A 288,358-nucleotide genomic window follows, 5' to 3' on the forward strand; every position below is an offset into this window, starting at 1 on the left:
ACCACTATGTCATTCCCAGCCAATGGCATCATTTGGATGCAGTATGGCCAGGTGTGGGATCAGCACACCTCTCTTCCTAACACTGTCAGTTTTGCCGACCTTGAAGCTGTTACTTCTCATTCAAGTAGCTCCTCAGTTGGTATCATGAGGCTAAGTGGACCCTGCATCAGTCCTCCTGACAATGGAAAATCCCAGGCTGTGCCAGGAATTGAACTTCGTTCCCCACATTGCAGTCAGCCACACTGACCACTCAGCTACTTACATCTGATATACCAGTACAGAATTATTCTCTTTCTTCATTATTATGCTGAGTAGTACAATATTTATCTGTGCTCACTTAGTATTGGAGAGGATATAATAATATCAAATAAATGCCGTCACAAAATTAGTAACCCATTGTACCAGCGATTTATCCACTAACATACCTAATACATGTTATCACCCTTTTTATTTCTTTGATGGCACTGTATTTTTCTGCTTTTTGCCGTTGTCTGTGCATTTCGTGTACACATCCTTGTGTCTATATCATGAAGTTTCTGTTTCCCTGGTACATGACTCAAAACATTCCTACCCAGAGATCAGAATGGAGGACTGTATCTGTAACACTTTGCTTTGAGCCCACTCATAACCATGATAGTACACTAGGATGGCTCTTATTTTTCAGATTATATGTTTCCTTTGTGTTACACATTTTTCAGGTATTTTTATGTGACAAATTTACATAAATATATAACTTAAATTTTTCAATTACATTTTATGCAAGTCTGTTCTTCATGGCTATCTTTGCACACTCAGAATATGTCTGTCTCAAATAACTTTTGATCGATTCCACACACAAATACTTGCTTTCCTTTCAACTGTTGACTGACCAGCAACTGGCTCTTCTTCAATAGTAAGGGTCTTCAAACCATTGTCATGTGCTATTTCCTGAAGTTCTCTCTTCACTTATGAACCCGTGACAATCTTCATGCATATTTCTGCAGTTGCCATCATGGTTGACGCGGAAATTCTAATTCTGATCTGCAGTTTCTCAGCTCCTATGTTGGAGTTTATACTGTTCACAATAATTCATCCCACCCAGGCAGTGTAACACACTGATATCCAGTTAATTTACAGAGCCACAAACTGTAGAATAAAACCATTAATGTTTTTGTGACAGATGTCCATTTTATCTCATGGACGTAATATCTATGGAAGTAATATCTGAGGAAGTGTTCTGTCTGCCACAAAGAAGCTGAAGATATTGTTCTTGATGTGACTGTTACCTTTCCTCTAAATAAAAAGACTACTGGGGTGGTCCAGACTGAGCTGTATAAATTGATGGCTGGTTTTGTTTTGCCTTCTCCATAGCTACTATTGGGCCACTGACCCAATGTCACCTGACCAATACGATTTATCAATAGAGCATGTTTTAATTTAAGGAAATTGAAGTACATAATCTATCCATATTAGGTAATGATTCAATTTATCAGACCAAGGTAATACAACTCAAAGTTGGTGGTACACTTTTTTCTGGATTTTTCATTTTGAAGCATCCAGGGGCACATTTTCCCCTTATCCTACTGAGTCCAAATTACACACATTCCAGCGTAACATCAAGCGCCAGCACGTTGGCCTGGAACATTACAGCAGAGAGGACTGCGAGACGATGTCAGCCAATAGTACACTGACTACGACAACACCGCAATAGGAGCGGCCCCTATATGAAGATAATATAAGCACCGCTCTGCCTAGCTGTGCCCGCACTAGAAGACAAGCCGTCATCCAAACACTTTAGCCATGACTTATGAACTGTTGTTTTTAGCTTGCACTGAAATTGTATATGCCAAAGGACATTGATCATTAGCATGTCACCAATTGATTGCAACACCTCTTTGTGAAAACAAAGTTAAGTATTGTCAATTTAGCTTCCTGTAACAAACTCCATTAATACGATTTGCTTGAATTCTTGTCTAACTATCCGAGAAAACAGCTTCCTAGGCACCCTATATTAGACAAGTGGGCAGGATATGACGACATATCTCACTTTTACATGGGATACAACCACGCTGGTGTGGTAACCCAAAGAAAAATTTCTCAACAGGTGTCATGAGAGCCACTCTTGTGTATACACGTACCGTTTTATGGTTAAAGCAGAAGTCCTTGTGGAGTTTGCATATTTCTTCATTCAACTTTGTGTGGCAAGTTAAGACTAACTAATGGTAACTGGTCACTGCACATACAAAATATTTAGCTGCTTCACATGACTGACTATACTCAGAGAGATGATTGCTTGTGAAGCCAGTAAAAAATATTTGCAATACACAATAATAGTTCAGGCACAAGAAAATGTACTTTTGATAAATTTTGTTAAGTCACCACAGATGATGACCATCTCAGCCACAGAAGATACATAGTAATAACATTTGAAATCAGTCATTCTAACATGAATATGTAGAGAGAATTGTTGTGATATATTTGGTGTAATCTGTTATGAGTAGAATTTATAAAAGTTAGTGATGAATTAAGAGACTACTTTTGTTTTTGCAGATTTTTATGAACCATCACGTCCATGTATCTGTTGCTTAGTCCATTCTTTCCTCCAGTCTTAGTTTTCTGTTCATACATTTACTTGAAGTAAAACAATGTGTCTTCTCCAGTAAGGACAAAACATACAGAGAAATGTTCTGTATTTTAGTGTGTCATTGCTGTCAGCCACATTGTGGTTATTCTGACTCAACTGATTAAAAATATTGTGACTGAGGTTATGTTAACCTGCATATGTAAATTTTAGAGTTTCATAAATTTAGGTAGCAAAACTTATAACTTTATATAAACATGATGAGCACTTAAGATTAATTGGGAAAAAAAATTACACAGAAAAGAACCTCTTCACCACGGCAAGGGATTTCTCAAACAAATTTTACCCTTTTTTAAAAAAAAATAAAGTGGTCTTAATTGCATAAAATATTTATTAAAATGGTAACTGGTTTTGATCAGTTATGATAACAATGAAAGTTAGAAACTAAGACGTATAAAGAAAAGAAATTAATGAAAAGATGTATACCATCACTCATTGAGCAGAAGCAGTGGGCATAGCACGAACTATATGAGCAAAGGCACAAACTTTGACTGCTGAATGGCGTAAATAAGCTTTGGATCAAATATGAAAAACTCCGCCCATTGCCTGCTGCACGACATTGATAGTAGGAACCAAAATAATTACAAATCTGACTATAAAAAACAGAAATAATACATTAAATTACATCAGCATTATTAATTGCTGTGAGCAGCATTTAATCTGTAAAACGATAAAAGTAAATATAAAAACCAACAACAATCAGTTTATGGGAATGGTAGCTGCTCTCTCTGGCCAGTACGTCAAAGTACGAAACAAACCAGATTTACAATTCTAATATTGGACACTTTTACCTTGTGTCTTACCTCAGATGGCTCCCTCTGATGTCATGCAGCACAGGTGTTCGGCAGAGCGTCTCCTATTTAATCCACAGCATATTCACAGTATTCAGAAGTTGACGTTTGTGCCTTTGCACATAATGTTGGTGCTCCGCCTGCTGCCTCTGCTCACTACCCGAGGATATACATCTTTACATTAACTTTGTTTTACTTTACAGGTCTTATAATTTTAACTTTCATTGCTTCTGTATCCTTCTAAGTTGTAACATTATCTGGTTATCAACTACTGGTTGAACAATGATCATAATTTATTGAAACCAGTTACTATTTTAATAAATATTTTATGAAATCAAGGTTTTTTTTTGTTAAATTTTACATACATCGCTGCTTTTGCACTAGTGTTTTCCATAATTGTCCTCAAAACATATTAAAGATCCAAGACTATTCCTGACTTCCATAAGCAGACTTCTAAAGAGCAGACATCCGATTTCAGAATATTTTATCCAGCGAGAGCCTGGAAGCCAGAATAGTAGCTTGTTATACGGTCCTCTCAATGTATCGCCACGTCCATCAACACTACTCAAATTGCGGAACATCTGGATTCTGACACATGGAAATTCATTCTAGTGAGTGCCATACACTGACTTCCCTTGTTGCAATATTTTATAGTTTGTCTGACAGTTTGAATCACAGTAAATTTTACACATCACTTTATATTAGTAAGTGGTATTATTCAATTTTTTAATTAATTTGCATAAGCTTCCTGGATAAGAAATTCATCAATTTTAACAGAGGATGAGAAATACCGTAACTTAAAAAGAGTGTGAAGTGGTATGCACCATCAATATAATAAAAAATGTTTGGAAGATAATCAGGTACTCAGAAAACTGTGACATTAAGATGCAAGAACTAGTGTATCCTGTAGCAATGCAGTGAGAATTTCTTGTTTTCAATTCCAAGTTCAAAACATTATTCCATCAATGCAACGATGAAGGAAAGTATGGAACAGAGCTTAACTGTAAGTACTATATGGCCACCATTACATTGGAGAAAAAACCTACCTAGTCTGTGTAACTAAGTCTGACAAAGGTGAAAGTAGTAATAATGGCGTGTTGTTGCCAAGATCAATGACAGTTTGAACTTCTTAAAAATATAATACATATGTCTACAGCAACCAATTAACTTAGTTTGCAACCCCTAAAACATGGGTGTCTGCTGTATTCATGTTGTTCATTTGATTAGGATGAGAATATGCTGTTGCTTATGTATTCATAAAATTCTCTCATGCTTCTAGCTATTTCAAGTTGTAGAAGCACTCAACCGAAAGCTCATGGGAATGACCACACCTTTAGAAATAATTCATGAAGGTAAATCAATCAATGAAACAAAACATTTTATATTCTTAGGTGTTAATAAGAGCCTGAACTGGAAGTCACACATTATCTGAAACATCTAAGCTCTATAACTTTGGCATTACAGAGAATGTCAGATTTTGGAGGAAAAATATAAAAAAACTTTACTGACTTTCCCTATTTTCATTGACTAATGTCTTATAGCTTCATATTCTAGGGTTATATGTCACTGACAAAAAAGTAGTTTCTCACACAAAAACTGGAAATTAGGATAATGTGTGGTATCCACTCAAGAACTTCCTGTATGTAGCGCTTTAAAACAATTGGGCACACTGACAACAGCATCGCAGTATATTTACTCCCTTATGAAGTTTGTTGTCAATAACAGTTTGATTACAACAGTAGCATTTGTAATTATAATACCAGAAGGAGAAATGATTTATACAATCCACCTCTCATCCTTAGTGTGGGACAGATGAGAGAGGCATTCAGCCATAAAAATCACAGCCAACCTACCCAATTATGTAAAGAACTTAATAAGACTAACTTCAAACACAGCCAACTGAAATCATATCTGCTTTAGACATAAAAAAAAAAGAGTTATGAAACCGTGTAGACTGTCCGTATGTTGCCATATTTTCCTCTGAGAATGTGTATCTTAACTGTAAAACCGACTCATTTCACATCAGCGTGAGAGGTCACAATTACAGTTCCTGCAACATGCACGTAACTGATCAACTAACCAACCACCTGACATTCATACTTCTACGAAAGCACGCATCTGTATACTTTGCTTAAGAACTTTAAAATTTTTACAGTTAGTGAATAGATAAGCAAGAATAAAACTTTTAGGAACAAAAAATAAGAAATTTAAAAATCAACCAAAATAAGAGAGGTGCAGTATGTACAAATCTAAGAAAGAATGTTTTGTATTTTATGATTCCACAGTAGTTCAATAAGTCTTTAATACGACTTGCTCAAATAAGGTGAGCACTTAAACATAACATCAACCCAGAACTTTCTTTAAAATGTTATTCTTAGAACTTACCAGAAGCTGTTGACAGTATCATAATGACATTAAAAATATTAAACACACATTTTAATAATGTAGTATGAATGCAAGGGTAGGATGACCTCCCTTGTCTGTAGGTCCACAATTTTTTGTCGTCTTTGTTTAGTTTAAAAATATATAGTCACACAATCTTTGGCATTGTTCACACTTATCTGAACCAACGAAAGGAAAGAAACAAACTGAAAATGTCATAAAAAATGTGTGAAAGTACAGTTCATGTACTTAACCTGCTATTTCTATCTCCTGCACATTTATTTTTATTACTTGTCTGCATAGATGTGGTCCAGCATGTGCCTTAAAAGAAACAACTGTCTCTTACACTTCTCTTTATTATTACAAATATCTATTTTACGTTCAATATTTCTTTATAAATATTACAAGTAAAATTTATTCAGTATTCTTGTTTAAAGCATTGAGTTTCCAAATTTACAATATGGTATGGAACACATCATTTTACCGGTCATGATTTTACCACAGCTTTTAATTCATCCACAACGGAATGTTAACTGTAGTGCAAACAATGAAACAAAGGTCCTCTGACTAATCACCAACATCACTATCGTGATCACCAATAATGTACAGAAATTGGAATGCAATTGCTAGAAGTCCAGTGCCTAAAAAATCACCAATGGCAGTTAAGTACGGAATGGCAGAATTGTCTGGATCAATTGCTTTCTTCCACATCCAGTGTACCATCACATGACAGATATACAGCAGCAGTAATACCTGAAAACACAATCTAATATTAATTCCTGAAATTTAAATTTATTTATGTTAATTCAGATCCTTTCAAGGTATCTGAACAGAAATTTATACCACAGCATACATATGTGACGTGAGATGGGGGAGCCAGGAGTGCTAACATCCGAGATATATATAGTTTCAGAGTTGTATTAGCAAATGCTCGTGATTTTTTTCCATGCTGCTGCTTGCAATGCTAAGCTCCAAGAAGTTTGTGAGACTACTAGCAGTTCCTTTATTTGACTCACAGATGGCAGAGACACAATTTCAAAATGGAACTCTGTTGGACTTGGTTGTTTTGAATTGTACTCATTATCTTTGGAGATGTGTTAGCACATTTTGTTCTATGAAGAACCAAAGTGACAGTGATAGAGTGGGATCTCCCAGCCCTTCTCTTGCAAGTCAAGTCACATTACAGTTTTAGTTTTTACACACACACACACACACACACACACACACACACACACACACACACACACACACACACGGGGGTACTTCCCAAACTTTTTTTCTTTTTTTTTTTTTGTTAATTCTAAAATTATAAGTCCAGATTTGATATGGGAATTTCATCTCTACCATGCACAGCAGTCTCATTTTCCCCATTACAAGAGACACAGGTGGTTTCCTGCCTTCTCATCTAGAATATCCCTGATGAAATGTGAGCTGGTTAAAATTACCTGGCAGCCAACCTGCTTGCATCCTCCAGAAATAAATATAAATGAATTAAGAGCTGGAAAAAGCAAGTTATATGTAGTATCTCAGAAAATGTTAAATACTTCACTGATGAAATTTCGTCTTCTGCTGTTGCTGTGTATTTTCTCACTTTATGCAGGCTGACATTTATTGCACTTTTTTTTCATTTTAGTCAATACTGGGTTTCACCTGGTAATCTCATACACATTCAATCCATTTCTTTGGTTTTCCTCTTTCCCTGGTGAAATTTCTTCGCTCACAGACATTTGGTGCTGAAAATATCCCAACAAAATGACACTTGTTCACTGATTCCCATAAGTTAATTTCAAAAGCAGTGTTTCTGCATAACAGCAATAAATTCCCATTGGTACCTGTGGATGCACACTGCTAGTATGAAAGAAACCTATGAAAACTACAATTTATATAGAAAAAGCTTAAATATGCAATGTATGACTGGAATAATTGTGATTTGTAGGTAATTGCAGTTATTATTGGTCTGGAGATTTGTTACACAAAGTACTGTTTTTTCCCCACAGAGAGTAAGGACAGAAAAACCTGTAACATTAGAAAAGAATGCCCTGTAAGTCATTTATTGCTGGAGAAAAAAAGTGAAACATGACAATGTGTAATCCTAAAAATTTGTATCTACCTCCATCACAAATGAAACTAGGATTTATGAAGATTTTTTCAAAGCCATGGGAAACACACTTGGTTTCACATACTGAAGACATCAGTTCTCTCAAAATAGTGAAGCAAAAATTAGAGAAGGAATATTTTGTTGTCCACAAATATGATCACTAATTCGTGATGAAAAGTCTGAGGAACTATTGAGTCCACTGGAGAAAGCAGCTTGACAAATATTTAAAAAAACTCAGTTTTTTTGGGAAATCAAAAGGTAAATTCATGTGGTATTGTCAATGATCCTACAACATTTTATTTAAAGTCGGGTTGTAATATGTCCCGAAGGGTCTATTTCTGCAATTGCACCTACATTTCTTCCTGAAAAATTTTGGCACAGTGAGCAATGAGCATGGGTAATACTTTCATCAGGAGATTTCAGCTAAAGAAGAGAGGTGTCAGGGCAAATGGAATCTTAGTATGCTGACCAATTACTGTTGGACCATCAAGAGGGGACGCTCTACATGCAGAATATAGCAAGAAGCCTATTTCTCATTTTCTATTTGAGTTATTGTGTTTGAATACTGTATAGTTAAGAACATTAGTGTTTGAAATTATGAACGGCTGTCTTTTGGAAACCTGGTGTGATGTGGAAAATTCAATGGCATATTCGAATTCAGGAGAAAAGATACTAGCAGAATCACATCTCTGTCATTCCGAATATAATTATCTGGTACTGGTAATAATTCTTTCTAAACCTATACTCCACCAGACTACTATTATTTCATTTTCATACTCTTGGATGAGCCATGCATACATTGGTGCACTAATATATTCTCTCAGATCTCCAAATTTCTGGATGTGGCACTTAACCACATGCTTTCTCTGTATCTATAGAGACCATATGCAGTTCAGTTCATGGGTTCCCTCCCAATAATGTTCCATGAGAATTAAAGATCATTACTTCTGTTTCCTTGTTTGGTATAAATCTCTCCTGATGTTTTATGTTTGAGAAGTTTCTTCCATTATCTTTTCCCAGACTTTCATGGTGGGTGCTATCAGTTTAATTTCTCTATTGTTAGTGCAGTCTTGCATGTCATCTTTCTCTTTGAAGATATACACAACCGTACTGTTGCTTCATCCACTGTCTTAAAGTTTCCTCTTGCCACACCTAGACACTTTCAAGCTTCTACTGGGATTCAACTTGACAAGACATCTGTCCAGTTTTACTTTTATTTGAAGCTGTTATTAATTCTTTCCATGATAAATCCCATGTCACACTCTGAGAGGAATCACCCACTTCTAAGACTGCTTAAGTTTTCCCCCCCTCCAGTCAGAAGCTTTTCAGGGTTATCTTTCTGTCATTCCTTAATCTTAACCTCATCTTGGACTAAAAATCCCACTTTGTACTTTGCTTGTGTAACTTGGGTGTTTGGCTGATTTGACTATGGCCTTTTGTATTTGAAAAAGATTAATATTTCTCTCTTGTGCTCCAAATTTCGTCACACCCCTCTTGGCATTTTGCTTTGAAAGTCTCTCACACTTCCAACGCTCCATTCTTCAAGATAGCCTGGTTTGATGCCTTGATGTTAGAAAGGCACTGCAGCCAGAAGTGTCATTGAAAAAAAAAAGTTTGTGACAAAAAAAAAAAATTAAGCATTTCTGTTAATTCCTTAAAGATGCTATATTCTTTACGTCCAGTAATATGCAATAAAATGTGATATTTTCTTTAGTATTGCTGACATACAGAAGTTCATTGTGTAACAATTCTATCAGTTCTTATAATTGATTACTGCTGATATAAAAAAATGAAAATTATAGCAACTGACCTGAAGTAATGCAGCTAACAAATAAACTGCTACAAAAATAGGTGTTATTGATGTATGACCAGCCTGCAAGTAACTTATAGTACATGTGAAAATAAGATGGCCTGGTACAACCATCATAAGAAGAACACGAGCAGTTCTTGCATGACCACCTGCAACAAGATGTACATGCGATCAGAAACACACTCCATTTACATATCAATGCTTTCCACCCCCAAAAGCATCACTATTTACCTCGGCTGCAAAGTGCTTCCAAAGGATTAAGGCAGATGGTTCTGGCATGCTGAGGTAACTTTCCCAGACGACTAGAGCGATGAAGAGATGTAGAAATACGACTGGCTTGCACAGCAACCAGATTTCCTCCTACACCATTTATAACTGGCTGAAACACAGCTATTCCTTTGAAGTTGGCTACAGTGAAATCTAAGATAAGGCCCCCGACACTGGAATGGTACAGAACAAATTGTTACTCAATAACAAACATCCTTTGGTCCATATACAAATAAATACAGTCTGCTAATTCACAAAGAAGCAAAAAAAAAAAAGGCAGTGCAAATTTTACCTGCTTATAAGCATTGCAGATATCACTGGTGTCCATCCTGTGTATAACACTTCTTTTGTGAAAGTATTTCTTGATGCAATGACAATCCATACTGGAGTGAGTACTAAGAAAACCCCAATTATAGTTGGTGCCAGCCAAGGTTGTGTGTCTATGGATTAAATTAACACTTTTTAGTGTCATACAGTAATAAATATTGTTATATGCACATTTATTTTCTAAATACCAGACAATTATGTATGTCCCAAAGCAGAATATACAACAACAAAACATTGTGGTTATCCAGTATGAAGTATTCACTGTATTGCAGAGTGTGTTGTTATGAAATCCCTTAACGATTAAAACTGTGAGCCCGAAAGAGCCTTGAATGCATTCACTGACAGCTTAGTCAATAGGAGCTTTGACCTTGTATGGCAAGGGTCTGGATCCAAGCCTGGGTCCACTGTACAATTCTAACCAGTCAAGCAGTTTCAATTTATTTTCATTTTTCACTCATAGAATTTAGAGAGAGCATTTACACATTTATTCCAGTGATTGAAAGTTACCATCTATTAAAAACTCCTTGTTATACCTAAATGAAACGGTGTCAACATTTTATGGGCAAGAGTAATTAAAAGTGAAGCACCACAGGGACACATTAATTTCAATTAATTTTATTCAATTTAATATGGGAGTTTCATTTTTCCTTCAGTTTTAAGGTGCAGGCTCAATAAATTAATGCAAATGCACACAGTGGAGGAAAAACTATTGTAAAAATGGCCAATTTGCAATTATTTCAGCCATGAAGAATTACTATAAAATAATCAATAACATTTATTCTAGAGGAGTCTCTCACACCCTTCAGTTTCGATAGGATGCTACCAACTCTACAACATATACGGAGAGGAAGGACCGTGAAAATGTCTGAAAACATCTTTGGAGCTGTTCAAGAACACCGTGTCACCAATAAGTATTTTAGACCTCCTTAATGTTGAAGAAACACGCCATTACGTGATTCTTGCACAATAAACCATGTGATATGGCCACTTCCATCATGGTCAGGCTACAGAGTGATCAGAAATGTTGCTAATAATGCCATCCATTTAGAGTAATGCACAACTGAAATCTGTGTGTTAATGAATGTCTGACATGCTCAAAACAAATGCAGGTGTTTCACAAATAATGGCTGCAGCTTCAGCCAAACACACAACCAGCTCTTCTCTAGTGTATCAGTGCCTTCTGCACCAAATACTTCATATCCACCTACGAAAGGAAATCTGTAAGACAACATTCTCATCAACACCTTTTACAGAACTATTCACTACATGGCAGTTTGAACACTACCTTTGAACAACTAGCATTAAAATCCTCATGAACCGCTATTAGGAGGGAAGCTGTGCACCGACGACATTTTTTTTTTCATTTAAAAATGTCTATCCATTTACCTCCTTCAAACACTTAAAATTTTTTTTATATGCCATCCCTTAAACAAGGAAAGCAAATTTCTTGGGATCCCTACGTATGAGGAGAAACACGCACTCATGCAACAGAGAGAAAACAGCTATCTGGCTAAAGAAAAGAAAATAATCATAAGAAATTTCCACATTCAGCATGCACACGTAAGTTTTGTCTATGCATCGTGAACTGCCATTTATTTATGGACTTGCAACTTTCTAGTACCTGACCATACACCAACAAGAACAACAAAAGAAGATTACTACATTATTATGAAAAAAGGGTGCAATAATTCTATAAAGTTCAGTGCTGTAAAATACTGCAGGAAATTGCCTTGTGTGTGCTGAAAACACTCGAAGTGGTACAGGAAGCACAAGAAAGGATTACAATGGGATGGGATAAAAAGAGATCTTACTTTTTCCAGGTTTCAAAGTACAAGATGCAGTCTGAGACCTGAAGTTCCCAAATGTTGTGTGTGTGTGTGTGTGTGTGTGTGTGTGTGTGTGAGTGTGTGTGTGTGTGTGTTTCTTGAGCTTACAGGTGCTCAACGGAGAGGTTATCAGCGCCATTACACACATTAAAAGAAACAAATGTGAATAAAATTGTGAACATTGTTGTCACACAGAGAGGGAAACCTATAAAATGATACTCTTACACCCACTCCCACCTTACTCATGTTGACCCACACAATCACTATTTCATATGCCTTAAGAAAATGGAGAAAAGGCGAAAGTTGCTGTATCTGGTGTTAAAACAGAAGTAAAATGACAGGGGATCTAAAAAGGAAGGCACAGGGAAATGTAACTGGTCAACCACTTATAAGAAAACACCCGTGGGGCAGTCACCCCGTAAACAAATTAAGAACATCTCCCTAAAATTTGAATAAACACATTGGACAAATCACAAAAGCCTAAAATTCTCACCACACTCATTTGAATATTACTTAAAATAAATGGCAGATCTGTCGGCAAATCTGCTGCAGCCCTCTGTTCTGAAAACAATGTACAATATAATAACCTATGGCACACAGTGATCTGTGTGTCGTTAGTACCACACATTGGGAGGGTCCTCTCACCGTAGCAAGAAGCAAGAAGCCATATGTCGTAGGGCTGTGGCCTATGCAAAGACAAGTAAGGAGAACCTCATCCTGTCTGTATTGCTGGAAGGAGGTACAGCACGTCCGAGTTGTGGGCTTTACTAGACACTTCCAGCCACTCATCTTTCTATCAACACATGACTAACTTAATTACAGCAGCATACTTTGGGCATCAGGGAGGGGGGGAGGGGGAGGGGGAGGATTCTCTCCGCAACTGACATTTCATGCTGGTTGCCCACATAGGATGTTTGTATAAAGCTGAGCACAGCTTTCATGACTTGGGTTGTTTATACAACAATAAGACACATTCTAAACATGTCATTTAAAGTACTCCATTGGATGTACTGAATACAGCTTTAGATCACTACAGCAGACCATGATTTTAACTTCTCAGGAAGTGAATCCTTGTCAAAAGTGAGGATGAATGGTCCAGAGTGAAACCAGGCTTTGACATGCAAAAACGCATTTCATTAATGTTCTGCCTAATTCTGCATATATCCGCAGCATTAAACTGCTGAGGAAAATTAAACCTTCCACAATATTTAAGATCTTATGGGGTGTATTGGTGACAGGTCTGTCACCAAGTTTTCTGCAAGCGAATAATGCTTCAGACTTGGTCTGAGTTGCTCTTTTAAGACATAACCATTTCATAGTTTACTGAGGAAAGAGAGGTCTACAAATACATGTTCACTATCATCAACAAATAACAATGATTAGTTGTTAGACAGGGTGCTATGTCAGACTGGATACAAACCAGGAACTGAGGAGAGTACATTTCTATAGTTCATTTGATTTTGCTTTCCTATGAAGGCATGGACCTGGAGGGTAAGTTCTTTGGGTCATAACTATCTGTGTTGAAACAATAAAGTCCACCTGGAGAGATTGCCATAAGCTCATGGCCCCTTATTGGTAACTTGGGTCTTTTCACTGTGTGAGATATTCACAATGACGCCACCTAATCGGATTGAGGACTCTCCTGATGAGTGCCAACAGCCAAAGCAATAGCCACCTTGACTGATGGCCATTCTTTGGAGTCCAATTGCCAGCATGCCAGCAAAAGAAGACACTTACTTATAAGCATACACATGAAGGTAACAGCTTGGGCATTAATGGTGTGCCCCAATGTAGTAAGGCTGGATATAACCATTTAGTATCTGATTCCTCCCCCCTCCCCCTCCCCCCCCCCCCATTCACCGCTCCACATGCCACATGGACTGGCTACCATACTGAGTAATGGGTATTTTGTGCACTTCCCTGTATGGCCTGGACATGCAGTGGTGGAGGGAGATGAGGGTCAAACCTGGATCTAACAATCAAGCACAATGAGCACAAGTTCTGAGTCCAACAGTGTTGGAGGGAATCTGGCACCTTGAGGTCACCAGACAACAAAAGGAATTAGTACCGCAATGGCTCAGGGCTCCATGCTTGTCATCCACACACTCAAGAAGAGTTCTGAGGCCCCAGGTTTCTCTTGTTCTTCACTTTTAAATGTGTGTATCCTGTCAGTACTGGAACTTTTCCACCTGAAGATATGTATTGGCCAACCATTCTTATATGCAATTTTACAGTTTTCAGAGAGAGAGAGAGAGAGAGAGAGAGAGAGAGAGAGAGAGAGAGAGAGAGAGAGAGAGAGAGAGGGGGGGGGGGGGGGGAGTAGAACCGACACTGATGATGAATTAAAGCACAAACACTTTTAAGTGAAGTTTTTGTGACTTACCAATGGAATTGTACAGCCACATAGATATGCCCGACAGCAAGGCAAGTGTTGTCAGATCTCCTAAACTAGCAGCAATAGGAGTTGCAATATTATCTGGATTGATATTGCACTGTCGAGAGCTCAGAATAACAGCAATCATTACCAGTCCTGCGAAAGGAAAGATGATATAAGCCACAATTAAATCACAGGGTAATCAATTTACATACTCACATGAACTTACCCAAAGCAAAACTTGCTAAAGATGCTGTTACAACACTGCTTGCACAAAGTAGTAGTCCATGAGCAACATCAAATTTCCCTTCAGGAACCCATCCCATCACCATTGCTACTACGGATGCTAGGAACCCAACAACAGTAGCCTGGCACTGTAAAGATGTCTCCCATTATATCAGTAATTTTCACTCGAAAAAACAAATAAAATAACTAAACCAGCATATATTTACAAGCATAAAATAAACTACAACCTCAGACTACTTTCCAAGCTTTTTACTAGCTATTTATAGGTTTAAGTACACCAACTAAGGTCAACGTAAAATTTAACAGCTATTTTCTACAGTATATACAGTCATTGTTTGTGGCAGCATTATTATTTTTTTATTAAGCATTTCTAATCTATGAAAGCTCTTTGTAAATAAACCCAAATAATGTAAGTAAAAAGCTGTGGGAGTGCATATAGGCATTATCTGCTGCATGTTATCATACTGTATTAATTGGTACCAGCACTATTATGGAGTTCCTTTAATGCAACATTTATTTATTGCATCATATTTAGGGATATGATGTGTTACAGTAAAACCATAAGTACAACTTCCACAGAGAGAAGTCACAAATGGTACAGTTTTCACTAACAGATAAATTGATTCATAAGGAAGGTTTGTATACACATTGCTCAACAAAACTTAAGGATGAGCTAGGTAAAGTAATGTAGCACGAATGAAAGTGCTGGAGCACGTGGCCAGACGTCTCCCAGTTGTGCGCAGAAAGTTGGATGTCGCATGACATGAGGTCTGTGTGACTATTTTCACAGCATGGTTTCATGTGCATCGGGAGCATTCCGAACAACTGAAACTGCTGTCTGAAAGAGGCAATGTTCACTATGGTTAACAATAGCAACACATGACTGTTACATTGTGCAAAAGGCAATTACAGGACCCACATCAAACAGCACATGCAATTGCAACCACATTTAACAGGTCTAAAGGCAGGCAATCTCATGCTCCACGGGGTCATAGCAGTGGTCTCACTGCCCAACAACCAGTATGTTGTGTTCTGTTGACACCCACACATCGGTGGCACCATTTGCACTGATGAGTGGAGTTGTGTACTCTTCTTGGGTAAGAGGAGAATCAGCATGAATAGTCATTCTAGATATACCCTCCTATGGCAAGAGGTGGGAACATTTAATGCATCCATGAACGGTGTTGAACGTGATTGTTTTGGTGGTCCAGGTCTTAGGGTGTGGCAATCCATAACATTGCATGGATGTACTGATCATAAAATGTTTTAACACAGTACACTCACCAATCAACATTATTGTGACACCGTACTCTTTCCCCATATGATTCTTTTCAGGGTTGAATTTAGCTCAGACTTCATTCTTCTCTCTCTGTAATGAGAGGATATTCGGCAAATGGACTGACTGGCTGGCTGGCTGGCCAGCTCATACCATTCTTTAGAGCTTTCAGTACTTGAATGTTGTATCAACACGGTACTGCAAATAATAGCAGCTGTTATAAGGAGAGGCCAGACCCTGTGACACACCAATTTTGAAAAGGTTTGTGTGTGAGACCTGCAATTTAATAGTTATGAGGAAATCTAAGAATTTGTGATTTTGATCCACTGCCGATATATTTGAGGAGAGCCCTCGTTAACTGAGGTGGTGACCAAATGGTCGAATGAAAGCATTTAGATGACAGTAAATTTCTGTGATCATGTGTTCGTGTTCAAACCACACTTCTTTCAATACTGTTTTTCTCTATAGTGTGCTGAAGGGTGCCAAAATCTGCAGATATCAGGGTCTAGCATCTCCTTGTTAGATGTTACATCACTTGATTGCAACCATTAAATGTCTTTGTAGTTTTGAAGTTTATTGTGAATGAGAAGAAAGCATGAATTTTGTATGGGAGATGCTCTAGTCCTCGATACACTTGGAACACTAAGTCATTTGAGGTCAGGGTAAAAAAATAAATAAATAAATATCAGGAAGGCTGTTTCAAGCAACCTTAGCTTCATTCACAAAGAGATTCCATATGCCAAAATAAGTAAACCTAGCCATGTGATGAAATATGTAAATTTTTGATGGTGCCACAGTGTAAATTCTCACTAATCAAAATTATTTATGATGGAGACAAATACAAGAGCATCACAGCACATTTCAGGAGCTTTTTCAGTGAGAGACTGTTAGTGCTCTCATGTGGAAGTTATCTTTTTCTTGAACTGAATGGTGAACCAATTATCTTATTTATCCAATTATAAGAATATGTTTTTTTTCTCTGAATGCATCATTCAAAAAATCCAAGGTTATCCTACGTTCACCAATTAAATTATTGGTACTGAGGTCAACATTTTTAAGTTATGTAATATATTAATATAGGGGTCTTACATTATAATGAATCTTTGACAATAAGGTAATGTGCAGATTTATTTTGAAGAACTCAGAAGGTTCAGAGGGGAACAGTGAAACCAGCTCAGCTGAGAACTATGATGAATGTCTGAAGGCGAGTGGAAAGCAGGTAATAAGTTTCATTGTGCTACCAACTCTGGGAATGTATGCTACATACCTTGGATTTTTATGAACATCTGCCACACTGAAACTGCAGTTTGCCTAAATCCATTTGTAGTCAGAATTGAACTGACTTTAAAACTGCACAAATACTCAACAACAACACAAGTTTCTGCATAAGGTGGCAGAAATCTAGATGGGGTCAGTGGCGTACTTACAGTTTCATGTAGCAACGTTGTCAACACATACCAAGAGGTATTATAGAAATGACAGAGGGTATGTGCCAGCTCTTGGTTCTATGCTCCCAATGAGAAAGCAGCACGCTGAGAAAATGTATGAAAGGAAAAGACTATAGAATATTGTCACATTATCATGTCGGTATACAGGGAGAAGAAAAATTTGCACACTGACTTGGTAGCGTGAATCCTCGCATACTTGCAGGGCGAAAATGTCTGTCACAAAATTTCGTCCTGTGCATATTTTTGTCATTAAATGGATTTTAAAGATTGGAAAACTAGCAACACTGAATGGCAACAACCTCTTGTCAGCATACAGGAGGAGTGCTGTGCAGTGTTTTGGGTTAGCATGCAGGAAGTTGAGGGTTCAATCCTGGGTCAAGGCGTATTTGGTTTTATTTGCCAGTTTCTGCCACATGATACTGTAGTATACACCTTTTTCTTAAGCCACATGTATCTGAAATTTACATAGTACATGTTTGGAAATTATTTGCAAAGCAAGTTGCTAGCCCTACTGGTAATGTATGGCCATAATGAAATGTAATGGACCTGAATGAGGCAAGAATAATAGTTGGTAGTAATTGATGGCACCACTGGGGGAGGCTACACAGAAACAGGTTTCAAATTTTGTAAATGCAGTGGTGTGAAACACTTAGGGTCCATGACATGCAAAAGGATTCTTTAAAAGCTGACCTGTGAAAATGTTTGTACTTCCATTTCTGTGTTCATAGTATGCAAGAGAAAATGTGTTGCAGAAGACATTATTAAGCTCTGTATGATGATTTAACTATAGATACTGTACCATGCAGATGACATTCAGCAAATAAAAACAAATATGCCTCGACTCAGAGTTGAAGCCTTGACCTACTGTATGTTAACCCAAGATGCTATCCACTGCACCAACTGCACAGCACCCCTCCCATATGTTGATAGAGGTAGTTAATGTACACGAGCTGTGTTCTCAAATTTCACTGTAATCACAACCTGAAAAACTGCTGCATACTGAGAAGAAACAGCCAAGTATTTGTGACAACCAAGAAAGCTGATCATTTCACTCGCAGAAACTTAAGCCCTGTAATTAGTTCCCACCCTAACCTCCACCTCTGAGGCTTTTCAGTATGTACAGGAGAAAAACAATGAGGCTTCCTGATTACTCAAGAAATATCTGGATGCAGGTGTTAGAGATGACGAATTTCTCAAACTGCATCCCTCACAGGTTAGTTCACAAGGACAATGAAGAGGGCAAGACTTAAGTTATGGTGCAGAACAGCAATAAATAAGAAACTTCCCATGGTGTATAATGAGGAACTACTTGCCTATTAACATCACATAATGAATCTAAGGAAATGGCAAATCCATTTGCTACACCATGTGGACTACGCTGATGAGATGCCTGTTTATTTTGATATGGCATCAAATGTTACTGTCTATGTGAAGAGCCCTTTAAGTGTTCCTAGAAGAAGTTCTGCCAATGAAAATGCCTTAATGGTGAATGCACTAGCTGATGGGAGGAAGATACATCCATACGTGATTCTTCACAGGAACAGGATCCTGCAAGAAAAACTGCATCTAGGACTTGTCCATACTTTTTCTTGGCATCTACAGACAACAATGATCTGATTCTAGACTGCTTTAAGATTGTTTGGAACAGAATACAAGGCTCTTTGTTAAGCAGAACAAAAATGTTGGTGGTGATTTCTTTCAGGCAACACCTCATCCAGAAAGCTATGGATCTTCTGGCAAAGAACAACACAGACCTGATAATAATTCAGGTGACATGACCTGACAACTCCATGTAATGGAAGTAATTGTGGAAATATCTTAAGGCTCACATGTGACAGCTTTACAGTGAGCAGTGTCTTCAAAGATACTACACCCTCACTCCAGGGGAGAAGTAAAAGAAACCCTCCATATTCATGTTAGGTCAATGGATCATTACTGCCTGGGGTACAATGTCATGTGATTGAGGTATGGTTGGTTGGGTGTGGGATTGAAGGGACCAGACTGCTAAGGTCATCGGTCCCTTGTTCCACGATAAAATCACACGAAATAAAAACTGTCAGTCATTAGAAACGGAGAACTGAGACAAGGGACGACACAATACAAGAAAGACAGACAAAGACCAGACAAACGGAACTAAAATCACACCGAGTGTGAAGGTGGTTGGCCGACCATGAAAATAAGGAAAAGCAAACCACCAAATGACATTAAAACCCACAGTTTAAAACCACAGGCCAAAGGCCCAAGTCAATACAGGAAATAAAAGGACAAACACTCAAATCATGCGATAAAAACCCCCTGCCCGAATAAAACTCAACACGAGGTCCGCCATAGCAACGTCATCACATAAAAGGGCAGGGAGGGTATCAGGCAGCGCAAACGTCTGCCTGAGTCCTGTTAAAAGCGGGCAGTCCACCAAAATGTGGACCACCGTCAGAGCTGCCCCGCAGCGACATAGCGGTGGGTCCTCCCGGCGCAACAAATGGCCGTGCGTCAGCCACGTGTGGCCAACGCGCAGCCGGCAGAGGACGACAGAGTCCTTCCGAGAGGCCCGCATGGAGGAGCGCCACACACCGGTCGTCTCCTTCACCGCCCGAAGTTTGTTGGGCGTGGGCAGGGTGCGCCACTCGTCACCTCAGGCACCAAGCACTTTCTGGCGCAAAAGCGACAGGAGATCACACTCCATAAGGCCGAGTTCCAGAGCCGGTGAACTCACTGCCTGTTTAGCCAGCGTGTCAACCCGCTCATTGCCCGGGATGCCAACATGACCTGGGGTCCAAACAAAGACCACGGAGCGGCCGCAACGGGCAAGAGCATGGAGCGACTCGTGGATGGCCATCACCAGACGGGAACGAGGAAAGCACTGGTCAAGAGCTCGTAAACCACTCGGAGTCACTACAGATGACAAAGGACTCACCGGAGCGGGAGCGGATATACTCTAGGGCGCGATAGATGGCAACCAACTCGGCAGTGTATACACTGTTCCCGGGTGCCAGCGACCGTTGCTCACAATGATCCTCTAGAGTAAGAGCATAACCAGTGCGACCAGAGATCATCGAACCGTCGGTATAGGCCACGGCAGATCCGGGAAACTCGGCAAGGAGAGAAACAAAGCGGCGGCGGAGGGCCAGAGGAGGGACCGAGTCTTTCGGATCCTGTGCCAAATCCAGCCGAATGCATGGTCGGCGCACACACCAAGTGGGCAGACGGAGATTGGCCCGGAAAACAGGCGGGAGAGGAAAAAACTCAATCCCACACAGTAGAGCCCAGATGCGAACCGCGATCGTACACCCTGACCGGGGCCGCCTGTCTGGAAGATGGACGATCGAGTGCGGGAACAGGAGACGGTAGTTGGGATGCCCTGGCAAGCTACAAACGTGGGCAGCATAAGCGGCCAGAAGTCGGTCGCGCTGGATCCGCAATGGAGGAACACCAGCCTCCACAAGTAAGCTGTCAACAGGGCTTGTCCGAAATGCTCATGTGACGAGTCGGATCCCCCAGTGATGGATGGGATCCAGCAATTGCAACGCTGATGGCGATGCCGAACCATAAGCCACACACCCATAATCAAGGCGAGACTGGATCAGCGCTTGATACAGCCGGAAAAGGGTGGACCGATCGGCACCCCATCCGGTGTGGCTAAGGCAACGGAGAGCGTTTAAATGCCGCCAGCATGTTTGTTTAAGCTGCCTAATATGAGGCAGCCAAGTCAACCGGGCATCAAATACCAGTCCCAAGAAACGATGCGTCTCTACCACAGCAAGAGGTTCACCGTCAAGGTAAAGGCGTGGCTCAGGGTGAACCGTGCGACGCCGGCAGAAATGCATAACGCAGGTCTTAGCGGCCGAAAACTGGAAGCCGTGCGCTACAGCCCACGACTGCGCCTTGCGGATAGCGCCCTGCAGCTGGCGCTCAGCAACTGCAATGCCAGCGGAGCTGTAGTAGAGGCAGAAGTCGTCTGCTTACAACGAAGCTGCGACGGACGATCCCACCGCCTCAGCGAGCCCATTGATCGCAATTAAAAACAGGGAGACACTGAGGACAGACCCCTGTGGGACCCCGTTCTCCTGGACCCGGGAGGAACTATGGGACGCAGCAACTTGCACGCGGAAGGAACGAGACGACAGAAAATTCTGAATAAAAATCGGGAGCGGGCCCCTAAGACCCCACCCATGAAGTGTGGCCAGGATGTGATATCGCCAAGTCGTATCGTACGCCTTCCGCATGTCGAAGAAGACGGCAACCAGATGTTGGCGGCGTGCAAAGGCTGTACGGACGGCAGACTCTAGGGAGACCAGATTATCGACGGCAGAGCGGCCTTTACGGAACCCACACCGAGACGGAGCCAGAAGGCCTCGAGACTCGAGGAGCCAACTCAACCTCCGGCTCACCATACGTTCTAGCAACTTGCAAAGAACGTTGGTGAGGCTTATGGGGTGGTAGCTGTCCACCTCCAGCGGGTTCTTGCCAGGTTTCAACACGGGGAGGACGATGCTTTCTCGCCATTGAGACGGGAACACACCCTCAACCCACATGCGGTTGAAAACATCTAGGACGCGTCGCTGGCAATTCACAGAGAGGTGTTTCAGCATCTGGCTGTGGATGCGGTCTGGCCCAGGAGCCGTATCAGGGCAAGCAGATAGTGCACTCTGGAATTCCCAGTCGCTGAAAGGAGCATTGTATGACTCCGCGTGGCGCGTGTGAAAGGAAAGCCTCCAACTTTCCAACCGCTCTTTCCGCGAGCGGAAGGCCAGTGGGTAATTCGTAGATGCGGAACACTGACCAAAATGCGCTGCTAACCGGTCCGCAATCGTGTCGGAGTCAGGACACACCACTCCATTCAGCGAAAGCCCAGGGATAGAGACAGGCGGCCGATAGCCATGGATTCGCCTAATCTTAGCCCAAACCTGCGATGCAGAGGTACGGACGCCAATGGTGGAAACATACCATTCCCAGCACTCCTGCTTCCGTTGGCGAATAAGGCGTCGGGCACGGGCACGGAGCTGTTTAAAAACGATGAGGTTCTCCAAGGACGGGTGCCGCTTATGGCGTTGAAGAGCCCGCCGGCGATCTCTAATCGCCTCTGCGATCTCGGGCGCCCACCAAGGCACAGTCCTCCGCCGAGGGGACCCGGATGAACAGGGAATCGCAGATGCCGCCGCAGAAACGATGCCAGTGGTGACCGACTGAACCACCGCATCAATGGTGTCACGGGAAGGAGGTGCGATAGTGGCGAGAGACGAGAACAAGCCCCAATCAGCCTTATTCAGAGCCCATCTGGAGGGGCGTTCAGAAGAGTGACGCTGTGGTAGTGACAGAAAGATGGGGAAATGGTCACTACCACATAAGTCGTCATGGACACTCCAGTGGATGGATGGTGAAAGTCCGGGGCTGCAGATAGAAAGGTCGATGGCCGAAAATGTGCCATGGACTACGCTGAAATGTGTCGGCTCTCCCGTGTTTAAGAGGCAGAGGTCAAGCTGCGAGAGAAGAGTCTCGACATCTCTACCCCGGCCAGTAATCGCGGCGCTACCCCACAGGGGGTTATGGGCGTTAAAGTCGCCCAGTAACACAAAAGGAGGAGGCAGTTGTGCTATCAATGCAGCCAACACATGACGCGAGACATCACCATCTAGCGGAAGATACAAACTGCAGACAGTAATAGGCTGAGGCGTCCACATCCTTACAGCGACAGCCTCTAAAGGTGTGTGAAGAGGTACACATTCGCTGTAGACAGAGTTAAGGATGTAGACGCAGACTCCACCAGATGCCGTCTCATAAGCTGCCCGGTTCTTGTAATAACCCCGATACCCACGTAGGGCAGGGGTCCGCATTGCCGGAAACCAAGTTTCCTGTAGGGCAATGCAGAGGAAAGGGCGACTGCTGATGAGTTGGCGAAGCTCAGCAAGGTGGTGGAAAAAAGCGCTGCAGTTCCACTGGAGTATCGCTTTGTCCATGTCCGAAAAAGGCGTGAAGGGGCAGAGGAGGCAGATCACGCCACTGGGTCACCTGCTGCCACCGATGGAGGACCAGTACAATCTGCTTCCATGGTGTCTGAGGGTCCGGCGAGATCCAGGTCCTCAGCGGACGCCCGGATCTCCACCTTATCCTCGGACGCAGAGCCTGTATGGAGCAGTGGGGTGGATGCCACCGCGTGGTCCTTGGCCTTAGAGGTCTTCTTCTTCGTCTTGTCTCTCTGGTCCTTGGGTTTCATTGGCTGGGAGGGCTCCAGCAAGTCAGTCTCCGGGACGGAGGAGGAGAGGGAAGCCCTGCGACCAGCCGCTGGTCTGCTTTTCTTCCATTGGCTGACGTCACCCTTCCCAGAGGCGGAAACCTGGGAAGGAAGGGACCCAAGGGACCCTTTCCGTGCTAGTCGAGCCAGGGAAGTTTGAGGCTTCCCCAGCTTAGAAGTGGGGACTGATGTCCCCGATGGTTGGGGGGTTGCTGCTCCTGAGGCAGGTAGTGCAGGAGCAGCAGGGAGTGAAGTGCCCCCCACCATCAAGGGGGCAGGTGTAGCATTCCGGCTCTGAGAGGTGGCAGTCTGAGGGAGAGCTAATGGGGCCATAACAGTAGTAGCCGCGGCGTAAGAGGCAGTCATTCGAACAGGATGGAGGCGTTCGAACTTCTGCCTGGCCTCAGTGTATGTCAGGCGGTCCAGGGTCTTATACTCCATGATTTTGCGCTCTTTCTGGAAGATCCTGCAGTCCGGCGAGCAAGGCGAGTGGTGCTCTCCGCAGTTTACACAGATGGGAGGCGGAGCACATGGAGTATTGGGATGTGATGGGCGTCCACAATCTCGACATGTGAGGCTGGAAGTACAGCGGGAAGACATATGCCCGAACTTCCAGCACTTAAAGCACCGCATCGGGGGAGGGATATATGGCTTGACGTCACAACGATAGACCATCACCTTGACCTTCTCAGGTAAAGTATCACCCTCGAAGGCCAAGATGAAGGCACCGGTGGCAACCTGCTTATCCCTTGGACCACGATGTACGCGCCGGACGAAGTGAACACCTCGCCGCTCTAAATTGGCGCGAAGCTCGTCATCGGACTGCAATAGAAGGTCCCGATGGAATATTATGCCCTGGACCATATTAAGACTCTTATGGGGCGTGATTGTAACCGGAACATCCCCCAGCTTTTAACAATCGAGTAACCAGCGGGACTGGGCGGAGGACACCGATTTGATCAAAACCGAGCCCAAGCGCATTTTGGACAAGCCCTCCACCTCCCCGAACTTGTCCTCTTAGTGCTCAACGAAGAACTGAGGCTTCATGGATGTAAAGGATTCACCATCAGCTCTCGTACACACCAGGTAGCGGGGCGAGTATGGTTCGCTGGCATCCTTAGTCTTTCGTTCCTCCCATGGTGGAGCCAGGGAGGGGAACGATTTGGGGTCATATGTAGTTGCGTTGTATTGAGCCCTGGAACGCTTAGAGACTGCTGGCGGCTGGCCGCCAGCAAGAGATGATGTACCACGCTTCATTGCGGGTCATCCGCCCTTATGCCACCTACTCCGACCAAGGGCCCTCCCCACGGGCGCCACCCAGCCTCACCAACGACCACCTGGCAGGATGGCCATTGCCGGGAGTCCCAATGCCCCAAGGAGATAGGCATCTACTCCTTGGCATACGTGGGGAGTTAACGGCGCTGGCATCAGCAGAGCGATCCCTGTGTAGTCAGGGGGCTACAACCAAGAGGGTACATGGCGGCCCCACCACAACGGACTGGCTACCGTGCTGGATTTCAGGTGATGTAGTCCAATATCGTCATTGGCGCATAAAGCGACACCGCATAGCAGACTGCAATAAACTGCACCCAAGAACAAATTCACGCCCAAGAGATGGCAGGTGAGCAGGACTGCTAAGCGATGACGACAAACCTGGCTAGAGATGGTAATGCATGATGGACACATCGCTCCTTGTAAGGCGCCCTTCCCCAATCGGCTCGCTCTTCGGAAAATTTAGAAGGATAGAGGTCAAACCCGGTAGGGGACCATCTCACAAGGCCAAAACGTTTGAGACTCCTTTTAGTCGCCTCTTACGACAGGCAGGAATACTGTGGGCCTATTCTTACCCCCGAACCCACAGGGGGTGATTCAGGTATGAAAGTATTCAAAAAGTGCTGCATATCCAAACCAGCTTCTACCTTTATCTTACAAGTTTTGCTACTGTTCTATTCAGCAGCCAACACACACACACACACACACACACACACACACACACACACACACACACACACACACACATATATATATGACATACTTCAAACGAAGTAAGAGGTTGATCAACATATTTCCTGGACACACAGAAATTTCAGACATTGGCTGTGAGTGGGCACTGATTTAAATCAATGTCCCCCCACAGCCACTGTCTGTAATTCTTTTGTATCTTAATTCATATCGGGTGCTGGATCAAAACACCATCTGTTCTTCTGGACATGTCCAAAAGTACATACATCACATGTGTATTTCCTAGACATGGGCCACACTGCAAAACTATGCACATGAATGGAGAAAAACCAATGACCAGCTGTAGGACAAACAGACAAAACATAACACACTAGAATAAATTGCGTGAATTTCCTCTAGTGGCAGATACAGTATGAACCCAGACGCAGCCTCAAAATGCCAAAAATTTCTAAAACATAATTTGAGCAAAGACTGACAAATGTTTATGTTCAATGCTTATTAATTGCACAAAAATTACTATTACAATGAAAAGGTAGAGTTCAGAAATGTGGGGGGGGGGGGATTCTGCCCTCCAAATTGCTGTGCCCAATAACAGAAAATGAAGGAAGGAGGACACTACATGATTTGAGCTTAATTTGAAGAAAGTGTATTCAGAAGTACAATCTGCAACAATAAAATATAATTTGTATGTTGCATAGTCATTGGAGAAAGTGGGATATGACAGTACACTGCTAGTGTGCAGTGGAAGTTGTGATAGATAATAGTCCATAGTGACAGTGATCCAAATTATGCAGACGTGTTATCTCACGGGGAAAATGGATATGGAGCAGGATATTGTTAATATTAGTAATAATGCGGTTTCATTGTTTACAGCCACAATATTTGATCAGGCGAATATCTGCAACTGAGGAAGTTACTGCTCAACTTCTACATTAACACAGAATTTTTGTTCTCGCACCACATACACCATATGCCTAAACATGTGGATATAACATGATCATAAAGCTGGGTTGTAAATAATATGTTACAGTGTCCAGTGGTGGCACGTTGTCACACACAATTAGAAAATGATAAATGTGGTGACTGCATCATTTTATCTGATTGGCAGCTTTCACATTAGCCAACAGCTTCCATTTATTATATTCCTGCCATAAATTAAAATCAGTCAGTAATATGAATTTTGAATCTCAAAATATAGTGGCTTCGACTTCCCTGTAGAACACAAGACAAAAATTCTAAAAAATTCAACTCGTAGTAGTTATACTAGTCACCTGTCACTTTCTCTTGAGGACACTTTTTTTGCGAACATGTTAACGATAATATGCTTCTTAAAAAAACACACACACACACACACACACACACACACAGTGAAAGTGCCAGATAATGCTTTTTGCAGTTACCGTCTAAAGGCAAAATTATTAATGTATGTATCTTGCATCTTATAAATCTAAAATTTGACAAAGAAATGTTATTATTATTATTATTGATCTTTCCAGCTTTTCCTCAGTCTTCCTAATCATTCATCACTAATACTGGTATTCTGTAGTCTTCCATTCTTCTGATGTGGTCCTTCCAGTTGTTCCTGTATTCTTTAATCTGCTCAATGAAGCTGTTTACTCACATAACTTCCCTTATATCAGCATTCCCCCTAGTGCTGGGTAGTACTTATCCAGTTTCACTTCTTAGGAATCTCATCTCCGATGCCTGTATTCTTTGTTCATTTCTTTTTGTTGGAGTCCACCACACAACACTTCCATATGTTGTGGGTGGTACAGACATCATATTGCAGAACTTTGGTAGAGTTTCCTTTCTTACTCCATTTCTGAGGGTTCTGTAGATAGTTCCATTAATGTAATTAACTCTTTCTACTTTATTTTATATGTCAATTTCTGTAATGAATGAGATAGAATTTCCTAAGAAGTTATTCAATAATTAATTAAAATTAATTTCAGCCCATCTGAAACTTATGACTGTAATTTATATAATAAGATTCCACTTTAGATGGCAGTGGGCTTCTGATGGATGTGGAACAAGAACAAAAATTCTGTGTTAACAGATAAATTGAGCAGTAAACATAAAATAAGTATTGGAGTGCCCTTTATTTTTTGATAAGGGGATGAAGAAACTGCCTATTTAGTGGGAAAAATCCATTTCTGTTGAAGGGAACTATGTAAAAATAACTTTTTTAGTAATCCTCACCACCAATAAACATGTGGTGGGGAAAAAAAATTAGTATTAAAGTAGAATTGCACTCATATTATGATTTAATTACTGAAGTAATATAGCTCATCTATCCACAGGGCAAATGAATTGTAAACCACATCATAAGGCACAACATGAGCCTAGAGAGAAATTTCCTCCTCCAGGTTACTAGAAAAAGCAGTTTCTACAAATACATAACACAACATTGTGTGACAAAATCAATTGTATTGTCCAATGCACTGCAGTTAACTATGGTTCCAACAATGTGTGCTAAAAGGTTCACCTCCTGCCTTTCATACCCAGCATTAGAACATGTTGTTGTTGTGGTCTTCAGTCCTGAGACTGGTTTTATGCAGCTCTCCATGCTACTCTATCCTGTGCAAGCTGCTTCATCTCCCAGTACCTACTGCAACCTACATCCTTCCATATGTTTAGTGTATTCATCTCTTTGTCTCCCTCCACGATTTTTACCCTACACGCTGCCCTACAATACTAAACTGGTGATCCCTTGATGCCTCAGAACATGTCCTACCTACCGATCCCTTCTTCTGGTCAAGTTGTGCCGCAAACTTCTCTTCTCCCCAATCCTATTCAATACTTCCTCATTAGTTATGTGATCTACCCATCTAATCTTCAGCATTCTTCTGTAGCACCACATTTCAAAAGCTTCTATTCTCTTCTTGTCCACACTATTTATCATCCATGTTTCACTTCCATACATAGCTACACTCCATACAAATACTTTCAGAAATGACTTCCTGACACTTAAATCTATACTCGATGTTAACAAATTTCTCTTCCTCAGAAGCGCTTTCCTTGCCATTGCCAGTCTACATTTTATATCCTCTCTACTTCGACCATCATCAGTTATTTTGCTCCCCTAATAGCAAAACCCCTTTACTACTTTAAGTGTCTCATTTCCTAATCTAATTCCCTCAGCATCACCCGACTTAATTCGACTATATTCCATTATCCTCGTTTTGCTTTTGTTGATGTTCATCTTATATCCTCTTTTCAAGACACTGTCCATTCCGTTCAACTGCTCTTCCAAGTCCTTTGCTGTCTCTGACAGAATTACGATGTCATCGGCGAACCTCAAAGTTTTTATTTCTTCTCCATGGATTTTAATACCTACTCCGAATTGTTCTTTTTTGTTTCCTTTACTGCTTGCTCAATATACAAATTGAACAACAACGGGGAGAGGCTACAATCCTGTTTCACTCCTTTCCCAACCACTGCTTCTCTTTCATGCCCCCTCGACTCTTATGACTGCCATCTGGTTTCTGTACAAATTGCAAATAGCCTTTCGCTCCCTGTATTTTACCCCTGCCACCTTTCGAATTTGAAAGAGTATTCCAGTCAACATTGTCAGAAGCTTTCTCCGAGTCTACAAATGCTAGGAACGTAGGTTTGCCTTCCTTTACCTAGCTTCTAAGATAAGTCGTAGGGTCAGTATTGCCTCACGTGTTCCAATATTTCTACAGAATCCAAACTGATCTTCCCCGAGGTCGGCTTCTACTAATTTTTCCATTCGACTGTAAAGAATTCATGGTAGTATTTTGCAGCTGTAACTTATTAAACTGATAGTTCGGTAATTTTCGTATCTGTAAAAAACCTGCTTTCTTTGGGATTGGAATTATTATATTCTTCTTGAAGTCTGAGGGTATTTCTCCTGTCTCATATATCTTGTTCACCAGATGGTAGAGTTTTGTCAGGACTGGCTCTCCCAAGGTCGTCAGTAGTTCCAATGGAATGTTGTCTACTCCGGGGGCCTTGTTTCGGCTCAGGTCTTTCAGTGCTCTGTCAAACTCTTCACGCAGTATCGTATCTCCCATTTCATCTTCATCCACATTCTCTTCCATTTCCATAATATTGTCGTCAAGTGCATCGCCCTTGTATAGACCCTCTATATACTCCTTCCACCTTTCTGCTTTCCCTTCTTTGCTTAGAAATGGGTTTCCATCTGAGCTCTTGATATTCACACAAGTGCCTCTTTTCTCCAAAGCATTAGAACATACTGAAAGAATTCATATGAAGTGGTCTCGTGATGGTTGCTTGACCATTTTTAAATATTTTAATTTTTTTATACGTAAATTCCCTGTATTTGAGAAATTCAAAACAGTTTTTTTTTTTTTTTTACAATAATCCATTTTTGCACCTTTACTGGATGGCAGCCATTTTTATTTGTAGGCATGCGACAATTTTTCAGTCTGTAGACATTATTGAAAATTTTAATATCTCTGCACTGGGTTAAGTTAAATCATTGCAATTGACATGATTGCTTTCAGAAAATGTCCTCTACAACATTGTCTATTACACAAACTACCCTAATTTAAAAAATAACCGGCCAAAATGACCTCCAAAGTTTGGTATCCAAATTTTCAAAAATCCATATTTTAGGCCCAAAAATAACAAACAAGGAGTGATTTATGAGAGAGTATTTTTTCCTATAGTTACATATCATACACTACTAGCCTCATATAGAACACTTACATATGTTTCCTTAATTTTTTAATCAATTTTTGTAATTTGAAAATTTTCATTTTTTGTAAAGTTTGGAGTTAGTTATCTCAGGTGGGACTGAATATACAAATATGATTTTTACACAGTTTGTACACCTACATGATAGCAACATACTGCAAAAATGTCAACACTGATATCCGACTGTGAACAAAGATATGAATTTTTGAAAATGAGGAAATAATTTACATTACTCAACAACTGATCTTATGGCTGTTGCCTGTTTAACTTGTTTATTGCTTCTTTGTAATAAAATTTAATTGTGACATATATTTAGTTAACACTATCACTTAATACTGATTTGGTTTATTTATTTTTAATAATGCAATATTAAACAATAGGAGCTTTCGCTTTTGTTCTATGGTAATAAAAATGCCCATTTATATTTAGGTTTATTGTCAATAAAGAAGTAAATTATTGCTGGGTGTGGCATTTCTGTAGCCAGTCTACTCTGAAACCTCTGTTAGAGTGGATGTACATACTTCGAGAGTGTAGAATGTGTTATGTGCTTTGTTCTGTGTGTAATTTTTAATTACTTTTGAGAGATTAACTGGAATGCAATAACATGGATGAACAGTGCTCTGTTGGACAGACAGCAAGTGAAGTGTGTCACAAAACACTTTACGGTTCAGTTTCAAAAATCTTGAAAAATGTCAATGACTTTGATGAAGTTAGACAAACTTTGTTTAAATTTCGAATGGTCCTTCTGTAACATCAGTGTGTGAGTATCATGAGAAGAAATATATTCTAAAGTACAACCACATTTTTGGAAGAAAGTGCTGTGATCCCTTAAAGTTCATAAAAAAAGCCTATTATTAAAGGTTTGAGGGAAATAAAACTTGAACATTTGTCCTTGTTATGTGAGAGTGAAACAGGTTCCCAAGTGAAACCTAATGTGATTCCTGGAAATTCCCTGTGCCCAAATTGTTACTCAAAAATATTTGTTGTGAATCCAGAACCAGAATCACGTAACCTTGTTAATGACATTTATATTCCTAATGAGGAAGCTGTTGGCATATTGGATTTTATTTGTACTAAGTTACACATATCTCCTGCTTAAAAAAAGTACAAGAAAAAGAAAAGCAGCTATGGAAAATAAGGTACAACAAATTTCAGACAAAGTTTGAAAAGACTTGGAATCATGCTTTAATAATATAGATACCAACATTATTTCTAAAGAAGAAGAATATCTATACCATCATCATCTGAAGCTGAATATTTGAGCTTAATAGAGAAATTAAAAATTAAATGTTCAGTGACATCTAAAGAGAAAAACTTTAAAATTTTAAGTTCACTCCCTGACTCATGGTCAAGAGAAAAAATAATTCATGAAATCAACACTTCTCATCGTTTGGTTAAACTAACCCAAAAATTAGTGAAAGGGCAAGGCATTCTTCCAGGAAAGAAGAAAGGAGTAGGTATTAGTGAAGAAACAATTAAAAAGATACAGCAGTTTTTTTAAAAATGATGAAAACAGTAGAATATGCCCAGGTTGCAAAGATAGAAAAAGAGTTGTTATAAATGGAGTTAAAGTGAAAAAGCAGAAATAACTGGTGCTGTCAAATTTAAACAAAGCTTTCAAAAAATTTTCATCCTGAATGCAAAATTGGAAGGTCAAAATTTTGTGACCTCCACCCTAAGTGGTGTATTTTGGCAGGATCCTCAGCGACACACTCCATGTGTGTTTGTTTATATCATCAAAATGTCAAACTGATGATTGCGGGTACAAAACTCTGTTATCTTAACTACACAGAGTTACAAGATTTAATGGTCTGTGACATTAACAGTTATGACTGCATGACGAGTTTGTGTAATAAATGCCCTGGTAAGGAAACCATTATTGAATTGTTTCACGAATATGATGCAGAAATGAAGGACAGTATTACTTTCAAACAGTGGGTCACAACTGACAGGGCAGAAATGATAACAGTTGTTAAATCTCAGGAAGCGTACTTGGAATCTTTAATTGATAACTTATAAAAACTCAAAAGTCACCACTATGATTCTGAAATGATTTTGCAGAAAATTTTACATTTGTGATTCAGGATGCAATGCAAGGGTACCATTGGGTCAATGACCAGGCAATACTGCATCCATTTATTCGCTACTTTAAAAATGAAGGACATGAAGTTTGCAGTTCTTCAATTTGCATTGTAAGTGACTACTTGGAGCACAACACTTTGGCTGCACGTGTTTCAGAAGTATGTAATAAATTACATAATAGACCATTTTCCCAAGGTTGAGAAGCTGATAAGCTTTTCAGATAGAGGTGGTAGTCAGTATAAGAACAAAAAGAATTTTTCAAATCTGTGCAATTACAAAGTAGACTTTGGGTTGGAGGCTAAATGGCACTTTTTTGCATTTTGCCATGGTAAAAATGCATGTGATGGAGTAGGTGGTACAACAAAACGTAATGTAAGTAAAGCCAGCCATCAAAGGTCAACCACAGACCAAATTCTCACAGTACAGAACATGTATGTCTTTTGCAAGAATAATATTAAAGGCATTACCCATTTTCTGATCAAGAAAAAAGAACTGGCTCTGCATATGAAAACAACACTTCAAACCAGATTTGAAAACTGTATAGCAATAGAAGGAACAAAGCATTTCCACAAATTCCTTGGCACTGCAGAAAACTTAATTTGATGCTATGTAACATCAGAAACTGAAATTTATGAGGATCATTGTGTCAGTAAAATTACATCTCTGTCTTTAACGTTGAACGACACAGTGGCATGTGTGTATGATGGACAGTGGTGGCTTGCAGAGGTTGAACGAATAAGTTTGGAAAGCGACGTTTTTGTGCATGTTTACCACCCTGCTGTACCAAGAACATCATTCGAGAAATCTACTAGTGACGAAGTTTGGATACCAATGAAAAATGTTTTACGGAAACTTTCAGTGCTTGAACTTACCACAACAACTGTGAGGTCTTATTCTATATCACAGAAGCTTTCTGAAGAAATAAGTGTTCTTAACATTCACCACCAGGTTTAGGAACAGTCGCATCTCGAAGGATGTTAATTGAAAATATTTATTTTACGTATGTCAAAATAATATACATGTTAATTTCAGTGATGTGTCCACTTTTTGTATATAATCCATACTTCAATAATATTTGATTATATCCCACCAATATCACACATGAATAGGCATCGGATGTAAAATCAGTTTTAGAGTAATGTGACTCCTCATTTCCAAAAATTCATAGCGTCAGATATCAATGTTAAAATTTTTACAGTATGTTGCTATCATACAGGTGTACAAACTCTGCAAAAATCCTATTTTTATATTCAGTCCCACCTAAGATAACTAACCCCAAACTTTACAAAAAATGAAAATTTTCAAATTTCATAAATTCCTAAAAAATTAAGGAAACATTTGTAAGTGTTCTTGCTCTTTACGAGGCTAGTAGTGTATGATATCTAACTATAGGAAAAAATACTCTCTCATAAATCACTCCTTGTTTGTTATTTTTGGGCCTAAAAAGTGGATTTTTGAAAATTTTGATACCAAACTTTGGAGGTCATTTTGACTGGTTATTTTTGAATTTACGGTATTTTGTGTGATTGACAGTGTTGTAGAGAACACTTTTCTAAAAACAATCGTGTCAATTGCAATGTTGTAACTTAATCCAGTGCAGAGATATTCGTATTTTTGCTAACATCTCTAAACAAACATCGTCGCGCACTTACAAACGAAAATGGCCGCCATTTAGTAAAGGTGAAAGGTAAAATTTTTTAAAAAACTGTTTCGAACTTCTCAATTATAGGGTAATCACATATAAAAAATTAAAATATTAAAAATTGGTAAAGCAACCAAATTAATTTTTATTGGACCACTTCTTTTGGATAGACCCAAATGATACCAACAAACAATACAATGAGGGTGTGTGTGTGTGTGTGTGTGTGTGTGTGTGTGTGTGTGTGTGTGTGTGTGTGTGTGTGAAGAACAGTATAAGGAATTTGAAACACTGATAACAGTCTGATAACTGTGCATAATCACACAAATGGAAAGAGTAATTATCTCTACAGGGGACTCACCCTATCATAGCACTGGCCATGCAGGTGGAGATGTTCGCATGTTTGTATGAAGCTGAGGGCTGTATCAGAAGTAGTGTAGCTACTGGCAGGAACTCCCAAGCTGGACAGATCTCAGCAAACAAACCTGACACAGCACTGCCTGCAGTGCCCCCATCTATTCCCACATCCATTTCCACACAAACCCCAGGTACCCAACACAAAGCGTGACAGTATGGGCTGACAAGTGCATGGCACATGGGAAGATGTGACATGAAGACAGCATCAGGGATACTGGACAACCTCCTTGAGCAATTAACCTTACATGGGTGTGGGACACCATCTGATATATCCCCAATTCTCCTGGGATCAGAATGAAGAACAATAGAAACAGCTCAAAATTGATGGACTTTTATGACACTTCAAATATACTAACATAAGGCTTGGAAATAATGAAAGCCATTTCAGCAACTGGATTGCATGATACAGTCCAAAAAATTAAAAACTTGACAAATTGGACTACATCACGATCAAATTCTTGTCTGTGGCTCTGAGGAAGAAACTTCTCAGAGTGAAAAAAAAGGAAGGCAAAGAATGACTTCCTTAACATAAATGGAGGGAATGAAAATGTCTTGACCTATTACCTCCAAGAAAGACTGTCTTTCAGCAAAAGGGGTAAAAAGACTCCAGTCACCTCCGACATAGGGCTCAAGAGAACAGAGGGAGTAGTCTGTTACTCCCACTTCTCAGGATAATTAGATACAGAAGAAGTAGAGGCAGGAAACGGGGAAACATAAGTCTGCCAACAGGGACATCTACTGGTCAGAATCACCTCACAGCAGAAGGAGCTAGTTCAGATGGCTCTCTTGGGGTTAGAGACACAACACTGCATTTGTCCTACACACTGGCAGGCACATCCACACGGGACACTACGAATACCTGTTAAGTATCCGTGGGTCTTTTGCAGACAAAGACCATCTTTCATCTTAGGTGGAGATTGGAAAATGGTTTTGATGCTATGTTTCCTATGCAGCTTCACAATCTTGGCTACATACACCACACGCGGTTAGAGAAGGATCACACCACTTTTCACAAAACTGCAGTTTGAAGTAATGCACCAGGCATGCCAAAGAATCTTGAAGCAAAGAGTAGAACTGTCTGAACATGCAACACCCACCACCTACTTCAAACACAATGGGAGTTTTATGAAACAAGAGATGGAGCAGTTACACGATCTCTCCTTTCCCCTAGGAATATCATTTTTTGAATGGAACACATTGAGGAGGTAGAACTTCAAACTGCCTGGCTAAAACCTACGCACTACTGCTCTTACAACAATGACCAGTATGGTGTCAGACCATGGTATAGAGGTGCTTGACAAGTTTTTGGATCACTTCAACAGCATCCATCCGAACACTACCTTCACAATAGAACCAGAAGAGAATGGATGTCCTGAAAGATGAAGATACACTAGGCCATGAAGGTTACGGGAAGAAGATCCATGCAGACCTATGCCTACATGTATCAAACTTCCATTATTTGGCTCTCTTTTTAAGTGCTAACAATCCTGGTCAATGGGCACAAGCCATGGAAAACGAAGCTAAACTGTCTTGAGAACGTGATTTTTCAAAATAAACAGAGTGAAGGCCAGCTTAGAAGTGTGTTCAAGGAAATAAAAGATGCAGCAATCTAGGAAGAAGAGTAAGGAGATACGAAATTTACTTTTCTTCCCTATATAGGGACACATTTGGCCAAGATTGTCATGTTGCTTGGAAAATATAACATCAGAATCAACTTCAAACCACAGCAGAGGACAAATGATTTTCTTGGCTCTGTAAAGGACTCACTTGAAACTTTACGTATCAGGGATATATAGCACCTCGTGTGAATGTGGCAGCCAGTACATTGGGCAAATGCAACACTGCATCTGTATAACACTGTGAGGAAAGATCAGCAGCACCAAAGTACAGCCTAAATGAAAGACAGATTTGAACAATGTAAAATCTGGGATAGAATAACATTTCATATTGTTTGACATACACTTGATTTAGAGAAAATAAATTTGCTACGCTGAGTCAATGGCTAATGAGAAAACATAATAAAGGAATGTGTGGAAATAAGACTCTACATGAATCTTGCCAATAGAAGGAACGTTATCAAATAAGATCGGCGTGGAATTCCATGTTAGTGACTATAAGACAAGAGTGGACCTATCAGTGGACAGCACACTACGTTGATAAAGAGAGCTCAAGCAGAGATTTGAGCACAGCTTCTAGCCCAAACCCAGCACAGCTTTCCCAACCCCACTGTATCCAGATACTGTTCCCTGCCAGCCAACTGCTCAAGACCTTATTGTCCACAGCTGTTCTTTGCATATAAAAATAGAGACATGGGTAAAATGTTGACACTTCACCAAAAACATGATGAGAATAATCATCACCGCGGTGTCCCAGTATCTCAACACTGCTATCCAGCTGGAAACCAGAGAGCTTTTTCATCAGTAATATATGCCAGGAAAGTCTAAATTCATAAAATGTAAGAGATGTGAGAAGATGATACTTCAAATATATGCTATCAATATATGCTATGTGAAGTCATTCACACACTATCGCTAAAGCAACAACAATAACCACCACCACAGCTGCCATCAAAATTGCAAATATTACAAGAATCAGCTTCTACTAATAAAGTTCTACGTATAATTTCCTATCTAATTAAAATTAATCTAATCTAAATAGAAGTTGCAATGGGGTATTTTCTTTACACTCGAGGCACGCGACAGTAGACTGAACTGTGGGTAGAACAAAATAAATAATGTTGCTATAATGGTAAGTTACCTCCTAAACACTGAAGGCGAATATTGTCTGATTTTCCTATAAGGCTTACTATTTGGCACCATATATAGGTGACATTTATATTTAATATAGCTACAGCTGCATTGAGCCACATCCCCCCCCCCCCCTTTCCCGGTTCTTAAAATGGTTCTGATATTACAAGCACAATTTTCAAACTCATTAACATATAGAAATGTTGCGCGCGCGCGCGCACACACACACACACACACACACACACACACACACACACACACACACACACACACACACACACACACACACACACAAAGTGCAGAATTCTATTTCGTTCCATTATCCCTACTTTCAATATCAATCGACCATTGCTAGCACAGGTACTGAACTTATAGGTCCCAACCCTAAAAATGTGCCCAATACGTAGTCTGCATAACGAATTTTTCTTTGTAGTTGGAAAGTGAAACACTGTAAAAATCTTACTTTCCTTTCACAAATTCCCAGTGCTTACAGTTAATCTGCCAGTCTTTATCTAGTGAGATGCTGAGGTGATTACCCTCTCTAAACACTCTAAACATTAGCAATTCTGAAATTTTGGTGGAAAAAAGCAATCTGTTCATTATAGCCATCTTTTCTTCCCATTCTTTTTTGTTTATAGCATTGCTACCACCAAATATTTTCTGCTAACCACATTTATCTCCTGTATACGTACTGTTCACATAACTTCCAACTCTTCAAAACCCACATTAGTTTCCAAATTGGTGTCATTTACAGGATATCAATGTAGGATTTCTGCTTGAAACAAACTCTATAATTCTGTTTATCATGAGTGAATCTACTATAATTTTCAGACCTTCCTGGTGAACAGCAGCCCCATGTTTCACTCTGAGGTCAGTTTAATCTTGCCATTCAGCATCAGTGTAGTTTGTATAGTTATCATTTGCATAATAACTGATTGACAAACTACTATAGATTTCATGTACTGGTATCTACACAAAAGAATCATTTGAGAATACATTCTTTACATTACAGAACTTTGTACACCTACTTTTATACTTGTTATTTTCACTCTTCCCCACCTTCTGACCTGTATTCTTGGCTTCAGTTACTATAATACTTACAATACTGTAATCCTGAAGGTCTACAAACATCATAGACACCTTCAAGTATAAACCAATAATGTTGGCTTCTCTGCCATTAATATATGTAAATGTGACAAGCACTATACTTTGTGATGATTAGAGAGCATTTTCTTGAAAGACGGAAGGAAGCAACAGTGACAACACTACTGACACAAACCTTGAACAGGACAACAATTTTCTAAAACTACAAATCTTTCAGTTACAGATTCATTGTTTTATTGTAATGTTTATCCAACATTGTGTCAAGAACATCATATTTAAAAGTTGTATACAACAGAGGAATAAAAAATCCAATCAATGTTATGCACATCATGTTTGCCTATTTCGGAGCAGTTAGCCTGTGGATCCTTGCCTAAAATGATCATTCCCTAAATGCTGGTTTTACTATATGAATAAATATAAGGGTCTGCAGAAAGTCATGCTGTAAATCCAGTCTCAGTTAAACAATTAAAAAACTTTTAACTACATTCTAAATAGTTGTTAGACATTTCAAGATTTAAGCCACAACACCTCTCCAGAAACAAAAGAAGTTTGACTTCAATGCGTTCTTCACTGGTGCTTGTTGAAAACAAGTACTTTACAGCATCTACTTCAATTGTTTATGCATGCACCTATTACTGGCACAAAAATCTTGCTAAAAGCAAACCACAAAGTGCAATGTGTGACTTTGTGATATATATGTCAAAATTAAAATTTTAATGATACCTGAGTAAGGGCCATGTTTCCAACAATTAGGCTCCATTGTTTCTGGCGGCTGTCCATATTCCCTAGGTTTGCATGAGTAGAAAGTCTTGATGCTAGGGTCATTTCCAGATTTCCTTTCAATCCTAGAAGTGCCGGAACGAGGATAAATACTTCAGAGACAACTTTAAACACAACCCAATGCTGAAATAACAGAATGAGACATATAATTCACAAATTAATTTACATTCCAAATATACATTACAAACAGAACACTTAAATCAGTAGCAGCACGAATTAACAATTTTAGTCTTGGTTGACTGCATCCCAATAACAAATGTTACGCGACTTCTTCAGCTCTACGAACATGACGCTACACTGAACCAGACGATACATAGTTCCATAAGGCAAATTATTCTGTTATACACTCACCACTTCTTTAGCATTGCCTTCATCATCCCTTTCTCTGTTACTATTCACACCCACCACCGTCACCTCCCCCCCCCCCCCCCCCAACTAAACTTTTCTAACTGCTCCCGTCCTTCCTCCTCTACAACTTATGACAATCTTTTGTCTAAAGCCAACATTACACTCACAAAACACTACTGAGAAAATTTAGAGAACTAGCATTTGCTGCTGACTGCAGAATGATTATACTGCCTCCAAGTTACATTTCACATATGGACCACGCAGCCAAGATATTAGAAATTGGGGATCGTACGAAGGTACACAGACAGTAATTTTTCCCTTGCTCCATTTGTGAGTGAAGCATGACAGGGAAAGATTAGCAATGGTACAAGCTAGCCTCCAACACACATCACATTGTGTCTTGCACAGTATGTATGTGGATGCAAATATTTATATCCGTTACCTATTATTTTACAGAGTTTGGACTACTCAGTATTTCAGTTTATTAAATGTTTCTCGTCACTTACAGTGTACAGTTTTCAGTGATTTGTGCCCATGAAAATACAGTCACTTTACTAACATTGTTAGTGCTTCCTTTACTACCACTTAGATTGGAATATTATCCCACCTTTCATAGTCTTGCTTTGTGCCCTCGAGTAACTAAAATGTCCCCACTGATTGTAGAATCTGGCAGACATTTTCTTTTTCTTCCTCTTCAAGAAATCAGTGGAAAATAATACATCTCATTTTAGAGTTGAAAATTAGTGATGGTCTTCATTATTTTAGGCTTTAAGATTTATAAAAGGTTAGAGAGCAACACAGTTTCAGAAGCGGCACATGTTGCAGCCCGAGTTCAACTACACATCTCGCATACTACTGGTATTTAGAGCAGCAATGTCTACATGCCATATAATGGAGTTCCTCTAGTCCTTTTTACTCCTTCCATCAGAGTACCGTCTAAGTGAAAAGTCGCAGCCTAGAAATCACACTGTGATTAGAGCATGTTTACAAGATTTCATCGAATTTGGTGACCCATTGCAAAAGCGAAAACCCAAATGTGATTTCTGCAGACCAGAAAGAATTTTCTGGTGCAAACTGACAGCAACTCCACAGAATTTTTTTTCCAATTTATCAAATTCAAGTACAGAATATGGATGGACCTTTCCTCATGATTTGCTTCAGCCAATTCCTTGGTATTATGCAGTATTAAGTTTGTTGCTTTGCCTAATATTGAAACTATACCCAAGAAATGCTATGATCTGTATCATGAAGCAGCCGATCTTTCTTACAAAGAAGCTGGCATTTAAGTTACTGAAATCAATTCTTAATACATGTAATATTTTTATCATTAAGAGGGGGCAGAGAAGAAGGGGGGAAGGGGTGATGTGAGGGGAGAGGGGGATGAAAAGCATAGTATCTGGATAGATGTAACATTACACCTTCTTTGGAAATGTTCATTAGATTTACAATTTGGAAAATAAAAACATTCAACATTTAGTTCAACATATAGTTCTACAATACTAGAACAAACCTTTAAAAATCCACTCATTTACATCATTTCTTAAATTTCACAGAAGGTGATGAAAGGATGCCAACTGATAAATCATTCTGATATATTAGACACTTTTGTATTCAAGATTAGTAACTGTTCAGCTTAATGAAAGAGCAAGTTGCATATTTACTTTTCAAAATTTTGCACAGAGGTAAAATTATACCAAGTTTTGGTATTTCAAAACAAAATTTTCAAAATTTGTTATAAATTTAAAATTCAAGACCATGCCCATCTTTAAAAGAAACTATCATGGTCTTACACTATATGTATAAAAATCAGTATTTCCATTGTTTTCAACGGTCTATGGAAGGTGAAGCTATTTTTCCTGCAGAGAAATGCTGCCATCATTAATTCTATGATAAGTTTCACCAACACATCATAGTCTGCAAAAGTATGAGAAGAATAATACCTGGACTTCATCAAGTACAAGCCCAGCAAGCACCATTCCAAGACCTGATATAACAAACGGAATGAACACTTGCACCGCTATGGCCCAAACACTTTCATCAGTGTCTGCATGCTCTGCATGCGACAGAGTCTTCAGCTGACTGATGTCGAGCAACTGGTGTGCCTCTTCTTCCACGTCAGGAAGATTATCTTCATTGAGATCTGCGCCCGTCATTTTTCGCGCTCCTCGCCGACGCCGGCTAACCTGTGAGGACCGGCCTCGGCTACCGGCAGATCTGCGGGTCATGATGACTGAATTCTATATTACCCTGGAAAAGGAGCACACAAAATTAATTAATTACATGCAGCTGACTGACTAACAGACCAATAATTTTTACAGAAGAAATTTACAGCAAACCTGATGCAATGAAATTATTTACTATTTATGTATTTATTCATCAAAGAATCATCTCACAATGATGGAGGATTCGTCAAGACTCAGTACGTCATGGTCTTACTGGTAAGGAGCTAATGATAAACATTCTTCCCTTACAAACATGCAACATCTTGTGGGAAGCAAGCAGCAGTCTGGAGAGGGTGGGGAAGGGAAAGGAAAGTAGTGTACACGTGTGGAGAGAGACAAATATTGATGTCTCTCCCCCCCTGTACACTACTACCTCCTTTACCTCCAGATTGTTGCTTGCATCCCCCGTTATATTGCATCCTGGCCCAAGATGCTGGAGTTGGTGGTGTGTTGCACGAGATGTGCTTGCCTTTTTCTGCACGCACACGTGGAAAAACCAGTGGGGCGAGTTTAGTACACATGTATTTCCATTTAAAAAAACTACTTTTTTCAATCCAGAAATAATGCCTCAGTGATATATGCGTGACCTAGATTCAAGACCTTACCAAAAATACACCAGTGAAACTTTGAATAAAGCTCTTAATCAAATGAAGGAAAGGAAAATCAGCTTTTGTGAGGCATCTGAAAGGCGAGTTGCTGACAAAACCTCTGTAGCTATGTTCTGCAGTATACAGAAATGTAAATTAACTTCTTGATTTAAGAGTACAGTATTTATGTAATTTTAAAATTGGTACTACGTATGTTTTCTTTCTTTGTCCTCAGATTCCAAATTGCACTGACTACTTTAATACTGGAATAAAGAAGATCAAGCAAACAGCAGAAGTACTAGTGAACTACAGAACATGTTTCACATCAGAGGAGGAAAAAATGTTTTCATGGTTCACATTGTCGCACTTCCTCGTATGGGATTTTCTATTACAGTAGTGGACCCGAGAAACTTTGCTGCATCGCACCTACTTCATATAGGGAAAAATTGAGAAAATTAAGAAATGGGTTACATCTGGGAAAAGATTGGGCTTACTCATTTCTGAAACAACACGGGCAGATGCTCATCCCTAAGCTCATCAAAAATATAACAACAAAACAAGTAGAAAGGAAGAAATTTTAGATGTCCTGCCTTCAAATTTGTGGGCATATTATGAAACAAAGCTTGTGGAAGATACTGGCATCAAACCTGTTTTAGTAAAATGTGGAACCAAATAACTAGAACGAATACGAAATGCATCTAGGGCATGTATCACTTCCATGCTGTGGGTATACTGAGGGCATAATAAACCAAATCTGGCTGGATGGATTTAAGAACATTTGAAGACTGGTTCATGGAAACAATATTACCAAAGCTCAAAAAACTCCCTGGGAAAAAGGTATTAATTGGAGACAATTTAAGTTCCCATCTGAGTTATGAAGTTATCATGAAATTCACTTTCATGTGCCTCCCTCCTAACTCTGGCCATCTGATGCAACCCTCCAACATGGCTGTTTTTCAGTCAATGAAAGGCTCATGGAGATGCTAAACAACTGGAAACAGACAGAAATGGGAAAACAATGTGCAACAGTGCCAAAATGGGTCTTCCTCAAGTTAGTGAACCAGTTATTTGAAAGCACGAGCAGCACAACTGAAGCAAATCTAAAATCTGGAGTCAGATCTTGCACAATATATCCATTAATCCGAACAATGTGTTAACACAATTAAGCAGTAGCCTCTTGGAAGCTGAAAGAGGGAACCTGCAAGACCATATGTCTAATTTGTTTCTGCAGCATTTGAAAGAACATGAAAAGACACACTGGGCACACCTAAGAAAAGAGGGGCAAGAAAGTAAACGTTCCTCCAAGTCAAGGAATTACACCCGATGACTTTCCTCAGGAAGACCCTACTCACCTTGTTGCCAGTACCAGTAGCTCTTCAGGGATAAGGAAAAACGTTTCTTGCAGGAAAAAGAAAATCACCAGTGACGACAATAGTTATTCTGAAGATGGAGATTCCTGTAACAGCTGTGTAGAAGTGAAGATGAACTAACAACAATAGAAGAGCTTTGCTCAGGAAGTGAACTTGGTGATAACGTCTATAATGCCAGCTTGTCTTTCCAAAGCAGCCCAAACTTCATTACACAAGTTGGTGAGCATGTTTTAAGCTATGAGGGATCACACTATTCAGGTCATGATTCTTTAATTGAAGTAAAGAACTTTAAGGTCAATGTTTTGTTTTGCTTTTAGGGCATAAAAAAAAACAACTGGGGTCATACACGACCAAGTCAAAATTATAGAACACGAAGACAGAAGAGTTAAAAAAAGACTACACATCAATCCCTATCGATGTAAGAGAAGAGAGCTAAAAACAGTGATGGGGAGAAAGGGCTATAAACTACACCATAGATAAACAAAGATCCAGGACTAAAACTTAAATGGCCTTCGCCATATCGCTACAACGAATAAAAAGTAAAATTTAGTTGACAGCTCACACCTCATTTGCTAAAACGGCCAAAACCTCGGATGGCAAACCCAAGCGGGAATGTAAACAGTTAAAAAATGGGCATTCCATCAGAATATGGCAGACAGTTAAAACTTGGGGGTAATGTGCACAAAGTGGTGGGGGAGCACCACTTAACAAATGGTGATGGCTAAAAAGGCAGTGCCTTATACGCAACCTAGTTAAAATGACCTCCAGGTGGGAGTGCTGTGAGAATGTCGTCCAAGCCCCTGGGAGAGGCTTAATAATCCTGAGCTTAATCCCATGAAGGAAGGACCAATGGCTATGCCAAAGTGACACCACCACCTGATAGACGGCAACACAGAGATCATCGCAGGGAATATAGGAACTAGTTGGATGAGGTACGAAGACTGCAGCCTTCACAGCAATATCAGCAGCCTTGTTTCCTAGCAGACCGACATGACCAGGAACCCACATACACTGCACAGTGGATCCCCCTCAAGAGTGAGCAAGTGGCAGTTTTCCTGAGCCTGTTGTACTAAAGGATGGGCAGTGTAGACCGCAGAGATATTTTGATGCACACTGTGAGAATCAGAGTCCGAGCAGAGAACACAAACTGAAAAGCCTGTGTTGCCAGATGTATTCAGAGGCCTGATACGGGGCGAAGAGCTCGGCTGTAAATACTGAGCAGTCTACCAGAAGCTGACACTGGAAAACCACAGCGCCAATGATGAAGGCACATTCAAGACCACGGTCAGTCTGAGAACCATCAGTGTACACAAAGGTACTATCACAAACTTCCATGCGAAGGTCATGAAACTGAAGGTGATAGATCGAAGCTGGAGTAGTGTCTTTAGGAAGCGAATGCAGGCCAAGGTGAACATGAGCCACCAAATGAAGCCAAGGTGGTGAACGAATCACACCCACTGGGGAAGTTGTAGGTAGTGTGAAATTATGCTGCCAAAGCAAGCACTGAAGGTAGACTTCAGGAGGCGACAGATAGGAGGGATGCGTCCCATACTGGGGATCAAAGGAGTCATTAAAGGAGGAGGCATAGGATGGGTGGCCATGCATGGCAGACAAACAGCATGCATATCTGCTGAGGAGAAAATTGCGGCGATAGAACAGTGGCAGTTTATCAGCTTCGGCATACAGACACTCAACCAGGCGCTAGAGAGAGAGAGAGAGAGAGAGAGAGAGAGAGAGAGAGAGAGAGAGAGAGAGAGAGAGAGAGAGTCAGTGGCCAAACAGATGTCATGATGGTGGACAATGTTGAGACGGCGTAAGAGGGACAGATGTACAGACGCATAAACAAAGTACCCATAGTCTAGTTTCCAACGGACAAAGGACCTGTACAAACACAGGAGGGTGGTTAGATCTGCACCCCAAGACGTATCATTGAGGACACACAGGACAGTGAGGGAACTCTTACAGCAGCATGCCAGGTAAGACACATCGGAGGACCACGAGTGTTTCCTATCGAGCATGAACCCCACAAATTTCATAGTTTCAATGAACTGAAGTGCAACAGGTCAAAAATGTAAAGACGGTGGAGGAAACCAATTGCACTGCCAGAAATTCATACAAAAGATGTGTCAGTCAAAAAGCGAAAGCTATTGTCTATGCTCCGTGAGTAAAGATCATCGAGACATCGCTGAAGATGCCACTCAATGAGACAAGTCTATGGTGAACTGCAATACATGGCAAAATTGTCAATGAGAAGGGAGCCGAAGGTACCTGGCAGGAGACAGGCGCTTATACAGTTAATGGCGATAGCAAAGAGTATGACGCTCAGGACAAAACCCTGAGGCACACCGTTTTTCTGGATAAAGGTGTCTCAGAAGACAGAACCCTCACGCACCCTGAAAACTTCGTCTTTTAAAAATTCCTGAAGGAAAAGGGGCAGGCAGCTATGGAAGCCCCACATGTAGAGAGTATAGCGGATACCAGTTTTGTGGCAGATGTCATGTGCCTTTGCCAAATCTAAAAATGCTCCACTGTCTGGGATTTCCGCAGAAAACCATTCATGACATGGGTGGACAAAGTGACAAGATGATCACATGCAGAATGGCATGCTGGAAATTAACAGTATACAGTCGTTAGTAAATTGTGAGACTTGAGCCACCATACCATCCAGGTATGAACCATACATTCCATCATCTTGCAAATACAGCTGGTGAGAGAGGTGGGGCAGTAGCTAGAAGGAAGGTGTTCGCCCTCTCCCGGCTTAGGTATGGGTATGTCGGTGGCTTCATGCCAGCATCTGGGAACCATACCCTATTCCCAGATGTCGTCATATGTATTAAGAAAAAAAGAGCTTGCATGCAAGAAAAAGGTCCTGCAACATCTGAATGGGGACAGCATCTAGCCCTGGGGTGCAGGATCGGGATGAACTGAGAGGGTGATCCAGCTCCCTCGTAGTGAAGGCAGCATTGTAGCACTCACAATTCTGAGACGAGAAGGGTATTATCTGAGCCGCCTCCACTCATTTCCAATGGAGGAAGGCAGGGCGATAGTGGACAGAGCTCAAAATTTCCACAAAATGGCAGCCCAAGGTGTTGGTAATAGCAACAGGGTCCATGATGACATTGTCTACTACGTCAGGCCGGAAACTGGTTAAGGGTCTTGGTCCCAGATAGCTGTCGAGAGATTAGCCCACACGACAGAACAAAGGGTGGAACTGTTAGAAGAACTACTGAATGAAATCCAACTTTTTTACTATCCCAAAGAACATGACACTGTGCACAGATCTGTTTATAATGAATGCAGTTTGCCATCGTAGGATGATGGTGAAAAACACAGGGAGCATATCTGTGCGCGAATTGCATGTGCATGCCTCAGTCCACCATGAGATGGCATGCCAACCTCAGGGGGATGGTCAAAAATGAACAGGAAGGAAATGCAGAAGCTCAAAGCAGTTGTCAGGACACAATTTCATTTCCTGAAGGCAGAGTACAAGGGGACACTGCGATTCTAAAAACAGCCGTATATCCTCTTTGTGGAATCGAAGGCCATGAACATTCCATTGGAGGGGGAGAGTCAGAACGAGGGAAAAATGAAGGGGTGTCACCTCAGCGGCTGTCAAGTGACAGCCTTCAAAGTCTCGCTGCTACAGGGCACAGAGGCAGGAGGATCCTGTTCCATGAGGTCCACAAAAGAATTGGCTTCCTTGTACTGTTTGTCTGTGGAGTCAAACACAGTAAACCGTTTGGTGGTGCTCATCAGTGACACGGAGGTTGGCCGGGCAAAGGTATCCCATGGCAACACCATCAAAGAGGATTTTTGAGTCAGTGAAGGAAGACAATTTGCCTTTGTTGGACTTCAAGTCTTTCCAGTTATCATAGGAAGACTCATGTGTTGATTGGCTGGAGGGACATAGGTGGTTATCATGGGAGTAGTACTCCTGTCCTTTCCGGCCTGCCAGTTGTGTAGCTGGTGGTTTCACCCCTTGAGGCGCAAGTTTGATGGCTTATTGCACAGCTGGATGGGGGGATGGCAATTCTACCTACACACTGGGAGCTTTCACAACCTAAGAGCTGAATTTGACATTGCATGTCTGTGTGGCCACATCCTTCATGTAGCGAGATGTAGCAAGAACAGAACTATGAGTGCCAGATGGTAGAATGCAGACTTTGCGACTAATCAGTAACTTGCAAGCGACTGGGTAAGATACTTTTTCTTTTACCCAGATCTCCTGGACAGCTCACTCATCGAGATACTTGGGATAATCTTGAGAGGCAGCAGCATGGTCACCATTGCAGTTGATATAGCAGGGAGGAGGTGGTGGAAAATATCCCTCATGTGCATCCTTACCACAGGTAACACATTTGGCTGGGTGCTGACAAGACGTTCTAGTGTGGTTGAAACGATGACACTGGAGCCGTGCTTCAGGTTAGGAATGTACGGTCAGGCTGTGATAATTTCACAGCCTGCTTTGATCTTGGACAGTAGCAGCACTCTATAAAAGAAGGAAAAGTGTGCCAGTGGGCACTAAGGAGGAATCTGCCTTTTTCATCACCCGATGGACAGCAATGACACGCTGATCAGAGGCATGACTGGATTTCGGCCTTGGTCAGACCGTCTAGCACCCTGGCATAATTAACACCATGGGAAGAATTCAAGGTTCTATGGGCCTCGACATGAACAAGATAGCTGTGGAGAAACAAGGTGGCAAGCAGCAGTTGTGCTTGAAAAACATAAGTAGTCTCAAAAACCAAGTGCCATTCCATAAACGAGAGCAGGATTTCATAGTGCCATCAATACCTTTCTGAATAATAAATAGATTTACCATGGTGAAGAACTGACCATCTTCAGTACATGAAACCATGAGGAACTGTGGAGCACATGGAAGGGTTTTTGAATTGTTAGTCTCATTATGTTTATGTTTTGTAGACGTGGATTGTGAAGATGATTGGCTCGTTGTGAGAAAATCCCCATGATTCCACCTGGGGGCCCCCTTCACAAAGGGGTGCACCTGCCTTAGGTAATTGTTCACACCTCACATCAACTTCCCGAACACCTGACAGAGAGACTGATCGGCAATTTGGGAAAGTGGCAGCTCAAGCAGTCACCCCTCCCTGGGCCTGGCCTGTACCAGGGGGTACACATGAACGCTACCTGTCAACCTGGAGCTGGGAATTACTCATTACCCAGTAACGTGTTATGCATCACACATGTGGGCTGGCCTTCAGGAGTGCACAGGGAAGGAGGAGGAGGAGGAGGAGGAGGAGGAGGAGGAGGAAGAAGAAGAAGAAGAAGAAGAAGAAGAAGAAGCTCAAACGCCAAAGCGGAGGGAGGATAGAACGGAAACAAAGAAAGGAAAAGGGAATGAAAACTGGTGGTGAGTCTTTGTATGTCAGTGATGGACAATGCGCAACATTCCCAATAACACCCTTAGACATATTCCCTAAGTGAGGGGGGGGGGGGGAGGGGGAGGAGGTGGAGGCAAGAGGACAGACATGCAGCACAGGAAGGGAAAACATGCTGAATGGAAAAAAAATATCAAATACTGGAATTGGCCAACTCCGGTTTATGAAATCTCGTACTCTCATGAGCAAATAGTACCCAAACTTCCTGTTCCCAAACAAAAATGTAGAAAGGAGGTTTTTTGTCAACATGAAATATTGAAAGTTTATTCCTCTGATATTGTGACTTGAGATCCCTTTTATTGATTTTCTGACACTACAAGTGAATTAACTGAGTTAATAGTACGTGATCTAGTTTTATTTCAAAGTAATTTTCAATAATTTTACCTAAAACGAAAGAAGCTAATGGACTCATGAAAAATTTGGAATTGTTGATGAACTGTGTTGCAATAAAAAAATTCAAAAATAGTAAATGCTGGAGTAATTACTTTGCTGTTTATATTTAATTTGGCTTTTAGCAAACATACCTAGATGGGATGAGAATGATACATTTTGTCTTGGCTATGATTTTCAGCAGTTTTTGAAGTAGTACTAAACTGGCCCTATTTTATGTGGTAGCATTAGTACAAAAAGAAAATTATTTCTAAATCTGTTTAATACATATAAAGATTGTAACAACAGTTGAATAACTTGAAGCTGGAAGAGACAAAGCAGGCGCTTCTAATAAACACTGTGTGAAACCTGCTCAAAAATATGTCAAAATTGTGCTACACTAAGGCATGTGCCACACTAAGGCATGTACAAGTTGAGCAGTGTTAAGACCATGTATCAGGTTTAGTTTTCCCACAAATGACACTTCCAGTGACATGGGAAGGGAGAATAAAAATTGTACGTTCCCAGCAAAGTGTGAACGAAGTGGCAGGAAAAATCTGAAACTCCTATAGAAGGATATTAGGGAAGAATAAATCAGCATATTACTGCACCCTGAAACAAAGGACTAAACTTCTCAATGGACAATGGATGATTCCTCGAGTCTGATGGAAGCACGAAATAGTCATACTAGCACAAAGTCTATGCTGTCTGCATGGTCCAACCATAATGCAGCAGTTCACAAAGCACAACATACATAATTCTATACATCAATTACCACACATTCACCAACAGGATTTCCCTCAATCTCTCTCTGCCATAACTAATGTTACATAGTTATTCCACTTTGTATTGCCCTGGCCACAATTTGTGACTTGCCACAAGACTCCTACTCCTCTGTGTCCTTTCATCATAAGATATAGTACTGAGTCAGTGGACAGTTGCTATTGACAAACATAAAAAAAAAATAATTTAACCTTACCTCTCATAATTGGGAGAAGCTATTTTACAGCCAAACAATTAGTCTGATATGGCAAACTATTTACGTTCGACTTCCAGCCACCATATGTTTGTACCACGAGGTAAATTTGGGCTATGAAATGACTGGTAAGCTCACTCAGACCTCATTAAGGCATACCTCATATAGTATAGTGTACCTATTAGATTGGTGCCAAAGTTCATAGTATTTAACAAACACAACAGACACGAACAACAGACTATAGTCATCAGCAATATATACTCGTTCTGTATTTACAATAGCCTGTTAATGCTGGGGTGACTTTTCAATTCCTCGACTGTAGAAATCACATGGTTTTGAGACAAAGAATTTGTCGAACCATGGGGATCAATCATTCCTTTCTTTTGCTTATGTTAGCATAAGGACACCATTTCTTGTCACCAGGAATGATATACCATTGGAATGGTCAGTGTTGTTCATAAGCCAATTGATGAGCCAGTAGATGCACATATGGCCACACAGTAATTTTTGTGATTTTGGCTTAAAGCATGCGGTGCCCACACACCCAATTTTTAAACCTTCCCCATTGCATGCAAATGTTGCACACTGAAGGCATGATCACAGTTAATCACATTTGTCAGTTCTCAAGTACACTAACATAGATCATTAATGATTTTAAATGACCTTTATCAAAACCTGGAGGTCTTCCTGAATATGGAGAGTCGCTTATGTCAGGTACTCCATTTTCTAGTGCCCACAGCTCCACTCACTATTTCCAACTGACAAAATGTAGACTCAAATAGAAAACAGTGAACTAAAAATAAAAAATGACAATTGATAAAAAAAACCATAGCAACCGGAATACCAAAAAGCAAAATAAAAATGCTATGAACTTATGGTCAGCCATACAAGTTTAGTTATTACTACACAGAACAGAAAAAAGCATAGCACGACCTCTGATGCATCTTACAGAAACTGCTAAATTTCGTCAGTGTTCTGGGTTAGTTCATCTGAAGGTGATATTTTGATTCCCTGGGCTCAATTATCAATACAACACAGCTATTCTCATAAAAATGTTAGTGACAAACTGAAGCTGAGTAACAGAATGTAAATCTAATCTCAATTCCTCTCTGCAAACTGAGGCAACTGGGAACACCTCGATGACTGACAAACTGTAACTCACTAAAAAACTCATCCACATTACTTCCAAATTCCACAAAACTGTGAAGCTAGCACACCTAGGGCAAGAAAACTTACTGGATCAAGTTTAATATTCTGCACAATGTACACACTGTTAAAAAAGTTTGATAATTTAATTCTGAGAACTTTCGTCAGATATGTGGTTAATCAACATTTGCATCTGTATATTTCCTCCCACTGATTTGAGTCCCAAAGCAACATGATAAAACCACTCTGAAGTCTTATGAAACAGAAGTACTAATAACAAATACAAACATTAGGCCAATACGTGAAGTGTACCTGGATGGATCAAACACAATAGCCACCTGTCTACAGTTTCAATTTATTACAAACATTATATACTACATATCTTTAGGTAAAAAGACAAGACAATTGATCTTCACGTTCTAGTTCCTTATGAACAGTCATTTATTGGAGTGATCACGAAATACAGAAAAACTACATTTTGTCTACATACAGGGTGTTTAAAAAACAGTGTCTGACATACCTAGAGGAGAGAGTACTGGTCAAAACTAGAAACAAGGGCCTTATAAATACACTCCTGGAAATTGAAATAAGAACACCGTGAATTCATTGTCCCAGGAAGGGGAAACTTTATTGACACATTCCTGGGGTCAGATACATCACATGATCACACTGACAGAACCACAGGCACATAGACACAGGCAACAGAGCCTGCACAATGTCGGCACTAGTACAGTGTATATCCACCTTTCGCAGCAATGCACGCTGCTATTCTCCCATGCAGACGATCGTAGAGATGCTGCATGTAGTCCTGTGGAACGGCTTGCCATGCCATTTCCACCTGCCGCCTCAGTTGGACCAGCGTTCGTGCTGGACGTGCAGACCGCGCGAGACGACGCTTCATCCAGTCCCCCAAACATGCTCAATGGGGGACAGATCAGGAGATCTTGCTGGCCAGGGTAGTTGACTTACACCTTCTAGAGCACGTTGGGTGGCACGGGATACATGCAGACGTGCATTGTCCTGTTGGAACAGCAAGTTCCCTTGCCGGTCTAGGAATGGTAGAACGATGGGTTCGATGACGGTTTGGATGTACCGTGCACTATTCAGTGTCCCCTCGACGATCACCAGAGGCGTATGGCCAGTGTAGGAGATCGCTCCCCACACCATGATGCCGGGTGTTGGCCCTGTGTGCCTCGGTCGTATGCAGTCCTGATTGTGGCGCTTACCTGCGCGGCGCCAAACACGCATACGACCATCATTGGCACCAAGGCAGAAGCGACTCTCATCGCTGAAGATGACATGTCTCCAATCGTCCCTCCATTCACGCCTGTCGCGACACCGCTGGAGGCGGGCTGCACGATGTTGGGGCGTGAGCGGTAGACGGCCTAACGGTGTGCGGGACCGTAGCCCAGCTTCATGGAGACGGTTGCAAATGGTCCTCGCCGATACCCCAGGAGCAACAGTGTCCCTAATTTACTGGGAAGTGGCGGTGCGGTCCCCTACGGCACTGCGTAGGATCCTACAGTCTTGGCGTGAATCCGTGCGTCGCTGCGGTCCGGTCCCAGGTCGACGGGCACGTGCACCTTCCGCCGACCACTGGCGACAACATAGATGTACTGTGGAGACCTCATGCCCCACGTGTTGAGCAATTCGGCGGTACGTCCACCCGGCCTCCCGCATGCCCACTATACGCCCTCGCTCAAAGTCCGTCAACTGCACATACGGTTCACGTCCACGCTGTCGCGGCATGCTACCAGTGTTACAGACTGCGATGGAGCTCCGTATGCCACGGCAAACTGGCTGACACTGACGGCAGCGGTGCACAAATGCTGCGCAGCTAGCGCCATTTGACGGCCAACACCGCGGTTCCTGGTGTGTCCGCTGTGCCGTGCGTGTGATCATTGCTTGTACAGCCCTCTCGCAGTGTCCGGAGCAAGTATGGTGGGTCTGACACACCGGTGTCAATGTGTTCTTTTTTCCATTTCCAGGAGTGTATGTATCACAAAAAAAACCTTGAGACAGAAGCCACTTAAATTTTATTAAAAACTGTTAGTAGTCGGTGGTGTGGGTTGTTTCCTTGCTGATCTTAAGGGCTGACTCCCTGTTATCCTCATTGCTCATTTTCTAGTGGTTGTGCTTGTCCCAACATTTAATTCTCTCACTGTGATGTTGCTTTTTGACATAGCACTTACAACTGTCTCCTAGATCAGCCATTCTTTACACATCTTTTGGAGTTTTACTGGCATCAGATCGGGGTTACTAATTCTACTGAGTGGAAACAATGTAAACAAGAAAATGGAGACCTATTATTCCAAGATGGGAAATGACAGACATGATATTCTGTTATGGCTTAGTCAACAGTGTTAATCATGAATATATGAATGAATGTGTCATGTGCACTCAATGACCTTCAATTTCACTGGAATAAAGCACCATATTGTTACAGCAATTTGCAGGAATGGGAGTGTTCACAAGTCCAAGGAACTGCAGTCAATCAACCATACTTTCCACGCCAGATGTGTTGGGGAGATAGTTGTTACAAAAAGATGATGATCCTGAAAGAAGTGAACAAAGAACTGGAGTTGCTCAAGGCATAAACCAACCTCTTGTGAGGTCAGTTCTGCATGAACAGTTAGTTTATCCACATCCACAAGAGCAACAGATGAATACTCACTCTGATATCATCTAACAGATGAATATTATGGGACACAACTGCCCTGACCTCAACACTTTGTATTCCCAGATGTTTTTACAGGACTTTCTCCTAGTTTTGACTAGGAAGACCTGGAAGATTTCAAGACGCTTTTTATTAACATGATGTATAAAACACACACACACACACACACACACACACACACACACACACACACACACACACAATGCAAGGGCCATCAGATAATTTCTGGAATAAACATTGGAGGAAATTACCTCCCTGGCCTTCTTAAGCCCATACACAAAAGGCACACCAGAATTTTAAGACTGCAGTGATGACACAATTTCTTTGCCAAAGGCTTTTACCTGTGGACGGCCTCAGTTACAGGGAGGTATACATGGAAGGAGGACAATATGACTGTTATAACCACCAACTCTGTGAGTGCGCCACTTCATAGTTTGAGCGTGAAGTTTGTACTTGATTTGGCCAAAAGCGGCCACCCATAGTGGTAGTACGACAGCAGTTGCATGCGCAGCCTCCCAGCTGCATCCTTGTTAGAACTAATGACTACACAGGCTGTTGCACAAGGCTCCTCTGGCCGCTTGGGTGTTGTCTGTTGTATGCACTTTGTCTCTCATGTGTTTATGGTTTGTCATATAATAAAGTTACAGTATTGTTGGGTTAGAACACTTTGGCAATAAGTACAGGATTAGAATCAATAAGTTCCACTTCAGTCATTGGTCCTTTGAGTTCAATTTCCATGGAGGCAGTATTTAAATCTGTCTTTGAGTAACAGTAGGCACTGACAGTTGTTATTTCCAGTTTAATGGATACAAGGGCACAATGTGCAGCCCTGCCCTGCCAACAACATATCCGCCACCATTCCCTGCATATGGTAATGCAGCAGAAGACTGGGATGTTAACTAAAAACGCTCCCAACAATATTTCTGGGCATTTCGAGTAACATACATAAACTTGGGCAAGGCTCTTTTCTGCCGTGGATCTCACTTTGTTTGTGTCTTTTTGTTGTGACAGCTTGCCCCCTTAAAAGATCATTCCAGTCTCTCTTTTGATCAGATGTGAGAGTTACTTTCAACCTATCACTGTAAATGTACTCGCATTATTGGTGCTCATATGGAGTTTTACCATTCCCAAAAGTAACCAAAACAGTCATGCAAGGCATGGGCAGTAGAACTCCACAGACTTAGTCGTCATCGTAATTTTGTGACAGATGTTCATAAGGAATTCTACACAGATCAACTGGTTCAGTTTGCAATCATACATCTTGCTCCTGACAGGAAAGTTCCTCAAGAGTGAGCTCTACAGTGTGAAAATCCTATGCTTATTGAAGTATTAAACATAGCTCAGTCACTTGAAGTTTCATGGGCTGCAGGTAGTCAGAAAGAAACCTGCTCTCAAGTTTCATAAATTAGTTCCTTTCACCCCTCCCAGCCTTCAGTCAGTTCACAAGGAAACCGGAAGCTATTGCACAGCAGTGTCACCCTCTAAGACCAAGATGAAGGCACCAGTGGGAACCTGATTATCCCCTGGACCCCGATGGGCACGATAGATGAAATCAACTCCTCATCGTTCTAAGTTGGCGCGCAGCTCATCGTCACACTGCAACAGAAATTCCCTGTAGAACATAATACCCTGGACCAAGTTTAAGCTATCATGAGGTGTGATGGTAACAGAAACATCCTCCATCTTGTCACAAGTGAGTAATGCCTGTGACTGGGCACAGGATGCCTTTTTATCAAGACAGCCTGACCGCATTATGGATAAGCCCTCCACCTCCCCAAACTTGCCCTCTAAATGCTCTACAAAAAACTGAGTCTTTATTGAGACAAAGGAGTCCCCATCAGCTCTTGTACATACAGGGTACTGGGACGAATAAGGTTTGCTGCCATCCTTAGCCTGGTGTTCCTCCCATGATGTGGCCAGGGAGGGGAATGATTTTAAGATCATACTTCCTAGCATTGTACTGAGACTTTAAACACTTAGAGACTGCTGGCATTTAATCACCAGCATGTGACGACGTGGTACACTTCATCACGCGCTGCCCTCGTGCCACCTACTCCGACCAGTGGGCCTCCCTGCAGGCGCCACCCAGCCACAGAGAAGGCCATGTGGTAGGATGGCCAGTGCCGGTAGCCCCGATGCCCCAGGATGACAAGCAACTACTCCTTGGCATACGTGGGGAGTTAACTGTGCTGGCATCAGCAGTGCGATCCCTGTGTAGTCAGGGGGCTACAACCAACAGGGTACACGGCGACCCCACTGTAACGGACTGGGTACCATGCTGGATATCAGGTGCAAAGAATTCCGTGGTCATTGTCAGCACAGAAAACGACACTTCATATTGGGTGGAGGAAAACGCACCCAGGAAGGTGACCTCGCTCAAGAGATGGAGGATGAGCGGGACTGCAATGCCACGACGAGAAAGTGGGCTAAAGATCTCAATGCACAATGGACACCATGCACCATGCAACGCACCGTTCCCCAATTGGCTCGCTCTTCAGAAAAATTATAAAAATGGAGGTCAAACCTTGCAGGGGACCATCACAAAGGCCAAAAGGTGCGAGACTCCTTTTAGTCACCTTTTGAAACAGGCAGGAATACCTCAGGCCAATTCTAACCCCCAGGGTCGCAGAGGGACTAGCCCCAGGAATTTTGTAGTTTCAAGGAACGGAAGGGCAACAGGCCCACGACAAAGATGCTGAGAGAAAATCTGCACCATCAGAAATTCCGACAGTTTTGTCAGTGGAGAAATGAAAACCATTGTTGATGCTCCAGGAACAAAGACGCTCAAGACATCACTGAAAAACGCCGCTCAGTGAGACATATCTGTGGAGAACTGTAACAGATGCCAAAATCGTCAACCAAAAGGGAGCCAGAGATGCCCAGCAGGCGACAGGCCATTACAGGGTTAATGGTGATAGCAAAGAGGGGGACGCTCAGGACGGAACCCTGAGGCACACCGTTTTCCTGGATAAAGGTGTCCACCAAGGCAGAACCCACATGCATCCAGAAAACTTGGTCTTTTAAAAATTCCTGAAGGAAACAGGGCAGGCGGCCACAGAAGCCCCACATGTAAAAAGTATGGAGGATACCAGTTCTCCAACAGGTATCCTAGGCCTTCCCCAAATCAAAAAACATTGCAAATCTGGGATTCCTGCGGAAAACCATGGGTGGACAAAGTAACTATATGGTCAACTGCAGAACTCCATGCTCAAAATCCGCATCATGCAGATGTTGGCAAATTGTGAGACTTGTGCCACCAGACCAGCCGGGCATGAATCATACGTTCCATCACATTGCAAACGCAGCTGGTGAGATAGGTGAGGCAGTAGCTATGACAGTTTTTGTCCTTACCAGGCTTAGTTAGCTTCACACCAACTTCTGGGAAATGTGCCCTATGTCCACATGCGGTTGTATGTATTAATCAGAAAGTGCTTGCCTGCAAGAGAAGGGTGCTGCAACATCTGGATGGGGACAGTGTCTAGCCCTGGGGTAGAGGATCAGGATGAACTAACAGCATGATCTAGCTCCCTCATAGTGAAGGCGGCATTGTAGCACTCATGATTCTGAGAAGAGAAGGGTATCACCTGAGCCGCCTCCGCTCGTTTCCGATGGAGGAAGGCAGGGTGATAGGGAGCAGAGTTCAAAATTTTCACAAAATGGCGGCCCAAGGTGCTGGAGATAGCAATATGGTCCACGATAACGACGTCTGCTACTATCAGGCTGGAAATTGGCAAATGGATCTTGGTTCCAAAGAGCTATCTGAAGTTCGCTCATGCGACAGAGGAATGTGTGTAACTGTTAAAAGAACTAGTGAATGAAATCCAGCTAGCTTTCTTCCTGTCCCGCAGATGACGATGGCATTTTCCACGCATCTCTTTATAATGAATGGAGTTTGCCATCGTAGGATGAGAGTTACAAATGCAGAGAGAGAGAGAGAGAGAGAGAGAGAGAGAGAGAGAGAGAGAGAGAGAGAGAGAGAGAGAGAGAGAATTGCATCCTGGCATGCCTCAGTCAACCAAGGGACTGGGACAGGACATGGTAAAGAGGAAGTGCAATGAATGCAATGTTCTGCAGCACTGCAGCAGTAAGGATAACGTTTGTAAGGTATTCGACCTGTTCATCACAACTGGGGAAATCCTGTTCTCCAAACGTCACCAGGGAGTAGCAAAGCCACCAGCCAGCCTTTGTAAGCTGCCATTCGGGTGTGCATGCAGGTGGGGTAGGAATCAGCAAATGGATAGCACATGGGAAATGGTCACTTGAGTAGGTGTCAGAAATAATGAACCACTAGAGATGATGGGCAAGCTGGGCAGTGCAGAAGGACAGGTCCAAATGGGAATAGGTGTCTGAAAGGAATGTGGGTGCTCCAATGTTACGGAAGAAGAGGTTGAGTTGTTGAAGGAGGTCAGCCAAGAGGGCAGCTCTCTGACAGGTTCTGGAAAAACTCCAAAGGGGATGATGCAGATTAAAGTTGCCGAATAACAGAAATGGGGGAGGTAGCTGCTCAATAAGCTGAAGGAAGTCTGCCCTGGTTACATCGAATGACACAGGGATATAAATGGTACAGAGGGAAAAAGTCAGGTGAGGAAGGAGAAAGCAAACTGCAACAGCTTGAAGACGGAAAGTCAGGGAGATGGGTTGACTATGAACGTCATCCAGTGTCAGCAGCATGACTCCCTGAGATGGAATGCCAACTTCAGGGGGAAGGTCAAAACAAACTGAGAAGAAATGTGAAAGCTCAAAGCAGTCACGAGAACACAATTTCATTTCCTGAAGGCAGAGTACAAGGGGACACTGTGATGCTAAATGCAGCCGTAAGTCCTCTTTTTGGGGCTGAAGACCGTGAATGTTCCATCGGAGGAGTGTCATGATGAGCAAGAGATGAAGGGGTGTCACCTCGGCGGCTGCAGAGTGACAGCATGAGAAGAGTCGCTGCTATGGCGCACAGAAGCAGGAGGATCTTGCTCCATGAGATCCACAGAAGCAGCGAGTTGCTTGTGCTGTCAGTCTGTGGAGCCCAACACAGATAAAAAGGTTGGTGGTGCGCACCAGCGCAATGGAGGCCGGCCAGGCTAAGGTGTCATGTGGCAACACCGTCGAGGAGGATCTGAGTTGGCAAAGGAGAAGATCATTTGCCTTTTGTGGACTACTTCGAGCCTTTCCGGTTAGCATAGGAAGATTTGGGTAGTATTTGGCTGGAGGTATGGACGAAGTCTTCAGCGGAGTACTACTACTGTCCTTTCCGGCCTACCAGTTGTGTAGCTGGTGGCTTCACCCCTTGAGGCGAGAGTTTGATGGCTTGTTGCACAGCTGGATGGGGAGATAGCAATGCTACCTTGATACTGGGCGATTTCACAACTTCAGAATTGAATTTGAGGTCGCACGTCTACGTGGCCATCTCCTCCGTTGAGCACGGGATAACAACAACAGAACTATAGGTTCCAGATGGGAGAATGTGGGGTTTGTAACTGGCCAATAACTTACGAGCGACAGGATAATATACTATTTCTTTTACCCAGATCTCTTGGACAGCCCACTCAAGATACACGGGACAAACTTGAGAGGAGGCGGCATGGCCACCATTGCATTTGACACAGTGAAGAGAAGGAGGTGGACAATTGCCCTTGTGAGCATCCCTACCACATGTTACACATTTGGCTCGATGTCGACAACACGTTCTAGTGCGGATGAAATGACGACACCAGTAGTAGCGCATCAGGTTAAGACTGTAGGGTAAGACTCTGATAATTTCATAGCCTGCTTTGATCTTGGACAGAAGTACCACTCTATCAAAGGAGAGAAAAAGAGTGCTGGTGGGCACTAAGGTGGAATCTATCATCACTCAATGGACAGCAATGACACCATGATCAGTGGCAAGACTGGATTTTGGCCTCTGTCAGACCATCAAGCAGCCTGGTTGTGAGGTAACAGGCAAATAGTGGCGCCCTGAAAATATTCTAAGTTGGCGCGGCTGCACGGGCAGCTTGGCCAGGCGGGGCCCGGCAGCAAACACGTGGTGGTGAACGTTAGCTGGACGAGAGGGGTGGCCCCAGCGCATGGTCCAGCCGTGTGGTTGGGAATTCTGCTGTGATGAGGACGGTGTTTTGTGGCAGTGAAGGAGATGTCTATGTCGGGAGTGTCAATGATGGTGGATTTTGTGAAACCATAATAGCAGACATTTCACAGTTCGTATAGAAATTAATAGTAGCCAGGTGAATCGTGATACCTCAAAAAGAAACCTGCACATTACTATTATTTGCTCGGCAATTCTGAGGGTCTAAATCAGATTTTCAATATCTTTAGTAGTTTAAAGTTTAGTATCAGATGGTAAATTATAAAAGTAACAACCAGCAATGAATTTCCAAAATATAAGCGCTTCATCCGATTTTGTCGATCGTCATGTCTTTAGAAAGACATTAGTGTAAACCTAAACTGGTATGAATCACAGGTATGTAACTTAAATAGTACACGAGTTATTGGAGGTCAAAGTGGCCAATTACTATAGATCGCATAAGGCTACAAGTACTCCACAGTTACACGAAAAAATGGTAGCAGCATGCTTATCAATATATTTATTCATCTATGTCTTCGTATACATCCGATATATACTATTCATGAAGAAATTGGTTAAATATTTACTGTGTTGTAGAAAGCACAGAAACATTAGGCTACTGGCCTACCTTTTGTTGCTATTCCTTTGATATATGTTTGTTTAATTAGTTTATGTCTTTAATAATGTCTGTTAAAGTATGTTTATGTCCAATCATAGAAATATTTATTTAATTTCAAGTATTTAAATGTAAATCCCCCCCATGAACCATGGACCTTGCCGTTGGTGGGGAGGCTTGCGTGCCTCAGCGATACAGATAGCCGTACCGTAGGTGCAACCACAACGGAGGGGTATCTGTTGAGAGGCCAGACAAACGTGTGGTTCCTGAAGAGGGGCAGCAGCCTTTTCAGTAGTTGCAAGGGCAACAGTCTGGATGATTGACTGATCTGGCATTGTAACAATAACCAAAACAGCCTTGCTGTGCTGGTACTGCGAACGGCTGAAAGCAAGGGGAAACTACGGCCGTAATATTTCCCGAGGGCATGCAGCTTTACTGTATGATTAAATGATGATGGCGTCCTCTTGGGTAAAATATTCCGGAGGTAAAATAGTCCCCCATTTGGATCTCCGGGAGGGGACTACTCAAGAGGATGTCGTTATTAGGAGAAAGAAAACTTTCGTTCTACAGATCGGAGCGTGGAATGTCAGATCCCTTAGTCGGGCAAGTAGGTTAGAAAATTTAAAAAGGGAAATAGATAGGTTGAAGTTAGATATAGTGGGAATTAGTGAAGTTCGGTGGCAGGAGGAACAAGACTTCTGGTCAGGTGACTACAGGGTTATAAACACAAAATCATATAGGGGTAATGCAGGAGTAGGTTTAATAATGAATAGGAAAATAGGAATGCGGGTAAGCTACTACAAACAGCATAGTGAATGCATTATTGTGGCCAAGATAGATACGAAGCCCACACCTACTACAGCAGTACAAGTTTATATGCCAACTAGCTCTGCAGATGACAAACAAATTGAAGAAATGTATGATGAAATAAAAGAAATTATTCAGATAGTAAAGGGTGATGAAAATTTAATAGTCATGGGTGCTGGAATTCGGCAGTAGGAAAAGGGAGAGAAGGAAACGTAGTAGGTGAATATGGATTGGGGCTAAGAAATGAAAGAGGAACCTGCCTGGTACAATTTTGCACAGAGCACAACTTAATCATAGCTAACACTTGGTTCAAGAATCATAAAAAAAGGCTGTATACATGGAAGAAGCCTGGAGATACTGACAGGTTTCAGATAGATTATATAATGGTAAGACAGAGATTTAGGAACCAGGTTTTAAATTGTAAGACATTTCCAGGGGCAGATGTGAACTCTGACCACAATCTATTGGTTATGACATGTAGATTAAAACTGAAGAAACTGCAAAAAGGAGGGAACTTAAGGAGATATGACCTGGATAAACTGAAAGAACCAGAGGTTGTACAGAGTTTCAGGGAGAGCGTAAGGGAACAATTGACAGGAATGGGGGAAACAAATACAGTAGAAGAAGAATGGGTACCTTTGAGGGATGAAGTAGTGAAGGTAGCAGAGGATCAAGTAGGTAAAAAGACAAGGGCTAGTAGAAATCCTTGGGTAACAGAAGAAATATTGAATTTAATTGATGAAAGGAGAACATATAAAAATGCAGTAAATGAAGCAGGCAAAAAGGAATACAAACGTCTCAAAAATGAGATCGACAGGAAGTGCAAAATGGCTAAGCAGGGATGGCTAGACGACAAATGTAAGGATGTAGAGGCTTATCTCACTAGGGGTTAGATAGATACTGCCTACAGGAAGATTAGAGACACCTTTGGAGAAAAGAGAACCACTTCTATGAACATCAAGAGCTCAGGTGGAAACCCAGTTTTAAGCAAAGAAGGGAAAGCAGAAAGGTGGAAGGAGTATATAGAGGGTCTATACAAGGGCGATGTACTTGAGGACAATATTATGGAAATGGAAGAGGACGTAGATGAAGACGAAATGGGTGATACGATATTGCGTGAAGAGTTTGACAGAGCACTGAAAGACCTGAGCCGGAACAAGGCCCCCGGAGTAGACAACATTCCATTGGAACTAGTAACGGCCTTGGGAGAGCCAGTCCTGACAAAACTCTACCATCTGGTGAACAAGATGTATGAAACAGGCGAAATACCCGCAGAATTCAAGAAGAATATAATAATTCCAATCCCAAAGAAAGCAAGTGTTGACAGATGTGAAAATTACCGAACAATCAGCTTAATAAGCCACAGCTGCAAAATACTAACACGAATTCTTTACAGACGAATAGAAAAATTAGTTAAAGCCGACCTCGGGGAAGATCAGTTTGGATTCCGTAGAAATGTTGGAACACGTGAGGCAATACTGACCTTACGACTTATCTTAGAAGAAAGGTTAAGGAAAGGCAAACCTACGTTTCTAGCATTCGTAGACTTAGAGAAAGCTTTTGACAATGTTGACTGGAATACTCTCTTTCAAATTCTAAAGGTGGCAGGGGTAAAATACAGGGAGCGAAAGGCTATTTACAATTTGTACAGAAACCAGATGGCAGTTATTAGAGTCGAGGGGGCATGAAAGGGAAGCAGTGGTTGGGAAAGGAGTGAAACAGGATTGTAGCCTCTCCCCGATGTTGTTCAATTTGTATATTGAGCAAGCAGTAAAGGAAACAAAAGAAAAATTCGGAGTAGGTATTAAAATCCATGGAGAAGAAATAAAAACTTTGAGGTTTGCCGATGACATCGTAATTCTGTCAGAGACAGCAAAGGACTTGGAAGAGCAGTTGAACGGAATGGACAGTGTCGTGAAAGGAGGGTATAAGATGAACATCAACAAAAGCAAAACGAGGATAATGGAATATAGTCGAATTAAGTCGGGTGATGCTGAGGGAATTAGATTAGGAAATGAGAGACTTAAGGTAGTAAAGGAGTTTTGCTATTTGGGGAGCAAAATAACTGATGATGGTCGAAGTAGAGAGGATATAAAATGTAGACTGGCAATAGCAAGGAAAGTGTTTCTGAAGAAGAGAAATTTGTTAACATCGAGTATAGATTTAAGTGTCATGAAGTCTTTTCTGAAAGTATTTGTATGGAGTGTAGCCATGTATGGAAGTGAAACATGGACACTAAATAGTGTGGACAAGAAGAGGATAGAAGCTTTTGAAATGTGGTGCTACAGAAGAATGCTGAAAATTAGATGGGTAGATCACATAACTAATGAGGAAGTATTGAATAGGATTGGGGAGAAGAGAAGTTTGTGGCACAACTTGACCAGAAGAAGGGATCGGTTGGTAGGACATGTTCTGAGGCATCAAGGGATCACCAATTTAGTATTGAAGGGCAGTGTGGAGGGTAAAAATCGTAGAGGGAGGCCAAGAGATGAATATGTAGGTTACAGTAGCTACTGGGAGATGAAGAAGCTTGCACAGTATAGAGTAGCATGGAGAGCTGCATCAAACCAGTCTCAGGACTGAAGACCACAACAACAACAACAACAATTTCGAGTATGTTTCATTATGTTTGTGACTATGTGTTGGCATGAAGACATGGCGCGAGCACTCCAGCCAATCACAGCGCTCGTGAATGGGGAGACTGGATGGAAGAGTGTCTCCAGAGACGACATGAGGTAGTTTGAAGAGGTGCGGCAGTTCGGGAGGGTATGGCACAGGGCACGTGGGTGAGTGCTGGACGCGGACAGTACGGCGCGATGGACGCACAGTTGGCAGAAAGACTTGGCCAGTAGAGCAGTCTGCGAACGGTTGCAGAGGAGAGAAATATTTCAGAGTGCCGACCTGTCCTCTTGTGTGATTTCCATGGCTTCTGCAGTGAAGTCTTAGTATGCATTGAGAAGTGAATATCTTGCTAACTATGTTGCTGTTCATAACTAAATACGTGAAGTAGGAATCTATTGTTTTCCTGTTATTCAACTTATATTTTATTTTATAAGTGTTTTGCGGAAATATACCGCACTCTCAAAAGTACTTTTACTATCATACTCATCATTTAAAGTCATTAAGATAGTACCTGCAGATTTTATTTAATTGCAATCTTTCATTTATAAATTTATATGCTACTTTCATAATTCATAACTGCCGAGTGATAGAAACCTTCAGCCATTTGATTAATGTGTGTATTCTTATCGTATACTGTAGACTCAGCAGTATTTGGCCTGTAATGCGGCAACTACCTATCCCAGCCCCTAGACAATGAAACCAGGCAAGACTTTTAATATTTCAATGTGGAGTCGGAGGGTGCATAGTCATTTTTAAGCTTGCATGGTGTAAATAACACCTCGGGAACAATTTAAAGTTCTATGGGTCTCAACATGAACAGAGTAGCCATGGAGAAGTGAGGTGGCACACAGTTTTAGTTCTTGAGAATCAGAAGTAGTCTCCAAAAGCAAAGTGCCATTCCATAAACGAGAGCAGGATTTCACAAGGCCGGCAATTGCATCAACACCTTTCTGAATAATAAACATATTTACCATGGTGAAGGCCTGATTGTCTTAAGTGCACGAGATCACGAGGAAACATGGTGCAGTTGGAAGGGTCTTTGAATCGTTAGCCTCATTACGTTTACATTTCGTGTACACTGAGTGTGTAGATGATTGGCTCAATGCGATGCCAGTGTCTCCGATGGCGTGATCCTTCCCACTGGGGACCCCCTGCACAAGGAACACATCCACCTTAGGTGACTGTTCATATCTCCGTACACCTGACAGAGGGACCAATTGGCAGTGGTGAGGTTGCATCTCAGGCAGTCACCCTCCCTGGGCCTGGCCTGTACCAAGGGGTACATGCGAACCCTACCTGTCAACCCGAGGCTGAGAATTACGAGTTACCCAGTTCCCTGTTATGCGTCAGACCCGTGTGTCAGCCTGCAGGAGTGCACAGGGAGGAAGAAGAAAAAGAGGAACCTCAAATGCCGACGCGGAGGAATGAGAGGAGAAGGGAAACACAGAAAGGACAAGACACAGTGGTGAGACTGTGCTTATGTCAGTGACAAAACGTGGAACATTCCCAATAACACCCCAGACATGTTTCCCAAGCGAAAGGGAAAAAGAATAGCAAGAGGATAGACATGCGGCACAGAAGGGAGAAGATGCTGCAAAAGCTGGGACCCTGTGGTAGACAAGCACGAACCCGCCAAAGAGTGGCTAGCCCCCAGGGAGAGGAGGAGGGGGTGGGGGGTGAAGTGAGAGCATGATCTAGGTCCCTCATACTAAAGGTGGCATTGTAGCACTTATGATTTGGAGAAGAAATGGTTATCAGTTGAATCTCCTCCAGTCATTTCTGATGGAGGAAGGTAGGTTGATAGTGCGTGGAGCTCGAAATCTCCACAAAATAGCAGCTCAATTTGTCGGAGATAGCAGTAGGGCCCTCAATGACATCATCTGCTACTGTCAGGGGAGACATTGGGGAATGGACCTTGGTCCGAAGCAGCCGCTGGAAGTTCACCCACACAACAAAAGACTATGTGGAACTTTTAAAAGGACTGCTCCACGAACTAGTAAAGTTTTTCTGCTATCCTGAAGAATGCAATGACACTGTGCACGCAATGTTTGTAATGAATGCAGTTGGCCATCGTAGGATGACAGTTAAAAATGTGGAGAGCATATTTCTGCATGCAAATTGTGTCCTGGTCCACCAAGGGACCAGGACACGGTGCAGCAAAGAGAAAGTCCGAGGAATGGAACATTCTGTGGGGATAATAATGTTTATAAGATATTCTGCTTGGTCCTCCCAACTGGGGTAATAATGTTCACTGAAAGTCACCAGAAAGAAGTAAAGCTTCCAGTTGGCCATAGAAAGCTGCCATTGAGTGTGCACATAGGTGGGGTAGGAGTCAGCAATCTAATAGCATGCGAGAAATGGTCGCTCGAGTATATATTCATGGAGAATAGACCACTTGAGATGATAGGCAAGCTGGGAAGTACAAAAGGAAAAGTCCAAATTGGAATAGGTGCGAGTGCACTTGGAAAGGGACACGGGTGGTCTCGTGTTATGGAAGAGGAGGTTAAGTTGATTACGGTGGTCAGCCAAGAGGGCACCTCTCAGAGTTTCTGGGCGAGCCCGAATGGGGATGGTGCGCATTGAAGTCACCGAGCAGCTTAAAGGGGTGCCCAATAAGCTCGAGGAAGTCTGGTACAAAGGAAAATTTAGACTCCAACAACTTTAAGCCAGGTAGTCAGGAAGATGGGTTGACTATGAATGTTATCCCGAATGAGCAGCATGACTCCCCTATGAGATGGGATGCCGGCTTCGAGGAAGGTCAAAGCGGGCTGGTAAGAAATGCGAGGGCTCAAAGTAGTAGTCAGGATGCAATTTTGATTCCTGGAGGCAGAGAACAAGCAGACGCTGAGATTCTAAGAGCAGCCTTAAGTCCTCTGTGGGATCATGGGCTGTGAATGTTCCATTGGAGGAGGGTCAAAGAGGAAAGGGTAGGAGGGAAAAAATAAAGGGCTCTCAACTCGGTGACTACTGAGTTCCAGTCTTTGAAGGCTCACTGCTACAGGGCACAGAGTGTGGAGGAAACTGCTCCATGAGACCTACAGAGGCATTCTCCCTCTGTCAATCTGTGGGGTCCAGGGCAGAAAAATGGTTGGTGGTGTGGCAACACAGAGGTTGGGCGGGTGAGGACATCACGTGGCGACACCATCTAAGAGGATGTCTGAGTCGGCAAAGGAGTAGATCATATGCCTTTGTTTGAATTCTTGGAGCCTTTGCAGTTGGCAGAGGGATACTCTGATATTTGTTGGCTGGAGTGATGTAAGAAGTCTTCGTGGAAGTATTCCTTTTGACCTTTCCGACCAACCGGCTGTGTAGCAGGTGACCAACTCGTGAGGTGAAACATTGGTGGCTTGTTGCACAGTTGGAGGAGGAGACAGGGATGCAACCATAACACTGGGCGAATTCACAACTGCAGTGCCAAATTTGAGATCATGTCTAAATGGCTCAGTCTGCAAAGTGTCAAGGACTGATGTAAAACAAATAGCAATGACAGAGGCTGCTGAGCTTTAAAAGCTTTTCTTAGCTTCACCATATGGGTGCATTTCTGAACTTTCAACTCCTGAATTTTCCTATTCTCATTATAAGCTCCACACATCCTGCTTCATAATGGGTGATCCCAGAGCAATTTATATCTCTTGGAGAAAGTGAACAAGAGCTGCCAATTTTTTAGTTGGGCCTCCACTATCTCCACAGTTGGCCCTTTTGTTATATATTACAGTGGTATGACCAAATCTGACATTTATAGCTTTGGAATGGGAACCACAGTCAAACCTTAAGACAGATATAGCCTGCAACCATACAGTCAGGTTATTCCGCAGTGTTGAAAGTTAAAATAAAAGTCTTTTTCCAATATGTACCTTTGCAGAAGTTACGGGTGTTAAGTAATTCAGTCACATCAAGATCGTCATCGAAGGAATTGCATCACAGAAGTTTTAGGTACTTAGCATGACATGGCAGTTTCAACTAGAAATGTACCATTAAGAAGTGGTTTAACACTTTTTAAGGAGGTGGTAATGCCCCCCCCCCCCCCCCCCCCCCCACCCCTTATGAATATAAGAAGGGCAGATCATCTCAAAAGCTCCCCTGCTCCCTCAATTAGGATGAAAGTGTTATAGCAGACTAGTGCCCTGTTGTAATAATTCTTCTGAGACTACTCTTCAGATGGATTGAGCACCCAAGCTCGCTCTGTTGGGTGGGTGTAGGCACTACTTGATGGTACATCCATCTTGTTATGGGTAGTTTTAAGCTGAGGTCGCTCCACAGGAATATCAAGAGCCATTAGGGAACAAATGTAAACCCAGACAGGGCACTCCATGTCTGAGCAAGCCTTATATTACTGGGGTGTGGAGGTGGCAGATGCCCCAGAAGCTGCCCACTAGAGGCTTATTTACCTCAACAGCTGTTCACCACATCAGCATGTAGCACACCTTGAGGATGTGTTTTTGAGATGTGTATCTTCAGAGTCCAGGCAGAGTAGCAAGCGACCTGAAATCCCCAATATTCTACTGCGACACATAATTATGGTCCCTGAAGTTCTGACATTGCCCGGAGTTTATGGCAGAAGGGGTCTGGCAGTGCTGACCAGTTTCCAGCTTGGGAAACCTGGGATCATTGTACCCATACCCAACCACTGCTGGTAGAGCTCCCCAGGGAAAAAAAAGAAAGAAAAACTGGTACACCCTTCCTTCAGCTGTAGGACAGTCTCTGCCTGACCTCTCCACTGATGCCTGTCTAGCCTGGGGTTGACCCACCAATAGCTACCCTATCACCAGCATAGCTCTCAACATTACTGAGGCATGCAAAACCTCCCACCCGACAGTGAAGGTGCCTCCAATACGGTGGCAACACCATGGAAGGAGTTTAAGAAAAGAGCTCATAAAAAGATCCTAATTAACAGGGACTGATCAGTGTCACTACTTGCCGATGACAATCTATTTTAAAGTGAAAAGAAATTGCTGCTGTCAGTGAAAGTAGGCCCCATCTCCATAGTTTCCAAGTGAACAATGCAAAGGAAACTGTATGCAATGGACATTTGGAATCAAGTACCTTGCAAAATGCAACTGCTCACAGCAGCATATCCAGTTTTAAGTCTTCAATAGAACAAACAACCAAAACTGGATAGTAGCTGACAGAGAAAATAGGAAGGAATATTAGGGTTCAAAATCCTGTCGACAACGAGGTCATTAGAGAGAGCATAAGATCAGATTGATTCAAGGACATGTAAGAAATATTGGGCATGCATCTTCAATGGAACCTTTCCACCATTTGCCTCACATGATTTAGGGAAATCATGGATAACCTAAATCACGATCACATCAAATGAATTCACAATTATGAATAATGGCTACCATCGGCTGTAGAATGGAATGATGACAATGAAAATTTGTACCAGACCGGGACTCGAACCTGGTTTTCCCACTTATCACAAGCGGTCGCCTTACCATTTGGCTATCCATGCACGACTCATTGCCAGACCCAAACCTCCATACGTCATCAACCCTACAACACTGATAGCTAAACAGTAAGGTGACCACTCGCAATAAGCAGGACATCTGGGTTAGAGTCCCGGTCCAGAACAAACTTTCATTTTTGTCATTCCATTCTACAGCTGATGGTAGACATTATTTGCAGTAGCGAATTCATCTGGTGTGTTTCATAAGGGTTGTGGTCACCACAGCGCATCGTCATCCGAGTAACACAGGCACTGCAATTTCGTACCTAAATCAGGATGGTCAGATACAGATTTGAACAGTCTTCCTTTTGAATGAGAGTCCAGTTTGTTAACCACTGCACCACCACACTCAGTAGTTAGTGACTGGAAGCATAATTCTGCCTCTTTTCAAATAAAGCAAGGCTCAAACGCAGCAGTGGTCCAGTGAGGATATTTAAACCACAGTGTGTGAAGGATGTTATTCTTGGCACAGATGGTTCTGTGATGTTTTGGGAATGTTTCTCCTACTGTGACTTGTGCCCATTCATTCAGGTTACTGCAAAAATGGACTACAATGTTTATTTCAACATTCTTGTTGAACAAGTGCTACCCTCTCTCCTACATGTTTGTTGTTGAATCTTCCTTCTTCCATAATATCAATAGCCACATTCATAAGATTGCACGCATATACGCCTGGTTTGACAAACACTCACGCATCCTATCATATTTCTGCTGGTTCCCTAAATTACCCCACGTTAACTCCATAAAAAAGGTCTGGCACTATTTTAAAAGCAGGTGAGATGTAGGCAACCATTCTAACAATTTGGTAGCTCCACTGGATCTAATCACCAGTGGGATTTTGAATACCTGAATAAACTTGTGAACACATTTCCTCGTCCAACTGATGCTACTACTAAGCCCAGAGATGGTACTGCATAGCACAAGTGTGATATCCACTGGAAGTGACTAACTTTTTGTTCAGTGTGTTTATTTTCCTTATTGCATACTTCTGTGCAACACACACTTCTTTTCCTCACTGGCAAAATACCCAACAATATGATGATGTCAGACAGTGAATGGCAATAGGTACATTCATTCAACTTTGACATTTTCATCTCTAAAATTAAGATAATAAGTAATATAAAAGAAGCAGATAAAAGAATGTCTGTGACATGTGACTTACCAATACAAGATATAAGACTTTAGAATATTTGCTTCGTCTATTGATCAATCCTTGTCAATCATTTTTAATGGAGTGATCAGGCACTGTGCAGTACAGTGGTATGAAAAGACATTTCTGTTTCCCAACACTGGATATGGAACTGGTTCATCTGTCCCAATAATAAGTCATTTTGTAGGGACATCTTGAAAATAACACACTTTTGTATTGGGGGGAAAAAAAGAAAAGAAATTCGCTCAAATGTATCTGATCACTATAGGCCAACTGGAAATACTTTTCTATAACTCACTACACAAATTAAAACATTGTGTTAGACTGCCAACAGGTTGTTAAACAAGATTGTAATTTATTTTTTCGTTCCACATCACTGCCAAACTGAGTTATACCCAGAGAATTTTTCATAATGGGAAGATGACGACATCTCTCCATGACATCTAAAAAACCTTATAGCCAAAACTTCGAAGTAATTGTTGAGGCTTTGAAGCTAAGTGGACCTCATCTCATATACTGAACGCCACCTCTGCTCCTCTAAACTGTCTGAATGTAAGCCTCGGGGACTGATGACCATAGATGTTAAGTCCTGTAGTGCTCAGAGCCATTTGAACCAATGTAAGTCTCTGAGTCAATTGTTTTCCATTTCAATATCAATTCCTGCAAAATGACAGCACCCAACTCCCAATGTGGTCCCCTTAATTCATCACATAAATTTGACCTATGACTAACAATACTTTGTGCATCATGTGATTGCCACAGACTTACGTTACTTGATATGTATTTGGCCAAATTACCACCATCATATAACAATGTCACACTTTAGCTTAACTTTAACCTTAACAATTTTTGTAGCAAGTTCTCTAATTGTGAATAAGGGTGAAAGTGTCCTTGTCCCCACAGATTACACCTATACCTAGGACTATATAGAGGTAACAACAGGAAGAAAACCAAGTTGTGAAGCTAACCTTTCAAACAAGAAACTGATGTAAAGATATTAATATTCTATAAACTGTCTTCAGATTTACACTTGATAGAAGATAAAGTTACTAATGCAATTTCAGATTCACAAATAGTAAAATCTGATGACTGTATGAACTGTTCAGTGTTGTGGGTCAAACTGTCATGTACCAGTGTCCACCAAATTTCCTTTTCTGTAAGTGAAACGTATGCGGCTCTGCGTGTGCCTGTATATTCACACACACACACACACACACACACACACACACACACACACACACACACGTGTGTGTGAAAATGTCTCTGGGTATGAAAGTCTTTGCTCTCAGTAACAGAATCAGGAGCACAAAGATTTGCATTGTTATCAGATTGTGTGTATCATCATTGGACAAATAAGTACTGATTGAAGTGTAAGGAAAGCATATACACTGCAGGTGATTCTTATACACTGTTAAATTTTTGCATCACACACACGTCTTTAAAAAGATGTGATGCAATGCTTGGAAGTAATCTAACACACACAGGAAAATTTGTATTAATAGTTTTTATATCACTTGCAATATGTTTCATCAACATTACAGATAACTGATACTGGATAAATATTTCCTCAGCTATGATAGGTGTGATAACGTGATTGCACAACCAGAAAGACAGCAAATAAATTCCAAGGAAGGTGAATGCCATGTACATATTGGCTGAGAAGTTAACTCAAGTTTAACATGGTAATGAAGAGCAATTACCTGATCAATTGGAAGCAAACAGTAACACAAGACACAGACAACTAATTCCAAATGCAATCACATTGTTTGCACAAAACAGCACAACACATAAACAACTTCATTAACACTGCTTTTGTGTGATCAGCCTCCCGTATCACATCTAACTGCCTGTAGGTGAGCTTTGAGCCATTTTGGTAACAACACAAATAAGTTTGCTAGATAAAAGGAGCAAAGCAAATGCTATTTCAGGTTCCTGCCACCAATTTGGCGAGCCTCCATGAACTGATTCCAGAATAAGAAGAGCTTCAGCTTTATAGGTAGATTAGTTGTCTACCTTTCTGGCATTGAGCCAAGTGCCTTACAATGCTAAAGGAGGGGAAGGTGGGGCGGGGTGGGGTGAGGTGAGGTAGAGAGAGAAGGGAGTTTTGCATTTGGGAGCAATGTACTTCCATTCAAATAAAAACACACAGAATATAGACAACCATGCTCTATGAAGTATATAATTTAACCCCTCCCCCCTACACTCTCTCTCTCTCTCTCTCTCTCTCTCTCTCCACTGTTTGCTTAGACTCTTGTTCTTAGGAGTTAGTTATACAACATACATTTCAGTGAATGAATTGATATTCATCTCATTCTTATTAGATAAAGTGATAATGAACATCTAGTCTTCTTAGTTATAAATGTAACTTCTCTTCTGCAGACAACATTAAGAAAATTTGGTTTGTTTATGATGAAATGTTCAGATGAAGCACAGTGATAAGTTTTGTTTTTTTGACTAAGTGGTTTGGTAACCCAAACTCAAAGTGCACATGAAGTCTGAAAATGTCTACATGGGCAAAATACAGGGAGGACATTTCCACCCTTGATAGAGCCAAATACACAGTATTTACCTAATTTTAAATCCAAACTACTGCACAATAACTTCCAATGTATGTCCTGATTAAAATGAAGGAGTCAATAGAATAAGCTTTTCAATAGTTCCTGATAGAGGACTAACCTTATTTTGCCACAGGATAAGGAAACATATTAGTCTGCACTTTCCACAAGAAACTTTACAAGAATGGAATGAAACAAACTGCAGTCTAAAGTACTGAGAGTATTTCCAGCACTAGATATCAAAACAGCCCATCATTCACTTTTCTCAGTCAAATATAAAACAAACAGGTCCATACAGCGATCTTTCTGGGTCAAGGGTTGATATTAAGAATTATTTCTTCACTAAAAGAGTTTCAGTCTTAAGCTAACCTGAAATCTACTGATTGTAAGCAGAATAACATGCCCCAAGCCTATGCTCAAAGGGAGGAAGAGCAGGGTTTAACGGAAGTGAGAATGGAATATTTTTTCACATTTTCGGATTTTTTTCTCATAAAATGATTTATATATCTCCCCTCTTCTGGACATGACTTTATAACACAGCAATCCACTGCCTTCTATTTAAAACATTACCAATTTTATTAGATCTCGAAGTGCTGCACGGAAAAATGTTGACATCTTGAACCGGTGTAGATTATATTTAAAAAGAAGTGAGTATATACGCACAAAGCTTGAAAGGCAAGAAACTTTCTGATGGTAAAACCATAAGAGGCAGGCTCACAGACAAAATGACTGATAAACTGCAGCAGAATTATGGGATGACCATAAGAAATAATAAGGAGGACCTACTGAAAATGAAGCAGGCAGTATGGGCTTCAACAGACTGTCAACTGATGAAAAACCAGTATACTACGTTTGCCCTCATGGATCTGATTCATGGTGCAATTACCACAATGTCCAGTACTCAAACAGTTCATACAGACAAACATCACATCCCAGCAACAGTCATGGATATCATAAAACCTATTTACAGAGACCTGGCAAATCCTGAATTACTCAAGAAGTGTCTGCATGGTCACACTCTAAATCCCAATGAGTTGTTCAATAATCTTATATGGACTCACCAAAACTTGTTTGTGTTGGAATGAAGACACCAAAGTGGTGGGTCAATGATGCTGTTACTACTTTTAATGATGGCAGCATTGGTAGGGTGAAGGTGATACAGCTTATGGTAATTAACCCTGTAGCAAACTGCATCAGGGAACTTTAACAGATGGACGAACTTCGCACTGATACAGCAGAGTATGCAGCACAGTTGGCCACTAAGGAGTCCAGTATGGTGCAGGGTGTCTCTGAATGACAAACTAAAAAAATTAAGCACATATTAAGCGAGTTAAAGTCTTTTGAAACTTTACAAGCCATTCCTGAAAATTTACATTTTCTTTTGCATTTTTCTCAAAAGCTCAGAAACCACTTCGAGTAGAGTATTCCAATTTTCAGGGAGTAATAACACATATCCTGAGTCTACTGAACTAAAAGAAGAACATATGTTATGCTTAATTAAAATTATTTAGAATAACGCACAAAAAAGTGCACAAAATTTTAACTGTGTGATTAAAAAATGGTACTTCCAAAAGCAGTGACTGAATAAATGTTCAAACGTGTGTGAAATCTTATGGGGCTTAACTGCTGAGGTCATCAGTCCCTAAGCTTACACACTACTTAACCTAAATTATCCTAAGGACAAACACATCCATGCCCGAGGGAGGACTCGAACTTCTGCCGGGACCAGCCACACAGTCCACGACTGCAGCGCCTTAGACCGCTCGGCTAATCCCGCACGGCAGCAGTGACTGAAATGCAATTATTGTAGTTCAGTAGATTCAGAACACACAGTTTACTGTCCTGTAAAACTTTTATGTCAATGACTACAGTGGTTCCTGAAATACAGGGAAGCCAAGTCATTAAATTTAACATTGTCAGGATAGCGCCTTTCAACTCCCCTTATCACCACATCAATGACAGTCATTAGAAGAGTACAAGCTTAGATTGGGGAAAGCAAATGGCAGTGTCCATTTGCGAGGAACTACCCCAGCATCTGCACAAGCAATTTAGGGAAACCATGGAAAAATCTCAACGGTCAAGAAGCTATGAACTGCTGCTCTTCTAACTATGAGTCTAGTGTCTTACGACAGCATCATTCAGTACGTACCAATGAAGCAAACTAATGTGCCAGCCACAAAACTGGTGTAACAGTCTTGTGTGTCAGAAGGTAAACTCCATCCCCATGTAGTTCCTCCTCCAACACGTAATATCACCTCCAATTCCACAGACAAAGTGGACTGTTTATTTTGGCAAAATGGTCCAAAAAAATTAATTTCATCGTGTGTGTGTGTGTGTGTGTGTGTGTGTGTGTCAAACAAGAGATGGAAGGGACTACTGGAGGCGACTGGAGAGAAACACTTTGAGCCAAAATGAATTCAAGATTGCATAAGGTATAACACGAACACCAACTTTGTTAACAAGAATGAAAATAAAAATTTTCATGTTAACAGCCATTTAACTCTAAATCATCATTTTGTTTTCAGACTTTTAGCTTACACATTAGTTAGTAATTTAAATATAAACAGTACCTTGATAATCAGTTACAGAGACTGACTTACCATTGTGTAAGTGAAGCAGTCTGAAAAAAATAAAACAAGAACGATTATTACATTTACATTGCAACTCACCATACGTAACATTAGAACTACAGAGAAGGATACAAATTTCATACGAACTAACAGACATGGTATAATCAATGGTAGACGATTCTTACAAATTACTTAACAGCAAGTGTATTTTGCTTAAAGTTTGTTGCTGTATAATCAGCAATGTAACAAACAGTAATATTTTGAAAGGACTGATGTAGGAACAACAACTGTCTTCTAGAGAGAGAGAGAGAGAGAGAGAGAGAGAGAGAGAGAGAGAGAGAGAGAGAGAGAGAGAGAGAGAGAGAGAAAAGAAAAAAAAGAAAGAAAGAAACTTCCGCAAATGATTAGGAAAATAGCCTAAGACTCTACAATATAACCATCTCAGATGCCTAGTGAGTGATTAGAACAATAAATCTACAGCCAAATATTTGTGGTGAATAGTTGTGTTAGTAATTTTACAAAAGTATCAAGCCTTTCATGACCATTTATTAATGTATTGCCTGCTGGTGTCTATCTCAGGATCTTCAACCAATGTTTGTTTAATGATTTTCCTAACGTTTCACCTGATCAAGAGGCTGACATTGTCAAACATTCACCCAAGTCTGCAGGTAACAGATCTTTGACGATGGCAGCTACTCATACGGGTATAACATCAAGAGAACCATTAAAATGTGTTTGCTCACTTTATGTATACTCTTATTTCTCATACTGCTCAGAGCCCTTTGACACAGAATAAAGCATTATATTGTGGAATGTCTGTGTAATTTGTAGAAGTTCAATCATAATAGTAACAGATCTTCATATGGCCTTTACTACTTACAGTTAATACAAATAAAATGGAACTGCAATACTAGAGGTTTACGTAACATGTTGCACCTTTCCAAAACAGACTGTAATGAAAGAAATTTCATTACTGTGAGGAATAATTATACAAATCAGGAGTAGGTTACCTTTTTTTTTTGACATAGATGCTACATATAATTAACTGGAAAAGTTAATATCACTGACAATCAGTTTCATGTGAGTAGGCTCTATATGCAACAGAATTCCTACACTCCTGAACATGCTCCTATATCGATATTCATGCATTAACATGTAGGCTACTTCCTTGCCAGCACACAATTGAGAGACAAATGCTACACTAAATCTGACATACATAAAATCTGAATCAACGCACCTCGTAAATGGTGGTGATTATGGGTTTAAAGGGTCTGAACAGCTTAGTTACCAGTCACTCCTTACTCAGAAAGTTTAGGTAAATGGTGATATGAAAGGAAAAAAGGAAGAATGGTCTGATAAAGAGTCTTTGACGTCGATGCAGAGACCAAAATGTGTAGTATGTGGAATAGTAAGAAAGAGGCAATTACTTCAGAAAAGAAAAGAAAGTGGAGGAACAAATATTTTTCATTAGTTTCACTATTAGCGGATAGTAGTCTGGTTCAAATAAAAGTACTTAGTTTATTTACACAAGAATTTCCCACTACTTTTAATGACACATCTACAAGGAAGGGTTACACAGCAACACAAAAATATAGTCTGATTAAAATTACTTATTAAGTGACAAAGCACAAACTGGAAAGTTGTTCTTCCAAAGAAAGAGCTCATCACACATGAACTGCCCTGCATTACCAACACATCACAAAAAAGATCACTTATTTGCACTTCACAAGTAGTGTAACGTTCATATGTAGTATATTACAAGACAGTGTCAGCAGCCAATTTACTTTTATCGTGTACAAAACTGTTCCTGCTGATCGCTCACTCCCTATTAACCTAGGGATAATTGGCTACAAACGTGGCAACACTATCACTATGACAGACATCAAATAACAAGTAGTTTTAATAAAGAGTGTACAGTGGGTGGATTTTAATTGAAAGTCTCTCAGACAAACATCGTAAATTAACCACAATAACACTTTTATGCTCAGTCAGCAGATATGGAAGTCACTACCAAAAGATTGCCTTCATGTTAATCAAATGCGAAAAGGGCACATTCCATTTGCCATTCCCAAAGGAATATCATGAGACTAGTTGGAAATGATCACAGAAGAATAGCAACAACTGAGTAGAGTAAATTTTACAAAGAGGGCAATGAAATTTTCCTGTCTTATCAGTCATGAGACCACTAAAGGAGACAATTTGATGACAGGATGCTTGAATGACTTTGGTAACTGTTCATACTATTAGGTGACAACAGTCAGCATCTTCAAAATAAAAAACACTGCAAATACTGACCGCCAATGTCATATGTACAATACACAAACTTTATCTGTTTAACGAAAACTTGCAGCAAAAACCACAAAGAGGTCTGCTAAGAAGACCTCAAAACTGTGCAGGAGGATATGCAAGTTATTCAGTCAGATCGGTTTTATGCCTGCAGTCATACTTTGAACACTGAAAGACATAATTAAGATTCTCTTACAGTCTTCATTCTCAGATGATGTAACAGGGATGCTGGACACTAGATTGTTGTATCTCAGTTCTTCCCCTTTCTGTTTTTCAATCTTTTTGACTTGTTGAAAGGTTCCTACCTGGAAATAGGTGCTATTCAAATTTAAGCATATTACTGGTAATGTAAAAATGGTTAGAATTAATAAACAACTTTTCTATGAACAAGGTAGGATATTTTGAATCCCAACGTGGCACACAGTTGGAACTTTCAACGTGTTCCACATATGGCGTCACAGTGATACAACTGTCCCCCAAAACAAGCATTATACCGAGAAATGTTCCAATAATTTAGACTTTCTGAATTAGTTTTTCTGTCTCATCAAGCCTGTGAGGGGACTAAAGTGGAGGTATAATTTCTGGACAAGCACAGGAAATGCCACGTGTTCGTTACCCACTATGTGGATGGAAAAAGCTCATTGTTAAACTAATTTATGAATATAAAACTGAGTCACCTATGGAAAATTGCAATGACGTGTTGGCCTATATGCTGTGCAGTAAATGATACGCCAATGGCAGTACATGAGCATACACTACATTGGATACAGGATGATTTAAATGGTATAATGCGACAAATTTGTCATACACAACACTACAAAAATATTGTAAAATGTTAATATGTTGGATGACACGTCACTGGTGAGCGGATAGCTTATGGTGATTGAACCCAGTACCAAGCAGAACATATACACAACAGCTATTACAAGGACTTCCTTTTAATTTGTAAGGCTAATGATTGGATATGAGATTGTCAAAGTTTACTATAAACTCGGAACGAGATGAAAGAGGTGTGAACTCAAATGTCAACCCATACTCATACCAATTAGCCATAATACTGGGCATAGCAGGTTGTAGAAAACTGTATCTAACCAGCTTCACAGGACATACATATAAGTTTAAAAAGACATGACCGCGGCGAGAGACAACAAAAAGCGAAAGTAGGCGGACCAACACTTAGGCGCATTTAATTTTTTGTGCATTGTAACAAAGTTTACAAGCTACATCTTACTCCGGGAAACAGATACAGTAACTGGTATTTAGGGTAGCTGTATACATTCATGTGATCGCCCCGACACACACACACAACAGAGAGAGAGAGAGAGAGAGAGAGAGAGAGAGAGAGAGAGAGAGAGCGCTTTTTAGGAGAACAGTCTCCAAACAGAACCAAACATGTGCAAACTTTCTATTTATTTACCTCAAAATACGCAGGCACAAAATATACGACGAAAGAAGTTATTAAATACGCTACAGTCACTTAAAATAAAACCTACTGTACCGTGGCTGAATGCCACCTAACAAATAACGATAATACGTGCAAACTCCGCTTTTATCGCAATAGCATGCAAAACCTTGGGCATGCAATAAATAAAACTTTTTGGATTTTTCGGTTTATACCTCTCGACAAAAACGTTCTTGACGCTCACTAAACGGAAGAAAATCCTTTCTGAAAGTTTTTATTTTATGAAACGAAAATCGGGTGACGCTAAGAAAAACTGCGTCAAAAATTTGGTACTGCCCGCTCATTTTTAAAGCCTATACAACATCACCCGACACGCACACGTAAATCCTCACGACCACATCACCGGACGCACACGCAATCCCTCACATCCACAGCATCACGCGTACTGTTGTTCGACTGTCACTTGGTTTACCACGTGTTAGCACTTCGTTCGAAGATATGCACAGCAAGAGATGTGCCAGGAGATCGTCAAAGATACAGGAGGCGCTCTGAACAGTTGCTTCTTGTGGTTAGATTACACACAGTAGTAAGTTCATATGAAGATGACATTTCAGATGTATGTGAGAACCTGCAAAGCATTAATTCATTCCTTATTGAAAATTACAAGAGAACAATTTACGTCTATACACATTTTTCCCCTTCCTTCTTCAGAACTGACTTGAAAGCTAGTATGAACACATTTTCAATGCAAATCTGACTGCCCGTTGTCCTATATTGTAATACATTAACGTAAAACACTAAATTCAAGACTTATTTAATATCTTCAATGGAAAGTTATTTAATTCAGTCTTAAACACCATCACATTATTTACATGAACATATTAACTAGTAAGTTGTTAAACATTTGTACTAAGTCCATGTATCCGATTCCTGTATATAGTAATGGCGTAAGCCCTTTGAAGTCTTATAGACATTTTTGTGGCCCTAATGCTCTATTAGTACCTTTCAATGTTCTATGAAAAGAGAAAAATACAAAAAATTTACAAGAGTTCTCGGTAAGATCTTCTAGCATAAACATCAGATATGATTGTTGCGACATCATTCTGTATTCTGAAATTAATGTCACTGTACTTTGAGTTTTGTCAGGAAACGATTCCAGAACTCATTACTGAATGGAAAATTTCAGATTAACTTTCCTAATTTTTGACTCATCTATAGCAGTGATCAGTCATGTGTACTGTAAGAATCTCTATACGAGATGAAAGGAAAACAATACAAGAAGTGGCAAGTAACTCTACATAACGAAAAGCGTGAAGTCATCCACATGAATACTAAAAGGAATCCGCTAAATTTCGGTTACACGATAAATCACAGGTCTAAAGGCCGTAAATTCAACTAAATACTTCGAGATTACAATTACAAATAAATTGGAATGATCATACAGATAATTTTGTGTGGAAACCAAACCAAATACTGCAGTTTATTGTCAAAACAGTTAGAAAGTGCAACAGGTCTACTAAAACCACTGTTTGCACTATGCTCGTTCACCCCATTCTGGTGTACTGGTGAGTACTGTGGGATCCGAATCAGATACAACTGACAGAGGACATCGAAAAAGTACAAAGAGCAGCAGCTCAATTTGTATGATCGTGAAATAGGGAAGAGAGTGCTGTGGATATGATATGATAATTTGGGTGACATAATTAAAACAAAGGCGTTTTTCGGTGGGACAGGATCTTCTCATGAAATTTCAATCACCAACTTTCTCCTCAGAGTATGAAAATGGTGTCCACCTACATAGGAAGAAATGATCATTGTCATAAAATTAGGGAAATCAGAGCTCACACAGTGTGATTTAAGTGTTATTGTTCTCTGCACGCTGTTTGAGAGCGGAATAGAAAGGAAATAGGTTGAAGATGGTTCAGTGAACCGTCTTCCAGACAATTCTGAATTTTAGGGTAATCACGCAGATGTAGCACTTCATTATTGCGAAGCAGTGGGTTTTTCAGATAAGGTTGCGACCTACCTAAAGTCCCAAAAACTTTACACTATATGCTTCATCAATTTTATTGTTTGATAAACTATTTTTATAGTCTGTCACGTTCTATGCGAAGTACTGAACTGCATTTTTTAAAATTTACATGTCAAGTTCCGTAGGACCAAATTCAAGAGCAAATCTCCAAGCTCATGGAACGTATCAGTACATGAAACTACAACATAAAAGTAATAACAGATAAAAATAAATGTTTATGAACCCGAAAAAAGTCAGTCCACAAGATTAAGTAAACTCAATCAACAATACACTAAGAATCAGCTTAATTTTTCAAGGAACTCGTCGATAGAATAGGAGTGACCCATGAGGTACCTCCTCAGTTTCAATTTGAAAGTATGTGGATTACTGCTAAGATTTTTGAATTCGACTTGTAGCTTATTGGGATCTCCAACGTCAGGCGCGTAATGGGGCCCCTTAGGGATGTGGCAGCAAGATTGGGGGAAGAAAAACAATGTGCACCGGGGGGAGTCATTCCAGATGTGGAAAGGGTCCTTCCGGATGCCATGAAGGGTACAGGGTGCACCTATCCATAGGTGGTCGCTCAAGTCGGCACCAATGATGTGTGTCGCTATGGATCGGAGGAAATCCTCTCTGGCTTCCGGCGGCTATCTGCATTGGTGAAGACTGCCAGTCTCGCTAGCGGGATGAAAGCAGAGCTCACCATCTGCAGCATCGTCGACAGGACTGACTGCAGACCTTTGGTACAGAGCCGAGTGGAGGGTCTGAATCAGAGACTGAGACGGTTCTGCGACCGTATGGGCTGCAGATTCCTCGACTTGCGTCATACGGTGGTGGGGTTTCGGGTTCCGCTGGATAGGTCAGGAATCCACTACACGCAACAAGCGGCTACACGGGTAGCAGGGGTTGTGTGGCGTGGGCTGGGCGGTTTTTTAGGTTAGATGGCCTCGGGCAAGTACAGAAAGGGCAACAGCCAGAGATAAATTCTGCCGAAATTTTTACAAAGGTACAGACTGTGTTTAGAAAGGATAGATTGCATGCAACCGGTGGTGGAGTGTTCGTCGCTGATAGTAGTAGTTTATCATGTAGTGAAGTAGATGTGGATAGTTCCTGTGAATTACTATGGGTGGAGGTTACACTCAACAACCGAGCTAGGTTAATAATTGGCTCCTTTTACCGACCTCCCGACTCAGCAGCATTAGTGGCAGAACAACTGAAAGAAAATTTGGAATACATTTCACATAGATTTTCTCAGCATGTTATAGTCTTAGGTGGAGATTTCAATTTACCAGACATAGACTGGGACACTCAGATGCTTAGAACAGGTGGTAGGGATGGAGCATCGAGTTTCATTATACTGAGTGCACTATCCGAAAATTACCTCGAGCAATTAAACAGAGAACCGACTCGTGGAGATAACATCTTGGACCTACTGATAACAAACAGACCCAAACTTTTCGACTCTGTATGTGCAGAACAGGGAATCAGTGATCATAAGGCCGTTCCAGTATCCCTGAACATGGAAGTTAATAGGAATATAAAAAAAGGGAGGAATGTTTATCTGTTTAGAAAGAGTAATAGAAGGCAGAATTCAGACTACCTAACAGATCAAATGGAAAATTTCTGTTCACTGACAATGTTGAGTGTTTATGGAAAAAGTTCAAGGCAATCGTAAAATGCGTTTTAGACAGATACGTGCCGAATAAAACTGTGAGGGACGGCAAAAACCCACCGTGGTACAACAACAAAGTTAGGAAACTACTGCGAAAGCAAAGAGAGCTTCATTCCAAGTTTAAACGCAGCCAAAACCTCTCAGACAAAAAGAAGCTAAACGATGTCAATGTTAGCATAAGGAGGGCTATGCGTGAAGCGTTCAGTGAATTCGATAGTAAAATTCTATGTACCGACTTGCCAGAAAATCCTAGGAAGTTCTGGTCTTATGTTAAATCAGTAAGTGGCTCGAAACAGCATATCCAGACACTCCGGGATCAGGATGGCATTGAAACAGAGGATGATACGTGTAAAGCTGAAATACTAAACACCTTTTGCCAAAGCTGTTTCACAGAGGAAGACCGCACTGCGGTTCCTTCTCTAAATCCTCGCACAAACGAAAAAAATGGCTGACATCGAAATAAGTGTCCAAGGAATAGAAAAGCAACTGGAATCACTCAACAGAGGAAAGTCCACTGGACCTGACGGGATACCAATTCGATTCTACACAGAGCACGCGAAAGAACTTGCCCCCTTCTAACAGCTGTGTACCGCAAGTCTCTAGAGGAACGGAAGGTTCCAAATGATTGAGCACAGGTAGTCCCAGTCTTCAAGAAGGGTCATCGAGCGGATGCGCAAAACCATAGACATATATCTCTGACGTCGATCTGTTGTAGAATTTTAGAACATGTTTTTTGCTTGAGTATCATGTCGTTTTTGGAAACCCAGAATCTACTCTGTAGGAATCAACATGGATTCCGGAAAAAGCGATCGTGAGAGACCCAACTCGCTTTATTTGTTCATGAGACCCAGAAAATATTAGATACAGGCTCGCAGATGCTATTTTTCTTGACTTCCGGAAGGCGTACGATACAGTTCCGCACTAACGCTTGATAAAGTAAGAGCCTACGGAATATCAGACCAGCTGTGTGGCTGGATTGAAGAGTTTTTAGCAAACAGAACAGAGCATGTTATCAATGGAGCTACGTCTACAGACGTTAAAGTAACCTCTGGCGTGCCACAGGGGAGTGTTATGGGACCATTGCTTTTCACAATACATATAAATGACCTAGTAGATAGTGTCGGAAGTTCCATGCGGCTTTTCGCGGATGATGCTGTAGTATACAGAGAAGTTGCAGCATTAGAAAATTGTAGCGAAATGCAGGAAGATCTGCAGCGGATAGGCACTTTGTGTAGGGAGTGGCAACTGACCCTTAACATAGACAAATGTAATGTATTGCGAATACATAGAAAGAAGGATCCTTTATTGTATGATTATATGATAGCGGAACAAACACTGGTAGCAGTTACTTCTGTTAAATATCTGGGAGTATGCGTGCGGAACGATTTGAAATGGAACGATCATATAAAATTAATTGTTGGTAAGGCGGGTACCAGGTTGAGATTCATTGGGAGAGTCCTTAGAAAATGTAGTCCATCAACAAAGGAGGTGGCTTACGAAACACTCGTTTGACCTATACTTGAGTATTGCTCATCAGTGTGGGATCCGTACCAGATCGGGTTGACAGAGGGGAGAGAGAAGATCCAAAGAAGAGCGGCGCGTTTCGTCACAGGGTTATTTGGTAATCGTGATTGCGTTACGGACATGTTTAACAAACTCAAGTGGCAGACTCTGCAAGAGAGGCGCTCTGCATCGCGGTGTAGCTTGCTGGCCAGGTTTCGAGAAGGTGCGTTTCTGGATGAGGTATCAAATATATTGCTTCCCCCCCCCCCCCCTACTTATACCTCCCGAGGAGATCACAAATGTAAAATTAGAGAGATTAGAGCGCGCACGGAGGCTTTCAGACAGTCGTTCTTCCCGCGAACCCCAGTATAAATGTAGATTTAAAATGGATGCAGCAGTATACTGCACACCTTTTTGCACAAGAGTTAAGGAAGTCCAATCCAAAGGCAGGTTTGATTTCTGCTAAGTTTTAGCCAAGTAAAAGCTGCTTATTCTTGGGAATAAGGTAATATTGTTAACAAGAAATGAAATATATATTTTTCAGAGGCCAATGTCAACATACCCATACTCGTGAAAAGGGGTCGGCAAGAGGTTTGTGAACTTGCACCACTTATTTCCTAAACTGCCCGTCACTGAGCCAAAAATATCCTTTTAGAATGGAAAGTGTTTCCCCAAAATATAACACCATATGACATAAGCGAATGAAAATAAACAAAGTATACTATCATGTCAATCAATCACACCCTTCTGATTCGAATAGTAAAAATGGCAGCATTAAGTGTTTGAACAAGATCCTAAATGTGGCCTTTCCATGACAGTTTGCTATCTATCTGAAAACCTAGAAATTTTAACTCTTCAGTTTCACTAATCACATGCCCGTTCTGTGAAATTTAAATGTCAGGTTTTGTTGAATTGTGTGTTAGAAACTGTAAAAACTGAGTCTTACTGTGATTTAGCATTAGTTTATTTTCTACAAGTCATGGACTTAGGTCATGTACCGCACTACTTGATACCTAGCTAATGTTGCATACAACATCCTGTACTACCAAGATAGTGTCAGCAGCAAACAGAAATATTTTAGAGTTACCCGTGATACTAAAGGGCATATCATTTATATAAATAAGGAACATGAGTGGCCCCAACACTGATCTTTGAGGCACCTCCCACTTGACAGTACCCCACTAACACCCCATGTCACAGCTGTTACCAGCAATGTGAATAATGAACTTTTGCTGCCTGTTGCTAAAGTAAGAGATGAACCAATTGTGAGCTACTACTCGTATTCTGTAATACTCCAACTTCTGGAGTAATAGTTAATAATCAACACAATCAAATGCCTTAGTTAAATCAAAAAATATGCCAAGCGTTCAAAACCTTTTGTTTAGCCCATCCAGTACCACACAGAGAAGAGAGACTATAGCATTTTCAGTTGTTAAACTACTTCTAAAGCCAAACTGTACATTTGATAGCAAATTGTGTGATATAAAATGACCAATTATCCTTACATACACAGCCTTTTCAATAACTTTTGCAAAAACTGAGTACTACTAAGTACTGAGTACTTTAATCGCTCACGAAACTGACTATTTCTAAAGGAAAAATTACAAATATTGCTAAATAGCTGTATCCCAGAAGTATTTCAGACAATCTTGGAGAGGCATTTGCCAAGAAAGTTTTACGATATCATGTAGAAACTAAATTTTTATTTAATTTATGATGGTACCGAGCCCGATGGTACCAAGGTGTAGGGAGTCAGGTTATTTTGCACTTAAATGTTTTGTTTCGGGATGAACCGGGAACGAAAGCAACACAATGGCAGAATCAGGGACGCTAGCTGTGTGAATCAAAGCGGTACGGATTTTGTCGGAAAAAGTAGCACAACTGACAGCAGACAATAGGCACTTGAGAAATGAATTACAATCTAGAAGTGAGCGGGAAACCGTATCTGATCAGTCGTCGTTGCCTAGGGTGCAGGAGATTGATCCTGCTGCCATGAGTTTGATTATTCCGTTTTCTGGCAAGGCATCGGAGGATATGCGTTCGTTTGTGGAGGACTTTGAGACTTCAGTCGTGAAGAATAGTTGGTCTAATGAGTAGTTGTTACTTATAGCCAAGATGAAGGGAAAACATATGTAAGGTGTTCTGAGGCCTTAAGGAAAGCAGGACAGTTTAAGCAGTTAAAGGAAGGGCTTTTACAAAGGTACATGAAGTAGAATAGCGCCCGGTACTTTAGAGAAAGGTTAAGTACAATGTCAAAGAGACAGGGGAGACGATGGAGAAATTTTCAGACAGGATAAGGGAAATTAATGAGTATACTTACGAGTTGAGTCAGAGCGATGAAGCGAATAGTGTTCTGTTGCAGGAGGCTGAGAAAAGGGCACTTTATGTATTTTTGAGATGGTTACCTGCGCATATGTCGCCGAAAGTACGTGAAGGGGCTCAGAAAGATTTGTATTCGGCCATTCATCTGGCAATTCAATGGGAGGAAAAAACGTGGCAACAGGGGTACGCGAGAGGCAAACAGTGTTTACAGAGGGTGTGAAATGTTTGAAGTGTGGTCATATGGGACATATGGGACATGGGCAGAGGCAATGTACCCAGTCACCAAGGAATAAAGGTAGGGAGTGGAAATCGGCAGCAGAGAGGATGGAGAAGTGGAAACAGGAGAGGTGGACAAGCTTTTAATTGCAGAGGGGGCCCCAAGACCCACCTAAGGGAGCTCTCGTTTAATTTCAATGCTACGAATACATATGCAGAGATGGAATGTTCAGTGGAAGGATCCATAGGAACTAAAAAGTTTAAGATTTTGTTGGACACAGGGGCACAAGTGTCAGTGGCTACTAGGAATATAATGGGACAAAGGAAGCTGGACCCACCAAATTATAGGTTGCGTGAAGTGGGGGATAATGAGGTCACTACTTTGGGGTCGGTGACAGTTGACTTTCACATACAGAGAGAGTCCGATTTAATGCACGCATGGAGGTAGTACCATGGGTAAGCGAGGGCTACGACATGATCCCAGGAGTACATTTCTTGCATCAACATCATGCCAAAATTGACCTTGGATAACGAACTGTGGAACTTAGTGGAATATTTTAGCTAGGGGAAACTGTTGTCAATGCAGAGCTGTCACGAGGGGCGTTCAACGTAATGAACAAACCAACTGAACCACGTACATTAACATTGAGGATTAATTCGCCTGAGTGTGTGTCTAGTGGCACCGGGAAGTCGATTTGGGTAAGTGTGGAGTCAAATCTACCTGTGGGTACAGTATGTGTTATTGAATCATTGGAGGATAATGAAGTTTTGGGTCCACTGGGTTGTTTTGTGAAACGTAGTGTTGTACACATACAGGAGGGGAATGACAGTCGAGTAAACGCGAATTGGAGGAAAGGAATTTTAGTAGCAAATCTGGATGTGTCAGATGACGAAGACTGGTGTTCGAGAGGTAGGCGAAGCGATCAACCTCTAACTGCCGATAGAACTGCATTGTGTGACAAAATTAAGCATTTGAAAGGACGAGAAAGAGAGCATATGGAAGAATTATCGTGGGAATTTAAGGATTTGTTTTTCCACACGGGCCGTTACCATAAATTCCATTAGTTCAAAATAAGATACCAACTGGGAATGAAGCACCTGTTTACCGTAAACTATACAGAATACCGAGGTATTTGCAACCGACTGCAGAGGGTCTCATTGATCAGCAGCTTGCGGACGGTATTACAGAGCATAGTAACCGTTGCTGAGAGAGAGAGAGAGAGAGAGAGAGAGAGAGAGAGAGAGAGAGAGAGAGAGAGAGAGAGAGAGAGAGAGAGAGAGAGGGAGGGCATTGTCGTTGTACCTATAAAAATCTATGGATGGAACTAAGAAATACAGGTTCTGCTGTGACTACCGATACCTCGATAATAAGACAGTAACGGATGCATACCCCATTCCAAACATATCGGACACTTTGGATCGCTTAGGACAGTGCCAGTACTCTTCTAAGATGTATTTGACAAGTGGTTATCATCAGTTAGAGGTGGCTCCAGAGGGTCGTCCAAAAACTGCTTTCTCTACTCCTGGAGGCCATTACCAGTATATTAAAATGCCATTAGATTTGAAAAACGCTCCGACAACGTTTCAGAGGTTGCTAGACAGTGTCTTGAGGAGTTTGAAACCATGTCAGTGTTTGGTCTATTTGGATGACATTACAGTGTTTTCAAGTAGTATGGAGCAACATGGACTGCAGTTAAGAGAAGTCTCTATGAGGTTAAGAGCAGCTCGTTTGACAGTGAGCCTCGAGTAGTGTCATTTTGCGTTAGAAGAAGTAAAATATTTGGGTCATATTATCAGTAAGGACAGAGTGCGAACAAATCCCAGGTTGGTACAGACTGTAAGTGATTTTCGGGAACCGAAACCAGTGAAAAAAGTGCAGTCATTCATCGGAATTTGCAATTTTTATCGAAAGTTCGTGAAGGTTTTTGCAGATTTAGCACAGCCGTTGACGCGATTGTTACGGAAGGGTGTGAAATTTAAATTGGCAGACGAGTGTCAGAAAGCCTTTGACAAACTGGAAGTAGTGTTAACATCAAGTCCGGTTCTCGTGTTGTTGTTGTTGTTGTTGTGGTATTCAGTCCAGAGACTGGTTTGATGCAGCTCTCCATACTACTCCATCCTGTGAAAGGTTCTTCATCTCCCAGTACCTACTGCAACCTACATCCTTCTGAATCTGTTTAGTGTATTCGTCTCTTGGTCTCCCTCTGCGATTTGTACCCTCCACACTGCCCTCCAATACTAAATTGGTGATCCCTTGATGCTTCAGAATATGTCCTACCAACCGATCCCTTCTTCTAGTCAAGTTGTGCCACAAATTTCTCTTCTCTCCAATTCTATTCAATACCTCCTCATTAGTTATGTAATCTACCCATCTAATCTTCAGCACTCTTCTGTAGTACCACATTTCGAAAGCTTCTCTAGATAAACTAAAAGTGATGAAATCCCACATTAAAAGAGGAACTACAATTGTCATTTTATGAATAACTATTGATAGGGAAGGAAGGAAGAGGACAGAAGAGGTGAGGGAAAGATAGTGACTAATGACAGGGGCATGAAGGAAGGAGGACAGGAGACAATAGAGATCCTCAAGACATAACAGACGCCATACGGAAAGGAGTGGGAAGGCAAAGGGCCGGGGTGAACCACCAAGCCCAGTTGAAGCCAATCCAGTTGGAGCGAAGGGGGGAGCAAGGGGGCCTGCCACCCCCTCCACTCACCGTTAAGGTGGAAGGTCCCTCCCTTAATCAAAGCGATAAAAACCCCCATCATGAATAAAACGTAAAACGAGATCCGCCGTTGAGGCATTGTCAGCCAACACCAGGGGTAGCGAGTCTGGAAAGCTAAAAGTTTGTCACAGGGTGGCTAAGTTGGGGTATTCCAATAAGATGTGAACCACAGTCAACATCGATCCACAATGACAGAGAGAGACGGGGGGGGGGGGGGGGGTTCCCTCACGACGGAGGAGATAACTGAGTCAACCAAGTATGGCCGATGCAGAGCCGGCATAGGACGACAGAGGCCTTACGAGAGGCCCAGGAGGAGGACCGCCACGGAGTTTTAGAATCCTTAATCACCCTGAGCTTGTTTGGCGAAGAAAGAGTGTGCCATTCTGCAACCCCAAAGGCCCAAAACCTGACGACCTAATGCCGAGCGAAAGTCTATTTCCGGAATAGCAAGAGATGGCCTGGTAGTAGCTAACTTAACCAGTCGATTGGCAAGTTAATTGCCAGGAATCCCAACATGGCCTGGGGTCCAAATGAAAACCACCGAAAATCCACATTGAGCAAGGAGAGATAGGGAGTCCTGACCAATGGGTGGCGCGAGGGAAGTACTGGCCAATAGCATGCAAACCGCTCAATGAATCACTACAAATAGTGAAGGACAGTCCTGAGCAGGAACGGATATGGTCCAGTGCGTGCAAGATGGCACCAATTCAGCAGTAAAAACATTACAGGCATTGGTCAAGGAAAGAAGTTCTGTGCATTGTGCATAAGTATAAGTAAACCCAGTGCAGCCAGCAACCATGGAACCATCAGTATAAATCACTTCTGAACCCTGGAATGAACTGAGGAGACAATAGAACTGGTGGCGAAGAGCCATAATCCTTTGAATCGATTGAGAGATCAAGACAGAGCTGTGGCTGTGAGATGCACCAAGGTGGGGTACATGCGTGAACAGAGAATAGAGGCAGTAAAGGGAATTGCTGGAGCTCAGAAAAGAGCGACTGAATGCGGACAGCCATGGTAAGCCTACATCGTGGCCGTCACTGTGGCATGGTGATCTCTGTGTCTGGATAAAGGAGACCATAGTTAGGGTGCCTTGGGGTGCAGCGAATGCTTAGCGTATAAGATACCAGATGTTGTTGGCACAAAACTCGCAGTGGTGGAACCCCTGCCTCTGCAAGAAGGCTAAGTATGGGGCTAACCCGGAAGGCACCAGTCCCAAGTCAGACCCCACAGTGGTGCTTAATACAATTGCAGGAGAACAGAGCGGTCTGCACTCCAGGCAGTATTGCACAGAAACGTAAGAACAGAGATGAGGGAGCCATGACAACCGGGCATCGAAGACCAGACCCAAGAAGCGATGGGTGTCCACTACCTCGAGGGGCTGGCCATCGAGGAACAGTTCCGGATGGGGATGGACTGTACAGTGATGGCAGGAAAGTATGACATGTCTCTGCCACCAATAACTGAAAGCCATGGGAGACAGCCCATGAGTGCACATGGCAGATTGCTATCTGTAGATGGCGATCGGCAGCGCCCATTATGGAGAAACTTCTAAAAATCTTCAGCATACAAAGAGTGGGACACCGTCGGCCCAACAGCTGTCACCACACCATTAATGGCTGTCAGAAAGAGAGCGGCACTCAGCACGGAACACTGTGGAACCTCGTTTTCTTGCCGATGGGTAGTGCTGTTGGAGCAGCCAACTTGGACCAGAAAAGAGCGACAAGGAAGGTAGTTATGGATAAAAATGGGCAGAGTGCCTCAAAGGCCCCATTCATGAAGGGTGGTGAGGATGTGGTGGCGCCAGGTGGTGTCATAGGCTTTATGCAGATCAAAGTAGACTGCAAGGTCGTGTTGCTGATGGGCAAAAGCCGACCAGATAGCAGACTCCAGGTGCACCAAGTTATCCATCGTAGAGCAGTCACAGCAAAAACCACTTTGAGTCGATGACAAAAGGTCGTGGGATACAAGAATCCAAAACAGCTGCTGACTCACCATGCGTTCAAGGAACCTGCAGAGGGTGTTAGTAAGACTAATTGGACGGTAGCTAGCCAACTGAAGAGGCGGCTTCCCTGGTTTGAACACTGGAACAACAATGCTTTCCTGCAACTGGGTAGGAAAGGCTCCCTAAACCCCAGACGATTGAAGAGGGTTAGTATACGATGGTGGCCAACCGCCGATAAGTGTTGGAGCATTTGGTTACATATCCGATCCAGTCCAGGAGCCATGTCAGTCCAGGAGCCATGTCAGGGCAAACGGCGAGGGCACTGACAAATTCCCACTCACTGAATGGATCATTATATGGCTCAAAGCAGAGAGAAACAAAAGACAAAGGCAGTCGTTCTGAGCACTCTTTCAGGAGAAGGAACTTTGGCAGATACAGAGCCTATGTCGATGTTCGAGCAAAGTGTTGAGCGAAATTTTCTGCTACGAAGTCCATATTGATAAGGACACCATACACAGAAATTCCTGCAACCCCGGTGGGAGGACAGTCGCCAAAAATTTGCCCGAGTTTCGCCCAGACTTGTGAAGAGGGGGGGTGTGTGGTCCTGTGGCAGCTACATATTGTTCCAAGCAAATACGTTTCTAAAATTTGATCAGATAGTGGGCCCGGGAGCGGAGTCGTTTAAAGACCAGAAGTAGAGCAGTACAAGGGTGCCGCTTGATGTGTTGAAGAGCACGGCGACGGTCGTTTATGGCTGCAGCAGTTTCCGGTGTCCAGCAATGCAACATCTTCCGGCGTGAGGAACCCGAGGAAGAAGGGATTGCTGAAACAGCTGCTGAAAGGATGGCAGCAGTCAAAGTCTGAGTAAATTCATCAACACTATCGTGTGGCAATATAGGAGGGATGGAAACAGAGGAGAAGGCACCCCAATCAGCCTTAGATATGGGCCACCTGGGAGGGTGATGGAGCGAGACACTGAAGGAAGGTGGGTATTTATGAGCTACTGCCCATAGACTTTCTTTGCATGACTCTAGAACTGTCACAGCGGAATCGGGTGGCCAGTAAAAACATCCAACAATTAACTTTGTTTCACCTACACCTGTTATAATTCGCCAGATAACTTCACTGTCGGACTCCACTTCGACCTCAATAATATTTTTGTCAACTGCAAGGAACACTCACCCCCCTATGGCCTCTAATCTGTTTTTCCGATACATGTTCCACGACTTGCTGAATATGTCAGAGTTTTTGACTTCGGGTTTCAGCCACCTCTTGGAACTAGGAATAATTTGAGTGAGAAAGCTTTCCTGGACGGCAGTAAATTCAGGAACTTTGTTACGAATACTTCGACAGTTTACTCAAAGTATCTTTATTCTGAGCTCGGTCTAACTTCCCTTGCTATTTATGGACTGGCGAGTGTTCATCAGAGTAACTCAAACAACCGTCTAGCCTAAGCAACCCTCATGTGCGCTCTTCAAGTACTCTGCTAACCGAGTAGCTGCTTCCTTCATGTATCGCACCCCTGACTTATCAAGGGGAGTCCTCCAAATCCCCACCCAATAACGCAGGTCTAGAGATCGGCAGATAAGACATTCACAGATCATATTCGAATGAAATCAGATGGTTCTGAGGGAATTAGATAAACATATGACAAAAGTAAATTACTTTTGCTCTTTGGGTAGTAAACTAACTGAAGATGGGCGAAGAGGGGGGGGGGGGGGGGGGCGGTAAAAATGTAGACAGGCAATGGCATGAAAAGCGTTTCTGAATAAAAGAATTTTTTTTAACAATGAATATAGATTTAAGTGTTAGGAAATCTTTTCTAAACGTGTTAGTTTGGAGTTCAGGTTTGTATGGAAGTGTAAAGTGGACAATAAACAGTCCAGACAAGAAAATAATATAAACTTTTGAAATGTGGTGCTGCAGAAAAATGATGAAGATTAGATGGGGAGATAGTGGTAATTAATGAGGAGGAACTGAACAGAATTGTGGAGAAAAACGTTTTTGGTGCAGCTTGACTAAAAGAAGGCATCAGTTACTTGGACACATTCTTAGACATTAAGGCATCATGAATTTAATATTGGATGGAAGTGTGCCCGCGTAGTGCAGCAGATCGACGCGATATGAACTCAACAAGTCCTTGAAAGTCCTCTGCAGAAATACTGAGCCACGCTGCCTCTATAACCGTCCGTAATAGCAGATGCAGGTTTTTATGCACGAAATGACCTCTTGATTATGTCCCATAAATGTTCGCTGGGATTCATGTCGGGAAGATCGAATTGTTCACAATGTTCTTCAAACCAATCACGAACAATTATGGCCTGGTGACATGGCACCATCCATAAAAATTATACCGTTGTTTGGGAATAGCCCGTACCATTAAGAGCCACTACCAGCTAGCACAGCGCCTTATTGACAAATCGGGTCCATGGCTAACTCTACCATCATCTCTTACCAACTGAAATCGGGACGTCTGACCAGGCCATGGTAAACAGTCGCCTGTGGTCAAACTGATGTGCTCACGAGCTCCAAAGAGACGCTGCAGGCGATGTCGTCCTGTTAGCAAAGGCATTTACATCGATCGTCTGCTGCCACAGCTACATTTCGCTGCACTGTCCTAAGGGATCAATGTCCCACATTGATTTCTGTAGTTATTTCACGCAATGTTGCTTGTCTGTTAGCACTGACAACTCTACGCCAACGACACTGCTGTCGGTCGTTAAGTGAAGGCCGTCTGCCACAGTGTTGTCTGTGGTCAGACGTAATTCCTAAAATTTGGTATTCTCTGCACCCTCTTTACATTGTGGATTTCTGAATATTGGATTCCCTAACGATTTCCGAAACTAAATGTCCCATCCTTCTAGCTCCAACTACCATTCAGGGTTCAAAGCCTGAATTCACGTCGGAAAACTTTTCACATGTATCATCTGATTACAAATTACATCTCTGCCGATGCACTGTCCTTTTATACCTTGCGTATGTGATACTCCCGCCATCTGAATATATGCATATCGCTATCCAATGACTTGTTACACCAGTGTGTAACTGCGTTAAAAGGCCACGCTTGCGCTTTATTAAAACAGTCTGCATATGGAAACATTTTTAAAAATGGCGCAAATGGAATACATGCATTCAAAAGTTTAAAAATATTCGTGTGAACTTTGTAATAAATATAGTTTTTATGTTGTACATTAGTTATGGAAGACTACGTAGCGAAGAATGTACGAGAGCGTGCTGAAAAGTAATGCCCCCAAATTTTTATGTGAAAGCTCAAAGCTTTTTAAATAACACAACCGTTATTAATCTGGTTTATGCAGGGCTGCTCCCTGCATAGTTCGTTCACAACACTTCTGTCTAAGTTTAACTGATCGGGTACTGCTCCAAGTCTGTGTGGTCACGTGCTCACGTGGTACCTCGCCGAATCCTTCAGTACTCTGTTAATATAAATTTCGAGCACTTGCAAGAAGAATAAATTGTAATGAAAATAAAATGTTGAAACGCTGTGGCTGAAAAGGGACGCCAGCTTGCCCTCAAGCAGACTGAGTCTGACTGCATCGATATCACAACGAGCGAATAGCTAGTTTGATATTTTGGTCAGCACTAAGGGCTGCTTCGTCTTATTCAGCGTAACCTTGTTTTTCTGACAACTCTCACAACTTCGAATGTACTCTTCTATGTCTTTCTTCATACCTCTCCATGAGCTATACCTTTTAATAAGGTCGTATGTGTGAGAAAATGGCCCGTTTCTACTCTTCAGTAACCACCGGCTACTGGCCGTCTTGTTCTTCCTCGTAGACCTCATTCACATTCCTATTGACTACAGCCGGGTTTTCTAGGGTGTGTCACAATCCATTTACTACTTTGCGATCTTTTTTGTATATTATCTCAAAGTATTTCATTTATCTCGACGGCAGATCACTTTATGCGCCAACCATTTCAAGGGTATATGATCAGTACGTAGAATGAATTTCCTTCTGGACATGTTAACGATCGAAACTGCTTCACGGCCCACAACATGGCTAAGAGCTCTCATTGAATTGTACTCTATCCTCTCTCGGCGCGGTTCAGCGTTCTGGATGCAGAGGCTACTGGTAGATCCCATGCTAATTATTCTGAACTCTGTAAGCCACCGACCCACTGCTTACTAGCATCCGTAGTGATAAACTGCTTCGTGAAATCAGGATACTATAAGATTGGGGGCTTAACTATTTTCTCTTTTAACTCCTGGAAGGCTGTTTCCTGCTGAATCGAACAACCTTAGTTTGCTCCATTCTTCAGTAATTCCTGTAACGGTTTCGCTATCGGACTGAAGTCCTTGATAAAACGACGATAAATTGACACGATCTCTGGAAAGCTCTTTAACTACTTTGTGGTACTGGGTCTTGGATACTCTTATTGCGATCATTTTTGTAGGTCTGGTTTAAATCCTATAGTTCAATCCTTTTATCTTGGCGGCCCGCGCATGCCCGCACAGACGCGGGAGACTGCTGTGTTGCCAGTTGCACTCGCCAAGAGAAGCAGCGCCATAGTGTAGTACGCAAACTTACATTTCGGGGGGAGCGCGCAGTTTGTGAAGTAAAGCCACCGCGGCCACATTAACGCTTTCGCTGCTACAGAGACGCGCTCCCCGCATTCCGCGCTGTGCGCGATTTTGTCATTACTGCACTGTTCGCCTGTGCAGACATGGTGTTCAGACTGCTTTGACACACTTGTTATTCGATTTCACAAAAACTATTTGGCCCAGAAATTAGATTTTTACACATCTTCTTGACTGATACCTTCCCCCCATAAATGACAATTTTGTTTCGATGTTCAACGCACTTACTGTGCAGCATTAAATGTAGTAAACCATTGCACGAAATTTTGAAGAGTTTGCAGAGGTAAAAGTCCACAGCGTATACTTTCCGTATGGTCGATTTTAGTTGCCATTAGAAATTTCAAAAAATTACATTCAAACGAATAAAATTCATGAAGTAAGACACTTCGATATTGTTTTTAAATAAAGAAAATATTTGGTGTTGAACAAGGTTTGAACACAGAACCTTTTGCTTACCAGCCAAACACCATAACCATTACTCTAACGCAACTAGCCATTCTCTAAAGGACTTTAAAGACATGAATACCGACAAAAACTGTTGGTATGACTACGAATTATTCACGTTTCGTCGAAGTACAATAGGCAACAATTGGCGCTGTTCTTTATTGCGAAAAAGCGATTAGTGAAAATGAATTTCCTTGCTATCACCTGAATTAGGAGGCTTATTGCTTGTTTGGTTTAATTAACAGAATATGAAGCAATTGGTATAAAGAATGCTTTTTCCAAGTTTTCTTTTATAGAAAGTCTGCTATCAACACATTACTTTTGTTCAGTTACTTTATTTATGACTGAACGCTTCTAAAACTGAAGACACTCGTCCGTGCTCTGCACTGCAGTCGAGCTCTGGCAACATCGTTCTTTGTTCATTGGCTGACTGTGTTTTGTGACATCAGATGTGCAGAACGAACCTAAGCTCGGCCTCCGTCGTAAATGACGCACACTTTAGTGTCTGGTGTGTTGTAAAGTAAGTTACTTCTTTCTGTAGGAATTTGCACGTGTACAAGTGTAGTTTTTAGTTGTGCTAGTGGAACCTCTCAAACGCTTCTCCAAGTATGGCATTATGCTATTCTAATGTAGCACTGAACAACTACATTATTTACATATATGAACATCTTGTATCCCTGAAGTTCGGTTGGTACTGTGTTCAGCGTTCGAAACACTCGTGATGCAACTGCCTCTCTGCATGGTCATTAAGGCTTCAGGCAGATAAATCCCCATTTGCAACTGCTGCTTCTACATTACTTTTTGTAGTCAGATCTGTGTTCTGTACTTTTGACGTTAAAATCTTTTCTTCTCGTGGGCCTATTCGTATAACGACACACATGCCCTCTTTACATTCCGTCTGCTGTTCGTCTTTGTTCCTTTTTTTCCATTACAAGTGGCACCCTGTCGCTTCTTATTTCTTCTCGTTCCTCGCTCTGAAGGTATCTCTTCTCTCGTTTTTAAGCCCGATCCTACCTGGATTACTAATGATAATTTTGGTGTCGCATTTGCCTTCGCAATCCGCTTCTCTTGGCCGCCTAATGTCCGGTACAGGGGACAATGTTTCTCTCTTTGCAGCTGTCTCCTGGTCCGCAAGATTCGACGGTTTGGCTCCTGTTCTGTTTGTAACCGTACTGGTCTGCCATTGACCCAGTCTTGTCGCGTAATCTATGTCTATTTTTAAAATCTCGCACAAGTATGCCTAAAATTCCTCTATACGGGACATCTAACTCTCCAGAAACTCGTGTTACACACACACACACACACACACACACACACACACACACACACACACACACGTTCTCAGCGTTAGCCCGCAGCCTCGTCTGCCTCTTACTTCTTCAGTGATCGCTTTAAATTTTATTCTTTCGCCAGTATTAGACTGAGTACAGCTTTGCTGCATTGATTGACTGCATACTCATGCTGTTCTTTAATTTCCCGTTTTCTGATTCTTCGTATTTGGTAGCCTAGCATTAAATGATCGGGCGAAGAGTCTTGGTTCTTTAAAAACTTAATATATCATGGTTCTTGTCTTATCAAAAGGCCCTGAATGCCCTCGAAGATCGCATTGATAACACACCGTTGGTCGCATGCTACCAATTTCCCTGTGATGAACTCTGCATAGTGTCTTCTATCCTTCTCGGCGGTGGAGGAGGATGGACTTCCCGTTTCTCTGCTCCAGCAAAAGTCAACTATAAGGCGTCTTTGTTCATGACATGTCTCTCCGAAGTGCATTTCCTTGGCCTCCTTTACTGCATTTAAAACAGTAACCTCTCTGGTGACTGGATTCACCGAACTTTTCTTTGCGAGAGACGAAGGATGCTGCTTTTGTTAATGCTAGAGCCACTGCTTGGGCTAAGGTTAAATCCTCTCCTCTCTCTCACGATGGTTTTAATCTTCTCATCTTCGATTCCCTGTATGAACACTGCTCGCACCAGCTTCCCAATTAGAGCTAGACTTCCCGGAAAGTCCGATTCCCTCTCCACTCCCTTGACAGCTTCTCGAAATTGGTGCTGCAATGTGTCAACGCGACTCGCCCATTCGGCCATACTTGCGATCCTTTTCTACCTGCTAGAGAATAACAAGCATGCATGGTGATCCATAGTCCATTTTGACTTAGTTCTCCAATGAAATTCCCTTCACATCTGGACAAGTTGCTGTCAAATCGTGTATGAGTAGTTTACTCTGAGCTGCACGTACAATCCGATTTTTTTTTTTAAAATTAAAGCACGTTACGACTATGGTTGGTTGGTTTAAAAGAGGGAGAAGGGACCAAACTGCTAGGTCATTGGTCCCTTGTTCCGAATAAAACAATGCCACAAGAGTGAGAATAAAACAAGCGAGACTGACAACACAAAACGGAGAGAAAGGAAAAACCACAAGAACAACGGAAGGGCAACAAACACTTAAATGGACAGAAAGGGAGAAGAAAGCCTCAGAAACACAAGAAACAGGTAGAAGAGATTAAAACTACAAAACAGATTACCATGGCTGGCTGACCATGAGAATAAAAACGAGAAGCCAGCCACTCTGCAACACATTAAAACCTCCACCCTAAACGCACTAGGGTGGAGAACACAGTTGTACGAAGGACATGCACTAAGACTTACAATTAGATCAAATGATAAAACCCACTCTCACGAATAAAACATAAAACTAAATCAGCCGATGAGGCGTTGTCAGATAAAATTAGCGGCAACGAGTCCTGTAACCGAAGATTTCGTCGCAGGGCAGTCAAAGTGAGACAGTGCATTAGAATATGGGCCACTGTCAACTGGGAGCCGCGCCGACGCTGAGGCGGGTCTTCACGGCGCAGGAGGTAGCCGTGAGTCGCCCAACTGTGGCCAATGAGGAGCCGACAGAGAACCACAGAGTCCCTGCCAGAGGCCCGCATGGAGGACTGCCGGACATTTGTAGTCTCCTTAATGGCACGCAGTTTGCTGTGTGTACTATGCCATTCCGTCTCCCAAAGCCGAAAAATCTGGCTGCGTAAAAACGAACGCGGGTCAGTCATTGGAATGCCTATCTCCAGAAGCGGTTTCCGCGTAGCCTGTTTGGCCAGCCTGTCAGGAAGTTCGTTGCCTGGATTCCGACGTGTCCTGGGGTCCACACAAATACCACCGAACGACCGGACCGTTCCCGGGCTTAGATGGACTCCTGGATGGTCGCTACCAAAGGATGACGAGGGTAGCACTGGTCGATAGCTTGTAGGCTGCTCAAGGAGTCAGTACACAGAAGAAGCGACTCCCAGGGCATGAACGGATGTGCTCAAGAACACGAGATATGGTCACCAACTCTGCAGTGAAAAAAACTGCAGCCATCGGGCAAGGAATATTGTTCAATATGCCCTCCATGGACATACGCGAAGCCGATGTAACCATCAGCCATCTCGCTATCGGTGTAAACCACTTGATGGCCTCGGTACATGTCAATAATCTAGAGGAAGTGACAGCGGAGAGTCCTTTGGGCCATGTTGAAGGTCCAGGCGAAGCCGCGGCCTAGGTGTACAGCGTGGAGGTGTACGCTAATGGACCTCGAGTATAGTTACTAAAGGCAAGGACTCCAGTTCAAATAGAAATGATCGTACGACTACGGCTTGGCGTTAGTTCGAATGCTAGGTCACAACTGTTAACGAATTCTCTGAGTTCATGTCCATTTCCATCAAAATATCTCGGAATCAACTTCAATGCGTCAGACACGACTATATACTGAGGAGGACCTCACTACCTTCCAGATTCATATTACACTTCTTTCCCTTTCTGAAAGCCAGAGACATTGCTTCCATGCTATACTGTAACTGACTCACCACGTTTGTCGGTCGTGCGGCGGTGCTGTGCTGGTTGCGTCTCGTGCAAGCTCAGTGTTTGCATTTGATGTGGTCAGCACGCACTTGACGCAGATTCAAGTGTCAGTGGCCCTGACCTCGACTGTTAACTGCTGCGAAAGGCGCCCTTTCTTGTTTACTGCAGTGGGCTGTTCACTGTTGTCTCATAATTCTGCTACAGGGGATGGTGACTTCTTCCGTCTACTTTCTTGCCTCACTCCTGCTGCACGCTAAGAAGGAATACTCTGCCTATTAACTGTACCTGATCCATCTCGAAAACAAGTCAGTACGTCCTAAGACGGGGCTGCTTAGTTCTCCTAAGAGAAAATCCTCTCTCCCATATTCTGAGACATCTTGCTTTTTGGTAAATGTAATCAGCCATTAATCGAAGCCTGGAATCCATACCTGGGACCAGTTTAGATGTCGTAATCCGACAAGGGTTGCGACATAAATACTTAGAAACTCACCCTCAGATCAGAGGTGACGCGAGGTTTCGGATCATCCGTATCTTGAGACACGGGCGGCTGTGTTCCAGAGTGAAACGGAGCCGGGGTCAAGCTCAGGTTTTTCATGTGTGTGATTGCAGAGAGAGCACTGAATGCCTCGGATATGTGATAGGAAACTAAACTCTGCATTGGCTTACTGGTCTGTTGTTTATTTGGTTCTTTGCGTGTTTGTAATTAACATGCGAAAGGGCACTGGTACCAGTTTATAAAACATAGCTGAAGCCTACTAGATTCCCCAATCAATCACTAGATCGAGTGGCCACCCCGGCCTGTAACTTCATTAAGATTCGGGCATAAACGGTGAAGGATGGTACTGCAGACCACAAACCATGGAACTGCTAGATTCTATTGCTCTTATCGAACTCTTAGGTTCAAGTACTTGTCACAGCGAAGGAGTCATACAAACATAGGTACATGTAGACAAACGTACGATATAAACCAATAAGCCTAGTCCAGAGGTATGTACTGGTAAGATTTGCAAGTCGTCCTTAGTGTACACGCTAATCTGAAATGATGCTCACTTGCACAGAATTTGCTTTAGGCTGTTGGTTACCCGAGCCTGCTCCATCTGGAAGGCTACTCGGCCTGGAACTCTGCTGTTCGTTGGAACTCGAAAACTCTGCCTTGACTGACGTTTATACCCCATTTGGGATTGTTTTCTGACTGATGGGACGTGAATGCCTCGGTTTTTCAAATGGTTCAAATGGCTCTGAGCACTAAGGGACTTAACATCTATGGTCAACAGTCCCCTAGAACTTAGAACTACTTAAACCTAACTAACCTAAGGACATCACACAACACCCAGCCATCACGAGGCAGAGAAAATCCCTTACCCCGCCGGGAATCGAACCCGGGAACCCGGGCGTGGGAAGCGAGAACGCTACCGCACGACCACGATATGCGGGCCCTCGGTTTTTACCTCAAATTCGCAGTCAGTGAGCGTGAAACTGGCGGTTTCCCAATGCGTGTAATTTAATGAAGTGACGAATGCGGCTTGCACTGTAGGTAGCCTTTACCTGAGTTACAAGGCTTACAGCTGATGTTCTTATTTACATGATTTTTCTTTTTTGTCGGGCAGCCTTTCACGATTCTGACATTGCACCATACGAGACGTGAAACGGTTCCAGTGAGCACGAAATAATTATAGCTCAAACAGCTCTGCAGCATATCAACTTGATGCTGAGAAGTCACTGCTACTATAGCTAGACGTTTCATTTTTTTTTATTATAGTTCATCGATTCCAAATAGTTAAACGCTGCACCAATATGTAACCGTAAGGAGTGTGACTCTCGTGGGTCTATACTACCTGAAGTCGACTTTTTAAGGACTGACGTAAGTATATTAATCTGAATACACTTCGTCGTCGTCAGCACGAGTTACTAAAAGCAGTGGTTTCAGGCTTGCTTCCTCGGTCGAGCCGGTGTTAGACACAATGGCCTTCACGCGGCTGTTTAGCACAGACAGTGCAGGAACTTACGGCTAGTCGAGCGCAGGGAACGCTGAACAAAGCGACAAATTCTCCAGTCGGAGACGGCTAGTTCATTTGATTTCTTCTTGCCACGGCAACAAATTGTACGAAACGATTCAACGCAGCTGCGTGTAGTGTTACTTGCAAGTATCGCACCCAAGTCGCGCAACAAGCTATCGACGAAAAGGTCATTTGACAGAAACAACGGAGTCATTGATTCTGAAATATTGCTTGACGGCAATGTCGCGAAGCTGTACATTCCATTTAAGTTGTTTTGTTAATCCAGTGACTGATTTAATCCAGCTGTCCATTCCTATCCGTTGCCACATGCCCTCTCCATTGCAGTATAACTGTTTGTAACATTCCTGTCATAAACGGATACAATTTTTTAATTACTTACGATGCGCAACATAGCTTAATATGAAAAACTGGCCAGGTACGAGCAGGACTCCCCCTCTGAGGGTTCCGTACAAACTAAATTTTATATACATAGACGATTCATCCATCATGGGAATCAACAACCTCGACAAACTGTCTTATCGACACTGATACTGGCAAGATTCCAAGACTTTCGACAATGTTTAATTTTTTAGTTTGAAGTCTGATAAAAATCGTGAAATAAATACACTGCTGGACATTAAAATTGCTACACCACGAAGATAACGTGCTACAGACGCGAAATTTAACAGACAGGAAGAAGATGCTGTAATATGCAAATGATTAGCTTTTCAGAGCATTCACACAAGGTTGGCGACATCTACAACGTGCTGACATGAGGAAAGTTTCCAACAGATTTCTCGTACGCAAACAGCAGTTGACCGGCGTTGCCTGGTGAAACGTCGTTGTGATGCCTCGTGTAAGGAGGAGAAATGCGTACCATCACGTTTCAGACTTTGATAATGGTCGGATTGTAGCCTATCGTGATTGCGGTTTATCGTATCGCGACTTGCTGCTCGCATTGGTCGAGATCCAACGACTGTTAGCAGAATATGGAATCCGTGGATTCAGGAGGGTAATATCGAAGGCCATGCTGGATCCCAACGGCCTCTTATCACTAGCAGTCGAGATGACAGGCATCTTATCCGCATGGATGTAACGGATCGTGCAGCCACGTCTCGATCCATGAGTCAACAGATGGGGACGTTTGCAAGACAACAACCATCTGCACGAACAGTTCGACGACGTTTGGAGCAGCGCTCGGAGACCATGGCTGCGGTTACCCTTGACGCTGCATCACAGACAGGAGAGCCTGCGATGGTGTACTCGACGACGAACCTGTGTGCACGAATGGCAAAACGACATTTTTTCAGATGAATCCAGGTTCTGTTTACAGCATTATGACTGTCGCATCCGTGTTTGGTAATGCGGTGAACGCACATTGGAAGCGTGTATTCGTCATCGCCATACTGGATTATCAGCCGGCGTGATGGTATGTGGTGCCATTGGTTACAAGTCTCTGCCACCTGTTGTTCGCACTGACGGCACGTTGAACAGTGGACGTTACATTTCAGATGTGTTACGACCCGTGATTCTACCCTACATTCGATCCCTGCGAAACCCTACATTTCAGCAGTTTGTACACCGCCAAGGAACCGTAGACCTTACTATGCGACAAGTTTTAACTTTATACGTCTACCCGTCCCTGAGAGAGTTTTTAACAGACAGTCAGACAGGGGACAACAAAGTGATCTCACAAGGGTTTCGTTTTTACGATTGATAAGGGTTTCGTTTTTACGACTGATGTACGGAACCCTAAAAAGAAGCCGAATGCTTTTTAGAACGAAGGAAAGGTAAATACTAGTAAGAGGGAAAGTACAGTCTTACACATAAATGACAAGGAAAGAGTTTCTGAAGAAAAATTTGTTAACATCGAGTTTAGATTTAAATGTCAGGAAGTCTTTTCTGAAAGCATTTGTATTGAGTGTAGCCATGTATGGAAGTGAAACGTGGACAATAAATAGTTTAGACAAGAACAGAATAGAAGCTTTCGATATGTGGTGCTACAGAAGAATGCTGAAGATTAGATGGGTAAATCACATAACTAATGTGGAGGTATTCAATAGAATTGGTGAGAAGAGGAGTTAGTGGCACAACTTGACTAGAAGAAGGGATCGGTTGGTAGGACATGTTCTGAGACATCGAGGGATCATCAAGTTAGCATTGGAGGGCAGCGTGGAGGGTAAAAATCGTGAAGGGAGACCAAGAGATGAATACACTAAGCAGATTCAGAAAGGTGTAGGTTGTAGTAAGTACTGGGAGATGAAGAAGCTTGCACTGGATAGAGTAGCATAGGGAGCTGCATCAAACCAGTCTCAGGACTGAATACCTCAACAACAAAGAAACCTTATTCCTTGAGCGCTGGAAGTATAATTTAACTCTAATGAGTTTTTTATGTTGTCGATACACGTAAAATAGATATAGGTTTCGAGATCAATAAGTTAAGAGATGACTAACTTCGAAGTTTTCTGTGACTAATCCGTAGTAGGGATTTGGTTTTCCTACTATGGATTAGTCATGAATGCCCGTCAGCCGCTATAGTTGGAAACGCACGGAGACTGAGATATCATACAGCACATCCTTTTACTTTTTCTGCAGTTTCTACTTCATCCTCTGGCCCAGATCCCTAAAAACTCTTTTCTTCTTTCCAATCTTCAGCCTCTGTCTGTACCAAAGATCTGTTTAACCTTCCATCATGTGTAAGAGGCGCGGTGCATCTCTTATGTCAATATGTGAAGGTTAATTTAAGACGCCTCAAACTAAGTTGTAAATAAAAGGCTAATATTATTAATGTTGACATTTCTTGCTTTAGTGTACATAGAATTAAATAAAAAGAGAGGAAAGTTAACAGGAAGGCTGCTCGATAGTAAAGTAACAGTGAAGAATATACACAAATTAGACAATATTTCAAGTACAGAAGTTTAAAAAGTGATGGTTTTTGAAAAGACAATAATGATGGATGTGTTTTCACATTGTGATAGAGAGTTCGTTTTTGTTTCATCTTACTTTTTATAAAAGACAGCGACTGGAAGATTTTCTCCAATGTAATAGGAAGTTAGGCACATATGACTGATGGGAAGTGTTACTGATGATGAGTAACATTTTGCACAAAGGCCAGGGGTCGTCTAGGAGTGTAGACGAAGAAGACCGAAGGCTTCGATGGTAGATGAACACCATAAGTTCAGTCACGGACAGGGTGGAAAAATCTTACGAAAAAGAATTAAAATCTGTTTGCTTCTGGTCCCACGTCGGGCGGCATTCTGATCAGCGTCTGGCCTCCATGTTAGGGACGATTGACCTAATGAAGTCTGCGACTTAGTCTCGCTCTTAATTTCTGGAATGCAGAATTCTCCCAGAATTTCAATAACTATGCAGATGGAAACAAATAAGGTAGAAACTACTTCACGCTGTAAGCTGAAAGGATAACAGGTCTACACGTAAAAAACTGCACAGGATTTTTACAAATTAACTTTTAGATTTCAACTGGATAAAAAAATTTATTACTAGTATTGGTTAAAAACAGTCTCGGTTGCAATTTTTTTATTTTTTAACTACGCGTTTCACCTTATTTAGCCATCTTCAGGTTGATCTACATAGAAAACAGAGAACAAATACATGTATTTAAGAATCACGATCGCGTTGTGAAGATTGCATTGCTGAGTGTCCGATCACTGGTGAATTCTCTCATCTGTTTTTACTATTTTATGGCTCTGAGCACTATAGGACTCAACTGCTGTGGTCATCAGTCCCCTAGAACTTAGAACTACTTAAACCTAACTAACCTAAGGACATCACACACATCCATGCCCGAGGCAGGATTCGAACCTGCGACCGTAGCAGTCGCACGGTTCCGGACTGCGCGAATAGAACCGCGAGACCACCGCGGCCGGCTTACTATTTTATGTTTCCGGTTTTTACTGAGGTTAACGAAGGCTATGTTGGCCTGATGTATTCGACGATGACCTTTGGTTATATGGTCGTTCTAAGAAATACCAAACTAAGGTAGTTGCTCTTTCAGTATTTGATCTGTTTATACATGCTTTTAGGTTATCCAAGTCTGCACAACGCGATCGCAATTCTTAAATAGATGTACTTGTTCTCTGTAGATCAACCTAAAGATGCCTAAATAGGGTGAAACGCGTAGTTGAAAAATAAACTAAAAATTGCAACCGAGACTTTTTAACCGACACTGTTAAGCACTGGTTTGCTGTATGCAACAGGCGGATTGGGACAATTCATTACCTCAATTTCTTTGCTATACTTAATGTTTCTTTGTATTTAGCGTAAAATCAACATAAATTTAGTTTTTTAAATGGCCTTACAACTAACAACTTCATACATTAATTTCATCACCTAAAGTTGGACTGGGCAACAAATGACAAAAAAATGTGGTTTACGAGAGTAGTGTTATGGGCAGGGGTAAGAGTTTTTGTATTAGGTGGAAGGTTTAATGATCTTGTTGAAACATTAAATTACTAGCGATGTTGAGCATGTCTTGACGTGTTATTTGTGGTAAGAAAAATAAATGTAAACGAACCTGCCGTTGGATTGAATAACGTTTCAACAAGCTGAATAAGTTCAGTTTCTCGCTGGCCATCTAACGTCACATTCACTTTGTATACACCATTCAAAAGCTGTTGGGTTTGTGTAATTTCTCCTGACTGCTTCTGTTATGTTTGTGGTGAATACACAGTGAAAGTCAACAAAGAAACAAAAGTGAGTTTTTGAAGAAAGCTTATTGAAACTCGGAGGTCAAGACGAAGCATGGACTCTGCATAAGGTATACAGAAGATGCGAGGAACATCTTCGTTTGCGTTTTAAGGGTAAGAAAAACTCTTCGTTTTGGCATTCCTATGGTATGGGATGAGCAGAAAAATCACTCAACTGACTTACTTCTGTTCGGTAGATATGAAAGAATTTAATACAAAAATAATGTATCTAACCCTCACCTTGATTCAGCTATTCGTCCAGTGTCCATGGCTCTGAAATACTTGCTCCTTAGCCACCTTTTAATTTAGATGACATCCTGAATGAATCAGATGACTGACACATTAGCTTCCCAGGACGAATCTAGCTCAGATTTTCCTGTAGATGAGGTTCAAATGGCTCTGAGCACTATGGGACTTAACTTCTGAGGTCATCAGTCCCCTAAAGAGTGAGCTCAACGACCTAGTAAAAGGCTCAGGGCTTTCAAAAGGTGCAGTCGAATTGCTAATATCAAGGCTAAAAAACTAAAACCCACTGTCATCTGGGATCTCATTTTCGTGTTACAGGCATCGAGAGAGAGAATTCACTCCGTTTCTTTCCAAAGATGGAAATCTAGTTTATTGTAATGATGTTCATGGCCTTGTGAAACGTTTTGAAATAGAATATGATTAATCAGAATGGCGCATATTCATTGATTCTTTTAAAGCTAGTCTCAAAATAATCTTGCTACATAATGGAAATGTATTTGCATCTCTTCCTATGGGACACTCGGTTCATACGCAAGAAAACTATAATGATTGGCTACGATTCTTGAGAAAATCAGTCAAAGAGCACCAATGGATGGTTTGTGGAGATTGCAAAATACTAGCTATATTATTAGGTCAGCAAAGAGGATATATGAGAGATCTTCGCGTTCTTTGTGTGACAGTAGGACCAGACAGTGGTACTGCACAAAAACTTACTAGCCACCACAAGACAGATTAATCCCCATCGATAAAAGTGTCACTAATGCGACCTCGGTTCCAACAAATGTTTTTATCAACACCTCTTCATACTAAATTGGGACTTGTAAACCAGTCTGTCAAATCACTACCAACAGACGTTGATTAATAATGTTCCAAGTTCCCGGATCTCACTGAAGCCAACTTAAAAGAATAAGTTTTCACTGGCCTTCACATAATAAATCTTTTTATCTGATTCCTCTTTTTGGAAACTATATAAGAAAAGGAAAAAGAAGCGTGGGTCTCTTTGAAGAACGTACAGATTTTTTTTTTTGGTGAATGCTAATAATCCTGACTACAAAACCACTGAACAAACGCATTCTGGCAGTATATGAAGCTCAAGTATATCAGATGGGATTATAAGTTCATTTCATACACTCCCATACTGACTCTTTTCCAAAACACTAGGGAGCCTGCACTGAAGAACAGGGTGACAGATTTCACCAGGCTCTCCGTGATATAGAGAGACCTTACCAACGAAATGCGACGTCAGTATGTTAGCTGACTACTGTTGGTTGCTCCCTCGAGAAACCAGAGAAGGAATTCGGGAAAAAAGGAGTTCGGAGAAGAATCGATGATAAGAAGAAAATGTTTCACAGGGAAAAAAGTGGACCTAAAATTGTATATAAATCAGAAACAATTGTTTGATTAGTTGTAATATAAACATAATATCTTTAGTGCATCGTCAATAACAAGTGATGGGACGTTATGGAATTCATTTTTGGAATCTCCGACCTTTAAAACTTATAATTCGGAAAAAATATCCCACGCAGCTGGAAAAATAATATTTTTACAGACCCATGTAATCAGTCATTGCTCTAAAGAATGCGATTTGGCCATTGGATTCAGGAGAGCAATTCCCAACGTGTAGGGGTAAGAAAAAGTCTGAGCTTTTTGGAAATGAGAATTCTAATATACGATCGAAACTTGAATTAACATCGACACAATTTTACAACTAGGAAAATTTAAACAGCTTACTAAAATCCGTTGTGAACAGAACATAATTATTTTGGCTTTGTGAGGAACAAGATTCTAAGATGAAAATGTATTGGAGTTCAATAATTGTAGGCTTTTTAAAGAGAGGCCCTGTAAATGCATGGGCAACGGCCTTGCCGCAGTGGATACACCGGTTCCCGTGAGATCACCCAAGTTAAGCGCTGTCGGGCGTGGCCGGCACTTGGATGGGTGACCATCCAGCCGCCATGTGCTGTTGCCATTTTTCGGGGTGCACTCAGCCTCGTGATGCCAATTGAGGAGCTACTCGACCGAATAGTAGCGGCTCTGGTCAAAGAAAACCATCATAAACGACCGGTAGAGCGGTGTTCTGACCACACGCCCCTCCTATCCGCATCCTCCTTGAGGATGACACGGCTGTCGGATGGTGCCGATGGGCCACTTGTGGCCTGCAGACGGAGTGCTGTAAATGCATAATGACAAACTTGGGAACGCTTTCCTTGCGAACAAGAGAATCACTGACTTTGTGAAGGAATTTACATCTCCCTCTGAAAGAATTTCTCTGCTAATGATAAGATGTGCAAGCAAAACATTCACTAATTAACGGCCATGCATCAGTCAATGTCGAATGCAACCCAAAGAAAGTAGTTCTGGGAACAACTAGAATCGGAAACCTGGAAAATTCCAGGTAATGATATCGAAATTTTACGGTGTGATACTTCAATGCCAAACCTTTGAAATAATGTTTTCACAAAATCGTCCGAGACTTTCCAGGATAAAAGCGAACAAACAAAAATTATGAAAGACTTCAAGGATTGTGTCAGTCGTTCCAACAAACTAACGTCCATAAATTTCAAGAGATTACCACTCACTCACAAAGAAGACCTGGATATCGCCAATAAATTCTTTAGAAAATTCCAAATAGACCCTGCAGTTTCATTACCAAAAACCAGAAGGGAATAATGAATGTGTACGTTAAGGAAGGAATAAATATCTAAACAGACCACTAGTTAACATTTGTCAAGATAAAGTTCAACCCTCTCAAAATCAGTTTATCGTTAAGACAATATAAAACCAACACCATCAAACTTAAAATGGTTTTCAAAAAACAGGACCCAAGGCTTCTACAAAGTGCTTAAATATAACAAAAATATACCCTCAAGTCTTCGTTATTGAAAATAAAGTGGAAATACAACAATACCCAAGAAAGAAACCTGAATTATTACTAAATACTTAGAGAAAATATTTAACTGCAACGAACAGAAAGTGCTACTTCCCACTTCAACTCTTAAAGTAAAATTATCAAAATCGAAGACACCACATAATACGAAACTTGCAGAAATTATTAAAAACATGGAAAAACAACAAAGCAGCAGGCTAAGATGGAACTGTCACAGAACTGAGATTTATTGCAGAAGTTAAATGAATAATGCAGAATATATGGCTAACAGAAGAAGTCCCAGAGGATTGGAAGTGCGCATTAATTCATCTTTTATATGAGAATGGAGGTAATACTAGTGCCAATAGGTACAGAGAAACATGGAATACATAGCAATTTCTCACCAAAGTACTACTTATCAGGCTAGAGAAGGGTCTAACCTCGTAATCACGGCAGAATAGCATAATACTTGCTCTATGTCGCTATGTTTGTGGACTTCAGAAAGATATACGACACTATTGTCAGGACAATTCTGTTTTAAACACTGGAAGATATGGTGAGATTGTCTATGATAAAACAAGAAAAACGATTTGGCAAACGCTAATAAACACAAAATCTAAAAATTAAATTTTCATGTTCGCTGGTGTGAAACATCTCTATTGAACAGATGCTCATAGCTCTTAAGGTATGCATTTTAGAGCTTATGTTTACTTCAGTTTTTTCCTTGTTCTGATCCATACTACAACTCTAAAGTTGCCTACCCTACAATTTTAGCAACAACAGTACCGGTACATGTGTTCCACAGTTAGAGGTATTAGAGTGGTTTTCGCTTGTATCTGTCGACTCGTTCGTTTCCTAACGAGGGGTCCTGACATCAAATTGATACATTTATCCTTCTCCACCATCCCTGATAGTTTGTATCACCACGGGATCACCCTGTATACAGGGTAGTCCATTGATAATGACCGGGACAAATATCTCACGAAATAAGCATCAAACGAAAAAACTACAAAGAACGAAACTCGTCTAGCTTGAACGGGGGTAACCAGATGGCACTATCGTTGGCCCGCTAGATGGCGCTGCCATAGGTCAAACAGATATCAACTGCGTTTTTTAAAAATAGGAACCCCCATTTTTTAATTACATATTCGATAGCAACCCCAGTGATGTCTGAGACTTTATGTTTTGCCGGACTCCTGATATTCACGGTACGCTCGTGAAATGATAGTATGGGAAAATCCCTACTTCATCGCTATCTCGGAGATGCTGTGTCCCATGGCTTGTGCGCTCACCATAACACCACGTTCAAACTCACTTAAAGCTTGATAATCTGCCATTGTAGAAACAGCAACCGATCTAGCAACTGCACGACACTTCTTGTCTTATACAGGCCTTGCTGGCCGCAGTGGTTTGCATATATCTGCATTTGTATACGAATGCATATACCCGTTTCTTTGGCGATTCAGTGTATAACATGCTTATTAACATGAAGATACGGGTTTCAGCGGCCACGAGAAATAAATATTATTAGTGCATGCATGAAATGACTCAGTAATTGCCAGTGAGGTTCGAGGTATTTAGCGTTCCACGGCTGTAAGAATAACTTCTGCAACATGAGTGATTGATTGTTGATGCTGGAAATTGACGGTCATCAAATGTTGCTAGAGAGGAGAAAAGTCTCCAATCGGCTTGGGAAAACAACCAGCGCCTTGGGCGCATAGATGGCAGTTGTGGCCGTAATTAAAGGACACATGGAAAATGGACACTCGAGTGTGTATCAGCAAGAGTGAACCATTCAAAGTGCAGTGCTAGCCGAACAGTACCGACCGAAAGGTCCAGATGAGAGTAGGTTGACGTGGAGTCAGACAAAAATGTAGGTTCCCCAGTGTTGAGACAACACTGGTGGAAGAGGTCACTCAATAGGGAGCCTCTCAGACAAGGACACGGAGATCCCCAATGCACGTTGTGGGCGTTGAAGACCCCAATCAGCAAGGGTGTTCTTGAGCTAGGGCGGACGGCAAATCTGTCGCAAAACGACAGGCACAAATGTTGCAAGCAGTGGGAGGAACGAATGCAGGCGTGTGCCGTCGTGCTTTAAAGGGGGCCACCGTTAATGCAATAATAGCAAACCTGGCGATGCTTCTCAAATCTGTGTGGCAATTGGGGGTACATCGTAATCTCCTGATCTCCCCCATCTGTCCGTCCATCTCCTGTTCCCCTTACCTCTTTTCACCTCCACTCGCCTCTCTGTCCATCCTCTCCTTCCCCCTCTCTATGTCCATTTCCTCCCGCCTTTCTGTTGATATCCTCTTCCCCACTCTCTGTTCTCGAACCTTATTGTTATTGATAACGAATCTTTGATCGGGAATTGAAGTCACTTAAAATGAATGGATAAATCAGTTGGAATTAATGGTATAAGCGATACGAGACACTCCTGCTGCTGGATCTGTGAGGATAGTAGCGTCATTTATAGTAATTCGCACAATTTACCCTGCAAACGGGTATCACTGCAAAGTTACGGACGATTCAGATTTCATAATAGTATTGTAATAAGCCGATAAGCCATGAATACAACTTTCCCGTTAAAACCAAGTGCGAGGAAAAAAAAAACAGTACACAGTTGTATACATTTGTTTAAAATTATATATAAGGAGAAAGAATGTGTATGGGAGAAAGTTTGTCTAATGGTTTAAATGCCCATTATTTTAGTTAACTGCGAGAAATGAAACGAAACAGTATATTTTCACACCACGTAATTTTCATTCTTGCAGTAAATATAACACAAAACATACACGTTTTTATTTAAAAAATATTTAGCCCATGTCTGAATATTTATTAGAACACCGTGCAAAAATTTCAAGTAAACTTGTCAAGAACTTTGAGATATTTTCTTACAATATTTCCCGTTTAAAACATTGTTACGAAAAAATTCGATATGCTGCGCAATTTCCGAGTTAATTAGCACTGACGGTGGCCAATCAGGCCGTTGTGCGCGCAAATTCAAGCGCCTGCAGGATAAAAGTGTCAATTGTTCTCATAGCGTACATGATAGCGCACGAGACGAGCAGTCTTTGGCTCGGGTTCCATCCTTGTTAAGCACACTAATTTTTAGCGTTCACCTGGATTAGTTTGTAGTAAACCTAATTGACGATATTTCCAGGTTCCGAAAAAACAGCCCAGGTTCCGAAAGAAACAGTTGCGCACCAATACACCACGACCAATAATTCCTTATTGACGTGTAACTGCTCCAATTGTTAAAAAGTTCTTAATTTTACTTCATGACAGTTATATTACAGCCTTTTAGATTGAAATCGAAAGATGGTTTCAATATAAATGCTGAAACCGGTCGAGGAGTAAAATAACGAAAATCTTAGCAACCGGAGCGGCTATTCATCAATTCAGTACACAGTTGGGGAGCAATAACGCTCTCGAAAAGTGGGAAAACCAATAAATAATTTCTGATTAATTCCAGCAATTCTTTTTGTTGATTTCATGTTAATACAACTGATGAAACTTTCCTGCCATATTAAAACTGGGTGCCGGACCGATACTCGAACTAGGGGCTATGCTCTTAATCTGCCAGGAAAGTTTCATAATAGCGCACAAAGTGAAAATTTCATTCTGGAAACATCCCCCAGGCTGTAGCTAGCCATGTCTCAGCAATATCCTTTCTTCCAGGAGTGCTAGATCTGGAAGGTACGCAGGAGAGTTTCTGTGAAGCTTGGAAACTAGGAGGCGAGGTACTGGCGGAAGGAAAGCTGTGATGACGGGGTGTGAGTCGTGCTCGGGTAGCTCAGATGGTAATTCCGATTCAGCCGCGCTAGCGAGTGGCCGTTGTTAACTGCTGCACTGCACTTCCGTGTTTACATCGTTGTACTTGGGCTTCGCCGAGTGCTGTCTGTCCGTTAATCTCCGTGTTCCTTCATATTGCTTGTGATCTGTTCGCTCTTTCTCGTCTTGCTGCTGCTAACTGGAATTTCGGTTGTTGAACTGAAATTGCGTCGCTGGATTAACCATGGCTACAAACCTCAGTAACAATACTCTGGGTGTTTGCTTTTGACAAGGAACCCCGTCCTGTTCAGCCGACATCCCTGGAAATTGACTGGATTACACAGGTAATTGGTCTGAATTCGGAAACCGTCCATACCTGGCAACTGGATCAGAAAAAATACTGTGTTTTTGTCAAGTTAATGAGGGCTGAGACTTGATAAAGTGTTACGAAAGTGGGGCTATGAAGTAGATATTATGCATAGAAATGGTTATAAAAGTAAGGTTTCCATCTATAAATGGGAAATTCATTACAAAACCGTTCGTGTCGTGAATCTTCCCCCGTTAACAACAAAGGGAAAACCTGTTACCACTACTCGTGAACCGAAATGCAACCGGAAAAAACTACCTCTGGAGACAACTGATAGTTGTTCAAAGGACGAGCTGTCCAGTCCAGCTCCCTCACTTCGAAAGCAAAAACAGTGCAATGAGGAGGCAGAGGAACCAGAAGGCAAAATGCGAGAGGAAACTGCTGAACAGAAAGATAATACACATACGGTACCAGAAAATGAAGGGGGTGTAATCAGTATTAATTTGCAAGAAACAACAGGTGCAGTAACTGATTGCAAAGACCAGCAGCTATCTGTTAATAAATTCAGGGACAGGCTGCAAAACTGCAGTCTCCATTTGTTTCCCTCGATCAGGAAGTAAGTGATATTAATAACGAACGAGGAAGTGGTGGCCAAACTGAAATCACGGTCAACACCTCAGGGCAGGCGCCGGCAACAGAAATTGCGAAAGTGTCTGCTGCTGCTCCAAATAAGCTGCGAAGTAAAATACTGACGTAACCAAACGAGAATGTAGCTCATAACCACGGGAAGGGAAAATTCGGTAAGGGCGACCCAAGCCCAAAGAATGTTCGTTCCGAAACTGTCCTACACGAATCACTGGAGGAAAAATCAGAAAGTTTACCAGGAAATCAGTCTGCCTGCGGCTCAAGAGAAAACATCGGAAGTAGAAAAACAACGAGACAAACTAATGAACTGATTAAAGTGTCATTCCATGTTCAGCCTTCCGAGAAGACTGTTATAGCTTAACTGAACCCTGAATCACAGGAAACTGAATTAGTTCATCAAAACAACAACAACAACACAGTGACAGCGTGATGACGCAATCTTATTATGTCACCACTATAAACATAAATAAAATTACGTCTGGTTTGAAATTATCGGCCCTTAAGGAAGTTTTGTACGAATCTGCGACTGATATTGCCCTGTTACAAGAAGTTCTAATTTCGGATTTAGTAATTCCCGGTTTCGTCAGTTACATAAACAATTACACAACAGTAGCTCCCGATCCCATAAATTAGGATCAAACACTTCCCTTGGCCTATAAAGCTCAAAAACATCTCCCAACACCAATATCAACATACAGAGCCACACATTGGGATCGATCACTTCCCTTGACCTGCGCACTGTTAATTTTATCCGTCATATCCATTCCTGAACAAAAACAACAACCGATTAATTTTACTAAAATTACCACATGATGTACAACGAACAACTCTAAATTAACCTTCACACAAAATCGTTAACTCACTGAAACGAATTCCACTACAAACACAGCCGACACTCAAACAATTCTGGATAATGAGCAAAAGCAAACAGCCCATTACACCACACAAACAAAAACCCTGAACATACCACCAGAAAGCACAACAAAACACAACACGACGACATCTACAAACACGTCACACTCACAAACCAAACTCCGCGCCGTCATGACGTCACACACGACAGCACCCTTACGTCACAGGTCAAAGACGACGCGTGGGATCGAACGCTTCTGTCTACCCGACAAGAAGGGGAAACTGGGGATTTTTGGATGGGGACAAACTAAAAATAAACACACATCACTAAACCAAACGATAAAATAAAACGACCACAACCTTCCCAAAATCTACTAAAAACAATATCCACTGGAATCAAACACTTCCCTTGCAATATATAAACAGAAACCACCGATACCAAACCACCCATTGAAACTGAATACTTCGCTTCATTTATAAAGATCAACAGCATCTCACAATACCAAATCACAAATAACAACAACAAACCACCATATATACATACATATAGATATACATATATATATAACCATATAAACAGACAAAAAATAAACAAAAACCAAACAGAATGAGATTTTCACTCTGCAGCGGAGTGTGCGCTGATATGAAACTTCCTGGCAGATTAAAACTGTGTGCCCGACCGAGACTCGAACTCGGAACCTTTGCCTTTCGCGGGCAAGTGCTCTACCAACTGAGCTACCGAAGCACGACTCACGTCCGGTACTCACAGCTTTACTTCTGCCAGTACCTCGTCTCCTACCTTCCAAACTTTACAGAAGCTCTTCTGCGAAACTTGCAGAACTAGCACTCCTGAAAGAACGGATATTGTGGAGACATGGCTTAGCCACAGCCTGGGGGATGTTTCCAGAATGAGATTTTCACTCTGCAGCGGAGTGTGCGCTGATATGAAACTTCCTGGCCGCTGCAGAGTGAAAATCTCATTCTGGAAACATCCCCCAGGCTGTGGCTAAGCCATGTCTCCACAATATCCGTTCTTTCAGGAGTGCTAGTTCTGCAAGTTTCGCAGAAGAGCTTCTGTAAAGTTTGGAAGGTAGGAGACGAGGTACTGGCAGAAGTAAAGCTGTGAGTACCGGACGTGAGTCGTGCTTCGGTAGCTCAGTTGGTAGAGCACTTGCCCGCGAAAGGCAAAGGTTCCGAGTTCGAGTCTCGGTCGGGCACACAGTTTTAATCTGCCAGGAAGTTTCATATCAGCGCACACTCCGCTGCAGAGTGAAAATCTCATTCTGGAAACATCCCCCAGGCTGTGGCTAAGCCATGTCTCCACAATATCCGTTCTTTCAGGAGTGCTAGTTCTGCAAGTTTCGCAGAAGAGCTTCTGTAAAGTTTGGAAGGTAGGAGACGAGGTACTGGCAGAAGTAAAGCTGTGAGTACCGGACGTGAGTCGTGCTTCGGTAGCTCAGTTGGTAGAGCACTTGCCCGCGAAAGGCAAAGGTTCCGAGTTCGAGTCTCGGTCGGGCACACAGTTTTAATCTGCCAGGAAGTTTCATATCAGCGCACACTCCGCTGCAGAGTGAAAATCTCATTCTGGAAACATCCCCCAGGCTGTGGCTAAGCCATGTCTCCACAATATCCGTTCTTTCAGGAGTGCTAGTTCTGCAAGTTTCGCAGAAGAGCTTCTGTAAAGTTTGGAAGGTAGGAGACGAGGTACTGGCAGAAGTAAAGCTGTGAGTACCGGACGTGAGTCGTGCTTCGGTAGCTCAGTTGGTAGAGCACTTGCCCGCGAAAGGCAAAGGTTCCGAGTTCGAGTCTCGGTCGGGCACACAGTTTTAATCTGCCAGGAAGTTTCATATCAGCGCACACTCCGCTGCAGAGTGAAAATCTCATTCTGGAAACATCCCCCAGGCTGTGGCTAAGCCATGTCTCCACAATATCCGTTCTTTCAGGAGTGCTAGTTCTGCAAGTTTCGCAGAAGAGCTTCTGTAAAGTTTGGAAGGTAGGAGACAAGGTACTGGCAGAAGTAAAGCTGTGAGTACCGGACGTGAGTCGTGCTTCGGTAGCTCAGTTGGTAGAGCACTTGCCCGCGAAAGGCAAAGGTTCCGAGTTCGAGTCTCGGTCGGGCACACAGTTTTAATCTGCCAGGAAGTTTCATATCAGCGCACACTCCGCTGCAGAGTGAAAATCTCATTCTGGAAACATCCCCCAGGCTGTGGCTAAGCCATGTCTCCACAATATCCGTTCTTTCAGGAGTGCTAGTTCTGCAAGTTTCGCAGAAGAGCTTCTGTAAAGTTTGGAAGGTAGGAGACGAGGTACTGGCAGAAGTAAAGCTGTGAGTACCGGACGTGAGTCGTGCTTCGGTAGCTCAGTTGGTAGAGCACTTGCCCGCGAAAGGCAAAGGTTCCGAGTTCGAGTCTCGGTCGGGCACACAGTTTTAATCTGCCAGGAAGTTTCAAAAACCAAACAACTCACCACATAAAAGCTCAAGTGCTGTCCTCTAGGTCAAACATCACAATCACACAGCCACACACTACTATACACACAAACGCACTAACAGAATAAACCACAACCAAATAAAATTCCCCAACCTCCCATCGCCCATCTCCCCCCCCCCCCTCCCAAAAAAATCAAAGACCTTGAAACAAATAACCGAAAACAAAAAAGCATAATCACACACTACAACTAAAAAAACAACAAAACAAATCCTCCACAACAAAATCAAAAAACCACGACCATCTCCAAGCACCTACCTGCCTCCCCAAACCTTACGATACAACCCCTCCCCCAAACCTAATTAACCCACAACATTCAGCCTATACATCTTACTGACAGACCTTAAGAAAACCCAAAAACTACAATAGCCCTCAGGGATGCTCTTCCACCAACAGTACTCATCTAAATGAGCCTGAAGGTTAGAAGAGCACCTCTTCACTCCCAATAACAGATTTAACACCCCCCCCAAAAAAAACCTCTATAGTATTAGTGCAGGACCCATTCTCATAATTCTTAAACTTGGCACTGTGGTTAACTACTAAATGCTGGTACCCCTCCTGATCCAACCCGCTACAAGGAAAAAAAATCCAAAACTACAGTTCTGCCCTCTTTTACATATTCCTGAATCAAACCCATTAACTCCCTTTTTGTACTACGCTCAACAACCCTAAAAACATATTCTCAAGACCCAGCCCCCGATACTACAGCCCCCTACACCCATAAACCAACCATAGGCTTACCCCTCCCATACCTTCTCCTCCCACAACTGCGACTCGTCAATCTCTACAACTACCCCAGGCCCACCCAATTTACCCCTGTATTTAATACATTCAGAACAAACTTCACGACAAAAAGAATACCAGTCAAGCACTGTTCGCTCACTCACACCCAACTCAGGAGCACAGAAACTGTAGGAGAATTGGTAACAAAAATAATAACTCATCAACACAATTTCATGAATGCCCAACCTAGATTTCTCGATCCAGGAACCTCGACGTGTGGAGCACCATACGTTATCCCTCTGACATCTCCACATATAGCCGTCCCTGGTCCAAGATGCTGGAGCTTTGGTAAGCCTCACAGGTTCTCCACACAACGCACACCGCACGAATTCAGTCAAAAGATCGAAAAGCTGCAGGAACTTTATAAGCGACAAGGGAGTGTCGCCCATAAGCCCCCATAACCGAAAATTATTAATCTTCTGGGTCATTTCCATACCTAACAGTAGTATAAAAAATTCACACACGGTGAACCGAAAACGACACTACAGTAACTTGGCATAAAAAACTACACCAACTCACTGCAAAATATTCCACTAGACACAGAGTCAGCACCACGACAAAACAAGTCAACGTCTACCACTCAAATGAATCCAAATCCAATACTACACAGTACACACAACCACCACCAGAGAGCACCACAGAGCACAGCAAAACCGCCACCTACAAACACACCACCTAACACGAAACTCCCAAATACACCACCAGAGAGCATCACCGACCGCTTCAACATGACACCTACGAACACGCGACACTCTCGAACTAGACTTCGCGCCATCGTGACGTCACACACGACAACAGCCTTACGTCATGAGTCAAAGCCGAAGGGTGGAATCGGACGCGTCCTGGACGAAGTTCTCTGTCCATGTCGCTCTTCGCCGTTTCGCTGGAACCTTTCCTACGACATGTCCATGCTAGATTAAAAGGCTTAACATTAAGAACCGGGTGGTCTGCCAGCAGAGTTTTACATCCGTTACTGGCCAATAGTAGGTGCGAAAATCACGGACATTGTAAATGAGGTTATTCAGGGTAAAATGATTCCAGCTGAGTTTAAGGAGAGTAAAATTGTTATGGTTCCAGAAAATAATGGAAACAAAGATTTAAATAATTTTCGTCCACTTTCACTGCTCAATTCTGATTGTAAATTAATAAATAGAATAGTAAACAAGAGAATTTCATGCATCAGAACTGTGCAAGGCAGAACCATTTTTTACAATCTAGCAGAATTCAGGGATATCATTGCAATAACTTCTGCAACAAACAAAGTGTGTTTTTTTATATAGCGTTCGATGTAGTAAATCATGAATATCTTCTACAGACACTGAAGAAAATAGATTTCAACGATAGGGTCATACAGTTGATCAAGAATATAGAAACTGGAATAAATGCTAAAATAGCGGTGAATTTTCAACAATCAGGGCCGATGCAAATACAAAGAGTGTGCCTCAAGGAAGTCCTCAGTCCACGTCGCTCTTCGCCATTTCGCTGGAACCTTTCCTCCAGCATGTCCATGCTAGATTAAAAGGCTTAAAATTATCAGGAGATAACAGTTATAAGAGCCTATGCTGACGATATAGGGTCATTATAAGGAATAATGACGAGGTAAGCACCATAGAAACAGTGATTGATTCGTACTGTAGAGCATCTGGAGCCAATGCAAACGAAAAAGTAAGATGTTAAATCTCAGATGTTTTGATAATATCAACGTCGAGTGGGTAAAATTAGTCCGACAACATAAAACACTTGCGATCACCCTGACAGCATGGCCCCATGAAACTGACGGCTTTAAATTCGAAAGTTGCAGCAGATGAAGTGCAAGAATTTAACTCGATATATGAATAAAATTCAAAGTATATCAACTCATTCATCCTCGCTGAAGCTTATTATACTGCCCAGCTGTTTCCATTAGTCCAAAATCAACTTTTTGTGGAGAGGTGAAGTGTTCAGAGTACCTGCTAAAGTAGCCACTTTAGAGCCTAAAATGGTGGACTAGGATTAACTGATATAACGGATAAAGCCTCTGCACTTTTTATCTAAAGGCAAGTTACTTTAATAAGAGACTCGCGAGAAAGCATAACCAGCCAACTTTTCGAGATCATTAAACCTCGAAGCCTGCTTCCCCCGATTGACGTGCAGAATATCAACAGTCGTTTACAGCATGTGAGGATTTTCTATGAGTTTAGTTATGTAAGTGTCGAACTCAGGCAATCACGACACTTATCAAGTGCCACAATGCGGGAACGAAAGAAAAGCGAAAGAAGGAACTAAATATAACGACAGTTTCTAAACATTGAGTGGGCTGAGATTTGGAAAAATGTTCCTTCTAATGTGCTCATGCTGTGTGAACTCAACAAAATTAGAAGGTATTGGAATCACAAGAAAAAGTTCGGTAATATGTTAAAAATTACATTTGAAAGAATGGGCATTGATTAATATAAAAAAGAAGACTGTTGACAGTTATGTATTGTAATTACCTTAGGATATTATTTAAAATTTTACTGTATATTTTTGGTGTGCGCTTTTCTACTTCAGAGAGTAGTTTTTGAAGTTTCATAAGCAAATGTACTGAAGTTGTGAGACTGCATCATTGGTCTATATTAGAAATTTTGAAATTGACAGTTTTTATGGAAATGTCCTTATCGATTGGTTAAAACCATAAGATTCTATCTGATGTAATGTAATACTCAATGCCTGGCCCATTGCCCTGTTCATTTTTGCACTGTGATGTGTAAATCAGTTTTGCAGTCAAAGACCTATAAAATAAGTCTGACCACTTTAGATACTTAACATTCAATTAATGTCCAGAAAGTGTAGTTGGAAGACTAGACAACTTTACAATATATCCATTCCGCCATTCTCAAGTATTTCAGAAATTGTCTAATATGATTATTAAATTGTTTTTATGGGCGATGGGTATAAATCTTGCATATTCTGTATATGGTGACTTCCATACATTTCTGTAAAATGCTCATAGCTATTTTATTATATTAAAAATTATCACACCAACTTGCTGATATCCTTCATAAACAGCTATTTATGCTTCTGTAAAGATTGGAGCATATGTAATTCAAAGTGCAGATTTAATTCTTCATGTTTGAAGTTCGAATGTCTTTAAAAAAACTTTTCTTGATGTTTAACTTAATTCTCTGGTAATTTAGTCAGTAACACAATCTTCTGTTTTATTTCTTTAACATCAGCATAAATGCAATGATCAAACTTTTTGTTTAAATCATTTCATGTATGACATGTGTACATGGTTAGTACATGTACTTAGAATGTATTTGGAATGTGTAACATTGTTTCTTTAATAAATGTTTTTATTTTTAAAAAAAGATGGTAGAGTGCTTGCCCACAAAAGACAAAGATTCCGAGTTCGAGTCTCGGTCCGGCACACAGTTTTAATTTGCCAGAAAAGTTTCATAACAGGGCACACTCCGCTGCAAAGTGAAAATCTCATTCTGAATACAACTGATGTTTGCTACATCAGCCTCATGGGTTAGTTTTATGATTTTACGATGCTATTTCTGGTAATAGTGCAATTTTTGCCTCCCAGAATCTCAAATATGCTTCAAGCAAATTGTCTTTAGATCTTTAAACATTCGGAAAATGGATACGAGAAAATGTCCAAGCTGATTCCACGAAACACTGTTTGTAGTCATGGATGAGACGAGCCTATGTTGCTGCTATAGCATGCAGTAGGAAGGGTGATACGAAAGATAAGGTAAGGTAAGCTAGTAACGAACAGCAACGGTAGTAGAAGAGCGGGGATTTTTTGCCGAAAACATAATGTAGGCGGTGAAATACGATAGGAGAGTGGTGATAAAGTGTAGCTGAAGATGACGCACTAGATAGCTTCTGTTGTAAAGTAGCTTCACTGCTCGACAAGCAGATATAAATATGCTCTCTCTTCAGCAGCAGAGAATTATAGACTGTCCTCCCAAGACAAACGTGTTGCTCATATTTGCGTGTTATGTGCAAAGTGCTGCGCTCCATAGCGTTGCTGAAAAAGATACTTACGTCTTCAACGTGCAGGTGAGTGCGTACAGAACGGTTGGCGCCGCTTCCTGATATTCTGATAACATTTGCAACTGCCTCAAGAACGTGCTGAACACGCTTACAGAAGCGGGACGCCTTTGAGATTAGATAACAGCTTACGCTACAGCTGTTCGTTTATCACTGGCTCGCCGAAGTATTTCCAGATCCTTCCTTGCTGGACATTTAAATCTATTAATGTCAGAGACGTTCCCGTAATTTTTGCCAACGCCCTTAAAGTAGCTGAGTAAGCAAGAAAATATTTTTCATCGTAGCTGCGGCTTCCAGAAAGAAAAGTTGTCTACTAACAGCGATCATATTGTTATGATTTACCAGTAATATTAATAGCTATTGAAGAATAAATGTCATTTTCTTCTACTATTAGCAACATACAGGGTGATAATAATTGAAGTTAAACTTTCAAAACGCTGTAGAAATAACAGCACTGATCAGAATGACGTCATATTGCAACGGCATATTATCGGAGAAAGGGGAAAATGTATAGCAGAAGAAAGAAATAGTGTGAAAATGAAAACACCTGTCATGAGCACGACCCGTTGATGGTATGCTTAAACATGCCGGGTGCACGGCTTTTCCTTCTCAATGCAGGATCGCGCTCTGCTTGTAAAGCTATATCACAAGGAGGATGACAGTGCACTCGTCGCTCTGCAGAGGTTCCGGATACTGAAGGGTTCGAAAAAAAAAAAGGCGTTGGTCCGAAGACTGGAGAAAATGATTCGGAAATTCGAAAACACGTGTTCTTTTGGTGTGCAACCTGGTGGAGGGAGGAAACGAATTTATTCGACGTCAGTGGAAGCAGTGGCCACAGCAAAGCAGGAGACGAGTGATGGTGTGCAAACATGTAGTGCACGGAGAATTGCCCGAACACTGGACATATCCGTGAGCACGGTGCGTAAAATTGTACGAAACATCCTTCTTTGTATCCATTCAAAATTACCCATGTGCACGAGTTGCTTCCTGTTGACCTACCACAAAAGACCTTTACTTTAAAATTTCTTGCTCACATGGAAGTGGACAATGATTGGCCGTGGTAGATTTTGTGAACAGACGAAGCCCACTTCCATCTGACAGGATATGTCAATACACAGATTGTCGAATATGGGCAACGGAAAATCCTCACGTAAATCAACCACCACCACTTCATCCTGAAAAGGCCACTGTGCTGTGCGGGTTTACAACTTTATCTATCATAGGGCCATATTTTTTCGATGAGACAGGTGCTTCCTGTCCTGTTACCTGTACCGTCACTGGTAAGCGCTATGAGTGTCTTTCGCGCAACCACGTCATTCCAGGTCTCCAACAGCGTGGATATGTGGATGGGATCATTTTTATGCAAGATGGCGGACATCCGCACATTGCAAATCCAGTTAAGCAGCTGCTGAAGTGCCATCTCGGAAATGCTAGAATTATCAGCCGCCATTTTCCTACAGCCTGGGCGTGCCAATCACCTGATATTAATCCGTGTGACTTCGATACACGTTCCTGTAAACAAGGTCGGAACTTTCTACCACTCGTTCAGTTCCTCGACGACTGAAATCCGTTCTTGGCCATCCGCTGTGTGAATGTCCTCATCGTCGGAACATCAGCGATTGCTGCGAATCAGTTCAACTGCCTGGACGTTACCGTCTGGGATCGATGTCAATGGCCTTCAGTCCCGATCGGCATCAACCACGTCTATGTGGTCTTGGTGAAACTTTTGGCATAAATTCATTACGGCTGGACGCGACAATGCATTTGGTGCAGATACTGTCAAAATTTCAAGGTGACTGCGTGTAGTTAATACGTTTTGTCCATGAATGTCTACTGTCCTGCGCTCTTCAACATTGAAGTACGTTTCCAGTTGCCGCACGATTTCACTTCCACAGGATGACTCACCTGCTCATCTCTACCGCAGCAGGACTGAGTCTGCAGGAAACCCAGAACATTCACACTCTTCTGACAACGTTCCACTTGTTGCGCAATGGTCCTAACATGCGACGAAATATGTAACTTACTTCTTTCGAACAACTTACGGGAATTCAGCCAGGTAATATTTGCAGCGACCGCCGATATTTTGGCGGGAGTACACCCCGCCATTTTCAAGGCAGAAACTGCAGTTTGTGCCTTGAAAGTGGTAGGCTGACCTCCCGCCGAAATATCGGCGAACGCTGTAAATATTACCTGGCTGAATTACCGTAAGTTGTTAGAAAATTGTATGCGCCTGGAGAAACTCAGGTCTCACATGTAACTTACTCTTTCAGGTCCCCTTGTATTACTGTCGCGGAAGGTGTGGTGTGCTACGGTATATTGCAATTCTGTCCCAAACTATACTGATATCTCCGTTACGGCTTAAACCTACGTACCAAGGAATTTTTCAAGTATTGATTGCTACTATTGCTTCAAAATCTTGCTGTCAAGATTTGTTTTCCTTTATATCGAAGGAGATGCGAGAGATTTTGTTTAAAGGATCTGAATTGCTTCACTCGAGATGGACTTGGTATGTGGTAGGTAGTATCAACGTGTACTGATTCGTATGATAGTCGCTTACGTTATCAGAGGTCTGTTTTATAAATGTAAAGCACAAAGTTCTGGACGTTCTACAGCAGTATCTTATTTCGTCAACCGATTTCGGCTTACAAAGCCATCATCAGACAAGATGATGATGGTGGTGGTGGTGGTGGTGGTGGTCGTGTAAGACGAAAACAGTTTAACTAAATAACTTAATATTGTACAACATTCACAATTTGTGCTTTTCATTTATAATTATGAAGTAGTTTTAGCAAGAATCAGATAACAAGAGTTCTATCTGTTGAATGCTGAATATGGATCTCACTGGAGGTGAGCACGTACTTCGCTTACTTGTACTGTGGTGTTTTATAAGAGGAAACGATTCAGTGCGAGTTTGGCGAGTAGGGAAAGGACCTGCGCTACGACGAGCACCGGGGGAATTCAATTAAAAAAGGGCTAAAAGTAAGTAGCGCGGGAGCACAGCTAAGTTTGGAAAACTTAATGAGAGCGAAGAATTTAGGAGGAGATTCCTGCTCTGACCTCACGGGAATTTCATTTGCAGCTGTCGTGCGCCTACACTAGAGCGGAAGATAAATGCGTTCAGCAATCGACGCAGTCTCTTACGTAATATCGGCACGTACTCTTCCAGAGCGGAATACACACATTCAGCCCTAATTTAAACCATATATCGTGATTAGCATTTGAAGCATTTTACCTATCCCATTTACTTCCCCGTGATAAATCTTATTTCAGTTTCAAGGTTTTGTGTGTGTAGAAGCTGAGGCTACGAAGGACACACAAAAGGAACTTTTTAGGCTCTCTAGCTAGTGATAATTTATTAACTTAATGAGACGCAATAAATTAATAACGTGTGTTTAAGACGCTAATAGAGTGTTTTATTTGACAACTCTTGAAAGTCTGTCTTCGATTATTTTAAAAGATTTTATTTTATTTTAGTGCAGCTCTTGGTAATTTATCACACAATCTTTTAAAAAGACTAAGATTCGGTTCTCAGTTAGTCCTACGACCTTTTTTCTGTCACTTTTCAGTTTCAAGTACGTCAGTGATCAGTGTATGTGAACAATGTCAAATTATACCGTGATCGGACTCCACGTCAAACTGTAGTTTCCGTCCTGACTGGTTGGGTATGTCGGTTCAAAGGTAAGTGCACACCATCTCAAACAGGACTAAGTCTACTAAAGCGTGCCGGTATTCAAACTGCCGCTGAGAGTTACTGACAATTTTACCCGACGTGTACATACACACTCCGCAAGCCAATGTTCGTTGTATAACTGAGGTCAATTGGTACCAGTATTATCCGTTGTTATGTTTCGCACCACTGCAGTGCGGGTGAGACGAAACATCTGTATTCTTTACTATCAAAGAGACGATATTCGACAGCGGAAAATAAACGTTCAAAAAGATGTATTATTTATATTCCATGTAAATGGAGGATGACGAGCGTCTTTAAACGGTACGGTGGTCGCAGAGTTAGAGGCCAAGCAGAGATCAAAATACCTGCTCGGGCGAGGTTGATATTAAGTTTCACAAATGAAGCTGTCGCCCTAGAAGAGCACTGACATCCGGAAGAATTATTGAAAACAACAATGTAATCAAGTTTTGTTAAATTCAGGAATGATGATGAAATAATGAGGACAACACAAACACCCAGCCATCTCGAGGCAGGTGAAAAATCCCTGACCCCGCCGGGAATTGAACCCGGGACCCCGTGCTCGGGAAGAGAGACCGCGACATTACTTGGCGGCGCAGCTATAAGCAACGGACAGTTCTGGCTTCGCCAAACTCAGGAGACTTTGGCAGCCCGGGGAGTTATGTCCTGTTCTCGCCACGCTGCCTTCGTTGACCAAAGGTGGGACTTAGTTTCGCAAGTCGAACACGTGTGGTTGCAGAATGCGGGAAGACTCCTGAGCAGTAGAGTACATTGTGGAACAATGATGTAATGGTGAAGAGTGAGTTTTTTTTGTGCCCTAGATGTACTTTTCCTGCCAGTAGATCCATTGTGAAGGGATCCTCCAGAATGTAGAAAATGCCAGAAAAACAAGAATGCACAATAAATATTTACGAAGAAAAACAAACATGATAATGTTCTTCCTACAGATCTCAAGTGAAACGATCACCATGGAGGTGTAATAAGTCAAGAAAAAGCTTAAACGAATTTTCATTTAAAAGGAAATAAATAACTTGCCACAAAACATGCAAATGTCCAAAACACTGAGATGCATATGATAATTCTTAGGTTATTGTAGCCATGCATCGTCAAATAGATGGTTCAAATGGCTCTAAGCACTGTTGGACTTGACATCTGAGGTCATCGGTCCCATAGACTTAGAACTACTTAAACCTAACAAACCTAAGGACATCACACATATCCATGCCCGAGGCAGGATTAGAACCTGCGACCGTAGCAGCCGCGTGGTTCCGGACTGAAGCGCCTAGAACCGCTCGACCACAGCGGCCGGCGTCAAATAGAAAAGTCAGTTTACAACACGTATTAACTATGATTGCATTGCTTCACCGAGATTTTACAGAAATCAGATTGTAATAATACTCGCATTATTTGATATTATTAGAAACATATACACTTGGCTCTACCAAGAACGTCATCAATGGAGTAGTAGTAGTAGTAGTAGTAGTAGTAGTAGTAGTAGTTGTTTGCTACCAACAAATCTTTTAGGCTCCTGAGATTGAAATTTATTAGTGGTTAAACTTTTTACAGCTGCTGGCAAGATATGGAAAATGTGTATTTTTCAATAATAGACACCTTTCGCGACTAAAATAAGTGTGTCTAAATCTTTGTGAAGATTACTCTTACTTCTAGTACCGACTCTATCGAATGAGCTGTTCGTCTGAAAAAAATATTTTTGTGCCAAAAGTCATTTTTATATTTGGCCACAGTAGTTTATATCTCCAGTCTTTTAAACAGGCCTTTCCAGGATGTTATTGAGTTCACAGCACAAATAATTCTTATTATACGTTTTTGGACTCGGGAAAATTTGGCTCGATAACTTACCCCCAAAAAATAAATCTCATATTGAAAGGTCTCTGTTGGATTCCTTTCATGTTAATTTCTTAAATCTGTTGTCATTTACGGCATAAATTCCTCTTCTAAATTTACTGTGGCGTTTCTGACTATCTGCGAGGAGACTGAGCAGTGGAACGTGTTACTTCTACACATAAACAAGAACGATCTGTCACACTACTACACTTTAAAACGCAGTTTATATGTAATTCATGTCCCACAGTCTCATACGGAACCTACATCCGCTTTCTTTTATATACTGTATATAATAAGATACTGTCATCCCTCTTCCCTTCTGTGTGAGAGGATGAATGAGCAAATGTATTTCTAGTTGCATGCTGGATGGTAGCAGACAAGCCTGTCTGCTAGAGAACAGTAGGACCAACGTCGGAACAGGTAGCTACGCTTTCTAAAAGCAAAGAGGTTTCTATCCTTAGTATGGTTCTGTCCGTCCCTTGTCATGTTGGTATAGGAAGCTGCCCCTCGGGTCACTTCCGTTTTGTATACGGAAGCACCCTTGGTAGGAGCGCAGGTCAGTCTGTCCGCGGCGAGGGTCTGAAACGGTAAGATCTCCGGCTAAGCGTGTGTCTGCTAAGTCCGTAGGACAATGGATTTCTTAAGTTCAGCCTAACTGAAAATTTAATCACCTTTATTTCAGGTTTAGCTCTAAAATATATAATGTTATCTTAAATTGCATCGCAGTGTGATTCGAGTGTACAGTTCAGAATATCTTCCGGTAGTTGCTTTGTCACTACTTTGTGAGTAAAGTGGAAGCACGTGTTGATCAGTAACTCTAAGATCATCAATCTTAAATGCGAATGTGCGTGAGATTATAACGTCTCGTCTTAACAATATTTTTCAATATAGCAACTTTTCTTTATGTTCAACCCACGTGGGGTGTACTTTGTGAGACCAGTACCACGTGCTTATACAATTGTTTGACCCATCAGGTTAGTAGTAAGAAGACAGTAACCATTTCGAGGTTGTTATAGGCAGTCTCCCAATCTTAGCTCCCTATTTGATGTGTTCCGTAAGATTACAAACTCACATTTTCGCAATCCTAAATAAGGCACCAGCTTAGTTATGACTCAAGTTTAATATGCTGAAACTTCAATGATCAATGTTAAAATAAATTTCCAAATATAAACTGATTTTTTCTTTTTTTAAATTCTCTTATATATATCTCACCGGTTTTCGTATGACTATTAAAAGATTATAATTAATGTTAATCTGGTTGGGAATTTGGTAAGCTAGATTGGATACCTGGTGAAACAGTTGCGCAGTAATGCAAGGTTAACTTCCTCAGAGAGCTCACAGCTTTTAATCCACTTTTATGGTCTTTAATAGCAGCACCGCTTTCATAACAAATTAATGCTACAACGTTACAATATTGCACTATGGAATTAAAGTAAGCATGGCAGAATTAAAGTAAGCATGGCACGCAAGCTTTTTAGTTTTGTATTACGTAGGTTTGGAAACATTCGCTTTGCAAATAGAAATTTGTTTAGACACACCAGCAGTTCTGTGATACGCTCCTCCCAGTTGAATTTATTATCAAGCTGTAATCAACACCGTCAACTACTTCTGTTTGTCGCCATATTTTAGGCATATACAAGTGGGAAACCTCGTACAAGTCCTGAACTACATGTAGTGTGCTTTATTTTTTTTTCAATATTTTGTGACAAAGAATTGCCTAGGAACCTTTTATTAATGTCAACGAAAATTTCGTTTACCGATCTTTGTAACACTATGTTTGATTTTCTATTTATTGCAATGTTTGTTCTATCTGCAAATAAAACAAACTTAGCATCTGGTAACGTTACACATGAAGGGTCATTGATACACACAAGAAAAAGTAAGAGCCATAAGTTAGAACCTTGTGAGACATCACATGCAATTATTTCCTAGTTGGGTGACGTCTCTTTATTAATGACGAAACGAACGACTGAAGAATTGTTGGTTGTTACGTTTAATTAATTTGAACTATGTGTCAGTAATAATTAGGAAGACAGATCAGCAATTCCTAAAAAATTTGAAAAGTTTAGAGAACAATTAAATGGTAAAGCAGACAAAGTGATACTTAACTAGATCAGGTTAATGCTACAAGAGAGAGAGAGAGCACAAGTTCTGAGAAAGGTAGCAGTCCAGCCAAGACTGCCTTGGAGGAAGATATTACCGAGTCCTGACAGAAAAAAAGAGTCAAATAACAAGATAGCTGAATAACGGCGAAAGGTGGATGATTTATAAAAATAATTACATTCTGAGACAGAAAAACAGTGGAAGTAGCTGGGAATGAGCTACGTGAACAGATGTTGTAGTAACCAATGAAGTTCGACAACTAACGTCTGACCTATCGGTAATTTCAGCTAACTCATATGGTTCAAATGGCTCTGAGCACTATGGGGCTTAACATCTGAAGTCATCAGTCCCCTAGAACTTAGAACTAATTAAAACTAACATAAGGACAAAACACACATCCATGCCCGAGGAAGGATTCTAACCTGCGACCGTGGCAGTCGCACGTTTCCGGACTGAAGCGCCTAGAACCGCTCGACCACCGCGGCCGGCGGGTCAGCTAACTTTAAACAGTTTAAAAAAATGAATGTGCAAGAATTTACAGAAGCATCTGTTAAACACACAAACTTTTAAATGTCTTAGAGTAATAGAAAAAAAGGTGTTGGGAAATTCCTCGCTGGGGTTGGTACAGAAAATAATCTGTTGATCAGTGGATACACAGCATTCCTTAAGAGGCTCAGAAAAATTGAAGGAATATTTAAGGAAATTATGGAATGAGTTGATGATAACCAGGAGCGATGTTGATAAGAGCAGTCAGAATAATGTATAAGGTATTCCAAAGGAGATCTTAAAAGAATTTTATTGGATTCCCATAATAATATAACCCAACGATTCCCTAAATTTAAATCGGATGGACTGACACATCCCACGTATTTTTTAAGAGCATTAAGGAATCTTTACCTAAACCTTGAAAGAACAGGACAAACGTTGATTTTGTTTGGAATTACCTTGAATGTGATGATTGTGAGTGGGGAATAGTCATCTAGGGGGAATATAATTCTTCGGATGACTGAAGATAAGTTAAGGAAGTAGCAGTGGTCTCAATGTGTACAGAAAAAGTTGACAGCTATTATACCCTCGTTGCTATAGTATAATCATAGATGAGGTGGTTGTAAGAAATTTACTGAGTAGCTCAAAAATGGTTCAAACGACTCTCAGTGCTATGGGACTTAACATCTGAGATCATCGGCGGCCAGGGTGGCCGAGCGGTTCTAGGCGCTACAGTCTGGAACCCCGCGACCGCTACGGTCGCAGGTTCGAATCCTGCCTCGGGCATGGATGTGTGTGATGTCCTTAGGCTAGTTAGGTTTAAGTAGTTCTAAGTTCTAGTGGACTGATGACCTCAGAAGTTAATACCCATAGTGCTCAGAGCCATTTGAACCATCTGAGGTCATCAGTTCCCTAGACTTAAAACTCCTAAAACCTAACTAACCTAAGGACATCACACACATCCATGCCCGAGGCTGGATTCGAACTTGCGACAGTAGCAGCAGCGCGGTTCCGGACTGAATACTGCTTAGCACTTAAATTGTAAGTACACTATAAGACAAAAGAAAGATACACGACGAAGAAATTATCCGAATGGGACGGAAATCAGTAAATGCGACGTGCATGTACAGACAAACAAATGATTACAATTCAGAAAACATTGGGTTATTTAATCAACAGAAAGAGCTTCAAAAAATTGAGCAAGTCAACAACGCGTTGTTCCACATCTCGCCCCTCATGCACGCAGTTATTCGGCTTGGCATTGATTGATAGAGTAGTTGGATGTTCTCCTGAGGGTCATCGTGCCGAATTCTGTCCAAGCGGCGCGTTAGATCTCAATCTGAGAGAGATTTAGCGACCTTGCTGACCAAGGCGTGGTTTGACAAGTAGCAGAAACTCTCGCTGAGTGCAAGCGGCCATTATCTGGCTGAAATGTAAGCGGAGACAGGCTTGTCAAGAAGCGAAACAAAACGGAGAGTAGAATATCGTCGACGTGCCGCTGTGCGGTAAGGCTGCCACGAATGATAACCAAAGGCGTCCTGCCACGAATTGAAATGGCACTGTGGACCGCTACACCTGGTCGTCGGTCCGTATGACAGGTAACAGATTGGTTACTAACGCTGTTCAAGGTCTCTCCGACTACGTCATCGCTGGTCATTGGGGCTCAATTCTAAGTGGGACTCATCACTGAAGGGAGTTCTACTCCAGTCAATGAGATTCTAGACCGAAGACGTGTCTGTTGTTGGTTCAACATCCTAGTGCAAATATTTTAATTGAAGGCCTCTTCGGCAACGTGCCAGTGACACCCAGTGTTCGCAGGTGGTCACCCATCCAAATAATAAATGAACCTGATGTTGCTTAACTTTGGTATTTGAGTGATAAATGGTATATCCTCCTTGGAAAGGCCATTGGTTACTGATAATGGTTTGAAAAATTTACTAGTCATATTTTAAGGACGTATCGCAGTCTCAAGATAACAGTCAATCAAACCCAGAGGAATGTACCGGGAAATTAATAGGCCATCTCTGAAGTATGATGCAGTTTAGGGAAAGCTAATAGCTCAATTTCGAACAACATTATACTAGTTGTCACATGCAAGTAGTGGATTAGCTCCTATAGGAAGAATACATAGAATATTCATTGGCAAATCACTTAACAGTACTTCAATAGCCAAACGAAAAAACGAACAGAAAATTGACATGCCTGAACAGTTAAGTCAAACTTCACAGGGAAATGCATGCGAGAGGGCGCAATGACAACATTTTGAGAGTGTAAATCCTGATATCAAAATAATGTAAATTCAATAACACCACATCACTTGTGCGAGTTCTAACTCGCGAAAAGAAATCCATAAATTTTTTCAGAAGTATGAAGGCCCACATAAAGTAATAGACTTGCCACTTCCTAAAGCAATTTTTTTAGTTCACCCTGAACTTTGAAGAGAATGGTCATTGTGTAATATAGCCTCAATCAATAGGTTTATACCTCCTTTGAAGACATACCATGAATATATAAAGACTGGATGCAGGCGGCTGGTCCCGGCGGAGGTTCGAGTCCTCCCTCGGGTATGGGTGTGTGTGCTGTCATCAGGATAATTTAGGTTAAGTAGTGTGTAAGCTTAGGGACTGATGAACTTAGCAGTTAAGTTCCGTAAGATTTCACACATATTTTTGAACTGGATGCAGCCTCGTGCCATTGCGGGCGTGTAACGCGGTAAGCAAAGAATGTAACCCGGGCAGTGGCGAATAGAGAATTACTGTAGCGACAATACGTGAAATGTATTGACACAAGCAATTTTGACACAGGGTAGGTTGCTATGGCCTGGCGCCCGGGAAGGAGCCTCTCGGAAACGGTGAAGTCGGTCGTCTGTTCGCGTGCCGCTGTCAACATCTGTGGATACAGGTTGAAGGACAGTGAAACCACGAGTAGGCGACAAGATGTTTGACGTCCACACGACACAGAACATGGAAGTCGGAGGCTTGCCCGCTCTGTAGTGCAGGACGTGCGATGATCTGTGGCACGTCTGACGACAGAGTGCAGCGCTGTTGGAGGCGCAAATGTTTGGGATCACGCTGCAAAGCGCACACTGTTGAGCACTGAGCTACACAGCAGACGACCACTATATGTTCCTATGTTTTCCAAAAATCATTGCCAATTACGATTGCACCGGACACAAAATCTCAAAGACAGAACAGTGAATCGATGGAAACTTATCTTGTCAGATTATCACGTATCTTTTTATATCAGGTCGATGGTCATGACCAGACACCCCGTCATTCAGACGAACGGCTGGTAGAAACATGGACAGCGCATGGACACAGGCCGGAGTGAGCAATGTTATCCTATGAGGAACATTCACGTGCACTTCCATGGGAATTGGGGAAGTAATCTAACGCACTATGAGCTCTGTGGACTAAGTGAAAATTACTGCGAAGCAGCTGGAACCCTTCTTGCTTGATGCCTTCCCTGACAGCTATGGGATCTTCCAGCAGGATAACTGTCCATGACAACGCCACAATCGTCTTACAGTCGTTTGAGGAGCGTAACAATGACATCACGTTGAGGCCTTGGCCACCAAACTTGCCACGTCCCAATCCACTAGGACAAATCGGAGACTCGCCTGCAACTGACTGACCTAAAATTTACGGAATTTTTTGTTATGGTTTTAGGGCGCCCGGCCTGTGGCTTAGGAAGAGGTAAAAATCCAGATTGGAAATCAGCAGCAATGGGAGCGAAACTCAAAGTGGGGAAACTAAAAAACAGAAGGAAAGCTTTTGTCCCCAAAAAGAGCTTCAAATGACTGACTTCATCTCACTGGCACTAAAACTCGAGAACGCGATCGGTTGAGCGCGTGTCATCTGCTAAGATGTAAGATATGCCAGGCAACAGCTGTAGACGGGCGCGTAACGGAGTAAAACAGGGCACTCTAGTAAAAGGTGTCTCACCGTCTACAGTTGAGGGCAATGGGGGACAAAGCTGGGAAGTATCGCCACTTAAAAGATGTCGATGGCTAAAAAAGACAGTGCCCTATCCGGAGTCTAGTTAAAATAACCTCCTCCCGACGACGAGTTCGGGAGGAAGAGGTCCAAGCACAAGGAAGAGCTTTCACGTCCAGTAATTTATTATTGGGAAGTATAGACCAACGTGCGTGCTGCGTGCACATTGGAAGGGAGTTCTACTCCAGTCAATGAGATTCCAGACCGAAGACGTGTCTGTTGTTGGTTCAACATCCTAGTGCAAATATTTTAATTGAAGGCATCTTCGGCAACGTGCCAGTGATACCCAGTGTTCGCAGGTGGTCACCCATCCATGTGGTTAATAGGCCATCTCTGAAGTGTGATGCAATTTAGGGAAAGCTAATAGCTCAATTTCGAATAACATTATACTAGTTGTCACATGCAAGTAGTGGATTAGCTCCTTGTGTTAACGTGCCACAGTAATGCCTCTGCGACTGCGAGTTGATTGGCGGTCCAAATGTTTTTCGTGGACTCCATCTCAACTTTACCTGTGATGTGCAAGCAGTGTTTGGAGGTAGCACTTGGCTCACACTTGCTGTTGTACGGGCCATCAAGCAGATTATGGTGGCCTTGAAGCTTTTCCTGATGCTAACATTCTGACTTGGAAGACATGGAGTATTTCTGAGACTACAGGACTGTTGACTAAACAGCCTTATGGTACTCTTGTTCCAAGCATGCCATTTGTTTTGAGTACCAGAAAGAAGAAGAAATTAAATGCTGATGAGTACCTTCTTATATGGGCCAAAGTTGGTAATGGTAATTGTAAAAGCTCATAGCTCTTAAGGTACGCATTTTCGAACACACGTTTATGAGAGCCTTTTTCTTCAAATGATTGTTTCTCTCATATCCCTGAATGCGAACAGCAGGCTGAAGAAGAGAGACTGCAGCCTTGGCCGCTATATCTGCCGCCCCGATACCAACGTGTCCTGGGATCCAGAGGAACGCCACAGAGATGCCCCCCCCCCCCCCCCACCAAGTGGATTTACGAAAATTGCGTGACTTGTGCGTGGACACCGGGTGCTAAATACACCCCCCCCCCCAACACACACACACACACACACACACACACACACACACACACACACACACACACACACATACATATTGGTGTGGTTTGGCAGGCTATGGCCGATCCTGATCTAGTGGATAACGTAGGATGCTCCGTGAGGCTATTCACGGTGGTTGCTACTGTGTATGGGAGACCGGCAACACAAAAAAATTATAAAGGAATACAAAAAATGGCTCTGAGCACTATGGGACTTAACATCTTAGGTCATCAGTCCCCTAGAACTTAGAACTACTTAAACCTAACTAACCTAAGGACATCACACAACACCCAGCCATCACGAGGCAGAGAAAATCCCTGGCCCCGCCGGGAATCGAACCCGGGAACCCGGGCGTAGGAAGCGAGAACGCTACCGCACGACCACGAGATGTGGGCTAAAGGAATACAAGTAGCCTTGTAAACGATCAACGCTTGTTGCATGGATTGACAGTTGACTTCCAGTGTAAATAAATGTAAAGTAATGCACATAAATAGGGGGAAATACTCATTACTGTGTGGTTACGACATTGACAATAAATCATTTGAATCATTAACAGCTGTAAACATTCTAGCTGCATGTATCCAGAGTGACCTTAAGTCGAAGGATCGAATGACGTTATTTGTAGAAGAAACAGGTGACATGCTGAGATTAATTGGAAGACTCCTAAGGTAATATAATTCAGCCATGAGTGAACTGACTTACAAGATCGCCGTTCTACCAATTATTGAATGTTGGTCGCCAGTTCTTATCAGGCAGAAAGTAGATATGGTGGTTATCCATATACAGAGTGGTTATAATCATTAATGTTTCGCTACTTCAGCCAGAGTAGACAAAACTATTTACCGTCTGGGTACCAAACTTAACAGGAATGATATTCAGACGACGCGCTGCAGGATTTGCATTCTTAGTAGTTTTAGTGTCATACATTCAGACGACGCGCTGCAGGATTTGCATTCTTAGTAGTTTTAGTGTCATACATTCAGACGACGCGCTGCAGGATTTGCATTCTTAGTAGTTTTAGTGTCATACATTCAGACGACGCGCTGCAGGATTTGCATTCTTAGTAGTTTTAGTGTCATACATTCAGACGACGCGCTGCAGGATTTGCATTCTTAATAGTTTTAGTGTCACACCTGACGCTAGGCACCGGTACTGGCACGGCAACGTAGGTTGAAACATGAATCAGCGTTGAAACCCAAGGATCAGTATGCATTACAGCTGCAGACAGTCAACATGGGTTTGGTCAAGGTGCGCAGGGCTTTACTCGTAAAGCTGTTTTATCAAATGGTTCAAAGGGCTCTAAGCACTATGGGACTTAACTTCTGAGGTCATCAGTCCCCTAGAACTTAGAACTACTTAAACCTAACTAACCTAGGGACATCACACACATCCATGCCCGAGGCAGGATTCGAACCTACGACCGTAGCAGCCGCGTTTTTCCAGAACAACAGCAATAGTGCTGCTGCTCCTCTTGAGTATCGACGCATTAAACTGAAAGGAATATGGAGAGGTCCTCTTCACGAATTGGGGTTGGAGAACATGTTTCGGAAATTGGAATTAACTGGCGATTTGGGAATTGCTCCAGGGAGAGGCTGATGGCCAGTTGCACCACAAATTGTTGAAGTTATCGTTGCCATGGTTGAGAATACTTGAGGCAGTATGCGATCTTCAAACAGTGCTCGAGCTGTGTCATGACATCACAATATTGGATGTTCTATCGTTCGAAAAGTGCTGCCAACAATTTTGAAATGATATCTCTAGTGCGATTCCACGCTCTCGCGGATCCAGTTGGTCGTCACATTGAGCAACGTTTGTAACTTGTAACGTAAACATGGTACACAATTAACAAATGTTACCCTCTCATGTGAAAATTTAAATGTGTTTCCCTTCACTGGTTTATTCGTTGTCTCTCTTCCGTATGGCCTTACACGTGTTTCCACAAAGTTTGATCGTAGTATGATCACTCTTTTTTCATAGGGGCCCCAAGTTTAACTATAACCAGTCTGTAGACACAGCTTGATTAACCATAGGTTCGTTTAGTAAGAGCGAGACGTTAAGGAGATATCAGGAAACTCAAGTGGCCGACGCCGCAAAAGAGGCGTTCTGCGTCACGGAGAGAATTACCGTCAAAAATTCGAGAGCCTACGTTTCAAGAAGAGTAAATTAAAATATTACATGTACATATATCTCGCGGAGTAAGCGTAATGGAAGAATCAGAGAAATTTCAGCTCATACGTGGGATTAGTGACTGTCTTTCAGGCACACCATTCGCGACCTAACAGGAAATGTGACGAGTGATAGAAGTACCCTCCGACACACATTGTAAGGTGGTTTGAGGAGCGTAGATGTGGATGGAAGAAATCTCTCTTCTTTCAGAAAGCTATTGTAATTGCAGAATTTTGAATTTTACTGTTTGGTGAGGTGTGTGAAAACTTGCGTTCTCTTATGATCTGGGCACAACTTGTTATTCCCACTCGGCTTAGCCTCCGCCAGCTGTACAACCTTTTAGCTGGTAGCGCTTGCTTTCGCGTGACATCTGCTTTGCGCAACAATTGCGTCACGCATACGTCTGTGGCTTCTGGGAAGCGAGGTTTCCCGAAACACAGCAATACTGCCATTATTAGACGAACAAATTAATAACTGAAATGAATTTCCTGCGAGAGTCCGCGATTACTGTGTGATGATGATGATGATGATGATTACGATGATGGCAGTAGCCGAAACGTCGTAATAAAGAATTTTTTATAAGCGATCTGGAAATTTTTATTTACAGAATTAACACGAACAGTCACCATTATTTACAAGCTCTTTTTAATAGTGTTACTGATTGTCACCACACTGTTCGTTACCTACATAATACAGATGAAACTTGACAGGAATTCCACTTCCGTTGAGATTACAACCCGGAGATTACCCATAAGCACTACAGGGTACTGAACGGCGTTTATGAACTCCAAACCAATCCGTTTAGGGTACAATAACGGATTTTTGAGTTTATTTCGTCTATGTCTAGGTCACAAGTGTTCAAGAACGCAATAGAAACCACCAGTTTTGACCATCACCTAGTACAGCGATAATCATGTCATACAATCACGCATATTAAATTACAGAGACCCGTTTTCGTGGGAAAATGAGGGAGATGGTCTTGTAATTAACACTTTCTACAACAATAAAAACTTAAACATCAGACCACAGTTGGAAAATATAGGATACAATCTAAACGTGAACAGCCGTTCGAAGCCGGTAAGAGCGCTACTTTTGTACGAACAACTTTCTCAGTAGGGCAACCCCAGCTGAGAGAGGAACTATGCGGCCTTTGGAAACATTCTTGACAAACTGTTACAGTTTTTATGATGATTGGAATGGCTATTGAGTGCTCTCTAGCTTTATTGTTACTGCACGTTTTTGTAAATAAACAGCGTTGTTAAAAGAGCTTTGTTACTATTTTCTTTTCTGCCAGAATGAACTTTTATTTTGTACACAGCCACTGTCCGAAAATGACATTTTGACAAAATAGGAACGCAAAAATTGTTATGGAGAAAATAAATATAGCTACGAAATGATGGTTCTTTCGCCATATAGGACATGAAGTACTCATAGCTCTTAAGGTACGCATTTTCGAACACACGTTTATGAGAGCCTTTTTCTTCAAATGATTGTTTCTCTCATATCCCTGAATGCTTACTATTCTTCCTCAGACAACGTGTACATCTATACATATTATAAAAATGCATGTATGTGTGTTCCAAATATCCTCCTAAACTATTTGATATATTTGAACAAATATCACTTACTGTCCGGGAACAAGGGATGTGAGGGTAGGAACCCACTACCTCTCCAAGGGGTGGAGGTCAAACCGAAGTGCAGCGCACGATGGGCAAATACCCAGACTTTATTCATCCAGTATTTGAGAATGTGAACACAATCAGCCGCAATAAACTTTGCACATAATTTCAAACCTTAACGAACCTACCACTCGCTGACACTTTGCACAAAATGCTGAATCGGAGAAAATTATCGCTTGTTACATTTTCTCTGTTCATGCAGTACAACAGTCGCATAAGGCATGACACTAATTTACTGCTTCTTTACTGCTGACTCTGCTGTCAACATATTTTGCAGGCGGTATCCACGTATTCCGCTGAATGTACCTGCAGAATTTATCAATGTACGATACATAGTTCAGGAGATAGGACGTCAAACATTTAGCTGCAGGAAAACGAAACTCCAGGGCGAAATTCACTAGTGATACGGGTGAAATATGTGTACAAATATCAGTTAAATATGCCAAATATATGTGACAAGTGCGTACACGGGTGAAGCAGCGGGTAGAGAGCTCCTTCTCAAACCCTGGATTGATTTCAACCAAGTCTGGTCCCCATGTTACTTACTGTTTGGAAAAAAATGTTTCAAGATAAGAACCACCAACCTCATAGTGGTGGGAGTAATGACAGAAGTATGAGGGAGGAGGGGATGGAGAGACAGACAGGGAAGTTGTGGATATGGACAGAGAGAGGGTGGGGGTGGGGGAGGTGGTCAGACAGTGCGAGAGCGAGGGCAAAGGGAGAGAGGGACTAAATCACTGAAGAGGCAAAGAAACTGGTACACCTGCCTAATATTGTGTAGGGCCCCCGCGAGCACGCACAAGTGTGGCAAAACGATATGCTATGTACTCGACTAATGTCTGAAGTAGTGCTGGAGGGAACTGATACCATGAATCTTGCAGGGCTGTCCATAAATCTGTAAGAGTACAAGGGGGTGGAGATCTCGTCTGAACAGCACGTTGCAAGGCATCCTAGATAAGCACAATAATGTTCATGGCTGGGGAGTTTGGTGGCCAGCAGAAGTGTAATCTCAGAAGAGTGTTCTGGAGCCACTCTGTAGCAATTCTGGGCGTGTGGGGTGTCGCATTGTCTTGTTGGAATTGCCCAGTTCCGTCGGAATGCACAATGGACATCAGTGGACGTAGGTTATCAGACAGTATGCTTATGTGTGTGCCATCTGTCAGAGTCATATCTAGACGTATCAGGGGTCCCATATCACTCCATCTACACACGCCCCACACCATTACAGAGCCTTCACCAACTTGAACAGTTCCTTGTTGACAAGCAGAGTCCATGAGATTGTCTCCATATCCGTACACGTCCATCCACTTGATACAATTTTAAACGAGACTCGTCCGACAAGGCAACATGTTTCCAGTCATAAACAGTACCATGTCGGTATTGACGGGCCCAGGTGAGGCGTAAAGCTTTGGGTTGTGCAGTCATCAAGGGTACACGAGTGGGCCTTTGGCTCAGAAAGCCCATATTGATAATGTTTTGTTGAATGGTTCGCACGCTGACACTTGTTGATGTCCCAGGATTGAAATCTGCGGCAACTTGCGGAAGGGTTGCACTTCTGTCACGTTGAACTATTCAGTCGTCGTTGGTCCCGTTCTTACAGGATCTCTTTCCGGTCGCAGTGGTGTCGGAGATTTGATGCTTTACGGGATTCCTGATATTCACGGTACACTCGTGGATCGGTTGTACGGGAAAATCTCCACTTCATTGCTACCTCGGAGATGCTGTGTCCCATGGATCGTGCGCCGATTATAACACCACGTTCAAACTCACTTAAATCTTGATATCCTGCCATTGTAGCAGCAGTTACCGATCTAACAACTGCGCCAGACACTTGTGTTATGTCGGCGTTTCCGACCGCAGCGCCGTGTTCTGCCTGTTTGCATATCTCTGTATTTGAATACGCATGCCTATACCAGTTTCTTTGGCGCTTCTGTGTAGAAGAATAAACACATACCTGGACAACAGCAGATATTGAACTAGAAAAGAGTAAGCATTCAGAACCTCACTGTTACCTACCAAGCTAATCTAGACTTCAGTCCACTCTATACAAGACTGCAAACATAGTCTCCATTTAAAAAAATAATCATCACATATGGTATTTTTGTAACTAATCATTCTAGATCTAGTCCAAAGAGATCGAAGAAACATCACCTACTTGATCTTTATGGAGTAGACATCAGAAATGGGCTCTGCATCCTCGCTTTTAACTCTCCAGCGAGTCCTGTGACGACGTCTCCAAACTCACCATCTCCGTGTGCCACAGCCCAGACGCCACCTTAGTCTGTTGTCTGGTACAAATGGACTCAACTCTCTCTCTCAGAAAGGAGAGCGAGTAGACGAGTTCGCTAGTATAACCGCGGACTCGCGGCATTCCCGCTGCATACAAACCGTTTTGAAAGAAATTTCCACAATGAAACTGTAAATTACTCTTCGTTTACTTCACACGATCATGATTTTGGCTTTATGGCCATTCTCAAGTGCAAATGGAAATGTCACAAGAGGTGCGACCTTCCTCAACGACAATGGTTCAAATGGCTCTGAGCACTATGGAACTTAACATCTGAGGTCATCAGTCTCTTAACGAACCTAAGGACATCACACACATCCATGCCCGAGGCAGGATTCGAACCTGCGACCGTAGCAGTCGCGCAGTTCCAGACTGAAGCGCCTAGAACCGCTCGGCCACCGCAGCCGGCCTTAAATGACAGTTGCAACCATTGAGCAAGGCGAATATTATACACCAATATAACAAATGGCAGTTAGCAGGTAATATTGTTCTGTTTGTACCTACATTTATATAGATAAAAATTTTTCGAGGACTGCTGTAAATTTATTTCATTATTTAATATTTGTTCAGAGACTGGCTGACAATTACGTTGGCATAAACACTCTATCGAGACGTTACCAGGCCTGCAACAGCTACCAAAAAACTGGACATGAGGATGAAGTGCAATCTCTAAATGGCAATTAATTATTAAAATAAATTGCAGAAATGAGTGATAAGCTACACAATTCGCTGCTAGCCCATAAACGCAAGTTGTCATGCCCAAACGAATATAGAAACAGTGCACCTTTCTGTCGCAGTGGTTAACTGTGACTTTTCTCTGAGCCCAGATTTCGTTTTCCGTAGCTATGTTTTCCAAGGTGGATATGTAATAAACAAGAGTACAATCATTTTGTTTCCATTGGACGAAATTTTATGGTTTTCCTATGAAGCGTGGACTATATCACTCCTCCTCTAATGGAATACATTTGCAATTGTGTAATTTGCATAAGTTAATTTTCGTCTTACACCATCCACAATCTCACAAAAAACAACTTCGTTAAAGACCATCTGATCCCGACAACCGGTCGTTTCGTCTTGTCAGTGCTACATTACAGCAGCAAGATAGTGTACTCTTATTTGGTGCTAATAATGTGTCACGAGTAGCCTTCCACTTCTTCACGCTTCCGTAAGAGGGAACGAATATACGAGTATGAAGTGACCGCAGCACTATAGTTCTCAGCCTCGGCATACTCGCGGAATTACACCAGGAAAAAATCCTGTTAGCTCCAACAGTGGCGCCTTGGTTTGAGAGATATGCAACCTGTAACATTTGATTCGTATTGGCTCCGTATCTGATCTCTGTTAGGCAGATGCTAAGATTAAATAAACGTTTACGTTTCTACCATGTGAGCCAAAATTTTGTTCATGGTAGGTTATTTATATCAGGGACAATAAAGGGCAACTAAGCCCCTCATGTATAGGCTTGCCCTGTACGACAGGTGTGCTGTGGGGGCCTGCCTTATCGACCAGTTTTACAGGGATTACATGTGATGATGCACACAGCTGGAAGAAGGCTGTGATGGATAGAGGGGTGGACAGAGAGAAGGGACAGGAGGGGACAGGAGGGGATAGATGGGGATAGAGGGGCAGGTGCCAAGAACAGAGAGAAGGTAGATGGACAAAAAGAGGGGGAAGAGGAGATGGATAGAGACAGCGTGAGGAGGAGATGGTTCGAAAAATAGGCGAGAAGGGGACAGAGTTAAGATACCTTGTGCGGTTAAGAAGGTATCTGGGGTGCATAGCTTAGTGGAATCACTCAGTGTATATCTATACTAAGCTATCAACTTGTCCATGTCGTCTGCAGCTGTCGCCGTGCAAGAAGATAGTGTGTTTAAGTCCTAGCTCTGCACAGCAGTGGTTGGGCGAGGGAAACCACCACAGGAGAGTAAACGCCTTCGGAGTATATGGTGAACATGGCTTCAATCCGATTTATCTTTCGAGTATGGTAAGGCCAAAATGTGGATAGTTGACACTTTTAAGGTGGCAGATTGAATGAATGCCAATTTCGCACCTTACATGAGAGATTTTATATGTCATAACAAGTACATGAGTATATCACCTGACATACTTTGGCGATAGTGAGCAGATTTGTCTATTAAAATATACGGTATGTAATGCAAGGGCATGAGACTCGTTTCGACAGTATTAACACACCAAACCCAAATTCTGTATGTCAATAAGCAAAAAGTGAAAAAAGCTGCTGGGGGAAACATGAAGTTTGGGGCAAATGCGAGTTGCACCATCGCGGCCTGAGTACAACGGAACGCTTTTAAAAAGGGATTAGTGACCTTTGGCTAATGAAAGAGACGGGCGATATGTCTAGGAGAGCAAGTAGTGAGCCAGCGCTGCTTGCTACGGAGAAAGTCTTTAGAAAACTGCGTTGGGGAACTTCCAGATGGTTACAAACAGATCAGTGACGCAGTTGATCACGTGAATGCCTGTGGTGCGCTGAAGATGAACGCGTGTAACTTTTAAGTGCCAGAAATGAGCACAAAATGTCCGATTGGCTGGAAAAAACTCTGAAGGAGTAGAAAGGGGCGAAATTTCGATGCTGTTTGAAGGTAGGCCCTTTGTGATTGACGAAGATAGTTTCCACAAGATGAAAGGAACCTCCCATTGGTCTGAAAAAGCCGTCACGGAAACACGAAAGGACACAAATGGAGGACAGTTTGCTATGAAAGACACAAGACCGAAAACTTTGTGGACTCTCCTCTGAACCAGTGGCAAGTGTAGAACAGGGCGCATCACACACTGTACGACGCCTAAAGAGGAATTTCTTGTGAACATTGCGTTCATTTCAGCTGACATTCAGCCATAAATTAGCTAAAGAGTCATTGAGCTCCAACAGCGGAGAAACGAAACAGCCACGTAGTTTCTTGTTCTTGCAAGAACTGAAAGGGCGTTCTAGTATACACGCTGCTCCATCTATGGACATGTACATCGCCATATTTCCAGACTAGGGAGGAGTGCATGTTTTCTCGCCTAACGAGAAACATAGGACAGTTACTGCTGATGAAATCAGTAAAGATTTTGATTAGTTTTTTATAGGATTTTCAGAGGGCGAGAGCAGTCCTGCAGCCGACAGCTCATCGCAGCTAAGGTAAATGCCGCAAGCAGAGGCATAAACTTGTTGGTTCACCAGATTGTGTGCACTGTGAACTCGAGCAACTTTGAATAATCTTTTACTCATCTTGTCACAAAAACTAACCATCCTCGGTAGACTCGATTGTCATCCTAAATAGCACTGAACTTAGAACCGGAATAGGATGATTTGTCGTAATATTGGCCAACTTCAACTTGAAGAAAACCTATTTAAAAAAAAATGGCTCTGAGCACTGTGGGACTCAACAACTTAGGTCATAAGTCCCCTAGAACTTAGAACTACTTTAACCTAACTAACCTAAGGACATCACACACACCCATGCCCGAGGCAGGATTCGAACCTGCGACCGTAGCAGCCCCGCGGTTCCGGACTGCAGCGCCAGAACCGCACGGCCACCGCGGCCGGCAAAACCTATTTAAATTTGATATTGTTGTGTTCAGTGTAATTTCGGCTAAACACGACGTAATGCGTTATCTTGGCAATTGTCGTAACATTGTTATGTCACAACCTATGTAAATTCGTTTACTTCTTTGACAATAATTTAAATGAAACAAATTGTGTACAGCTAAACACCAATGTGGTCTGTCCTAGAATAAGGATTCACTCCTGACCCCAGTCACTGGTTCTAGAGACGGGAATGCACTCACAGAGTGTTTTTGCCGATGTCTGACAAACGCGAAAAGGAGTGGCTTGTCAGACACTGATGACTGACTGTAAAACTAGGTTTATTTTCAGCACATATATTCTTCTTCATTTTCTTGTGCCTTTGTCCTGCGTTGGCGCAGGGTCAGCGTGGTTACTGACGGTTTTCGCATGGTTAGTTTAAGAGGTCGCTGCATACCTTTCCTGTCACCACGTCATTACCTCCCCTCTCCCCCATCTCCAGCCCCGAACGGAATATGCGTACCCCCAACTGTCTGCATTTAGTGTTGTTCATGTGGAAGAGAACGACATTTTTCTAAATGTTTGCGAATAGTGTAACTGCGGTGGGACTTGAGTACAAGCCCGGTATTCGCTAGTATGATGTAGGAAATCGCCTAAAAACCACGTCCAGGATGGCCGGCAGATCGACGCTTGGTCTGAATCCTCTGGGCGATTTCTATCTGGGCCCGACGCATCTCCCCATCTCAGTCGCGCTGCTTTAACACGCACGGCTATCTGGGTGGGTTACCTTCAGAAGACATAAATGGTTTCCTATTTTATTCACTTCAGAACGCAATTTTGTTGAAGTAAACTCAGAACTAACACGCCAACGATTCATGGACAAGACTGAAGAAGGAATTTTGTGAACCCAAGGGTGAAATCCTCAATGCCAGTGGCTGGATGGAGACTACACAACGTTATGGTACATAACGTTCCCTTTGAAGTGCTAGACGAACACATACGATTGGTATTGTCGGCTTATGCGACATTTACTCAGATAAATTAAGGCAATTTGACAACGAATACCCACTTACATGCTTCTGGCGATGTTAGAGTTGTTCGCTTTAAATTAGAAAAATACATACCGTCTTACATTAATGCGAAATGTTTTCGAACCCTCGTCGTTTATGGAGGTCTACTCAAAACTTGTACGGAATATGGACGAGTTGGTCACACGCGGGCACAATGTACTCGCATTAGTAGCTACCAACAGACAGAAGACACCCATAAGATAACAGAAAAAACGTGTGCTATCATGACTACCAATTCAGTACAACTAGTAAAATCATCTATCAGCTCGTAAGTACAACAGTACACAGATTAAAATGAAAGCCACTCCAGCGAAGAAACATCAGGAAAATGCACGATGCCCACAATCGAACCACTTCTTGCACCGCGAGCGAGTCACTGGCACAACCTCATGCCGACTGCAACCGTAATCACATGTTGCCAAGGTTGTTTCGACAACGCTTCAGAAGTTTCGCTGGGAAGCCCTTACACATCGTCCATTAAGTCCCGATCTCTCCCCATGCGATACACATATTTCTGGAGCCCTGAAGAAAGACATTCGTGGTCGTCTATTTGCTTCGGACGAAGAGGTGCACGCCTGAATACATCAATGGTTTTGTAGGCAACCGCAAACATTTTACAGTGAAGGTATTGAATGTCCTGGTAACTTTTGAAAAAATAAAGTTTACTAACTTTTTTATTATCTGCCTAGTTTTCATTGGACCGCCCCTGATACACAATTGGTAATTAATGATTACATAACCCGGAATTATTAAGAACTCTACACTAGCGCAGCTGCCCCTATTATACGAATTGCAACATGGCTTGTTCGAAACCCTGACCAGCTGCAGATAATGGAGGGCACAAACACTAGTTTTTCTCAACCCTTCGACGTAGACGAACTCAGTCTCCAGCTACTAAGTAGACGGTACGCCCATGAGCGGGTTTGGCACTAACTAGGACCACAACTCTTTCAGATCTTTAATGAAATTTTCAGTGCTACACCATTAGCGGAGACTTTCATTGATGAAATCACCGACCATACAGTCAAGATATTCAAACCAAGAATTTTACAGCATTATCGACAACTTCGAGCTGTACCCTTGGTATGTCGGAAAAATATGTTTAAAGCAGGCGGTGGGCATAAAAAGTCGTCCGAAATTATACGAATGCTTACTCAGAAAATTGTTTTGAACAATTATTTCAGGAGCACACTCGAAGTGTAAATGATTGTGGAAACATACTTGAGCTCTTAGCAACAAATAATTCTGAGCAAATAAGGAGCATCATAACTGATACAAGCATTGGTGGTCACAACGTGGTTGTAGCGAGACTGACTACCAACAAAGGTAATTTATATCTATTTTTAAGAAAAAGCAGATAAAAATTCGCTTGATGCTTTTCTAAGAGACAGTCTTCATTCCTTCCGATCTGGCCAATAAGCGTACACCAGATGTGTACTGAATTCAAAGAAATACTATCGACGACAGTTGAGAGATGTACACCAAATAAATTAATAAGCGACGGTACTAATCCCCCAGTGGTACACTAAACGGGTCAGAACACTGTTGCAGAAGAAACGAAAAAAGAATGCCAAATTAAAAAACGCAAAATACCAAGATTTGTGAAGCTTCGGGAGCTCGAAATTTAGCGCGAACGTCAATGCGACATACTTTTAATGGTTTACATGACGAAACTAACTCGAAATCTGGCAGAAAACCCAAAGAGAATCTGGTCATATGTAAAGTACACCAGCGGAAAGACGCACTCAATACCTTCACTGCTTGATAATGATGGTGTCACTAATGATAATGCCGGTAAAGCAGAGTTACTAAACAGAGTTTTCGAAACTCCTGAACCAGAAACGACGAATTAAATACTGCAGAACTCCATTCTAGAACAAATGACAGCATGAATAACTTAGTCGTATATGTCCTCTGTGCAGCGAAGCATTTTACATCACTGAATAAAATAAATAAAAGATGAATACAGTAAGCAAATTCAGAAAGACGTAGGTTGCAGTAGTTACTCGGGGGTGAGACTTGCACGGGATACAGTGGCATCGAGAGCTGCATCAAACCTGGTCTTTTGACTAAAGACGACTACAACAGAAAGGCAGAGTCTCCCGGTCCAGACGATATGCCAGTCAGCTTCCTTTCAGAGTACGCTGATACAATAGCTTCATATTTAGCAATTATATAAAACCGCATCGCTCTTACAAAGATCCGCACCTAAAGACTGGAAAGTTGGACAAATTACAACAAGAAAGGAAATAGGAGTAATCCGCTGAATTAGAGACCCATATCACTAACGTAGATTTGCAGCAGTATTTTGGAACTTGTACTGAGTTCAAGCACTATGAATTACCTCGAAGGAAACGGTTTATTGTCAAATAGTCAGCAATGATTCAGAAAATATCGTTCTTGTGAAAGACAACTAGATCTTTATGCACACGAAGTAATGAGTGCTATCGACAGGGAATGTCAAATTGATTCTGTATTTTTAGGTTTCCAAAAGGCTTTAGACACCGTTCCTCACAAGCGACTTCTAATGAAATTGTGCACCTATGAAATGTTGCCTCAATGTGCGAGTGGATTCGTGAGTTCCTGTCAGAAAATTCAAAATTCGTAGTAATTAACGAAAAGTCACGGAGTAAGAAGTAATGTGTAACTTTCCCCGAGGAATTTTTATCGGCCCCCTGCTTCACTTGCTCTACTTAAGCCATTTATGTGACAATCTGAGCAGCCCTCTTAGATTGTTTGCAGATGATGCTGTCATTTAACAACTTGTAAAGTCCTCAGATGATCAAAACCAATTGCAAAATTATTTAGATAAAATATCTGTATGGTGCGAAAGGTGGCAACTAACTCTAAGTAATGAAAGTGTGAAGTCATCCACATGGTACTAAAATAAATCTTCTGAATTTAGGTTACACGGTAGAATAACACAAATGCAGAGGCTATCAGTTCAACTAAATACTTAGGGATTGCAATTACGAATAACTTAAACTGCAACAATCACAAAGGTAATGTTGTGTGAAAAACAAACCAAAGCCTGTGATTTATTGGCAGAAAACGTAGAAAGTTCAAGAAATCTACTAAAGAGACTGCTTACACCATGCTTGTCCGCCCTCGTCTGGGGTATCGCTGTGCGGTGTTGGATCGGCATCAGATTGGACTGATGGAGGACATAAAAAATAGTTCAAAGGAGGACATCTCGTTTTGTATAATCGCGAAATAAGGAAGAGAGTGCCACGGACATAAGTGAATTCTTCTACGACTGTGAAAATACTCGGTTGGCGCTCACCTACAAAGGGAGAAATGATCATTGTGATAAAATAAGAGAAATCAGACCTTGCAGATGGGAGATTTAAGGGCTCGCTTTTCGCACACGCCATTCGAGAGGGGAGAGGTAGAGAAATGGCTTGAAGGTGGCAGAGCAATCACATAGATGTACCCGGGCACTTTATGCACGAATGCAGGTAGCGAATTACCTAATACTGGGTGAGTATCAACCTAGTGCGGTAGCGAGTCAATCCATGAGAGAAGTACGTGGCGTAATGTGAGAGCAGTCCCTTGCTCTTCTCATTTTTCGACTTCAGAAATACCTACGATCACATCGAGTATTTTTGGCACTTTATGGACGACGTGATATGAATCATCCAATGACTACTGCCGCGAGGCCGCCGTTCTAAACCAGAGCGATTCACCACATTACTCGGCCATAAATACTGAGTGTAGGCATATGCGGACGACGTGAGCGTCACCCTTACTGACGAAGCAGATCTTCGTCTTCCGACAACTCATTCAAGAATATAAGCTTTACCAACGACAGAAGCGGCAAGATCCTGGAATAGGTAACTAGTTTGTTTTGTCATACATTAACAATTATCGAAGTACGATATTGCAGTACCTGTATTGTAAAAGAGGGAAATCCGGGTTTGAGTTCCGAACGGTACAAATTTGCATTGTCGCCATTCCCTTATACAACTGATGGTATTTCGTATTCGCAACTCCAAAGATTTCATGAATTATCGGACAAAGAAAGAGGTTGCTGATTCTACTTATAAACGCTGCAATAAATACTTACCCAGCGTATCGCTAGAGTCACGGTATGAGGTGACAGAAATAAGGAATATCAATTCTAAATTACTTTGTGTATGTACTTTAACGCCCCTACAACTGCATTATTAACACCGTTAAAGATATTATCTGCAATCCTTCTTAAAAGAATCGACAGCATAAATTTCTGTTGGCTAGCACACTGAATATGTGATATCAGCAGGTTGTTATCGAACCTACAATACACTTGCGTGAAATTTATTTCAGAGCTTTTTACATCACTGAAATGCCGCCCCCCCCCCCCCCCCCCCCACTCATCCCAGAAGCTTTGAGCGAGGTGAAGTAGTGCTGACGCACTTGAGTCAATAGGGAGAATGGCGGTTCAGATCTCCATCCGGCCATGCAAATTTAGGATTTCCGTAGTTTTTCTAAATCGCACAAGGCAAAAGTGGCGAAAGCTCCTTTGAAAAAGACATGACTGGGCCGATATCCTTCGCCTTCATTTCTCAGTCCGTCCCTAATGATATCGCCGTCGCCGAGACGTGTAACACAGGTTTTACTTCCTTTTCTATCCCTGAGGCTCTTCAGACAGCCACCGAAAGCTACACACTTCTTTCACGGGCGCTGTCAACAACACAGTTTAGCGTCACAACGTTTGACGGAAACCTGAATAGTAATCTAACACTCACCGTTTGCTAGTACTTCTACTAGGCAACTATTTGTTGCTTTAGATATAAAGTAATTAGTTCTTCTTAAATACGATTCTACGATATTTGCGTTACGGTTAACAGCATATTTTGGAGATGAATATGTCAAAGCTGACTTTCCTTTCCTAGTTGCATTCACTTATATTATGTTGTCATATTCTGGGGCAATTCTTTATTGAGGAATGAACTGTTCGTTGGGCGGAAGGACAGCATGTTTCCACTCTAGAACGTATGAATGCAGTTCTTTAAACTTGTAGGCGATGAGAAAGTGAGTAAAAATTGTAAACTAGCTGACTAATTCCACTCATAGCAAGCGATCTCAATTATGATAAAGGGATCGAGCATATAAGAACTAGGAAATGTACTTAGTTCCGAGATATAATACAATTCTCGACGAGCTCACTCTTGTATAGTAGTAGTTTTTACTTTTTAAGGGTCGTACTCAATAATATTTGCCTTTGGTTGCCGTTGTTAGTTTTTCATTCTTCGTGTTTTCTCCTCAGTTACCCGAGATTGGTTTCATTCCTTCACCCATCAATCCCTTCTACTCAGAGTTCCGTTTTTCCATTTTATTTATTTATTTAATGCTTATTTGTGTATTGCTCATCTAAATAAATTTGAATAATAGTCGCGGTAACAAGCCGACATTAGAGAGCAATGAATAAATTCACGATAAACTCTGAAAATCATCTTAAGTACTTCTAATGATGGGGAAATGGAAACTATGCTACTAAGATTACTGGTGAAAATAAATTTTAAAGTGTCTTTTTCATTTTATTGTGAAATATTTACGTCGCCTGTTTTAAAAGCCCGCGAAAACGAAAATTCATATAATATTCCAGAACACCCATTAAGGATGCCTAGTTGATAGGCGAAACGCGTTTATGTGGTGTATAAAATAAAAATCCATGAGCAGCATCCAAGATGGAGTTTCCTTGCTAGCTACTATAGTTTATTCACAGCTTCTCCGAAAAAACATGGCCACCACAAGAAACTTGTTACGTATAATTTATTTCCAACTTGTAAACAACGTCCATAATATTTACGTATCATACGCTTTATAACTCTCACAATAAAATGCAAGCCAGCGAAACGTACCTTTTCAATATGTACATAATGTTTTAGAAGTTCACTGTTCTCACTAATGGGAGACTGACGTTTTATTTACTTTTAGTACCTAACTGGTTATTAGCATTTACGCTGCATTAACACTAATTCACATGTACTGTTTAAAGTAATAACGTTGTTCATGTACCTACGCAACTTTACCTGTCAGATCTAGTCAAGATGTTTGCGTAATCCAGGAGCTTCAGTTATGTTATGTCAACTGCCAGTTTGCGTGTAACTTCCGTTCAATATTACTGACAGTTACCTACAAGAGTGAGCTCCCTATTCCTAGAGAATATCTCTGAAAGACACGCTTTCAACTTCTAAGAATAGAAAACAATACTGAATGTTCTGTTCTTATCTTATAACTGGCTTTTGCACTAGAATGCTACCGAGCGAGCACTGGCTACCGTCAAAGCTAGAAGCCATACCATTGCGTAAATAAACAGCAGCAGAAGATTCACACTCTCCTATCTGTCAAATATAAAATCAAGGGGTAACGGAAAAATCACTGACGTAACTTCTATTTTGGAAAACTCATCTCACTTGAGTTGAGCAACTTTCGTCCTTCTCATTGTTTCTGGTTTGGGCAACAAGAAAATCAACATACACTTATTTATTACATGTTGACACTAATATCTAACACCACAATTTTCTGAGACCACTCATCACCTAGGAAGAAATTATTGGTTGCACAGAAGCGAGCAATTACTTGGCGTGTTCAGACAGTCATGTCGTTGGCGCCACTTCTAACTGTACCTTCACAAAATAAATATTTGCGTTAGTAATATTCCTCAAATTCTAGAAGAATAGTACTGTTCACAGGAACAAGATAAGAAAAAAACTACTTTAATTTCAGATTACTAAAGCTGTCAATTGCTTGGACTGGAGTTTAACATGAAGCATAAAAATTATTTAATCTTTTACCTATCTACATCTACATTCCTCACGCGACCTGACGATGTGGGGTGCCGATTACTGCTGGTATTTGCCACTGTGTGATAATTATCGGCACGCAGAAATAACTGTTGCAGATGCTGACTTGTACAGACAATCGAAACAGATTTTAAATTATTACGCTTCACCTTAAAAAGTAAAATGTGTCATACAAATTTATAAAGTCTAGATCTGTAGACAGAACAATATTATTCAACACACAACACGGCGTTCCGCAGTACCAAACCACTCAGTAAGAAACTGCTACACACCGATTGGGTAAGTTTGCTCTACTTTTGCTCAGTGACTGAAGCTGGAAACCTAACACTACGACTTTCGGTGAGAGAGAACGATCACTCGGGCTTATATGAGTGGGTTGAACATTAAAGTATGGATAAAAAAACTTACAAAAAAAGACGTTGAAACATTGCAGATAAACATATTCTAAAGGCACACGAAGACTCAAGTAATCAGTGAAAGGAAAACATGATCACAAAAAGCATTAAGTGATTCATTATTTTATGTTTTAGATTATTACTAATCTTAATTCAAACGAATTCTGGTTGTCCTATTTCGCTTAGTGTGTACGTCGTTTAGTACGAGAGTATAACAACAAATGATTTGTTAAACATTCAAATGATACAGTGTCTAAATAATTTTGTGACCCAAGTTCATGCTATCTGAATAAAACTATTGGACCAATTTATAACACGTAAAGTATAGTTTACTGAAGTAGAATTACGACGAATGTATACCTCAAACTTTCGAAAATTTTACAGTTTTATGTCATTGACATACTTCCAGCGTTGCACAGATTTCACTACCATTAAAAATATTTTCAATTCAAAATTAGTAACGTTTAATTTTCCCCCTATAAACCAGCCATACAACTGCGGGCCCGTTACATGTGCTGTATGGGCTAACAGCCACAGGGCTACGGTGAGCAGACACACACTCCCGTATCACGTAATGAGAAAATGGTTGTGTCAATAACAAAATGTCATAAGTAGCAAATCAAACTTTTAATCTGATTTGAAGAAGTTTGCTCTGAAAACTCTTTCTAGTCAACGGACAAATATTTAATTAAACACTAGTGACATGTCCAGTCCTATAGCAAAATGTCTTTAATCCGTTGTTATATTTGGGCTTCAGTGGTAACATTCGAAAATGGCTCTGAGCACTGTGGGACTTAACTTCTGAGGTTATCAGTCCCATAGACTTAGAACTACTTAAACCTAACTAACCTAAGGACATCACACACATCCATGACCGAGACAGGATTCGAACCTGCGACCGTAGCGGTCGTGCGGTTCCAGACTGAAGCGCCTAGAACCGCTCTGCCACCCCGGCCGGCCCCTGTGTTTTTCATAATTGAGGAGCACCGGAACAAAAACCAATATATCCCCATTTTCTGTTAATCCGGAAGGAACAAATAGTGATCTCTAAATGGCTCCACAAGCTATAAAAAGAAGAAACAACATGTCGCGTTGTGCTGAAAATTATTTTGTGACAGTATGTATTATTACTCCCGTATCTCCCCCCTACAGCTCAAACACGCGAATACGCCAAAAGTGGATATATCGTTTTTTTTTCCGGCGCTCCTTAATTTATATACCACATTTGTACATAATGTGCACAAAATACTCGTCTGACATTTACCTATTGTGTAGTACAGCTTTTCTGAATTTTCGTCGTAGTTTTAGTCATTTAAAACGAAGAAACTTAAATATGGGGGCGGACGTTGACCTCAGAATACGCTTCAGATCATTCGATTGCCACAGAATATTTCGTATTCACATTTGTTAGCAACACCAACACCTGCACTTCTGGCTACGCCACTGATCAGAATGTCACTTCAACAATGATTTCATAAGGATACTATCATGCTACAAACAACTTCTGTAGTGTTGTGTCTTGTACGTACGTAAAAATGATCAAAACGAACCAAAATATAAACACGGAATCTTTGTTTTGCTGCATGTACGACAATGGAGGCAAGTCCATGTGTCTGTAATCTCCGAAGGAACTAATTCAGTTTCTTAGTTTTCTTCGAGTCTAGCAGGAATCGGAAAATGAATAAGACTTACCACGCAGTTAGAGGGAGGACATCTCTTTCGTGGCTGAGCCACACACCGACTGTTCGAACGGCACGTTCCAGCGCGCTAATCTCTGGCGAACTCACCTTGCTGTACGTGGCGGGTCAGCGACGTCACATTGTGTGTGTTTGCAAGTCATAACACCACATATCACGCCAAGGAAGCGGAACTATGCGGTTGTAAGCCGCATCAGCGTCGTTGTGAGAAGATACGGTATATAGGCGGACTCTGAGGCTTGCGAATGGCTCATTCTCTCTCTGCCTAGACGCAGTTGGAACAGCATCTGATCGTTTGGATCGTTGTACCAAACGCTTTCGCACCTCAAAATCTTGCGATGTAGGGTTTTACAGGAAGATGGCCGGTACTGGAGAAAGATTTTGTTACTTCCATCGGATCGAGTGAGGGGTCGCCGTGATTTAAGCACTGCACTATCGTGAGGAACATGGTCGGATTCCCGTTTGGATTTATCGATTAGGATTTTCCGTGATTTCCCTAAATCACTTAAGGAAAATTGGCGATGATTCCATTCAAAGAGAACGGCCGACCTCGTTCCCATCCATAGAAAAATGCGAACTTGTGTTGAGTCTGTAACAGCCTCATTGTGGATATGATGTCAAACCCTTATCTTTCTTCCCTCCTCTGCTCAGTATTAAGATGGTCACAAAACTTGTGTCTTAAACTAAACTCTAAGAAGTCCCGGTTGATCATCATATCGCACCGAAAGTTGATCACCTAACATGTACGCAAGACATGGTCTCCCACACTTCTTGATGGCATTCATTTACCCTACCAAAACAAAGTTAAAGATCTCGCCATAATCTTGCACGATCATCTAAATACAAGGGTGAAATAAACGAAAAAAAAAGTTCTCAGTGCTTGATGGCATCAGCATCTGGAGCTATTACCAAGCAGTTTACGTAAGATGCTTCATGCTGCATTTAAGAATTAAAAAAAAATGGTTCAAATGGCTCTGTGCACTATTGGGACTTAACTTCTGAGGTCATCAGTCCCCTAGAACTTAGAACTAGTTAAACCTAACAAACCTAAGGACATCACACACATCCATGCCCGAGGCAAGATTCGAACCTGCGACCGTACGGTCGCACGATTCCGGACTGTAGTGCCTACAACCGCTCGGCCACTCCGGCCGGCCATTTAAGAATAAACTGAATGATTTTATAGTACCGCCAGAATAAATTTAACATGATAAGGGCAATAAAGAATATTCTCTCCTTTTAAATGCGAAGTAATCATCATTTCGTTCTATTCTTCTTCTTCTTCTTCTTCTTCTTTCCTTTCCCTTATCTCCTTACGCTTGCCCACCTTGTCGATATTCTTCCTTTGCCTCCGACTGTGTTAGGCCTGTATCCTATTGTCTCTTCTAAATCCATCGTGTCCATTGCTGCTACAGCCCACAGCCTACAATCTAAATATGCGATTATTTGCCATTTACTGTTATTATTATTATCGTCCATCCTCGGCGTAAATCCAATGAATCCCTAAATAACCCTAACGATTGATGCTGTCATCGCTTTTATATGTCCTTCATAATTTTTATCATAATGTTTTTGGTCTTTCATTTGCATAAAGCCAGAGTGTAATTTTTGTCTGTTATGTCAACCAAAACGTTACTGCAACATTTCGTCTTCAGCAGAACTGTGGAGGACGTTTATCTGCACACAAGAGAGAGCCTCATCACTTGTCTCCTGCCAAGGAAAGTGCTGTGTGTTGTAAATAAAGATTTATGTTTGTTGTTTGTATTATAGCGTCACGTGTGTGCAGCAGCTGCTGATGGAAAGCAACTACAGAAAAGCTCCATCGTAAAGTGTGTTTCGAATTTACTTTCCATCATTTCCCCATATCGTTCAGGAACTTGATAGGAACAATGTATAATGAGGGGCCTAGCCGATGCCCTTTTGAGATGATGTCAGGGGTGAGTAAATGTTCTGCATTAATGACCTTGCTATCGGTCTGGCATTTTTTAAAAAGAAATCACTTATCACTTGCGTAGTCAAACTCGACTTTGACTCCCAGCGTAGTAGCACTGTGGTAAGGCAGTCAACTCGCCTTAGGCAGGATGGACGTTCAAATCCCAGCCCGGTCAACCGTGGTTCCCAGCAAATGCCGGGATGGTTCCTTTGAAAAGAATGTAACCGATCCTACCCCTGGTCTTCCCTGTTCCGTGCTTGTGGTCCTTTCTAATGTCCTCGTCGTCGACAGGACATTAAACTTCAACCTTCCTTCTTTCGACTTTGAAAGGTGTTACAGAAGTATGCACAGTGCTCCCATGATGATACAAACAGTAAGGGATGACTTTTTCTTTGTTGTTCTCTTTTTAACTCACCCCTCATGGACGATGGTGGATTGGCAGCGGTACAGCGTGCTGCTCTTCAACCACAAGATTTTCAACACATACAAGTAGTTTTAAGATATTAAGAAAAGATAAAATATTCGCATAATTTTTAAAATTAATAAAATTATTTCACATTCATAGTCTTTTAAAATAATTGCCGATAAGACTGATGAAGAACTTCTCAATATTAAATCGTGAAGGGCCTGCGTGGTGAGGAATAATTTGAGAGAGGGGAGTTGGAGTGGTTCTGGCGATTACCGTGCGGAGTAGGGGGCTGGTATTTAAGAATGGTTGTAACGTGGGAGAGTGGATGGTAGGGGAACATGGTATTTGGAATATGTGTAACTTGCGTGGAGGCAGGAGATGGGTACGTGGAGGAAAGAGTAGGATAATCTGGGAACGGAAGAGGGAACCCTGACTTGGAGAGGGCTAGAGTGTGGATTAGGTGTGGTAGAAAGGATAAACATCAGGATGGATTTCATTGTCTAAGAGAGGGAGGTTGTTAAAATTGTGTAGGAAGAGGATATGGACAGTGCGTAAATGTTGGGTTGATGGGATGTGTTGGTGAAAACACTGCAGTATACCAGGATTAAAGAGAAAGAGTGGGATTTTTGGAGTTGAGTATGTGTAACGTACAGAATGTACGGAGGTGTCAGTTGTGTGTGGGGAGAGAGGGGAAAGTGATTAGCTTCTAAGTGATTCTTATAAGGGAGGATAAACGGATGTGGAGACGAAGCTGAGGCACGTGATGTTCGATTTGGAGAGAATGATTGAACTTCGGTGGAGCAGATTTCCGGGCATCAGTATAATAGCAGAGGATGAGACGGATCAAAGCTATGTACGTCCGATGGATGGGGGAAGGACGTAATCCCCATGTTCGCTTAGTATTCAGTTTCAATGTATTGTGAGCGTTCTGTCGGATGGTTGGTAGTGGGGTTTGGCTCAAATGCTTCAAATGGCTCTGAGCACTATGGGACTTAACATCTGAGGTCATCAGTCTCTTAGGACTTAGAACTACTTAAACCTAACTAACCTAAGGACGTCACACACATCCATGCCCGAGGCAGGATTCGAACCTGCGACGGTAGTGGTCGCGCGGTTCCAGTCTAACCGCTCGGCCACACCGGCTGGCTAGTGGGGTTTCCATGTATGTTTAAGGTCAGGGGTTAGTGTGAGGTATGTTGATGTATTAGTAAATAGAATAGAATTGTCATAAATGGTTAGGAAAAAGTCATGGACACGGAAGGTGTGCGACATTCGTTCTATAATTGCAGCCTGGTTTTGTATGGATTTATCTTAAGAAGCCTCTCGTTACACCAGGAGTTGTACTGTTTGAGATCGAGTTAAAGGGGCATCTGAAATTTATAGGGTTGAGGGCCAGGCATACTGTTGGTTATCACTCAGGATGTAATGGCTTGGGCATGTCGGCAGTGTAAAGAATGTATAGGAGTAGAGAGAGGAATGAGCGATGTGGTACGCCTGCAACAGGATGGAGGACACAGGAATTTGTGTTGTGTATTTGTATAGTGACAATGGATGGTCGACTGGGTAGAAAGAATGCAATAAGGCAGTCGTAATTAACTGGAAGTGCATATGTTTTTAGTCTCAAGAGGAGACCAGAGTGTCGTACACAATCATTGTCCTTTTAAGATCATGGTTGTCGGTTGTTATGCTAATGGATAAAGAGATGGGTGATATAGAGGTGTTGGTCGTCAGAGGAGAAGTTGGGACAGAAGCCACACTGCTTAATAGGAAATGGTATGTGCTGATTTACACGTATTTTTGTTCGAAACCTTCCTAAACGCTAAGGTTGAACTGATGGTTCGGTTTTTAGGATTTAGAAGATTTCCCAAAACTTAAGATAGTAACCTGTGTGGAGGATAGCGTTATAAGGATAGCAAGATGTACTAGAAAGGAATGAACACTTCTCTCTGGTGATATAGACGATACTGACGAAACACGGAGTATTTTCACGTTTTTGTGAAGGATCTGCTTCTTGTCTTGTGCTGTATTTGGTGTGATAAGCTATGTTTGTGGTACATTGTCTAAACACTGGAAACTAGGAGCATGTGGTGAGACTAAAGTATAGCCTCGTCCGTAGACTTTTGGGAATCAGTGGAAATTAAAGTGAAAGTTATCAGGGATTGAAAAGGTATCAGAGAAATGCCACTCGTTGCACCAGGAGCTGTACTTTTTGAGATCGAGTTAAAGGGGCCTTTGGAATTTATAGGGTTGAGGGCCAGGAATACTGTAAGTTGTCTCGGGGACGCTGGAGAAGAGCACGTGAAACAGTTTGAGTTAAGAAACCCTGGACCAGAAACGCTAGCCGAAAGTTATGCAGCCAAAAGTGTTGTGGGATGACTTAGTAGATAGAATACTACAACGTATGGATCGTTGTTTGTACGCTGTAAGAAATTGATCCAATATGTTTTAATATGTGCATAGTTGCCAGCATTGTAGGGTAGGTAAAACTGATCAACATGTAGACTTCCATCTTGAGGGTGGAGATAGGAAACTCGAAAAATGAACTGCAAACTGCGGTTAGTCCTGACATAAATGTTTGTGTTTACAAGTTGAAATGTACAGTCAAATAATCTTAGTGAATAAGTGCTCTATCTGGTCACGGGACTAGCAAACATCACTTTCGTGTGTGTACAGTCAAATGGAAACTTTAGCAAAGCTGGGAAGTGATATTGGGCCAAGTGACCACATGGAACACTACATTTTCCCAGTACTGTTCCAAAGATCAAGGGAAATAGAGCAAATGATACCCCGATGTTATAATCGGGTAGGCAACGAACTGTATGGACATCCGACTCAGAAGATAAAATGCTTACTCACATAGATGAGGTGCCATCAATTAGACTCGATTAGTTGCACGTGAAATGGGCATTGTGCACAGCGCTGTGTGGGAAGCAATACGGGAACAGTAACTAGACCCCTTACGCTGACTTCTGACCTCGATCAACTGGTTTCCCGAATCAACTATGTGCTTCAGGACGTGAAAAAAAATCCTATCATGCTCGACAGAGTTGGCGGTTATTGTTGCAAATGTACTACGCAAGTAATGAGTCTCAGGGCAGACTGTTTGAACACCATTACTAAATTCATTCGAACACGCCGTTAAGCTGTAAACGATCATTGTTATACATCCTCAGTTCCTTACGGACATCGACCATGCATAAATCGTAGTCGATGGGTTCAAAATAAAATATTAATTAATAACAATATGGCCATCTACGAGTGACTTATTATTCTATGAAATCCGTCGCTGAGATGATGCAGTACTCTGTATTTCAAACAATATTGACTGTTTGGGAAATCTAATATAATTTCAAATTATTTGTGTAAAGAGCTGTCCTCCACAGGGCGGGAAACTTGAAGAACTCATCGAAATAATTCAGTATTTGTTTGAAGTGTTGTTAATATCAATTTCAGATCAACAGGGCTCAGGTCAACAGGGACCGATATGCCACAAATCAACATTTTGATGTGCTGTGCGAATTGCAACCCACCACGACACCGAAGAAGTTTTATGTTTTCCTACGATATCGTTCTGCACTGTTGGAAGATGTTGTATGCGTCAACTCCCTTTCGTTGGATACTTCGGGCTGCATGGAATATCGTGTAGTGCTGTTCGTTTTTAGCACGCTAGTACTAGAAGTATAGAAAGTGCGATGTCATGGCGATCAACAACACTTTTAATGAAGTGCAAAGGCGTCTCTTCTTATAGAAAAAGACACGCGCGAAGCAGAAGTACCTACCTGCCCTTAGTACGCAATAAAAAAAATTGAAAAACTTGTTAATGAAGTGAAAATGTGTCCGTAGTTCGGAAAAATATGGGTGCAATGCAGATGTGACTGCACATTGTATGGTCCAGAAATCTCATATTTTAAACAACTCTGTGACGGGGTTGATGTAGAAAATAAAACAAGTGACTAACTGGAGTTTAACAAAATAGATTTATTTGTAATGTTTTTCTCTTCAAAATAAATTTTGTGATTTACAAAAAACGACATAATATGTTACTCTTAAATTTTTTCGAAACGTATGTCTCACAAGTTGGAACAGTTCACGAAATTTTATTGTTATTCTGGTCTTCAGTCCGAATACTGGTTTGATGCAGCTCTCCACATTGCTCTATCCTGTAGAAGTCTCTTCGTCGCTGAATGAATTTTGCAACTTACATTCTTCTGCATCCTCTTACTGTATTCATTTCTTGGTCTCTCTCTATGATTTTTACCCCTGGGCCTGAAGAGTCAATTCAAGGCACAGCTTATCACTACCCTTAATGGTAGAATACCGCAAATCGTTCAGGATCTTGAAAAGTTCCCTTTCCAAAATTGGTGTGCTCATATTTAGTAAAGGGTAGTCTGAAGTAACCTAGTATCGACGCAGGCAAACGATATCCTATCTCCAAGTGCAGCTGTGGCAAAGCTGTGCGACATGCGTGACTCTGATCCTCAATATGAGAACAGGGAGACAGGCTGCTGGGTATCACCGTCAAAGCTACGATGACCCCATAGAGATCTCGCCGGTCCAGCTGTCAGCGATGCTCACGATGGTCCAGGTGTGGCTAATGTTGATGCAGACGTCAGTGGTGCAGGGGACACTGCATGCAGTCACGATGGCCTAGCACTGGCTCTGGCGATGCCGGTGCTGCCGCTCGCGAGGCTCTGGGTGCAGGTTGTACTGCTGCCGCTGGCGTGAGTGCTGACGGCAAAACCACTGCTGCCGATCTTGAAGTTATGCTACAGGTGCAGGTGATCGTCTGTCGGAACGGCAGGTCCAAATTGTCCATTTCTGGAACAAAGACAGCGCAACAGTCCATAACTGTCGAAAATTTATACATGCACGCATCAAGCAGAAAGAGAGAGAGAGAGAGAGAGAAAGATACGTAAAGACTCAGCCTCAATTGAATCAGTGAAGCATGTGCATCCCCTCTCGAGCTTCTCCTAGAATGTGCAGGCATTCGTCAGCACCAGCAGGTCGCCAGTTGTCATGTAACACAAAGCCATGTGATGATGTGAGCTGGCTCATCTAAACATGGCGTCCCATAACGTATTGCCTGCCTTGTGCTGGGGGTGTTTGGCTTACTAGTAGAAAAGAGCAACAGAACTTGTTAAGTATACATGCACACACACATAGAGAAATATACAGGGTGTCCCATTTATCTTGACCACCCTAAATAACTGTTTGTCCAGATGCAAATTACAGCATGATTGCCTTTGTTGTAGCTTTGTTTTTTACGAAGATATGTACAGCGGTATAATTTTTTTAAATGGCACCCTGTATTTTTATTCGGTAATTCATTTCCTCTTCCAAAGGCCTATTCAAAAATGTATCACAGTTTGCCATTCACTGAAACAGAACGTTATTAATTACATAACACAATATTGACGTTGACGCTCCCAGCGCTTAGTGCAGGTACTCGGTGTAATGGAACACATCCACGTGCTGACGTTGACAGAGGACAAATATAAACATAATTAGACTGCACATCCGTCATTCCGTCAACCATCGTCAGTTGAAGAGTTGTGTAGAATGTACACCAACGAAGAGAAGGTAGAAATCGTACTCATCTACGAGGAATGTAAGTTAGCAGAGCAGTAATTGCCATACTGTTTTCTTATGTAAGGGTACATTTAGTACAGTACTTTAGTCCTTTTAAATACTGTTGTGCAGAGTAGACATATAGTAAAGGCTGTCCTTCCTACAAACTGCATAAACATAACGTTTCTTTTATTGTTGTTGTTGTGACAGGAACCTACCTTCCCGACGGATGTTTTCTCGTCTTGCGACGTTTGAGGAAATGGGAAGTTTCAACCCACGACAACGCATCGTCGTAGCACTCGCACAGACGAAGCTGCCGAAGTTACTGTTTTCGGTACCGTTGCTATGAACCAACATGTGAGCACACGACAGCTTGAACACGAGATTGGCATTCCTATAACCAGTGTACATCGTATCCTTACACGTCACCGGTTCCATCCTTACCATGTACACCTACATAAGAATTGCATGGGAATGATTTCCAGAATCGTGTACAGTTCTGTCCGTGGGTACAGCAGCAAATCCTCACCGACCCGAACTTCTTCTCCAATGTTCTATTTACCGATGAATGTTCCTTCTCAAACAAAGGACAGGTAAATACAAGGAACATGCATTATTGGTCCAGCGACAACCCACGACGGCTTAGACAGGTGGAACATCAGCGTCAATGGAGAGTTTAACGTCTGGTGTGGGATGCTTGGTACTACAATTATTGGCCCTTATTTCACCAATGGTAGTCTAAACGGCACAGCGTGTGCCAACTTCCTCTGACGAATTCTTCCTCCTCTTTTGGATGAAGTGCCGCTAAGAACCAGAATGCTTATGTGGTATCAACACGATGGATGTCCAGGACATAATGCCTTGCGTGCACGTCGTGTTGGACTTTTTCTTCGCGGATGCATTAAAGACATTGTATATCGAGATAATCCAACAACTCCAGAGGACATGCATGAACGTATTGTACTTGCTTGTAATCCTCTTCACCAGGCAACTATGGAAGCAGTAATAATTCTTTCATTCAACGAGTGTGCTAGTGTCTCGCTGTCCAGGGTCACCACTTTGAGCACCTTTGAATGTTCTACTCCTGGGCAATGGTACACGAGAGTCAAAGTCAATTTTGTGTTATGTTTTTACTCGGTTTTCATTTGTTTTCTGACAACTCCAGCAAGTGGACGATTTTGTGACCCGGAGCTCAAAGTCAATGTTGTGTTATGTAATTAATAACGTTGTGTTCCAGTGAGTGGTACACTGTGATACATTTTTTAACTAGGTCTTTAGGAGAGGAAATGAATTGCCGAGTAAAAAATACTGGGTGCCACTAAAAAAAGTTATACTGCTGTTCATATCTTTGCAAAAAAAACAAAAACAAAGCTACAACGAAGGCAGTCATGCTGATTGATGTCCCCCTGACGACTATAGCGCATTTGCTTGAAACATTTTGTAATTTTCATTTGGACAAACAGTTCTTTAGGGTGGTCAAGATAAATGGGGACCCTGTATATTAGTTACCATCATCATCTACATTCGCCTAGGATGGTGTGATAGACATGTCTATGCGATTGTTCACATTGAGTCATCAGCCCTGTGGCAATGTTGATGCAGTGAACTGGATAGGCAAGAAATCATCATTCAACATTTTCAAAATTAATTTTTCTAGAATAATATTATTCTTTTCAGAATTGGCAGCTTCATGGATATATGCATTACCATCCATTCCACTTCATACTGAAATAACTCATCATCATCTTGAGAGGTATGCATGCACTTCATCATTTCTATTCGTCTGCTGATGCCGGTTTCTCCATAAACCATCATACATTTTCTAAACGATTCAAGACCTATTTTAACTCTGAAACAAATGCTTTTAAAGTTGATGTGATTAGTACAGTCTGAGTGCAGTCAGTTTCAACGCCATTCAGCTTATGTTTCGTTTCCTGAAAATGAAATCGAGTGGATAAGATGGGATGTTGCTGTAGATCATGAAGCAGCCCTTTTCGCAAATTTCACCTCCAAGTGTGCTTGGAATATTTAAAGTATCTCGACCACAATGCGGCTCTCGTTATAGTTATCGGCTGTCGCTGAAGCAAAAGTTTCCTGTGAGAAATATTCATGATGAATGATTCGTTCATCATATTCGGCTGGGGTGGTTATGTTGAGTGACGACATTCTTACGTGTGGTTTCAAGCCTAGTGACTTAAGGAAGTTCCTGTTGTAAACTGACATGCTGTTGGCGTGTGCGCTGGTCTTACACTGTGCACCCTTCCTGCTTCGAATGCAGCTGTATTACGATTTCTTCATTGCGGAAGTTGACGAGATATCTGTCTTGCATTTCTTCACTGTGAAAGTTGACGAGATGTCTGTCTTGGTTGGCAATATTCAACTCGAGATGACATAATGTCTGAATAGACACTAGGATGTGAATAGCGTTGCTTGCCATCTATACAAGTTTATATTCTGGGCTGACTGTAGATTGTTTGCATTAATTTATCATTACGATACAAATTCGTTGCAACATTGCACTTGACATAAATAGTGCTAACCGGTAGTATATCTACTGATTGAACTGATCGTAAAATTTATTCTGATCCTTCTGCAAAATTTGATCTTCTGAGAAACCAAGCAGCGATATTATTCAGTTTTCCAGTGTAAACTCTGTTACTTCCTTGGTCATTCTTATTTCCATTTTAACCATAGTGACATTCACACGTAACTCGAAACCTGGTAAAGCCTGTTTTAAATATACATTTAAATAGTCAGTGTAATACGCACCATGGTGTACCTGCACAAATTTACCGCTTCCCAGATGAAGTTTGCAGTTTGATGCTGTGATATGAGGAATACTGCTGTACGTTTCTATTCCTATCAATGCTCCACTCCGTTTTTGTTAATTGGACCGGTGAAAAGTAATTCACACATAGTTCTGATGTCAGTCTTTTGAAGTTAAAGCGTATGACATCAATCCTGAAGTTCAACTGATGGACTGACGTCCTTCATTATTGTTTTTATATCTTCTTCGTAGCTGTCAGGATAAGCATGAGACATCACATGTACTGAACTTCTGGAAGAGTCCAAAACTGTAAAATATGTGGTTCTGGTTGCTGGTAAAGTAGTGGCGTAATCCTTCGGGCGGCTGTAAGTCAACAAATGAATAAAAGTAGTAGACACTATTTTGGTTTCTTTTTTTATATATGCCATGAAATGAGTTCTAGGTCCTTCTCAACGTCTAAATTTCCAATTCCACATTCATTAGATTTCCACATAGCCTTAGATAGTGTATTTCTCATAAAATCTTGGAATGGAAAACTTTTTGACGAATTTAAGGCGAAAGATATTTGTAAGTGGCCTGGGGGGTGGGGGCAGTATAGGCAGCTTTTCTCTTTTTATGAACAGTCCTAGCCCTTTCCAATGCTGTTTTAAATATATTCCTTGCCCTATTATGTCTTTTTACTTTGTAAAGCTCCTGTTGTGTGTAATTCATATTTTTCACTTTTCTGGCGACAACTGGAGTGCTACCTGCTTAACAGTCAGTTGCTGAAAGTCCCGCCAGCGCCAGTAATATGAATAGAGGGAGTCCACCCGATATTCTAGGTAGACATAGACTACTAGGCGTTGTGATCGGTTTTTATTTTGGGCTGGTTTAGCTCGTGCAAGTGATAATTGAATGAATTTTTTAAGCATTCTGGCATGGTCTTCTTCTTCTCCTTCTTCTTCAGTGAATGATGAGCTGAATTCATAAATCAGCTGAAATTTACCCCTACACCAATTTTTTTTTAAGTTTCGCAAACATTACTTTATTAACTACAAGTGCGGCTACATGCTAACCTATGCAAATATCCCTTCTTGCACATATTTCTTTAGATCTGTCACTAAAATTCGATATGCAGCATGACTCCCTGTACGAATTTTATTTCCTGCGAACGCGATATCATACTATCTGCAGGCCTTATCTAATAAATTGATTCCCTTCTCATCTCCGAGAGTGGTTCTTCAAACTTCATTCTTGGTCCGCAATAGTGACGCTTGGGGATGCAAAGTTCAATAGGAACTTCACAAAAATACCAGTGCCTCTGATGACGTGGTTCCTATCATACAAATTATACTACGGCATTGTTTGACGTTTGTACACCTTCTTATACAGCAAATCATTGGCATCCACCCGACTGTTGTGCGATGAAGGGAAGCCCAGCCACCGAACAAGAGCCATATTCCTCCACTGATTTATGACGCATTCTGTAAGAAAGATATTTGGTTCATTGCGTCTTTGTAAGTCTTCTGTGTAAAGCTACAAGCTATTTCACTAAAACTGCTATCGTTTATGGTGTAAGTTCTGGAGTTTTTTCATTGCTCCTTAGAAACTGTAAACAGTTGGACAGTTTGGTAGGTACGATTTCTTAAATGCAGTCTCGTATTTTGAAGTATGTACTAAATCACCTACACTAAATTGCTGCTTGTGTGGAACTGCTATTATAATATAAGTCTGTACAGTATTTAGATGCTCATTATCATGGACATCAACTGGTTTAATTTTAATTGTGCGATGGGCTGTTCAGTTATGCTGATCAATGATTTGTGGGACGATATCAGTCCCTTTATAAGTTTCGCAAAGATTAAAACACATCCACATTCGTGCTTTTATCATCCGGTTCAAACGCTCCACAATTCTTGCCTTCAACTCAGTGAACATTCAGTAGTGGTGTATTCCATACCGCTCCATCATCGTCTTGAAGTGGCTGTTATAAATACCGCTGCCACGATCTGTCTGAAAGTTGTTTGGGATGCCATATATTCCATCTGCAGCAACTGATCAACCATCTTTACAATTGCCTTCCCTGCCCTTGTTTTCAAAGGGTAGGCCCAAGCAAATTTTGAGTATGTATCAATGACCATTAAAATATATTTGAAATCTTTTCTCTCCCATCTCATATTTACAATAACCACTTCCCATATTGTTGTCAGCACGAAGACTGGTTTGACGCACCTCTCCACGCTACTCTATGCGATGAGAGCCTCCTCATCTTCGAATAACTACTGCATCCTACATCCTTTTGAAAGTGCTTATTGTATTCATTTCTTGTCTCCCTCTACCATTTCTACCCCCTACATTTCCCTCCAGTATTAAATTGGTGGCCCCTTGACGTCTCAGAATGTGTCCTGTCAACCGACCACTTCTGTTAGTCAAGTTATGCCACACATTCTCCCAATTCTATTCAGTATCTCCTCGTTGGTTACATGTTCTAACTATCTAATCTTCAGCATTCTTCTGTAGAACCACATTTCAAAAGCTTCTATTCTCTTTTTGTCTGGACCGGTTACCGTCCACGTCTAACTTCCGTACAAGGGTACTCTTTAGACAAATACCTTCAGAAAAGGCTTCCCAATACTTAAATTTGTATTCTTTGTTAACAAATTTCTCTCCTTTGGAAGCACTTTTCTAGCCATTGCCAGTTTACACTTTATATCCTCTCTACTGCGACCATTTTCAGTTATTTTCCTACTCAAATAGCAAAACTCATCTACGACCTTTGGTCTCTCGTTTACTAATGTAATTCCCTCAGCATCACCTGATTTAATTCGTTTTTTTTCCATTACCCTTCTATTGGTTTTGTTAATGTCCTTGTACTGCTTTTGTTAATGTCCATCTTACACCCTCCTTTCAATACACTGACCATTCCGTTCAACTGCTCTTCCAAGTCCTTTGCTTTCTCACATAGAATTACAATGTACAAAGAGTTGATTTCTTCTCCCTGAAATTTAATTTCTTCTCCAGATTTTTCTTTGGTTTCCTTTACCGCCTGCCCTTTGTATGGATTGAAAAACATCGGGGTAGCCTACAAGCCTGTCTCACTCTCTGCTCAACGATTGTTTCCTTTTCATGCTCCTCGACTCTCACAACTGCTGTCCGGATTCTGTACAAGTTATAAATAACCTTTTGCTCTCGGTACTTTACCCCTGCTACGCTGAGAATTTCAAAGAGCTTATTCCAGGTGACATTGTCAGAAGCTCTAACCTGATCTTTAAAATCTGTAAATGTAAGTTTGAATTGCATTAGCCTATCTTCTAAGATACGTCATGAGTCAGTATTTCCTCGTGTGTTCCTGCATTTCTCTGGAACCCAAACTGATCTTCCCCGAAGTCGGTTTCTCTCAGTTTTGCCACTCTTCTGTAAATAATTCGTTTTAGTATTTTACAAGCATAACTTATTAAAGCGATAGTTCGGGAACATTTACGCCTGGCAGAAACTGCTTTCTTTGGAATGGGAGTTATTGCATTCTTCTTGAAGATTGAGGGAATTTCGCCTGTCTCATACATCTTGCACATCAGATGATACAGATTCGTTATGGCTGGCTCTGGCAAGGTTGTTAGTTATTATGAGAGAATGTCGCTACTCCAGGGGCCTTGTTTCAACTTAACGTCTATCAGTACTCTGCAAATCCTGCTCTCAGTATCATATCTCCTATCCCATCTCCACCTACATCCCCTTCCCTTTCTGTAATATTGTCTTAAAGTTCATTTCCCTTGTACAGCCCCACTCCTTCCACCTTCCAACTTTCCCTTCTTTTCTTGGTACTGGGTTCCCGTCTGAGCTCTTGATTTTCACACAGTTGCTTTTCTTTTCTTCAAAAGTCTCTTTAATTTTCCTGCAGGCGGTATTCATCTTTCCCTTAGTTATACATGCTTCTATAGCTTTGTATTTGTTCTCCAGACATTCCTTCTTAGCCATTTCGCACCTTCTGTCAACCACATTTTTAGACGTTTGGATTCTCTTTCAACTCTTTCATTTGCTGCGTTTTTATATTTTCTTCTTTCGTTAGTTAAATTCCATATCTCCTGTGATACCCAAGGATTTCTACTAGGTCTTATCTTTTTACATGTTTGCTCCTCTGCTGCCTTCACTATTTCATCTCTCAAAGTAACCCATCCGTTTTTGACTGTGATCATTTCCCCTGTTTCAGTCAATCGTTGCGTATTGCTCGCTCTGAAACTCTCAACAACCTGTAGTTCTTTCAATACATCTAGCTCCCATCTACTTAATTTCCTGCCTTTTTCAATTTATTCAGTTTTAGTCTACAGTTCATAATCAATCAATTGTGGTCAGAGTCTACATATGCCCCTGGAAATATCTTACATTTTAATATCTGATTCTGAAATCTCTGTCTTACCATTATATAATCAATCTGATACTCGCCAGTCTCTCTAGGTCTCTTCAACGTATACAACCATCTTTCATGATCCTTAAACCAAGTGGTAGCGATGATTAATGGCTTCCTCTTTCGTTCCTTTCCTCCAGTCCATATTCACCTACTATGTTTCCTTCTCTTCCTCTTGCTGTTAGCGAGTTTCAATCTCCCACTACAGTTAAATTTTCGTCTCCCTGAACTATCTGAATAATTTCTTTTATTTCATCATAAATTTCTTCAATCTCTTAATCACCTATGGAGTTAGTTGATGTATAAAGTTGTTCTACTGTGGTGGGTGTTGGCTTCGAGTCTATCCTGGTTATGATAATACGTTCATTATGTTGTTCATTGTAGCTTTCCTGCAGTCCTATTTTCTTATTTATTATTAGAGCTACACCTGCATTACCTCTATTTTATTTTGTGTTTTAACCTTGTACTCACCTGACTAGAATTCTTGTTCATCCTGCCACCAAACTTCACTAATCCCCACTATATCCAACTTCAACCCACCCATTTCCATTTTTAAATTTTCTAACCAACCTGCCTAATTAAGTACTCTAACATTCCACGCTTTCATCCGTAGATTGCCAGTTTTGTTCTTCCTGATGACTAAATCCACCTGAGTAGTTCCCACCCAGAAATATGATTGGGAATCTATTGTACCTCCGCAATATTTTCCCCAAGAGGATGCAGTCAACACTTAACCATACAGTAGAGCTGCAATGCCCTCAGGAGAAATAACGGCTGTAGTTGCTTTCAGACATCCACAGTAGCGAAACAACGAGGCCATTTTGGTCGATGTTACAGACCCATATCAGTCATCATGCAGACTATAGCCCCTGAAACTATAGGAAAGGCTGCTGCTCCTCTTCAGGAACCACATATTAGTCTGGACTCTCAACAGATATCCCTATATAGTGGTTGTGCGTACGGTGCAACTGTTTGTTTCGTTGCGGCAAGTCACCCCGCCATGGCAAGATCCAATAAGTCACTCAGTCATCGAATTATAACACGTCTAGGTAGGACTGTCATGTGTGCTGGTTTATGAAGCCCTTGAACTACTGTCTCCATAATTAATCGATAGTACATGTATCTCGAAGCTCTGAAATTGTTGAAATGATTTCATTCAAACAAAATTTATTCCCGGCGGCAGCTGAGGCTGTGAACAGTCCTAATCGTTCAGATATTTCATCGGGATCGTCGTAGTAGCTGCATTGTGTTTTGTGCATATCGAGTGTTAACTTTCTTAATTTGAATATCGATATTGCCACTGCCAGGCACATCCTTTAAGGATAGCTTAATAATGATATGGGTTTCGAAATTCTGGGGTTTTCTGTTTTTATTCCAGTGGCATTCTTGTATATCACTTTCATACGTAGTACCTGACCAAACATTTCTATTTCTTTTGATGAATATTAGATTCAGTAATGTTGTTGTTTCAAAAGTCTATGACCGATCTGTATTACGTCATTGGTTAAATATATAGGTTGAATACCCAGGATACATGGTTTCTCCCAGCTTACTCCTTAGGTTATATCTATCCGACTACCTCTGTGATGTTGAACGCCGCCTCACACAATTATGTAGATTTGCTTTACCAAGTTTTGTAGAGTACCTTTTTTTTAGTTTGCATTTGCCCATATTTTCAATGTTCATGTTTTCCTTGCCACTGAGGAGGATAACCCTTAGAACCTAAAATGTGTGTGTTTATTCTCATCTTAATTACAACTGATAGTCAGGACAACACATACCACCTGTCACAAACATGGATGATCGCTCATTTTGATTGAATGTGTGTAATTACAAATGTATGCAACTAGGCAGACTGAGGTGGAACTTCTTGGTTTAGCTTTGCAGTAGCACCCTAAGAAGACTGCATGTTATTTTCGAAGCCAGCTCTGGTGGCGACAGTCTGTCACTACACAGTGTTACCACACGCAGCTGCGCATCCCCAAATATGCAGCCACGGAGCAAGCCACTCCGAGTCCAAGCGTTTTGACGGCATCTTCAAAATTTCAGCCGTTTAACGGAGAGGAAAATCTTAGGCCAAAAGGACCAGGCGTTCCTCTCCTGTCTTCTGATTGGGGGAAACGCCTCCTCTTAGTAGCAAAAGCATCTTGGCGATTGTCAGTGAACCCCCGCCAAGTTGGTCGCTCTCTGTACGCAGAGGGGAGGCAGTTTGGATTTTGTACAGAACTTGTTGTTGTTGTTGTTTTGGTCTTCAGTCTTGAGACTGGTTTGATGCAGCTCTCCATGCAACTCTATCCTGTGCAAGCTTCTTCATCTCCCAGTACCTACTGCAACCTACATCCTTCTGAATCTGCTTAGTGTATTCATCTCTTGGCCTCCCTCTACGATTTTTACCCTCCACGCTGCCCTCCAATGCAAAATTGGTGATCCCTTGATGCCTCAGAACATGTCCTACCGACCGACCCCTTCTTCTGGTCAAGTTGTGCCACAAACTTCTTTTCTCCCCAATCCTATTCAATACTTCCTAATTAGTTATGTGATCCACCCACCTAATCTTCAGCATTCTTCTGTAGCACCACATTTCGAAAGCTTCTATTCTCTTCTTGTCCAAACTATTTATCGTCCATGTTTCACTTCCATACATGGCTACACTCCATACAAATACTTTCAGAAACGACTTCCTGACACTTAAATCTATGCTCGATGTTAACAAATTTCTCTTCTTCAGAAACGCTTTCCTTGCCATTGCCAGTCTACATTTATATCCTCTCTACTTCGACCATCATCAGTTATTTTGCTCACCAAATAGCAAAACTCCTTTACAACTTTAAGTGTCTCATTTCCTAATCTAATTCCCTCAGCAACACTCGACTTAATTCGAGTACATTCCATTATCCTCGTTTTGCTTTTGTTGATGTTCATCTTATACCCTCCTTTCAAGACTCTGTCCATTCCGTTCAACTGCTCTTCCAAGTCCTTTGCTGTCTCTGACAGAATTACGATGTCATCGGCAAACCTCAAAGTTTTTATTTCTTCTCCATGGATTTTAATACCTACTCCGAATTTTTCTTTTGTTTCCTTCACTGCTTGCTCAACATACAGATTAAATAACATCGGGGAGAGAGTACAACCCTGTCTCACTCCCTTCCCAACCACTGCTTCCCTTTCATGTCCCTCGACTCTTATAACTGCCATCTAGTTTCTGTACAAATTGTAAATAGCCTTTCGCTCTCTGTATTTTACCCCTGCCATCTTTAGAATTTGAAAGAGAGTATTCCAGTCAACGTTGTCAAAAGCTTTCTCTAAGTCTACAAATGCTAGAAACGTAGGTTTGTCCTTCCTTAATCTAGCTTCTAAGATAAGTCGTTGGGTCAGTATTGCCTCACGTGTTCCAACATTTCTGCGGAATCCAAACTGATCTTCCCCGAGGTCGGCTTCTACTAGTTTTTCCATTCGTCTCTAAAGAATTCGAGTTAGTATTTTGCAGCTGTGGCTTATTAAAGTGGTAGGTCGGTAATTTTCACATCTGTCAACACCTGTTTTCTTTGGGTTGGAATTATTATATTCTTCTTGAAGTCTGAGGGAATTTCGCCTGTCTCATACATCTTGCTCACCAGATGGTAGAGTTTTGTCAGGACTGGCTCTTCCAAGGCTGTCAGTAGTTCCAATGGAATTTTGTCTACTCCCGGGGCCTTGTTTCGACTCTAGCCGAGGTACAAATGAAGACAATCGCAGTAACCAGTCGCTGCTCCATGATCAAGTAAGTAGTGATTACTAGAGGGGACTTAGTTCGATTGTCTATAAGGAGTAAACTCATTCGTTAGGGGGAGTGCGGTATTCTCGCGAGTGATGATTTCAGTATAATTTTCTGTGAGATCAGATGGAACCAATTTGGTCGGTAATCAGTCATGACTAGAGGCATCTGTTTTTCGCAAAGCGCGAAATCGCGAAATTTTTACGAAATTTTGCACATTTTTCTGAAAATGCGAAACTATTTACTTTTAAGCCAAATCGCGAAATAATTGACGAAACTTTGCAAAATCTCGTCATTAGAACTTAACTGCGGAAATTCGATTGGAGTTATGGTAATACAATCCGGATATCGATTGTACACCATTTCGATATATATAATATATCGAGTATTCCAAAGACATTCTACAATGTTCTGGCGGTGTATTCAGTATTGCGTGTTGGAAATCGTTGTGGCTCGCTGGTGCATTGAGTGTGGTATTTTGTGTTTTGTTTTCGTGATTAATATGGTAGTGACAGTTTTCAACCGAGAAAAGGAATTTTCGCCAGAAGAATTTTATGCTTTCGACAAAAGTAGGAAGATACTGCAAATACTGCAATATGCGTATTGAGTGGCAGAGGAAGGACACATGCCTGAAACACATTAATAACAGTTCTTCCCATAAGAAGAAGAAGGAGAAGGCGCTAACAACTACTGGTATAAAAAGACAAGCTACGCTCACGGAAGTCACTGCAGCGGCAAAACGAGCGGAAAATGATAAAGAATAAGATTTATAATTTTTATGTAAAATAAAAGATTTTTCACTGTAAATGAGCCATAAATGTATTTCCTTTACCTTTTACTGCTGAAAAGTGGAAATAAAATTTAGCGATTGACGAAATTGAAAAAAACTAGCAAAAGAAACCGAAATAACTTTTTAGAAATGACAAAATCGGGCAAAAATTTTCACCACAAACAGGTGCCTCTAATTATAAGGTATAAAATGTGTGTGTGCACGAAAGGTGGACTCTGAAAACAGTGCCGTCATTGTCATAATGCGGAAATGGAGTGATTTATCTGACGTCCAAAAGACCATAGTCATTGGCTTTCGGGCCAAGGTTCAAAGCATTTCCAAAACGGCTAAGTTTGTAAATTGTTCGTGTGTCGTCTTGGTTAAAGTATACCGTGAGTGCAAAAATCGCCTTGTCCACAGCCGACGCCGAGGCAACTGTAGTGTTCCAAGGGCCATAGACGACAGAGGTCAGCGACGGCTGGGGAGATGAGTACAGGCAAACACACGTAAATGTTGAACTATTGACCGCCCAGATGAACCAAGTTTCTACCAACAGTGTCACCCTAATGACGGCTGCAGCGATTATAAGGCTAAGTACTGTCAAAATTGTTTGTGCACTGTTATACAGGTATTAAATTTAATAGTTTTCCATGGTCTTTTGTGCTGTTTGAGGCGAAATAATGATTTAATAAACTTTTGGAAACGTCGCTCGCTGTGTTTTTCAGAGTTTCCTGTGCGTTGAAGTCGTTTAGTAAATTCCGTGCGATGGTTTTCAGCTTACATTTCTTATTGTTTATAGAGAAATGTTTCAGTAAAATTTTCATTCACTGTTTTAACTTCGTTGAGCTCTCCTGGGAATGCAAAATCTGTAGTAGAAATGAGTTGATAGAGGAGCAGGAGCGTAAGATCTGTGCCCCTCAGGTGCAGTTACAATACGCATAAGAGGAACTAGATAGGTTGAGGAGGGTGAAGGGTGGTGGGGAATGGGAACTGGCAGTTGACAAGGAGGCAGCTAGGAAAAGGAGGTATTCAGACAGTTGTACTTTGCGTATATGCAGTAGATTTGACCAACTGTCAGAACTGAGTGGAGAGGAGCCACTTGCAGCTACAGGTGTAGGAAACATGAAGCAGTCCTCAGCGGTTAGGAGGCCTAAGTCAGTTGCAAAGTCTCACAGAAAGAAGATTCTGCTGTTAGGTAGTTCACACGGTAGAGGCGTGGGCCAGCAGTGTCTGGGAGTGTTGGAGAGTGAGTACCAGGTCACCAGCATTGTGAAGCCTAGTGCAGGGTTGGCTCAGGTGTCTGACAGCATAAGGGAGTTATGTAGGAATTTTACGAAGGAGAATCAGGTAGTGATAGTGGGTGGAGGGGGGAATATTCTTAATAGGAACGGGGAATATGATGTAGGCGGTGACCTGGTGAAGATAGCTACTCAAACTGGTGGCACTAATGTGCATTTTGTGCAACTGTTTCAGCGTCATGATCGGCCTCATCTTAATGCGGCTTTTAGGCGTGTTAACATGGGAATGGAGAAGGCACTGATGGCAGAGGGTATGGGTCACATTGCAGTGGTGCCAGGTGAGTCTATCAGTAGATCGGGTTTCACTAGGCACGGCCTGCGCCTCAGTAGGTATGGGAAGGGAAGACTGGCTAAGCTTATAGGTGACAGTGTAGTGGGTGGTGGTGGGATCACTCATGGAAAAATTCCTGTAGTAGTTGGTGTTATTGCTGCACCTCTTTTAAATTGAAGTCAGCTGACAGGTGTACCTGCTTAAGGGTAGTTCCTCTAACTAAGAAATCACCTTCAGAGGACGTCATGTTTCCAAGCAGAGAAGGAATTAGCATATTTCATCAAAATATAACAGGTGTTAGAGATAAAGTTAGTGAACTGCTTATAGACGTTGACTCTGGAATTATTGGTACATTGGAGCACCATTTAAATAATTTGACAATTCAGAGGCTCCTTTTACCAGGATACAGATCAGCTGACTGTTTTTCAAGGCGTTACTTGCGGAGTGGGGGAGTGGCCATGTACGTAAAAAAACAGTATTCCGTTTGAGTCCATAGACATATCACGGCACTGCACTGAACAGATATTTGAATGTTGTGCAGGGGCAGTTGAATTTAGTGAAACTTAACTTCTAATTGTTGTTGTTTATAGGTCCCATAACTCTGACTTCAGAGCATTTCTGCTCAAGCTAGAGATGGTTCTTGATTCACTTTATAGGAAGTACCAGAAATCAGTTCATATGTGGTGACTTCAATGTTAATTTTGTATATGACTGTGCAAGAAAAAGGATGTTGGTAGATCTCCTAAAGTCAGATGATCTGGTGCAGATTGTCTTTTTTTCTTTTCAACTACGGTGCACGGGAACAGTAACACAGCCATAGACAATATTTTTATTCATTCTTCATTAATAGATGGGCAGTCTGTTAGTAAAAGCGTGAATGGCCTTTCAGGCTATGATGCACAAATTTTAATACTAAAAGGCTTTTGTACTCAAACAAATGTCATACATATTTACAAAGTATGTAGAAAAGGTTATCCAACGGCGATAGAGATTTTTTTAAACCTCGTCAAGAATCAAGAGTGGCAAGATGTTTATAGTTCCGATAACATAGATGACAAATACAATGCTTTCCTTAACACACTTATCATGCTCTTTGAGAGCTGCTTTCCATTAAAACGTTCTAAACGGGGTACTAGCAGTAAAAGACAGCCTGGGTGGCTGACTAGTGGAGTAAGGATATCATGTAGAACAAATAGGGAATTATATCAAAATGTTACAAGTAGTCACAATCGAGCTACAGTTGCCCATTACAAACAGTACTGTAAGGCGCTTAAAAATGTTTTTAAGAAGGCAAAGAGTATGTGGTACGCAAATAGAATAGCTAATTCACAGGACAAAATGAAAACCATATGGTCAGTTGTGAAGGAAGTGTCTGGTCGACGATATAAAGTCAGTTCGTAGTAAAAATGTTTCTGTTACTGATAAATCAGATATATGTATAGTATTTAACAATCATTTTCTGAGCATTGATGGTGAGTTAAATAAAAATTTAGTTTCTGCAGGGAATCATATTACTCTCTTGGCAAATGCCTTTCCGAGACTGATGTCTGAAATACTCCTCTGTGATACAGTGAATAATTAAATCACTGAAGACTAAGGACTCTCATGGATATGGTGGAGCGTCTAGCAGAATATTAAAGTTCTGTGCTGCACATGTTAGCCTTGTATTTAGCCATATTTGTAATTTTTCCGTTAGAAATGGTCAGTTTCCTGAACGATTAAAGCACTCAGTAGTAAAGCCGCTTCATAAAAAGGGAGAAAGGGGCAACGTAGACAATTTTAGACCTATTCCTATGGCATCAGCGTTTGCTAAAGTTATTGAATCGTTCATTTTATATCACATAATTTGCTATCAAATGTGCTGTTCGGCTTTAGAAGTCGTTTAACATCTGAAAATGCTATATTCTCTTTTCCCTGTGAGGAACTGAATGGGTTAAACAAAAGGTTTCGAACGCTAGGCATATTTTCTGATTTAACTAAGATGTTTCATTGTGTTGATCACAAAATATTGCTCCAGAAGCTGGACCATTATGGTTGTAGAAAATAAACTAACGCTAAATCATACTAAGACTCAGTTTTTACAGTTTCTAACACACATTTCAACAAAACCCGACGTTTTAATTTCACGGAATGGGCATGTGATTTGTGAAACTGAACAGTTCAAATTTCTAGGTGTTCAAATAGATAATAAACTTTCGTGGAAAGCCCACTTTCAGGATCTTGTTCAAAGACTTAATGCTGCCATTTTTACTATTCGAACGGTATCTAAAGTAAGTGATCGTTCGACAAGAAAATTGGTTTACTTTGCTAATTTTCATTCGCTTATGTCGTATGGTATTATATTTTTATGGTAACTCTTCCCATTCTAAAAGGATATTTTTGGCTCTGAAACGGCGGTTCGGGCAATAAATAGCGTAAATTCGCGAAGCTCTTGTCGACAGCTGTTCACTAGTTTGGGTATTTTGACATTGGCCTCTCAATATATATATTCTTTACTGTCGTTTCTTGTTAACAATATCAGCTTATTCTCAAGAGTAAGTAGCTTTCACTCCGTTAATACTCGCCAGAAATACATCCTGGATTTGGATCGGACTTCCTTATCTCTTGTTCATAAAGGTGTGAAATATACTGCTGCATCCGTCTTCAATAAGCTACCGCAAGAATTCAAAAATTTTAGCAATAATCCACGCGCTTTGAAATCAAAACTGAACACCTTCCTCATGTGTCACTCCTTGTGTTCTGTTAAGGAGTTGCTAGAAAAAATAGGCTGATTCTTATGTTATGTTATCGATAGCATTTACTTAAACTTATGGCTTGACTTTTTTGGGTTCATAAACATTTTATTTCTATCTGTTATTACTGTTATGTTCCCCATTCGGTGACGCCTGTGGGCTGAGGATGACACGGCGGCCGGTCGGTACCGCAGGGTCCGACAAAACCTGTGGACGGAGTTTACGTTTACATTACTTTTAAGTTGTAATTTCATGTACTGACACGTTCTATGACCTTGGAGATTTGCTCCTCAATTTGGTCCTGCAGAACTTGATCTGTAAATAAATAAATAAACCATTCAGCACACGTTGCTGCGTATGGGCCTCTGCAGCAGGAGTCTGGTTCATGCACCCATGCTGTCTGCGGTTCATTGGCGACGGAGGTTGGGATTTGTACTCCAACACAGCAACGTGACATTCAATGAGCGGCGACAGGTGGCCTTTTTAAAATGAATCATGTTTATGCTCCATCGGACAGATGGCAGTTGGCTTGTACGGCGTGAAACGTCTGAAAGCAAACACCCTGCAACAATTGTCAGAAGGGTCGAGACCGTAGGGTATTCCTTGGGTGATGTTGTCATTCTGGAAGTCACAATGAATCAACACAAGTATGCATCTACAGGGTGTTACAAAAAGGTACGGCCAAATTTTCAGGAAACATTCCTCACACACAAATAAAGAAAAGATGTTACGTGGACATGTGTCCGGAAAAGGTTAATTTCCATGTTAGAGCTCATTTTAGTTTCGCCAGTATGTACTGTACTTCCTCGATTCACAGCCAGTTGGCCCACTTGAAGGAAGGTAATGTTGACTTCGGTGCTTGTGTTGACATGCGACTCATTGCTCTGCAGTACTAGCATCAAGCACATCAGTTCGTAGCATCAACAGGTTAGTGTTCATCACGAACGTGGTTTTGCAGTCAGTGCAATGTTTACAAATGCGGAGCTGGCAGATGCCCATTTGATGTATGGATTAGCACGGGGCAATAGCCGTGGCGCGGTACGTTTGTATCGAGACAGATTTCCAGAACGAAGGTGTCCCGACAGGAAGACGTTCGAAGCAATTGATCGACTTCTTAGGGAGCACGGAACATTCCAGCCTATGACTCGCGACTGGGGAAGACCTAGAACGACGAGGACACCTGCAATGGACGAGGCAATTCTTCGTGCAGTTGACGATAACCCTAATGTCAGCGTCAAAGAAGTTGCTGCTGAAAAAGGTAACGTTGACCACGTCACTGTATGGAGAGTGCTACGGGAGAACCAGTTGTTTCCGTACCATGTACAGCGTGTGCAGGCACTGTCAGCAACTGATTGGCCTCCACGGGTACACTTCTGCGAATGGTTCATCCACCAATGTGTCAATCCTCATTTCCGTGCAAATGCTCTCTTTACGGATGAGGCTTCATTCCAACGTGATCAAATTGTAAATTTTCACAATCAACATGTGTGGGCTGACGAGAATCCGCACGCAATTGTGCAATCACGTCATCAACACAGATTTTCTGTGAACATTTGGGCAGGCATTGTTGGTGATGTGTTGATTGGGCCCCATGTTCTTCCATCTACGCTCAATGGAGCACGTTATCGTGATTTCATACGGGATACTCTACCTGTGCTGTTAGAACATGTGGCTTTACAAGTACAACACAACATGTGGTTCATGCACGATGGAGCTCCTGCACATTTCAGTCGAAGTGTTCGTACGCTTCTCAACAACAGATTCGGTGACCGATGTATTGGTAGAGGCGGACCAATTCCATGGCCTCCACGCTCTCCTGAGATCAACCCTCTTGACTTTCATTTATGGGGGCATTTGAAAGCTTTTGTCTACGCAACCCCGGTACCAAATGTAGAGACTCTTCGTGCTCGTATTGTGGACAGCTGTGATACAATACGCCATTCTCCAGGGCTGCACCAGCGCATCAGGGATTCCATGCGACGGAGGGTGGATGCATGTATCCTCGCTAACGGAGGACATTTTGAACATTTCCTGTAACAAAGTGTTTGAAGTCACGCTGGTGCGTTCTGTTGCTGTGTGTTTCCATTGCATCATTAATGTGATTTGAAGAGAAGTAATAAAATGAGCCCTAACATGGAAAGTAAGCGTTTTCGGACACATGTCCACATAACATATTTTCTTTCTTTGTGTGTGAGGAATGTTTCCTGAAAGTTTGGCCGTACCTTTTTTGTAACACCCTGTATAATTGTGGATCCCGTCCACTCTTACATGTAGTTTGTTTTTTCTCAGCACTATGGCATCTACCAACACGACAATACAACGTATCACACAACTCTCAGTGTACGTGTGTGGTTCAAAGAACACCAGGATGAATTTACCGTACGCACAGTGTAGAGACGTCGTGGTCTCCTGACCTTCATTGCTTACGTATTCCGCCCTCACAATCATATTCCCACATCAAGACGCTGCATTCGAACCCAAACGTGATAAGATAAAGTCGATGTTGTATGAATTCATGTAAACGATATGCAGTTAACAAGTAAGCGCACCATGGTTGAAATACTCGAGGCTGGCGTACAAACATACATTCTAGACACGACGGTCACAGAAGCTTTTAGTTCGGGAGAGAAATCGCACAACAGGACGCCGGTCCCTTCAGAGGACGACCCAGCCTATGTCGGCCGGTGACCGCCCGTGTAGCAGACATGGTGGGCCTGAGTGAGAAGGGGGAACGACCCCGTGTTCGGCTTAAAAGCAAATTCTGCTACATTGTGTGGGAGTGGCCAGCCAACGCATTCTTTACATATAGCTTGCAGTTTCAGAGATTTTCACAGGGAGACAGCAAACGCCAAACGCCAATGCTACAGGTTTCCGGATTGGTCGCCTTAAACGAAACGTTATTCTCCCATTTTAGAAGAGCAATGCTGATTGGCCGACGATATTTCTGACGCCTTGAGCTGAAGGAATAATGAAAGAGACCGAAAGATATACCCCTTCACGTCTGGCGTGGAGAGGCGCCGTTCCGTTGTCGCTCTTGGAGCGAGGAACAAGTCTCTCCTCAGTACTTCAATGGGAGAGCACCTCTGTCGAGAGCGAATCGAAATGCTACTCTATATTGAGTCCTTGCGATTAAGCGTTGTTCACTGTGTTGGCCGACACACTTATTGTGCGGCGTGAACGGACAGAGTTATAGTTAAACGCCTGCGAGCGAATTTTGAGTGGCATCGCGGTGGACTGGTTATTTGACCGGTGTACCACGCCAATAGTTACACTAGGGGCGAATAGGAATCCTTGACTTCATCAAGGCATAGGGAGAGTTTGATTGGCGAAGGTCAATCCAGATAGAATGAGAGTTACCTTATTTGTCAGCAGCGAGCGGCGCAGACAGCAGTCATCGCAGCTTACGGAATTGTGCGCTACAGCTATTGCGAGCCCCATATTTCCTCCACAACAGTACACTTCACTGCATTTCACACGCGACAGCCTCGACCGTACCTAGCAACATTCTAACAAAAAAAAAAAAAAAAAAATGGTTCAAATGTCTCTGAGCACTATGGGACTCAACTGCTGTGGTCATCAGTCCCCTACAACTTAGAACTACTTAAACCTAACTAACCTAAGGACATCACACACATCCATGCCCGAGGCAGGATTCGAACCTGCGACCGTAGTAGTCGCACGGTTCCTGACTGCGCGCCTAGAACCGCGAGACCACCGCGGCCGGCCAACATTCTAACAGATAATTATTCAAGTTGAGTAGGCGCGCCTCTCAGCCATTCTGCCAAGTCAACAACCATCTTAAACTTTCTAAAGAAATTTCATTAGCGAATCCTATCCTTGAGAGGTAACTTCACATTCCGAAAAGAACCAGGATATAACTTGTTCAATTCGTAACTAAAAGTGCCATTGTGATTTCTCAGAATTTTTGCAAAATAAATAATAACTTTCGTTAGTTTCATGTTTTTCTTACATTAAGTAGCACTACTCCAGTACCCAAGTATCCCACTAGTTACGTAAGAAATTTTGTGAATTTTTGTGTCATTTCCTTACAGCGGACGACTCCAGAAGATATATATTGCTGAAAGTTTTCAGACATTTCTCTTTAGAACGTTAGGAGCGTCTGTCTAACTTCTGTAGTAGTGTGGGGCTGGAAATTGCATCTTGCAGGAGCCACAGGGTAAAGGGTACATCTCAGATTAATCCGTTGCGCAGTATAACAGATCAACCCCACACCTCAGAACAGATTTAAACCCAACTGAGAATCTCTGGGACCACCTCGATCGTATCCTCAGCCAAAAGACTTGGCGTAGCTGGTCACGCCACTGGAGTCGGCATGGTTCCACATCCCTTCCAGATCCTGACTGACTCTCTTCCTGCACGTCTCGCAGTGGTCCGCGCTGCAGAAAGATGATTATTCAGGCTTATGAAGGTGGTCAAATTAATGTGACTGGACAGTGTCTGTAAAATAGCGAGTGATTTTCTTCAGCTATTGAGGGGTATTAGAGTACTTAAGAACTAAACTAAACTAAACTCAACCCGAACCGGTCATGAAGGCCCAACGATGCCGACCCGCTGCTGTCTCATACTCAATCCATAGGCGTTAATAGATGCTGATATGGAGGGGCATGTGGCCAGCACACCACTCTTCCAGCCGTATGTTAATTTACGAGACTGGAGCCGTTACTTCTCAATCAAGTAGTTCCTCCGTTTGCCTCACAAGGGCTGAGTGCATCCCGCTTGCCAACAGCGCTCGGCAGACTGGATTGTCGCCCATCCAAGTGCTAGCCCAGCCCGACAGCGTGTAACTTCGATGATCTAACGGGAACCGGTGTTACCACTGCGGCAAGGCCGTTGGCGTTAGCGTATCGCTCCAAGACTTTTCGGTTGCTGCTCTAACGGTTGGGTTGTTTGGGGGAGAGAACAGACAGCGAGATCATCGGTCTCATCGGATTTTGAAAGGACGGGGAAGGAAGTCGGCCGTGCCCTTTCAAAGGAACCATCCCGGCATTTGCCTGGAGCGATTTAGGGTAAATTACGGGAAACCTAAATCAGGATGGCTGGATGCGGGATTGAACCGTCGTCCTCCCGAATGCGAGTCCAGTGTGCTAAACACTGCGCCACCTCGTTCGGTGCTGCTCTAAGTAACGTCATATGCATTGATGTACACAATTTCAGGGGCGTAAGTTTTATGAAATGGATCGCGAGCAAGACGTTAGCGCGCCGCGCCGCCTAACCGCCACGAAACCAAGGTAGAAAAAGATTCAGACAACGCGGAGGTTTAGTTAATGGCGAACGGGAAGTCAGAAGGTACGGAAACAGAAACTCAGATTCCTAGCTTATCTGATGCGCCAGGTGCGAGTGCTGTAAACAAGTGTTACTTTGGCCCTATGGTCCTTCTTTGGCCCAAAATCAAAAGAAAATGAAACACGTTCTATTGAGCGGTTTGTGGCAGTATTTGAAATAGTTTCGGTTGGTTGCGCTAGGTGGTAGTGTCAATCAAGCAGCCTGATAGTTCACGTGATTCCCCGGTTTGCCGCTAGGATGCAGTACCACAAGTTGTGTGTCTAGGAATTTAATCTTAAAAACTTCTTCCTGCAAAAGACGCATTTCTTCAGGAACTTCTAATGTAAGTATGTTTTTTAGAATTGTTTTTAGTTGTTTATGTCGTGCTATAGTTAGAACTCTGCGAAACACAACGTGTCTCATATTTTCATATACGTTTATATCAGTTCTGGTAACCTGTAAAGTAAGACCTACTTTGGCCCAGCTTTTTTTTGCGGGGCCAAAGTAGGTTGTACTTTTATAAACCCGTTATTTTTAGCGGTAAATTTCTACAAATAGCTTGCAAAATGGGTAACGGTAGTGAATATATTTCTATTGCATGTGTTTGGTTTCAGCTTCTTCAAGATGCCCTACAACAACAAACGTCTTCCTGGGAGCCGAAAATATGCTGACTACAGCAACGAACATATTCAAACTTGTTTAGAAACCATCAGATCTGGTGAAACAACACAAAGGCAGGCTGATGAACGTTTCCGAGTACCTCAAAACACTATTAAAAACAAGTTGGAGTATACATTTTGAGGTTCCCCAGGCCACCCTAAAGTATTTTCGCAAGAAGAACAATTAGCTTTTGCTAGTCATATCGAGAAAATGTGTGAATATGTTTCCTCACTGGATGAGCTTGATTTGAGGTACTTTTTAAAATCCTATCTAACTAGACAACGTTTTTGTAACATCATTCCAGGTCTTGACTGGGTTAAGTCATTCTTAAAGAGACACCCTCAGTTGACAGTCAAGTTTTCGTCTAACATCAAAAGAAATCGAGCTCAGATTGATGAAAAAATAATAACAGAGTACACTGAGAATCAGAAAGGAGCAGTCAATGACGTATTGCCACATAAAATTTACAACTACGATGAAACTTGTATGTCAGCCCTGGAAAGAAAAAAGTGATTTGTAGGAGAGGGTGGTACCCAGAACAGATGATGAATTCCACCAAATCTAACATACGTGTCATGTTCTGTGGTATTGCCAATTGTGTGTCGTTGCCTCCTTATGTTATATATTAAGGAGAGCATTTATGGAGTACATGGACTAAAAATGGCCCTGAAGGGGCACGATATAACAGGACAAAACAAGGATGGATTGATAGTGCAACTTTTGAGGATTGGTTTTCAACTCATCTACTTCTAAAACAACAAGAAGGCAAAAAAGTAGTCATACTTCACAATCTCAGTTCACATATAAGTGTGAATGTTCTTAATCTTTGTGAAGAGAACAACATCCAATTTGCCTGTCTGCCTCCGAACTCTTCTCGTTTAACACAGCCACTTGATTTAGGCATCTCAAAATGAAATTGAGACAAATTCTTACAGAGTGGAAGCAATCAGACAGTGGCAAAATGCATCCGCGCTATCAAACAACATTTCCCCAAGATTGTTAAAAAAGGCCTTAGACAGCATAGAGTCGAACGTACAGATAATCTTTTAGCTGGATTTAAAAAGGCTGGAATCCACCCGATCAGCAAAGAAGAGATTTCAAGCGATTACCATCATACAATGCTTCTGTTGGCCTTGATTTAATAGGACAAACATTTATCGAACACCTTAAGGAAAAAAGACAAGAAGTCGTTCAGCCGCGAACAACAAAACGTCGAAAATTGGAAGTCCCTGCAGGAAAAAGTATATCTTCAATTGAAATGCTTCAATTCCAACAAAAACAGCAGAATGAAGTAGATGAGAAAAAGAAAGGAAAAGAAGCTTTGAAAAACCAGAAAAAAAATTGAAAACGAAAAGGAGAAACTAGAAAAAAAATAGATGGAAAGAAAAAAAAGAAGGGCTAAAAGAGCGGCAAACCCTTCATCAACAGATGACAGTGATGAGAATTTCAGCTAAGTGTCCTCAAGTCACAGGGACTTAGTTTTTTCCAGCAGCGATGAAGGCTCTTTTAGTGTCAATGAACCAGATAAACCAATTAACTTAGACGGTTGAAGACCCAGTACAAGCTTCTCAACTGCAAATGTTGAAGACCCAAAATGCAGCAATGAAGACATGAAGGAACTTGTAGAAAAGGACAAATTTGTTCTTGTTCATTGGAATGGACTCCGATTCCCAGGGTTGATGCTCTTTGTGACAGAGGAGGGAGCAACAGTGGACTGTATGGCACTTCCATACATGGCTACACTCCATATAAATACTTTCATAAACGACTTCCTGACACTTAAATCTATACTCGATGTTAACAATTTTCTCTTCTTCAGAAACGCTTTCCTTCCCATTGCCAGTCTACATTTTATATCCTCTATACTTCAACCATCATCAGATATGTTGCTCCCCAAATAGCAAAACTCATTTACTACTTTAAGCGTCTCATTTTCTAATCTTATTCCCGCAGCATCACCCTATTTAATTCGACTACATTCCATTATCCTCGTTTTGCTTTTGTTGATGTTCATCTTATATCCTCCTTTCAAGACACTGTCCATTTCGTTCAGCTGCTCTTCCAGGTCCTTTGCTGTCTCTGACAGAATTACAATGTCATTGGCAAATCTCAAAGTTTTTATTTCTTCTCCGTGGATTTTAATTCTGACTCCGAATTTTTCTTTTGTTTCCTTTACTGCTTGCTCAATGTACAGATTGAAAAAGTAAAAATGATTTGTTTGAAGGGTAAATCGTATGAAATTGTTCAAAAGTGGGCCAAAGTAGCCCGTGTTTATGATGCCGGAATGGACTTCACAGATGGAAGGGTAAGCTGGGAAAAGAACAGCCCGCAACGGGTGGGCGGGTATCGTCGCTGCCTGATGAAACCGTAATCACGCAAACCATGCCAAAATCTGATGTTAGGCAATTGCAGGTGCTGGGGGTATGGTACCATGCGTGGGGCTCTAAGTTAACTGAGATGATGACAAAAATACATGAGCACAGAGCAGACACGCAGGAACAGAGTACAGAAATGCAGGGACAGATAATTCAGTTAACCTAGTCGCGAACGCAAATCGAGGTCCCAAATACGAAATTTGACGCCCATAGTTGGCGAGAGAGAGGCGAAGTACCAACCGCTAAGGTAAGTAAGACCAGTAAGTTTGGCACTGGTTTAAGACACTGGTTTAAGAACTGCCGTACAGGAAGTAAGCGAAAGCGCTGGACAGAGTGCGATGTCTGCACCCGTGGAGAGCAACTACACTGCAGAAACTCATGTCAAAGAATGGTTGAGAACAATCAAGCCTCAAACGTACATTGGGCGTATGCACCAAAGGTAGCAGAGAGCTTGAACACCGAAGGTATTCCGAATGAACAAATCGTGAGCCTATCACAAATTACAGTGACTATGCTGGCAGAAGATGACGGCACCGCACAACCATGCGAGGAGGAAGTAACTGCGATGATTCAAACCGCCAACACGTAAGGGGTGACAGAAGCAGGTAATGAATGCTCTGAATTCAGTACTACTGAGGAACACCGTACTGTTAAGAATGAGCAGAGCTCAGATGTCACTTTGACCGCCAGTATTTATAATATGGAGGAGGTTGCAGCTATTCCAAAGAAATCTGTATATATAAGTGTTAAACTTTCAGTATCTGTTACTCCAGAACTGAGAGAAGAACGTATATTTGGATCATTTTCGACAGGTAAACGTGATTTATGGGTTAATATGTATGTAGACGAACAGGAGGGACAGGAAAAAAACCTGAGAAGCACATCACTGACCACGAGAAATGAGTAAATGGGAAGGTAGTGTTCGAAGTGTCAGTGAGAAACGAGCTTAATACTGTTGTGCCAGGCTGTGTTTCTTTTTCCAGACGCGAAGTAGGGGCTTAAAACATAGCCTGTCATAGCTAGGCATTGAAATGTGTCTATTTCTGTTATCTGATGAGAGTGGAATAGGGTTAGATCTGCGTTATATTGATGATAACAAGTGAAGTGAAACCTCTGAATCCCAAGAAATCAGTGAATTGATTGTCAGAGATTTCCAACAAGTACTGTAGCATATTTCGGATCATATGATACTGCATGTAAAAGATTTAGAGCGCAATAGACAAAAAGCGAGGTACACACGTGTGGTTTAAACTGAGTCCAGTGCAGATCTCAGTATCAGAAAGTATTGGGGTGACACACTTTCTGTCGTTGTGGTTTCACCGACAGTTATTTAGCGTTTTTGTAAATGTGCGTTAGTTACGTCTCTTTGACATGTCCTATATCCTTGTAAAAAGAGATCTACGGATGAATAAAACTACTACTACTACTACTACTACTACTCTTTGTTAATTTAGATACAGTCAATGTCATTTTTGTGTGCAAGGTAGTTTAGATGCGTTTCTGCCATGTGTTTTGATGTGTCAGGCACTTTGTGTTACGTGCCACGCAGTTTTCGAGTTCGACTGACAGATTTTACATATTTTTTGATGAGGCAGGTGTTTTGTGTGATAGCTTTTCACACATGTTTTGATGTGCGAGGCGCTTTGTGTATGTATTATGTGCCATGCTGTTTGCGAGTTCTTTTGAACAGATTTTACGTATGTGTTTGTGATCCAGGCGGTTTGTTTGAAAGATTTTACATACGTCATATGAACTAGGTGGTTTGTGAGTTCTCGCTGGTATAGAATTTTGTAAATGCTGTGTGCTGAAAACTTTATGTATTCGTTTTAGTAGGATTTGCATGAGTTTTTACGTACTAGGTAGTTTGTGCGTTTTCAAAAGATATTTCATGTGGGATATCGTTGGCTTACGTTTAATATGCGTTAAGTAGCTTGTGTTCCTTGCTGCAGACGAACTTTGCAGGTGTACTCCTCTCGGATAGATTTTTCAGTGTTACGTGTTAGGAAGTTTTCTTGATAGTTGAGATAGATTTAACACATACATTAACGTACCACACAGGCAATGGGTTCTCTTTGGAATGTGTTTTCCACATATTAGGGTTTCTTGGTATTTACGTGGAGGTATGTAGGAGGGGAGATGGCATGGAGTCACAGACTTGAAGCTGATTGACACCGAGCTCCGTCATGCGAAGGCTCGTTTTCGTCTGCGCCACTGTGTAGAATTGCGGAGGCTTTTTACTTGGTAATGGTGATTTGCGTTGTTAACAGTTTTACTAACCATTCGGATGGTACAACTATGTTGAAAGCAGTCACGTTCCGTACGTAAGTGGCCTCATTCATGTAATATTATTGTTTATATTCGTGGAATTTTCGAGCTTCTTTCCTTTTCGTATAGCGGTTTTTTCTTGTCATTTTATTCCAGATTTCGGACCAGTCAGACTCGTAGAGCTATCTGGGTTCATACTCTAAGAAAGATAGACTGGAAACCAAACAAGTGGAGCAGAATATGTTGCCAGCATTTTCAGGAAGAAGATCCTGACCGAACTTCAGTTCTAGTGCTCGCATAAGGTAAAATGCTGTATCGTTAGTCTTTCCTACTTTCCCATTTGTGAAATCAGCGTTTTCATTCTGAATACTTCTGAAACTAGGAAACGAAAGTACAATACCAGAAAGTAAGAACGTTTAAATTATAATTTCAGTGGTTGTTTAATCCACAACCGATGACGTGTGCGAATTAAGGTGGGACGAATCCACCCAAGAATATTTTAATAGTTTCCTGGATTTGCCATTATTAGAGCAAAAGCTTTCCATCGGGGACAAAGTAATCAAATTATGTGCAGTCTTTTAACTGATGAAATTGCAATCAGGCAACACATAGAAGTTGAAAGTGCAAAATATTCTGCTTCTGTTGCTGTGGAAAGTTTATCTACGCCTAAAGAGGCATTCGTATTAATGGTAGTTGCTATTAATGGCTCGTGGAAGCTACTAGTGTAGTATTTTTTGACCTGTGGAATAACTGGGGAGCGGAAAGCTCACTTAGTTAAACAGTGTATCGGCCATGCCAGCGCCAGATGTATTCAATTAGTGTGACGGTTGTACCTGCAGGTTGTCCGTGGCCAAATGCTTGGGTTGCAATCTTGACGTCGATGGACTAAAGACCACCAGTGTTGTACATACAGGGTAACAGTTTTCAAGTTGCATTTCTGCTGGGCTCACCCCACACGCTAAAACTTGTGAGAAATGCATTAAGAGAGAAAAATAATTTTTGAAATGGGCAAGGTAACATCTTTTCGTGGTATCTATTTGAACTACTACACAATTTGCAAATTAAGAAACGAGTCCATATAGGCAACAGTATCGCAAGTAGGCGTATTAGTTTTGTAAATGTCATAATGGAAGAGAGGTTAGCAGCTCAGCTGCTCAGCAACTCCGTGGCAGACACGATGCAGTACTGCTGTGACATGAAGGTACGATGGTCTTACCTCTATTGCTCTGCGACGCTGTGATAGTCTATTTTTAGGCTTTAAAAAATGTGAAGTATGAACATCCCGACAACTGGCGACGCTGAATATAGCACTAAACGCAATTAAATTTGAAAATCTCGCCATTTTGAAAGAGAGAAAAGCAAGTTTAAATTTAAAATTTCTGCCTATTGAGTGGTTGTCCGGAAGGCGGTGAATGAGAGTGATGGAAAAGAAAGGTCTGAGCTCAGAAGTTCATGTGAGGTGTACGATGGGTTAATGATGTTACATTGGCATAAAATTGCATCACAACTGTACCCAACGCCACAGTGGCAGTGGACGCGACACACGACTGGTAGGTCTTCACACTCTTTACCAATGTTTCAACACTTCCCTTGACGCCTGTACGCCGGAGGCAATAACCGCGAAGTCCAAAGTTGAAATTACACGGTTTTCTTATGGGTGGCCGAGAAAAACATTGCAGACACACCGCCGCTCAGAATCGACACGAAAAGGCCTCAGGAAAAGGCATAAATGGCGTCAACGAAGCAACCCCTTCCCTTGGGGCGTTGATTTCCACACATTTCGCGATCGAAAATGACACTTCGCAATGCCATGGGCAACAGAATGACGTCATTGACAACCTTGGCACTGCTCATACCCCCTTCCCCCGAACGATTCGCTCCTTCTCTGAGGATACCATGGGTCTGCAACACCAATGAACGTGATCGCACCCCTTTGGAGAGTAGTGCAATCACAATTTTTCCTCTGTTATACAGCGTGGAACCATTCGGGCCGTTCAAAACCATTCGCCGAAATTTGAACGTGATCTGAAGCAGCGAAGGGTGTTTATGCTTTTACAGTCCTGTTTTGCGCCCTCCTGTAGCGTGACCACGAGGGGGAGAGTTCGACGTTGCGATATTGACATACGAGTATGATTGAATTAAACGGCAACGCACTCGGCGCCACCCGCATACCTTTGTTGGGCACTTTACAAGTGCCCCTGCACAGAGCGCTACGCAGCTCAGTTGTGTCGGAACGGTTGCTTGTCACATCGGCGTGTGCTGTTTGAACCATCGCCGAGCCCGAGGGTGATGCCGCAGGGCCCCACGCCTTTGCGCCATTACAGAGGAAACCTGTAGGTACCTTTGAGCGAAATGTCAAACGTCTGCGTTGCAATGGGACACAATTACCGCGTTTTAAATGCTGACTTCAAGATCATAATAGGCCTAAAACTGAAAATACAAACAAAATGTATGATTCTACTGACCAAGTGGATAGTTAAAAGTATGAGAAACGAGATCCATACAATAATTAAGTTGGGAACCAGTAAGCATGACGCCACCATTTAATATTACAGTGATACGAAGAGATTTGCAGAATATCATGTCTTACTTCTCGAGATTAGCTACATATACAGTAACGATAATCCACAGCGTATTCTAATAAACAAAAAGATGTATGAAATTTTGTCGAAGAACAACAAATACAATCATGTAGAGGAAATCTACTGTCAGATAAAATGTAACATAATCTAGAGAAATTAACACAGCAATTTCCTGCCATCTAATGACAAATAGTAAACGAAAACGTAGCAACTAACGAAAAATTACATAAAATCCCTCTCAGCACAACTTTCGCCTTTGAAAAATGCTGCCTAGTAGGCATGGTAATTCACAGGTCTACCTGCGGGACTGTATCTATCTCGAAATACGTCTGCGGAAAACTATCAATCATAGATTGTATGACACCAAACTGCATCGACGCAATAAAGCCACAAAAGCTGTGATATCCACGTTCAAAAAACATCGCGGCAATATGGATGATATGACACTGAGCCACATAAAAATCGTCCCTTCGTTTTCAAATCTCAAAATAAGGTCCTAGAAGAACTATGCAGAATTCTTTTGCAACAAGCTCAATATTGTTATCCAGCTACCATAATTATGAATAATCATATTCAGGATACCTTCCATTCGGAAAGTGGATGCACTCAGCCACTGCATGTGACATAAATTATAGAGTGCAGCAATCAATCGTCCTTTTTAGATTTTATTATGCAAATCAAGATTTCGGCTAGTAGCTAGCCATTCTCAATGCTCTATTTCTTATTCTCAATGCATGTAAGTCTCTGTTGTTCGGGCGTCAGTCACAGTTCTCTGAATATAGCGCATTGAGAATGGCTAGCTACTAGCCGAAATCTGGAATTGCATAATAAAAACTAAAAAGGACGACTGATTGCTGCACTCTATAATTTATAAATAATCATATTGTTTCATACCATGTTGGTTTTAATTCTCATTGTTTTCTTCACTTGCCTTTTCTTTTATCGCATACAGGCATGTAAAGATAATTAATCGGAGTTGGAAGAAACCGTGTACATACCTAGGACAGTTAGGAAACAAGAACTATGGGCAGATATTAACTTTTGTTTTTATATTACCTTTTAATTTCATCGTGCACTCATAATTACAACATTTATATCGCTTCTGGAGACGCAAGGAAGTTTCATTTTACCAAATGAAAACTGAGAACTACCTTGGTGGCATACCTCAGAAGAGGAAGTACCTTACATTTACCTTGTGCTGGTTCCGATGTTTGGTGAACTTAGGGACGAATGAATGGAAAGGATGCCCTAAAATAAAGTGATTAGCGTCGCGGGCTCCTGAAATGGAAGTCACTGGATCGATTCCTGCGAACCATCTCGGATTTTTTTGTCGTGGGGAGGTCTGGACTCTGGAATGAGATCTACGCGGCCTCATGAAGTCAGATGAGAATAAGACTAGCGCCTTCACGCCTCTCTTTCGTCTAACACATCCTCAGTCAGTTACCATTATAACGTGCCCAGTACATCAACTGCAAATAACAATAATGATTATAACAGTTACAGCAATGAAAGTTTGATATTACAGTAAGATAGGTATTATTAATGTTGTGTTAATTAACATTCTGATAATGAGAGCAACGAAATGTTAACAGAAGTGCATGGAAAGAGTACAAAAGGAAACATCTCTCAAGAAGTTCGTTGATCCGGCAGAAAGCGAGAAGTAATAGGGTAAAATTAGCACATAAGAAGAAGAGAAGCTTTGATAGTGTTGAGATGTGACAGAGATACTGGTTACTTGACTTTCGTTTTATTTTAGGCAGAGATAGTTTTAAGCATTTTAAATTGAATGTAAGAAAAAAAGATGTCTTGTATGCTGTGATCGTTTGTTCTTCCCAGTTTAAAAGCTCACCCAAGATTGTACCTAGATTTATCACTCTTTCTAGACACGGTAACTGGTTCCTGTCATATAGGAAAGGAAGAACTGCTTTTCGAAAATGTTCGCTGATCAACTTTCGTTGTGATACCAGTGATACCTGATGGTGCAGAAGAATTTTCTTTGAAATGAAAGCCGTCGACGTGACGTCATATCTCAAGGCTGGGAGTCCGACGACTCGTACCTGACAGTTGCTAGGAGACAGTAGGAGTATCACAATCATCGCTTCTTTGCAGTGATGCAACTGAAAAACTTTACTTATCGATGGCACTGGCAAGGAGTCTATCGCAGCGCTACACGCTTCAGTGCTATCGGCTCTCACTTATCAGGGAAAACCTTTTGCACACTGCTCTGCAAGACTTAAGGACGAGCTAGATAAAGTAACATTAACATATTGACTACTTGGTGGAAACAGATGAAAGTCCGGAAGCGTGTTGCCAGAGGTCTCCCAACAGTGCACAGGAAGCTGGACGTCACATGGCGTGAGGTCAACGTGACTATAGAGTCAAATGGGGCTGGCCCCGCAACACGGGGCAGTTGAAGGGATGGAAAAAGACAGTTTATAGGTGTCAGTCAGCGACCGGTTATGGTGTACTGTGGTAGTATTCTTCACTAAAATTTGGTCCGGAGACAACATTTAGAAGACTTCACAAGGGCAAGGATCACTGTGAAACTGGAAGAAGGATGAAATGTGACGAGTGTAGCCCAGGAGTGTGGTATTGCTCACAGAATTGTTTCACATGCATGGGTAGCGTACAGAACCACAAGCACTGCTGCCCGAAGGAGAGGATGTGGTCGACCACGATCAACTACAGGAGCAGGTGACCGCTAAATTATGCAACAGGTAAGAAGGGACTCGCGTGAAACAGCGAGAGCAATTGCAACCACATTTTACACGATTATATGGCACGCAATCTCATACTCTACATTGGGACGGCGACTGCACAAGGATGGTCTTTGCCCGACGAGCAGTGCCTTTTGCACTGTTGACACCCGCAGATCGGCTGCTGGTGCCAAGAGCGTAGGGAATGGATCAACGAGGAGTTGGGTCTCGTGCTCGTCTCAGATGAGAGCCGATTCAGTCTGATAAGTGATTCTTGACGTACCCTCATAATACAAGAGGTGAAAACACGTAATTCACCAAGGAACATTGTCGAATATAATCCTTTTGGTGGTCTAGGTGTTATGGAGTACGGAGACATAATGTTGCATGAGCGTATTGACCTCCATATCCTTTGACTCTGTACACTCACCGGTCAACGTTATTGTGGTACTGTACTCCACCTTGTATGTGTCTTTTCAGGGGTGCATTCGGCCCTGAGTTCATTTTTATGTATGACAATGAGCGACCACATCGAATAGCACAGGTAGAGGAGCTCTTCTAACGGGAGGATATTCGGCGAATTGACTGGCCAACCCGTTCCCCGACTTTAAATCCCATCGAGCACGTGTGGGACGAACCATACCACAGCACATCCACATGCACCAACAACAATTCAGCAGATGTCAGACACTCTGGTAGAATAATGGAACATCCCACGGCAAGAAATGCATACTAACCTTGTGGCCAGCATAGGAGCACCTTGCTGAGCACACATTGCTGTCCAAGGTGATCACACTCTCTATTAAGAAACATTTCCCGCCTTTTGTAATATCAGGGGACCATCACAAATCACGACACATGAGTGTTGTTATTGTCTGTGAATAAATATGTATTTCTGTTCTTCTCATTGCGTCCTTCTTTCAAAAATGGTTCAAATGGCTCTGAGCACTATGGGACTCAACTGCTGTGGTCATTAGTCCCCTAGAACTTAGAACTACTTAAACCTAACTAACCTAAGGACATCACACACATCCATGCCCGAGGCAGGATTCGAACCTGCGACCGTAGCAGTCGCACGGGTCCGGACTGCGCGCCTAGAACCGCGAGACCACTGCGGCCGGCGCGTCCTTCTTTCACTTACGTTTTGTACTATACTGGAACAGTTCTTCTACGCATGTTTCATCGAGCTCTGTTACGTGGCAGTGAGACATCACGCGGAAGTTACTTTCATCCTTACGTTTTGCACAGCAGTGTAGTTAGTTAGCAGGCTGCCATCTCAGGAGACAGTCGACGGCTGATATAGCGCAGTAGTACTGATTGCCGTGAATATGAATAGCTACGTACCATTTCAGGAAATATGGTGGAGCCGGCCGCTGTGACCGAGCGGTTCTAGGCCCTTCCGTCCGGAACCGCGATGCTGCTACGGTCGCAGGTTCGAACCCTGCCTCGGGCATGGATGTGTGTGACGTCCTTAGATTAGTTAGGTTTAAGTAGTTCTAAGTCTAGGGGACTAATGACCTCAGATGTTAAGTCCCATAGTGTTTAGAGCCATTTGAACATTTTTAAATATGGTGGCGGGGAGGGGGAGGGGGGGAAGGGGAGACGATCAGCTCTAGGAACGTTGTATAGTCATCAGCGTTATGTGTGTGTTTGATATGCAAAACTGTGACCTTGCGAAATATCAGAGATACATAGATGAGCGAAAACATTATGATCACCTGCTTAATAGCGCTCTGGTCCATTATTGGAACGCAGTACGGCAACAATTCCGTATGACTTGGATTAGACAAGTCCTTGGTAGTTTTACAGAGGTATATGGGGCCAGATATCTACGTACAGGTCATACTATTCCCGTGAATTACGAGCCAGTGGTGGAAGGGTGCGGATGTGGCGCCCGATGGCGTCTAGAAGATGATTTTGAGTTTTCTGAAGATCTATATTTCCTCCCCTAAGAGGTCACTCACGATATCTGGTCTGCCCGTTTTCAGTTAATATGTTGCTGTGCTATAATTGATAGATATGTCTATCGGGCATCTCCTGAGCACAACGCATAGTCCCTCTGCTGTCGTTGTGCCGGAAGCCCCTGACAGCCGCAGGAGTATACTCATCATTCCGCGACTCACCGCCGTAATATTAGCTGCGATGGATAGTCGATGTACTTAAACGCTGGCAGTAAAAGATATTGCTAACATGAAGGGAGCGCAGTGGTACGTTCGTGTTATAGTCATGTTACATGTGTAATCTGTACTTCACTGAAGCCTGGCCAGCTTACGCAGTACCTTGCATGCCCTTTCTGTAACTGTTTTGATATGTTGATTAAAGTTCCTTTTCGGGTCCGCATGTATGGCCAAGTATCCTGTAACCACGTTTCCTATCTAATTTAATTGTAGGCTTTCTTTTTAAGTTTTCTTTCTCGTCAGCACTGTCGTGGGTACTTAGGGTTAATTCCGGTGGAGGCCGAGTGGATATTTCAACATACACAAAATATTAGATCACTTAATCATAATTTGAACTGGATGAAATACTTAACTTTGAAACAGTCCATGACCTCAGGACTGTCTGTGTATATTTGTTGCTGTCACTGAACACCAACATATCCCTTGATAGAGTGAAAAGTAATAGTCTCTTATCTAAATGTAAAACTGACTGTAAGCTTTGCTACATGGTTCTGTCCAAAATAAGTCTCGCACTGCCGGCTCTGTAGTGAGACGATTGCAGAGCAGGTTGAGCGACTCACCGCTCTGACGTCAGTCAGTCTTCAGCAGCGGCGGCCTATGTAAATTCCTGAGGGCGTGTCTACGTCGACATCTCTCATTCGTCTCTGTGTCTGGCAGCGACTGTGTTTACTTGTGATTCCGTCGTGAGGAACTAACTTCGTCGTGGTACCTCGTTCTACGGGTGACAACACATTTTCAGCATAACGGAGAAGGTTTTATTTGCGGCAGTGTTTTTTTTTTCTAGCACACCAATTGCTCGTGGTTTTTAGTACTGCTGATGTTTTCGCTTCAAGGTGCTCCTTTACTCAACCTATCTTTGGCAAAGAAAGGGGTAAAATATGCTGCTATAAAAATTTTGGACAAATTACCAGAAGAAATAAAATGTCTGACAGACAGCAGTAATAGCTTCAAAAATAAATTGAAATCGTATATTCTATGACAACTCCTTCTATACCATACATGAATTCTTGAATAGGAATAAAAAAAAACTATAAATATAGTATATGCATTTTGTGCCATTTAAGGGAATGGAGTAAATAATAGAAATATTAATCCTTAACTCTGTACAAAAACTCTTGTTTCATATGTGCATTGGACACGTTCCACACCATAACGGCTACCGTACCGTGTGATTGATCAATAGAACATGCAACTAACTAACTAACTATTGAGTAGGCCAGTATCATAAGGAGGGGGTCGTCAGCGTGTACGATTACTCCTTCTGTGCGGCCGTTCCATTCCATTAATGTTAGGAAGGGTTCAGTACTTATATTCCTGAAAATGGACCTGCAAATTCACGCCTACAGCTATCCCTTAGTGACCTTATGACCACCATGCGGTTCTTCACACACCACACGGCGAGTCTGTTTCTACAATAGTCAAGAAGACTATTGTATAGAGCGGCCGGAAACAGCAGGTTCTTCACACACCACACGGCGAGTCTGTTTCTACAATAGTCAAGAAAACTATTGTATAGAGCGGCCGGAAACAGCAGGTTTCGGAGGCGTGCAAACATTGCGGGCCACCATAAATTATCGAATGCTCCAGTTACCTGTTAGTACTGCTATTGCGTTTTTCTTGTCTGTTCTATTGACTATTCCAATAGCCCGATTAAACGCGTCATCTATCTATTTTACGGCTGTAAATCCGAACTGGTGTGGGATAAAGCCCCTGAGCGCCCTGAAGGCGATCACGAAGGAATCGCTCCTGGACCTTAGCCAATGAATGTAGAAGGTAGATCGATATATAATATTTGAGTTATGACGAAATTTTGTCGGTGCGTATTTAATGATAACTGTATTCGCCACCATTCAGACTACAGGCCTTTGTCCCATTCAGAGGGCGTCGTTAAGAAGTTTTGTCAGGTATAGTGTGATTTGCAGTGGGATCTGCTGTAGCACTTTTGAATGAGTTCCATCCGGGCTGAGAGCCTCCCTTCTCTTTAGCCTCTTAATGCTGAAGCGATTTCTTCTTGTGTGAAGGGGAGGACAGCGGTTTCCGTCGTGTTTTGTGTTTCCAGCTTTGCTTGTCATTGTGAGTGTTCAGATGTGCCAGTCTGTTGACCGTTTCCAGAGGGGAGCTTATACGGTAGAGATTCCGCCATGTGCCTCAATCCCTGGGTCATTTCACCATTGTGCTACTTCAATGTTGAAAATACTAATGGCGTTTCTATTCTCTTGGTCAAGAGTTTATATGGCTGACCCCGGTGATAGTCTTCCAGTCGTCTGTCCATGTAATCCTCCCAGTGTCTGTTTTAGCCCCAGACAGCGCTTCCTGATCTTGTGCTTTAGCTTTCTAAATTGCTAAACTTTGACCTGTCTGTCTCTAGGTCTCACAACACGTTGGTACAGCTTATGTTTGTTTCTGTAGTCCAAGTGGTGGTGACTGGAATGACGGCACTCTGTGTCCGTGTTAGTATCTCAGTCGATATATGTGTCCTGTTATTCACAGTACCTTCAAAGTCGCGTGTTGCGAAGAAGGCTATTGTCTCACCAAGTTTTTCCTAGACCACCTTGCGCAGATTGTGTCACAACCCGGAGGTTCGAGTCCTCCCTCGGGCATGGGCGTGTGACCTCATTAGTTTGATCCCTTAAGAATTCATACATACCCGTGTCTATCAAGATCACATCGTGATCCTTGTGGATGGGACCCTGCGTCATCTTCCAGTGTTGTATGTGACGCAGCCCTCTGTTATTTCTCTCTGTAATGTCTATATTGCTGCAAGCACCCACTCGATTTGGAAACGTGTGTGATTGTCCCTCCTTGCTTATTACAAATACACTGTTCAACACAATTAAAAGGTCACTTTTTCGAAACCACGTAATTGTCTCTCATTGCGACACAAAAGTTTGAAAATTGGTTCAATGGTGCCTACAACAATCCTCTGTAATGGTGCAAATGTGTGCCGCCCTCCGATGTCATCCTTACTCACTGCGACGCTTCCAACGGCAATGTGTCGACACAAGCGGGGAAAAAAAAAGTCAGACCTCGGAAGTTCATGTGAGGTGTGAGTTAATGATGTCACATTGGCACTAAAATTCACCACAGCTTGGTCTAACGTGGACGTGGACGTGGACGACTCACGTGATGGAAAGCGCCTCACACCCAATCTTACATTTCACCCCATTATTTGCGAATTTCAGCACAGTCGTTTTAATATCACGGAACGGAGTCTTTTTTTACCTGGCACGATAAGTTGGTTGGTTGGTTGTTTGGGGAAAGAGACCAAACAGCGAGGTTATCGGTCTCATAGGATTAGGGAAGGACGGGGAAGGAAGTCGGCTGTGCCCTTTCAAAGGAACCATCCCGGAATTTGCCTGGAGCGATTTAGGGAAATCACGGAAAACCTAAATCAGGATGGCCGGACGCGGCTCGATAAGCGTTCGAGATTACTGCAAGAGAAGCCGCTGAGACGACTAGCCCCTAGACAGGTGGGCCATCGATGATGACGTCAGAGAGATTTTCTGTCATTTTGGTGATTGCTGTCCACCGAGGATTTTAACCTGTGGCGCCCTCGCCTCCATAGGTGATCTCCTGGTTTATTTTTTCTGGCTTAGGAAGCTATGTTAGTAGCTGGCACCTCTTTATGGCGACGGGTATGGCTTCGGTGTGCTATCTCGCCCAGTTTAAGTCGTTGGGTTTCACCTTACAGGTCGGCTATCATCGTCTGCAGTTGACTGGCGTGATGGTTCACATCTGACGGCATATTAGTTGTTGAAAACTCGTCTTCTTCCTCTGCAGTAGTTTACAACGTGTTAAGGGTATCCAGAGTGGAAACATAGCAACGTGTTGTCCTCTCTCCTCCAAACACCCGTTCTTCTGCAGAGAGTTATACTTAGCAGAGAATTGGTTGTAATTGCGTTGGTCGGGTGCGGCATAAGTCCGAGTTTGGCGAATCCATTCTTCCTGGTGCGTCCGACTGAAGACGGGGGCTGGTGATAAAGACCGATACACCTCTTCTTCAACATTCTCCATTACCTCCTGACGTACACAGTCGACATTAATGGCTGATATCTCATAGTTACTCGGTCCGACAGATCTGGCTGCCATACAGTGCTGTATCTCTTCTCTTACTACCTGGAGCATGAGAGAGGCGACGGCACTGCGGTCTTCCACAACTGCCACAGGGACCACATTCAGGAATAGGTCATAATTCTTTTTTCCGACAGTGATCTGTTGCATTTTCTCGATCCGCTGGCACCACCTGATAAATTCGTCGGTGTTGTGACATCCTTTACTAGCAGCGCTTGGTACATGTCTTCTGCAACTCCTTTCATCAAGTGTCAGACCTTACCAGATTCTATCATATTACGATGCACAATGTTGCACGAGGCCAAACATTCGTGTGTAAGACTGTGTTGTTTCCTCATGATGTTGGGTCCTGTCCTTCAATTATACTTCTGTTCAGTGGAATTGCTGTTCATTGTCACCAAAAGTTTTCTTACGTTCAGCCTGGAATTTGTCCCAGCTTTCGAACATCTGTTCGTTGTTCTCGAAGCTCTGCTGGGCTGTGACGTTCAGCTAATAGTACGCATTTATCAAACACATCATGTCATACCACCTATTGTACCTGGAGAGTCGCTCGAATCATTCAGCTATTTCCTCGGCTCCTGCTTTGTGTCTCCGGAAAACACGGATGAATGGCTGATGCGCCGGAAAACACGGATGAATGGCTGCTGCTGCCGGCCGGAGTGGCCGAGCGGTTCTAGGCGCTACAGTCTGGAACCGTGCGATCGCTACGGTCGCAGGTTCGAATCCTGCCTCGGGCATGGATGTGTGTGATGTCCTTAGGTTAGTTAGGTTTAAGTAGTTCTAAGTTCTGGGGGACTGATGACCTCAGAAGTTAAGTTCCATAGTGCTCAGACCCATTTGAGCCATTTGATGGCTGATGCGCATGATTTGGGATCCATTTGGTTCAAATGGCTCTGAGCACTATGGGACTTAACTTTTGAGGTCATCAGTCCCCTAGAACTTAGAACTACTTAAACCTAACTAATCTAAGGACATCCCACACATCCATGCCCGAGACAGGATTCGAACCTGCGACCGTAGCGGTCGCGCGGTTCCAGACTGTAGGATCCATTTGTTTCCTGAATATATGGTCCTAGGGAACGAGGTAATGCTTGTATTTCGGTTTCTGTTTCTGTACGAGTAAGCGAGGGCTCTTACGTTGTCTAGTTGCAGCCACTGTGATGTAAATGTTTGTATAAATAGCAGCACTCTCCTACCAGAGTTGAGCTCTGTTCTGGCTGTAGGTCGGTTTTCGTGATGAACGTGCTTTCAGTGCTAAGTGTAATACTTCACTGATAACCATGTCTCCTAATTTGGACTTGGTTTGCGGTTACGATGTGATAATATCAAGCGGGTGTTAGAAACATTTTTTTCACAATTTATATTTCAATAACTTCGATATACCTTATTTTACGACACTAACAGTGAGCATCAGAGGCAGCTACAAATTATTATGCGTAACTATTGTCATCCTAGTCTTTCTTGGGCTATGTAGTCTTACGCAGTGTGTGTCCAGTCGATGATATACGAGAAGGTGAAGAGAAAAGCATATTCTGGAGCAATGCAAGGAACACTCGAATATTACATATATTATATTTTTAGGTATTGCTGTGAAATATATTAACAGGAGACGTCAACAGTTCTAGGCGCTTGTGAATGTGATACAGAGCATCCCGAAACTTCTCCTAAAAATTATACAAATTGTAGGGGATCCAAAACTGAGTACTTTGGGACAAGGAAATGAATTTTTATTGAAACAAACAACTCACAATTCGCATGTTGGAGTAATGCACACAAATGTTCATGGTGACGACCGTTAGTCAATGCATGCGTTAGAACGGTACATAACATGTTTAAAAACTCTCTAATGGATACTGCAAACAACAGTCGCTTGAAACCCAGCTCGCTCTGTTCCTCCACGAGACCTGTGTCAAGATGGCTGCCGTTGCGGCTGCAGCGTGACGTGGCTCCGCGACTGGCCACAGTTTTCATTGGTCAGGATTGGTTAAGGATTGGTATTTACGTTCGCAGGTGCCGGGAGTGTTTTCTGACCTAGCGCTTTTCTTGCCTTTTCAGTAAATATTGTGATTTAAACAGGGAGAATGATTTAAGTTTTGTAGTGCGTTTGTCCATCGTCGCATGAACATGGGAGTTCACCGACCATGGCCTTTGGTGTGCACCTTTCCGCAGCTAACATGGATTTTGTGTTGCCCAATAATGCATATTATGAAAATTAACATATCCATGGTTCGTGAATGTAGCCTCGTCACTAAATAAAATCAAATTAATAAATGTGTCATCCGTTTGAATCTGTAATTGAACCCATCGGCAGAATTCAATGCGACCCATAAAATATGTACCAGTTAATTCTTGTTGGACACTGATATGGTAAGGATGATATTTATGGCGATGCAGAACACGAACAACACTACTCTGGCTCAGGAGAGATTTCCTTGCGATTTGGCGCGAACAAACACCAGGATCTCTAACCACAGTGGCAAGAGTACCAATTTCCGTTTCTTCGTTAGTAACTTTCCTTTGCGTGTTATGTTTCCGATGCGTTAACGATCCAGGTGTTTTCAATTTATCATACACATATTTAAATGTACGACGTGTAGTGCGAGTATGTTGAAGATATCTTTCAGCGTGTAAGTCTCTAGCTCTCACTGAATTTCGTTGGGTATTCTCCGTAAATGAGAAGCATATCGACTTGTTCTTGGAGGGAATACATTATTCACATTCGCTTGATTCGACGATACTAGTCTTACCGTTCTTATTCGGGTTGTATTACGAAACCGTCGCATGGTATTTTCATTTCAATGGCGCGTTAGGTGGATACGCGGTATTCGGCGAATGTTTACTATTTGCACGATAAACGAGAGAGAATTGTCAGAGCTTGTGCTTTGATAAGTGGCGAAGTGATAAGGAATACCACTCAATCCATAGTAAAAGGATTTCAGCACTACAATGATACCAATGGTCAACACTTCGAACACCTTCTGTAAATGGACATTCATGCCACCTTCGTGACATTCGTTGACGTTCAAAGCCCTTACTGGTACACATCACTGAATACGTCTCGATAGCCGCTATCAGAAAATAAGTACCAAAGTATAGAATCGCTTTAAAAAAAAAAGTAGTTTACCTTCATATCTGACGCGACCCCACTAGCAACAAAAAAACAACGTCATATTATGGCCCCCATTATCCCATGCAAACTGTTTAGCTACTATCATACTTTCGGAGTTATTCTAGGTGGCAGTAGTTATTGAGTTACCCTGTAGATGTCTGTGCTGAAATAGGACATAAATGTGAGCATGTTAGTGAGCTATATTTTAAAGATTTCTTCCGTCTCCCTCCCGTGTTAAACACGGTCAAGTAATTTTTTTTTAGTCCTCTAAGAATATAAGGTAGGTATCAGTTCAGTGAGTTGATTTTAAATTATCAGTGGCAACGTAATGTTGTAGTCTGACTGTTAATTTGCACATGTAAAGTGCTGTATTGTTTTCAGTAAAGCACCAAGTAAAAACAACTTTTGAAAATAGAAAATTTAGCATATTAAATTATGGATAATTTCCAAAAAAGAAAGCATTATAATTCATTGGAAGCTGAAAAGTTTAAGGAAGGCCGAACTGATATTACTTAAACCCTAATGCCAGGTAACTACTGACGAGTTCGCTTTGAGAAACTGCGACTGGATTCGCGATAATGCTGCCTCGTTGAGAACTGAAGATCTTAAGATTTTCAGGATGCTCAATTATGCCACTGAACGGCTGCAAAAGATGGTTAGATGTTGTCCTTGTTGAAGGAAGAGTTCCAGCAGTCTCCTGGAGTGATTTGGGGTACGCAGGTACGCAGGCGGGTATTTGAACCCCGCTGCTCGTGAACACAGGCCTCAACTGCTGTCACACATGTCGGGATCTGTACACGTTGTCGGAGTGCTTTGCGAGTTGGCGGGTGGAACAGTAGCAACTGTCAGGAAGTAAAATCTGAACTATGTGGCACTTTGCGGCGGCTGGAAGCGTGCAAAGGTAGGTCAGCGTTGTATGCTCGTTTCCATAATAATCTGTACACTGGGAAAAGAGACAAGTTGAATAAACACTTCCCAGAGTTATTCAGGATGACGGATGCTTGTGAAATTTATCACTATGACTGATAAGGTCGAGTGTGTGGTCGAGTGTACAAGTGAGCCACTTCAGAGTGGTGGCCGCGAGTCACGTCCTCTGTCCGCAGGTGCGGTTCGTAAACTCTGCTCATATACCAGGGGTACACACACCACTTATCCGGAGCCACAGGAGAAACTGTTTGGAACTGGCACGAGTTGATATAAATTGAATCCATGAACAGCAGAATTTAACAATGAAGTAAAATAAAATGGTAGCTAGTACACTCGCAAGAAGTTATTTGGCTGCTTTCTTTTCGAAATTTCAGAACTGCCTCCAAAGTGTACTTGTCCACTGTACGTGGCTAAGAGAAGCGTGTTTAAAGTTTATCGTCGTGTTTGCGTCGTTGATGGGGGAAGGAAAACAGCAGATCGACTACTGCTCTGGAATAGCCAAGCTTCAGGTCCCCATCCGGTAGTCGGATCAACATCAACAACTGCACACGCCTTCCTCTTTGAGACACTGCAAGGATGTTTTGAACTTACCCCTAGATACGGATGCAAAGTCTGATGATCAGGGAGTGTTCGTCATCAACACCGCTGCGGCCATTCCCTACCAATTAGCCTTCTTTCTCTTCTTCTTTCTTCTGGGATTTGTCCTGTACCTTCACAGATTTGGCAGTGTTAGTGGTATAAGGAGCCCGGAGGCCCTTCTTGTCACCCCCTCCCACCCCCTTGTCTGGCCGGGATCTATGTACCCCAACTGTCCGTGTTTAGCGTCACCCTATGTGAAAGTGTGTGGACGTTTCCTAAATGTCTGCGTATCGTGAAAAAGAGGCGGGACGTTGGTACCAGCCCAGGATTCACCTTGTCGGTTGCGGGAAACGGCCTAAAAACCACATCCAGGCTGACCGGCTCTCGTCGTTCATCTTCAGAGCGAATTTCATCCAGGGCCACCGCGTCTCGCCGAATTACGAATTACAAAAGTGGCATGCTGACGTACTTTACAATCCGGTTGGAAAACGTGGGGGGGGGGGGGGGGTGTCTTTTGCGACCAGTTACTGTTGACTAATATTTCTTCCACCAGCAGCTTTGGAACCAGCTATCTCCGACACGAGCGCCACCCCACCTGCGTGCCCTAGCGGGCACGGCGGGCATTATGCCCTTCAGTGACGCCTTATAGTTTTCTCTACACTGAAATTCTCTAGGCGTATTTCCCAGGGGAGAACTAAAGGTAAGTTATTAATGATCTGACAGTCATAAAAAGAACCGATCGAAAGTTCATATGCGATTCCTTTGGGCTGCATCTGTATCAGTGGGTAAAGATTAAATAAAGATTTAGACGTTCCCAGCCAGCAGTGTGTCTTTTCAGAGATACAGAATTTGCATAGTAACGACGGTTAACAGCCATTACCAAAAGAAACTTTGACTCTGCGTGCAAATGAAGCAGCTTGACATATTATAAATGCAATTATTACCCGATTTTTGCTTTTCGAATGTAATGCTACATTATTTGAAATCATTTTTGAAGATAATTTTTTCCGTCCACATAAACACATCTAGTCTTCTATTAGATGGAGGTGTACTAGATCGGAAAAATGTGCTACAAAAAGTAAGACATGTATAACGCTCCCCGGCGATGCCTTAAACTTGTCATCGCTTTTTTTTCAGTGGACACTATAAGTGTTGGAACATTCTCTCAGTAGTCAATGGATGCAGGGAGTAATGAAACGCGTACATGGGCTTATGAAGAACAGAATTCGAGCTGTAGTCAAATCAGCCATTTGGCTGTCTGAGATAATGCTCCATGACACATTGTGTAATTGAACACGAGCACTGTAATATCGTCAGCGGCGTACCTTCCACTATTCTATAGAGAGCAACTGAAGTGTCGCCAGTAAAAGCCACTGTATGAGATGTTTCGTACTTTGTACAATAGATAACAATCTCTCCACAAGCCGTTGCACGCGCTGCTTGACTTTGTTAATGACATCTCTTCGGATTTATTTTGACAAGCTATCACATTCCCTGCTTAAAGGCCAGTTGGGTGACGTATAGCGACAACAAAACAGAAACTACTCCAGCGGTCTGTCATTCGCGGTCAGGATAAGTTCAGTATGCAGTATGTAGTAAGCAGCATCATGGTCACAGTGCCAGATGTAACCTGGCACGCAGAATTCATGACTAGTGGTTAAATGAGTACCTCCTTCCAGCAAAGAATACCTAAATACTTCGGGGACAACGTTAATATGACCAAAAACTTTGATGTAATGGAAAAGTGGATTCTTCATCAGTCAATGCCTGTGTAACATGCGCAGCCACTGACGCTCACAAACGCATTCGAACGTAACGGGGCATGTATGAAAGTAATTCCTGAAATCAGCCGCAATAAGAATAAAATAACAATGACGTCATAAGAATCGGTTGATGAGTTTTTACATTGAGGGCAGAGCTGGGTGGACTGCAAACGAAATAAACAGGAGAGGAAAAAGGCCGTCGAGTGTTTTTCTTTTTTGTAAACTAAATACGGTTTGCAATGAGTGCGTTTTTGTAAACTAAATACGGCTTGCAAAACAAAGCTTCTTATGTGCCTGAAAAGGAAAGCTTACAGCCAATGTGTGTTATCCGTTTTTACTTAACGTCAGTAAGGCATACAATACATGATCAAAAGTATCCAGACAGCTATTAGTTGACCTTAATATGGGGTGTGTCCACTCTTCGCCATTATGACGGCTTGAATTCTGCTGGGGCACTTCCAGTGAGGTGTGTGAATGTCTACTAAGGAATGGAAGTCATTCTCCCTCAAGAGCCGAAACCAGAGAAAGTTATGATGTTGAGCACTGGGGCCTGGAGCGAAGCTGACGTTACAACAAAGTGTTCGATTGGTTGCAGTTCGGGGCTCTGGGCAGTCCAGTCCATTCCAGGAACGTTAATGTCCACAAACCATTGATGCTGGTTTGTGACAGGGCGCACTGTCATGCTGATACGGTCGTCTTCTCCGAACTTTTCATCCACTGTACGCAGCACACAGCACTGTATATGTGTTCATATCCTTCCCTATTTAGCGCTTTCTTGAACGCGCTAAGGCGACCACAACATAAACACGAAAAACACCCCCCCCCCCCCTACCGTAACACCACTTCCTCATTGATTCATAAATCAAAATCACTCTTTCCAGTTATCCACTGGACGGTGGCGTCAGTCTCTAGACCACCTCAAGCGTCGTTTAGCATAGGGGAGCTACTCAACCGTTGTACGCCATTCTTTTTAACTCCCTACGCACAGCCACTCTGCTAGCTGGACCGGCGGTAGCACTCACGAATGATTCCTTCTGCTGATTTCATGCGATTTTTTACAACCGCCCTCCGCAGTGCTCGACAGTCGCCGTTGGTGAGTACATGGAGTCTGTTTGGTCTTGGTTTAGCTGCTGTTATTCTTTCGTCTTCACAGTAACATCATCAACAGTCGACTTGGGCAGGTTTAGAAGGGTGGAAATGTCCGTGATGAATTTATTACTCGGGTGACATCCAGTGGCTAGTCCACGTTCGAAATCACTGAGCTCTCCTGACAAATCCACAATACACCTCGCCCTCTTTTATACTGGCGGGTCTGCCTCTCGTGAAGTCTAATGGTCAATTCCACGTTGCAGAGGGGCGTCCAGATATTTTTAATCCGATGTTATATATATATATAAATGCATAGCTTAAGAGCTATGAGCACTTTTTCATCTACGAAATTATGAAACAGATCTCTTCCAGTGCAAGGATTTTGCTTTCCAAATTTTGGTAGGAGGTAGTTGGACCAAACAAAGAAAAAATGCGCAGAAACATGGGTCTAAAATACATACTTTAAGAGCTATGAACACTTGTTCATCTTCGCTAGTGTGAAAAACATCTCTTCTATTGAACAAGTACTCATAGCTCTTAAGGCATGCATTTTAGAACCCATGTTTATCAAACTTTTTTTCTTGTTTTGGTACATACTACCTATTCCCCAAAATATGGGAAGCAAAGAGCTTGAATTAGAAACGATGTATTTCATAGTATTTAACATGTGCTCATAGCTCAAGGTATGCGTTTTAGAGCCCTTGTTTACTAGGCATTTTTCTTGTTTCTGTCTAAGGAACCCGTCCCTAAAGCTTATTGGCGTTTTTTATTTTATTTTTTTGTGGGACACCCTGGGATATATATATATATATATATATATATATATATATATATATATATATATATATATATAATGTGTGTGTATGTGTGTTCTTTGTCTAGTGCTGTATGCATATAGTACTGGGCTACTGGTTAGCGAAAATTTTCCGACATGAATATTTGTACAATGTTGGTATACGTACGATTAATTATGGAAAACATGTATATAAATGTCTCAATGCGTTTATGACTAATGCTCAATGTTAATATGAGTTACAATACAAGTGATTCATGTTGCATTCGAAAGTGGGGCGTTTGTATAAAGAAATCGTTCATGTGGTTGAAAGTGGCCACGGAACTATTTTTAATGATATTTCTATACCATAGCTGCGAGTAATAATGTCTGAGAGGGGGGATCTGAAGTAGAATAACGGCACAGACTCAGTTGCAGATAAAGTAAAGGCTGATTTCGATTCAAAGATACGATGCTGGGAGACTACCGCATGTGTACTACAGAAGTTGTTTACAAATCACTTTTACAGCCTATAGTTCAAATGGCTCTGAGCGCTATGGGACTTAAACATCTTCGGTCATCAGTCCCCTAGAACATAGAAGTACTTAAACTTAACTAACCTAAGGACATCACACACATCCATGCCCGAGGCAGGATTCGAAACTGCGACCGTAGCGGTCGCGCGGTTCCAGACTGAAGCGCCTAGAACTGCTCGGCCACACCGGCCATCCACAGCCTATAGTGCAATGCTGTTACATTAACTGGAAGCGATGTCGGGTCACACGCACCACACCTTCATCTATAGCTTTTTTTTTATTGGCTTTCGGTAGGTGCCCATACAGCTATCTCAACTGTGGAAAGACGATATGACAGGAAGCTTCGACAATTCAGAACATTCATTAGCGTAAAGCCTTACCCTGGAACGAAGTTGCATAGGCTTGTTATGTGAAGCCATGCGGGCGATATTCGTGTCACTTATGACGTTACGAAGATGAAGACAACACGACATTCAGCCCCCGAGCGGAGAAAGTTTCCAAGCCGGCCGGGAATCGATCCTGGCTACTTCGGTTAACAGTTTCCCACGCTGATCCCACAGCCATCGAGGACGACCACCAACATCAAGAAGTAGTTGTGCAACATAAACGACAGCTGGTAGGCGTGTTTCTACATCTGAAAGATGATGTCTATTAAAATTTCGCGTCAGTCGCATAATCAGATTTGCTTTAAATACACGCTTAAGGGTTGTGAGCGCTAGTTACCTTTGCGACTAGGTATAGTGAGTTGATGTCAGTCACGAATGTCCTTACGGTGTCAAAGACGTCTCTGTCAACAACCCACTAAGGAGATGGATGTTCCTTCCCTGACATTGCAGAAATTCAGGAATGTATGTCCGGCATACGGCTCTGACGCATCGTATTGCATCTGCAGCAGCAATCTGAGGAGCAGATGGCACCACAATGACACAACGAACTGTTACAAATCGGTTACTTCAAGGACAGCTCCGAGCCAGACCCCCTGCAGCGTGCATTTTACTGACCACAAACCACCACCAATTGCGAATTCAGTGGTGTCAAGCGATATCTCATTGGAGGGCTGGGTGGAGGTCTGTTGTGTTTCGTGATGAAAGCTGGTTCTGCCTCGGCGCCAGTGATGGCCGCATGTTGGTTAGACGGAGACCAGTTGAAGGCCTGCATCCAACCTACCTGCATGCCGGCTACACTGGACCTGCATCTGGAGTTATAGTCTGGGGTATATTTCGTAGGACAGTAGAACCATTCTCGCGGTTGTCCCGCTGACCGTGACTACAAATTTGTACGTCAGTCTGGTGATTGGGCGTGTTGTGCTGCCATTCATGAACAGCGTTCCAGAGGATGTCTTCCAACACGGCAGCGCTCGCCCTCATAGCTCTGTTGTAACCTGACCTGCTCTACACAGTGTCGACATGCTCCCTGGTCTGCTCGATCACCAGATCTGTCTTCAGTCGAGCACATATGGGAAATCATCGGGTGATGTCTCCAGTGTCATCCACAACCAGCGTTAACCGTCCCTGTACCGACCGACGAAGTGCAATAGGCTTGAAACTCCATCCCACGAACTGACGTCGCGCACGTGGACAACGCAATGCATGCACGTTTGCGTAATTGCATTCAAGATTCTAGCGGTTCTACCGGTTATTAAAGTACCAGCATTTCACATTTGCAGTGGCTTATCCCACGATTATATTAACCTGAGATCTTCCAATGTTAATCACTAATATACAGGGTGTTACAAAGAGGTAAGGCCTAACTTTCAGGAAACATTCCTCACACACAAATAAAGAAAAGATTTTATGTGGACATGTGTCCGAAAACGCTTAATTTTTCATGTTACAGCTCATTTTAGTTTCGCCAGTATGTACTGAAATTCCTCGATTCACAGCCAGTTGGCCCAATTGAAGGAAGGTAATGTTGACTTCGGTGCTTGTGTTGACATGCGACTCATTGCTCTGCAGTACTAGCATCAAGCACATCAGTTCGTAGCATCAACAGGTTAGTGTTCATCACGAACGTGGTTTTGCAGTCAGTGCAATGTTTACAAATGCGGAGCTGGCAGATGCCCATTTGATGTATGGATTAGCACGGGGCAATAGCCGTGGCGCGGTACGTTTGTATCGAGACAGATTTCCAGAACGAAGGTGTCCCGACAGGAAGACGTTCGAAGCAATTGATCGACTTCTTAGGGAGCACGGAACATTCCAGCCTATGACTCGCGACTGGGGAAGACCTAGAACGACGAGGACACCTGCAATGGACGAGGCAATTCTTCGTGCAGTTGACGATAACCCAATGTCACCATAAGAGAAGTTGCTGCTGTACAAGGTAACGTTGACCACGTCACTGCATGGAGAGTGCTACGGGAGAACCAGTTGTTTCCGTACCACGTACAGCGTGTGCAGGCACTATCAGTAGCTGATTGGCCTCCACGGGTACACTTGTGCGATTGGTTCATCCAACAATGTGTCAATCCTCATTTCAGTGCAAATGTTCTCTTTACGGATGAGGCTTCATTCCAACGTGATCAAAAATGGTTCAAATGGCTCTGAGCACTATGGGACTCAACTGCTTAGGTCATAAGTCCCCTAGAACTTAGAACTACTTAAACCTACCTAACCTAAGGACAACACACACATCCATGCCCGAGGCAGGATTCGAACCTGCGACCGTAGCGGTCGCGCGGTTCCAGATTGCAGCGCCAGAACCGCTCGGCCACCAGCGGCCGGCCAACGTGATCAAATTGTAAATTTTCACAATTAACATGTGTGGGCTGACGAGAATCCGCACGCAATTGTGCAATCACGTCATCAACACAAATTTTCTGTGACCGTTTGGGTAGGCATTGTTGGTGATGTGTTGATTGGGCACCATGTTCTTCCATCTACGCTCAATGGAGCACGTTAATGTGATTTCATACGGGATACTCTACCTGTGTTGTTAGAACATGTGCCTCTACAAGTATGACACAACATGTGGTTCATGCACGATTGAGCTCCTGCACATTTCAGTCGAAGTGTTCGTACGCTTCTCAACAACAGATTCGGCGACCGATGGATTGGTAGAGGCGGACCAATTACATGGCCTCCACGCTCTCCTGACCTCAACCCTCTTGACTTTCATTTATGGGGGCATTTGAAAGCTCTTGTCTACGCAACCCCGGTACCAAATGTAGAGACTCTTCGTGCTCGTATTGTGGACGGCTGTGATACAATACGCCATTCTCCAGGGCTGCATAAGCGCATCAGGGATTCCATGCGACGGAGGGTGGATGCATGTATCCTCACTAACGGAGGACATTTTGAACATTTCCTGTAACAAAGTGTTTGAAGTCACGCTGGTACGTTCTGTTGCTGTGTGTTTCCATTCCATGATTAATGTGATATGAAGAGAAGTAATAAAATGAGCCCTAACATGGAAAGTAAGCGTTTCCGGACACATGTCCACATAACATATTTTCTTTCTTTGTGTGTGAGGAATGTTTCCTGAAAGTTTGGCCGTACCTTTTTGTAACACCCTGTATGTTACCTAGACAAATGTTCCCGAAATTTTCTTACTTTACATTAACAATTTTTTGATGTGGATTTTTCCGTCAGTGTATATTTCACAAGTTCTCACCCCCGATCTCTTTCCTGTTCCAGTCGCAAATCGTGCGCGACATGAAGACTCTCAATGAACTTGAACTTTTTTGGTTTCCCCGCCGTCTTCACATTGTGAGATTTATTTGGGCAGAAGTAATACGATTCCTGTTTCTTACTTTAACGAACACTCCTTGAATTTTAACAGTACTCCTCCCCTCTTCTGTAGCATCTGACAATGGAGTTTCATGAACATCTCCGAAAGGTACTCATCCTTACTAAAACGACGCGTGACGAAACGTGGCATTGTTTTTTTTTATTTTAGCTTCTCTTCTATTGAGTGTATTTGGTAAGAGTCCAAAACTGAGGAACAATACACTAAAATTGGTCTTATGCATGTTATGAAGTTGCGTCTTTCGTGGCCCTGGCATCTTATTTTCTTATACCTAATAACTGATAGAGAATTTTGGGCGTATACGAATCAGGATCCCAGGAATGGTAACACACGTCTTGTGTGGTGGAGGCTGTAACGGAAATGATGTGAAATCGCTCCTGTAGCGACAAAGTCATACAACCTTCTTTCTATGTTCCCACACTCCATCTGTGAATGGTAAGGGAGCAAACTCTGCCACGTGGTACAGTGAAAAGAACCATCTAACGTGCCTTTAGAGTGATTCACCAAATATAGTCGTGGAAGGAATGTGCAATACTGTGAGCATCATTATGCCACGGCTCCCACATTGGAGCTCGGCGGACGTGGGCGGTTAGGCGCGTAATCGTGCTGCGCTGGTCGCACGGGGCGCCACGTGAAGCGATTCCTCTCAATTGCTCTGCTCGATATTTAGCTCGCTGAGTCACTGCCCGTCACTCTTACTTGCTGCTGTACTGCTGGCCAAATAAATTGCAACACCGTTAAGGAGGCGCCAGAATGGGAGACAGAGGAAAAAGAACAAGAAATGTGTTTTCGTAAGAATATATTTTCGTTGACTATTTTCAAAACATTCATTGAACTCTCACATTCCAAGTTCTGTTCCTTTCTTGCCTATAACAGGCCTCTCTTTTCCTGTAGCATGACAGTTGCTGTTAATTTTTCGCATTAATGTAATAATTCATATAATAATGGTAGTAGGAAGAAGAACAACGTAAGAAATGAGTAATAAAGGTGTAGTAAATGGGCCATGCTTGCCTATAGAAACATTACTTTGACATTTCGCGGAAGACCACGAATTTTTTTCTGATTAGCTAAACATAAGTGCAGGACAAATCAATGAACTGAAGGCACAAGAAACAAAGGTTGACCTCCGAGAATACTCAATTTATAACATACGTCAAGTCAGTAACCAGTGTCCTAGAGGTAGAAGACTGAAATGCCAACCTGACGTAGAAACTTAAAAACTTAGGCCGGCCGGAGTGGCCGAGCGGTTCTAGGCGCTACAGTCTGGAACCGCGCGACCGCTACGGGCGTAGGTTCGAATCTTGCCTCGGGCATGGATGTGTGTGATGTCCTTAGGTTAGTTAGGTTTAAGTGGTTCTAAGTTCTAGGGGATTGATGACCTCAGAAGTTAAATCCCACAGTGCTCAGAGCATTTTGAACCATTTTTTTTAAACTTAGGAGAGAGGCTAGTGCCCAACTCCTCGGGGAAATGGAAACGATGTATCGACTGTCCTACAATGTCTACAAGAAGAAAACAATATCCATGAACGCCAAGAGACAACATTACTACATAGTGGTATGATCGGAAGCCCTATATGCCGCAGAATGCAACGCTATGAAAAGAAAGGTCTGATCGAGAAATTAAAAATAAGAGAAAGACAGTTAGTCAAAGAACATTGGAAATCTAAAAGGCGACATAACCGCGAACTGTATACACATGTAGAAAAGATCTCAGACACGATTCGTTGGAGAAAGATTGTTTTGCATTGAAACAGTGCTTGTATGAGCCGTACAAGGGTTTGAGCAGTCGGATATTTCACTACTTTCTCAACAGGAAAACAAAGGAAACGCAATACAGGGAGACAGAAAAAGACCTACAAAAAGTGCGGACTAGAAATACGTGCATCCAGAAACGCATTCCTCTCGAGAAGAAACTGCAAGAACATTTTAGTTTCCAAGAAAGGGTTCGAGCAGTCGCGTATTCCACTACTTTTTCAACAGGAAAACTAAGGAGACGTAATACAGGGAGACAGAAAAAGACCTACAAAAAGTGCGGACTTGAAATACGTGCATCCAGAAACACACTCCTCTCAAGAAGAAACTGCAAGAGCATTTTAGTTTCCGAGAAAATCCAACACTAAAAACTGGCAAAACGTGGATTGAAACGAGGAAGGAGAGCATTGGAAACGAATGCTGGAATACAGGATTTCAGTTCAAGATAGCCTCAATGAAATATTGTGATACATAGATGGCGGAAACCAAAACAACAACAACAGAAACTATAACAATAATAATAATAATAATAATAATAATGTAGAGGGTGTGTACTTACACATAAAATCTGCTGGCATACGTTGTAGCAGCTCTAGCCTCTGTCACGTGGGTGGGCTAAAGTTGGGCCAGATTGTAGAATGGGTGGACCTAACCTCGAATTCACGTGGATAAATATGAAGGACAAAATATAGTTTAAAATATTTATTAAGTGACCTTACGCAGTTTCTACAAGAAATTCATTGTAAGAGACATTAAAAGTGCCAAATTTGGTTTGTTTTGCAAATTAAATTTATGTCTGCATATTGTGTATTTACAGCCACTGTATACTTATGGTTACGGTGTGTATTTATGCACTGCATCAACGAGATAACATTTCATATAGTGGATATACGTCCGCAACGACTTCACTTGTTTCTGGCAAACGGAATGAAAATCAATGTAACTTGAGCATATATCACCTGAAGATTATCGAAATGCATTGTAGTTATGTGATAAAACAAGTGACTGACTGTCTTTTTTATTGGTATTTAAAGCGCACAGTAACAGACTCAAAAACCATTCCAACTTCGACGAAAATATTTTTAAAAAAATACGCGCGACAGTTAATTTATATGAGTAACTTAATAATAATAATAATAATAGTGACTTAAGAGAAAACAAAACAATTGATTAGCATTTTAATTTCCACAACACTTCCAACTTACGTTTATTGCTGTGGCCATAAATACAAGGATGTTCTTTGTGGTGTCGTCCGAAGAGTGAGGTCCTGTGTTAAAGTTGGCACCTCACGACGGAACCACAAGCTAAAGAGAGTCGCTGTCAGACACAGCCACGAATGACAGACGTCGACAAAGACACTCCCTCAAAACCTTCCGTACGCCGACGCTGCTGGAACTCTAATGACGTCAGAGCGCAGCGCTACTCACCCCACGCTGAAGCCCTTTCTTTGATAGCAGCCTCATAATAGTTCAGAACAAGGAGTGAACTTGTGTCTTTAGTTAGAAAAATGTACCCAAATTCATAGATAAATGTAATGCGACATTTAACTGCCATTCCGTACATGTCAAAAAAAAAAAAAAAGGTTCAAAGGGCTCCCCCCTGCCAATACTGAAAAATCTCTCACGAGGTTTAAGTTTGTGTGCTGATTTTAAAGCCAAGGTAAACCAATTAACTGCTGTGGATTCTTTTCCTCTCCCATGACAGGAGGATTTAATGGACAGACTGGGGCACGGCAGATTGTTTTCAAATATTGATTTACATGAGGCATACTTGCAGTTACCATTGGACAAGTAGTCCAAGCATAATTTTCTGATCAATAATAACCAGGGATTGATCCAGTTTCAAGGACTACCGTTCAGAAGTGATTCAGCTTCTGCTATTTGTGAACGTTTTCTGGCACAATTAATAGCTAAATTACCTTTGTGCAAGAACTATCTGAAGGATATAGCTGTCGTGGATCGTACTCTTAAAGAACATTTGCGAAATTTGGAGTGTTTATTTCAAGATCTCACTGAGGCTGGCTTAAAGTGCAATAAGAAAAAGAGCTCCTTCTTCCACAAAGAACGTGAATATTTAGGACATGTCCCAAATGCACTCGGTATTCGTCCTTCCCATTCCCACTTGTCTTCGACTAAATATTTGCGGCGCACCATAACATCAAGGAGTTACAGCTCGCCGGCCGCGGTGGTCTCGCGGTTCTAGGCGCGCAGTCCGGAACCGTGCGACTGCTACGGTCGCAGGTTCGAATCCTGCCTCGGGCATGGATGTGTGTGATGTCCTTAGGTTAGTTAGGTTTAAGTAGTTCTAAGTTCTAGGGGACTAATGACCACAGCAGTTGAGTCCCATAGTGCTCAGAGCCATTTGAACCATTTTTGAAGATACAGCTCGTCATTGGAAAATTAACCTATTACATGAAGTTTATTGCTAACGCTGCACAAATTGCTGCGCCGGAATGGCGTTCCGTTTGGTCCCAAGACTGCAGCGCGCGGTAGCCCCGAGGTCTGGGGCGCCTTGCCACGGTTCGCACGGTTCCCCCTGTCGGAGGTTCGAGTCCTCCCTCGGGCATGGATGTGTGTTGTCCTTAGTGTAAGTTAGTTTAAGTTAGATTAAGTACTGTGTAAACCTAGGGAGTGATGACCTCAGCAAAATGTTCAAATGTCCCAATGTGTGTGAAAATCTTATGGGACTTAACTGCTACGGTCATCAGTCCCTAAGCTTACACACTACTTAACCCAACTTATCCTAAGGACAAACATACACACCCATGCCCGAGGGATGATGACCTCAGCACTTTGGTCCCATAGGATCTCACTTCAAATTTTGGTTCCAAGACTGTCAGGGTGCATTTCAGCAATTAAGGGACGCTTTGTTAGGTCGTCGTTGTTTAATTCACTTTGATCCAATTAAGCCTGTTGTGTTAGTTGTGGATGCATCTTCTTACAGGATTGTAACAGTTCTCTCCCTTAGAACTGATTCGTCTGATTAGCCCATTGCTTTTACCACAGGAACTCCCAACAGAGCACAGTACACTTATAGTCAACTTGAAAAACAGACACTCGCCATTGTCTATCGTGTTAGCAAGTTCCACCAATATCTGTATGATCGAAAGTTCTGTTTGGTTATGAATTATGAGTTTTAACGGCTTTGTTCAGTCCTTCCAAGTCTGTCGGTCTTCTGGTCCAGACTGTATACCAAATAGGTTCCTTTCAGAGTATGCTGATGCAACAGCTTCATACTTAACAATCAAATATAACCGTTCACTCGACGAAAGATCCGTACCCAAAGACTGGAAAGTTGCACAGGTCACACCAATATTCATGAAAGATAGTAGGAATAATCGACTAAATCACAGGCTCATGTCATAACGTCGATATGCAGCAGGGTTTTGGAACATATATCGTGTTCGAACATTATGAAATACCTGGAAGAAAACGGTCCATTGACACACAGTCAACATGGATTTAGAAAACGTCGTTCTTGTGAAACACAACTAGCTCTTCACTTGCACGAAGTGCTGAGTGCTATTGGCAAGGGATTTCAGATTGATTCCGTATTTCTGGATTTCCGGAAGGCTTTTGACACTGTACCACACAAGCGGCTTGTAGTGAAATGGCGTGCTTATGGAATATTGTCTCAGTTATGTGACTGGATTCGTGATTTCCTGTCAGAGAGGCCGCAGTTCGTAGTAATTGACGGAAATCCTCGAGTAAAACAGAAGTGATTTCTGGCGTTCCCCAACGTAGTGTTATGGGTCCTTTGCTGTTCCTTCTCTAAATAACCGATTTGGGAGACAATCTGAGCAGCCGTCTTAGGTTGTTTGCAGATGGCGCTGCCGTTAATCGACTAATAAAGTCGTCAGAAGATCAAAAGAAATAGCAGAACGATTTGGAAAAGATATCTATATGGTTCGAAAGTTGGCAATTGACCCTAAAAAAACGAAAAGTGTGAGGTGATCCACATGAGCGCTAAAAATAATCTGTCAGCCTTCGGTTACACGATATATCAGTCAAATTTAAAGGCCGTAAATTCAACTAAATACCAAGGAATTACAATTACGAACAACTTAAATTGGAAGGAACACTTAGAAAATGTTGTGGGGAAGGTTCACCGCTTTTAGAATACTGCTGCGCGGTGTGGGATCCTCACCAGATAGAATTGGGGGAGTACATCGAAAACGTTCAGAGAACGGCGGCACGTTTTGTATTATTGCGAAATAGGGGAGAGAGTGTCACTGAAATGATACAGGATTTGCGCTGGACATCATTAAAACAAAGGCGTTTTTCGTTGCGGCGGAATCTTTTCACGAAATTCCAGTCACCAACTTTCTCCTCCGAATGTGACAATATTTTGTTGACACCGACCTACATAGGAGAAATGATCACCATGATAAAAGAAGGGAAATTAGAGCTCATATGGAAAGATATAAGTGTTCGTTCTTTCCGCGCGCTATACGAGATTGGAATAGTAGAGAATTGTGAAGATGATTCGATGAACCCTCTGCCAGGCACTTAAATGTGATTTGCAGAGTATCCATGTCGACGTAGATGTACTTTTCTAATTTGTTTGTCACATTGTTATGGAGTTTGGTTGCAATACAGTGCCCAAAACTTCGTATCATACACTTTATACGCATATATTGTGATCATCTGTTTGATTAATGCAAACGAGCATTGCATTCGCTTGTCTATGGTGCTATTGAGAATATCGTATGTTAAGTCGAATAGCTACCACTTTACACCAAACAGTACCAAACGACATGGGAGTATCCCTATATTACAGCCATGAATGAATTTTGTATTAACCTAACTGAAAAATTTCTTCTTCTTTCACCAAGCAAACGAGAAAGAAGACGCCTTAACAGAGGTTGTTTGGTTCATCAGTAGGTTTCGTAGAGATACTACAAACAGAAGCAGATGGATTAATGAAGTTGGTGCTACTGCTAGGAACAGAAAATAAATATTCGCCGTTATTTTCACTGAGTTTTTCATTTTCCAACTGCTTTAATTCTTTTCCTGCATCATCAGATTCAGTTCTTCCTACTTCACTTTGTGAATAGTGAAAACTAACCTCTGCAGTTACAGACGGAAATGTTATGATGTCCCCATTTGGTTTAATAACATTTTGTTGCCGACTAAAGAAATCTGATATGTTAGGCCATTTTGCCATGTTAGTACATTCGCTTTTAATTACACATACAATTCACAAAAAAACGCAGACACGATGACACAAAAGATGCCATTATTATTTACCATTAATAAAAACAATACAAAGCAAACGCAGCACAAAACAGAAACTGGGGAAGAATCATTGGTTCGATGGATCGATCGAGGAGTTGGTTCGCTTGTTGTATAACAGGTACGGATCAGTGGATAGGTCTATGTTAACTTCGTCGTCATAACATCCACTTCGAATGTATTTGTTATATTTTATGGGTTTAATACAGTATAATGGAAAAAAACAATACGAAGGATACAAAATTGTTTAACAAATTAATTTGTCTGTAACTGAATACAAGTTATTTTAACTTTATAAAATAAAGTTTGAATTTGGACTTTGATTCTGAAACCTGACTGTCTTACCCGAGTAGGCCAGAGGATGGGCTAAGAAAATTTTGGGTGGACCGTGGCCCATCCTTGACGCAGCCACTGGCTACGTGATTTCTGAAAGTTTGGCTGACTGTGAAGGCAGAAAAACATGACTTAGCAGGAGGTGAGGAAACTCTTCTGATGGAAGCCATCCTCCAGAAGCTGTCGAAATTGCAACAAAGAGTCACTACCGGAAAACAGCTATGAGAAATCGGATGGACAGCTGGTAGAGTAAAGCACTACGCAGACGATTTTTGGAGAAGATCGAAAGTAAAGTACTCAAGGAGAAGATGTAGCTGTGGCTGACCAATAGAACCCCAAAAATCAAACAGAAAAATTGATTCTGGAATCACAGAGGCAAATATTTTGAACGACTGCTGTCAAAGCCAGAACTGAAAATCCTCAGAAGATGCAATATTCAGGCTTTGAAAAGAAAGTGATGAAAGTTGATGAAATAAGCCGGAAGGTTACAAAAAGATCGCACAGGCGGATTACAGCCGTTGTGGCCCAAATCACAGCCTGGAACGTGTAGAAGAAATATTATCTGCCGGTGGTACGGACCTCCTGGCATTCTAAGCCAGAAAAAAGTGGTCGGAAATGAACCAGCCAAACTGCTTCGGAAGGATTCAACAATGGAACACAAAAGCCCGGATACCACAGTCGTGAGAAAAATAAACTGTGAAATCATCAACATTGCTACTCCAAGTCGGCACAGTTGACGAAAGAAAGCTGAAACGTTTCAAGAGATGAAGGCCTTAGAATTAAAGTTTAGCAACTCTGATATAGACCAATAAAAATGATTCCACTGATTCTTGACCCGCTGGAGGCATGAATTTTGATCTCAGTGGCTGTTCAAAAAGCATTTTCATCAATAAAATACCCACCAGCCAACTACAAATGGCACTTTGCTGAGATCTTCACTCGTCACTCGCCAATATATAACTTAGTCCTAGACACTTTGCAAAAGTTCAGCTAATAGGAAAATATGAAATCTGGCACTGTGATGTCGTTTGATAAATTTACTGATGTTTTTTGAGTATAACAAGGGAACCGTCAGGCTTATAGCGTTTGATCTTGTCAAGATTCTTTGTACTCGTTGCTAATGTCATTTAAAATCCACATGCTAATTTTCAGCTATCGATACACATTACAAGTTACCTAAAAACGTTACCATAACTGGCATTTTCTTGGTTGTCACTTCAAAATAGGAGAATGGATACCCCTTGACGTCGCAATCAGCTGTTACGGCGAGTCTAGTGCGCCTGGTCAGGAAAGTGGACCATTTTATAATCGCCGCAACGTTTATTGAAGAGGAATCCCATTTCAGATTTTGTTAAAAAGGGAAGATAATATTCATGTTTGGGCTATATCAGGTAAAATGTCTGAAGTAACTCGTTCTGACCACAGTTCCAGATACTAAAAATATTATGTACATTGAGTCTCGCCTAACAGATGACGGGGGGGACCCTGTGAATGTATTGTATTGTATCGAACTGGTGTCTAGAAACGACGGAGGGACTTCGTCCCCGCCGTAGCCCGCAGTGGTAGGCAACCGCACAACAGGCCGCAGCAGTCCACTCAACCCATCGCCGCCCCACACCAACACAGGGTTATTGTGCGGTTCGGCCCCTAGTGGACCCCCCATCCCCCCCTCCCCCCTCCCCTTAACCCGGGAACGTCTCACACCAGGTGAGTGTAACCCTAATGTTAGCATGGTAGAGTAACTATGGTGTACACGTACGTGGAGAAAGTGTTTGCGCAGCAATCGCAGACATACTGTAACTGAGGCACAATAAGATGAACCAGCCCGAATTCGCCGAGGCAGATGGAAAACCACCTTAAAAACCAACCACAGAACTGAACGGCACACCGGACCTCGACGCTAATCCGCCGGGCGGATTCGTGCCGGGGACCGGCACGCCCTCCCGCCCAAAAGCACTGTCAATGTAACTATGAATTAACTTTGGAATGAAATCTAGGAAATAAAATTACTTTACTGCAAAACGAAAGTTGATGGTGTATTGGTTTAAGGAACTTGGTAACAAACGCCTTCTTGTGAGTTCTGTTAAAATGGGAGTGTATGTGATGTTACGATTGGAAAGGAAAAGCAGCCTGTGACAGTAGCACATGGTACCCACACACCGTACAAGGAATCCATAAATCCATCTGATGATGGGAGTACAATGCTCCGAAAAACGTAATAGAAAGTATATAAATGGGGACTGGTTAATGTAATTTCTAGTTTCAGTTGAAAAGAGGACAAATATCCAAAAAAAAGATAAAATCTTAAAATGATGCTCAAATATTATGCATATACAGGGTACGGTAGAAAATTTGCGACAAACTTCGAGGACTTGTTGGGGGGCGTCTTGATGAACAACTCGAGAACAGGAACCCGTGTCCAGAAACGTCACGCTACGACGCTACAGAGCGTCGACGTTACAGGGCCCAGCACCTGACAGGGCCACCTCTTCGGCAGAAAAGGAGACTTTGTACGCTGACGGGTCATAGGTGGAACGTCTCGCAATGTTGTTTGTTATTCAGTGATCGCGACTGATTGTCACGGTCGTCAATGGAGAGGATGGAGCTAGCTGCTGCGTAGACATGCCTTGTGTCCTATGATTTCGATGACCTGTTGCTTTGGTGGATAATGATTTCGGACACTGCTTTCCATCTGCAGTTTATTTTTCTCCTGTATACCGAAAAACAATGGAGATTTTAGAAGGCTCCAGGAGTAAAGTAATCCGCGTATGGAAACCTGTGTCCAGAACCGTCATCCATTTAGGCAACAGAGCATCACATTCGTAGGAGACAAGGCTTTTCTGCATAGCAGCTAGCTGCATCGTCTCCACTGACGATCGTGGCAATGTTTTGTGGACACTGAATAACAAGCGATGTTGCGAGATGTTCCGCCTACGGTCCATCAGTACACAGTCGCGTTTGCTGCCAAAGGTGTAGCCTAGTGGCAGGCACCGGCGCCTACAACTTCGACGCTCTGTAGAGCAGTCGTTGGAGGACACACGTCCTTAACATCGATTTGTTCCTCAACACACCTTCTACAACCCCTCGAAGTCTGTCACAAAATTTCTATGACACCCTCATACGCTTTCACCAGGTCTCAAGTTAAGTTCTGAGCCAGCCTCAGTAATAATCAAGTCAGAGTACATTCCCTTTATTCCTCTTTTCAGTACACTCAGCTTTTTGCTTGAAGACTATGGATTTTGTAGGGCTGAGTGACCTTGGTATGTGGCTGCCGTGTTCCTCCATATTTTTACATTGTGGCGCTTCACTTTTCCATTAAATGGAACGTAGCTTCACCACTGAATAGTAAGCGTGGACACACATTATCTTCCAACTCCATATCCATAATGACCTGACAAAACTCTGTATGTTGTTGTCTGCCATCATGAAGGGCTTGTAGCAGTAGAATCCCTCATGGACAAACGTCGTCACAAAACACACCAGGTAGACACGTAAGGAATGGCTAACTCTCAGCTGACACCACGAGTAGACCTTTTATGAGCTACGTGCAAAACTCTTGAATGCACTCTTTGAATGAATATATGATACCGATCTATGGACTTGATCTTATTTAAACTACTAGTTTTTTGGATATGCTGTTGCCGTCCTCCAATGCTTTGAGCTGTAGGAGGTGCAGTGCCGTGCTCTCGATGCAAATCGCACCATACAGCTGTAACTGAATTGCACCTGTTGAAACGGAGAATTCCAAATGCTTCTGTTGCTATGTTATCGCTGTCTCGACTCGACGCACAAAGGGCAATGAACGAGCGAGAGAGCAAGCTACGCAGGGAGAACGCTACCGGCATCTTTGTACTGGCGCCAGAGTCAACTTTTAGATCCGACGAGCAAGTTAATACTTACCTCAAGTTTTTATCTTGTTTCAGGCAGAAGATATAGTCTGGTGTAATCGTATTGGAGAAAAGCGTGGAAACACTGCGGCAAGTGCATGCTTGACATAAATGCAGATGCTAGCCAAACCTAAAGGTTGTGCTACTGTATTTGACCACGAATGTCATCTGTGCAATATGCTCAACACGTTGCAAGTATCAGTCGTAGTCACAATAGTCTTCTGCGCATCTGTGATTGCGTGGGTTGACGCTAAGAGTATTCGAATGTGGGCAAACCTTTGGTGCTCCTATGGTGGGTGCTTCCGTAAGAAAGGTAATCGAAGTGTTTGGTGTTTCAACAGGTCCGTATCGAAGATTTATACCACATGTAGGAAAAGCAGAAAACCATCATCCGCAAAGTCACGTCACAGAGGAAAGTGTGTGTTGAGTGATCGTGATGGACAGTCATAGTAGAGGTTTGTGACGAAATATAAGAGGACGAGAGCTACAACGTTCGCTGCAGAACTGAATGTCGCACTCGTGATCCCACTCAGCGCCAAAACAAGACGAAGAGAACTCCATAAGCAGGACATTGTAGAGCGAGCTGGAATTCCAAAATCACACGTCAGTGATGCAAGTGCCCGTAACAGGAAAACGTGGTGTCGAAGCCAAATAGCCTGGGCTACGGAGCAAAGGAAAACATTTTCGGTTGAGTCCGTCTTCACACAGTTTCCAACATCTGGCCAAGTTTACGCGTCAAGAGTGAAACATGGTAGGGGTTTGTTGATGATTTGGGCAGCCATATCGTGGTATTCCATGGGCCCCACAGTTACTATGCAAGGTCGTATTACTGCCAAAGACTATTTTGGCTGATCAGGTCCACCACATGGTACAATCTTTATTCCCCAATAGCGACGCTGTGTTCCAGGGCCCCTGTTCGCACAGCTCGCTTCGTCCAGGATTGGTTTTGTAAGCACTGGCCATCACAGCCACCCGATCTCAGTATTACTGAGTCTTTGTGGACCACTTTGGATAGAAGGGTGAGTGATCGCTATCCACCTCCATCATCGTTACCTGAACTGGTCACTATTTTGCAAGACAGACGGTATAAGATTTCCATACAGGACAGGACCTGTATTATTTATCCATTTCGAGAAGACTGGAAGACTTTATGGATGCCAAAGATTTTCTTATAGCCCGTTAGACGCGGCAATATGTTGTTGTTTTTGCCTTTCTTTTCGTCCACCCCTGTTTCTGTTTGAAACCACCACATTAAAATTTCATTCTTTCACTAATGTCTGGAAGCAGTTCGTAAACTTGACAGCCTGTATCCCTGTCGTCTCTTTGTCACATACTTGTTTTCCAGGGCCGGCCGGAGTGGCCGAGCGGTTCTAGGCGCTACAGCCTCGGGCATGGATGTGTGTGATGTCCTTAGGTTAGTTAGGTTTAAGTAGTTCTAAGTTCTACGGGACTGATGACCTCAGAAATTGAGTCCCATAGTGCTCAGAGCCATTTGAACCATTTTTTTTGTTTTCCAGGGCTTTAGTTGAACCATTGACTCCGAAGAAAGGAAGACTGAAGGACAGCATTCCTTCTTTTTCTGTTTACACCGTTTCAACTGATGCCATGAGGCTAAACAAACAGGAATCATCTACATAACGAAAGAAGGATGAAGATCTCAGGGAAATATTTCGAGTGAACAAGAGACAGTGTATTCAAACCGTTTCCCTGCAGTGTACCGAACTCATGCAACACATCAGGTGCAAAAATCTATGGAAATCAGGGGTAGTGGCATACAACCTTAAGAATAGGCAGAATCTCCTGTTTGAGTAGGCAGAGATTCTAGCTCACAGTTCAGAATAGCAGACCTTAGCCGTGGGACTTAAAATATGTGTCAACAACATTAATAGGAATACGAAATGTTCACTTAGCCACGCGTGCAGACTGACTCCTACAGAGAAGACAACAGCAACCAGCCACTTTTTACAATGCTATTTATTTATTTAAATAGCGCCGTTACCGGTTCCGAACAGAAAGGTTCATCTTCAGACGGCTAGTTTTCGTTAACATACGTTTCACATTACCTTTCACTTTTTGTTTTCCGAAATACCTAAATTTCGTTGGAGTGGTGGTGGCCTACAACCAAAACATTGTCTCACACCTTGTTTTGGTTGTAGGCCACCACCACCCCAAGGAAATTTCGTCGTTTGGGAAAACAAAAAGTGAAAGATAATGTAAAAGGTAGCCTTTATGTTCCTAACCGCTAACGGCGCTATTTAAATAAATAAATAGCATTGTAAAAAGTGGCTCGTTGCTGTTGTCTTCTCTGTAAGAGTCAATATATATTTTGCACACAGCCACGGGTTCAGAATGTTAGTTTTCGACAAAATAGCAATAATAACCTGATACGACGTATAATTGACGTCTTTGGAACTCCGCCACCTCTTTGACAGTCTGTCGCTTTTTTGACGTAGACTTTAAGGGATGTTGTTGAAAGCACCAATATTTTCATACTATAGTGGTCATGTTGTCCGGGAGCATTTTATACGACAAACCCATTGCGAATCATCGTGGTTAACAATGAGTATTAAATTCACGTCACGCACCTACCTCTATAGAACTAATTTTTCTTTATTTGACGTACCAGTAGAAGTTCGTAAGTGATAGGCTCAGAGCACTATGGGACTTAACTGCTGTGGTCATCAGTCCCCTAGAACTTAGAACTACTTAAATCTAACTAACCTAAGGACATCACACACATCCATGCCCGAGGCAGGATTCGAACCTGCGACCATAGCGGTCGCGCGGTTCCAGACTGTAGCGCCTCGAACCGCTCGGCCACTCTGGCTGGCTGTAAGTGATTCCTAGCAACTACTTTCACTGAATCGTTTTGTTGGTGTTGGTAACTCTCATTTTTCGCTGTCTCTTCACTAACTTCTGCGGGCTCCGAGTGAAGCTCTCATGCAGTTCTTCCTTGATGAAGGACCGATGTCGCAGAAAGAGCACAACGTCCGCACTGGCGACTATAAGGGGCGATCAAATAGTTTCATTTCGAAGGCCGTACGAAAATCAGGCAAAATCGACGTGAGCACTGAGACAATCAGCCCCCGACGCACCAGGTTGAAGATACCCATTTGGTAAAAAATCGCGTCCTGCTGCGTGAAGAAGTCCGTAACTGCCTGTTGCATATCCTCGTCCGATAGAAATCGTCGGCCCTTAAAGGTCTACCGAGCGAGGTGACGCAGTGGCTAGCACACTGGACTCGCATTCGGGAGGACGACGGTTCAATCCCGCGTCCGGCCATCCTGATTTCGGTTTTCCGTGATTTCCCTAAATCGCTGCCGGCCGAAGTGGCAGAGCGGTTCTAGGCGCTACAATCTGGAACCGCACGACCGCTACGGTCGCAGGTTCGAATCCTGCCTCGGGCATGGATGTGTGTGATGTCCTTTGGTTAGTTAGGTTTGAGTAGTTTTAAGTTCTAGGGGACTGATAACCTTAGAAGTTAAGTCCCATAGTGCTCAGAGCCATTTCAACCATTTGAACCTAAATCGCTCCGAGCAAATGCCGGGATGGTTTCTTTAAAGGTCACGGCCGACTTCCTTCCCCGTCGTTCATTAATCCGATGAGACCGATAACCTTGCTGTCTGGTCTCCTTCCCCAAACAACCCCCCCTCCTCCAACTCTCCCCCCCTTAAAGGTCTGTTTTAAGGGGCCGCAGGCGTGATAATCGCGTAGGGAGAGATCAGGACCAGTGATGGGATGGCGAGGCGCGGCGACTAGAGCGCACCGAGAATTCCTCGAGCCTCTAGTTCTCAAGCAATTCTCGAGAAGCTCACGAGAAACGGCTCGGCGACGTGTGCCGCTGCGCGCCACTTGGCTGCGACAACATACGCCGCGCCGCTGTTGTTTTATGAATTGAATGCCGCCGCTAGACAAACACGCTCGCTGCTCGCTGTGCTCGTAACTAGTATGTCTCAGGTTTAATTCGAGTAAAGCTGTTATTCGAATCAATATGGACACTCTAAAACGAACGTCATGCTGTTGGCAATACTTTAGGGAGGATGGAGATAACGTTACTTGCAACATTTGTCGTAAAAATCTCCGTAATGTATCAAAAAATACAACGGACATGATTAGACATCTTAAACTGCACAATTTATCGAGCAATAAAACAGTGACGTCCGTGGATACACAGGCTCATTCTTCTAATAGTGCGAGGCAGACAAAATATCCAGGTGCGTATGGTACAAAAGGTGAATTCCGTGCAAAAGTTCGGATATTGTCCGAAGCTGTCCGCCACATTTAAAAAACATTGATTTTTTAATAGTACTCCGATAACATACAACATATCCCAAAATCAAACCTATACTATCCTAGCTTTTGCACGATACGATATGTAATTTTATTGGACTAGTTGTCGAGCATAACGTATCCCCTTGCAGGAGCACTGATCTAAATCTTACGTTTCTCTTCATAGAGGGAAGTAAACGGCAACAACAGCTAGATGAAGCACTAGTGGTCATGATAACAGACTAATTTCAACCGCTTTCAATTGTCGAGGACACTGGTTTTCGGCGTTTTGTTTCACCGTCGGACCCACAATACTCGATACCAAATCGAAAAAGTTGAGCCTCATGATTCAGGACGATTACCATAAACAGAAAGAGGCTGTAAACTTGGCTGTGGAAGACTCCAATTGTTTTTCTTTAACGACCGATATTTGGACCTCACTCAATAGTGAGGCATATATTGCTGTAACTAGTCATTTCATTAACACTAATTGGTGCCTGAAAGCTTTAGCTCTCGAGACATTCCGTTTCCCGGGAAAGCATACAGCAAAATATTAGTGAGGCGTTAGGTAACGCGATTTCAAAATGGAACATTGAAAACAAAGTTGTTAGCATAACAACTGACAACGCCAGTAACATGACGGTAGCTGTACAACTTATTCACAATGGCAACATAGATATGCAACATGTGTCTTGTTTAGCACACACCATCAATTTAGTTGTGAAAAGTTCTTTGAACAGCAACAGTGAGCTCTGCATAATGCGGGAAAAGGCCAGAAAAATTGTTAGCTATTTTAAAACAAGTTGCAATGCTAATGAAAAACTCCATGAGATCCAGGATATAATGAGAAAACATGTTTATAAATCGATTCAGGAAACCGAAACCCGATGGAACAGTACGTTTTATATGCTACAGCGTGTAGTGGAGCAAAAGGAATGCATTGCAGCCTGTTTATCATCGTTGTATTCAGGTGTAGAGAACCTCGCAGCTGACGAGTGGCGAATTTTGAGCGAATGTTTAAGTGTACTGGAGCCATTTGAAGTGGTAACAAGTGAAATTTCAACTGAAAACTACACCTCTCTTTCGAAAGCTATTCCAATAATCAGACATATGACTGGGTGTTGTGTGACGTTCTTAGTTTAGTTAGGTTTAAGTAGTTCTAAGTTCTAGGGGACAGATGACCATAGATGTTAAGTCCCATAGTGCTCAGAGCCATTTGAACCAATAATCAAACAGCTAATCCTAATCATATGCAATGGGCTACCACGACAGCGCAAGAGCTAGAGCAACATCTGCACAGCTCACTAATAGCCCAGCTAGGATCAATAGAAACAGACAAAGTACATGCCGTTGCCACAGTTCTCGACCCAAGATTCAAAACCTTACCATTTACGAATCCCATTCATTCAAAACATGCCGTTGCAAGCCTAATTGCCGAGTGCACAAACGTGGTAGAGATCGTACGATCTACTCATTCGGCTGCTAACGACACTAGCCACGTGTACCATTTCGTACAAAACGCCACTAGTTTCTCATGGGCTTCTTTCGATGAAAAGATTTCCAATAAAAATCTAATGAAAATCGGTTGTGATATCATAGACCTGGAGGTACAACGATATTTGGAAGAACCGTACCTACAACTCATGGATAATCCGTTACAGTAACGGAAAAAAAATGAAAACAATTACCCAGGTGTAGCTGTCGTGGCAAAAAAATATCTTACAATACCTACAACTTCTGTTCCCAGTGAAAGAATATTTTCAAAAACAGGACTACTTATAAGCAAACAAAAAAGCAGACTAAAAGGCCAATTGGTTAATAAAATCATATTTCTAAACAAAAATCGAAGGCAGTGCAGCAATGGGATGTAAAAATGCCTTCTGCTGAACAACTTCTGTTTCCTTTTTTTCTTCAGTAAGTAAACGCATTTACGCAGTTTCTGTATATAAAAGAGTGATGAAAAATTGTCCACAATTTGGTACGGGATTCATAGTCAACTTAAAAATAATTGATTCGATAATAGATTTCCAGGCCCAATCTCCTAGGCTCTCGACGCTAACAGTAAGAGCATCAAATAAAATCTATACAATAATTAACGCCCATGCTCCCACGAATGATAAAAACAATAGGAGAAAAACCAGAGAAGAGACGGATGAATTCTGGGACCTACTAGATCAAACAGTGACAAATATAAACAAAAATCATAGTAAAATTTTAATAGGTGATTTCAATGCACAACTGGGCAAGGAAAAGAGATACAGAGACATAATAGGAATATGGCCAGCTCAAAAACGAACCAATAAAAATGGTATAAGATTAGTAGAATTCTGTAGAAACCATAACATGATATCAAAATCGACCTATTTTATGAGAAAACCCAATAAACTAAAGACATGGAAACACCCAGATTGGAAAAAGGGGGAATGGCAATTAGATCACGTCTGTATGGACAAAAATTACCATTAAGAAATCCAAAATGTTAAAGTACTTAGAGGAATAGACATGGGGTCAGACCATTACATGGAGAAAATCAAATGTAAATTCACACCTGCAAAGAAACCAAAAACCAAATTTAAAATGAGAAAAATATATGACCCTCATAAACTAATAAACAATGATCAATATAAAGAACTAACTCAAAAAATTGAGAAAACTGATAAATTAGAAGAGATAGTCCCGAAACTAAAAGAAATAGCCGAAAAAATTGCCCCACCAAACCCAAGGAAAAGGCATCAATGGTGGAATGAGGAATGCGATAAAGTATTTGAAAATAGACACCAAGCATGGTTAAATCATCAAAGCCAGAAAACAGAGAAATCACATGAACAATTGACTAAACAAAGAAAACTAACTCAAAAAACAATCAGAAGTACTAAAAGACAATATCAAGAGCATTATTCATCAAATAGAAATAGATCATAAAAAGACAAATTCAAGGTATTATTATAAAATATTTAGTAAACAACTTCAAAAATATGAACCACCAACACTCATGCTAAAAGATACAACTGGAAAAATAGCACACAACAATAAATATAATGCTCAAATTCTAGCAGATGCATTCGATCAACTACGGAATGGTGAAGAACCAAAAGAACGGCTTCATATAAACACAGAAACGCCCATTAAAACTTCAACAGAATACATTGGTCCACCAAACATTAATGAAGTAAATCAAGCTATTAAAGAATTGAAAAATTATAAAGCTAGTGGCGAAGACCAAACATTTGCAGAGCTGTGGAAAAATGCATCAGAATCAAGTAAAGAATCACTTCACCAAAGTTTAATTAAAATGTGGAATGATGAAACATTGCCGGAACATTGGACAACAGCAGTAATACACCCTCTACACAAGAAAGGAGATAGAACTAATCCGAACAACTATAGAGGAATCTCTCTCTTAGATTGTACATATAAAATATTTTCTAGAATAATTTATAATCGATGCAAAGGTGATCTGGAAAAACAATTAGGCGATTACCAAGGAGGATTTCGACAATGGCGCAGCTGTCCGGAACAAATCATAACACTAAAATCGGTAATGGATATTTACAAAAGAAGAGAGAAACAAATTATTATAACTTTCGTGAACTTTAAAAAAGCATATGATAGTATTCACAGACCTTCAATGTTGAAAATACTACGAAATCTTCGATTACATCCTAAACTAGTGAAGATGATAAGCTTAACTTTAACAAATACTAAATGAAAGGTGAAGTTCAGAAGTGAAATGTCTGAACCCTTCACAATTAAAACAGGACTAAGACAAGGTGATGTATTATCACCCCTTCTGTTCAACTGTACTCTGGAATATTTAATGAGAGAATGGTATAAAGAAAATAAAAAATATAAAAATTGGGTACAATAAAGAGAAAATTAGCCTAAATTGTTTGGGATTTGCAGATGATCTGGCACTACTAGCCGACAACATTGAAGAGGCTAGGGATCAACTCACAAATCTCCAAAATATTGCAAGAAAAGTAGGATTAACAATTTTATTTGAAAAAACAAAATAATGGCAACAGACCCCCTTGTAATAAATAGTGTACAGATGTGTGGGACTGATATAGAAATTGTAAAACAATTTAAGTACCTTGGAGAAAATATAGCCTATAACTTAAATGAAAAAATGTCCTGGACAGAGAGAACTAATAAATTATCAAGAGCCCAAAAAGTATCCAGAAACACATACAACAAAAAATGTTTGTCAATAAATACAAAATTAAAACATTACAAGACTGTTGTCCAACCAGAAATAACCTATGGAAGTGAAACCCTGTTTAAGCTAAATCAAAAGAACAACACAGACAAAATTCTAAAAATAGAAAGAAGAATAATAAGGACATGCATCAATAAAAAGTATCAAAAAGCAGGAGAATTGCGTATTGTCCCAAATGCAGTAGTATATCAGGAGATAGAACCAGTAACGGATACCATGAGAAAGAAGAGAATATCATATTTTGGCCATCTATTGAGAACACCTGAAGACAGATTAATATGCAAAATTTTGGGGAAACTCTGGAAACAACAAACAACAACCTGTCTGGATAAAGGAAATAAAAGAAGACATGAAAGAACTAGACATAACGCTGGAGGACTTGAAAACCAAATCAAAACAAGTAAATAAATTAAAAAATAGAAATATTAGATTCTTGCCAAAAATTGATAAAATAGAAACAACTAAAAGGGTATTTTCAGAAGAGGAACGAAAACAAAGATCGGATAGAATGAAGAAATACTGGAAAGCCAAGAAGGAAAAAACAAGGAGAAATCTTAGGAAGACCGGAAAGAAATTGACTGAAGTGGTCCAGTGAGGCCGTAAAACCACAACAACAATAATAATAATAATAATAATAATAATAATAATAAAGGCTATAGCACTTCTCTTTTACGTTTAAGCATGCATGCATACGTGCAGAATGTACAAGGCAATTTATTTTGTAAGAATGAAGCTTCTGTTTCATACGAATTCTATGCTTTGTTTTAAACAACAATTATATGATTTTTGTCTTACGAGATATATACTTCAGTACACATTAATAACGGTAGTACAATTGATATCAATCATAGAATTTCAAAGTTTTCCGTGCACGTACGTACGACGAGAACGACCGCTGCGGCTCAGTGCATCGTGTACTGAAGGTTTGCGCAATTTCTCATAGAGCGCAGCACTGTCAACTTCTCGAGCGTACCCGAGACATTCTCGAGAAATTGCCCTCGCGTCGCGCGTTTCTCGAGCGCGATCATAGCCGACCAAGGCGGTCAAGGGACCCGGCCGCAGTCAGCACCGAGCCGGCCAGCCCCACCGTTCGTCCAGCATAGTAGCCTGCACAGTAACAAGGAAGTTACGGAAGGAGACTTGTAAGTCAGAACCTGCGGACACAAGTACCCAGAGACTTCTATGGTAGAAGCTCGCTAACCTGTCCCCTACGGACCCGGACAATTGTCGGAATGCAAAAAAGGCGGATTTCAGAGGAACACTGTTATTGACACGTAACACCACAATACAACAGAGTACAACTTTAATTTTCACCTGGAGATATTGTGTGAATTATCGTTCAGTGTTAAAACGTCGAAACGCCACAAAATCGCACACAAAAGTACAGTGCACAGTAGTGCCTGTACTGTAAAATCCGTCTGTATCGCATGGTAAAATATTGTTACTGGGAGTGAAAGTTTAACAACTGTACACATCTTATTACACTACTGCAGTGACACGCAACTGACTCATCCCGTACAGCAAGAATTTTTGTAGTTTAAGCCAGAATCATGAATGTTATACAATTTGTCAGGGATCACCTTAAGCTCTTTAACTTATGCTCGGTTTACACTAGCAAGTTATTGCAGCCATTTACTTGCGCGGAGGAACTTGCCGCGCGATTTGCGAGTCTAAACATATCGCCAAGTCGACTTGCGACTGTAGCAATTTATTTCGGAAGTGACTTGCTGCACGTTTTCCGCTTCCAGTGTGAACACCACGCAAGAAGTATCTGCAACTAACTTGCAGCTTTTAGGATTTATTTCCTGCAAGTAGGAAGCGCAAGTTATAGTAAGTATGTCGTCTGCATAACATTCATATTTAACATTTTACTTAACGTGGTGACTTAATTTTATGCAACCATCTTACGTATTATATGCAAACAAATTTCAAAAATGGAGGAGAAACGGGAATGGATAAAGCAGGATACAGAACATTTTACTGAAGCCGTGGATAGCTACCCCGAAATACGGAACGTGCATAACTGAGACTTTAAGGATAGAGTGAAGAAGATGAGCGCTTTAAATGAAATCTCGTCGATATTCGACACATCTATAAAAGAAGTACGTAGAAAGTAGCATAACTTGAAGACACAACCCCTTTGCCACCTGCATCCACTCGCTTGTTGTTTTAAGAGTCTAGAAAAAGACGATGTATAATTATTACATGTTCTATTTACTTAGCTTTTCACTTTCCGTTTTATGAGCATTAGAATTTTTTTTATAAGCATATCATTCTGTAAAATGCAGTTTATTTCAATAAAAATTTAATTTCATTATTGTGTTTTCACATATCTTCAAATAATTTTCCCTTTTCAAGACGTTAAAAAAGGCTCTACACACATCGGGTACGATCAGAGAAATCGTGCAGAAGGGAATATGAAACAAGTACATTAGAGACTTGAATGAGTCTCCTATAAAGAAAAGATTTCAAAATTCAAACTCTTTTTTGGTTATATGTTTCACATAAATAAATGAAATGCCTATTTTATTCGTAGCTCACCGGTAGCTATAAATCATAGAGTGACTAGCAAACGTTCCTTTGCTAAAATAGCAGTACCGAAGTTTGTGTCTCGTTTTGATATGACGGGCGCTATTAACATCAACAAATACTTAGGATAATTTGATGACATTCTGCAAAAGTATCCATGCTCTCGATACTAAGTTCTTGCCAAAGGTTATTACAGGCACCATTTTGCGATCTTCTCATTATCTACGCTCTAACCAAAATACTTCTCTTTTTCTTTTTCACGTTTTGCGTTACAATTACAAGAGCTGCAGCATATCTCACCCACCTACTTGTCATTTTACACTTTGGCTGACACTCGTAGTGGTACTGAAAGCATATGTAAATAGTATCAGCAAGTTGTTGACGTAAGTTTCTTGCCAAAGAACTTGCGGAAGAATCTTGCTTAATTCTTGCACTACCGTGTAAACACAGCTGCAAGCGGCTAGCAATAACTTGCAGCAATAACTTCTGTAAGCGACTTGCTAGTGTAAACCCAGCTTAAGTTTTTAAATTTAGGAATAAATTCATTGGCAGCTGTTTCGTTTTCAGACAGCTTCTCGCTGGAAATAATTACATTTCGAATCCGATGTCGTTTTCTGCACCGGTGTAACCAGCTTTCACTAGCTGTTTACTTTTATTTTCATTGTCTACATCTAATTTTTCATAGAAAAACAGTGCTTTTTCTTTTATGGTCTAGGCAATGGAGTTTCCCTTCTTTTCTGCTGCTCAAACGACACCCACTAAGCACTTTCTATAATTTCACTTTTAGGGCTCTTCAAAGTCTTGCATATTTTCAGTCCTTTCTCGTCATCCAACATCATGACTTTCTAAATTTTTACTACCTTTTTCCTAGTATTTAACAGTTGTGATGCCAACATATATATCACTTACAATGTTCTGAAGAGACTCTCCTTTGTCTAACGTTTCGCACGCTTTGTTTCTCCACTAAAGACGGCGTCACATGTTTACGTTCAGTTGATGCCCTAATTTAGTTTTATACACTTTAATGTGGAAGAAGAACACTGTTACTATTTTCTAATTCAATGCATGTACGATTACACTTACTGAACGAGTCAAAAACGGATTATTTCATACAGACAATTCTGCTGGAACAACATTCGCAACTGATCATTATACCAGAGGCTGAAAATACCGCTTCAGTTGTAAGGTTCTTTTTATTTTTCAGTACTTAAACACGACCGGTTTCGGGTTCTTACGTGCCCATCATCAGGTGTTATAAATTTGTGCTATGACCCCGAGCACCGTGATGGACGAGTACATGACGCGGTGTACCGCGAACTAAAATATGAACCAGACACTGGCCATACGTATTAATATGAACTACTCTAAGAACCCAGTAATTAATAACAGCAATCTAGAAAGCCTTCTCCAACAACGTCCAACAGCTGCGCGTGAGTGTACCGTCGGCGGTGTCTATGTAGATAATAAAAATAAAATGAGTGAATTGTTTCGCCTACCGAAAGAGGTGTCAATTGACAGGTCTCACAGCTATACCACTGCCTGTTAAAAGGTCACTAAGATACAGTATGAATATCACAGCTAACGGTACCGTAAAAATAGTGGTCTCAATATCTGCAGTGCAGATACTGACAACAAATGGTAAAGACAGAGAAGTTGTTATTCACCATATAAAATAGCTGTTGTATCAGAACTACGAAGAAACGTTACGGAGATATCATTTGTATGTATGAAAGAGCTTACTGGGATCGTGGGGAATGAGAAATCTGAACAACGGGAAAGAATGCGACAAAGAATACAGCATAACAGAGATTGATTCCAGCGGATGATCTAATTACTGTAACCAAAGGCATGGCCAAAATGAATGGAACAAGGCGCGGGAGACCAAAGATCTGGAAAAGGTACCTGCTACAGACAAATCAACCCACAATATTACCGAGAGCCGAATGGTATGCTGATAAATGGAATATGAAATACAAATAGCGTAGGGAACAAGAGACAGTTAGTAAGAACCATTGCGAAGTTGAAATTCAATCATAGCTAACACCGTCAACATCTCTACAGAAACCAAGTCGTCTATCACCATACTGAGACTGTGAGGAGATCCAGGACGTCACACACATATAGTTTGGCTGCTCTACACACAGAAAAAATGGACTTGGCTACTTGCGGAGCTGGTACACGTAAATCAAGAACTTTCCTCGAATGTGTTAACATTCTTGACAACATTGAATAAAGACATTTGTAAATGCTTGTGGAATTCGTATTAAAATTTGGGAATCAAATTCCAACCGTTCAGTTTGGATTTATGCTACAGTTACACAGCGTAAGTCACGTAAGACATAACACACCTTTTATTTTGTGAACGGTTCCAAATATCGAAACGAGAAGTTTCCGCAGTCTACAGTGTACTAAGGGTCGCTTAATGTTTTGTATGGATAACCCTCTCAACTCTGGTATCAACCGAGGTACTGAAACAAGTATGGCTTTTTTTAAATGGAACCGTATACTTTTCATAAATGCATTCAATAGCTCGTGGACAGACAGTTACATTGATACTAAAACTAAACTAAACTCCTCCCAAAGGTACCGATCGGCCGCCGTGTCATCCTCAACCCACAGGCGTCTGGATGCGGAAATGGAGGGGCATGTGGTCAGCACACCGCTCTCCCAGCCGTAGGTCAGTTTCCGAGACCGTGTTGCAGTGATACAGCGCTTGCTAATATTGACGTTGAAGCCTTTCGCGAAAGAATCCGAGGAATGTACTAAAACTGGAAAGCACTGCGGCCAGAGTAGGCTAGTGCGGTGTAAACACCGCCAAGCATAACTCTCATGCTACACCGCGTCGTTATATGCAGCAAGACAGACCTACGCTAGTCCTGTAGGACGCAGATACAGGGTCAGCTATCATATTTGTGTATGGAACTACGGCATATGTTAGTTTCTCGGGCTTCAGATGGGGCATAGGAAAACTATTTCAAATGCGCGTACGTTTCCAGGTTTTATGGAAATAGCTACAGTTTCGTCAGCAGTTTTCCATTTAGACCCAGCCCATTACTGATTACTTGTCAAAGCCGAGACAAAAACGCCGGGCGTTCGTACGTCGTAATGATGAACAGTCCTACTCACGGAAAAAAATAAACTACTGTATTAACTTTTCTAGATTGGAAAAAATTAATACCTGACCTATCTTTGTCTGGAGACGCCTGACTGAATCTTAAAGGTAAAACACCCTGTTTCGGACAAATGTATCTGTAAGTACTACTCGAAATTCTAATTATACGCAATACACTTTTAAATAAACCAAACATTTTATTCATAATGACTGACGATACGTCACCCACAAAATAAATACTTTCCTTAACGAAGCGTAGTTTTCACTTTACTTAAGCATGTACTCAAATTGTGTACCGTCGATGGCAAGGCACATTTACAATCGCCGTTCGAGAGATAGATGAATACATTAGAGTACACTGGATGATATACCGTTGTATGCTGTGGCTATTCGACGGCGCATATCGTCTGGCGTAGTTGAGGCTTCATGACAGACTTCATTTCTCACAGCTCCCCATAGAAAGAAATCAGAAGGAATCAAATTAAGAGACCTGGCTGGCAATTTTATTGGAGCATTCCGCCCTATCGAACGATCAGGACGCTTTTCATTCAGTATTTCCTTTGCAACACGGGGAGATTGAATGAACGACTGTGTACATCTAGGAACTAGGACTGTGTATATCAATGACAGAGGGAAATGTGATACAGAAATGAAACGAAGACTCGTCCTTGGCCGATCCGCAATTGTTAAACTCACAAAGTTCTGGCACAACTGGATAATATCCGAAACTACGAAGATGCAACTGTTGGCAATGTTGGTGTCTCCTGTGTTCTTGTACAGCTGTGAGACCTGAAATCTGAAAGCAAGGGTCAAGATCCGAATTGATGCATTTGAGACATAGTGTTGCCGGAAGACGTTACGTGTTCCATGGGCAGCAAGAGGAACCAATGCTTCCATTACAGAAGAGGTTAACATCAGAAGAAGTTTATCTTCCCGTGTCAGCCAAAGATACTTCCAATTCCATGGGCACATTTTGAGAAGAGAAGGGAATAATTTTGAAAAAAAAATCTTGGAAGGCAAAATCTAAGGCAGAAGACCTCGAGGAAAAGCAGCAGGTAGACGGATGGATCAAGCGAAGATAACCAGCATACCCCTTCACATTATATTGAGAAGAACTGAAGATCGCTGTGTGGATGGAGACGTCTCACAAACCACAATCAGTCACACATCAAGAATTAAACTTCTAACTTTCTAACTTCCATCTGCGAGACATGGCTTGATAATTACTGAAAATGTATCGCTCTGAAATCGTCAAATGATTGGAAGCTACTTGGTGCCACATACACACGCTAATTAGGTATACAATACCCGCATTAAAAAAAATAATCAAAAATATAAAATCTCTCAAGGCACCATAGCCCTCATGAGCAATAGAATTAGTTGCGTATAGCACCTCCTTTTTTTATTTTTAGTTTCAGGCAGTTATGTGAGATAATGACGCAAACAGGATATCTGACGGTCTTAACGACAAGCTACACACTGAGATGACAGAAGTCATCGACAGCGATATGTACATATACAAATGGCAGTAATATCGCGTACGCAGGGCATAGAAGGGCAGTGCATTGGCGGAGCTGTCATTTGTATTCAGTTGATCCTCACGACGGGAATTAAACTTTGAATGTGGAATGGTAGTTGGAGCTAGACACATGGGAATTCTATTTCGGAAATCGATAGAGAATTCAATATTCCGAAATACACAGTGGCAAGAATGGGCCGAGAATGCCAAATTTCAGGCATTACCTCTGACCACGGACAACGCAGTGGCCGACGGCCTTCACGTAACGACCGAGACCAACGGCGTTTGCGTGGAGTTGTCGGTGCTAACAGACAAGCAACACTGGGTGAAAGCACAACGGAAATCAATGTGGGATGTACGACGAACGTATTGGTTAGGGCAGTGCGGCGAAATTTGGCGTCAGTGGGCTATGGCAGCAGACGACTGACGTGAGTGCCTTTGAGACCAGCACATCGCCGGCAGCCCCTCTCCTGGATTCGTGACCATTTCGGTTGGAACCTAGCTGACCGGAAAACTGTGGCCTGGTCAGACGCGTCCCGATTTCAGTCGGTAAGAACTGACGGCAGGGTTCGAGTGTGGGCCAGACCCCACTAAGCTATGGATCCAGATTGTGAAAGAGGCACTGTGCAAGTTGATGATGGCTCCACAGTGGTATGAGCTGTGTTTACTGGACTGGGCCCTCTGGTCCACCTGAGCCGATCATTGACTGGAAATAGCCATGTTCAGCTACTTGTACACCATTTACTGCCATTCATGGATGGATTATGTATACCTATGCGCCAGATACCTGGCCAAAATCATTGGTGACTGGGTTGAAGAACATTCTGAACAATTCGAGCGAATGATTGGTCACCCAGGTTGCCTGACATGAATCCCATCGGACATTTATGACATATAATCGAAGTTCGGTTCGTGCAAAAGGTCTTACACCGGTAACACTTTCGCAATTGTGGACGGCCATAGAGGCAGCATGGCTCAGTATTTCTGCAGGGGACTTCCAGCGACTTTTTGAGTCCATGCCACGTTAAATTGCTGCACTACACTGGGTAAAAGGAGGTTTTGCACGATATTAGGAAGTATCTGATGACTTACGTCAACTCACTGTAAACTATAATGTACTGCATAAAACAAAATTATATAAAATAGACAAACAATTATGTAGATAGTGATCCTATGAAGTGCATTAATACCGCACCGTTACAATAAAGGACACAAATATATCATGTCGGCCCGAAAGTTCAAGGTCAACATCGATATTGCGTCGCAACACCACCTACCGGTAAAATGTGCCTGCTGTTCTCGTTGTCGCTATAAACCGAAGGTAATGGGTCAGTGTGACTTGAGTAGACGTGCACGTTGCCTCACAGACGTATGCGCGAACCATACCATGAAATCAGTGAGTCTGAAAGAGGGCGTATCATTGGTATGAGAGAATGTGGTGCAACCATCCGGGAAACTCCTGCTCGTGTGGGACGAAGTGTTTCGCCAGAGCAACGGGTGTGTATAGAATGGTTAACGGAAGGCCGTAGAACACGACGAGATAGGTCAGGTCGCACCACCCAGACCACACCCCAAGAAGGTCGACACCTCATCCGAATGGCATTACAGGATTGACGTGCGTCCTCCCCGGCTCTGGTGCAACAGAATGTGAAGAAACGTTCTAGGCGGATAATTGGTTACAGGAATGGCACAGACAGTGTTTTCGGACGAATCTAGATTCTGTTTGTTTGAAAATGATGGCCGCATTTTGGTTCCCCAAAGACATAGGGAGCCGCATCACAGTGACTGCAATCGTACAATACATGCAGCGCTAACTCAAGGCCTTATGATATGGGGTGCTTCTGGGTACAACCACAAATCACAACTGATACTTGTCCAGGGCGCTGTAACCAGTGTGACCTACGTGAATGACATCCACCCTTCCTTCCTGCACAAGATACCATTTTTCAGCAAGACAATGCACGACCACATGTTGCTGCATGAACAACTCGGTGTCGCAAGATGTCAGCCTTTTGCCCTGGCCTGCCAGTTCACCAGACTTTTCGCCAATCGAAAATGTGTGGGATATGGTGAAACGACAGGTGCAGCGCTGTGATTCAATGCCAACCGTCTCAGACGAACTTTATAACCGTGCGAATGCAACACGGATGGCTATACCACAGGATGCCACTCGCGCCTTATACGTATCGATGCCATCACATATGGAATAAGTTATCAGGGCCCATAGCGAACCCTGTGTCTTCTAGGCAACACGACACATGCTGAACCGAGGTGACTGGAATGCTAATCATTTCTGCAGAACATACCAATGTACCTGTCCTGTGAATATGAACGCCCTGTGTCTAGTCGATCAAGGTGTTCTGTTTTTTTCTAAACATGAGTATATATATACAGAAGTATACAGGGTGAACCTTAATGAAAACCGACAAACTGCAGGGACGGATTCCAGACAGAAAATGGAGGAAAAGAATTTCTGTGAACATGTGCCCCGAAACGCATCGTTACCACGGTAGATAGTGCTGACGAAAGAAAGATTCTCTGGCCAAGTGCCGTGTTGCAAACTGTATGACTGACAAAGCATTCTGTAAGCAGCAGAACGGTTCGGTACTGACGTCGAGAACAAGACGAGACGGTGTTTCTGTATGGCCAAGCAGATGCAAACGGTCGTTAGGGAGCACGGCTATACCAAAATAAGTACCCTCACAGACACCAACCACATCACATAACATGTCAAGCCCTTATTCGGTGCTTGTGTGATCGTATGTCCTTTCAGACAGACAAATGTGCAAGGAGTCGGCGGACTGTGCGCACACCAGATTTGAAGGGCCGGGTTCTACAGGATATTGAGACGAACCCTAGCACAAGCTCCAGCCATGGTGTAAGCCAAAGTACGATTATGTGTATCCTCCATGACAACAGCTACCATCCCTATCACCTGCAACGAGTGCAAGGATTAGCGGCAGCGGATTTCCCTCTACGGGAAGGATTTTGTCGGCGGTTTTTTCACCAGACCATCACAATTACGGGATTTCTGTCATTAGCTACCGTTACCGACGAAGCAACCTTTACCAGAAATCGTCATCTGTGGGCTACAGGAAATCCTCGGGGAATGGTTGAAATGTCTCATCAGCATTGATTCAGCAAACGCCCCGACAGAGGAACATGCCTGGACTTCGTGTGGGCTACTCGGCCTAGGTTGTTTGAGAATGTGTCTTTGACAATATGACAGGTTACGTGGTTTCTGCTTAACGGAGCATTAACCTACTTCCTCATTACACTTCGCCGCCACCTCAACTAGATGTTCCCCGGTCGTTGGATAGGACGCAGAGGCCCTGTAGCATGGCCTCCTAGATCACCGGACTTAACTCCTGGATTTTTACCTCAGGGGCATCTGAAAAGCGTTGTGTATGCTGAACTAGTTCCTGATGTGAAGACCTTTCAACAACGTGCTGACGACGCCTGTGACGCTATTCAGAGAAAGGCCGGAACGAGGGGCAGAGATCGGCAATCGACGATGCGACGTATGAACGCGTCCATTGCATCCCACGGAAGCCACTTTGAACACCTGTTGTGACATGGACGCGATGTCACACTGAGTTCCGGGACGATTTATTGTCGTTGCACTCACACCGTCCGTTTGCAGACGCATATTCACAGGATCTTTTTTCCTCCATTTCCAGTCAGGAATCCGTCGCTGCAGTTTGTCGGTTTTATTAATGTCCACCCTGTGCATAATGATCGATAAGAAGAGTACTTAAATGTTTTAAGTTCCCTTTTACAGAGATAAATAAAATAGCAACTAGCTTTGGCAAAGAATCTATCATGAATCTACGAGATATTCTCAGAGAAAAACAATCCATAATTTTTAAAATGTTGCTCAGTTTACTTGTTCTTGAATGATTGTCTTTATCACATTCTATTAATATTTGTAAAATCTCATCTTGGGGAGGGTATTAATTTTAGCAAATATCTGGTTTTATTGTGCCCTTGTGCAAATATTCGGCCTCCCACGCCTTGTTCCATTCGCTTTTAGCCTCGTCTCTGTCTACAGATTCCACGCCATCCTGGGTTTCTCAACCTGGAAATAACGAGAAAAGAAATTGTCACGATTAACAGACTAAGAGCAAGTCTCGTGACCTCCAAGTTGAGAAGCCAAGGATGACCCGGAATCTGTTACTGTATCGTCGAGTACCATATTCCTTTGACGTCACGGTTCAAGTCTACTGATGGCATGTCCTTTCGCTGTGTATACGGAGACGTATAGTGGCTTGGACTCCAAAACGTTGGGAAGTCCGCCTAACGTGTACCGAAAACTCATTATTTGTGACGACACGTACTCACACTCTGAGCTGCCAGTGGGGGAGTCTGAGTTCAAAAATTATCTATATGTGTCGAGTAGAAGTATTCCAGTGGAGTGGCATCAGCCAGAGGTTGTTTCTAGGTGGAGCACCTGGTCATAGGTTGTTCTTGTTCGAACAAGTGATTTCCTGCATGCTGGCCCGTCCGTCTGCTGGCAGTTTCCCGAATGAATACACCCTCGACACAGGGCCAAGTGAAAAGCTTAGTCCTTGCACGATTACGGTTATGGTGTATCCCATGGTCGGGAATCCAAGATCTGGCAACCATCCGATGTGCTGATACCGTGCGACTGTCGCAGTTCGTAGCCTTGTCGAAGGGCTGAATTTTTTTAAAAATAGCTACCAGAAGCAGTGGAACACTATCCCAGGACTGAGTCGTAAAGTGTAACCTGTCTGCACCCGACAACCACTGCATTTCCTTCTCATAGAACTGCGGCACAAAATCCTGCGTTGAAAGCTGCAATGGCCTAAAGTGAAGGATGCGGGAAGCTGCGAACTTTACAAATCACTCTGACAACTTTTAAAGAAATCTGAAAAGCATATAACTCGTACAAAAGTTACTAAGCACGATAACAGTAATTCCTCGTTGCAGATGGCTTTTTGTTCAAGAAGACAAATCCAACTTAGGAAAAGGGCATCCTCTACAACGGACGAGACATGTCTGCAATGTTATTTGCCTCTAGAATATAGTTACTAAGGCAGCCATGTGCGCCTCGGCAGCTGCGCCTCGGCGCATTGCTAAATGAAGGGGATCGGGTTCGATTCCCTGCCAAATCGAAGATTGTCCCCGCTCGGCGACTGGCTGTTGTGTTGGCCTTAAGTTTGGATCGTCATAATTGACACTGCGATTGAGGTAGCTTACTGGGCACGGTCCCAAAGCCAACAACAATTAGAAAATAACGGCCATGCAAGTGTTCTATGAATTAAAGTCGGGTCTGCCGTGCTCAGTGAAAACTACCGTGACACATATATTTATTTTATTTATTCATTTATTTATTTATTTATGTGTTTGTAATCTGAGATGCATTAGAGAAAAGGGCAACTTATTCTAGTTTTTTATTCATAGTTCAAAAATGGCTCTGAGCACTATGCGACGCAACTTCTGAGGTCATCAGTCGCCTAGAACTTAGAACTAATTAAACCTAACTAACTTAAGGACATCACACACATCCATGCCCGAGGCAGGATTCGAACCTGCGACCGTAGCGGTCGCTCGGTTCCAGACTGTAGCGCCCAAAACCGCACGGCCACTCCGGCCGGCTTTTATCCATGGTACTGAGCCATTCATAACCTCTTTTTATTTACAAATATACTGCAAAACAACGCGATGGTGGTAGTGTCGGAGCTTTTGCAGTTCGCTTTCCAGCCCTTTTGATCTAACATCGACTATTCTGAGGTAGCGCTCCCTCCTTAGCCGCATGTGCTCTGGTAGCTGGTTCCAGGCTAGGTGATGGAAGAAATTTTTGTAGCCAGTATTTGACCAGTAACAAGAGGAGAAATGGTGGCGTACATTTCGTCATGACCACACCTTGCATCAGTGTTTTGAAATAAATTCCAAACCTCTGCGCAGCGTCTCGTGGAGTAAGGTTCAAATGGCGTCGTGCGGTAGCGTTCTCGCTTCCCACGCCCGGGTTCCCGGGTTCGATTCCCGGCGGGGTCAGGGATTTTCTCTGCCTCGTGATGACTGGGTGTTGTGTGCTGTCCTTAGGTTAGTTAGGTTTAAGTAGTTCTAAGTTCTAGGGAACTGATGACCTCCGATGTTAAGTCCCATAGTGCTCAGAGCCATTTGAACCTTTAAGGTTCAAATGGTTCTGAGCACTATGGGACTTAACTTCTGAGGTCATCAGTCCCCTAGAACTTAGAACTACTTAAACCTAACTAACCTAAGGACATCACACACATCCATGGCTGAGGCTGGATTCGAACCTGCGACCGCAGCGGTCGCGCGGTTCCAGACTGTAGCGCCTAGAACCACTCGGCCACTCCGGCCTGCGTGGAGTAGGGCATGCGACATTGGTGATGGTGATCTCTCCATCGGATGAGGACAGTAAACGCCGCGGCTCCTTAGCGCTCTTCGAGAGGACTAGGTTATGCGCCGGCAACGGGTTTCAGCGTCTCCCTTCTTTCTCATCATCATTAATAGAAAAGTACTACAATCCCAAAGTGTTGATCACACTTGTCTATATTACGCATGCATAGTTAAGACACAAAGCCCACGCTTCGCACAGGAAAGGTGCACGATGAAAGTCGTTCCCTCTTAGGCGACTGATCCCGCAGGGAGCATCCAAACCAAGAATGACCTGCATCTCCATTTGTGAACATTAAGGCGGGTCCACACTGAGCGCTGCTGCACCCCGCGCACAGTTGTACAGAGAGGAGGCCGCCGTACGCGCCCCGCTCCGAGGCGCGCGCTGTGTTCCAGTGGTGCGCGCGCATGATCTGCAGATGGCCAGCCGAAGCCCCGTCTAAACTGAGCGCGCGCAAACGCGCCACTTCCTTTGATGTACCGACAACAGCCGGAACACGGCGCGGCACGGCACGGCACGGCACGACGCGGCGCAGCGCGGTTCGCCGTCCACACTGAGCTCGCACAGCCGTTTTGCGCGGCGCGGCCCGGCCCACTCAGTGTGGACCCGCCTTTAGACCTGTCGGAACATCGGCCGATCTGGAATCACGCTTTTAAGTTACGACTGCATAATTTTATTTATTTACTTAATTATTTTTTGAACATTCTCCATTATATATTTGAAGGTTAACATAAAATGTTATGCATAGAATTTTAGATCAACAAAGATAAAACCATTCATACGGTTTCATAAGGCGCATTACTTCCCAAATACAAAATTGGAATGTATCAAGAGTTGATAATTAACTTAAACATCACATTTATACCTACATGTACAGAGCTGTGTCTCCAAGATACTTGGAATTTAAATGAACATTTGAGTATGAATATGTGCACTTTGTTTCGTGAAACAATATAATAACTGTGTCAATGTCTATGAAGTAAAAGTGCAGATCTGTTAGCCTTCTAAGATAGAGCCATGTTTTTCAGGGTGTATAATAAGCTACATTTGACACCAAAGGACTGTCATACAGCCGAAAATCTTATCGAATTAAAAAATCTGTAATAATCTGTTGTGAATTTGTGAACTAGGTCCGATTTATTGATGTGCCATCATCCTAATTTTTCTGTTATTAACTTACTGCACCCGAAAAGCAAGTGGTCAATAGTTTGGTTTCCTCCCTTACATGTACACAGAGCGTCTTCAGTTACTTTGAGCTTTCTATAATGGACTTCCAGTTTTCCGCGGCCTTTTAATAAGACGATAGTGGCAGCTAAATCGTTAAACGTTTGCGTATATCAGGAAAATACGGTTTCGTGTTGCCCCCGTTTTTAGTGCGTTCCCACTCAATTTCCTATTAGTTTCTAAGCTCTTCCCTGAGTTTCTTCTTTACTACGTTTATAAGTATTTTACTGTAGCTTACTGTTTTCGGTGATCGTACTGCTTTCTTAGGTAAATTATCAGCTAGTTCATTGACCATTACAGCTGTATGAGCGTTAACCCACCGGAAATCTAGCTGTCAGTTGTGCTCCCATAATCTTCCGATTCCGCGCCGAATCCAGTCTCAGGGTCCTGTCAGTGTTACGTCCACTTTGGTAGTTGCGGAGTCAGCATGGTAGAATGCCAACCGATTTCCGACCGGGTTGGATATTATCTCCGCTCGGGGGCTGGGTGTCGTGTTGTCGCCATTATTATTTCATCATCACCCACGCAGAAGTCGCCTAAATGGCGACACATAAAGAGGCTTGTACTCTGCGGCGAGCCTCCACACGACAGAGAGCTCGGTGTTACGACTGCATTAGAACAAAATGCTGGCGTGTCGTGAGACTGTGCGACAGCTTCGGCTGAATATGACTGCTGGCGAAGCACCAATTGTTTTATCAGCAGAATTCTTAGTTGGCGGAGTGGGACAAAGAACTTAGACAATAGATAAAAACACGCGTCTCCCTATTGATAGCGGTCTCGTGACTGTTATCGTTCATAACGCTCCCTGTCCACAAAAAAATAGCTTTCAGACCGAAGTTACTCGAAAACCAGTCGTCTCTACTTGACTGTGCTTTGAAAAATTCTGTGACGCGATATCGAAATGTAGGATGTGCTGAAAATGGATCTGAGAAGGAGAGGAAGGCAGGTAAGGCTTAAAGTCTCGTCGGCGACGAATTCATTAGAGACGGAACAAGCACGGATTGGATAAGGATGTGGAAGGAAATCGGCCGTGTCCGCTCCATCCCGGTATTCACCTGAAGTGATTTAGAATGGCTAAACGGAGAAAAGAAGTTCGGTGCCTAAATAACTGCGCCGCCTCGCTCTACGGAAAGAAAAGCGTTTCGCAATCAGAACATTTTTCCCAAGATGCAGGAAGAGGTTACGGCTCAACATTTTACCGACATACACGCCATGGAGACTACGTGCTGGCTCACTACGTCATCACAAAAGAGCCGAGACTAATTGCATTATGGAGGAACTATTTGTCGCTGCGTGTAAGGGCACGACTGTTTTTCGAAGTCGAACTGTGTCCTTAAGCTGTGCTAAATTTCATGACTTTCGATCAACTCAATGACTGCGGGCGAGCATTTCATATTCAACCGGAAGAAGTCATGTGCGAAGCCTCGAAAAAACAACGAGATGGATGTTATATATTTGTATACTCGCCAAATACGCTCAGTTAGCTGATAGTAGTCTTCCAAGAAGACATTCGTTTCCTCCACTGCTCAAAACACTGGTACATATCTGCATATTGTTTTCAATGAACCTTGCACACGTGTCCCGCGGAACATAACAAGTATTCATTAAAGTTCTCGTCCATCTCCACTGAGCTGTTATTTTTAATAAAACCAGTCATGGGTGGGAATACAGTTCGAGACCGAAAAGCAGTCGCGGGCTGAAATTTCATGACTGTTGGTTTCTTTGTAACGCTAGCAATTGCCGGCCGCGGTGGCCGAGCGGTTCTAGGCGCATCAGACCGGAACCGCGTGACTGCTACGGTCGTAGGTTCGAATCCTGCCTCGGGTATGGGTGTGTGTGATGTCCTTACGTTAGTGAGGTTTAAGTAGTTTTAAGATCGAGGCGCATCAGACCGGAACTGCGCGACTGCTACGGTCGCAGGTTCGAATCCTGCCTCGGGCATGGGTGTGTGTGATGTCCTTAGGTTAGTTAGGTTTAAGTAGTTTTTAGTTGTAGGGGACTGATGACCTTAGATGTTAAAGTCCCATAGTGCTCAGAGCCATTTGAACCAACGAACGCTAGCAATCTCTTTCTTTTCGTGTCGATGTAAGCTGCAGCGGCCGTTGAACCATGCCCACGTTCACTAGGAGTACATTAAATGGATTCGCGATTGCGGATAAGGACAACTACCAGCTGTAGAATGGAATGACGACAATGAACATTTGTGCCGTACCGGCAAGCGAACCCAGATTTCCCCCTTATAACGAGCGGTCGTCTTACCATTTGACTATCAGTGCACGACTCACAGTCAGACCCAAACTTCCACATGTCGTCAACGATCCGTCAACGATCTGTACTCTTACCTCCATTATGAATAATTCTGTACAGGTCAGACGCTGTACTTGAAAGTCACTTGCCCGGTATCGGCAGATAAATAGGTCACTGCACAGCCTGTGTTATTCTGATGACGATGCAAAGTCCCTTTCGACATGCATGCATTTCAACCTCCCTCGCTGCGCGAAGTGGCCGTGCGGTTAGAGGCGCCATGTCACTGATTGCGCGGCCCCTCCCGCCGGAGGTTCGAGTCCTCCCTCGGGCATGGGTGTGTGTGTTGTTCTTAGAATAAGTTAGTTTAAGTAGCATGGAAGTCTAGGGACAGATGCCTCTAGCAGTTTGGTCACTTTGGAATTCACACACTTTTGAACAACCTCCCTCTTATCTCTACACTGCATCACCTTTCAAAATATTACAAGAGCAAATCGCTGCAGTTGGAATACACCGGCTTATAGAAGAAATATGGAAAACTGAAAAGATATCGACAGACAAAATTTCCGCTCATACATCCATTTCATTAAAAAGGCAGTCGATCGGATCCGAGCAACTACAGAGGGATCTCCTTACTTTGAGTTACTTATAAGGTACTCCGCAAAATCCTTCTGAGAAGAATTGAAGAACAGACTGATCGCCTCACTGGAGAATATCAAGCTGGTTTCTGAGAAGGCAGGTCATACATGGAACAGATATTTGACCTTAAGAACATTCTAAGAAATAGAGCAATAAGGAGCCATAATAGAGTAGTAATTTTTGTCGATTTCAAAAAACGTACGATTCAACTGACAGACAAACTTTATTTAGAGTTTTAACGGAATTCGGAATTCAGAAATTGTAAAACAAACCCTGACAGATATTATCTCGAGAGAAAAGCTTTTTGGCGACTTCTCTCAGCCCTTTGAAATAAAGACAGGGGTCAGGCAAGGCGAGGGATTATCCCCAGTTCTCTTCAATATCGTCCTGGAGAAAACAATGAGAACCTGGGAAAGGAATTGTGAAGCTGGAACGAATAATACCCTGGGAAGAAAGGAAAGAACTTGGAAATCAGATGTTTAGCTTTTGCCGATAACCTTGCCCTTTTAGTTATAAACCGGAAATATGCTCAAAGAATGCTGGAGATCCTGAATGCACTCAATGGAATAACATGTCTCAAACTCTCATATGAAATATATGTGGAATACAGACACCAAGGAGAGAAACACTTGGAGGTAAAATATGGATATATTAGAAGGACATATAAATTCAAATACTTAGGAAAATGAATACAATCCAATGGACTAGATAAAGAGGTAGTCAAAGTAAGAGCCAGAGAATTTAGGCCTTGCTTACGAACTACGTATTCTATGCTTCGGAGTGTCTTAAAAAAATGGCCCTGAGCACTTCTGGAGTCATCAGTCCCCTAGAACTTAGAAATACTTAAACCCAACTAACATAAGGACATCAAACACATTCATGCCCGAGGCAGGAAGCGAACCTGCGACCGTAGCGGTCGCACGGTTCCAGACTGTAGCGCCTAGAACCGCTCGGCCACCCCGGCCGGCTCGGAGTGTCATATTCTAAATAAAATGGGACAGTTGAAAGAATTTTAAAAGTAGGAAAGGAAGGTTCTCTAGAAAATTCTAGGATCTCAGAAGACTATTGATGGAATTTGCAAGAGTAGGAAAAAGACGAGGAGCCGTACAAGCACACTGAAAAATTAACGGACACAAGGCGGAAAAGACGGATGAAATTTTACGGACATCTGGCATGAATGGACGAACACCGACTGAGCAAATAGATTTTCAGTTACATCACATCATTAAAGTCTACCTCTAAGTGGGTAGAAGAGATTAAAGGAGATGCACAAAAAACTGGTATTACGCTAGAGATGGTCGAAAACAAAGAATAATTCAGAGAAAAAATCAAGAGAATAATAGCACTTGAAGAGAAACCTTTAGCGAGGATGTCCATACATTACATTTCTGAGGAGGAGAGAAAGAAAAGAAGTGAAAGAATGAAGGGGTTCTGGGAAGAGAGGAGAAGAAAAGCCAAAAATCCTTAAGATCTACGCGATCCATAGTTAGCCAAATTCGGGAGAAAAAATTGCAAGATATTAATTTCTTAACCTTTTCTAAATTACGTCTGTGTTAACCAGTGAAATCTGATGATAAATACTAAGGCACTCTTTTCCCTCAATTCATTTCAGAATTTGTGTTTTTTAGTTATACACGCTCTGTTCGGGCATGAGACCCAGAAAGCTGTAGATAGTGGCGCTCTGTTTGATACCGTGTTCCTTGACTTCCGGAAGGCGCTCCATAAAGCTCCGCCCTGCCGCCTAAGGGGCAAAATATAAGCGTACGGAATATCAGACCACTTCTATAAGCTGACTGAAAATTTCTATCAAACATAACACAGCATGTCTTCTCAACGGAGTGAAATCTTCAGACGTAAAAGCAACATCGGGTGTACCCCAAGGAAATGTTATTGAACCATTGCTTTTCAGAACGTATATAAATGTCGTAGTAGATCAAGTCGGAAGTTCCATGGGGCTTTTCGGGGATGATGCTGTTGTATTCAGAAAAGGAACAACGCTAGGCAAGAGGCACCCAACACAAAGAAATAAAAAACAGACAGAAAAACCCATTATTATATGATTGCATAAAAATCACTGGAAACAGTAACATGGAAAATTGTCTAGGAGTATGCCTACGGATCGATCTGAGGAGGAACGGCCACAAAAACTAATCGCAGGTACGGCTGATGCGAGACTGAGATTCACTGGAAGAATCTTCAATCAATATAACCCACCCACAAAGGAGGTAGCTCACAAGACTCTACTTCGAACAACATTTCAGTATGATCTGATCATTGATGAGCATCCATACTAGATAGCATTGATAGAGGAAACACAGAACATCGAAAGAAGAAGAGTAGCGCCGCGCAGTGTAGCCGCGGCTTCCCCCATAGAAGGTTCGAGTCCTCCCTCGGACATGTGTGTATGTATGTTGTCCTTAGCGTAAGTTATTTTAAGTTAGATTAAGTAGTGTGGAAGCCTAGGGGCTGATGATCTCAGCAGTTTGGTCCCATAGGATCCTCCCACATTTATTTATTGATTTTTGTTTAAGAAGAGTAGCGCGTTTCGTTACAGGCTCATTTAGTTAGTCAGAAAGCATCAGAGATGCTCAGCCAACTTCATTGGCAGACGTTGTAAGAGAGGCGTTCTGCATCGCGGTGTGGTTTACTGTTGAAGTTCCGTGAGCATACGTTCCTGGAAGAGTCAAGCAATATATTGCTTCCTCCTAAGCATATCTCGGGAAAAGACCGTGAATGTAAAATTAGAGACTTTCGAGCACACATGGAGGCTTACCAGCAATCTTTCTTCCTGCGAACTATTCATAACTCCAACAGGATAAGGAGGCAGTGACATTTATACACAAAATATTCTCCGCCACACACCGTAATGTGGCTTACGAAATGTAGGTGTAGTTGTAAGTGTAAGCCTTCGCTGCAAAACATTTTCAGTCGTCGAGTCAAGTTTGTCCTTAGAATAATTTCGGTTAAGTAGCAGATAAGTCTCATAAGATTTCACACACATTTGAACATTTTTTGTACCCAGAAACAAGAATAGAAAAATAGCGTGAGCCATGTAGACACAATTATATGATGTACTTGTGAAAAAGAGAAAAAAATCTTCTGAAGACAAAAGCAAATATTTAACTCAAGTAAAGTTACTCCCGTAACGTCGAAAGTGCAAATGATTTAAGAGTAATTGAAGAAACACTTCCCAACATCAGATGAAATGACGAATATCTACTCGTTGATTCCGTTACGGGATTTGTGTATGTCTTCATTTCGTATGTTTACCAGCGGTTTCAAAATTACGGCACTTGAAAGACGGAGAAACGACTAAACCATATCCATCACAGATTTTTACGTGCTTTCTAATTAATATGACTCCAACATACCTAGCTTCCATGCATCGTACTAAAGCTAGTACGTGTTAAAACGTTGCAATGCAGGGGCACGTTGCATGCTTATCATCTTACAGGAGGCAAATGTTTACACGGTTTTATCTACTAACGTGCATGCGTATGGTGTTTTACGGATTTACGGGCCTAGCTGACGTGCTGGTAGAGAATATAAATTTACCAGCTTAGCGGAACAGCAAAGCTACCTTGAAATACAAAGAATTAGTGCCAAGGTGAGAAGATCAGCTATCTAAATGAACGTCAGCAGTGAACTTACGGAGGCAGGCTGAGATGGCGCCATTGTAAAAACACTCGCCCTGCATTCTTAAAAACGAGACGTTCTAATCCTCATCCGACCATCTGCATTCTACATTTTATCGGTTTCCATAGGACACGTTACGTCAATGCTGTGAGAGTTCCTTTAAAAGACTTCGTCCCATTCTTCCTCCTCGACGGATCTAGTCCTACGTCTCCTGTCAAGTCTGTATAAACGAAGTGTTAAACTGTTTGACATTTAAAACGTGGGCCAGAAAGACGAAGACGAAGTTACCCGAGACGGAAAAGACCAATAAGCGTTTCGCAGAGAGCCTCAGGACCAGACAACATTTCCAATTTTCATATTTTCCGTAAACATCATTTGAGATTTTTAAGTACTTGGTACTACACTTTCTAGCGTCAACAACAACGTACTGAGCTGCTTGTAGCAAATAGATTTGAATCTCTAACATAACGAAAATAGTTTCCATTTTTATTTGCAAATGTTAGCATACTTATCTGCTTGACTTTAACCTTTATGTAACACTTGTGGGATAGTCTGAGGCTGTGTGAATGAAAGGTTCCTTTTCAACAGGAATCAACAGTTGTGTCACCAGCGCCTTCTAATGGCGGACTTGTAAAAATAGCGCGCTGATTCCCATTTTCATGCGATTATGCCTTTACTATCATACTTGAAGTCAACGATGTGTCCTTTATCACAAAGAAGGTACTACATTTCATGCTTCGTGGTGATCGTTTGGGTGCTAAATGCTACTCAGAATCACGTAATATATAAATGATTTAATTAGTGTCTTTTTTCGACTTACACTGAAATTAAGACGACATATGAACTATAGGACCTTGCTCTTGATGAAGTGCACATTTTTATTTATTATTATCATTATTGACATTTCGGTTTTCCCATGCAGCCATCGACGTAAGTAAATCATAATGACGTACAACTGGTATAGATACAAAAGCAAATTGATAAAACCAAACACTAGTGATGATTACATAAAAGAAAGACAATAGCAACATGAAATAACATACGAAAATTTACAAAGTTATTTAGTTTACGTGAGTTAGTTCACATCTCTCTTTGCGCTTGTGTCAAAAGAAGTGCATACGTAGAAATGTGAAAGTACAAACACATCAATACGAGACTCAATTAGCAAATCGTGTTGTGTAAATCAGCGACTGAAATAAAACCGTAAATAATACTCTGCATGAGAATGTATCCCTACATTCTGCGCTCCTCCACACGTCATGGTGTCAGAAGGCTTTTACTTTAGAATTCACGGAATCCTGGTATTGATGGCTCCAGTTATGCACGTGTCGATCTGTCTGATTCTGTGTACATGGAATGCATAGGGACCTTAAGGTGGTATTAATAAAAGGCCGAAAGTGGTTGCCTAAGTAAAATAACATCTAAAAATATACGGCTGTTTGGCGACTTTTCTTGCGTAAAATTTTTCTTTTCAGTCCGTGATCGTTGTGCAAATTGAAAGTAATAGTCTCTGCAAAAGTTTATCTAGGGATGTGATCGTCAGTGCCCTACAGCTCTTCTTCCGAAGTAAAACCTCACTGCCAGGAAAAGGCACGAGCCACTTGGTGAGAGGCCCAGACTGTGGAGGAAGTGGTCCATCACCTCCTATATGACTTGTTGAAAAAATTGTAGTGTTGATGCAGCAGCATTTGTCGTGCAGAAGATCGACGTCATGTCTCCGTCTTTTTTGAATGGGTTTGCGTAACCGTCGTAATGCCTCACAATATACAGTCTCACCGACTAACTGTTGTCCTGTGGAATCCTCAAATAAGGAACTACATGGCACCGTGAAGACATGGTTCGAGAGACAGGTACTGGGTAAGGTGGCGCTGTGGTTAAGACACTGGACTCGCATTCGGGGAGATAGCGGTTCAAATACCAGTCCAGGCATTCACGTTTAGGTTTTGCTCGGTTCTCATAAATTCCTTAAAGGAAAAAAAATGCCAGGTGATTCCTTAGAAAAGTACTTGGCAGATCTCCACCTCCATTCTTCCCTCAAACCGAGCTAGGGTTCCGTCTCTAATGACCTCGTCAACGACGGGGCGTTAAACCACAACTTCGTTGCTTTTGTGACAGACACGGTGCAGTCTTTTTTGCAAAGAGGATGGGGAAGCTGGAACCTGTAACTACAATTCTCTCAGTTGCTATAGTGATTAAGCTGAAAAATAGTCAATAGATGTTTCCCGTGAACTTGTTGCGTTAATCTGTGCGAATTCCTGTGTTTTTAAAAACTTCAATCGTTGCCCTCGTCAGCAAAGCAAATGACAGAACGGATATCCCATAGATGCACGATGCAACCAGAAAGTGTCGATCACCTACGATTGTCAAAGAGCTGCCGCAGTCTGCGAAGGCTAGCCCTGGCGTGACATTCGCTGGTGTCTATAAAATTCTGTGTGAATGTGAAAGTTTCTACGTGTAATAATCTCTTCAAAACGTTCTCCAGCTCTTCACCAAACACCAGCTGTACATCAAACACGGGACTCTAATTACATGAGGTAGTTGCCGGTACAATTAATTCGAGAAGCACACGAGCGATTTCCTTCGCCAAACGGAACTTCTGCTCAGCCGATAATGACTACATCGTCAGTGGGGCGTAAAGTCGTGATTTTCTTTCCTTCCTTGTTGACATTGACACTGGTTCTAGACCACACATCAAGTTAAGGTAACTCAGTCACCAAAGAGGTCGTACAAGTTAGCTAACTGTATGTGCTGGTTTGTATGATATACACTACTGGCCATTAAAATTGCTACACCACGAAGATGACGTGCTACAGACGCGAAATTTAAGTGACAGTAAGAAGATGCTGTGATATGCAAATGATTAGCTTTTCAGAGCATTCACACAAGGTTGGCACCGGTGGCGACACCTACAACGTGCTGACATGAGGAAAGTTTCCTACCGATTTCTCATACACAAAAAGCAGTTGACCGGCGTTGCCTGGTGAAACGTTGTTGTGATGCCTCGTGTAAGGAGGAGAAATACGTACCATCATGTTTCCGACTTTGATAAAGGTCGTATTGTAGCCTATCGCGATTGCGGTTTATCGAATCGCGACATTGCTGCTCGCGTTGGTTAACTATTAGCAGAATATGGAATCGGTGGGTTCAGGAGACTAATACGGAACGCCGTGCTGGATCCCAACGGCCTCGTATCACTAGCAGTCGAGATGACATGCATCTTATCCGCATGGCTGTAACGGATCGTGCAGCCACGTCTCGATCCCTGAGTCAACTGATGGAGACGTTTGCAAGACAACAACCATCTGCACGAACAGTTCGACGACGTTTGGAGCAGCATGGACTATCAGCTCGGAGACCATGGCTGCGTTTGCCCTTGACGCTGCATCACAGACAGGAGCGCCTGCGATGCTGTACTCAACGACGAACTTGGGTGCACGAATGGCAAAACGTCATTTTTTCGGAGGAATCCGTGTTCTATTTACAGCATCATGATGGTCGGATCCGTGTTCATATCGCTGTGAACGCACATTGGAAGCGTGTATTCGTCATCGCCGTACTGGCGTATCACCCGGCGTGATGGTATGGGGTGCCATTGGTTACACGTCTCGGTCACCTCTTGTTCGCATTGACGGCACTTTGAACAGTGGACGTTACATTTCAGATGTGTTACGATCCGTGGCTCTACCCTTCATTCGATCCCTGCGAAACCCTACATTTCAGCAGGATAATGCACGACCGCATGTTGCAGGTGCTGAATGGGCCTTTCTGGATACAGAAAATGTTCGACTGCTGCCCTGACCAGCACATTCTCCAGATCTCTCACCAATTGAAAACGTCTGGTCAATGGTGGCCGAGCAACTGGCTCGTCACAATACGCCAGTCGCTACTGTTGATGAACTGTGGTGTCGTGTTGAAGCTGCATGGGCAGCTGCATCCAAGCTCTGTTTGACACAATGCCTAGGCGTGTCAACGCCGTTATTACGGCCAGAGGTGGTCGTTCTGGGTACTGATTTCTCAGGATCTATGTACCCAAATTGCGTGAAAATGTAATCACAAGACAGTTCTAGTATAATATATTTGTCCAATGAATATCCGTTTATCATCTGCATTTCTTCTTGGTGTAGCAATTTTAATGACCAGTAGTGTATCTGAATCTTTGAATCCATTCACTTTAAAGAATATTAACTTAACTGGTATTTAAATAAGACTGCATGATGACAATTTACAAATTACGACGCATAGCAGAAAGCAATATTTAGTTTAAAAACGCAAGTAAGTATGTAATAGAAGGCGTTTTCCAGGACCGACTTTGTCAAAATATTCGTTTTTAATTTAGCTTTGCTATCTGTCAGACATTTAATAACATTGAGTAAATGATCCAAGATTTTTCTCTTGCAGCATTTTCTGGCCTAAACTCAAGCTTAACGAAGAGTAATAAAGGTTATTTTTCTCTTCTAGTATTCTCATTGTATGTGTCATAATTCGTTTTACCTCTAATGGATCAACTAGGAAAAGTTTCGTGAGATAAACTATATACCGTACTGTGATCCTGTAGGTAAAATACGAGTACCAAACTTGTTAATCAATTATATACAAGATGGTCGAGGGTGATCTGCACACATTATCCTTGTGGTATGCACTTGGGAATGAGGGCTTTATTTCTTGAAGATACGTTACCCTTGAACACAATTCCATATGAAATGAAGACGAGCAATCAGTATTAATCTGCTGATTCGACAATCTCCAAGCGTTGCAGTAACATCAAGTGCCAATGAACTAAGTTCTGCAAGTAGCTCTAAAATGTTCCAGTTTACATTGTCATCAGTATGTTTACCAAAATTTTTCAAGATTCTACTTTACATACTAACTGCTGCATTAAATTTATCACAGGTACGACAACCTCTAATGTGCAGAACTGAATATACAGTACCCTGTTTTCTTAAAATAATGAGGGGGGATCAGTTGCAGAAAGACAGACAATAATTCCTTTAAATACATTATTTTCAATTTCCTCAACTGATCTGTATCAGTTGAAATTGATTATAACACCTATATTATCTGCAAAAAGAACTAATTATGTTTGTTGAGGATTACGTGGATGTACAGCTTCCTGTATTCTATTTCTTAAGTATGATATTATCACGTCGTAACTCGTAACTAGAATCATGTCCAACTATGAAAGCAGGGTTGTCAGTGAAGTACAGCACTTAGCACTGAAAGCACGTTTATTATGACCACCGCTGTACAGCCAGAATAGAACAGAACTCAACTCGTTTACGGAGACTGCTGCTGTTTATATAAACATCGAATATTCCAGAATATACAAACATTAGTAATTTCGAGATAAATATGAAATAGCAGATAAATGTTCGTTGTCATGTTTAAGGTACAGACGCGTGGCACGCCAGCCAGGGATGCTAACCGCTATGCCGTATTGCATGCAGCACATCTAGCGCCAGTATGCCTTGTACTGTCACAGACAGTTGAAAAGACGCAGTTCTTAAACCTCTTTATAAGGTTACAAGAAAGACTTAAATAATTATCGTTGAGTTTCAGCACTGATGTCTTTCTCCAGAATATCCGAAACAGTAATGTGCTCAAGAGTAGTCTCACGTTTAAGGAGAGATAGTTCACTTAGCACACAAAGTTTGGATTACCGACGGGCTACTCGACTGAGAATGCTATCTATACATTCACTAAACCAGTATTACAAGTCTTAAGCAATAAAATATCGCCAGTTGGTATTTTTTGTAGTCATTCCAAGGCGTTTGACTGCGTTGATCATTCACTGTCTTAGAGAAATTTAAGTTTTTTGAAATAATGGCTTTAGTCACAACAGGTTTGAACGGTACTTAACAAATGGAAAACAAAACTGGTGATGAATAATTCAAACGAGGTTTGAAGGAGAGAAAATTTTATTTACTGCATGGGCCATTTACTGCCTTAGAGAAACTTAAATTTTATGGAATTAGTTGCTTTACACACAACTGGTTCTATTGTTACTTAACAAATTAAAAGTAACAATTGGTAATGAACAGTTCGAACGAAGTTAGGAGGAGAGAAAGTTTTCGCTACTGGGGAGAAATCACAAAGAGAATACAACAAGGTTCAATTTTCGGTCCAATGCTATCCCATATACAGGGTGAGTCACCTAACATTACCGCTGGATATATTTCGTAAACCACATCAAATACTGACGAATCGATTCCACAGACCGAACGTGAGGAGAGGGGCTAGTGTAATTGGTTAATACAAACCCCTCATGGTAATTTACATGTGCGTCAGTGAAAAATACCAATAAAAAGGTGTTAGCATGTGGACGTAATGTGCTGTTCCAGTCTCTTCTGTACCTAAGGTCCATCACCGTTCCCCTTGGATCCCTACGTAATTCGGTGCTCTCCGATACACACGATCGAACAGCGGAGGAGTGGTACTCAAGCGTCAACTTCCGGTTACAATATCTCCGGAGGTAATTAACATGTTACAATGCAACAAACGGCACTGATTACGTATTTGTTTATATGTTCAGACGTGCTAACAAAACTAACGGTGTTCCATTTAAAAAAACGTAGGTTTGTGTTAAAAAACATACTTCTGTGCATTTTGTTATGGTTTGTATTAACCAATTACACTAGCCCCTCTCCTCACGTTCGGTCTGTGGAATCAATTCGTCAGTATTTGATGTGGTTTACGAAATATATCCAGCGGTAACGTTAGGTGACTCACCCTGTATATAGGGTGTATCATAATTAATGGCGTAAACGCATACAGTTGGAAGTACACGATACTAGAAACACAAAAGTCTCAGTAAACGTAGGGTCGAAAATGCATACCTTAAGAGCTACGAGCAATTTCTCATCTCCGATACTGTGAAACAAATCTCTTCTACTGAAAGTTCTTTGCTTTCCATATTTTGGGAACTGGTAATATGGACCAAAATAAGAAAATAAATGTGCAGCAAACACGTGCTCTAAAACGCATACCTTCAAAGTTACGAGCACTTGATCATTAGAAGAAAAAAAATGGTTCAAATGGCTCTGAGCACTATGGGACGTAACATCTGAGGTCATCAGTCCCCTAGAACTTAGAACTACTTAAACCTAACTAACCTAATGACATCAGACACATCCATGCCCGGGGCAGGATTCGAACCTGCGACCTTAGCGGTCGCGCGGTTACAGACTGAAGCGTCTAGAACCGCTCGGTCACACAGGCCGGCTAATTAGTGGAAGAATTGTGTTTCAAAGTAGCAAAGAAGAACAAGTGCTCATAGCTCTTAAGGAATGCATTTTACAGCACACGTTTACTGGACATGTTTTTTTCTTGTTTTGGTCCATACTACCACTTCCCAAAATATGGAAATCAAAGAACTTCCAGCAGAAGAGATTTGTTTCATAGTATCGAAGATGAAAAATTGTTCTTAGCTCTTAAGGTATGCATTTTCGACCCTATGTCTACTGAGACTGTTTTGCTTCTAGTATCGTGTACTTCCAACTGTATGCGTGTACGCCATTAATTATGATACACCCTGTATATGCGAATGACCTTACATTTAACGTTCATCAAGCAGAATTGGCACTTTTTTGCAGACCATAAAAGTTTTATAATAAATTCCATTAGAGAGAAAGCAATAGAAGAGATTGTTAATGATGTTTTTCAAAAAATTATTTAGTAATTCTCTAATAACGGTCTCACCCTTTCTTTTGGAAAACACACGATATTTAGTTCTATACAACGAGCAGGCTCATACCAGCAATTAATGTAGCACATGAACAGGAGTCCGCAAACAGTGTAGAATGCTCCAAATTTTTAGGGGTATATATTGATGAAACCTTGATTTGAAAGAAGCATATTACTGAGCTGCTCGATCAATGCAGCTCAGCTACTTTTCCTCTTCGTATAATCGCCAGTCTTGGAAACAAATAAATCAATATCATAACATGCTTAGCATATTTCTACTCAGTAATGTCTTATGGAATACTTTTCTCCAGTAACTCATCACTTAGAAAGAAAGAACTGATTGTACAAAAGCAAACTGTAAGAAAAAATGTAGTGTTCACCCGCAGTCGTCATGTAGATATCTCTTAAGGAAGTTAGGCATTTTAAGTGCACCATCACAATGCTTATATTTCCTAATGAAATTGGTCACAATTTGAGAAAAATAGTGATGTCCATAGCTACAACAATAGTGAAAAAAATAGCCTTCATTACCCATTACTGAAGCTGTCAGTGGCTCACAAATGAGTTCTATATGCAAACTTTTGATCATTTTCCCAATAACATAAAACGTCTGACAAATAGCAAAGCCATTTTTAAATGTAACCTAACATCATTTTTCCTGGATAACTCCGTTGATTCAATTCAAGACAGGTAGCCTCTATGAAAATGTGTAGTTGCGAGAGTGCTGAGTAAGACTCAAAATAAGAGAAGTGAGAAAATCGACCGAGTAATAGATGGTGGTCAGAAACAGTTTGAAAATCGTGTAGGGGTGTTTCAGGGTAGGTTGTGCTGAGAAATAATTGTTCAGAAAAAAATTCGATTTAACTGGCACTGACGTTACCAGTCAGGTCGTAATGCGCGCAAATTCAAGTACTTATACAGGCTAAAATGCAGTAATGCACAGACATCTGTGGGTCCATGAGTTGCCACTTGTTCAAATCCTCATCACTAGTTAAAATACACATTTTTAGGAAGTGTTAAATTTAAGGTAGGGGAGCAAGATCTATGTTCGTTCGGTTTCACGAAACCAAACGAAGTTCAAGTAGGTGAAACTGTCTCCGGCAAGCTGCTTGAATTTGCGCTCGCAACGACCTGATTGGCTAATCTCAATTCTAATTAAATCGGAAATGGCGCAACGTATCGAATTTTTTCTTAACAGTTATTTCTCAGCACAATCTACCCTGCAGTATCCATACATGCTTTTCAGACTATTTCTGACCAGCCTGTATAATCATTGTATAATCTGGTGAATGAATCATAGATATCATAATCAGTTGAACAGCTTTTTTGAAATCAGAATTATGACTTAACTAGTATGTTATTATCGTCAAGGTAGGAGACTATTCTAGAGTCCACATTTTTTTCAAAACTCTTAGAAAATGATATAAGTAGTGAAATAGATTTGGAATTATTGGTATCTGTCCTATCATATTCGCCACAAAGGGGTTTAGCAATTTCGTTCTTCAATATCCCCGGAAAAACGCCCTGACTTGATTTTGTTTCATATGATTTCATCAGGGGGATAAAACAACAGTGGATTTAGTCCCCTGTTCTTGTGTGTTATCTCTTCCTGGCAGTCTAGTAAAGCCAGCCCATCATGAACTGTTCTACTAGGCGCATATCTATACGGTGCATGGTTTACCTGTAAACCAGTACTTCATCAGGACTGAGTCTCTGTCTGCATTATTCACCGGAGTGCATTGAGAAAACTGAGTCTTGAGGAGCACATCCAGCGTGTCATGCGCTGTTATTGCATAACCTACATACTCCTTTCTTAGCGTGCCTCCTGGAGTTGTTGGTATTCTTGTGAGGGTTTTCTAAAGTCTGGCTTTGACAGCTGTACATTCTATCTCCTCACAGAATACTTTCGAGAATGATTGTTTCTCTTGCTTAATAGCAAGATTGTATTTAGCAAGGGCAGATATTTTACCCATTGTCCTTTCTTTCTTGCAAAATTGACCAGTCTTCTTACCTGATTCCCTTGCAGTTCGTTTATCGTTCCATCAAAGTGCATTCCTACTTGTGCACTTCTTGGTGATTGGACAGTTTTTTTAAATATGAGTTCATGGTGGCAGATGTTACTTCAGGAGAATTTTTGTCGAAATTTTATCTTCAGATAAGCGTGAGTTTAGGTCTTTCCTATACACGTCTCAATGTGTTTTTCTAGGATTCCTATAGAGCATGTTCAGGTCACCATCCATATCAACCACAAACTTGCCATGACTTATTGAAATACACTCCTGGAAATTGAAATAAGAACACCGTGAATTCATTGTCCCAGGAAGGGGAAACTTTATTGACACATTCCTTTGGTCAGATACCTCACATGATCACACTGACAGAACCAAAGGCACATAGACACAGGCAACAGAGCATGCACAATGTCGGCACTAGTACAGTTTATATCGACCTTTCGCAGCAATGCAGGCTGCTATTCTCCCATGGAGACGATCGTAGAGATGCTGGATGTAGTCCTGTGGAACGGCTTGCCATGCCATTTCCACCTGGCGCCTCAGTTGGACCAGCGTTCGTGCTGGACGTGCACACCGCGTGAGACGACGCTTCATCCAGTCCCAAACATGCTCAATGGGGGACAGATCCGGAGATCTTGATGGCCAGAGTGGTTGACTTACACCTTCTAGAGCACGTTGGGTGGCACGGGATACATGCGGACGTGCATTGTCCTGTTAGAACAGCAAGTTCCCTTACCGGCCTAGGAATGGTAGAACGATGGGTTAGATGACGGTTTGGATGTACCATGCACTATTCAGTGTCCCCTCGACGATCACCAGAGGTGTACGGCCAGTGTACGAGATCGCTCCCCACACCATGATGCCGGGTGTTGGCCCTGTGTGCCTCGGTCATATGCAATCCTGATTGTGGCGCTCACCTGCACGGCGCCAAACACGCATACGACCATCATTGACACCAAGGCAGAAGCGACTCTCATCGCTGAAGACGACACGTCTCCATTCGTCCCTCCATTCACGCCTGTCGCGACACCACTGGAGGCGGGCTGCACGATGTTGGGGCGTGAGCGGAAGACGGCCTAACGGTGTGCGGGACCGTAGCCCAGCTTCATGGAGACGGTTGCGAATGGTCCTCGCCGATACCCCAGGAGAAACAGTGTCCCTAATTTGCTGGGAAGTGGCGGTGCGGTCCCCTACGGCACTGCGTAGGATCCTACGGTCTTTGCGTGCATCCGTGCGTCGCTGCGGTCCGGTCCCAGGTCGACGGGCACGTGCACCTTCCGCCGACCACTGGCGACAACATCGATGTACTGTGCAGACCTCACGCCCCACGTGTTGAGCAATTCGGCGGTACGTCCACCCGGCCTCCCGCATGCCCACTATACGCCCTCGCTCGAAGTCCGTCAACTGCACATACGGTTCACGTCCACGCTGTCACGGCATGCTACCAGTGTTGAAGACTGCGATGGAGCTCCGTATGCCACGGAAAACTGGCTGACACGGCGGCGGTGCACAAATGCTGCGCAGCTAGCGCCATTTGACGGCCAACACCGCGGTTCCTGGTGTGTCCGCTGTGCCGTGCGTGTGATCATTGCTTGTACAGCCCTCTCGCAGTGTCCGGAGCAAGTATGGTGGGTCTGACACACCGGTGTCAATGTGTTCTTTTTTCCATTTCCATGAGTGCATTACGTTTTTGAGACGGGATACGACTTGTTTTACGGCGGCAATTCTTTAGAAATTTTACCATGAACTCTATCCGTTTTTATTTTTGAGAACGTTTATTATTTTCTTAATTTCATGTCTGGAGGTGGGCGAGAGCATATTGCTTTCACAATATACTGGCCTGATCTTTCCACAGAACTCTTGTCCATATTAACTCCATAACATTTAAGAAATGATCATTAAGACTACTTCATACCTGTAAATTATTATGTACAACCTTTCCATTAAAACAAACAGAGATGTTAGATACTGTGATCTATTGTCCCAACAATTTTTTCACTCTGATCCATATAGATTTAATTGTGCTACCTGAATTATTAATTTCAGGCTGTTCACATAGTGCTAGAAATTTTAACAATTTTTCGTGATAATATGAAGTAATTTTTATAGTAAGCAACTGAAGCATGATCTCTATTTGTTCATGTTAACACACAGAGTTACGCTTCACAGTTACATGATATTGTGATTCCATTACATTTAGATTCATTTCTAATTAATTTTCTTGCGATGTCTGATTCTTACACATCAAATGGATCAGTTACATGTATTTATGTACAAGATATCACACCCCCTCACTCTTTGCTATGTACAAGAGGAGAAGCAAATTTAATGTGGTAATTTAATGTGGTAACTACAAAAATATCATCTTGCGGAATGTAACTCACACGGTACTGTCTATCATTAACCTCAGAAAATTACAACTATTCATAGCGAACAACATACAGGAATACCAAGTTGGCTTTGACCAGACCGTTCCACAATAGACCATATTTTCACCCTGATACAATTGTTTGAAAAGCACTGGGAATGTTTGTCGATTTTCAGGGTGCCTACGACAGCATTACAGGAATAGCCTTTAGAGTTCAATGCTTGACATCTTTATCTCTTAGAAGCTAGTGAGAATGGTGCTAACTAGTACTGATGGATCAAGGGCAGCAATGGGTTTCCGACAGCGTCACATCAGAAATGTCTGAGACTCAGATAGATCTCAGTCAAGTGGATGCTCTCTCATGCGTTCTGCTCAATGTCATCTTAGGGAAAGTAATAAGTGAATGTAGGCAACAGGAGTGGACGGGAGTGCAGGTGGATGGTAATTTCAACTGTCTCGAATATGCGGATGATACAGTACTGCTAAGCGAATCAGACCACGAGTTGGAAAAAAAAAGAGAACATCGACAACTACGCACGGAAAGTTGGGCTAAAGGTAAATCAAGACAAAACGGAGTTCATACTGTTAGGAAGATGACAAAAGAAGGAAGAATTTCTTGAGATAGATAGCATGAGATTAAAGAGATTTCACCAGTTCAAATACTTCAGATCCTGGATACTAATGGACATCAAGGAAATAATCGCAGTGGAAATGAAGTGCATATATTCCCTCGGTGAAACACTCGGTTCAAAACCAGTATCAGCGAACTCTACGATGAGAATCCATACATAACACAGTGATATTCCCAGCAGTCATGTACGATCCAGACACTTGGAGCATGACTAAACGGAAAAAGGAAAAGTTATTAATATTTGAAAGAATGGTAATGAGCAAGATACGGGGACCGATCTTAGATAAACGAGAATGAAGGAGGAGGAAGAAAGAGGAAATCTGACTCTTGACGCAACAACTAACAATCCTACAAAAGCTAAAGATAAAAAGAATCCAGTGAGCGGGCCACGTAGCCCATATACCAGAAGAAAGGCAGCTGAAGAACATGCTTGAGAGGAAATCAAACACCAGACGCCCCCATGGGACGCCCGAGGCAGCGCTGGATGGACAATCTGGCAGCTCTAGGGATTGAACACACGTAGAGGAACCGACAACAAGACACAAAGGTACTGAGGCAGTGGAAGTATGGTCTGCAGGGCCTCTGAACGCTGGATATATATATGGATAGCCGCGAGCAGCCCGATCGAGATTGTCCCACTGATTCTCGGTTGGGTCGGCGACTTTGGTGGCCTGGGGCATACGGTAAACTCATCCTGGTGCTCTTCGAACCACGCACGCACACTGCGGCCTGGCACTGTGCATTGTCTTGTTGGTAGATGTCATCGTGCCAAACAAACTGCATGTAGGGGTGGACATGGCTCCCACGGATAGATGCATACTTGTGTTGATTCATTGTGCCTTCTAGAATGACGAGATCGCCCAGGGAATGCAACGAAGACATTTCCCAGACCATAACGCTCCTTTCGCCGGTCTGGAACCTGCCGAGGATTGTTGAAGGGTGTTTTCTTTCAGAACTTTCACGCCTACATGCCAAACGGCCATCTGTCGGATGGAGCATAAAATGTGATTCATCTGAAAAGGCCATTTGCCTCCACTCAGTGCACGTCCATTTGCGATACTGGCGTGCAAATTACAGCCTGTCGTCGATGAACAGCAGTTGCATGGGTGCACGAACCAGGCGCCTGCTGCGGAGGCCCATACGCAGCAACGTTGATTGTGCTCCCTGCCGCCGTTGGATAAGCAGCTGCAGCAGCAAGTCGTATAACCCTAGCTTACTTATTTGTTAGATAGTTTAATTAATTTCTTTGCGTGTTTTTGGGTACTTGCATTGTTTAATTCATATATTTCGGGCGTATTATAGTATTTGAGGGTTGTAGCATCGCGCCTTAGTACCTGAATAGTGTAAATTCGTGTAGTCGTCTGTCTTCTGTTTTTGTTGTGAACGGCCAGTGTCGGTTGGTCACAGTCAGTGTGCTCCCTGCCGCCGTTGGATAAGCAGCTGCAGCAGCAAGTCGTATAACCCTAGCTTACTTATTTGTTAGATAGTTTAATTAATTTCTTTGCGTGTTTTTGGGTACTTGCATTGTTTAATTCATATATTTCGGGCGTATTATAGTATTTGACAGTTGTAGCATCGCGCTTTAGTGTTTACTTCGTAGATTCTTATTTAAATTGCGTGTGAGTTTCGTATAGGAGGTGCAATTTCGAGTTTTAGTTACTGTAATCGTAAATTCAGCAAATTGTAGCGCAGTCGTTAGGCATTTGTACAGGTTAGTTGATACATTCTTTGCGTGTTCCACTTGCGTTATCTAGGCACGGACTCGTGTTTCGGTAACTGTTGTTAAACATCTATTAGAATGGACAGGGACTGCGATTGCTGTGTTCGGATGAGGGCTGACTTGGCATCCCTTCGCTCACAGCTGCAATCGGCGCTGACTTCGGTCGCGCAGCTTGAGGCTGTTGCCAATGGGCACCACTGTGGGGAGCCGGACTCGGGTATCACGGGGATGTCAACCTCGTCCCGTCTGTCCCCAGATCGGTCTGCCGCTGTGGTTGCCCCGGTTGCTGCCCGCAGTGGGGCTGAGCCCTCGCCTGTGGTTGATTGGGAGGTCGTTCCAAGGCGTGGCAGGCAGCGAAAGGCGTCCCCGGAGGCTGATCAGAAAGCCTCCCCGGTGCGTCTGACAAACCGGTTTCAGGCACTGTCTCTGGCTGAGCCAGATGCAGCTGCCTGCCCTGTTTCAGAGGATCATTCTCAGCCTTCTAGGTCCGGGCAATCGCAGAGGGTGGGCTTACTGGTAGTTGGGAGCTCCAATGTTAGGCGCGTAATGGGGCCCCTTAGGGATACGGCGGCTAAGGAGGGGAAGAAATCCAGTGTGCACTCCGTGTGCATTCCGGGAGGAGTCATTCCTGATGTGGAAAGGGTCCTTCCGGATGCCATGAGGAGCACAGGGTGCAGCCAGCTGCAGGTGGTGGCACATGTCGGCACTAATGATGTGTGTCGCTTTGGATCTGAGGAAATTCTCTCTGGATTCCAGCGGCTATCTGATTTGGTGAAGGCTGCCGGTCTTGCTTACGAGATGAAGGCAGAGCTCACCATCTGCAGCATCGTTGACAGAACCGACTGCGGACCTTTGGTGCAGAACCGGGTGGAGGGTCTGAATCAGAGGCTCAGACGGTTTTGCGACCGTATTGGCTGCAGATTCCTTGACTTGCGTCATAGGGTGGTGGGGTTTCGGGTTCCGCTGAATAGGTCAGGAGTTCACTACACTCAGCTGGCGGCTACACGGGTAGCGGAGGCTGTGTGGCGTGGACTGGGCGGTTTTTTAGGTTAGAAGGCCTCGGTAAAGTGCGGGATGGGCTGCAATGTCAAAGGGTGCTTGGCAATTACAGGACGTGCTTGGATCAAGGAACAGTCGGAATTATAGTTGTAAATTGTTGTAGTTGCGCTGGAAAAGTCTCTGAGATTCAAGCGCTAATAGAAAGCACAGAAGCTGATATCGTTATAGGTACAGAAAGCTGGCTAAAGCCTGAAATAAGTTCTGCAGAAATTTTTACGAAATCTCAGACGGTGTTCAGGAAAGATAGATTAGGCAGAATTGGTGGTGGAGTGTTTGTGTCTGTCAGTAGTGGTTTATCTTGTAGTGAAGTCGAAGTAGATACTCCGTGCGAATTGGTATGGGTGGAGGTTATACTTAACAGCCGAATTAAGTTAATAATTGGCTCCTTCTACCGACCCCCAGACTCCGATGATACAGTTGCGGAACAGTTCAGAGAACGTTTGAGTCTCGTAACAAATAAATACCCCACTCATACGGTTATAGTTGGTGGGGACTTCAACCTACCCTCGGTATGTTGGCAAAAATACTTGTTCAAAACCGGTGGTAGGCAGAAAACGTCTTCCGAGATTGTCCTAAATGCATTCTCCGAAAATTATTTAGAGCAGTTAGTCCACGAACCCACGCGAATTGTAAATGGTTGCGAAAACACACTTGACCTCTTGGCCACAAACAATCCAGAGCTGATAGAGAGCATCATGACTGATACAGGGATTAGTGATCACAAGGTCATTGTAGCTAGGCTCAATACCATTTCTTCCAAATCCATCAGAAACAAACGCAAAATAATTTTATTTAAAAAAGCGGATAAAGTGCCACTAGAAGCCTTCCTAAAAGACAATTTCCATTCCTTCCGAAATGACTATGCGAATGTAGACGAGATGTGGCTCAAATTCAAAGATATAGTAGCAACAGCAATTAAGATATTCATACCTCATAAATTGGTAAGAGATGGAACGGATCCCCAGTGGTACACAAAAAAGGTCCGAACGCTGTTGCAGAGGCAACGGAAAAAGCATGCGAAGTTCAGAAGAACGCGAAATCCCGAAGATGGGCTAAAATTTACAGACGCGCGAAATTTGGTACGTACTTCGATGCGAGATGCCTTTAATAGGTTCCACAACGAAACATTGTCTCGAAATTTGGTAGAAAATCCGAAGACATTCTGGTCGTATGTAAAGTACACAAGCGGCAAGACGCAGTCAATACCTTCGCTGCGCAGTGCCGATGGTATTGTTATCGACGACTGTGCCGCTAAAGCGGAGTTATTGAACGCAGTTTTCCGAAATTCCTTCACCAGGGAAGACGAATGGAATATTCCAGAATTTAAAACACGAACATCTGCTAGCATGAGTTTCTTAGAAGTAGATACCTTAGGGGTTGTGAAGCAACTCAAATCGCTTGATACGGGCAAGTCTTCAGGTCCAGATTGTAAACCGATTAGGTTCCTTTCAGATTACGCTGATACTATAGCTCCCTACTTAGCACTCGTATACAACCGCTCGCTCACCGATAGATCTGTACCTACAGATTGGAAAATTGCGCAGGTCGCACCAGTGTTCAAGAAGGGTAGTAGGAGTAATCCATTTAACTACAGACCTATATCATTGACGTCGGTTTGCAGTAGGGTTTTCGAGCATATACTGTATTCAAACATTATGAATCACCTCGAAGGGAACGATCTATTGACACGTAATCAGCATGGCTTCAGAAAACATCGCTCTTGTGCAACGTAGCTAGCTAGCTCTTTATTCGCACGAAGTAATGGCCGCTATCGACAGGGGATCTCAAGTTGATTCCGTATTTCTAGATTTCCGGAAAGCTTTTGACACCGTTCCTCATAAGCGACTTCTAATCAAGCTGTGGAGCTATGGGGTATCGTCTCAGTTGTGCGACTGGATTCGTGATTTCCTGTCAGGAAGGTCGCAGTTCGTAGTAATAGACGGCAAATCATCGAGTAAAACTGAAGTGATATCACGTGTTCCCCAGGGAAGCGTCCTGGGATCTCTACTGTTCCTGATCTATATAAATGACCTGGGTGACAATCTGAGCAGTTCTCTTAGACTGTTCGCAGATGATGTTGTAATTTACCGTCTAGTAAGGTCATCCGAAGACCAGTATCAGCTGCAAAGCGATTTAGAAAAGATTGCTGTATGGTGTGTCAAGTGGCAGTTGACGCTAAATAACGAAAAGTGTGAGATGATCCACATGAGTTCCAAAAGAAATCCGTTGGAATTCGATTACTCGATAAATAGTACAATTCTCAAGGCTGTCAATTCAACTAAGTACCTGGGTGTTAAAATTACGAACAACTTCAGTTGGAAGGACCACATAGATAATATTGTCGGGAAGGCGAACCAAAGGTTGCGTTTCATTGGCAGGACACTTAGAAGATGCAACAAGTCCACTAAAGAGATAGCTTACACTACACTCGTTCGTCCTCTGTTAGAATATTGCTGTGCGGTGTGGGATCCTTACCAGGTGGGATTGACGGAGGACATCGAAAGGGTGCAAAAAAGGGCAGCTCGTTTTGTATTATCGCGTTATAGGGGAGAGAGTGTGGCAGATATGATACACGAGTTGGGATGGAAGTCATTACAGCATAGACGTTTTTCGTCGCGGCGAGACCTTTTTACGAAATTTCAGTCACCAACTTTCTCTTCCGAATGCGAAAATATTTTGTTGAGCCCAACCTACATAGGTAGGAATGATCATCAAAATAAAATAAGAGAAATCAGAGCTCGAACAGAAAGGTTTAGGTGTTCGTTTTTCCCGCTCGCTGTTCGGGAGTGGAATAGTAGAGAGATAGTATGATTGTGGTTCGATGAACCCTCTGCCAAGCACTTAAATGTGAATTGCAGAGTAGTCATGTAGATGTAGATGTAGATGTAGATGTAGATGTAGAAACGTTCACCGAACGGTCATTGAGGAGACACTGACGGTAGCCTCTTGGTACATCTAGCCGGTCATTTGCTCAACAATTGCACGTCTCCAGAATGAGATTTTCACTCTGCAGCGGAGTGTGCGCTGATATGAAACTTCCTGGCAGATTAAAACTGTGTGCACGACCGAGACTCGAAATCGGGATTTTTGCCTTTTGCGGGCAAGTGCTCTACCATCTGAGCTACCGAAGCACGACTCACGCCTGGTACTCACAGCTTTACTTCTGCCAGTACCTCGTCCTCTACCTTCCAAACTTTACAGAAGCTTCGCAGGAGAGAGTCTGCTAGACTAAAATGAGTATTAGAAAACATGCCCCTTCTTACGTACACCTACTATCTTCCAACAACACTCCTCCACGGATTTTACAAGCATGATTGCAGTGCTTTTAGTCCATACATATGATCAAACGTGCACCACAGTTTACATGTTCCCTGTAGCAAGTCTTGATCACTATTTGAGTCTAGGGTCGTCAGAAGTAATTGGATAACATGTGGACTCTTTTTCTACAATAAAATGTGTTTTATCTGTTTTTCACAGGCTTTATAACTGGCCTGAAATCTATACGTTGTAGATGATACTGTTAAGACGGAAGTTTTCATGTTTGGTGTGTTTCACCTCGTATATCGGTAGCTGTTGCCCAGAAATTACCGTTATTTGCATTACGTATATGCGTTGCTTGTATTAGAATCATTTGATTTGGTTGTTAATTGACAGCTTTTAGCTCCGCTTGTCTCTTCTCTCGTTGCGCTGGTACTGCATAGCTGTCACTATTGATTTGTGGCGATTCCCCGTGGGCGGAATATGACAGGAGTTGAAATAATTAGACCACGCACGCGAGCTTCGCGTATGAGTGCGTGTGTGTGTGTGTGTGTGTGTGTGTGTGTGTGTGTGTTGTGTGTGTGTGTGTGAGAGAGAGAGAGAGAGAGAGAGAGAGAGAGAGAGAGAGAGATTGTGTGTCTATGTGTGTGGGTGGGTGGGTGTGACTGAGTGAGTGCGTGTGTGCCAAACAATGATGCATATGGTTTGAAGCAAGAGTTTGGCATGATGCATATAAAAAACGAAACAGAGGTTCATACGAGAGCAATGCTGAAAGATTGCGTGTCACGTGTAGGAAACGAAACAAAGACTCATACGAGAGCAATGTTGACAGATAGTGATCTCGATAAGGAATTGGAGCTCAAGCGGATCCAGAAAGAAAAATTCAGCACCACATCTCGCAGACTTACGGTGACGTGAAACTAAATTCCCTATAAGTGATTTGAACTGAGAGCATTGTTTCAAAGACGAAGAAACACGACACAGAAACTTTCGAGACATACAAATCAGTAAGTTGACATTTAGCTTATTTTCATTCACTGATGTTCTATGGGGTAATGTTTGGGACAGCTCCTTTTAAGACAAAAGGTATCCTTTGCAGAGGAAAAGTAATTAGAAGCATGTATGAGGTTTACATATGCAGATATGAAGTTAGGGTTGTTCACTTAAGTTGGTAATAATCGCCGGCCGTGGTTGTCTCACGGTTCTAGGCGCGCAGTCCGGACCCGTGCGACTGCTACGGTCGCAGGTTCGAATCCTGCCTCGGGCATGGATGTGTGTGATGTCCTTAGGTTAGTTAGGTTTAAGTAGTTCTAAGTTGTAGGGGACTGATGACCACAGCAGTTGAGTCCCATAGTGCTCAGAGCCATTTGAACCATTTTTTTTTTTTTTTTTTTTTTTTTTTTTGGAATAATCTTGGCCACGCCTTAGAATCACGAGTGCGGCTACCTACACAAAATGGAAACACTAAAGGATGCGATAGTTTGCCTAGGAAATGTCTTCCGCTCGAGGTGTTCTGGTGCTGTATCTGCTCTTGAAGTAGTGGTAAATGCCGCACAGTGTAAACTTGAAATCAAGAATTCGATCCCATCCCTTCATGTTCTGACCCGACGTTAATAGCAAAATCTTCGACGAAATAGCGCGTTGCTGTCTACACAGGTCAGAGGACTTATTGTTATCTGCGTGAGCAATAGCCAAAGTTTACGTGGGCGAAACTGAGAGGCCAAATCAGAAGAGGAAACAAATAGTAAAAAGGCAAACGCTCTTTCTGTGAATGCATCGGATACAGTTCCATCCTGGAAACACCCGTCTGAGTCACCTGGCCGTAGCGGCTGAAGAAAGGTAATATCTCAAGGAACGGAATTCTATTGATCATGTCAAGGTTTCCAGTTACACAGTTGTATCAAGCATGCTGTAAGCACGTGGTTGCTAGCTTCCACATATGCGAACTCATAACCCAGCGGTCTTCTATGTTTAGGAGCACTGAGCAAAGGCATTCAAGCATGGCGTCCCCACTCCACCAAAAGAAAAGTTACAGCATCAGCCTCGCCCCCATAAACGCCTTACATTTGACAATAGGATATTTGACTGTTTTCTGGAAATTGTCTTAAATGATTGATTATGTTATTTTATGCTCCTAACATGCTTTTTGCCTCTTGAATTTCAGTATTCTTTTATAACAACGGAAATGAAAATCAAGTAATCTGAACGCCGGCTAAAACAGTCCATTCGAGTCATGTGATGCCTGTGACGTCGCTGGCTAGCTCGTTGCCCCTACTGTCATAATCCTAACTCACAGTGATGTCTTTTTTTGAAATTTACGTTCCGTAAAATGGGTTACAAATGGTGTGTAGTACCATACTGTACAAACATATCTACAAAATCTCCTGAAAAGTTGTTTTTGAGTGTTACAGAGAATGAGAAAATGTGTGGAATGTGTCTTCACTGTACCGACAAATAGCCACCATGTCGACACTAACATAATTAAAAATATGTTGCACTGTGAAGTTGACATTAACTTATCTACTAGATATGCCCTTCCACTGTTACAACGAAGGATAGCGTCACTCAACGAAATTAAACTCCCACTGAAAATTTCTGTGTTACCTAATAAGATACAACTCAGCTATTAAAAAAAAAGTTATAATGTGTGTGAAATCTTATGGGACTTAACTCCTAAGGTCATCAGTCCCTAAGCTTACACACTACTTAATCAAAAATATCCCAAGCACAGCCGGCCGCGGTAGTCTAGCGGTTCTAGCGCTCAGTCCGGAACTGCGCGACTGCTACGGTCGCAGGATCGAACCCTGCCTTGGGCATGGATGTGTGTGATGTCCTTAGGTTAGTTAGGTTTAAGTAGTTCTAAGTTCTAGGGGACTGATGACCACAGATGTTAAGTCCCATAGTGCTCAGAGTCTTTTCTTTTCCTAAGGACAAACACACACCCATGCCCGAGGGAGGACTCGAACCTCCGCCGGGACCAGCCGCATCACTTATTCGGTAGCTCAGTTGTTACAGCGGTAAATAGTCGAATTTTATAAGAGGACGTCCATAGGTCGCTGGTTCGAATCTAACCCGAAAGACTTATTTATAAAACGATTCGACAATTCTCTTCTATGTAACCCTAATCACAATTACAGAAATTCAGAAACAGAATATTATTGTGTTTTCCTTGCTGTTTACATGCGCTTACATTTGCAATCGCTGTTCACACATGTCACGTTCACAGAGATATTTTCTAGTCAATGTGACCGCACACTTTTTACTTTATTAGATAAAATGTTTTTATCTCCGTACTGTCTAGCTAGGATCCTTAGTGTTTAAACTTCTGCAGTTTCATCATTTTACATAAAGATGAACTAAGCCTGCTTCAGCCGCTAACGTTAGTTTACACTCTCAAACATCACTGCTCTTATGTTTGTATCACCTGCATGTCTTACACGCTTTATAACTCTCCGTATAACCTCATCCTCCTACACCTCGTTGTACTGTGGACGTATGGTGATATCTTGACTACTGGCAATGCTTTCCGAAAAAGTGAACTGTTTGTTCATAAAGTAAATGCACTTATTCCTCCGTTGTCCGTTTATCAGACTAAGACTAATGTGAAGCTATATATAACACGTCCCACAGTAACAACAACTGCTGCAATCAGTTCTAGGCAACGCTAGTTTCGTATTTCGTCTAAAACTTTTTAAAATGTGAAACCCTGCGAGGATTCGAACATGGGGTATCTTTCACTACACTCGGATGTGCTATCCGTTGCGTCACGGAACGTCCGCCGGATGGACAATCTCTGTTGATTACCTTCTACGCAGGAAATCAGCACTACGTTTTGTCAAGAATAATTTCACTGTGATTTGGGTCGTAGCTCTTGACTGGTAGGAGACAATCTAGTTATAATATACGGAACCATCTGCAAAAGTCCTACAATTACTTACTTTTGAGCGAGTTTAATGATGTTACAGGGAGCAGGGAAAAGAATATCCGTCGTTGCACACATCGCCACTGTACGTGGATGGAGCATAAACGCATCAACTTTCGCAAAGTTTCCACTATCAGCGTTCAAAAAATTCCTTTTTATTGTTACTTGAAAGTGGTAATTGCGTTTTCCATCTCTAAAGAGCTAAACTGTTTGCAGTAAATGTACGTAAAAACCTCGTAACTTCGGCTAACGCTCCTGTAGCACAAGTATCAGCCAGTAACAGAGCGTTTTCGATCACGTGGGCAGACCTTGATATTTAATTATATAAAAATAACGGATATTTTATGAGAAACCATATTTTTAACATAGGAAAATTGCCTAGTGTTAATATTATTGGGTATCTTATCCATAAGTTTAATAAACACAACAGATATACATAACAGAGACTTTAAGGATCAATACTATATTCTCCTTCACTATTTACAACAGTCTAAGAACGTTAGGATAACCTTTCGATTCCGCGACTGTAGGAATCGCGTGGTTTTGAGGCAAAGAACTCGTCGGGCCACGTTCGGGGTTCATTTTCATTCGGAAATGAAATTCCTTGAAGGCTGTTCGATAGAGAGAGGAAAAGGTGAAAATCTGAGGGTGGAAGATCAGGTGAATTAAGATGGGTGCGGATTGACTTCCCAACCCAGCTCGTGTATAGTGTTTTTTTTTTCCAGTCTAGCAGAATGCGAGCTACTGTTACCGTGGAGTGACATCACTTCACGAATTGTTCCTTGTTGTTGTTCTTGGTAGCGTCTGGAAGACGTCTCAGTTGTTGACAATAAATGTCAGCAGTGATAATTATACCTCGAGGAAGCAATTCGTAGTACACCACACCGTGGCTGTTCTACTAGATGAATAACTTTATCCTTTATGGATACACGAAGGTCTTTTTACGGTTAGTTACTGCTTTGTTTGGTCTCAACTATACCTTTCTTTTCCTTATGTTAGCATAAAGACACCATTTCCTGTCAGCAGTAGCGAAAAAGGTCGGTGTTGTTCACGAGGCAACTGATGACGAGCAAGTAAAGACGCTCCACATTGGTTTATGTGGTTTTGGCTCAGAGAATGCGGTAACCTGACACTCGATTTTTGAGCCTCCCTTATTGGATGCAAATGTCGCGCGATGGTAGAATGATCACAGTTCACCACATTTGCCAGTTATCGAGCACACTGACGTGATTCATTGTGGATTAATGCGTTTAAACGATCTTCATCAAACTCCGAAGGTTTTCCTGAACGTCGGCCGCTGTGACCGAGCGGTTCTAGGCGCTTCAGTCCGGAACCGCGCGACTGCTACGGTCGCAGTTTCGAATCCTGTCTCGGGCATGGATGTGTGTGATGTCCTTAGGTTAGTTAGGTTTAAGTAGTTCTAAGTTCTAGGGGACTGATGACCTCAGATGTTAAGTCCCACAGTGCTCAGAGCCATTTGAACCATGTTTTTGAACTGAAAAATTACCAGAGGGTTGTCCGATCGCTGTAGATAATGTGAGAGAATAGTGTTACTGACTTAGTTTCTCTTTTTTTATCAGTTATGATCAATAAACTAACGAAAAGCTCATTAAAATATGTAGCTTACCAATGCAAAGGAATTAGAACTCATCGTGACAACCTTACAATGGTAGTCAATTTTAACAATGCAAAAGTATCCGTATCACGATCCTGTCCCAATCATTCGGAATCAGTAAGATATCAGACATTGTTGTCCTCGAAACAGTTTCTACCTAACGGATCTCGGTCGGCTATAAATTTTCTACATATGAACAAGTTTTCAATTCCTATCTTCTAACCTACACTTTCGTTGTACCTCGTCGAACGTTTACGGGAGCTATGGAGGTTACTTGTCAAGAAATCCGTGATGTCTCATCGCTTCTCGCGCGCGCTCGTTCGACGAGTGCCATCCTACGAGCACAAATTTATCCCTTCCGACGACAAGGAAATGGTAACATTACAAGACTTGCTCATGCGACATTGACCACTGGCGTTGTTAGGGATTGCTAGTAGAACAATTCAGAACATATGTGAAGAATTAATAAGTCATCATCGCAAATCTTAAAAGAAACATAAACAAAACACAAACGGAGGACAGATTAAACCGCAGGAAGGGGTGTTATCTATCTAGGTTGGCGAGGAATCAGTTATAAGGAAACCAGCGCATATATCTTTATTTTGGATGCCGTCGTTGTGATGGATTATATACCTACACTAAAGAATGTCCCCGTAAGTTTTCCACAAAAACGCATTAATAGTGCGGTCGCGTTCGTCGACCTGATGAAGACAGGGCCATCGATTACCTACTGCAGGACTGTAGGGTCGGTTGTCGGCTGTGCACCGCTCACGCCGCAATGGAAAGCTGCCAGACGAGCATAGCAAACGACTGCCAACCGACCAGCGACGTGAAGGAATGTCACGCCGCTACCGAAGGCACAGTCGCATTCAACGACTGCCATTTGAACATCGACGCACTTCATTAAATGCAACTGAAAACTACACGATCTTGAGCTAATTATGTCAGAACACTTAGAAACTGACCCCAGTGGAGATAAGGCTATACTGGATGCTCAGACGTTTATGGATTAAATTATGCAAGTGTTACAGGACCCTGTACTAAGTATTTTGACACAAGGAACCAATGGTCAAAAATTAATGATTCAAAACTACGAGGTCTCGAGTGAACAATGTGTATGATGCAAATGTTTTAAAACTACTTTTGTTTCATAACAAACATCTGCCTACCGCATCGGCGTCGGTGAGGCTACCTTAGGAAGCGATACACAGTCACCTGTGATACTTCCTAGGTAGAAATCTCCACGGTTTACGGTTCATGACTGGTTGTCAAAAACGGTGCATCACTCGTTATGGGAAGTTGCAGATGTGGTTGGTTGCTTGGTTGACTTGGGGGAGGGTACCAAACAGCGAGGTCATCATTCGCATCGGATTAGGGAAGGATGGGGAAGGAATTCGGCATGCCCTTTCAAAGGAACCATCCTGGCATTTGCCCGAAGCGATTTAGGGAAATCACGGGAAACCTAAATTAGGATGGCCAGACGCGGGTTTACACCATCGTCCTCCCGAATGTGAGTCCAGTGTGTTAACCACTACACCACCTCGCTCGGTTGCAGACATGCATTCAGTGCATCGTGCAGCAGGATTTAATGGATGGGAAGTCGAACAAATGTCCAGAGAAAAGTTCCTCAGCAGGTGTCATGCTAACTGGAAGAAATTTAGCGACGTCAAGAACAACCCTCGAGAAGCTGGATCGTTCATCCAACATAGGGCTGAGTTTCTCGACAAAGAATATTGTTGTCCCAGTAGGATTTTATGCCAACGGCCTTGCCGCAGCGGTAATACTGGTTCCCATCAGATCACTAAAACTAAGAGTTGTCGGGCCTGGCTAGCACTTGGACGGGTCGCAGTTCGGGTCGGTGAGGAGCTAACTGACTCAGAAGTAGCGGCTTCGGTCATGAAAACTGACCACGGCCAGGTTAGTAGTGTGCTAACCACATGCCCCCCCCCCCCCCCCCCCGACCCATATCTGCGTCCAATGATGCCTATATGCTGAGGATGACATGGCTGCCCGTCGGTACCGTTGGGAATTCCGAGGCCTGGAGAGAAAGAGAGAGAGAGAGAGAGAGAGAGAGAGAGAGAGAATAGAATTTGAGGCGATAATGTAGGATCGTGTGGGCGAAGATTCATCATCATGCGCTAGTCAATTTCCCCACGTGTGCACATTTTATACAGTATAGCCTAGTGGTACAGAAACTTCAAACCTACGTAAACAAGTACTGGAGTCAGTTAAATCTGGATCCAGAGTTCATTTCTGCCAGTGGAGTATCCAGAACAGTACTACAATGCCGAACTTCCCGCAATCTCCATTGTTGACAGACGAGGCCTTTTTAAATCGAAATGACGTTCTCAACAGTCGCAATAGCCATGTCGTAATGATGAAAATTCTTACACCACGCCGGCCTCAAATCACCTACAACTACTCTTTAGCAGCTTGTGGTCTGGAATTGTACGAGACCAACTTGCGAGGCCCTTACCTGCTTGCAAATCTCTGGGTTCTGGGAAGTCTTGAATAAATGCGTAATTGATGTTGCGGCACAGAAAACCTGAAAGAATTCTAATATTTGCTCTTCTGGGCGGTGTCCTCAGCTTAACCTTCGTGTCTCACCAGTTACTGGCGGAAGATCGTAACGCTGGTCACGTATTCTAGTACTTATAAATAGCCAGAGGAGATAGTGCAAAGAAGCGAAACATTCGTAAAAGTTGGTTACTATGTAACCGTTGATTTATTATACACTCCTGATCTTTCCTAAAAGTAAAGTTCATACACTCTTCATGTATGGTCTTTTACGTATGGTAGATGTATGGTATATATACCAAGATAAGAGAGGCTATGGATGTCGATAAATTAATACCAGACAACACAGAGATGAAACACCTAAAATGGTATGGACATCTTGAACGTATGTACGATGGCTGAGGCCCAAAGAAAGTGTGGCTGTGGGCCCCACAGAAAGAAGAAAGCGTTGACGACCTAGGAGGATCTGGAGCCGAGAGCTCCGGGATGCCAGAGGATTACAAGAAGGACACTAGCAATATAGGAAGAAGTGGAAAACTGGAAGCGAGAAGGTGCCCCGGCCGTACATTACTCGCAAGATGATGATGATAATGTCCTTTTTGGAGACCATCCCAATGGGTTTTGGACTGTCAAGCACGGGTACAAACGTTACTGAAAACTGATTAAAGTCCACTGTGATTGAGAAAGAGAGAATCCTTTGTTCGCATGCTCCCTCGTGGAGTTGTTGCCACCCGGATTTAGATGTACATACGTTCAGCAAAGTAAAAGTAAGAGATGCTAGCTGTGGTCAGCATGTGACCACATAAACACGCAATTCAGGACGTCTTGTTCTAGCCACTCGGCTATCACGCTACTGTGGACTGCATCATCTTGAAGCAATGAGAGGGCAAAAGAAGTTTCTCGGGCACTGGCGGCGAAGTCAGACAGCAGCTGTGTTCAGCTCTGCTCCCATCTGGTATGGCGACAGCGGAGCTGAGACGCGACACGCCCTACGCGTTTCGTCGACTTGCCTTTCTCTCCCTAGTGTGTCATTGGAGGCTTTTATGGCGTTCTTGACCCTTTGCTGAGTTTACTTTTCATTCTACAATGTATTTACCAATATTTGACAGCGTGTTTGAAATCTGAAACTGATGGAAGCGGTCTGTGAGTAGTGTGCCAGTGGTAGGTCCAGAGGAAAGAGGAAGCAAAAAGAATTCGCGATACAATACAAGTCTGAGCTGCTGCCTGCCACTGCGTCAGTCCGACGCCCTTCACCCGTTGAGAAGACTGCTCTGTCCTCCGTCAGGGGGAAGCAAGCACAAAAAAGACAAGAGTCTGTAAACTTTCAGCAAATAATGGAACCCCTTAGGGAAATGGCAACAAGGGATAGGAAGAATCACCGTGTGCACACAGTTTATATGTGCCTGAAGGCCACGTTCAACATGTCGAAGAGGTTGTTCTATCAATCACTGAGAGGACAGGGTACCACCACCTGCAGATTGTGGCAGACCAAGGAATGAACTAAATCTGTCATCCGGGATCCGATGTCATACTTGGATCATTCCAGCTACTGACGGAAAAGTTGGAAAAGGCAAGCCTTCCCCACGGAATCAGAACTCACAACTGTTTAAATGATTTAATGTTTCCGGTCACTGTCGTTTCTTTCTTTACTCGTTGCGTCGTCTTAAACTATTACAAAGTACCCTACTAAACGGAGCATCGCACATTCAGTGTCTCAGAAATCATTTAAAAGTTAAAGATGATAACAACTAAGATTTTAAGATGAGCTAGGATTATTACAACGTACTTAATAAAAACTTCGTCGATGGTACTTTATGCCATACAAATCTCTGTACCTGCGAATATTTAAACAGTGACCGCCGTCATTGTGCCTGTGAGTGCAGGAATCGTAGTTGTCATAATATTGATTTCACCTGCGCCGGTAGTACGGCTGCTCATCACAGTTTTTAAAATTACGAATATTTCGGATGCTACTGCACTCAACATACGCTTTGAAGCTGTACAAATTTTTATGTGGGCGTGGGACTACAGAGAAATGTTGGAAAGAGCTTATGCTACAGTATTCACAGGCATATAAAGACGATGTATTCGACGTAAATAAACGACGCTTTCCTTCATAAGGACTTAAGAGTGATAAGGTAAGTTAACTTAAAATACAAGGCCAAAGTGTATAATGTACCAGTCGAGTAACTAAAATCCAGTACATGACAACTGCAGGTAGCATTACATTATTTAAACAATTTATCGCAACTGTGGACCCAGCCCCAGTGAATATCAGTCCCCAGAGCTGACCATAGCCTCATGGTCCTGAGTCGAGGAGAAGGCTTGAACCAGCGACATAGAAGGTTCTCCACATTTGTAATGGTTTGTAATGGATTATCTCCCCTCACATCAACCTGTGCACATGCAATGTTGATCACTTGAATGTTTTACCTAGGCAAATGCATTCCTGAAATTTCATTACCCCACGTTAGTTATTTTTTAGTGCTGCGATTTTTTTCCATCAGTGTATAAACAGCACCTACAACACATTGGAAGGCGTATTTTTTCAGTAAGGAAAAAATAAACTTATAAAGAAAAGGCACCAACGGCACAACAGGTGTAAAACAAAGCGTAAAACTGAAGACAGTCGCCAAATGTACGCGTTTTCCTGTTGAAATGGCAATCCGCGAAGCCATTAATAACTAACGTAGCAGAATCTTATCGAAAGACCTCACAAAAACCCCAGCAATGGCCTGATCGTTTGTATAGGCTGTCAGTATCACCAAAGTTAGATACAAATACTCTACTGGTTGGCACAGGGAGTGAAACTGAATGTAGAAAAGCAAAATGAAAAATACTGTGCTCCATTTTTAAATGTTCCTTTAGAAAGTAAAATCCGAGTCCTGTTACAGTAACCTCATATTTTCGTCACAAATATCAGACCAGATCTCGATAGAGATTCAAACTGATGCAAAGATTGAAGATTTGCTTTAAATGTTCATAAATGTGAAATTATGCACTTAAAAAAATTGAATTCAATGACTACAATATCAATGAATCACAGCTTGAATCAGTCAACTCATATACATACATGGATTAAAAAATTTGTAGTAAAATAAAATGGAATGATTACATAGGGTCAGTCGTTGATAAAGCATGCGGTAGACTCCGGTACATTTGTACATACAGGGAAATGTAATCATTTTACAAAGGGCCATTTCACGGTTTACAAAGTAACTCCCATACCGCCCATTCTAGAAGATTGCTCAGGTGTGTGGAACCTGTATCAAACAGCGTCAACAGGGGATACTAAACGAATATAAATAAGGACAGCACAAATGGTCACGGGTTTTTCAAAGTTCCTCTTCTGATGGGTCCACAATTTGCATTAGGCTGGTGAAAGACATGGCATATAATTTTTCAACGACTTCATTAACTTATTATTTATACATGACGAGTGTCTTATTTTCTATTATGGCATTTTCAAATGATCCTGAAATATTAATGATGATACAATTTTGTGTGTAAAGCTATGCAAATATGTTTCATGGCTTACGCCTACGTTGGTAATTATTAGCCTTACGTTTTAGATGTTACAATACAGCGTCCTGGAATGCTTTGCGATGACAAAATTAAATTCGCGATATCAATAAACTTCTTGGACCTGGCAATGAACAATAATGACAACCACTAAAGATTCGAAGTGTATAGGAAGCCCACCACGAAAATCGTTATTATTAACAATTACTCCTGTGTTCTAAATTCAAATAAACATACATTCCTTAGATCAGTGATCAACCGACTCACGAACATACCACCTGACACTGACGCAACAAAGAAAAAAATAGATAAATTACGATACACTGCACAACAGAATTCTATTAAAACTGCAATAATACTCCAAATCTTCGAGCGATAAACACAATTAAAAAACAAAACATAAGTAAAGAAATAACGCTGAAAAGAGAAGAAAAAATTACACGCAAACCCACTTACATTACAACACCTACACTGGCTAAATTTCAGGGAACTCAATAATCTGTTTAAAAAGACGAAGGTGTAAATATCATTTCGTACCAATAACACATTAAAAACAGAACTACAATAAGAAAAAATTAAAAATTCCAACTTTATCAAATCTAGGAATGTATAAACATTCGTACAATGATTGTAAGAAATTTTACATCGGACAAATAGATAGGAACTTTTCATAATGAATTTTCACTCTGCAACCGAGTGCGCGCTGATATGAAATTATCCTCGCTGATTAATACAGGGACTAGAGCCCGTCACCTTTGGCGTTCGCGGGCAAGTGCTCTTACCACTGGGCAACCTGAGCACAACTAACTACTTCTCACTGCTTCATTTCCGCCAGTAACCCGATTTTCTACCTTCAGAACTTGACAGAATTTCTCCTACATAACTTGCAGGACTAGCACTTCTGGAAGAAAGGATATTGTGTAAACATGACTTGGCTGACAGGAAACTTTCTGGCAGATTTGGACCCGTGTGCCGGACTGAAACTTGATTCCGGGACCTTTGCCTCTCGAGGGCAAGTGCTCTACCGACTGCTCTACGTACCAGTATCTCATCTCCTACTTTCAAAACTTAACATGTTCTCCTGCGTAACTTGCGGGACTAGCATTCCTGAAAGAAAAAAAAAAATGTTGCGAGAACATGGCTTAGCCACAGTCAGAAAAGGCAAAGGACTTGCAAGATCAGTAATGGGCATGTGTAGTGTCTTGGGAGGCTGTAAGACGATCCACATCTACATGACTACACTGCACATTAAAAAAAATGGTTCAAATGGCTCTACGCACTATGGGACTCAACTGCTGTGGTCATCAGTCACCTAGAACTTAGAACTACTTAAACCTAACTAACCTAAGGACATCACACACACCCATGCCCGAGGCAGGATTCGAACCTGCGACCGTAGCAGTCGCACGGTTCCGGACTGCGCGCCTAGAACCGCGAGACCACCGCGGCCGGCCACTGTAGATCACATTTAAATGTTTAAATGCCTGGCAGAGGCTTCAGCGAACAACTTTTACACTACTACTCAACTGTTCCACTCTCGAACAATCACGCGAAAAACGAACTCTTAAATCTTTCCGTGCAAGCTTCGAATTCTCTTATTTTATTACGCTGATCATTTCTCCCCATGTAAGTCCCGGTATCAACAAAATATTTTCACATTCGTAAAAGAAAGGTGGTGATGGAAATTTTCTGAAAAGATGTCGTAACGAGTTGTGCCTTTGTTTTAATGATTGCCATTCCAACTCGCGTACCCTATCTGTCCCTTCCCCCCCCCCCCCCCCCCCCCAGCCGCCCGCTTTTCAATAATACAAAATGAGTTGCAGCCCTAGACCTTTAACTGAATTGGCATCCTATAGATTTGTGTGATTTACTGTATAACCTAAATAACAACGGATTCATTTTAGTACTCATGTGGATGACCTCACACTTTCCATTATTTAGGGTCAAGTGCCACTTTTCGCACGACGCAGGTATCTCGATTCAACGGTTTTCCAATTGGTTTTGACATTCTGATGACTTTACTAGGCATTAAATGACAACATCAGCTGCAAACAATCTAAGAGAGCTGTTTAGATTGTCTTCTAGTTATTCGACCTACTGGA

At 42.2% G+C, this 288,358-nt stretch overlaps 1 protein-coding gene across 6 annotated transcripts; it reads right to left on the bottom strand.

Annotated features, from left to right (window-relative positions):
• Positions 1–6,129: 6,129 nt before the first annotated feature.
• Positions 6,130–156,562, bottom strand: LOC126298371 (solute carrier family 41 member 1-like). Of its 6 annotated transcripts, none has more exons than XM_049989674.1 (10): positions 156,453–156,562; positions 76,054–76,073; positions 41,397–41,703; positions 39,052–39,231; positions 14,725–14,869; positions 14,505–14,651; positions 10,261–10,408; positions 9,933–10,141; positions 9,702–9,850; positions 6,130–6,546 (listed from the first exon to the last, which is right to left on the bottom strand). In XM_049989674.1, the coding sequence occupies exons 3-10, from the start codon at positions 41,679–41,681 to the stop codon at positions 6,361–6,363; spliced, it is 1,449 nt and encodes a 482-aa protein (XP_049845631.1). In that variant the 5' UTR covers positions 41,682–41,703; positions 76,054–76,073; positions 156,453–156,562; the 3' UTR covers positions 6,130–6,360. The 6 variants fall into 6 exon arrangements, with proteins under 6 accessions (XP_049845631.1, XP_049845634.1, XP_049845633.1 ...); XM_049989677.1 differs by lacking the exon at positions 156,453–156,562 and adding an exon at positions 79,927–80,205; XM_049989676.1 differs by lacking the exon at positions 156,453–156,562 and adding an exon at positions 79,727–80,203.
• Positions 156,563–288,358: the final 131,796 nt, after the last annotated feature.

This window comes from Schistocerca gregaria, chromosome X (genome assembly GCF_023897955.1).
Source record: "Schistocerca gregaria isolate iqSchGreg1 chromosome X, iqSchGreg1.2, whole genome shotgun sequence".
NCBI classification, from domain to species: Eukaryota; Metazoa; Arthropoda; class Insecta; order Orthoptera; family Acrididae; genus Schistocerca; species Schistocerca gregaria.

Excerpts from the sequence above, each read along its gene's own strand:
- LOC126298371 (XM_049989674.1), bottom strand. The coding sequence starts at position 41,681 with ATGACCCGCAGATCTGCCGGTAGCCGAGGCCGGTCCTCACAGGTTAGC. Across the intron at positions 39,232-41,396 it reads TTGTACTTGATGAAGTCCAG|CATTGGGTTGTGTTTAAAGT; the intron begins GTATTATTCTTC and ends CTGTTATTTCAG. Across the intron at positions 10,409-14,504 it reads GTGGCTGTACAATTCCATTG|ACACACAACCTTGGCTGGCA; the intron begins GTAAGTCACAAA and ends TTTAATCCATAG.